The 287,664-nt window shown below is 47.1% G+C and overlaps 4 protein-coding genes across 15 annotated transcripts in view; 2 read left to right on the top strand and 2 right to left on the bottom strand.

The window, feature by feature from the left end:
* The first annotated feature begins 4,494 nt into the window (after nt 1-4,494).
* Nucleotides 4,495-89,585, top strand: NKTR (natural killer cell triggering receptor). Of its 8 annotated transcripts, none has more exons than XM_030549934.1 (17): nt 4,495-4,655; nt 9,183-9,277; nt 31,038-31,112; nt 34,559-34,666; nt 36,282-36,326; nt 38,235-38,322; nt 49,472-49,501; nt 56,039-56,184; nt 61,425-61,620; nt 62,326-62,481; nt 65,677-65,764; nt 72,496-72,641; nt 78,097-81,051; nt 82,173-82,268; nt 82,945-83,004; nt 83,670-83,774; nt 86,985-89,585. In XM_030549934.1, exons 2-17 carry the CDS (start codon nt 9,220-9,222, stop codon nt 87,061-87,063), a joined length of 4,431 nt encoding a protein of 1,476 aa, XP_030405794.1. In that variant the 5' UTR covers nt 4,495-4,655; nt 9,183-9,219; the 3' UTR covers nt 87,064-89,585. The 8 variants fall into 8 exon arrangements, with proteins under 8 accessions (XP_030405794.1, XP_030405793.1, XP_030405792.1 ...); XM_030549933.1 differs by having other exon boundaries at nt 62,323-62,481; XM_030549932.1 differs by having other exon boundaries at nt 61,425-61,647; nt 83,673-83,774.
* Nucleotides 89,586-112,482: 22,897 nt separating this feature from the next.
* ZBTB47 (zinc finger and BTB domain containing 47) lies at nt 112,483-204,644 on the top strand. Of its 3 annotated transcripts, XM_030549926.1 has the most exons (7): nt 112,483-113,083; nt 167,983-168,484; nt 179,440-180,819; nt 189,779-189,926; nt 192,074-192,189; nt 202,796-202,940; nt 203,515-204,644. In XM_030549926.1, exons 2-7 carry the CDS (start codon nt 168,326-168,328, stop codon nt 203,868-203,870), a joined length of 2,304 nt encoding a protein of 767 aa, XP_030405786.1. In that variant the 5' UTR covers nt 112,483-113,083; nt 167,983-168,325; the 3' UTR covers nt 203,871-204,644. The 3 variants fall into 3 exon arrangements, with proteins under 3 accessions (XP_030405786.1, XP_030405788.1, XP_030405787.1); XM_030549928.1 differs by lacking the exon at nt 167,983-168,484 and having other exon boundaries at nt 112,484-113,083; XM_030549927.1 differs by lacking the exons at nt 112,483-113,083; nt 167,983-168,484 and adding an exon at nt 172,691-172,792.
* A 19,778-nt stretch (nt 204,645-224,422) lies between these two features.
* On the bottom strand, nt 224,423-242,668 carry KLHL40 (kelch like family member 40). The gene is made up of 6 exons (XM_030549925.1): nt 241,334-242,668; nt 234,299-234,459; nt 231,425-231,532; nt 228,531-228,716; nt 226,868-227,014; nt 224,423-225,107 (listed from the first exon to the last, which is right to left on the bottom strand). The coding sequence occupies exons 1-6, from the start codon at nt 242,477-242,479 to the stop codon at nt 224,996-224,998; spliced, it is 1,860 nt and encodes a 619-aa protein (XP_030405785.1). The 5' UTR covers nt 242,480-242,668; the 3' UTR covers nt 224,423-224,995.
* Nucleotides 242,669-264,668: 22,000 nt separating this feature from the next.
* HHATL (hedgehog acyltransferase like) overlaps nt 264,669-287,664 on the bottom strand; it is a 44,292-nt gene continuing 21,296 nt past the window's right edge. For all 3 annotated transcript variants that reach the window (XM_030549923.1, XM_030549924.1, XM_030549921.1), the window contains 7 exons: nt 287,465-287,664; nt 275,792-275,963; nt 273,994-274,138; nt 272,875-272,910; nt 270,717-270,918; nt 266,655-266,796; nt 264,669-265,054 (listed from right to left, as the gene is read on the bottom strand). The exon at nt 287,465-287,664 is cut by the window's right edge and continues 10 nt beyond it. In XM_030549923.1, the coding sequence (XP_030405783.1) occupies nt 264,933-265,054; nt 266,655-266,796; nt 270,717-270,918; nt 272,875-272,910; nt 273,994-274,138; nt 275,792-275,963; nt 287,465-287,664 (1,019 nt within the window). In that variant the 3' untranslated portion in view covers nt 264,669-264,932. The remainder of the gene's footprint in view (nt 265,055-266,654; nt 266,797-270,716; nt 270,919-272,874; nt 272,911-273,993; nt 274,139-275,791; nt 275,964-287,464) is intronic.

The raw sequence follows: 287,664 nt of genomic DNA, 5'->3' as shown, positions 1-287,664 counted from the left end.
TCTAACTGCAATGGAAAATTTAAGAGCAAGCACTATTTGACAAGTTGCTGCTCATTTAAAATTTCACACAAAGCTTTTTTGTACAAAATTTCCAAAAAGATGGAAAAAATTCCAGAAGCTAAAACTGTTTAGCTACCCTCCTGCGGTCATATCTAAACCAATGAGCACCAGAACAGAGGCACTTCCTACAATGAGGAATAGCTTCCAAATTTGAACCTTCTAACCCCAGCTGTTTTGGCTGCACAGCTGTTCAATAAATGGTGGTAAGGGAAAAGTCTCAAAAATAGCTGAACCGAGTTTGTTCAATCTCTCAAAAAAAAAATTACCTTCAAGCAGATTTGCCAGTGGGACTACTCTTGTGCGTGAGTGTTTGCATGACGGGGGCCTAAGCCTGGAAAATTTCAACCAGAAATTTAATGTTTCAGAAATTTAAGACAAACAAAAACAAGTTTTATAACTGAAACAATTATGCAGCCTTATCTGTAGAGATGAACCACTGAGTGTACTCTCTTCCTCTAAGAACTTGACCCTGTGCCCATTGAAATCAATAGGATCTAGGGCTTTGTTGCTGATTTCAGTGGGCACAGGATCAGACCCTAATTCAACTAAAGTACCATCTGCAGTAGCACCTCGCATTGGAAAAGCATGAAAAAATAATTATTTGCAACTGGTGTACACATTTCATGGTCTGGTTCAAAAGAATGGCCACAAAATTGCTTAGCAAACTTTTTTCTTCATATAATATCTTTTCCTCCACTGAGCTGCATATTTATCAGCTTCTGTCCTAGATATGATTATGAGAGTTCATTTCCCAGAGCACCAGACCTTCTTAATTTAGTTCTTTATTAAAGGAATTAGGGCTTGATTTTTTTTTTAATGGATAGAAATCCTTTGCTACCTGCAATAAGAATAATTAGCATATTTCCAAGTCTTTTATGTGTGTGTTTTTAATTTGTTTGTTTGCTCTTAGCCCAGAGTTCAAGTTCCAATAAAATTAGAAGATCATTTAATGTGAGAAGGGGGAAATGAATTAGTACAGATAATATTAGTACAGGTGATATTTGTTACTTTAGGGAGACAAAGGAAAGCAAGGTGATCTGGCTTCCAAGCCTGGCTTGGCCACAGACTTCCTGTGTAACTTGGAGCAAGGCATTTAATCACTCTGTATCTCAGTTCTCCATCTATAATGCTGGAATAATATAGCTTCCCTGCATCCGACGAAGTGGGCATTCACCCATGAAAACTCATGCTCCAATACATCTGTTAGTCTATAAGGTGCCATAGGACTATTTTCTGCTTTTACAGATCCAGACTAACACGGCTACCCCTCTGATACTCTTCTTCAATGTGGACTTCAAAACAGTTCTCATCTCCAGGCTAGATACTACAATGGGCTCTCATTTGTGCTAACTTTGGAGAGCATCTGGAAGGGGGTCAGCAAGTGCAGAAGGCAAAAGCTCACCTCCCAGATGGTGTGGTTATTACTGTGAGCATATTTCATCAGTGCTCAGAGCTCTGCACTGGTTACTTCTTTCTGGGTGCAACACTGTACAGAGCACTTACACAGGGCTTTGCACATGTACAGCTATGTTGGTACAACACACTCTTCTCTCTCTCCCATTGACAAGATCTTAGATCTCATAGGAAAACATTAGGAAGAGTACAAGCAATGATATGTTCGGTTTTGCATCTGTTAACAATGCTGTATTTTTGGTGCGCGGAGGGTAACGGTTTGTAAATGGCTTATACTTCCCAAACAAACAGCCATAAACAAAGAATAAGGGACTCAACTGTCTCTATTTTACACCAACGAGGCATGATCCTCATGCAGGTAACAATGGCAGCCCACTCATTTGGGGGAAAAGCCCCTTGCAATGGATGAGAGGAAATGACACATTTCACGACTCTGTATGCGTGTCCTCTTCTCAGTTCTACTGTTAATTCTCTAGTAAGCATCATACTGACCAACATTTTTAAATTAATTTCAGGGAGATTTGTAGTGGTACCTAATTAGCTAATAAATTCAAGGAGGAAAGACAGTCCCATGTGCATCCTGGCCTCCCTTAAGGATGGCAGGAGAGGGGGAGGTGAACTAGCTAGGAACCTGTTTAATAATCTGAAGAACTCCCTGTGACATTCTATATCTTGGGGGAGCATGTTGTAACCCCCATATTCCTCATTTTCATATACATTGTGATCTTATGCATAAAACATGCCTTGTAAAGTATCGGGGAAAGGTTATGATCTGCTGAAAGTCATTTCTCTATCCATATATGTGTATCATTAATGCATATGAAGTTATGAGAATTGTGTAGTATGGTTGTTGCTAAAACATGCTGTAAATTGGGAGAATCAGCCAGATATTAGCTCCCCAGAGGCAACAGCAAGGAAAGTAATTAACGCCCAGGTCAGGTGTCAAACATCCATCAACAGCCATTGTCCAGCAAGGGAGTTACAAAGCAATGACTCAACTGTATGAGGCCACGCCAGGGGAATTGCTCAGCCTTGCTTGGAGAGACTCAGTAATGCTCACCTGACTCTGACGGTGTTGGGGGGTAAAGCCAAGAGGGAGGAAAGGACAAAGGGGGGGGAGCAAAGCACAGGCTTTACTGTTTCTCCATGTACATGTGTAATTGGCAGGGGGAGGGCTGCTGGGCACAGTAGCTAGTGCAGTGCCCGTGAGGGAAGGCTGGACCAGGGTGGGAGGGGGTGAGCCTGGCAGTGCAGAGTTGCATGGGAATGGGAAGAAGACAGCAAGTCAGCCAGCTGTAATTATTGGGGTTACTCTGTACTCCTAACCCCTAGAGTGTCAGTAGTATGCCCAATGTACTGTGTCTTGGAGGCAAATACTGCATGAGGTTCAGCAGCTTGGCCTTGCAGACACTAGTCCTGATGGATCCCAATAATCACTCAGACACATGGCTGAAGGAAAGATTTTTACTAGTGGTGGCAGGACTGGGAACTTTGCAGATACTCTAGATAGAGAGGTTTAAACAGCTACAGTTTAAAGTGAGCAAGAACAATTCTGGACTGGGCTCAGGCCAGCTCAAGGGAGAGTCAGGGCTCTCCAGGCCTAGAGCTTGGGGTATCCTCTCCAGTCCAGTCTCCATTCAACAAAGAAACATTTGTGGGTTTCCAAGCCAGGCTGTAGTGTCTCTGCTTTGGGTCATTTGCAGTGTCTCCCTGCCCAGCTGCTGCTGCTCCCCCATAAACCCCACACAGACCTGTATCTGGCTGTGACGTCCAGTAGTCACACAGCTGGTCCACATGCAGCTTTGTCCACAGTTCCCAGGGTTTCTCTGCAGCTCCATGCTGTGCTATGGCTCTCACAAGCAACAGAGCCCAGCTGCGCCCGGGTTCAGGACCTTACCCTTCCCTTTACTTGCCAGGGGAATGGGATGTGCAGTGGGGAAGAGGCTGGTGGGAAACACAGACCCTCCTTAGCTGAGGGGAGTTGCAGTCCCCGCTTTGCTGATCCATCATGCAGTTACTGGCATTTTGGGGGCTGCTTCAGGGGGGAGGGGACAGGAGGGAGGAGGAAAGGGGGGCTGCCAGCAGGACCGGCGCTAGGGGTTTGAGCGCCCTAGGCGGCCTGCAATTTCGGCGCCCCGCGCGCTGGTCCCGCAGCTCCGCTGGAGCTGCCGCAGTGGTGCCTGCGGAGGGTCCGGTGCTCCGCGGCTCCAGTGGAGCTGCTGCAGTCGTGCCTACGGGAGGTCCACCGGAGCCACAGACCAGCAGACCCTCTGCAGGCACCACTGCAGCAGCTCCACCGGAGCTGCCTGCCGCCCCCTCCGGCAAAATGATGCCCACCAATTATTCTGGCACCCTAGGCGATTGCCTAGGCTGCCTAAATGGTAGCGCCGGCCCTGGCTGCCAGGTAAGATCACAGCTACTGCCACCCCCACCCAATGGGCAAGAGGAGGATGGCCTGCCAGTTCCCAAAAGCACCCCCAAGTTCCCAGTGCAGGTGATGCACCCTTCCAGCCACCACCAGGGGGGGGGCACACCCTGCACCTTCCCCTAAGGGGGCAGCAGGGCAGGGGGATGACTCCCCGGAAATGCCCGTAACAGGTGTGCGGAGGGGTCCTGACTCTCCGTCCTAGCTCCCACAGAGAAGGGGCAACAGCAATTAATCTCCCTCCCCCCCATCCACACTTCCCCAAGAGGGGAGCAGCAGAGCATCCTAAGATCATACCCCCCACCCCCTAATTCCCCCGAAGGGCGGGCGTGCAAGGAAGGGGCTGTTTGTACGTGAGGAGAACGAGCCCAGGCCGGGGGAACACGTGGGGCACGAGGAGGGGCTGCGCGTGTGCAGCGGGATACAGACACTTGGGAAACCTGCCCCAGGAACCCCCATTACTGCGCTCGCCCCCTGACCAGCGCGGGACCGACCGTTGGGCCGAGGCGCGCGCGCGCGCGCGCGAGGGGGGCGGGGCCCAGGAGGCAAAGCGCGAGCTTTCCTCTGGCCCCGGGCGCGTGCGCGGGCAAGGCGCGGTGGCGAGCGCCGCGCCCGTGACGAGGGGAGGTGGCGGGGACGCGCGGGAGAGGGGAGGGGAGTCAGCCCGTTATTGACGTTTGGGGCCGGTGGCTCCGGCTGTAGCTCCTCACGCGGGGGGAGGAACCGGGGAAGGGAGACAAAGCGAAGGAGCTGCCAGGTAAGGACGCAGCTGCTGCTGATCTCCCGCAATGGGGAGGGGAGACCTGCTCGTTCCCACGGGGTCACCCCTAATTGCTGGTGGGGCTGGGGAGGCCTGTTAGTTCCTATGGGGTCAGCCGTCCAGTCACCACTGAGGGTGGGGTCCTCACCCCCCCCCTTCTTGTAAGCGGGAGCCAGCAGGAAAGTAGCTCCCCGCCCCCCCCCTTTCCTAGAGGGGGGGTGAGTTCTCCAGCTCCACACATGTTCCTATTGGGGGGTGGGCAGCTAGGCAGGGGCTCGCTCCCCCCCGATTCTCCTCAGGGGTGTGAGCGGGGGTCCTGGCTCCCGCCAGGCTCCCCCAAAGTGGAGGCAGCAGGGAAGGGTCTGCTTCTGAACTCCCCCCCGAGGGAGGAGCAGGGAGAGAGCTGAATCCCCCCACCGGCAAACTTCCTCAAAAGGGGGGGGCAGTAGGCCGCGAGCATACCCTCCCCCCACCCCCAGTTCCCGGGGAAAGCAGCCAGAGCCCTCACTCGTCCTCCACAATGTCTGCACCAGAGTGGGGGCAGGAGTCGGGGGTCTTTGCTCCCCCCCAGTTCCCATTGACCAAGCGGCGTCTGCCCCCCAGTGGGCCAGGGCTCCTCCCTCCCGCTACTCGCCAGGGAAAGGTGCTCGTTACGGTTCACAGTAAAGCTTGGGCTCCCCTCTGGGTACAGCACTAGCCATTGCCGGGGGTTGCTTCCGTCCCTCCTTGGGGGGAGGGGCCCTGCCCGGCGGGGGGGGGGGGCTGCCTTGGAGCCATGTCCGGCCGGGTATTTGTACGGGAGGAAAACGAGCCCCGGGGGGCTGTGGGGCACCGGCGGGGGCACAGCGTGCGTGCGTGCAAGGGGCGCTGCTAAGCAGAAAGCGACCCCAGCCACCTCTCTTAGTAACCCCGGCCCTCCTACTGCCACATCATGGGCAGGGCGGCAAACACGAGACGGGCGTGTTCTCGCGGGATTACAGTGTGGCATTCGTTCTCGCGGGGGCGCGCCTCACCGGGAGGTCGCGCGGGGGCGAGCGCGGTGCCTGTGATGGTGAGGGGAGGCGGCGGAGTGGGGCCAGTCAGCCAGCTGGTTCCCACGGGGTCATTCCCCTTTTCCCACTGGGGAGGAGGGGGGGCCTATTCGTTCGCACCTCTTAGTTCTCAATGGGAGGCCTATTAGTTCCCACAGGTCCCTCCCTAATTCCTAGTGGGGGTCAGCCCTCCAGTCAACACACAGAGGGAGGGTGGGGTTCTCACCCCCACCCTTCCTCTATAGAAGAGGTATTAGGAAAAGGACCCCCCCCCATGGTACATTCCCATAGTAGGTAGTGTCTTCCCCCAGCTCCATATGTGTTCCTATAAAGGGGGAGGGGCAATAAGGCACTCCCTGCCTCCTAAATTTCCCTGAAGGGTGCGTGGAGAAGAGTCCTGACTCTCCATCCAACTCCCACAATGTAGGAGCAGCCAGAAATTATCTTAACCCCTTTGTGATGGGGTGTAGTCCCTCGGGATGAGAAATAGGCCAGAGAGACTTTTGTAGGTCTAGCCCCACCCCTCTGACTTTGTCAATCATGCATGAAAGGGGGGAAACTGCAGTGGGGGCGGGGAGGAGCATGATCACCCTAAAGCATCAGACTGCAGGAGCGGTTGCTGACTGTGAAGAGGGAAGGCTTAGGCAGGAGACTATCTGTGACCCTGAGAACAGTACAGCACACTCCCAGGGTAAAACAGATAGGCTGAGCTTGCCACAGAGACCCAGCCAGAGTGATTTACCCAAACCCATAACTTAAGGGACTGAGTTGTTGGCAGCACTGTAGACTCACCACCTCCCTTCTTCTGAGGCCTCAGGGAGAGTATCCCCAAAAGTGTGGGGTGTTTGTGACTTCCATTTTGATCCCCCAGCTGGAGAGAGCTTTAAGGAGGCTAACAAAGTGAATCCCCCAACCCCCTTGTGAATAATGGGGAAGTGGGGCTGGTGTGACCATGCCTGTAGATAACTGGGTATGGTCAGGTTACCTGAGTAAGGAACTGTCAAGGACTCTGCTGCATCCCCCCTACCACCACCCAAGTTGTTCAAAATGGGGAGAGAGAGGTGGCAGCAAGGGAAGATATTAATTCCAAGCATATTTAAATCCCCCAAAGTGGGCAGCAAGGAAGAAGCATAACCTCCCCAGAAACCCAGATCCCTTGCTTCCCCCTCCCCCCAATTCCTAAGGGAGGAGGAGGGGTCGGCAAGCAGAGGCCTTTCTCTTCCTCCACAGTATCTTTTCCAAAGTGGGAGCAGGGTCCCCAAACTTGCCTCCTACTGCCACTGATGTGGGAGCAGGAGTCTAGGTTCTTTGTTTTCACCCGGTTCCCAGTGATCTAATGGTATCTGCTCCCCACGTCTAATTCACTGGAGTGGGTCAGAGGGCAAAGGCCATCTTGCCCCCATCTGCCAGGGAGAGGTGCTCTTTACTGTTCAGAACAGTAAACCTTTGTCTGATGCTGTCTCTCATCTGCGTACAGCACTAGTCATTGCTGTGGGGCAGAGGAGGGTGTTGCTGTGCCTGGGTTAGCAGTGAGACAGTGTGATTGTTTTTGTCACTTGTTGGTGTGGGAGGGGTCCAGCCTGCTGGAGGAAGGGTGGTGCTTGTGTAGGGGAGAAGGCACTGACCTTGAATGATAGGTGGGACAGCACGGAAGAAGGGGTGTTTATGAGTAGAATGAGCCCATTCCAGGAGGAGCATGCGGGCACTAGAGGGAGCAGTGTGTGTGAATGGGGGAGTGCTGATTTGAAACCTGTACCAGCAGTTTCCATTTTTTACCCCTGCCCTTTTACTGCCACATCATGGTGAGGGTGGAAAACATGAGACGTGTGTTCTCACAGGATTACAGTTGGAATCTGCTCTCTCCTTTCCTGGTGTGCTCAAGGAGGATGGAGAGCAGGGCCCAGGCACGTCCCTCCTGGGTAGAGTTGCAGGGTGTGGTGGTGAGCACAGTGCCTGTGATGAGAGGAGAGGGGGAGTGGAGTAGTGGGGACACAGAGGTGTGGGAGGTGGAAGGAGGAGATGGGGGTAAGTCAGCCAGTTAATGGTGTTTGGGGCTAGTGGCTGGAGCTTCATCTCCTCATAGGGGGGAATGGGAATAAAGTGCAGGAGCTGCCAGGGAAGGATGCAGCGACTGCTAATTCTGCCCAGTTGGGGGCACAGGGGAGGGATGCCTACTAGTTCCTATGGGGTCACCCCCAATTTCCAGTGAGGCAATGTCACCATTTCAGCCAAACTGAGGGGATTGGTGGAGTCCTCAACCCCACCTTCCTGCAGGAGCATGTGGAGAAATTTAACTTTGACCCTTTTCTGTGGACCCGTGTCCAGCATGAGCTCACTCTTCCTTCCCCTGCTGCCTCCCCACTCCGTAGATAGGAGCTTGCTTTTCCCTCCGCTGTGCCTCCTCACTTCGGGAGGTGCTTGCTTTCCTCCCAGCAGCTCAGGCTGCCACCGCAGCTGCGGAGCTGGAGAAGTTCTGTGCCGCTGATGATTACTGGGGTGGAGGCATGCCCCTTCTTTTCTCCCTCCCCTGTGCACATCCCTGCGTTCCTGTAAGGAGGAGGCAGCAGGAAAGGACTTCCCCAATTCTTCAATGACACATTCCCAAGTGGGGCAGTGTATTCCCCAAGTTCCACACACATTCCTATAAGGGGGTATAGCAAGGCAGGGGGCTCACTCCTCTCAAATTCCCCTAAAAGATGTGTGTGGAAGGGACCTAACTCTCCATCCTAGCTCCTACAGAGTGGGGGCAGCAGGGAAGGATCTTAACTCCCTCCCAAATTTCCCCAAAAGGGGGCAGCAGGATAGGAGTTGATCTCTCCTTCCTAATTCACCAAAAAAGTGGGGATAGGAAAAGATCTTAACCCCACGCACACCCAAATTCCCCTTTAAAGTAAGCGAAGCAGCAGGGAAGGACTTAGCATCCCCACATACCCAGATTCCTCGCTTCCCCACCCCAAATTCCTGAGGAAGGGGAAGTAAGCAGAGTTCTCACCCAACTTTTGCAATATTTGTACCAAAGTGGAGCAGGTTTCCCAAACCTGCCTTCAGCTCTGAATGATTTGGGGCCAGGCGTTTACATTCTTTGCTCCTCTGAATTTCCAGTGATCAGAAAGGAGTCTGTTCTTCCATTCCAGTTCCCTGGGGTGGGTAAGGGCAAGGGCCCACTTCGCTCTCTACTTGTCAGTGAGAGATACTCATCATTATTAATAATAATAATAATAATAAACCTTTATTTCCTTTGTCTCATCTTGTTAAAGCACAAGTCATTATTGGCTGCTTTTGGAGGATGGGGGATGTGGGGTGCTGTTGTTTCCAGGACTGGAAATGATAGTGTCATTGTTTCCATCCCTTCTTGGAATGGGAGGGAGCACTGGCTCAGTTTGGGGACTGTAATACAAGGACTTGACTAGAATAGGATAGAGTCCCTCACTGGGGTGGGATCTTAAGATGTGCTGCCTGTCTCCTGGTTTATTCTGTTCTCTTCTGTGTCAAGGTGGCAAGGAGGAGAGGGGCTGGAGCTCCCTGCTGCCATGGGGGCACAGGACCGGCCTCAGTGCTTCTTTGATATAGAAATAAATCGGGAACCAGGTAAGATTTGGGCCTGTGTATGACAACTATTTATTTATTTGTGTTTGCTCAGTTTTCTGCTTTAGATATTGTATAGGCTCTTACCACTGATTTAGGCAATCAGCATGTTTCTTGTGGGTTTGATCAACTGTACATAAGTTATTTAATATTTCTAGTAGTTTAATATTCTTTGCAATTTGATGGTGTGTTTGGAATGTCTTTCACAGTACTGTGGAATTTTTCTGTAACCAGGTTTTTCCCAACAGGGGTTTGGTAGGGTTAATAAATGCTCAGTACCTTGAAGGTGAAAAGGACTGTGTGGTATAAGTTCTAACCAGCTGAAATGAATACAAATATAGCATCATGTGCGTTTTGTTGTATCTTCAAGATTGTTTGTACAAACAAAATGAACTATAGAAAATGGATAGAACTGATGAGGGGATTGTGCAGGATGATGGAACTTTATTTGTTACAGTTCTTAAAGGCACTTGTCACTTATATGTAAGTGCAATTAGTGGATGGTCTAAAACAGGGATAGGCTCAGGTGCCGAAGGTGGCACGTGAGCTGATTTTCAGTAGCACTCTCACTGCCCAGGTCCTGGCCACTGGTCCGGGGGCTCTGCATTTTAATTTAATTTTAAATGAAGCTTCTTAAACATTTTAAAAACCTTATTTACTTTACATACAATAGTTTAGTTATATAATATAGACTTATAGAAAGAGACCCTCTAAAAATGTTAAAATGGATTACTGGCACGCGAAACCTTATATTAGAGTGAATAAATGGAGACTTGGCACACCACTTCTGAAAGGTTGCCGACCCCTGCTCTAAAACATCTCTTCCACACTTAGCTCATAGTTCCCTATGGGAACCAGTATAGTCTGCCAGTATTGGGAGGTCTGAGTTCTAGTCCCTGTTATGCTTTGTGAGTTGCTTCATAGTCTTCACTGTCTATCTCAATTTCCTGATCTGTAAAGTGGTAGTATTTGTGTCTACCTCACTGTTATGAGGATTAATGTTGTAAAGCTCTTTGAACTTTTAAAGTGCTGTTTAAATGTTGTGTTAATACTGTACACTGCCGCAACACACATCTCAAAATAAACATTTTAAAGGGTGATGGCTCCTTTTACTTTCATTTTCTATGTCATCATTTCCCTGAAAGCCTTTAAGTTTAGAAGTATCACTGAAATAAAAGTTTATCTGTTTATACTTCCAAATTTCTGCCATATTCAGGTGTATATTGAAGCCATTTTGCTACTTTCACTCTTCTATAAAATCTTCAGGAGCAAAGATTAACTGTTTTCAATAGCTTTTTACAAGAATAAGCTCACTGCAACATAATTCATAGCTGTATTGTTAGAAGTTCACACCACATTACATTTTCTACACTCCATTTCTGAACAGAAATCAAAAACAGAGCTTCGGTTGTAATACAAAAGTCACAATTCTCCACAACTTTAAAACCGCTCTTGTCATAGGATGGGAGCATTCAAAAATCAAACTCAGAAATAGATTGTGGGGGGAAGGTTACAATTCTGCATCTTTGGTTTCCAGTCTAAATGCATTAGTTAAATGGATTTGCAATAGAAAGAAACACGATGCAATTTCAACCCAAAAACTTTGCTTATTGATTCTCAGTACTCTTCCGTCTTCATTTCTCCTATCCTAGGATTTTATTTTAGACCTCATCCTAGGTGTTTTGTTTTTGATCCCTTCCCCTAATCTCCCCTACCTTGTTCAGTCTTCTGCTCCCAACTCAACCTGTCTCTTGTTTGCTTTCTGGCCCCTTCCTCAGCCATGTGTTTGCATCCACAAGAGGAGGTAGACTGCCAATGTGTCTTCAGTGGCTGACAAGCTAAGGAAGGTATAAACTGCTGCCCCTCTCTTAGAGATTTCCTTATATTGCTGGTGCAAATAGAGGAAGGTTGGATATTAATCCATTCTCTTTCAACTCAGATGTTTTTTGACATATTCTTTGTGTGGTATGATGTAACTTGTTCCATCTTTAAAGTTGAACGATCCTCACAACAATTTTAAAGCTCTGCTGTATTTATTGCAATTGGTTAATGTTTTCCTGTGCAAATGCCAACCATGCTGATTTTCAAATTGTGCTAACAGTAAGATCAGGAATGATATGTGATTATGCAGCACCATATATTGGTACATAATAATTCTTTTTGAATTTATCACTTAGTTGTACTTCAGAATGTTAACCTTATTTTAAAATGAAAGCTAAGTCATAGAATCATAGGGTTAGAAGGGACCGAAAATGTCATTTAGTCTAACCCCCTGCCAAGGTGCAGGATCTGTTGTCTCTCTAAACCATTCAACCATATGCTACACCCTCATAAAAATGAAAAGACTAGTGCTTTCTAGCAGTGAAGATCCAAACATTGCAGTATTGGTTTTGTGAGACTGTTTTGGGCTATTATTTGAGATTTGATAAATATAGCATTTATTTGTAATACCTGTCACCCTTAGAAATCCAGTACCTATTTATTCTGTACTCCTTTTGATGACATTCAAAATCTGAATTAAATATAAACTATACAGTGATGTCTGCCTGAATCTGTAGATGGCTTGAAACAATGGCCCTCAGAGATGTGTACTGCCCTGCCTCTCTCATATCGAGTGAAGTTCTCTGCCACACAATTAGATCTCAGAGTCATAGCCATGTTAGTCTGTATCAGCAAAAAGAATGAGTACTTGTGGCACCTTAGACTGAGAATTTTATTTGGGCATAAGGTTTCATGAACTGAAGCCCACTTCATCAGATGCATGCAGTGGAAAATACAGTATGAAGATACAAAGAACATAAAAAAATGGGTGTTGTCATACCAACTCTAATGAGACTAATCAATTAAGGTGGGTTATTATCAGCAGAAGAAAAAAACTTGTGTAGTGATAATCAGGATGGCCCATTTCAAACAGTTGACAGGAAGGTATGAGTAACAGTAGGGGGAAAATAGTTTTTATTTTATGTAATGACCCATCCAATCCCTGTCCTTCTTTAAGCCTAATTTAATGGTGTCCGGTTTGCAAATAAATTCCAAGTTCTGCAGTTTCTCGTTGGAGTCTGTTTTTGAAAAAAAATTGTTGTTGAAGAATTTCAACTTTCAGGTCTGTAATTGAGTGACCAGAGAGGTTGAAATGTTCTCTTACTGGTTTTTGAATGTTGTAATTTTTGACGTCTGATTTGTGTACATTTATTCTTTTACGGAGAGACTGTCCGTTTTGGCCAATGTACATGGCTGAGGGGCATTGCTGGCACATGATGGCATATATCACATTGTAGATGTGCTGGTGAACGAGCCTCTGATGGTGTGGCTGATATGACTAGGTTCTATGATGGTGTCCCTTGAATAGATATGTGGACAGAGTTGGCAACGGGCTTTGTTGCAAGGATAGGTTCCTGGGTTAGTGTTTTTGTTGTGTGGTTACTGGTGAGTATTTGCTTCAGGTTGTGGGGCTGTCTGTAAGTGAGGACTGGCCTGTCTCCCAAGATCTGTGAGAGTGAGGGATCATCCTTCAGGATAGGTTATAGATCCATAATGATGCGCTGGAGAGATTTTAGTTGGGGGCTGAAGGTGACGGCAGTGGCATTCTGTTGCTTTCTTTTTTGGGCCTGTCCTGTAGTAGGTGACTTATGGGTATTCTTCTGGCTCTGTCAGTCTGTTTCTTCACTTCAGAAGGTGGGTATTGTAGTTTTAAGAACGCTTGATAGAGATCTTGTAGGTGTTTGTCTCTGTCTGAGGGATTGGAGCAAATGTGGTTTTATCTTAGAGCTTGACTGCAGACAATGGATCATGTGATGTGGTCTGGATGAAAGCTGGAGGCATGTAGGTAAGTACAGTGGTCAGTATAGCGGTCAGTAGGTTTCCGGTATAGGGTGGTGTTTATGTGACCGTTGCTTGTTAGCACTGTAGTGTCCAGGAAGTGGATCTCTTGTGTGGACTAATCCAGGCTGAGGTTGATGATGGGATCGAAATTGTTGGTGAAATTGCTCAAGGGCTTCTTTTCCATGAATACAGATGATGAAGATATCATCAATGTAGCACAAATGTAGCTTATGCCCAAATAAATTTGTTAGTATCTAAGGTGCCACAAGTACTCCTCATTCTTTTTACAATTAGATCTGTTATAGTACACAGTACGTTCGGGGGAGGGTCGTGATCTCATAGATAGATAGGTAGTATGGCTCTTTACAAATAGGTATGTCCTATTTTTATTTTAGCTATAGGATCTTTAAACGCAGCTTTTTAATCCATGTATTTGTATTGTGCTGTGTGGTGGATTTTATTAGCGTGCTTTGGAAATTAGTGTGTTTCAGTACAACTTGAATCTTTAGTTATTCAAAGTAAGTTTTCTCTGGTATGTATTTCTTTATATTTATGGTTGGTGTGGTTTTTTTTCCGGCACTAATTGCAAAATAAATTGGAAATATAAGCAAGTGTGAGAACTTTGCATATGACGGTAGCACAGAGAGCTATTAATAATGTAGTGTATTTGTTCTTGGTATGCTTTTTACCTTTTTTGCAAATGTCATGGAAAAACACTTCTTAAATAATGCAAAATATGTATTTTTAGAGACAGACTAGTTGCAGTACCTGTTTTCCCAAATAGTCTGGTATACCAGCACATGCATAGCTGAATAACTTAATTTAACATTGTGATGTTCTGGATTGTGTTTTAAACATGTCAAAGGTTTGTAAAGCTCTGGATGGGAGTGAGTGAGTGTGTGTGTGTGTGTGTGTGTGTGTGTGTGTGTGTGTGTGTTGTTTTATTCACTCGCAGGTTTCAGTAACTTATATGGCAGGGCAGAGCAATGTTTCCTCTGATTTATTTTTCCCCTTGAGTGGTGAATTTAAAGCTGAATAAGCCCAGACTTAATACTTATGACCACCATCCCTTCATCCTCCAGAAAATATACTGTATTTACTATTCTTATTTGCTCTCTCCCTTAAGTTCTACTGAACTTTCCTTATTAATGTTCTCTCTCCTCTCAATCTCTCTCCCATGTGTTTTCTCTTCATTCATTCCCTCACTCATAGTATAGTATGAAAGAGATGGGATGGGGCAGTCTCCTTTGTGATCTGATTTGATAAATCTTTGGGGCAAGCATGATATCTTTCACTGTTTTATATAGAGCTACGCTCACTGTTAAAGTGGTTAGTGAAAGACCATAGAGATTTGAAATGAAGCCTAAAGCAAATTGTGTTTAGGAACAAGGCAAACTGAACGCATCAAATTAGTCAGAGTTTTAAGCAGAAGCTAGGACTTGGAGAAGATTGATTACTATAGTCTCCCACCTAATTTATTCAGTTATTCAGAAAAAGAGTAATTTTTGATAGTCCTAATCACCTTCAGGTAGTACTCCAAATACATTTATATTTGTGGCAGCATAGAAGACAGACACATTTATTGGGGACAGGGTTAGTTCTGTGGAAGGAAGTTTATGTGGGGCTTTAGGTTGCTTCAGAGAATGCAGGGCAAGAAAGGGGAAACGAATAATTATTCAAGTGTTGCTGTGATAAGAGTCGTCTCCCCCTCTGGTCAGGCATTTAAGGGAAAAAAGTTTTTTAACTAATAATTTAAATAACAAAGCTATTCATTTCTCATAATAGAATTTCTTATTGTTTAAAAAGAAATGTAGCCTCCCTTTCACTTGCATTGCAATTTCAAATTTTTGTTTTGGTTAAACTTTTATTCCCATGAATTTCAAACTCTGAGGGATATGTGATCATGCGTCTGTTTTTTATTAAATAATTTAAACTTAGGTTCAAATTGTGTATGGTCCTCAGGCTTCTGGCAGGCTGCCATTATTACACACTCAATGCTGCAGAGGTTGTATGCCACTGTCTTGACTATAGGAGCCTATACTTCATTATGAGCCTCCTATTAATGGTAGTCTGAGTGTGCTGTAATTTCCCCCAGTACTCTGTTTGGTCCAGGAAGGTTTTGAAAGGTGGGTAACAGGGAGATTTGCAGCTCAGGTTGGATGAGGGAGTTCACCAGGAGAAAAAAGCAACTACATCCTCAACATCCTTTCTTATGTATTTGTATTACTATAGCACCTGCGAGCCCTAGTGATGGACACTGATCCCCAGTGTGCGTATCATGTGAAAGTGAAAGCTCTGAAGAACCACTTAACTAAAGCTGGCTGAAATATTCATTGCAGATTTATGTGTAAACAGTTCATATTTAGGTAACTTATTTTTACTTGTTCAGATAGGTTTTATATGTTGTTCACAAACTGTTCATAGTAAATAATCCTTCAATATCCAGAATTTGCTCTTCAAGCTCTGTGGTTGGTCACCAAAGTTGTGGTATGTTTTCTCTTCTTTTATTGGATTATCTAATCTTTATAACAGGAAGAGAAACTAAATACATTTTTGGGGTGTCAATTCAGTGAGAAAGAGGGAGGGAGCACTTGAGAAAGTTGATAGGCCTAGGAAAATGGAGGGCACTAAATTTTTTTCTTACCTACTTTGCGAGACAGAGCGCCTTGTATATGGCTGTGGACTCTAGGTTTAAAATGGGTTCCTTCTTGTCTCAGGGAGAGGGAAAGATAAAACCTACATTTATTGGCTATCAAACAGATTTCACATACAATTTTCGCTTGTTAAATTCATACCAATAACTGTATGTGCATTTATGTGTATTGTCATAGCTATGAAGGTTGCTGTAAGATCCTTGTCTGACTCACTCACTTGCCTGCATTGGTGAGGGCTCTTTTTTCACATTGACAAGTGATGAAACCTGTGCAACTTGTATGATATGTTAGCAGACAGATAAGTGTGAGGACTCCCATCTGCCCCCCAATGGACACCTAGATGTATGCCAAACTTCATGATGCACAATCAAAGTAAGGTATATATTCATCTTGCTTTATCTAAATAGTAGCATAGCTTATGTGAAGGAGAGCCTTTTTCATTGTCAACTGTACATTGTGTTAGGTCAAGCTTATCCTTTGACATAGAAAAGATGTATTATGAGCACACTCACCTGTGTCTGTATGACTCCGAGGGCTCTCTTTACAAAAAGAGTTAGGTGTCTAAATCCCACAATCAGGCTCCCTTGGGATTCACAAAACCCCTGCTCAGCTGCTGCCAAACCCTGTAGGTACCTAAAATTGCTCAGCGTATACATTTTTGCAGTAGACATTCCCTAGGTACCTATGTTTCTGCCTCTGGATATGTACACTGCAGCTTTCTTCTAGGCATCCAGACACCTAAGCCCCAGCATGATGCAAGAACTAGGGGAAGATAGGTGGCGGAATGCCCAACTCACTCAGAGTACGCTTACCAGATCAGGCCTTCATAGGTGAATTTCTACAAAACATACAGGGAAAGTGGGGAGAACTTTTAGTCCAGTGGTTAGGGTACACACTTGGCATGTGGGAGACTCCTGGTTCAAGTTCCCCTCTGTCTGAGGTGGAAAAGAGATTGGAACTGGGATCTGTCACCTGTCAGGTGAGTGGTCTAGCCACTGGATGTGGGATATTTTTGTTGTGGGTGATCCCTCAGTCTCTTGTTGAAGCTGTTCTGCTGTGGATAAATTAAAAAGCAGTGGAGCAGGAGGACTCGATCCTTGGTGTCCCACTTCTCAGGTGAATCTCAAGCCACTAGACTAGTCATTCTCATGTTTGTGCTTGCGCGTGCTCTCTTTGGCCCAATGACTTTTTAAATTATTTATCCACTGTGGTGTGTCTCAGGTGAAGGGGGCTTAAACCAGGGATCTCCCACATCCCAAGTGAGTACCCTAACCACTGGGCTAAAAGTTATGAAGGAGCTCCTCCTCCTCAAAACTGCACAGGCACCTAACTCCAAGACAGATTTTGCAGCTGAGAATCCCCAGCAGAGGGAGGCATTTCCCTGCAGCTTGGATTTAGGAGCCAAACTCCTTGAGAAGGGGGGAGCTTAAGACACACACCTTGACTTTGCATCTCCCGTCGGCTAACTTAGGCGGGGACATACTTGCTGACAGACATTTTGAAATAAATTACCAAAAATAATTGAAACTGTTGTGATTATGTTGTGTTATTTTGACAAATAAAATATGCAGAATTTTAAAATATTGTGTACAGAATTTTTAATTTTGGGGGGAATTCTGCACCAAGGAGTATTTCCCCAATGGCCCTGTGGGCAGGTAAATTTCTGTACTCATTTTATAGATAGAGTCTGAAGTGCACAGTGCTGAAGGCAAGCATTTTCAAATGTAGGTGCTCAAATGTGGATTTAGATGCCTAAAGTTATACAGTTAGGTTTGAAAATTTTGGCATAGTTGACTTGCCAAGGGCCACAGGGATTCATAGTCATAGCAGGTGTCAAGGTTCCTTCCCCACTCTGAACTTTAGGGTACAGATGTGGGGACCTGCATGGACACTTCTAAGCTTAATTACTAGCTTAGATCTGGTACACTGCCACCATCCAGAATTCCAGTGTCTGGAGCACTCTCTGTCCCCCCCAAAACTTTCCCTTCCCTGGGTTGCCTTGAGGGACTTCACCAATTCCCTGGTGAACACAGATCCAATCACCTTGGATCTTAAAACAAGGAAAAATCAATCAGGTTCTTAAAAAGAAAGCTTTTAATTAAAGAAAGAAAAGTAAAAATCATCTCTGTAAAATCAGGATGGAAAATACTTTACAGGATAATCAGATTCATATAGCCCAGAGGAACCCCCTCTAGCCTTAGGTTCAAAGTTAAAGCAAACAGAGGTAAAATTGTCTCAGCAAAAAAGGAACATTTACAAGTTTAGAAAACAAAAATCAGACTAACGCCTTGCCTGGCTATTACTTACAAGTTTGAAACATGAGAGACTGATTCAGAAAGATTTGGAGAGCCTGGATTGATGTCTGGTCCCTCTTAGTCCTAAGAGCGAACAACACTCAAAAACAAAGAGCACAAACAAAAGACTTCCCTCCACCAAGATTTGAAAGTATCTTGTCCCCCCATTGGTCCTCTGGTCAAGTGTCAGCCAGGTTTACTGAGCTTCTGAACCCTTTACAGGTAAAAGAGACATTAACCCTTAACTATCTGTTTATGACGGCAGGGTCTTTTAAACCACTAAACCACTTTTCTCTGTTTAGTGCAGTGGTTTGCTATGTGAAAGACCATCTCAGTTTGTGGCTAAGGGTAGGATGTTTTGCAAAAAGCAGGCGTATTGGACTGTGAATCAGGTGAGCTGGATTTTAGTTTGCATCTACTACTGACCTGCTCTGCAACCTTGAGCAAGTCACCTCATTTCTCTGTATTTCAGTTTGCCTTTCTAAAAAATGGGTGTAATGATATTTGTAAAGTGATGTATAAGAGCTAAGTATTATCACTTATTATTTTGCATAATAAAGCCAAATTGATAACAGGAACCTCCAGATATGGATTTCTAGTGGTCTGGAACACAGTTAGTTGTACTTAGTTTGGAGATAGAGGAACAAGATTTCTGCACCGCTGATTTATTGTTTTTTGTTTTGTTTAGCCACCGTGTCTATAATTTTGTTGAGGGAGGGATGTTCTTTTGCAGGAGTGATTTATAAATACTATAATTATTATTTATTGTGGTTTAAATACATTTTTATAACAACTTTGCAGTAAAAAGTGTCATCTCCATTGAGTGTGTTCATTACAGAGAATTTCACCCACATAGCCCAGAACCTTTTGGAAGATTCCACAATTGTACTCCATGCAGTGCCCAATGGTCAACACTTTTCAAGAGCATGCTGGGCTTTAGGGCTGCACACACTGAGTCTTGAGCTATAGAATTTCATAGTCCTGATTATATACTCTAGTCCCTTGACTTTCAGATTAGTACTTTCTTGTGAGGCTTTTTTCTCCCTAGTTAAGGACTAGTTTTAGTGAAAATCATTATTTTTCATAATGATAATTAAAATTCTGTTTTATGTAGTGGGTTAGACAATTTCATGGTTCCTTAGAAACCAGTGACAGTCCACCAGAGAATGCTTATACCATTGGTCTCTGCTCTGAGCCATGCTGATGGAGAAGTTCTGTTTGTTCCAGGACTATCTTAAAGTCTAAGCTGACACCAGGTCCTTCTTCCAAGTCTCAGAGCATATTGAAGGTAAGTTCCAAGCCAAATCCTCCTCTTCCTCTGGGACTGAAACACCATGAAAAGAGGAGAGAGATGGTACCATTGCTCCCTAGTGTTGTCCTTCACTTCTGAGAAGTCAGTGGATGGCTTTCCAGCAGGAAATTGGTGCTAAAGAGAGAGTGCTGAAGCAGGAAACTTCTGCGTTTGAGGGCCCCTGGTTCTGAGGGGAAAGTCTTTGTCTCTTGTTTCAAGGGTTAGGCCACCATCCTCTGTTTCACTCTGCTTCTTGGAGAGAGAGGATGCAAGTGCAGGACTTTATCCTCTACTCCTCATCTCAAACTACATCTTTAGTACACCCTGGAAGAAGCCCATTCCAATTACAACCCCATCTAGGGCAGTGCCACAGGTTTACTTGGAAATTATTAGAATTTAAGAGTTCCTGGAATTTGTATTGCCATGATTCACGATGGAGATGGAGGCTTACTGCAGACACGTTTGGTCCACTCTACCTCAATTTAGATCTCTGATTCCATCTTTGGCATAGAAAACATCAATATAACCCCCTATATCTTGGTTTCAATCCCTCCTTGCTTGGTCTTCTGAGTTGGGATGATTTGTTCCATTCTTATCCTTATGAGGAGGCTGTTCTTTGTGAGTCACTTGGCTCTTTATGGCACTTGCAGTTATAAGGTTAGCAACCTAAGAATCGGTGCAGAAACAAATAATTGCTCTTGAGTAGCATCCTGATGCTGCATCAGCAATTGTAAGGTCAGCCTCTAAACCTGCCAAAGCACCTATGCATCTTGTTGAGGATACGTTTAGAATCCACAGGCAAAGAAATTGTCCTGAGGACCATAATCATAATGCCTTTTCTTCTATAGTGGGTATTATGCTGGAGATGACATCAGTGTCAACCATGGCAGATTTAAATTCTTCTAAGATCTGCTCACAAGATCCATTGGATTTCAAACTTTCCACAGTTGAAAAGGCTCATAAGTTTAAGAATTTGAAACTTCATCAACCAGCAGACTGACTCTGCCTTTCAGTGCAGTCCTTATGGATCCTAACAAGGGTTTATGGATAACACCTGTCCACCCACTAGTTTAGCAGAAGACAAACTTGTTATAGCAAGTCCTTCCTTGGGTGGGCGGGGAGAGAATCCAGTTCTCAGCACCCAGACTCATTTTCTTCTGATGTCCCTGGCAAATGAAAAAAACAAAATCAAAACCACCACAGGCTACAGTGGTGTCAGGAAGAAGGATCTTCTACAGTGAAAGCCATATTCAGCTACAATTTGTCTATTGTGTGGCAGCCTGTCAAGCTGTGTTCTGGAAGAACTACAGGAAGAGGTAAAGGAGATAATGTCTGAAAGGTCAGAAAGCAGTGAGGCATTCTTCTAAGAGCAGCTTACATTGCATCAGACATATAGCTGTTGATTCTGGAGCTATCATAAAATGAACTGACAGACTGGTGCACATCAGTTTGTCATTGGACACACAGGCTGAAGTGGAGGAATCTGACCTCTTCAGAACTTGCATGGTGAGACTTGGGAGAAAGCAAGGGACCCCGGATCAACTTTGAAACGCATGGACCTATATAAAGAATCCTCTAAGAAGAGCACCCTTTATTTACTGCAATTCATCTCTGCTTTCTCCAGCGCTAGACTGTCAGAAAAGAATTCAGAAGGCAAAAATTGAAATTCAGTAGACAGATCCACAGGTTGTTGTCTTTTGTGATCTTAGAGCCACCTCCAAACAAAACCTTTGAAAATGCACTTGAAATTCCTGAACCAATGACTTCATTTTTTCCCTTTGTGTTCTTTCTCCATCTACCCCCTTTTGGGGACTCTTTTTGTCTTGATTTTGGTACAGCAGAACTCTGTTTATCCAATCTAACTGAGACCAGGCCAGATCAGCTAATCAAAAATACACATAATCTGGAGCAGGAGTAGGCAACCTATGGCATGTGTGCCGAAGACGACATGCAAGCTGATTTTCAGTGGCATTCACGCTGCCCAGGTCCTGGCCACTGGTCCAGGGGGCTCTGCATTTTAATTTACATTTAAATGAAGCTTCTTAAACATTTTAAAAACCTTATTTACCTTACATACAGCAATAGTTTAGTTATATATTATAGACTTATAGAAAGAGACCTTCTAAAAACTTTAAAATTTATTCCTGGCACGTGAAACCTTAAATTAGAGCGAATAAATGAAGACTCGGCACACGACTTCTGAAAGGTTGCCGACCCCGGAGTGGAGAATGGGAAAGCGTGAGGCTGCGATGCCATCTAGTGGTCACAGGAGAGATCACCCACTTCTGAACCTGTGCTGGTTGTTCATTTAATACAGAGCTGGTTTATGGAGGGTTGGATAAATGGAGTTCTTAGAGTGCTTGCTCATATCCATTCCAGTTAGGTGTGCGCGCGTCGCGTGCACGTTCATTGGAAGATTTTTACCCTAGCAACACTCGGTGGGTCGGCTGGGGCCCCCTGGAGTGGCGCTACCATGGCGCCGGATATATACCTCTGCCGACCCAACCGCCCCTCAGTTCTTTCTTACCGCTCGTGTCGGTCGTTGGAACAGTGGAGTGCGATTTTACTGATCTCCACCTCCCTAGCTACTTGTAGTTGTCTAGTTATTTTGTTGTGTATATATAGTTCAAAGTTATATAGTTATAGCTAATTTTTATTGTTCATAGTTAGTGTATAGTTAAGAGGGGTTCGGGGATTAGCCCCTTCCCCGCACTTGGTGCTGGGGCCCATGCCCGGTTCACCGGGTTTCAAACTGTGCTCGGCCTGTCATAAGCCAATGCCGACAGGAGATCCACACGACTCCTGCCTTAAGTGCCTCGGGGAATCTCACCTGACAGATAAGTGTCGCATTTGCAAAGCTTTTAAGCCGAGAACAAAGAAGCAGGACTGTCTGTTAAAGCAGCTCCTCATGGAGGTGGCTCTTACCCCTCTGCCTTCGGCACCAAGTGCTGGTCAATCGGCGGGCAGAAGCACCTCCTCCGCACTGGATGACACCGGTACTGCCAAGGCCTCTCGGCACTGGCCGTCGCCGGCACCGAAGTCGACTCGGCACCACTCCCTCTCCCCGAGGTCGAGAAAGCCTAAGGCTCCTGCTGCCTCCGTGCCACCTGCACCGCAGCCAGAGAGCTCGTCTAAGTCGGATCGTCCGACACCTGCCACGGCTCCGACGACGTCGGCACCGTCGATTCCAGTCCCATGAGGGCCATCAAGTCCGGTGCCTGTCAGCTCCCCGGTGCGAGCCGTGGTTGAGCTTACTATTCAATCCACGCCGGAGACATTCTCAACGGCAAGGGATCTGATTGCCATGACAGAATCGACTCTGCCTCAACCCCCGGCACCGCCGGTGCAGGTAATATAGTCTATCGGCAAGCCTGCCTTGATAAGACCATCCTCTGTCGGCACAGCAGAGTGGCACCATTCACGATCACGGTCCCACAGACGTTCCAGGTCCTGTCAGCACTCCCACTCCTGACACCACTCGCAGTCCCGGTACCGTTCTGCTCCTCAGTACCGGTCGCACTCGCGGCACCGGTCGGTATCCCTTTCGCCGGCCCACTACTCGGCACCGTTCCAGCTCTAGGCACCGTGACTCCCATAGCCGCTCCCAGCCTCGAGATCTCGGTCGACCTCCTGGCACCACTCCTGTCGCAGGTCCCGATCTCGTTCCCGGTACCGGTATGCCTCCCGGTACCGGTCCCTAGTGCCGAGTAGAGCAAGGTCCACTACAGACAGAGACTCTGCCCAGGGCTTTTCAGCACCTCCATGGCCATCCAGACATGCCTCAGTGTCATCCCACGCGGCTCTTAGGTTCAGGACCGCGATTCTGATGTGCCCAGGAGCAAGGACCCCATCAGTGGTCTTTCTGGACACCTTGGGCGTACCACCAGGCCCAAGGCGTACCAGTAGTTCCGTCCCGCTCTGTCTCATCAGAGCACCGAGTGCCAGAGGCGAGGGTTAGCCGTCTCTCTCCGACTGCTGCGGAGGAAGCCCCCATTCACCCACCGGACTCCCAGGTTCCTCTGGAGCAGGAGATCGTCCAAGAGCAACAAGCCACCCCGGACCTGCTCATCGCTGGCATCTCCTCTTCCTCTTCTCCAGATGAGGCGGTGGCAGGAAAATCCTCCTCGGGCCCTCCTCCAATCGACCTGAGAGCCCATCAGGACTTCCTAAGGAGGGTAACGCTCAACATGAACCTCCACGTGGAGGAGGTCCTGGAGGTAGAGGACCCGGTAGAGGACATTCTATAGGCAGATGCCCCCACTAGAGTGGCCCTACTGTTTATTGGGACCATCCAGGTGAATGCCGATACGATATGGCAGTCCCCAGCCTCTATCCCTCTTGCGGCCAGGGGAGTCGAGCGTAAATATATGGTGCCCTCTAAAGGGTCCGAGTACATGTATGTCCGTCCTCCTCCCTGCTCACTAGTCTTCCAGTCCGTTAATGAGAGGGAACGTCACGGCCAGCAGGCGCTAGCCCCGAAATCGAAGGAGGCTAGGCAAATGGACCTACTCGGCCGCAAGGTGTACTCGGGAGGGGCCCTACAACTCCGGCTGGAAAATCAACAGGCCTTGCTTAGCCACTATAATTATAACACCTGGGTGGCGGTGGGTAAGTTTACGGAGCTTCTCCCTCAAGACTCCTGCCAAGAGTTCGCTGCCCTCTTGGAGGAAGGGAAAAAGGTTGCCAGAACTTCCCTCCAGGCCTCGTTGGATGCCACAGACTCAGCAGCCAGGACTCTGGCCTTGGGTGTTGCCATGAGGTGCATCTCATGGCTTCAGGTTTCAGACCTCTCCCCGGAGCTGCAGTATACCATTCAGGACTTGCAGTTTGATGGTAAAGGTCTCTTCTCTGAAAAGACTGACCCCAGGCTGCAAAGCCTGAAGGACAACAGGGTCTTAATGCTTTCTTGCAGCATGCATACGCCGGTGACCCAACGCAGGCCTTTCCGTGCCAGCCTCACCGCCCATACTCTGTGCCTAGACAAAGACAGGACTTGGGCAGGCGGTGCGGCCGACGTGGTCGCAGACGACCGTCAGGACCCCAAGGGGGCCAAAATCAGGGTCCCTCGAAACCACCACCGGGACCAAAGATGAACTTTTGAAGGTGTGCCTGAGGGCGGCATACCAGTTACAGGCCAGGATCCCTCTCCTTCCTTCTCCAGCCGTCTCTCCTACTTCCTCCCGGTGTGGTCTCAGTTAACTTCAGATCGCTGGGTCCTACGCACGGTGAAGTATGGGTACCACCTCCAATCTATTTCAACCCCGCCCTCCCACTCCCCAACCCAGTCCCTCTTCAGGGACCCCTCTCACGAGCAATTTCTCTTACAAGAGGTGCAGATGCTCCTCGCCATAGGAGCTATAGAGGAGGTACCGATGGACGAAAGTGGCAAGGGGTTTTACTCCCGTTATTTTCGAATCCCCAAGTCGAAGGGAGCTCTCAGACCTATCCTAGAAGTACGAGGACTCAACCAGTTCATGACAAAGTTGAAGTTCCGCATGGTATCCCTGGGGACCATTATCCCGTCCTTGGATCCTGGAGACTGGTATGCCGCCTTCGATATGAAGGATGCGTACTTTCACATCGCCATCTTTCCTCCGCACAGGAGATACCTCCGCTTTGTAGCCAACCGTCAGCACTTCCAGTTTACAGTCCTGCCGTTCGGTCTTTCTGCAGCCCCAAGGGTATTTACAAAGCGTATGGTTGTAGTCGTCGCCTACCTCTGGTGACGTCGGATACACGTTTTTCCGTATCTGGACGATTGGCTCATCGGAGGGGCCTCCGAGACACAAGTCAATCAGCATGTGGGCATCATCAAGGACCTATTCATGCGTCTAGGCCTGGTGATCAATGTAGAAAAATCCAGTCTGGTTCCCACGCAGCGGTTAGACTTCATAGGAGCTATCCTGGACTCCGATCTAGCCAGAGCCTGCTTACCACAGCCGCGGTTACAGGCGATGGCAACAATCATCTGAGGTCTACAGAATTTCCTGGTGACCTCAGCTCGCACTTGTCTCGGTCTCCTGGGTCACATGGCTGCCTGCACGTTTGTAACCAAACACGCCAGGCTCCACCTCCATCCTCTCCAAGTTTGGCTCAACTCGGTATACTGCCCGGGCAGGGACCCAATAGACACGATAGTCACCAATCCCCCGAGCACCCTAGGCTCCCTAGAATAGTGGCTAATTCCCTCCCTGGTGTGTGCAGGGATGCCAATCCATCTGCCCCAAGCCTCAATGTCCCCGACGACGGACGCGTCATCTCTCGGCTGGGATACTCACCTCGGTCACCTTCGTACTCAAGGCCTTTGGTCTTCTCAGGAGCTGGCATTACACATAAATGTCCGAGAACTGAGAGCAGTCTGCCTGGCGTACCAGGTGTTCCAGCAACAGTTGCGAGGCTGTTGTGTCTCAGTGTTTACAGACAACACAACGGCCATGTACTACATAAACAAACAGGGAGGGACACGGTCCTCCCTCCTTTGTCAGGAGGCCATCCAACTGTGGGACTTTTGCATAGCCCACTCGATAGATCTGGTAGCATCCTTTCTCTCAGGCGTTTGGAACACCCTGGCGGATCGACTCAGCAGGTCTTTCCTGTCTCACGAGTGGTCGCTCCGCCTGGACGTTATGCATTCTGTTTTCGAGAAGTGGGGATTTCCCCACATAGACCTGTTCGCTTCCCGCGAGAACAGCAAATGCTAGATGTTCTGCTCCTTCCAAGGTCTCTCCCCAGGCTCGATCTCGGATGCTTTCCTGACGCCGTGGAAGAGCCAGCTCCTTTATGCCTTCCCACCGTTCCCGCTGGTTCACAAGGTCCTGCTGAAACTCTGCAGGGACAGAGCGCGCATCATCATGATCGCTCCAGCGTGGCCCAGGCAGCACTGGTACACCACGTTGCTCGACCTGTCGATAGCCAACCCAATTACCCTGCCACTCCACCCAGACCTCATAACTCAGGACCATGGCAGGCTTCGCCACCTGGACCTGCAGGCTCTTCACCTTGCGGCGTGGCTGCTGCATGCCTAATCCAGTCAGAGTTACGTTGCTATGAATCAGTACGACAAGTTCTCCTGGGTATCAGGAAGCCTTCCACTCGTTCAACGTACCTGGCCAAGTGGAAGCGTTTCTCCTACTGGTGCGAAACGCTTAATCTTACTCCCACTGAGGTCTCGATTCCCTCTATTTTGGACTACCTCTGGTCTCTCAAACAGCAGGGCCTAGCAGTATCATCACTGAGGGTACACTTGGCAGCCATCTCTACCTTCTACCAGGCGAAGGTGGTCGTTCCGTGTTCTCACACCCTATGGTTTCGAGGTTCCTCAAGGGCTTGGAGCGCTTATACCCTCAAGTATGCCACCCAGCCCCGACCTAGGACCTCAACCTGGTTTTAACCAGACTTATGTCTCCTCCATTCGAGCCGTTAGCAACCTGCTTGCTACTATACCTGTCTTAGAAGACAGCTTTCCTCATAACCATTACATCAGCCAGATGAGTCTCTGAGCTTAGGGCTCTTACGGTGGATCCGCCATACACTGTGTTCCACAAGGACAAGGTGCAGTTGCGACCACACCCCGCTTTCCTCCTTACGGTGGTTTCGGCCTTTCATGTTAACCAGGACATCTTTCTCCTGGTCTTCTTCCCGAAGACACACTCAACGCGACGGGAGCAACAGTTGCACTCCCTGGACGTCCGTAGAGCGCTCGCATTTGATATTGAGCTGACAAAACCGTTTCGTAAAACGCCCCAACTCTTTGTCGTGGTAGCAGACCGAATGAAAGGCCTACCTGTTTCCTCTCAGAGGATTTCATCTTGTGTGACGGCGTGCATCCACACTTGTTATGATTTGGCTCATATTTCCCCAAGCCACATCACCGCGCATTCTACCAGGGCTCAGGCTTCATCTGCAGCCTTCCTGGCTCGTGTACCTATCCAGGAGATATGTCGTGCAGCTACCTGGTCCTCGGTCCACACCTTTGCTTCGCATTCTGCTCTGGTTCAACAGTCAAGTGATGATGCAGCGTTTGTCTCAGCAGTTTTGCATTCTGCCACATCTCACTCCGACCCCACCGCCTAGGTAAGGCTTGGGAATCACCTAACTGGAATGGATATGAGCAAGCTGTCGAAGAACAACAGTTACAAAGGTGAGTTACCGTCTTTTCTACTGTATTATGGGTTAGCATGATCTCTGATAAGTGGGTAATTCATTCAGAGAGGCTACTTTATACAGTTCTAGGATTTCAAGGATCTTCATTAAAGAATCTGCAAGAGGACAAATTCAAACTTATTCTACAACAGAAATGGTCTGTCAGAGGCATTGAAGAAGGGAGTTATGCTTTCATTATCTTCTTATCCGTAAAAGAAGTGGAGGGCATTGTCCTATTCTGTAGAGCTCTCAATAATTTATCTGAAAATGCAAATTGAGTATTATGACAGTCTCAACCATATTAGCTCTAAATGCATGGGATTGGTTTGTGATCTTGACATCAAAGACCCCTTTAGCATTACCTACAGTAGAGAATTTTGCAGGGTTAAGTAATGTTCCAAAAACTCTTCAGTTTTGCAGGGATAGGCAACAGTTGAGCCTCAGTCATTCCAGACTCAGTCATTTGTGTGCCAGTATGGGCAGAGATGCTGGCACACACTGTTCAGGTTGACCTCACAGTACAGGAGGGTGTTAAAAATACTGCTACCTGCTCTGTTCTTGTTGAACCTCCTTTAGTTTGCTGGTTGAGAGAGTTTCCACACCCCTGCTATCTGTGCCCTTCACAGTATCCCGCAACTATGTCCTCCACTACCTCTGGCTCCTTGAGTCATTATCTGGTGAACCTCAGTGGGTTACTGTCAGGATGAGGAAAGTTTGCATGCATTTCTTCCATCTCCTAATATTAATGTTGAATTCCTGGAAGGGTAGAGAAGATGCTTGCCCTTGACCCAGATCTCTTTCTGGCCTTAGGGTGTGTGTCTACACTGCAATAAAAAACTCAGCATTGAGTCTGAGAACCTGGGTCAGCTGACTGAAGGGCTTGGGCTGCGAGGCTACTCTCGAGCTGGAGCCTGGGCTCTGAGACTCTCTCTCTCGCAGGGTTTCAGAGACCAGACTTCAGCCCAAGCCTGAAGTTTTTAGCTCCTGAGCTCGAAATGCCCAATTCAGCAAACCTGGACCAGCCGTGGCTCTGCTGTGGGTATTTTATTGCAGTGTAGACATACCCAGGGAGCCCTGGAGCAGATACCCTTGCATCACAATTGCCCATCCTGGCTGTTTCAAGCTGACTACACCCTGTTACTATCCCCAGCTATTTTCACTAGCTTGGGGGGTGAGGAGGGCAGGTTACAGGGAAAATTGTGTTTATGGGGAAAGTGGGCTGTCTTTGTTTGCCATAGTTTTGGTTGATCCAGTAGTGTGGATGGAGATCAGACTGTTTTAAGAAATGAATTTTTAATTTGTTGCAGGGCACTTAAACCAGATGATAGGTGTTTTTTAAAGTTTTGTTCAAATAAATACAAGTCCAGAATCATGACCTTTTAGCTCCTAGAACAGGGCTCATCTAAGGAGACTTATTTATGTCCCAGTTCTTCCCCTATGTGTCTTTTTAACTATATCCATGTCATGCACCCTTTTAAAAAAACAATTATTGGGACAGAGTTACTTCAACATTTAAGAGCATCTTAACATTTTATCTGGTAGTGGAAATGTGCAATACTTGTTTTTGCTTTTGTGTTTGAAAGGCTGCTTAAATGAAACTGTTTCCTTGCTGGGTACCATTTACATCCATGTTGCTACAAACCAAGCAGTTTTTTCTATCTTTAGTTATTTAAGTACTTTTTAATATCTGTCTACAACTATGAAGAGCCACAGGTCTGACTGTAGGTGTTCTAAACTAAGTAAGATTAAACTAAACAGTAAATGTTACATGCAAGACTTTTACAGTGTTCTTAACTAAGCAAAATGGTTTATTAACTAATGTTAATAAAAATTGCTAGATACATTCTAGCTAGTGTTAATACTGAAAAGGCGCTTAATGAGGTTCAGGAGCAGCTTCTGGTCCTGTGGAGGGAACTTCAAGCAAATGGGGGGAAAATTCTGCTGAAGTGTGAGCTCATCCTTCCCCCTCCTTCCCCTTCCTTGACTGCTGGTGGGAGAAGGGAGTGGGGTGAGGCCTTCTAATCTGTCCTGGATGAACCTTTGTGCCCACACTAAGGTAGAGAATCTCCTGACTTTCCAAACCAGTAAATTATTGGGAAGCCATTCTGACAATTACATATATTTTTAGAGAATCAGAATTAAAACTTACTGAATTACTTAGAACGAAAGTTATCTGAAAATATTCCTAGATGCCACAGTATAGAATAATTTCAGTCTCAAATGCAAGAGACTTTTTTCATGGCAGGACAGTAGAACTAATTCCATAGTAGCTTTTCAACAAACTTGGAGCAATACAATCTTTTGCTGCTTTTATGGTCAATGTTGAAGTGTTAATGTTTTATACCACTAGAGGGTACTCTTTAATAGGTTATCACAAAGATCTGTATAATATTTGACAATTATTTAGTTTTTGTGGTTTTTATTTCACAAGCTATAATAAGTCTATCAAGCAAATTTTGTTTTGCAAATTGTGTGTTTCACTATACTGTTCTACAAGCATTATTTATGATCTTTGGTTTACAGAATGCAGTTTCAGGTAGCTTGGAATATACAAAAAGGAATATGAAAACTTCTTTTAAAAAACTTTTTGTGCCTTTGAACATATTAATATGTGCCTAGATAAACTAATGTTATAAAGCACCATAAGTTACCACTTCTTCTGAGCCCTAATTCTAAGAATGCGTGTGATTGGCCTTTGCCTGAAAGAGGGGATGGACTAGATCGGTGTTTCTCAACCTTTTTGATACCAGAAACCAGCTTACTGCCTCCCTAAACTGTGTCAGAGAAATCTCAGGATCTGGCAAGGAGGCTTCTACCGACCAGTGCTGCTCCACAGACCGGTTGTTGAGAAACACTGGACTAGATGACCTCTCGAGGTCTCTTCCAGCCCTACTGTTTCCATGATTCTTCCATTATTGTTAATGGAAGTTGTGCAGCTCTCTTTGCATAAAGAGAAAAACTGTCTTAAAGCAGCTAGGCAGGTGTTGCACTCAGTTTTTTGGGCCAGAGATTGTGATTTACTTCTGTACAACAGTTCATGCAGTGGGGCCCTGATCTAGTTGAGGCCTCTAGGTGATAATGAAATATATATAACTTTTACAGCTTCAAATGTATCTATCCTTGTACAAAGTGTGCTACTTTAAAAAACAATTCCCATTGCTCCTGTGATACTCAAAATATTTATCTAAGGCATAAAGCAATTTAGGTGACTTGTTTCAAAACAGTTGTTATAGACAAGATAAAATATTTATTGTAGATATAATTTGACTTTTATTTCTTAATTTCAAGCCACTATTAAGTGATTAGGATTTTTCATAAATTAGATATGGTGAAGTTATTTAATTTTAATTTCAGGTAAATTGTTATTGTCACTGTTCTCTTTCTGAACACTTATTTTAATACTACATTTTCAGAACTTGCTCCGTTCTCAATATACTTCTTAAAATACATTTTCAATGAACTGGTAAATAAAAATCATGCTTGCTTGTTTATTATGACAAAAAATTGGCAAACTGAACACCATATACTTTGTAACACCATATACTTACATTTTCTTCCAGTTGGTCGAATTATGTTTCAGCTGTTCTCAGATGTATGTCCAAAGACTTGCAAAAACTTTCTTTGCTTATGTTCAGGTAAGTCATTTTTAATTACTTTAATTTTTTAATTTACTTTAATTTTATCAAACATTTATTGTTAATTATCATTACAGTTGTTTCTTAGTATTTGTTACAGCACCACAATTGGTTTGGTAGTGTGTAATGTGCAGAATACCATGAACAAAGAGCACAAATCCAGCCCCCAAAATTTAAGAATCTAAATGCATAAATGCATACCATACAGAGAACAGACAGGGGTGAGTGGATATTATAGCTGATAGGTTTTGAGGAACAAGTGTATTTTTAGAAGTTTCAAGGACATTCAGAATACTAGGTTGGTAAGGGGGGATTGCAGGTGGGTTATTCCCTGGTGCTCATTAGGGGAATAAAAGATTGTGAGGGTTTGGTACCAGAAAGTGAATTGGGCACTATAGGAAGTTATGCATGGGTTTGACAGCTGAAAATGGAGATCAGAGCACTGGCAATGTAGCAATTATCCACATTTACGTTATGGTGGGGGTAGCAGCATAGATTAATTCCTCATTTTCAGCAAATCATTGCTGTTTAGTTGAGACTGCATATACTCCTGCTCCAGCTTTTAAGGGTTTAAAAGCTAACTTGAGTGGAGCAATTGACAAAAGATGTATTTTGAAATCTCATCCCACTGTGTAAACTACATAGATATTTTTCACATATTTAAATACATAAACCTACTAAGAAGATTTTAAGACGGTGTTTTATCATGAACTATCAGGTTTTTTTTCTCACTAACAGTATGCTTATCTATGTGGCCTATTGGCTAAGTAAAGTGAGACCCTGGACTCAGCTCAGGGGCATGTCCTTCTGTGCATATAATGTGATGACTATGGAACACCGCATCCAATCGATTCTAAAATTTCAGTGAATGTTGTAGGCATCAATGGGAAGAACTCTGAGTTTGATGAAAATTGGAAAAGCCTGATTTCCACTAGGCATTCTGTGGGCCTGACCATATGGTGCTGCAGACAGAAATCTCTGTCACTCCCTGCTTCTTTTGTACACACATCACTGGCAGAAGCTTAATAGGCTGCTCTTTCTTGTTGGGTATACAGCTTGGCCTATATAAGCAGAACTGTCAGGATTTGTTGGGATTGTGTTTGTGATGGAGAACAAAGATTATTCAGTGGCAGCAAGGATGTTTGGGGTGGTAATGTGTGAGAGAGTAAAAGGCAACGTGGAGGTTACAAGTCTGGGTAGTGGGGACATGGGGGAGCATGAGGGAGTGAAAGTGTCAGGAACTGACTGTAATGGCACTTAATCTCCTTTCTCTCCTCTTGGCCCAAGGGCGCAGGAAGGTGAATTTCCTCAGCCCTGTAAAGTGCATTGAGGTTCTCATGTGGATGGAGATCTACAAGGTTAAGGGTAGGGCATCTGGGTTCAGGGATAGAGACTGTGTTCCTGCCCCTCCCACCACCTGCCTGTTGCATACAATTCTGCTGACTCCTTAGCAGTGACAAGGCCTATAGGGTTATGGTGCTGCGCGTCAGATCAATTTTGAAATATTAGGGAATGTTCTAGGCATCAGTGGGCATAACCCTGTTGATTTTGACGAAAGTCAATGAAAGCCCAATTTCCACTGTTGTGAAAAGAAAGTCAGGCCCAGTGTATCCATTTGGTGCTGCAGACAGAGGAATCTCTCTGGTGCCCCCTCCCAGTGCATATACATATCACAGAAAGCAGTGTCATATGCTGCTATCTCATTGGGTGTGCAGCTTGTCCTACGTAAGCAGTGAAGTGTGCAATCCTCTAGCATTTTATCATCTCTTCTTCTGCTTTTCTGATTACTGTGCACTTAACTGATTTTTTTTTTTTAACCAAGAAATGTATTCATTTGGCTGGCAGTGTAGAACCTTTCATTAACACAATTGGATTCAGTTGCCTTTCTTTTTTGTTTTGGATTTAAATAGACAGCTGATTAGTTAACCAGAGACATAGTGTCTTTTTGAACACTTACTTGCTTCCATTAGGTAAATTCATTTCAGAGCATGGAGTTGACCCCTAACCATGCACACCTACTCTGTTGACCAGGTTTTTTTCCCTCAGTGGGACATCTTTGCACACTGTCTCAATAGGGAAACTCCAGCATTGTTGTTAATATTAGAGGGTTAGCACTTCCTCCAGAAATGCGAGTTGTTATTTAGAAGTGTTAAATGCTTTAGGGGAGGGCCAAAATCACCTATCCAAAGGTGGTGGGGAAATTGGAACATGGCCTTTAATTTTAATATTTATCCATTACTTTTCACACTTTTTTTGCCTTTGGTAGGGCATGATTATACTCTATTCTTTTACAATAAACCATGGATTAGAATAGTTTTCCTCTGAGAAAATTGTTTTCTTCAAAAATACCCATCTCTGTTCCTGTTGGGTTCATTCTTCCAGGCTATGGCCCAGTGGAGAACTGATAATAGCTTTAAAACTTTAATTGTTTGAGCCATCCATAGTGATGCCCCATATATTTCTCCCTCTAGTTCCTGTTGTTTGTTTGTTTGTTTGTTTGTTATTAATTATTATTTAAATCATCATCATCATGTTTACTATGGTAGTACATTGGGGCTAACTGAGAATAGGGATCCATTATGCCAGACACTGTACAAACAGAATAAGGGGCAGTCCCTGCCTCGAATATCTTATAGTGAGACCAAACAAGACAGACAAAGAGTAAGTGAAAACAGATAAAATATACAAGGAAAGTGAGTAATACAATGGCTACTACCATCATATTTGTCTGCAATTTTTTTGTTTTGTGTTTGGGATTATGTTAGGAGGAGATTAGGGGGTTGGAGACTATGAGGAAGGCAGTTGGGAGGGAAGTGAAGCAAACAGGGAATCTGCACATGAAGAGAATGTTCAGAAAGAACCGCAGAAAGCAGTTTGACATCAGTGTCCATAGGTCCCTGCTTTCTGAAGCTGCTGTGCAGGCTTCAGACTCTAGCTGGATTCATCCTACAATTCTTTCCCATGGGTCCTTGAGCCCCAAAAGGAGAGTCTCCCCTGCCCTGTTGTGGTTTTGCAGGATGCTGGGAGGAGGCCCCATTTTACAGCAGGGGCCCAATGCATCAATACTTGCTTGAACTGCCTTCCCTAGCTGCTTTGCCTATCCTGCCTTTCTTCGTTACAAAGGCAGTTCTGACCTGTCTGGAGATAGTTCCTGTCTGCAGCAGTGCTCAGTGCTGCTGTCCTCCTGGGCCAGTCTCCTTAAAATACTCTTTTTTGGTACATTGTCTTTGCTGTGACCAGATGTTGTCTGCATTGTCATAGAACCTGGGGCTTCATCCCTTTTTCCTTATCTGTATGAGGCTGTCTTACATTTTCCATTTTGATAGCTTCTCTTAAGCTCCGAGTTTCCCAGAAAAAATATATCCCTGCTTAAGGGTTTGGGCAATAATTTTACTTTTTTAGCAAAAAAATTAATGGTAGTTATTTTTTACATTTCCTTTTACCAGGTGAGAAAGGAATTGGAAAAACAACTAGAAAAAAGCTGTGTTACAAAGGCTCTACTTTCCATCGTGTGGTTAAAAACTTCATGATTCAGGGTGGAGACTTCAGTGAAGGTATTTTTTTTCCAATATGCTAAGAGATTTAATTGCAGTTCTATTTTATAAAGTTAAAATTTCTGCCAGAAAATTCCTTCAATGTGTTTATACTTTGTAGATATTAAAGCCAAATATTACATTATTTGTCATTCTTGTATATTGTAATTAAGATTACATTTAGAATTGCAAATATTGTGGAGTCTTTGGAATACCATAAGAATCCCCTTAGGTATTTTTTGATACTGAGGTTCTAAAATGTTCTTATTAATGTTAAAAATATATAGTTTTAAAACACAGATTTCCTTACCTGAGTTGCTAACACTATCTTTTGTTGTTTTAAGTCTAGTTTAAGTCTAATTTACTTTAAATCTTTTCCTTATTGCATTTTACACAGTGTGGGCAGTGCTAGTAATGTTAACTGTGATTCTTTTGTGCTGGTACAATGCTGCATTAGAGGGATGTCACTATGTGAATAAGTACAATGGTGATGGGTGCATTGAAAATACTTATTGGATGAGCCTCCCAATGCCAATTCAAAGCATCAAGGACTTGTTCTGCTTATTTTCCCCCAATATACACACAACTTAGTGTCCCTCCCTCAATACCTTCCCTAAAATGTTTGCCCTCCCCAAAGTGGATTTTTCTTTACTGCTGCACTCTTACTGGCCTTGCAGATTGAACTCTCTCAACTGGTAAAAGGCTGCCTCTGCAGGTATGTTGTACCAACAAAGAAGCTAGGGGGCAGATATAGAGTGGGTTTGCTTTGAAAGAACTGGTAGCAACTTTTTCCTTTCTGGGGCATCTGAGCCACAGCTGGATTTCTGTGGGCATGGAAAGCTGTCAACCTTGTTTGTTAGCTCTCTTCTCTGATGCCTGCTGCTACTTTTTCCTGTTTCCTCCTGTTAGCAGATCAATAAGTGCTAAGAGAGAGGAGTACCCTTTGGAGCTGTGGTGTGCAACCTACGGCCCACGGGCCGCACACAGCCCATCAGGGTAATCTGCTGGCGGGCTGCGAGACAGTTTTACATTGACCATCCGCAGGCGTGGCCCCCAGCTCCCAGTGGCCGCAGTTCACTGTTCCTGGTCAATGGGAGCTGCGGGAAGCAGTGGCTAGCACGTCCCTGTAGCCTGCATCACTTTCCACAGCTCCCATTGGCCAGGAATGCCGAACCATGGCCACTGGGAGCTGCAGGCGGCTGTGCTCGTGGTGGTCATTGTAAACAAACTGTCTCGCGGCCCACCAGCAGATATCCCTGACACGCCACAGGTTGCTCACCACTGCTTTGGAGCCTCACTTGAGTTTTTCCAGTTCCCCTCTTTCACCAGGGCAAGCTTTACTGGACTGTGAACTACATCACTGCTGCAAAGGTCTGAGTTGCAGACTCCATAGGGGCATATTTAAAGCCAAACAAAAATATTTCATGAAATTAAAAGAAACTTTTCATGTTAGACTTTGGAAAACTTTTTTGTACAAAATCTGAATGGTGGATATTTGATACTTGAGTGTATCCCTTTAGTTCATATTATTTACAAATAGTACCTTTTGAAAATAATTTGTCACTTACTATTCTAAAATTGTTTGTTTATAAAGCAAACCTAAAATCTTCTGGTAATGCATGCTTTTACTACATAGGTAATGGAAAAGGAGGTGAATCTATTTATGGTGGATATTTTAAAGGTAAGGGCTAATATGTCTTTGTGGTCTGTTGCTTTATTTCTGAGATAAAAAGTTTTGTTTCCCAAGATATTTAATGTGGAAAGGTCTACTTATAGGTCACCTTTTGCATGAAACTAATGTTGCATGACAGTTATTTTTATATGCATGGATTTCAGATACATTTATTGAGATATTTAATGTTAACTGACAAAATTAATTAAGGCTAACTTTACTGGTTAAACATGACTTTCAGCATGGAGGTTAGGCAACTTTATTCATGAAAACTCCTATCTTCCTGCCTAAAACTGTCAACATATTCTTTTGTTTATAGAGAATGTGGTCTTTTGCAAAATGAAAAGGTAAGAGACACAAGCTCAGTAACACAAATTCAAACTCTGTTCCCTTGCACCCTCCCTAGTAAATATGTGGACAACTGATAATGTATCAGTTTGTGGATGGATATCTGTATTGCTTGGAGACGTGGAGAATTCTGTATCTAACTTTTTTGAGGGAAAATTAATTATTTGGAGAATAAATACTTGGAATTATTCCCAGTTCAAAACAGTTCTTGTTTCTTTAAAAATACTGTCCATTTTTTCCCTCTGAGGTTTGTATATTTAGTGTTGGTTTCTAAAAATATGTGGCTGTATTTATACTCCGTGCAAGTTATTTATTTGCATAGAGTAGATAAATGTACACCATTCACCTTCTTTCTAAAGTTTTTTGGAAAGAGAGAGTTGTGAGAGTTTGTAATTGTAATCAGTGCTTTTAGGAGGCAAGGTACAGTATAATTTTTAAATGTAAAAAATGGGAAGTTATTGTGCTATTCCAGTCTTGATACAAGCTTGTACATAAGCTGTTGGGTGTTTCATGTATTGTGTGCTGTGAGCAATTCTTTGTAGCTAGGTGCATGCTGTGAATTTTCTTTAATATGTTATAAGGAAGCATAGTTAGATGTCAGAATATTACAGCTGTTAATCAGAAGCAGCTATATGAACAGTTCTCTGCTCTAAAAAGTTCAGCTCTTGTTTCTAAAGAATACACTTGGATTGGTAAGTGCTAAAAATCTGGTACTGTATATTTGTCTGCACTTCTAAATGTTAATGGTACAACCTTAAGTCTAATATGATTTTGTCTGTGGTAAATTAGTTGTGGAGTTATTTCATTTTGCTGACTGAAAATATTTTAACTGCACAACTCTGGGTCCTCTTTACTTAGTTCATAGGATTAAATAATACGTTCTTATTTTTCAACCTCTAATCTGTCTTTTACAGTGGGGTTGAAGAGGAGGACGTGTTTTACTCCTCTCATGCAAGTGTCACTATTAAATTAATTTCCTTTTGGATTTTGAAACTTCAAGTTTGAGTTCCGTAGATTGATGTAGTGCACTAGTTAACACCCTGGTAGGGAAAAAGTTGTTTAACTGTGTCTTCCTACCTAAGTTATACTCAACATTATGTGTAAATGATAGCACTGAATATGTTCAGCCATGTTTTAGGATGGGAGAGGGAGCGTCTGTTATTGAAGTGGCTTTCTTTCAGGAGACATTGTTGGGTTTAAGTTGTTGGAAGCGTATGATGAGTTCAAGTTGTTTTGAAGACAATAACAAAACATTTTTAAATACATGTATTCTTAACAATATGTTTCAGATTATTTCTAAAGCAGTTGTGACTTTATTTAAAAAAAAGAAAAGAAAAAATAAAACTCCTGTGTTCTTTACTTGGTATTTCTGACTTAACAAATATAAATCTGTCTCCGCCCTTAATTTTTGAGATATTTTTGCATAGATTTCTTTTTTTTTTAAGTGTTCAAGTTTCCTTAGTGAGCAGAAGAAGAATTTCTCGTTGTACTGTCCATGTGCTGCTAAGAAGATTATACTAGCATTCATTTATGGGGGAAACTAACATGTTAGTTTTTTTCTTCAAACAGATGAAAACTTTGTTCTCAAACATGACAGAGCGTTCCTTTTGTCAATGGCAAACCGAGGCAAACATACCAATGGTTCCCAATTTTTCATGTGAGTAGATGTAATTTGAGAGCTGAGCTTTTCTTAAACAGAGAAGCGCTGTTCATGAGAAAGATGGTATTGCTAAATTAAATATATATGGATATTTGACTAGAATCCAGTGGGTACCTGCTGTTTCTGAGCTATTGTAATTAGGAAACATTAAATACGATAGTCTCAATTTATTTGTGTTTTCCTGGAGCACGAGAATTGATCATATATGAATGTTACTTGCTTATATCGCTTCTTTTTCTAAAATAACATTGGCCTAGGCTTTTGTGTTCATTGGTGTCCTTGGGGTAGATTGTTTTTTGCTTTGTGTTCTTCAGTATCAGGCACATGAAATAAATTATAATTGAGCATCTGTAGACTCCAAACTTCAAAATTTTATGTGGAAAAGGACAAGATGTCTAATATATAGACAGTTTAAGTGTCAACAGTTGCACATGTTTTCAAAATGTGGTCTGTTTTCTGTTTTTGTGGGGTATTCTTACTTACTATTCAAGTCTATCCCTGAAGTGCCTTACTTCTTTGTTGCTGCATAGTACTGTACATACCTGTGCACAAATGGCTTTTCTGCCAACACTGGTTAAACTGGATTTAAATTAAGGGTGTTTGTTGAAGCAACTGTAGAAGAGCCCTTCTCATACAGTTCTTATTTCTATTATAAAACACTCCAGTTTATAAGCATATTTCTGTTACAATATGCAAGTTACTTGACTAAAGTACAGCTCTAACAGGAATAACTGTTCTGTACTGAAAGAAATAACTCACATTTTGGCTGACATCAAATTTTAGGCTCACTAATATCTCTCTTTAAAATTTGCCAATGTTTGACTATGCATTATTCACTATCTTTTAAAAATTATCCTCTGTTCTAACATTTCACAGTGCATATTTGAAAAGGATCTGGTTTCTAACTTTTGGGTTTATGTTGGGGAGGAGGCTTTCGTTATGAAGTATCTTTCCATTGTTGTTCAGAAATTAAATAATAATATAGTTTATTACATTAAAACTTTGTTTACTTTGCCATCTTTCTTGATGGATAAGAATGAATGGCGCTTCGCTGTCTGCAATAAAGGGAGTAAATTGTCCAAAAGGATGCTCATTTTCTTTGCCTGAAAAGAGGTCTTCAGCATAATGCAATAAAGTTCAGATAAGAGACATTTTTAGGTCACTTCCTAAAGAATGTCCTAAAAATGGAAAACAAATAGAAGCATAAGGGGCAATCTTTGGAAATTGATTTACTTCTGATTTGACACTCAGAAACCCTCTGCTCCCCAAAAAGCTGAAGGTTTGTGGTGCCACCTTACTGTTATCTCTGTCAGTTTGTCTGGAAGACGGCTGTGTATTATTGAGTACAGTACACTTTATACATTAAGCTCTGTGTGTGTGTGTGTATACATATATATAAAATTACGTAACTTATAAGTATTTAAAACAGATTAGTTCACTATTATCTTTTAAGTGTACTATATAGTGACTTGCTTTTTGATTCTCAAGTCATAATTTTCCATTTTTGAGTTTATCTGAACTGTAAACTTGAAAATTTAATGAGCTACATCAATCAAGAAGCTACCATCTGAGGGCTCTAAAGTTTCTTTTATCTTTCCCATATTATATTTAGATGTGTATCCAAATTTTTTAAATAGAGAAGCTGAGTGTTTGGTGTGTTTAGGTTAACTTTTTTTAAATAAAAAAGAGCATTAAGGTAACATTGAATACAAAATGTAAATTATTAGATTTAATCACGGAAAGATAAATATTGAAAGAAACATTTCTATTATACTTTTCAAACATATGAAATGTTTTTAAGAGGAGGTGTATTTTAAAAACTGCATTAATTGATACCACTTCTGTTTATCTCTTAAAGAAAAAGTTTTACAGGTAGGCATGAATTCTGCAACTGATAGCACACAGGGCGGGACTACTGCAGCCATACAGGTTGCATCGAAACGCTGCAGAGGTGCAGCAGTGTGGCTATGCATGATCAGTTGCACAGGCAGGGTCATCTTTAGTAATTTGATTTGTGGTTGGGCAAGGATGGGTCATGAGAGACCACAAAATACAACCATGGCTTACTTTTCATGCAGACTCTCCTTTATGGGCATAAACTCACAAATCATAGTAACTGCCCATAAGATAGCTTCTAACATGCACAGTTTCAGGTTTAGATTGATCTTAAAAATAACTGTTTCCAGATTTCACTCCCAACGATTTCATCGTTTAAAAGTTAAAAATGTAATATATGAAAGTAGTAATTCTTACTCAGCAAAGTTAACTCTACTTACAATATTCCTCCAAGCTGAATGCCATTAAGTTTGTATAACTTGATTTACCCTCATTAACATATACAATTCTTGAAACCCAAAATAGTCCTTTCCTGGCCTCATTCTTTAAGCTGTTTGAGAGGCAAAATTAATATAATTGTAATATTTCATATTAAATAGAATGTTAATTTTAAAATATATAATTCTATTTATATAGCTAAAAAGATTATTGGGTTGGTTTTAAAGGACATTTTCAGACTTTTTAAATAAAACACAGTCATAGCTTTTTGAAATGGTACATCCAACTGTTTGGATTTATAGAAGGAGATATATGTTAACTCGTCCTTAATTTTGTTTTCAGTCCTGCACATACAGGATTTGGTGCATGATTGGATAGCATATTCTGATATTGCACATATTTGTATTGGTGTCAAGAGCTTTATATTTCTCCACAGGGTGGATTTGATTTATTTAAATCATGATTTAAATCACTAGTCAGGAAGACTCAGTTTAATCATGGTTTTCTACATAAAAGTGCATTTTTGTTGGTTGTTATAAGCTTAATACATATTCTTCACAATTCAGAGATAGAAGCAGGTTTCATTTTTAGAAGGTACACACCACACCAGTGGTTCTCAAACGTTTGTACCAGTGACCCCTTTCACATAGCAAGCCTCTGAGCACGGACCCTACCCCCCTGTATAAATTAAAAACATTTTTTTATGTATTTAATACCATTATAAATGCTGGAGGCAAAGCAGGGCTTGAGGTGGAATCTGACAGCTCGTGACACCCCCACCCCCCATGTAATACCCTCGCGACCCTTTGAGGGGTCCCGACCCCCCAGTTTGAGAACCCCTGCACTATAAATTTTTAAACAGTGATTTATTTTGAAAACTTTTCAGTTTAGTTTTACAGCTATATCAGAAAATGAGTGATTGTTTGGTTATTTCATTTACCAAGCAGATATTTATGAAGTCATTGGGAGGTGAACTCTATCTCCAATTCAACAGGTTAATCATTAATATTTGGAGGATTTTCTTGTCATGCTGTATTAGGAGGAGAACATCACCAGACAGACATTTAAATTGTTTTATTTAACTAAAACAACATTATTAAGTATTCTGGATTTTTTTCTTCAACAGCAAACATACAATATTTTAACAAAACAAGTATATGTCCCTCGCTTCTCACATTTATCTCCAGACCTTTTTTCCTTGTACAGATCTATTCTGCTCCCAACAATCTTCTATTCATTTAACTGTTTGAAACTTTGCACTTTTAGAGAGAGGTAAGGGATTGACTCTGTACACAAATTTGCAGAGGGACAATAGAGTTGAGATCGGTTATTTCTCACCTCTCTATTATTTATTTATTTATTTATTTATTTTATTTTATTTTAAAACATTTTTACTATTAACAAGCATGTTGCCTCTGGAGACACATATAGACAGTTCGAGAACTGCAAAACTAAGCATCTCTGATAGTATCTTCTAGACTCACCGCTGAGTCCTATGGGGTAAATAGAAAGATTAACCTAAATAATCTATACAGAAGCCTGTGAGACCACATAGTATTGGGTTCCTAATCCATGAACTGTTGGAACTCATTTACAAACTTTTTTCTTAAACATTACATGAATATATTGTCTCATACTATAGATTTAGAATTTATAATCCCTATTCCATGAGGACATATCTTTGAGCTATAACGTATCTTAGTTAAAACTATCTTTAGATAGGTTTTTTCCTCAAAAAGCATTTTATAAAAAAAAAATTCTGATTTTAAATTTAAAAAAAATCTTTTTATTTCTTTATTTTTATCCTCCTTGTTTCTGCATACAAACTGAGGCCCAGTCTGGCAAGTGTTTATGCATGTGCTGAACTCTAAAACCATGGATTAGTTCTTGGAATTAAGCATAAGCGTTTGCAGGACTGAAGCCTAAGTAGAAATAAAGGATTGCACAACTTTAAAGACATGGTTGTTCAAAATGACTTATTTGTTGGCCTCATTTTAAGAGGGTCTTTCCTCTTATCAGGCATTAGTGCTGTTTGGTATAACTGTGGACTTTTCAATATCCTATTAGGTTTTGAATATTCTCTTGGCTGGTAGACTGGATTAATGCACAGTTGCTACTGTCTAGCATGATGCTCCATCAAATGCCCAATGAAAAACAAATGTAAACTTAATTATTATATTGTGAGTTACTTGAAATTGATTATACTGGACACCAATGCTCTGATCTTATAAGCAGAGAATTTTACTTGTTTCAGACCACTTCAGTTGTAGTTCATTGATAAGAATGTCATGGGTGTGAATGAGTAGGGCAGAGAAACTTGACTCTTATCAAGCACTGGTAGAGAAGTTTAAATGGAAAAGGCTGAAGAAATAGGTTGGAGGGTGTGTGGAAATTAAGGATCAATTTAAGAGAAGAACAAACAAGGCAAAACAAAACCCTTTAGTAGAGAATAAGACATGGTCACAAAAACATAATGAAGTGTGCTGTGTGTCACAAGTGGTACATAAAAGGTTTTTATTGTTAGACTATTTTCTGCCATTTAACTTTGTATTATGATTATTAAATGCAGGGAATGATTTGGTATGAATAGAAAATACTTAGCTGAGGACAAGATCACATTTATCGGAATAACCAATCTTTAAATGTACTAGTAGGAGTTATTCTGTTATTGAAGCACATTGTTGCTTAATTAAGTAGATGTTCAAGAAGTCTACTGTCTATACCATTTGATTTTAAATATTCAAGGTTTTACTCCTAATACTTCATGAGACTATGCTGCAGGTTCTTAAATTTGGCTGTTACATGTTGAAAACAAATTATAAAGAATAGTGTAAAGCTAAAAATTACCCATTGATAATTTTTCTCATAAAGGACCACTGCCAACTTCGATTTTTTCTTTAACCACTTTCAGATAATTCAGAGTTCTGGGAGAACATCCTTTAAATATAGTACTGTGTATACTCTATTATAAGCCGTTTCGTTTATAAGCCAACCTCCCCAAGATGGATAAGTAAAAATGGAAAATTTTTATAACCCATTCATTAGCTGACCTTATAATTCAGGGTTCAGCAAACTTTGGCTTCTGGGCCACGAGGATAAGCCGCTGGCGGGCTGAGATAGTTTGTTTACCTCGAGCGTCCACAGGCATGGAGGTAAACCTAAGTGGACTTGATGACCTTTCGGGGTCCCTTCCAGTTCTATGAGATAGGTATATCTCCATATATTAAGTGTCCTGGCACACCAGCTGCTTACCCTGACAGGCCGGGACAGGAATTGGTGGGGAAATTTTTTGGGAGGGGAGAAGCTGGGGGTCAGGGAGGTAACCCCTGTGACCACCCCCCACATGATCCCACCCCTAGCCTGGGACCCCTACACTCTCCCCATCCCATCCCTTCCCACCTTATCTGGGGAGGGCCAGGGGAGGATGTCTCTGGCCTGGCTGGAGCTGCTCCGGCAGGCAGGGCAGCACGGCTGCAGCCTGCTCCAGCGGGCTGGGCTGGGCAGCGCAGCTGCAGCATGTTCCAGTGGGCTGGGCCAGGTGGCACAGCTGCAGCATGCTTCAGTGTCTGAGCGGCGTGGCCACAGCCTGCTCTGGGGGGCGGGGCTGAGCGGCACAATTGCAGCCTGCCAGCCCCGGAGCTGCAGCTGCTTCTGAGGCTTCAGGGGAGAGCAGCATGGCCAGAAGCCGAGAGACTCTGGCCCCGCCTCTTCTCTTCTGGCTGTGCTGCCTCTCCTTGCTCCCTCTGTTGGGGGAATGGGATGTGTCCCACCTCTCTCTCTCTATACCCATTCATAAGCCGACCCCCTTCTCTGGTGCTTCCCTTTTTTACTAAAAAAAAAAATTCAGCTTATGAACGAGTATATACAGTATGTCCTGACTTTTTTTTAAACCTTGGAAAACAAACAAAAACCATTTTCCTGATCCCATGCTGATATTCAGAAGTGTTTTTTGAATGGGACAGAAATCAATACTGGATATACTAGGTTTACCCTTCTTTCTCCTCACTGCCCAGTGCCTGCTCAGTTTTAGCTGTGCTGCTGCTGTTACTGGTAAATATCTTCTTGTAGCGTCTGGGGAAGAACATGTGTGAGCCATCCTAGAGTGGTGTATGAGCATAATATGGTAATAATTATACGAGTAATACATAAGACTATAAGTGTAACTGACCATCAAGAAAACAGTGAAACTGAGTACATACAAAATGTTATAACATTCACAAAAGCTCTGCTCCTGCAAACACTTGTTGGTAGCATTACTTTTCACACACACAGTTAGAAGGAGAGGCGGGAGTTCAAGAATTCAAAGACAGACCTCATTGATTTCGGTGGGACTACTTGTAATAGTAAGATAAGCACATGTATTTGATTGCAGGATTGGGCCCAAAGTAAAAAAAAAAAACAAAAAAACTCAAAACTGAAAAGCTAGAAAACACATTTTCTCTTCGTTATTGTAGTATAGATACTACTTGTAACAGTAATAGGTACACATTTTTCATTTTGTGATCTTGTCAGTATTTCTTTAAACTAACCAGTTAGCCTACAGAGAATTCAAGTGATTTTTTTCCCCAAAGTTTCTTGAAGATGTATGAAAAGTCCTAAATATTGTTCCTCATTATTTTGAGTGTTTGGAATTTTTGCATTCATAAACTAGCTCTTAAGATGTAAAGTTTTGAAGCCATTCGTTTCTGCACTAAACATCATTTGAGGAAAAAATCTTACTTAGTATCGGTTTAATGCTGTGCTCCACAGGAATTACGTCTACTTTTTCATGCTGATAAATTAATTCCTGGTAGAATTTTAACATTTCAGAAAGTAACATTTCTGAAGCATAGTGCCATGTTTTGTGACAAAAATAGAGTAAACATCTTTGAACTCCTGAGTGAAGAAAACTCATTTTGAGGATTGTGCTATATGATGACTGTTACAGCCACTTCTGTATATTACCAGTGATTAATTGGAAAGAGTTAATTACTAAGCTTTTCGATTAAGGTCTTAGAACGTGAGTATCCCAAATAACATTCAGAATTTTTCCATTATTAGTACTTCTATTTAATTGTATTTGTACTATTTTACAGTAATATATTAAACTACTAAATAGATCAAAGGGGATTCAGTATTTCAGTGTTTTTACTACAGTCCTTCAAAATGCTTATATGTGCTTAATTTTAGCACATGAATAATCCCATTGACTTCCATGAGTAAAGTTAAGCACATACTTAAGCACTGCAGGATCATGGCCTATGTGTGTAAAGGCAGAGTTAAAAAAAACCCTGCTCTTTGTTTAGTTGTTAATTTGGAGATTAATTTAACTAAGCAATATTTAGCTGTTCAGTATATCGTCTTTATTTCAAATAGGTTAATTGTGTTACTGAAATAATGCTGCAGCTTTAGATGTATGTCAAAACAAAAATGTAAAGTCATACGATAAAAATACTTCCTCTGTTTGCATCTTCAAGCTTGATCTCCTTGTTAGATTTCTAGTTAAATGATTGCGCTCCCTTGCTTTTTAGTGATAGTGTCTATTTTCCCATTTTAAGGGAAACTTATTAACATGAGAGAAGTCTTAGCTAGTTCCTGGAACTTGTGAAAGTGTGGATTTACAGATTTCTAACATTTTACTGGTAAATCAGTCATTTTCAGTATCTTATTTATATAAGAAATATTGTAGTATAGCATTTTATAAAGTATAGAATTAAGATTTGCTTCAGAAAACCACTTAAACACCTGTGTAACTTTAAGCATCTGAGTAGTCCCATTGAAATCACTTACTCATTTGCTAAATTATGCTTGTTTTCAAGTGCTTTGCTGGATTGCGGATTTAATAAGAGTATGAGTGGATTCCATTTTCACAGCGGTTTGTCTTTATAATTCAGTGCTCAAGCAGGGCATTTCTTTAGTGTTTAAAAACAAAACTTGTTCTAGCTTTCCAAATACCTGTTTGTTCTATAGAAAATTTAGAGCCCTCTATTTGTAAAGCATCCTTGTTTTGCATACACTCTGAAAATATTAATTTTAAATTTGTATTTTAATAAAACAGACTCCATTTTGTTTGAAAATATATTACAATTTATTTCTTGCCATTTTTGTGTAAAATTTACAGAAACAGTGTTACATCGTGCGCTCCAAAGGTAATGTCTCATTCCTCTAAGGCTCTGTCCTTTTTTCCCTTTCTTCTCTTCTTGTTTTTCTCGTTCTTTCTTGTCTTTTTCTGATCATGTTATTATGTGCATTGAATCCTGTGTTAGTGCTGAAGTCTTTTTAAGAATACAAATAAACTTGCTTTATCAGAAGGATTCTCTTCTGTGTGGCAATAATATTTTTAATCAATTTACTAGTTATCTTCACTGACTATGGTTACTTTTTTTCCTATAAATATTAACTTGGATAATACTGTCTCTCTTATATCCAGTTTCTGAAGTTTGTTTAATTGTTAGTAAAATGAAGTTATGTAGAAATACAGTTCTCTATATGAAATTAAATGTTTCTTGGGAAATGAATTCTGTTCACAGCTGTGGATAGGCAGAGCCTACTTCTTGTCTTGAAAAGTGATAGTGCAAGAAATGAGACAGATGAAATTTCAGAGTATTCTTCCTATGGAAATATTAGCTGACCTTAAAAAATTAACTGAAATATAATAAATCTAATTTTAAGTAGTCTTGTGAGGAGATATTCAACAGCACAATGAACAGTTAGGCACCCAGATTTCATTAAAGGCCTATGTGGTGTTCACCTAACTTCCATCTGTCCATTTGAAAATCTCCCCCTTGACTTTTTCTTGTTTTCGTTTCATGAGCAAGCAAATAAGGAAAACCATTTATCCATTTTGGCAGACTCAAACTGCCAGTGAAATAAGGGAGGAAAACCTATAGATGAGTTTTGCCACAATGGCGCCCCTTTTCTTTATTAAGCCAAGCCCCGTTCAGCAAAGCACCTGAGCCCATATTAGTGCTTTGCCAAATCGGTATTGAAGTCTTTCTTGTCACTTGCATATTATTTTCTTGATTTCTAAAAACTAAAAGTATACATTTCAGTGCTAGTTTCACTAAAGTAACCACTTGTTTCAATTTCAATCTTTTAGAACAGTTTTATAATTAAACCTGGTTAAAATAAAATATTTACTTGGATGTAGATTGTTAATGTAATTTTTTTTTGTTTATCAAACTGCAATGGCCATAAGAAATTGCTTATCCATAGTAATATATTTCATCGAGAAAGTAAGATAGATTTATTTTATGAATGAACAGAAGGGACATGCAACACGGTAAAAGAAATTAAATGTCTTCCATGTAAGCAGCTCTTATCTTGGAGTTACACTAGAATGGTTTCCTGCACTATGTAATGTGGGGAAGGAGGGGAGTGGTGGTTTTTGGACACGAATAAAGGTGAAGCATGAATGTTTTATAGTTCCATCTTTTGGCAGATGTGATCCAGAGCTGTAACAGCCCATTGATTTTTATTGGACAGAATCATGGCCGCCAATTTAGTTTTGAATGGTCTGATTAAAAAGTAACTTTTCAATGATAGTTTAAGTACTGAACCCTTGATACCAAGTCTGCTTTAATGAAACCTCAAATAGAACATCTACTCTGGACCCCCCATGATTTGAAAAGAATTGGTGGAAGGGGCATAGAAAGGGAAAATCATGATTTCTGCAGGTTCAGGGAATAATTTGAGAAAAGGAATTCAAGTACAGGTCATGTTGATATTCTAATAAGTAAAATTAATGTGATGGTGGGTTGTTGGTTTTTTTTTTGTTTTTTTTAAATGATGTCCCTTGTTGAATTTCTGTGTCTAAATAGCACAGTTCCGCTTGCATCTTTTAATGCAGCCTGGCTTTGAACAGAGTGAACTTGGATGCAAGTATTATGTCATGATAGTGTTTCTGAACTTAAAGTAATTTCCTTTCCTCACTGGGAGAGAATTTAAAGAGTGACTCCAATCCTTTATGATAAAATTAAATGTCTTTTTCAAAATTGTTTGAGTCACATCTTTTTAAATTCTGATCTTGAAGGGAAATAAGAAATGTGACAGACGTAGCTCTGTTGTACTGGATGTAGTGCAGTGACTGTTTCTCTGTTGGCTCCTACACACCCAGATATTTCTAACCTAAATGAATGGAGGTATCTATATGAGGCATTAATCATGGATAATGTCAGCATCTGTAACTAGCTGATTCCCTACCCAGCAGAGCAATCTGCTGCTGTGGGGAGGACTGCAAACTTAATATGTGAGAGGCAGTATTGTAGTCTTGATGTTGTATGTAGATGTATTGTTTTGGAAGCTGATTCATGGAGCCAGCAAAATAGAAAGAGAATGAGAAAGTAGGAAAAATGTGCTTTTCTGTATTGTAACTCCTGTTCTGTTCTTTTTGGGGGAGGGGGGCGGAGGGGGAAGAGTTGGGGTTTGTGTGTTGCTTAATAGAATTCACTTCAAAGTAATAGTTACATTCTTGTACTGTAATAATTTCAGAAGTACTTCACACACTTGTTTTTATTGCCAAATAGTATAGTTTTTATCTTTAAAAATATTACGGTGAGATGTCTTGGAGTATATATTTATGTAGACATTAATACATGGAAAAATTGTTTATTGCATATCTATGAATATTGCATGCATTTAATGAGATTTTTTAAATAGGACTTGTAAATGTACTTGTTAACATAATTTTTTTTATATTAATGTTCACAATTCCCTGTACTTAGTATGATTTTAATCTTTATTTAGACATTTAGACAAATTTTTAATGGATTTTTTCACTGTTTTTTTGTCTTTTACCTTCACTTTTTTGTTTACTCTGCCATTCTGCTTTTTACCTCTTCATCTGAATCCCTGATTTTTACCGTCATATCCATGTTGATGTATATCAAATTAGAACAACAAAGCCTGCTCCTCATCTTGATGGGTAAGACTTGGAATTTTATTAACTGTACAAGTTAAAAATATAATATTCAGGAATAAGTACTTCACATCTCAGTTGAAGTGTGGACAGAACTTAGAAACAAAAAATAATTGGCTAGTAGAAAAATGTGGCAGAGGGTTGCCGTTTCAACTTTTTTGACTATCTTTATACAATAACCTATGTAGTCATGAATATCTTGTTGTCATGTAGTCATGAATTTTGTTGTCGTCAACGCTTGGGCCTCTGGGTTTAAAAATTTAAAAATAAAATTATTTTTGGAAGTGTCTTCCATATAGATAGTATCCACAAATACTTTAGAGTCACTGCAAATATTAATTATGGGACTAGAAAATGGGAGGAAGAATTTAGAAGTCATTGTGCTCTAATGAATAGAGAGAGTAAAGAATAATCCCAGCTATATTGCTGATTTACCATGTGTCTTTGGGCAAGCCCTTTAACTTCTGTTTTAGTTTCCTGTCTAAAAAGTTTGATGATTTCTCACTGCATATCCGTAAGGTAGGGAATAAGTTTGTCAATGCCTTGTGATATCAAATACCTAAATAGAGTAGTTCTCTCAGTAAAGGCAATTTAGAGCCCTACGAACACTCCGCATGGTCCCTCCATGATCCCACTCTTCCTTGGCTTGTCGGTGCCAAGGGCAACCCACACAGCTGTCTGCTGGATTGTCATTGTGCTCCTCTTTCAGTAGGCTGTGCCTTCCCTACCTTCCTGAGCCATTGTACCAGTGGTTCCCAAACTGGGGTTCGTGAACCCCTGGGGTTACACTAAATGTTACAGGGGGTTCTCAGGGAAAAAATTCCCTAATGGTGAACAGAGCTGTCTCTAGGGACACTGGGCAACACGGGGCCAGCAGCCTGGAGCCCCTGGACTTCCAGGAGCTAAGCAGATCAAAGCAAGCATATCTATTACACTGAGGAGATATAAACTTCGACACTTTATAAGAAATGGAAAGGGAGGTGGATATTTTTTGCTATTTTTAAAAATTAAATAGGCAGCTAGTATTGTTTTATAAAATTATTATGAAGAACAAGTTTAAGCTTTGTTGTAACGTGCATTGTTTGCTTGGACTGCTCAAGACCTAAATGTTTGTGTAGGAGGAACTCTTAGAGTTGACTTCTTAGGCCTGGTCTACACTACACGTTTATACCGATTTTAGCAGCATTAAAACGATTTAACGCTGTACCCATCCACACAAGGCCATTTATATTGATATAAAGGGCTCTTTAAACCGGTTTCTGTACTCCTCCCCAACGAGAGGAGTAGCGCTGAAATCGGTATTACCATATCAGATTGGGGTTAGTGTGGCTGCAAATCGATGGTATTGGCCTCCGGGTGGTATCCCACAGTGCACCACTGTGACCGCTCTGGAAAGCAATCTAAACTCGGATGCACTGGCCAGGTAGACAGGAAAAGCCCCGTGAACTTTTGAATTGCATTTCTTGTTTGCCCAGGATGGAGCTCTGATCAGCACGGGTGGCGATGCAGTCCCAAATCCAAAAAGAGTTCCAGCATGGATCATACGGGAGATACTGGATCTGATCGCTGTATGGGGAGACAAATCTGTTCTATCAGAGCTCCGTTACAGAAGATGAAATGCCAAAGCATTTGAAAAAAATCTCCAGGCTGTGATACAGAGTCCACAGCACAGTGCTGTGTGACTAACATAACGGAAAGCCAAAGATTCAAATGGATGCTTATGGAGGAAGGGAGGGAGTACTGAGGACTCCAGCTATCCCACAGTCCCCGCAGTCTCCGAAAAGCATTTGCATTCTTGACTGAGCTCCCAATGCCTGTAGGGCCAAACACATTGTCCGGGGTGGTTCAGGGTATATCTCGTCAATTTACTCCCCATCCCACCCCCCCACCCGTGAAAGAAAAGGGCATCCAGTACACACACGGTAACAGTGACAAAAGGCAAAACGGGCTCCATGGTTGCCATGCTATTGCGTCTGCCAGTGCAATCCAGGGAAAAAGGGCGCAAAATGATTGTCTGCTGTTGCTTTCACGGAGGAAGGAATGAGTGACAACATTTACCCAGAATCACCCGCGACACTATTTTTGCACCATCATGCATTGGGATCTCAATCCAGAATTCCAATGGGCGGGGGCAACTGCGGGAACTATGGGATAGCTACGGGATAGCTACCCACAGTGCAACGCTCCAGAAATCGACGCTAGCCTCGGTACATGGACGCACACCACCGAGTTATTGTGCTTTGTGTGGCCGCGTGCATTCGACTTTATACAATCTGTTTTACAAAACCGGTTTATGTACAATCGGAATAATCCTGTAGTGTAGACGTACCCTTAAATACCTTCATGCTGTTTCACCTCTGATACTCCTTGATAAAATGTAGGAGCTTTGTCTTATAACAGGCTTATTGAAAGTGATACAAGCTACAAAAGTCAGATCTTGGAAGAGTGTTTTCGTTTTCCTAATGTAATAAAAATACTGTAGTGATAAATAATAGTTCTTTTTCGAGTGTTTGCTCATATCCATTCCAGTTAGGTGTGCACGCACCGCGTGCACGTTCGTCGGAAGATTTTTACCCTAGCAACACTCGGTGGGTTGGCTGGGTGCCCCCTGGAGTGGCGCTGCCATGGCGCCAGATATATACCCTAGCCCACCCAACCGCCCCTCAGTTCCTTCTTACGGCCTGTGTCAGTCGTTGGAACAGCGGAGTGCGGTTTTACTGACCTCCACCTCCCTAGCTACTCGTAGTTCTCTAGTTATTTTGTTGTGTATATAGTTCAAAGTTATATAGTTATAGTTAATTTTTATTGTTCACAGTTAGTGTATAGTTAAGAGGGGTTCGGGGATTAGCCCCTTCCCCGCACCTGGTGCTGGGGCCCAAGCCCGGTTCACCGGGTTTCAAACCGTGCTCGGCCTGTCATAAGCCGATGCCGACAGGAGATCCACACGACTCCTGCCTTAAGTGCCTCGAGGAATCTCATCTGACAGATAAGTGTCGCATTTGCAAAGCCTTTAAGCTGAGAACAAAAAAGGAGCAGGACTTTCGGCTAAAGCAGCTCCTCATGGAGGCAGCTCTTACCCCTCCGCCTTCGGCACTGAGCACTGGTCAATTGTCGGGTAGAAGCACCTCCTCCGCACCGGACTGCGCCGATACTGCCAAGGCCTCTTGGCACCGGCTATCGCCAGCACCCAAGTCAACTCGGCACCACTCCCTCTCCCCGAGGTCGAGAAAGCCTAAGGCTCCTGCTGCCTCCGAGCCACGTGCACCGCAGCCAGAGAGCTCATCTAAGTCAGATCGCCCAGCACTAACACCTGCTATGGCACCGACTACGTCGGCACCGTTGATTCCAGTCCCACGAGGTCCGTCGAGTCCGATGCCTGTCAGCTCCCTGGCGTGAGCCGTGGTTGAGCTTACTATTCCATCCACGCCGGAGACATTCTCAACGGCGAGGGATCTGATTGTCATGACAGAGTCGATGCTGGGGATTGAGGCAGCGCTGCCGGTGCGGCTAATACAGTCTATCTGCAAGCCTGCCTTGATAAGACCATCCTCTGTCGGCACAGCACAGCGGCACCATTCACGATCATGGTCCCGCAGATGTTCCAGGTCCCGTCGGCGCTCCTGCTCCCGACGCCACTCGCAGTCCCGGTACCGTTCTCCTCCTTGGTACCGGTCGCACTCGCAGCACCGGTCAGTATCCTGTTCGCCGGCCTGCTACTCTCGGCACCGTACCAGCTCCCGGCACTGTGACTCCCATAGCCGCTCCCGACGTCGAGTCTCAAGATCTCGGTCGACCTCCCGGACCTGCGGGCTCTTCACCTCACGGTGTGACTGCTGTGTGGCTAAACCAGTCAGAGTTACATTGCTCTGAATCAGTACGACAAGTTCTCCTGTGTAGCAGGAAGCCTTCCACCCGGTCAGCGTACCTGGCCAAGTGGAAGCTTTTCTCTTGCTGGTGCGAAACGCTTAATCTTACTCCCACTGAGGTCTCACTCCCCTCTATTTTGGACTACCTCTGGTCTCTCAAACAGCAGGGCCTGGCAGTATCGTCACTGAGGGTACACTTGGCAGCCATCTCTACCTTCCACCAAGACGAAGGTGGTCGTTCCGTGTTCTCTCACCCTATGGTTTCGAAGTTCCTCAAGGGCTTGGAGCGCTTATACCCTCAAGTACGCTGCCCAGCCCCGACCTGGGACCTCAATCTGGTTTTAACCAGACTTATGTCTCCCCCTTCGAGCCGTTAGCAACCTGCTCGCTGCTATACGTGTCTTGGAAGACAGTTTTCCTCTTAGCCATTACATCGGCCAGACGAGTCTCTGAGCTTAGGGCTCTTACGGTGGATCCGCCATACACTGTGTTCCACAAAGACAAGGTGCAGTTGCGACTACACCCGGTTTTCCTCCCTAAGGTGGTTTCGGCCTTTCGTGTTAACCAGGACATCTTTCTCCTGGTCTTCCTGAAGACACACTCAACCTGACGAGAGCAACAATTGCACTCCCTGGACGTCCGTAGAGCGCTCGCATTTGATATTGAGCGGACAAAACCGTTTCGTAAAACGCCCCAACTTTTTGTCACGGTAGCAGACCGAATGAAAGGCCTACCTGTTTCCTCTCAGAGGATCTCATCTTGGTTGATGACGTGCATCCGCACTTGTTATGATTTGGCTCGTATTTCCCCAGGCCACATCACCATGCATTCTACCAAGGCTCATGCTTCATCTGCTGCCTTCCTGGCTCATGCATCTATCCAGGAGATATGTCGCGCAGCTACCTGGGCCTTGGTCCACACCTTTGCTTCGCATTCTGCTCTGGTTCAACAGTCAAGAGATGATGCAGCGTTTGGCTCAGCAGTTTACATTCTGCCACATCTCACTCCAACCCCACCGCCTAGGTAAGGCTTGGGAATCGCCTAACTGGAATGGATATGAGCAAGCACTCGAAGAAGAAAAGTTGGTTACTCACCTTTGTAACTGTTGTTCTTCGAGATGTGTTGCTCATATCCATTCCAAACCCGCCCTCCTTCCCCACTGTCAGAGTAGCCGGCAAGAAGGAACTGAGGGGAGGTTGATTCGGCAGGGGTATATATCCGGCACTATGGCGGCGCCACTCCAGAGGGCGCCCAGCCAACCCACTGAGTGTTGCTAGGGTAAAAATCTTCTGACGAACGTGCACGTGGCGCACACACACCTAACTGGAATGGATGTGAGCAACACATCTCGAAGAACAACAGTTACAAAGGTGAGTAACCGTCTTTAATAAATAGTGTGTAATAAGCATGTCATGAAAACAAATATTATATTTCCAAGATCACTGCTTTTATAAATTATACTCAGGTAAAGGAGAAAATCCCTGTAAAAATCCCTGAAAATCCCACACTTTAACAACCTGTAAACCCCTTTCACTAAAATGTCAAGTCTTGCGATACCCTTCTAAAAAAATATTCATTTTTAGAAGGGTATCGCAAGACTTGACATTTTAGTGAAAGGGGTTCACAGGTTGTTAAAGTGTGGGAACCACTGCATTATATCCTTTTGCCAGGCAGCCTGGGATCTGATAAGGGACTCTCTTAAACACTCAGTGTGTGACACGCAATTTTTGGGGGGTGTATGTAAAATATTTCACTGAGTCATATCTCTTTTAGCACTTCAGTATGTTATACCAGGTAGAGAAGAGCTGCTGTTTCTAGGCATTGGGATGCCCTGTGCGTTTAATGGGAAGTGGGTGCTTAGACATATGGTCATATGAGAGGGGAAATAAAAAAGTCCCTCTGCCACCCACCCTATTTTTGCAAACACTGCAGGAGGCTCACTCCATCGGGATAACTATTCTCCCCCCACCCCTCCTTGTGCCAAGGATTTGCCCTCTGCCATAGTCTGGCAACACCTCAACTGTGAACTTAACCTCGACTCATCCCCACCCCATCTAAGGACAGTGGGGAGCTGAGGAGCAGCTTCAGCCACAGAGCCCTGAGTAGCAGGAGTAGATGGGGGAGTGCCATAGTCACCTGCCTCATGGCAGCAATTGCCTAGCTCTGGCTTCTGGCCTTTGACCTGGCCAGAGGCAAGACCTTGCAGAGGAAGAGGAAATGCCAGCACTTAATTGAGGAGGAGCAGGGAGGCAGGTCACAAGAGGGGTAGAATCTCGTGGCGAGGGAGAGTGCATTCCTCTCTCTCTGCCCCCCTCTCCAATTTTCTATCCAGCCCACCTCAGCCCCTCTAGTGAGAAGAGGCTGACGCTGCCCCTGATTGTGATTAGGAGCCAAATTCTGGCCTAATAAAGTGCACATGCAAAGGTGGATTTGTTTTCCAAAGTTGCTGTTGATTTTTGATAACATGATGTTGAGGTTTGGTTTTTTTGTTTTTTTGTTTTTTGTTTTGAAATATGGTTTTACTGACCCTAAATTTTGGACATAAACAACCTGGTAATACAGATGGAACTGAATTCTTCCATGTAAGAATATGACTTTCTGTCTATGAAGAAGCCAGTGGAGAAGAATCCCAGCTGTACCTAAACAATTGTACTGTCTGAATCTTGTATTTCTGCAGTGTACATGTTGTCTTTGGACTGGTTATTTCTGGTTTTGAAGTAATAGAACAAATAGAAAATCTGAAAACTGATACTGCAAGTAGGCCATATGCAGACGTGCGAGTTATTGACTGTGGAGTACTCGTTACAAAATCAGCAAAAAATGGTAAGCAAACCTGTTATTGCTTGAAACACATTGAAAGTTGTCGTGTGCAAAGAATACAAAATTTGTACTTATTTCTAAAAACTTACAGTGGTTCTCTGGCATTTTAATTTGGATTTAAAGATGTCTGAGAATTAGATTTTTCTTTTTCTAAACTGAAGATTCTCTCACTTGAAAAAGAGCACATCCATTTCCTGTTAACATTGCTTACATTTATTTTTGTAAACTGCCAAGCTGAACTTGAACACTAATTTCTTTCCCAGTATTTGAGAGGTAGAGCTTTAAATATAGTCCTTGGTACTGCACGAACTATAGACCCGTCAGGATACTTGAGCTGTTAACATTAATTTCATGACTAGATTTATGTTAACAGAATTTTTTTCCCTTAAATCTTCGGAGGAAAATATGTGAGGACCAAACTTTACTGGGTATCCCATCATTTGTAAAAATTATATCCAAAGCATCACTGGAAATTTGTATAGGCCAAGATTTGACCTTTTTCAAAATTGTTAAAAAATGGGGGTAGGCCTACGGATTCTAAATATTTTCCCATCCATCCATCCCCTTCCTCTCCCACAACCAGTTCTCCACAACTTAATTGAACTTAACCAAAACCACTTGCCATTTTAGTGACAGTACACCAAAATAAGATATGCAGACTTCCTCAGTGCTTTGCGAAACACTTGTGCAAAGTACTTTCTTGCTGGTGGCATGTAAAAACAATTTCATTGACAAATAAACTAGACAGTCAGCGTAGGTTTGTGAATTACCCACAATAAGCTACAATAATAAGCTTGCAAAATTGAAAAAGGACAAAATTGATTTTGTGAATTTAAACTGAGTCTCTTTAAATTTTGAATGAAATATAAGATTTCTATTTTTTTAATGGTGCAAATGTTTAAAATTGTGAAGAGTTATGGATTAAGAGACTACAGATGGGTAGACAATATAGCAAAAAATATTTCACATGCTACTGACCGCAAGAAGAAAGATGGAGGGATTTTTGAATTGGAGGGAAAGTCTTTCTTACCTGACTGCTGATTCAGCGACTTCCTTCTGTCTTCTTGTGAAGATTAGCAGAGATTTGTTGAGTCTTCCTGGCTTGACTGGGAAAGTGAACACCAAGTCTGAGAGAGAGGAGAAACCCTCTCTCTTGAAGCTTCACTTTCGAAGGATTAGAACAAAGGCCTGGTCTACACTATGCATTTAAACCGATTTTAGCAACGTTAAACCAATTTAGCGCTGTACCTGTCCACACAACGAGGCCCTTTATATCGATCTAAAGGGCTCTTTAAATCGGTTTCTGTACTCCTCCCCAACGAGAGGAGTAGCTCTAAAATCGGTATTACCATGTCGGATTAGGGTTAGTGTGGCCGCAAATCGACGGTATTGGCCTCCGGGCGGTATCCCACAGTGCTCCACTGTGACTGCTCTGGACAGCAATCTGAACTCAGATGCAGTGGCCAGGTAGACAGGAAAAGCCCTGCGAACTTTTGAATTTCATTTCCTGTTTATCCAGCGTGGAGCTCTGATCAGCACGGCTGGTGATGCAGTCCCAAATCCAAAAAGAGCTCCAGCGTGGACCATACGGGAGATACTGGATCTGATCACTGTATGGAGAGACGAATCTGTTCTATCAGAGCTTCGTTACAGAAGACGAAATGCCAAAGCATTTGAAAAAAATCTCAAGGCTATGATACAGAGTCCACAGCACAGTGCTGTGTGATAAGCATAACAGAAAGCCAAAGAATCAAATGGACGCTCATGGAGGGAGGGGGTACCGAGGACTCCAGCTATCCCACAGTCCCCAAAAATCATTTGCATTCTTGGCTGAGCTCCCAATGCCTGTAGGGTCAAACACATTGTCCGGGGTGGTTCAGGGTCTATCTCGTCAATTTACTACCCCTCCCCCTCCGTGATAGAAAAGGGGGGAAAATCTTTTCTTGACTTTTTTATGTCACCCTATATATACTGCATGCTGCTGGTAGACACGGTGCTGCAGCAGTAAACAGTAGCATCCTCTCTCCTCCCCTGCCAGGTGGCAGACGGTACACTGCAGTAGGACTGATAGCCGTCCTGGTCATGAGCCTGTGAGTGCTCCTGGCTGGCCTCAGGTGAGGCTGGCCGGGGGCGCCTGGGTAAAAATAGGAATGATTCCCGGTCATTCCCAGTAGATGGTACAGAACAGCTGGTAACCGTCCTCATCATAGCAACTGGGGGGCTGAGCTCCATCAGTCCCCTCCCTTTCATGTGTAAAGAAAAGATTCTGTACTGCCTGGACTATCATAGCAGCGGGATGCTGGGCTCCTCTCTCCTGCACCACTTAATGTCCTGCCTGGACTATCATAGCAACTGGAGGCTGCCTCCCCCCCCCCATTTTATCTCACTAACAAGTCAGTGTTTCTTATTCCTGCATTCTTTATTACTTCATCACACAAATAGGGGGGACACTGCCACGGTAGCCAAGGAAGGTTTGGGGAGGAGGGAAACAACGGGTGGTGTTGTTGCAGGGAGAGCCCCTAGAATGGCATGCAGCTCATCATTTCTGCGGGATCTGACACGGAGCGGCTGTACTCTCTGGTTCTCTGCTATACTGGTTCTCTAGTACACTTGCCCCATATTCTAGGCAGGACTGACTCTATTTTTAGATACCACAAAGGAGGGATTGACTCGGGGAGTCATTCCAATTTTTGTCTTTGCGCTCTTGGCCGACCTCAGCGAAGGCCAGCTACGGGCACCCATGACAGCAGCAGATGGTACAGAACGACAGATAACCATCTCTGCTGTCATGCAAAGGCAAATGAATGCTGCTGTGTAGTGCTGCAGTTTTGCCTCTGTCAGTGGCATCCAGTACACATACGGTGACAGTAAAAAAAAAAAAAAAAAAAAAAAGCTGAATGGGCTCTATGGTTGCCGTGCTATGGCATCTGCCAGGGCAATCCAGGGAAAAAGGGCGCGAAATGATTGTCTGCCATTGCTTTTCCGGAGGAAGGAATGACTGACTACATTTATCCAGAACCACCCACGACAATGATTTTTGCCCCATCAGGCACTGGGATCTCAACCCAGAATTCCAAGGGGCTGGGGAGACTGCGGGAACTATGGGATAGCTACGGGATAGCTACCCACAGTGCAACGCTCCAGAAATCGACGCTAGCCTCTGACCATGGACGCACACTGCCCAATTAATGTGCTTAGTGTGGCCGCGTGCAGTCGACTTTATACAGTCTGTTTTACAAAATCGGTTTATGTAAAATCAGAATAATCCCGTAGTGTAGACGTACCCATAGAGACTTTGGTCTTGTTGCCTGAGGGACAGCTTACAGTATTCCTGCAGGAGGAAAGGAGGGGAGGATGACGTTCCCTTTTGTGAAGGTTTCCCTTTAGTTGATTAGGTGTTGTCCTGGAAAATAGTGGACGTTCTCTACAAGTATGAAGATGAATGATAGAGCAGACTGCTGTGGTTTCTATGAGAAGAGGTGGGCATTGGGACTAAGTCTGAGTGTCTTGATATTGATTTTAACATGTAACTTGTGGGTTGCTCATCTAAGATGTTTTAGTCAAAAAAAAAAAAAATAATCAGATGACTGTGGACAATCCTTGTTCATCTTTCTCTTTGTCCTAGGAAGAACCAGTGACATGAAGTCACAATATTGCAAGCTAAAATTTATTTTAAAGTAGATCTGTCAAGTGATTAAAAAAAATTAATCACAATTAATCACGCAATTAAACAATAGAATACCATTTATTTTAAATAATTTTGGATGTTCGCTACATTTTCAAATATATTAATTTCAATTACAATACAGAATACAAAGTGTACAGTGCTCACTTTATATTTATTTTTTATTACAAATATCTGTGCTGTGAAAAAAAAAAAACCCAAAAACTTTTCAATTCACCTCATACAAGTACTGTAGTATAATCTCTTTATCATGAAAGTTGAACTTGTAAATGTAGAATTATGTAAACAAAAAAAAAGTTTTATTTTTGAATGTAGTGTGAAACTTTAGAGCTTACAAGTCCACTCAGTCCTACTTCTTGGTCAGCTAATCACTCAGACAAACAAGGTTGATTGCAATTTGCGGGAGATAATGCTGCCTGCTTCATGTTTACAATGTCACCTGAAAGTGAGAACAGGAGTTCGCATGGCACTGTTGTAGCTGGTGTTGCAAGATATTTACGTGCTAGATGTGCTAAAGATTCATATGTCTCCTTCATGCTTCAACCATCATTCCAGAGGACGTGTCCATGCTGATGATGGGTTTTGCTTGATAATGGTTCCAAAGCAGTGCGAACTGATGCATGCTCATTTTCATCATCTGAGTCAGATGACAACAGCAGAAGTTGATTTTTTTGGTGGTGGTGGTGGTTTCGGTTCTGTAGTTTCCACATCAGAGTGTTGCTCTTTTAAAACATCTGAAAGCATGCTGCACACTTTCATGGTAAAGAGATTGCACTTTCAGTACTTGTATGAGGTGAATTGAAAAATACTATTTCTTTTGTTTTTCATTTTTACAGTGCATATAGTTGTAATAAAAAATAATATGGAGTGAGCACTGTGCACTTTGTATTCCGTGTTGTAATTGAAATCAATATTGAAAATGTAGAAAAACATCCAAAACTATGTAATACATTTCAATTGGTATTCTGTTGTTATAAGTGCTATTAATTGCAATTAATTTTTGAGTTAATTGCGTGAGTTCACTGCAGTTGACAGCCCTATTTTAAAGTAACTACAAAAACATGGTTTAATTTGTGTAACAGTTCTGTTCATATGGCCAAATAGCCACACATTTACTTACTAAAATTTCTTTTTAAAACACTTATTTGTTCATATGACAAGCTTTTCATCTTGTTCATGTGCTACAATTTGTTTATTGAAATATTAAAAAACTCTCCTGTATTATGTATAATTGAAATGTTATAAAGTGGTACACTTTGTTTTTTAGGGCAGAGAGGTGTAAATTGGAGAGCTGCATAGTTCACTTGGTAGAAACTGAAGAATTTTACCACACCAATCCTTACTCTGATTTAAAAAAATATTATACTTCAGGTTAATCATTTCATTGATATTTCATTCATTTAATATGTATGGTCTGAACACTTAATGTAATTGCACTTTTAAGTGTCATGTTTCTTTTCAGTTGTGGCTAATCAGGAAATAAGGGAGCTGATGATGGTTTTTAGTTTATGCTCTGCTCTTTTGGAGAATAATGTTTCTATAATTGTCTTGTCTTAAGTTTTAGAGAAAAAGAGGAAAGCGTCTACTCATTCCGAAGCTTCAGATTCCTCCTCTAGCTCATCAACCTCTTCAGAATCTTCATCGGAAAGTGAAGTTGAAAATGAGAAAAGTAGAAGAAGAAAGCGCAAGAGAAGAACTAAAATTAAACAATCAAGAAAGCGAAGAAGGGAAGAGAGAAAGAAAGAGGAGCCAAGGTGCAAACGGATATCAAACCAAAGAGGGTGACTAATCTGTTAAGAATCCCAAAGAAATCATGTCTGAAATTACCATGCTTTATGGAAAACATTATTAAGGTGTATTTAATTCTGGAAGTTTGATTTTGTTCATCCTTTAATTAAATCTACAGTAAACTTGACTTTAATTTTAAAGATTCTTTACTAAATAATTACAGAGAAGCTATTAATAGCTTAGGTAATAAACTGCATCTCTGAACACTGAAAAGCCATTTGGGACATAATGTGTTTACATACTTTGGGAAGGAGAAACTAATGCATGGAGACAAGATATAATTATTTGGGATAATTTTTAAAGTAGAGGAAAATTTCCTGTACTGTTAAGGATGCTCATATTAAACTGTGATATTTATTTTTAATTGTGGTTTCCTATATTTTAGAATATTAAGATACTTGTTAACACTGTCATAAGTTAACTGATGATCCAAGAAGGAAGTATAACTTTTTGTCTGTTAAATGTGAAAGGAGCCTTGTTTCTCTAGTTCTTTGATAGCTTGACTTGTAGATGTTGGCATAAAATTAAATGAGTTAACAATGTGATAATGTTATATATGTCACTGAAGATTATTTTTTTGAAATCCGTTTTGATAATTTGTGCCTCTTTCAGCCTAGGTTTAGATAATAGATTTGCTTTGTAAATTGCTTTCTCTCTCCCGCCTCCAGCAGCCATTCTGACAAGAGTGATGTAAATGAGAGAAAATCAGTTGACTTGAGCACAAAAAGGGACAAACCTGTGGTTCGCCCTGAAGAAATTCCGCCAGTGCCTGAAAATAGATTTTTGCTGAGAAGAGATGTGCCTGTTGTCAAAGTAGAATCGGAGCCGTAAGCAGCAGATTTAACCTTTTTTGTTACACTATAGTATTAACTTAGTGGGGATGGTCTTTCCATTATTAAAGGATTTTCTGTTCTGACTCTTGGAGGGCCACTCAGTGGTGAAAGTAAGGTTCCTAACATTAAGTAACTTAGCTGCTTGTAACATTCTCCACTGGAATTTCCACTTCAGCCTGTGTCTCCAATCTCATCAGATCGAATCTTATGTAATAACTAGGCTGTCGATTAATCGCAGTTAACTCACACGATTAACTCAAAAAAATAATTGTGATTAAAAAAAAATAATCGCTATTAATTGCACTGTTAAACAATAGAATACCAATTGTAATGTATTAAATATTTTTGGATGTTTTTCTACATTTTCAAATATATTGATTTCTATTACAATACAGAATACAAATTGTACAGTGCTCACTTTATATTATTTTTTATTACAAATATTTGCACTGTAAAAATTATTTAAAAAAATAGTATTTTTCAATTCTCCTGATACAAGTATTGTAGTACAGTCTCTTTATCATGAAAGTGCAACTTACAAATGTAGATTTTTTTTATTACATAACCACACTCAAAAACAAAACAACGTAAAACTTTAGAGCCTACAAGTCGACTCAGTTCTACTTTTTGTTTAGCCAATCGCTAAGACAAACACATTTGTTTACATTTACAGGCGGTACTGCTGCCTGCTTCTTATTTATAGTGTCACCTAAAAGTGAGAACAGGCGTTCGCATGGCACTTTTGTAGCCAGTGTTGCAAGGTATTTACATGCCAGATATGCTAAACATTCATATGCCCCTTCATGCTTCAGCCACCATTCCAGAGGACATGCTTCCATGCTGATGATGCTTGTTAAAAAAAAAAAAAAAAATGTGCTAATTAAATTTGTGAGTGAACTCCTTAGGGGAGAATGGTATGTCTCCTGTTCTGTTTTACCCGCATTCTGCCATATATTTCATATTATAGCAGTCTCGGATAATGACCCAGCACGTTTGTTTTAAGAACACTTTCAGAGCAGATTTGACAAAACACAAAGAAGGTACCAGTGTGAGATTTCTAAACATAGTTACGTAATACAACCCAAGGTTTAAGAATCTGAAGTGCCATCCAATATCTGAGAGGGACAAGGTGTGGAGCATGCTTTCACATGTCTTAAAAGAGCAACACTCAGATGTGGAAACTACAGAACTTGCAACAGCAAAAAAGAAAATCAACCTTCTGCTGATGGCATGTGACTCAGATGATGAAAATGAACATGTGTCGGTCTGCACTGCTTTGGATTATTATCGAGTAGAACCCATCATCAGCATGGACGCATTTCCCCTGGAATCGTGGTTGAAGCATGAAGGGACATATAAATCTTTAGCGCATCTGGCACGTAAATATTTTGCGACGCTGGCTACAACAGTGCCATGTGAATGCCTGTTGTTACTTTCAGGTGATGTGAACAAGAAGCAGGCAGCATTATCTCCTGCAAACTGTAACCAAACTTGTTTATCTGAGCGATTGGCTGAAGTGGGACTGAGTGGACTTGTAGGCTCTAAAGTTTTATACTCTTTTTTTAAATTTTTGAATGCAGTTTTTTTGGGAAACAATTCTACATTTGTAAATTCAACTTTCATAATGGAGATTGCACTACAGAGCTTGTACTGGGTAAATTGAAAAATGCCATTTATTTTGTTTTTTACAGTGTAAATATTTGTAATAAAAATATAAAGTGTACACCTTGTATTCTGTGTTGTAATTGAAATAAATATATTTGAAAATGTAGAAAACATCAAAATTATTTAAATAAATGGTATTTTATTATTGTTTAACAGCACAATTAATCACGTGATTAATCTAGATTAATTTTTTTAATTGCTTGACAGCCCTAGTAATAACTTTACATTGTGCCACTCATCTTGAAGGATCCTAAATGTGTTACAAACCTAACTAGAAATATAAACAGTACAAATAGATTACTTCATCCATTGCTTCTGTATGAAACCCCAGGATAAAATGTAGTAATTGTTTAGCAGTGCATAGCAATATAACAGAGTAGTTTAAGAGGGAAAATGAAGTATTGCCTTTCCAATTTAAACTGTAAGAGCAATTTGATTTCACTCTTGTGATCAGCTGGAATTTGGTCAAGACCCTGATGTTAATATGCTTCTCCCTATTTTCCAAAAAAGCTATCTTTCTAGAGAAATCAAACAATCATGAGTTTGTAAAATAGTTTCAAATTAAACATAATAGAAATATTATGCGAAGTTTGAATGCTCTCTCCTATAGCATACTTTGTGTAATGAGCTGAATGGCTTAATATGCAATACTGGTCAATCATCTACAGAGCCTGTTTACATTCAAACAATATTCATGAATGTAATAAAGTTGACAGTATCAGATAAATCACTGCTTGAAATGATAAATCATTTCTTCAGGCTTTGACAACTACTCATTTCTACAGACCATACTAAAGTGTATTTACAGGAATGTTAAATTGCCTTTCATTGCTAAAAATCATTAGAACTTGTCAATTATCCATAGGTGGCAATCTAGTGATGCCCCTTAGGGCTTGTGTACATGAATGTTTAGTTTATGGCAAGCTGGGATGTAATTCTGTCCCATGCTAACTTGCTGCGTGGTAAGGATCAGTGTGGACTGTCGCGATGTTCACTTACAGTTCTCTAGTGTGCATTGTCAGGGTTCACATGGACTCTGGTGTGTGGCAGGTCTAGTGTGGGTTAGATTTACACCCCTGTTTGCTGTGAACTAAACGTTGTCTGTGTAGACAAGCCCTTAAAGTAATATATTTGTGGATGTGGGAATCCGGGCATTACTCAGTGCACATATGGTTAGCAGACAAGTGATAATGACTGTGTCCTAGAAAAAGGGTTCACTGTTCTAACAGATCATTTTCCAAGTTCATTAATAAGACATTATTTACTGTAGATAGTCTAATCTTGTTAGCTGGGTGAAAATTACTATGGTAGTGATCCACCTTTCATAGGGAAGCTATCTGTTCACTTATTTTTTCTTTTTCTCATAATATCGCTTTCTCAGTACACTGACTTTCAGTATTTCTAATGGTTTTATTGGACCTCTTGGTAAATATTTTTTACATTATTAGCTTAATGATGTATGAGGAACAAATTCATATTTTTATTACTGTGTTACATTATACTCATTTTTTCTTCTTATTTTAGGAAACTTCTTGATGTTGCACCAGTTTTGACTGACCAGAAGCCATCAGTCTCTAAATCTGGAAGAAAAATTAAAGGAAGAGGAACAATAGTATGTATATATTTCTCTCACCCCTTCCCCTACCCACCCCCTTTTCCCAGAGTTTTAAATTACTCATATGGTATGCATGTGATTTTTATTGTAACTGAGCTTGAAAGACCATAGCTTACTTGGTTGGTGTGTCAAAATGTTGCATCAAAATTAAAACTGTATTTGTTAAATCATCACATTTTTCTACCCTTTACACTAAAAACAGGCTTACCTATTAGATTGATGGGGAAAGCAGGATGTTTGCCCCTTAGTCATGAGAGGGTATCAAAATCACTTAAGGATGAAATACTTAAAGGGTAAATAATACCCGCTAAATTCATCTCCCATCGATGCAGCACGATGTAGACACTGCAGTAAGTCGACCTAGGCTACGTCAACTCCAGCTACTTTATTCATGTAGCTGGAGTAGCATAACTTAGGTTGACTTACTGCAGTAGTATAGATGAGGCCTAAATGATCACTATGGTCTCTTGTGGCCTTAAAATCTATGAATTTATGGATGAGACTCTTGACTTTGCTTATGTTATTGAGACCAGCTGAATGATACTTTTGCCTCAGTTCTTCTTCGAGTGCTTGCTCATGTCCATTCCAGTTAGGTGGGCGCGCACCGCGTGCATGTTTGTCGGAAGATTTTTACCCTAGCAACACTCGATGGGTAGGCTGGGCGCCGCCATGGCGCCGGATGTATACCCCTGCCGACCCAGCTGCCCCTCAGTTCCGTCTTACTGCCTGTGTCGGTCATTGGAACAGTGGAGTGCGGTTTCACTGACCTCCACCTCCCTAGCTACTCGTAGTTCTCTAGTTATTTTGTTGTGTATATAGTTCAAAGTTATATAGTTATAGTTAATTTTTATTGTTCATAGTTAGTGTATAGTTAAGAGGGGTTTGGGGATTAGTCCCTTCCCCGCACCCAGTGCCGGGCCCATGCCCGATTCACTGGGTTTCAAACCGTGCTCGGCCTGTCATAAGTCGATGCCGACAGGAGATCCACACGACTCCTGCCTTAAGTGCCTCGGGGAATCTCACCTGACAGATAAGTATCACATTTGCAAGGCTTTTAAGCCGAGAACAAAAAAGGAGTGGGACTTTCGGCTAAAGCAGCTCCTCATGGAGGCGGCTCTTACCCCTCCGCCTTCGGCACCGAATGCTGGTCAATTGTCGGGCAGAAGCACCTCCTCCGCACCGGACCGCGCCGATACTGCCAAGGCCTCTTGGCACCGGCCGTCACCGGCACCGAAGTCGACTCGGCACCACTCCCTCTCCCCGAGGTCGAGAAAGCCTAAGGCTCCTGCTGCTTCCGTGCCACCTGCACCGCAGCCAGAGAGCTCGTCTAAGTCGGATCGCTGGCACCAACAACGTCGGCACCGTTGATTCCGGTCCCACGAGGGCCGTTGAGTCTGGTGCCTGCCAGCTCCCCAGCATGCCCCATGGTTGAGCTTACTGTTCCCTCCACGCTGGAGACATTCTCAACGGCGAGGGATCTGATTGCCATGACAGAGTCGATGCTGCCTCAACCCCCGGCACCGCCAGTGCGGGTAATACAGTCTATCAGCAAGCCTGCCTTGATAAGACTATCTTCTGTCGGCACAGCAGAGCAGCACCGTTCACAATCACGGTCCCGCAGACGCTCCAGGACCCATCAGTGCTCCCACTCCTGACACCACTTACAATCCAGGTACCGTTCTCCTCCTCGGTACCAGTTGCATTCGCGGCATCGGTCAGTATTCCGTTCGCCGGCCCACTACTCGGCACCGTTCCAGCTCCCGGCACTGCTCCAGGCACCGTGATCCCGTAGCCACTCCCGATGTCGAGCCTTGAGATCTCGATCGACCTCCCAGCACCGCTCCGGTCGCAGGTCCCGATCTCATTCCCGGTACTGGTACTGGTACGCCTCCCAGTACTGGTCCCCGGTGCGGAGTAGGGCAAGGTCCGCTAGAGACAGAGACTCTGCCCAGGGCTTTTCAGCACCTCCATTGCCATCCAGACACGCATCAGTGTCCTCCCACGCGGACAGCTCTTATGCTCAGGACCGGGATTCTGATGTGCCCACCATAGTCTTCCAAGAGACCCAGGCCCAGGACCAAGGACCCCATCAGTGATCTTTTTGGACACCTTGTGCGTACTACCAGGTCCAAGGCGTACCAATAGTTCCGTCCCGCTCTGTCTCATCAGAGCACCGAGTGCCAGAGGCAACGGTTAGCCGTCCCCCTCCGACTGCTGCGGAGGAAGCCCCAGTTCACCCACCGGACTCCCAGGTCCCACTGGAGCAGGAGGTCGCCCAAGAGCAACAGGCCACCCAGGACCCGCTCGTCGCCAGCATCTCCTCTTCCTCTTCTCCAGATGAGGCAGTGGCAGGAACATCCTCCTCGGGCCCTCCTCCAATCGACCTGAGAGCCCATCAGGACCTCCTAAGGAGGGTAGCACTCAATATGAACCTCCAGGTGGAGGAGGTCCCGGAGGCAGAGGACCCAGTAGTGGACATTCTATCGGCGGATGCCCTCACTAGAGTGGCCCTACCGTTTATTCAGACCATCCAGGCGAATGCCGATACTATATGGCGGTCCCCAGCCTCTATCCCTCTTGCGGCCAGGGGAGTCGAGTGTAAATATATGGTGCCCTCTAAAGGGTCCAAGTACTTGTATGTCCATCCTCCTCCCTGCTCACTAGTCGTCCAGTCCGTTAATGAGAGGGAACGCCACGGCCAGCAGGCACCAGCCCTGAAATCGAAGGAGGCTAGGCGAATGGACCAACGGGGACCCAAGTTGTAGTCGCCAGGGGCCCTACAGCTCCGGGTGGCAAATCAACAGGCCTTGTTTAGCTACTATAATTATAACACCTGGGTGGCAGTGGGTAAGTTTACGGAGCTTCTCCCTAAGACTCCCGCCAAGAGTTCGCTGCCCTCTTGGAGGAAGGAAGAAAGGTGGCCAAAACTTCCCTCCAGGCCTCGTTGGATGCAGTAGACTCAGCAGCCAGGACTCTGGCCTCGGGTGTTGCCATGAGGCGCATCTCATGGCTTCTGGTTTCAAACCTCCCACCAGACCTGCAGTATATCATTCAGGACTTACCATTTGATAGTAAAGCCCTCTTCTCTGAAAAGACTGACCACAGGCTGCAAAGCCTGAAGGACAACAGGATCATAATGCGCCCTCTCAGCATGCATACGCCAGTGACCCAACGCAGGCCTTTCCGTCCCCAGCCTCACCGCCCATACTCTGTGCCTAGACAAAGACAGGACTTCGGCAGGCGGTGCGGCCAAGGTGGTCGCAGACGACCGTCAGGACCCAAAGGGGGCCAAAATCAAGGTCCCTCGAAACCACCACCGGGACCAAAGACGAACTTTTGAAGGTGCACCCAAGAGCAGCGTACCAGTTACAGGCCAGGATCCCTCTGCTCCCTTCTCCAACCGTCTCTCCTACTTCCTCCCGGCGTGGTCCCAGTTAACTTCAGATCGCTGGATCCTACGCACGGTGGAGTATGGGTACCACCTCCAATTTATTTCAACCCCGCCCTTCCACCCTCCAACTCTGTCCCTCTTCAGGGACCCCTCTCATGAGCAATTCGTCTTACAAGGGGTGCAGACGCTCCTCGCCATAGGAGCTATAGAGGAGGTACCGATGGACAAAAGGGGCCAAGAGGTTTTACTCCCATTATTTCCTAATCCCCAAGTCGAAGGGAGCTCTCTGACCTATCCTAGACTTGCGAGGACTCAACCAGTTTATGATAAAGTTGAAGTTCTGCATGGTATCCCTGGGGACCATTATCCCATCCTTGGATCCTGGAGACTGGTATGCTATCCTCGATATGAAGGATGTGTACTTTCACATCGCAATGCTTTCCTCCACACAGGAGATACCTCTGCTTTGTAGCCAACAGTCAGCACTTCCAGTTTACGGTCCTGCCCTTTGGCCTTTCTACAGCCCCAAGGGTATTAACAGAATGTATGGCCGTAGTCGCCGCCTACCTCCGCCGACGTAGGATACACTTTTTTCCATATCTGGACGATTGGCTCATCGGAGGGGCCTCCGAGACACAAGTCACTCAGCATGTGGGCATTGTCAAGGACCTATTTACACGTCTAGGCCTGATGATCAATATAGAAAAATCCAGCCTGGTTCCCACGCAGAGGTTAGACTTCATAGGAGCTATCCTGGACTCCGATCTAGCCAAAGCCTGCGTACCACAGCCGCGGTTTCAGGCGATGGCAACAATTGTCCGAGGTCTACAGAATATCCCGACGACCGTGGCTCGCACTTGTCTCGGTCTCCTGGGTCACATGGCTGCCTGCACGTTTGTAACCAAACACGCCAGGCTCCGCCTCTGTCCTCCCCAAGTTTGGCTCAACTTGGTATACCGCTCGGGCAGGGATCTGATAGACACGATAGTCACCATTCCCTCGAGCACCCTAGGCTCCCTAGAATGGTGGCTAACTCCCTCCCTGGTGTGTGCAGGGATGTCGTTTCATCCGCCCCAGGCCCTCAATGTCCCTGACGACGGACGCGTCATCTCTCGGCTGGGGTGCTCACCTTGGTCACCTTCGTACTCAAGGCCTTTGGTCTTCTCAGGAGCTGGCATTACACATAAATGTCCGAGAACTGAGAGCAGTCTGCCTGGCGTGCCAGGTGTTCCAGCAACAGTTGCAAGGCTGTTGTGTCTCCGTGTTTATAGACAACACAACGTCCATGTACTACATAAACAAACGGGGAGGGACACGGTCCTCCCCCCTTTGTCAGGAGGCCATCCAACTGTAGGACTCTTGCATAGCCCACTCAATAGATCTGGTAGTGTCCTTTCTCCCAGGCGTTCGGAACACCCTGGCGGATCGACTCAGCAGGTCTTTCCTGTCTCACGAGTGGTCGCTCCGCCAGGACGTTATGCATTCTGTTTTCCAGAAGTGGGGATTTCCCCACATAGACGTGTTTGCTTCCCGCGAGAACAGGAAATGTCAGTTGTTCTGCTCCTTCCAAGGTCTCTCCCCGGGATCGATCTCGGATGCTTTCCTGATGCCGTGGAAGAGCCAGCTCCTTTATGCCTTCCCGCCGGTTCACAAGGTCCTGCTGAAACTCCGCAGGGACAGAGCGCGCATCATCATGATCGCTCCAGCGTGGCCCAGGCAGCACTGGTATACCACATTGCTCAACCTGTCGATAGCCAATCCAATTACTCTGCCACTCCACCTAGACCTCATAACTCAGGACCACGGCAGGTTTCGCCACCCGGACCTGCAGGCTCTTCACCTCATGTCGTGGCTGTTGTGTGGCTAAACCAGTCAGAGTTACGTTGCTCTGAATCAGTACGACAATTTCTCCTGGGTAGCAGGAAGCCTTCCACCTGGTCAACATACCTGGCCAAGTGGAAGCGTTTCTCCTGCTGGTGCAAAACGCTTAATCTTACTCCCACTGAGGTCTTGCTCCCCTCTATTTTGGACTATCTCTGGTCTCTCAAACAGCAGGGCCTGGCATTATCGTCACTGAGGGTACACTTGGCAGCCATCTCTACCTTCCACCAAGACGAAGGTGGTCGTTCCGTGTTCTCTCACCCTATGGTTTCGAGGTTCCTCAAGGGCTTGCAGCGCTTATACCCTCAGGTACGCTGCCCAGCCCCGACCTGGGATTTCAACCTGGTTTTAACCAGACTTGTGTCTCCCCCTTCGAGCCGTTAGCAACCTGCCCTCCGCTATGCCTGTCTTGGAAGACAGTTTTTCTCTTAGCCATTACGTCGGCCAGATAAGTCTCCGAGCTTAGGGCTCTTACGGTGCATCCGCCGTACACTGTGTTCCACAAAGACAAGGTGCAGTTGCGACCACACCCGGTTTTCCTCCCTAAGGTGGTTTCGGCCTTTCATGTTAACCAGGACATCTTTCTCCTGGTCTTCCCGAAGACACACTCAACGCGACGGGAGCAACAATTGCACTCCCTGGACATCCATAGAGCGCTCACATTTGATATTGAGCGGACAAAACCGTTTCGTAAAACGCCCCAACTTTTTGTCACGGTAGCAGACCGAATGAAAGGCCTACCTGTTTCCTCTCAGAGGATCTCATCTTGGTTGAGACGTGCATCCGCACTTGTTATGATTTGGCTCGTATTTCCCCAAGCCACATCACCGCGCATTCTACCAAGGCTCATGCTTCATCTGCCGCCTTCCTGGCTCATGTATCTATCCAGGAGATATGTCGCGCAGCTACCTGGTCCTCGGTCCACACCTTTGCTTCGCATTCTGCTCTGGTTCAACAGTCAAGAGATGCAGACTTTGGCTCAGCAGTTTTACATTCTGCCACATCTCACTCCGACCCCACCGTCTAGGTAAGGCTTGGGAATCGCCTAACTGGAATGGATATGAGCAAGCACTCAAAGAAGAAAAGATGGTTACTCACCTTTGTAACTGTTGTTCTTCGAGATGTGTTGCTCATATCCATTCCAAACCCGCCCTCCTCCCCCACTGTTGGAGTAGCCGGCAAGAAGGAACTGAGGGGAGGTTGGATCGGCAGGGGTATATATCCGACACCATGGCGGCGCCACTCCAGGGGGCGCCCAGCTGACCCACCGAGTGTTGCTAGGGTAAAAATCTTCCGACGAACGTGCACGCGGCGCGCGCACACCTAACTGGCATGGATATGAGCAACACATCTCGAAGAACAACTGTTACAAAGGTGAGTAACCGTCTTTTCTCTCCTATTGGGTACTTTGTTTCCTTTTTGCTCTTTGTTTAAGCCTGCTTTTGTACTCTTCCAGCGATACCACACACCACCTCGATCACGATCCTGTTCTGAATCTGATGATGATGAGAGCAGTGAAACCCCTCCTCATTGGAAAGAGGAGATGCAGAGATTAAGAACATACAGACCACCCAGTGGGGAGAAGTGGAGTAAAGGAGATAAGTAAGATCTTTACTACAAATTTTACACTGTTAATATATGTTACTTGTCTTCATGTTCAGAATAATAAAAATAGAAAAGACCTGTTCCATAACTTTTCTCTATTGTTACGGTCTCTCTTGGAAGCACAGTGAAAATGAAATATATCAATCTTATAAACAGTCCTTATACAGTTTTAAATGTTTCAACAGAAGCAGCTCTATCAAGAAATTCTAGTGACTTGATAACTGTGGTGTGAAGCTTGTTATACGATCAGAGTATATGTATAGTCTTGTTCAGTTTTCTGCATTTATGTATCTGATGGTTCTTCTTCGAGTGCTTGCTCATATCGATTCCAATTAGGTGTGCGCGCGCTGCGTGCACTATCATTGGAAGATTTTTACCCTAGCAACACTCGGTGGGAGTGGAGTGGTGCCTTCATGGTGCCAGATATATGCCCCGGCCGACCCAGCGCCCCTTCAGTTCCTTCTTACCGCCCGTGACGGTCGTTGGAACTGTGGAGCGAAGCTTAGCTGATCTCCACTCTCCCTAGCATTCACTTCAGTACATGTTAATAGCTTTTGATTAGTTGGTTATAGTTGTTAATAGTTGTGAATTACTTAGTATAGTTAGAGTTAGTTTAATTAGGGGGGGGGTCTTCTCCCCTATCCCGGTACCCAGGCCCATGCCTGGGTCTCTGGACTTCAAACCCTGCTCGGTTTGCCAGAGGCCGATGTCAACAGAAGACCCCCACAACTCTTGCCTAAGGTGTCTGGGGGAAGCCCACCAAGCAGACAAATACTGCATTTGCAAAGCCTTTAAGCCGAGGACCAGGAAGGAGTGGGACTTCAGACTGAAACAGCACCTTATGGAGCTGGCACTTAGGCCAGTCCCTTCCTCCATGCGCCAAGACTCAGCACCGTCGTCCTTGGTGTGGAGTGCCCCAGCGGCACCGACTGGTTCGGCACCGCGTTCTGACTCTACCAAAGACTTGTGGTGCTGGATCTCCTCGGCACCACCACGCCGCAGGTCTCATATCCGAGCCAGAAGAAGCAGCAGCCCAAGCAGATGCCAGCCACATCTGGTTTGTCGGTGCGACAGATGCTGACGCTTCCCACACTGCAGTTGGAGCCACGTCCATTGCCGGAGTGCATAGGACAAAAATCAGCTCCTGCACCGTTGACTCCAGCACCGCAAGGGCCGTCTAATCCAGTGCACGTAAGCTCCCCAGGGTACACTGCGGTTGAGCTGAGACTACCCTCCACACGGGAGACCTTTTCAACAGCGCAGAACTTGATCACACTCACAGAGCCGACTCTTCTGCAACCGGCAGCACCTCCGGCATGGTGCTGTATGGATCTGATGCAGTGTGGCTGTTCTTATGCTCTTAGGAGTTATGCTAGCATCATTGGCATGAATCACTTCTTCTGCATTCTGCCAACCCCAACCCTTGCTTTGTTTGGAGCCTAAAGTCTCTTGTATCCAGGTGACCTAGAACACCAATGGGAACTGCTCCTCCATATTCTGTGTTCCAAAGGCGTTGCAATCTCCATGACATGTTCTTTCTGGCTACAGGTTTCTGGCATTTCAAGGTTGCTGCAGAACACAATAGAAGAATTATCTTTTGAGAGTTCCAAACTGTGTGATGCTAAAACAGATGACGCTATGCACACAAGAAGGACTATCATGCAACACTTGGTTTGTTAGGCATTTATACTCTGTTTACCAAGAGGAAACTGCTTAGACCCCAATCTTACTCCAGATCCTCTTTCCAACATTGGTCGTAATATGCGTTCAAGATAAGGTCAAGTCCTTCCTGACGTAACTAGCCATCTTAATCGGTGGGAGGTCCTTCTCACCAGGCAGCTTCATCCTCCAAGCAATCATTTTGACTTCTTAGTCAAGGACAGCACACCAATTACATCCCTTCCCTGGATTGCACCTGTCCCACTTTCAGTGTGTTTGGGAAAGCATCATCTCAGACAAGTGGATGCTCAGCACAGTGAAGGAGGGATATGTTCTCCAATTTACCTCCCTTCCTTTTCCCAACCCACCTTCCTCGTATCTTTTTAGTGACCCTTCTCACAAGACTATTACTTCAAGAAGCCAGTCTCTTCTATAATTGAGAGTGACAGAAGTTCTTTACCAACACAGAAAAAAGAGTTTCTATTCCTGATACTTCCTGGTCCCAAAGAAATCTGGTGGCCTTCACCCAATTCTAGATCTAAGAAAGCTGAACCATTTCATCAAAAAATCAAGAGGCTGGTTACCCTCGCTGCTTTTATCCCTTCCCTGGAGATTGGTATGCAGCACTCAGTTTACAAGACACTTACTTCCATGTGGCGATAAATTCCTCTGACAAGGAAGTACCTTCGATTCTTAGCGGACACCAATCATTACCAGTATGCAATGCTTCCCTTCGAACTGTCATCAGCTCCAAGGATCTTCAAGTGCATGGAAATTGTAGCAGCGCACATCTTCTGCTGGGGTGTTCAGATATTTCCTTACCTTGATGATTGACTAGTTTGTGAAGCATCGAGCAACCTGGTCCAAAACAGCATTCTAATCAGGCAGTTGTTCTCCCATCTGGGTCTGAAACTAAATGTGAACAAATCACAATTATAATCAGTGCATATCCTTCATAGGAGCAGACCTTAATGCCAGGACAGCCAAGTCTTATCTTCCAAACGAAAGAGATCAATCTTTAGCCTTCCTTTCCAAAATCCTGAATTCATACCCAATGACAGCAGTGTATGCCTGCCTTCAGCTCTGGGCCACATGCATATACGTAACTCTGCGTGCCAGACTTCACCTTACCTATCTGCAAGCTTGGCTCCATTCAATATATAGTCCTTCCCAGAACCCTCTGGCCATACGGATTTGCATTCCTGCCATGAGTGCTTCAGCCTGTTGTTTGGTTGTTGGATCCCCACAATGATTGGAAGATTATTCCATTCTTGTCCCCAGAATTGACTATGACTCTGATAACAGATGCATCTACCAAAGGTTGGAGAGCCCATCTCGGTCAACTCTGGACACAAGCTGTTTGGTCACCCCAGGAATTTTCACTCCACATAAATGTGTAGAGCTCCGAGCTATTAGTTTGCCTGCAAGATGTTTATGTCCACCATTGAGAATCTGGTGGTACAAGTTCTTACATACAGCACCACTGCCATATTTTATCTGAAGAAGCAGGGATGTGCAAGATCGTCCCAACTGTGCCAGGAGTCCATCCTATGGAATTTATGCATTCATCATGTTTCCCTGGAGGACTTTCACCATCCAGGATTAAGAAACACACTTGCAGATTCCCTCAGCAGGGTTTTCATAGAGCAATACAAGTGGTCAGTGAGGAAGGACGTTCTCCAGATTTTTCACCAGTAACATGTTTGTTTGGAACCAATCTGAACAACAAGTGCATGAGATTCTGCTCCAGGATGGGCTGCAACCCAGATTCCATCACAGATTCAGTTCTTTTTCTGTGGTCCAGTTGTCGTCTTCGTGCAATCCCTTGAATTTCTCTCATTCCGAGAGTATTCAGAAAACTGAAAAGTAACTTCAGTCTTGATGCACCAAGATAGTATTGGTTCACAGTCCTTCATCAGCTCTCTGTTCGACCTCCGTTAACTTTGCCTCTGTTTGAGGATCTGTTGTCTCAGAATCAAGGTAAGTCTCTACATTGAAACCTCCAATCTCTTGATCTCATGACATGGATGATCTGTGGTTGAATTCTCATGAGAAATTGTGCTCTCAAGAGGTTTGGACCATCTCTGAACAGCGAAAAGGAACCCACTAGAGCCATGTATGCAGGAAAGTGGAAGAGGTTTTTGATTTGGTCACAATCTTAACATTTATCGCCCCTTCACACAGAGGCTACGTATGTACTGGAGTATCTGTTGCCCCAAAATTGTCAAGCTTTCAGTTAGTTCTGTGAGAGTTCACCTGCTTCTGTTTCTGCGCTACATCCACCAGTCGATGGGTTTTCCATTTTCTCTCACCCTCTCATTTCCTGATTTTTGAAAGATCTCAACGTTTACTCTCCTACGTCTGATCCTGTACCTATATGAGATCTCAGTCTAGTCCTCCCCAAATTCAATACACACACACGGCTCTGGCTACAACAGCATTACTGCTACTGTGTATGAAAGTAGCCTTTCTGGTGGCAGTCAAATCTGCTAAGAGGGTTGCAGAACATCACAATTTTCTTGTCGATCCTCCTTTCATGTACTTCCATTTAGGCAGTTTCCTTTAGATCACACCATAAGGTAGTGCCAGCTTTCCATCTGAGTCAATCTATTCATTTGCCAGTGTTTTTCCTGAAACCTTTCCTCTAAAGCTGAGAAAACACTTCATACATTGGATGTTCATAGAGCTTTGGTGTTCTACTTGGACTTCACTAGAGTTCTCCCAAGCTTTTTATAGCTTATGCTGAGCAAGTTAAGGGTCAATCAGTGTCAACTAAGTGAATCTCTCATTGGATTTTTGACTGCATTAAGCTCTATTGCAATCTTGCTGAAGTCTCTCCTCCACCAAGAGTAATGTCACTCCATGTCCACTTCATCAACAGTTATGAGCAATGTTGCATTTGCTGATGGCTGCAAGGCAGTAACGTGGTTGTCTGTACATACATTTTGCACTCATTACACCATCTCTCAAGTGTCTCATGACAATGCCAACTTTGGCAAGTCAGTGTTACAATCTCTGTTCAGATGATCTGAAGTACCTCCACCTGTAAGGGAATTGTTTATGCATCACGAGTAATGGAATGTATATGTGCACAGTCACACAAAAGAGAAAAAACAGTTGTTCTTTGAGATGTATTTTGCACGTATACATTCCAGGACCCTCCCACTTTCTCTGCTACTTTGGACATTATATACAACAATGCGAAGAAATGGAGAGGGAGGCAGCAGCCATACCTGCTTTATGCCCTCACCGCAGAGCACATGCTCCATCTGGTGGTACTCCTTGCAAAAGTCTGACTCGAGTGCACTGGGTGCACAAACGCCTGCAGTGTATATAGGCACAATACATTTCAAAGAACAACAGTTACTGTACTGGTAAGCTACTAGTTTTTGGTTTGGTTTTTTTTGGATGGCGAGATTGTGCAGTATATAAGCCAATCACATCTTTTAGCTTATCTGCATGCTGTAAAACTAATGATTTTAACAGATATTTGATAGCTATTATCTCCCAGATGAGAAGTAGCTGTCTAACTTCATAATTAATTAAAGCCATTTCACATCTGAAAGGGAATATTTTTATAGTATAATAGGCTTTTTTTTAAGATGTATATTTACCCTTGTGATACAGGGCCTTATTTACTACAAATATAACGTTTTCCTGTACCTAGTTTCATTCAGCTGTCTGGAGAACCAATTGTATTGATATTCTATATTGGATGGAGAAAATAAGCAAACTAATTTTAGAGGATTTCCTTTAACGTTGTGTATTTTATTTATTTATTTATATTTTAAAGGTTGAGTGACCCATGTTCAAGCAGATGGGATGAAAGAAGTTTGTCCCAGCGGTCAAGATCCTGGTCACATAATGGCTATTCTGACCTCAGTACCCTGAGGTATACCAGCCACCACAAAAAGCACCGAAAAGAGAAAAAGAAGCCAAAACACAAAAAGAAAGTCAAAAAGCAAAAGCATATCAAGAAACATAAACAAACTAAAAAAAAGAGAGCCTCACCCTCATCAGAGGTAGAATCCTCTCGTTCTTCTATCAGGAGGACAAAGTCATCTCGGGATCGTGAGAGGAAGTCTCCTTCTTCCTCATTATCTTCTAGACGCTCATCCAGAAGAGACTGGTCTAAATCTGACAAAGATGACCAGAGTTCATCAACTCTCTCAAGCAGAGATTCTCGATCATATTACAGGTCCAGGTGTAGATCCAGATCTAGATCTAGATCTTATTCTAGAAGAAGTTCTAGATCAAGAACAGCATCTAAATTGTCTCATTCTCGAAGCAGATCAAGATCTAGCACTAACTCCAGGCACCACAGGACAGTTTCAAATTCACCACGAAATACTAAAGCAGAATTGAATGAAAATAAGCCAGATAAGACTGAACCTGTAAGAGCAGCAGTACCACAGAGTGATAAAGTTGTAATACAACCTGTTGTAGCTGAAAATATTCCGGTTATACCCTTAAGTGACAGTCCTCCACCTTCCAGGTGGAAACCTGGACAAAAGCCCTGGAAACCATCCTATGAGCGAATTCAGGAAATGAAAGCTAAAGCAACCCATTTAATGCCTACCCAAAGTAACTACAATTTAGCAAATATTAAAGAGGTTAATACTTCCTCCTCCTCCCATAAGCGACAAAAGAGTTCAGATAGTGATCGAAGTGGTTATTCAAGGTCTCGTAGTGAGAGAAGTTCAGATAGTTGGCTAAGATCAAGGAGCAGGTCTTCTCGAAGCAGATCCTACTCTAGATCTTACACAAGATCAAGGAGTCCATCTAGTTCAAGATCAAGATCTCGGTCAACTGGCAGATCTCAGTCACCAAATAGATATCACAGTGACCAGTCAGGTTATAGCGGGTCATCATCTTATTACTCTCTTAGTGATGACGATAGACATGGAAGCAAAAGGAAGTCTGAATCCAGTGAGCAAAATTTCCAATCATTGAAGAAAAGGCAAGAGAGTAGCTCCGAAAGTAGCACAGTTGTCAGGAAAAGTAAAGCCTACGATGAGTCTTCTCAAGGACTAAAAGAGAGTGAGAGAAGATCATCTTTAGACTTCTCTACGGATAGTGAGCATTCTGTTAAAATGCAGCCAGTCCAGGAGAAAGAAGGACATTCTCAACCAGAAGGAGACAACCAGAAAGAGAATAAAAACAATTTGACTGCTGACAGAAGTGAGGAGAAATCCAAGTCTGAATGGGACAGTGACCATTCAAAAAAGAAATCTTTGAGGGAGAGAACTTCTGAACAGCATAGAAGTGGTGCAAAGACAAAAAGAAAGACTTATTCAGGCAGTAAATGGGACTCGGAATCAAATTCAGAAAGAGGAGAGACTAGAAATGGTAGAGAAGATTCTAGGCCCTCATCCAGTAAAGAGGAAGGTGAGGCCACATCAGGATCTGATACAGAGGTCAGTCTTACCAAAAGCAGGGTGAAAACTAAATCAAATTCTTCAGAAGGTTTTCTGGATTCTTCTGATCATACCTGGAAAACAAGCAAGCAACAGTCCTCCTCTTCTGCATCTGAGAATTCCCACTCCAGTTTGGCAAATATTAAAGGAAAGTCAAAAAAACACAAACATGGGTCCAAAAAGAACCTCAAAAAGTCACATTCCAAAAAAGCCAAAGAGAAATCAAAGGAGAAAAAAGAGAAGAAGCATAAGGTTCAGAAACAAAAAGAGCTTTTTCACTGGCAGCCTCCACTGGAGTTTGGGGAGGAGGAAGATGAGGACATGAATGAAAAGCCTGTTACCAGAGATGATAAAAAACAAAAGCAACTTACCGGGGACAGTAAAGATAAAAACCAACAAGCTTATGAAAACAACAAAATGTGCAAAGATAAAACTGGAAATGGTGAAAAGTATTGTGAAGATGAGAACCTCTCAAGCAGGAACACTACGTGCAATACATCACCAGATCATAGTCACCTTAATAAAGATAACAGTGAGCACAACTATTCAGCCAGTACATTAAATCCAGAAATAAATGTGGTTACTTCAAAGAAAGGTGTTAAACATATTGAAGAAAGTAAACAAAATGGATCAGAGGATGTTATGCAGACAGATGATAACATGGAGATTTGTACTCCAGATCGTAACTCTCCTGGGAAGGTGGTTGTGGACATTTTGTCTCCTGTCATCCTGAGTGCTAAATCTCAGACTGTAAATATTAATGCAAACAAAGATTTACAGAATGAGAACCCTGGACCAGACACAACCAAACAAGGAAACTGTATTAAACAATTGATCAATGTTAAAGAAGTCAAAAAACCAGAAATACAAGACAGTAGCTCCGTCACCATCGTCGCTACTGTGGAAAACACTTTGAAAACTGAAATAACTGAAAATATACAAAGCAGTATGATAGATAATAAATGGAAACCTTTACAGGGTGTAGGTAATCTACAATCTGCTACTACTAGTAGTGCTGCAGAAGTTACAAACAGTACATCAGCACCTGACTCTAAGCCACAAGGTTTAAGAATAGAAATAAAAAGTAAAAATAAAGTCAGGCCAGGATCTCTGTTTGATGAAGTTAGAAAGACAGCACGGTTAAATCGGAGACCAAGGAACCAAGAGAGTTCAAGTGATGAACAGTCTCCTCCAAGTAGAGATGACAACAGCCAATCCAGGAGTCTAAGTAGGTCACGAAGTAAATCTGAATCTAAATCCAGACATAGAACAAGATCTCTATCCTACAGTCACTCAAGAAGTCGATCACGAAGTTCCACTTACTCATATAGGTTAGTAATTTGTTATGTAATCTCTGTTTTAGTAGTCTATAGTTTTACTTAAACAGTAAGCAAATGAATTTGGGATAGAAGTGCAAGTTCTGTGTTGACAGGATCTCTCATTTTCCAGCAGTAATGTGCTAACTAGAAACTAGCAATATGTCTCTTCACTAACTAGTTTGCAATAAAGCACTTTACTTTTCAAGTTTATCTTGAAGTGTTAATTCTGTTTCCGTCACTGTTCATTTTAATTATATTTCAGTACAGTAACTCCTCACTTAACGTTGTAGTTATGTTCCTGAAAAATGCAACTTTAAGTGAAACAATGTTAAATGAATCCAATTGTCCCATAAGATTTAATGTAAATGTGGGGGGGGTTAGGTTCCAAGGAAATTTTTTGGGAGCAGACAAAGGGCATTATACTGTATACTGTACAGGATTGTACTGTACTGTGGTTGGGAAGTGCCCCGGCTTACCCCACACAGGCATAGCTCACTGCAGGCAAAGATGCTAGGAAGCACCTTTGCAGCAGCAGCTTCCCCAGAGAACAGGATCGGATTTTGCCGGGAATGCTCCACACCTACCTCTTCCTGTCCCCGTTCCACTCCAGGCCCACCTCTTCCCACCCCCACTCCACCTCCTCTCCGGAGCACGCCACATCTCTCTGCCCCCCCCCCCCAAGTCCTAAGCGCTGCCAAACAGCTGTTTAGCAGTACTTAGGATTTTCTGAGACGGAGGGGGAGGAGTGGAGATGTGGGGCTTTCTTGCTGTCACCCTCCCTCCCAGCACATCGTGCTTAGGACTTTCTGAGAGGGAGGGGCAGGAGCGGGGAAGAGCCACATCTCCAATCCTCCCCCTCCCTCTCAGTCCTAAGCGCTGCTAAGCAGCTGTTGGTGGTGGGGGAAGCACTGAGAGGGAGGGGGAGGAGGCGGAGAAGCAGGACTTGTGCAATGCTTCCTTGTAAAGTCGCTGCTCTTCCACTGAATCTTACAAGCAGGCAGCCAAACAACGTTATAAGGGAGCATTGCACAAGTTTAAACGAGCATGTTCCCTAATTGAGCAGGGACGTAACATTGAAACAACGTTAAATGAGACAACATTAAATGAGGAGTTACTGTATATGTTTTTCAAAGATCAAGAAGCTATACAAGAAGCCGAAGCAGAGGATGGTACAGTAGAGATCGGTCAAGAAGTCGAAGTAGATCTTATCACAGTTACAAGAGTCATAGGTAAGGATACGATTTTGTCAGGGAGGTCACAGAATCATGAATTCTGTGACTTTAATGGATGTCAATGACTTCTTCAGCTTCAGCTGGAGCGTTTCTCAGGGCCCTCCCACCCCTCACCTCCAGGGTCTGGAGTAGCATGGCTGGAATGGCTTTCAGCTCTTTGCCCCCCTTCTGGATCTCAGGGCTGAAGCGGCTCTCAGTCCCTCCCCTCCATCCCCTGCAGTGGGACTTGGACTGTCAGTCTCCCACCTACCGACAGATCATGGCTTCTGTGAATTTTTGTTTATTGCCCATGACCTGTCCATGATTTTGAAAAATTCTCATGACAAAATCTTAATCTTAATCACAGGTAAGTTTCTGTGATCGAGGTAAGAACACTCTGAATATGTGTTTATCACAAAAGTACAAATCAGACACATCCTAGTAAGTTAAATTAGTTTTTTTGATATTGAGCTGTAGCTATGCAGGTGCATCCTGGAAGCAATCTACTCTGAAATATGTATGCTTTTTAAGAATAGAAACAGATTTTTGTAACTGCTTATTTTTGAAGAATAATTATGTTAAATGTCATGCAGTGTGGACAAGGAATATCAAGAAAGTCACTTAGAATTTTTTTCTAATTCAGTCCTTGGTCCGAATTTAATGATTAAAATGTATTTCTTTGATTGTGTCACAGTCGAACCTATAGTAGAAGTCGATCCAGAAGCAGTTCATATGATCATCACAGTCGATCCAGGTATGGATTATGATACTACACGAATACTGGAAACAAAGTAATTTTTATTATGAGCAAATATATTAAGACAGTGATATTGTTCAAAGTACAGCTTTATAGTAAGCCAAAATATTGCAAACTTACCTTCCTGAAATTAAATCAGATTGTTTTAAAAGAAGAAAAGAGCAATCAGAGTATCCAGATATCAGTCATGGGCATGGTATTAGGCCCTGAAGAGAATTGAATTGATTGGTGCCCTTTACTGCTGCTTTCTACTCTTTTGTCCTCCGTTTTAAATCCCTCCAAAATTTTTCTGCTGTGTATTTTACAAGCGTATGGTCAAGGAGGGAAGTCAGGGCTTGATATTCTTTATACTTTGTGCAAAATTTGTTGACAGATTTGTAAAAAATTTTATTTTATTTAAAAATACATTATTTTTGAAAGTAAACTATTTATTTGGGTAAACCACTGCTTTGTGAAGGAACTTTATACTCTTCCTGATAAACATTTTATTACATTTACAATTATTTTGGCTTATTTGCCAAATCTATCAAGTAGTAATAAGAATATAGCAACAAAAATATTTCCTTATATAAATGTCTTTACAAGAAACATCCAAAATTCTAATTTTGATCATTTTAGAAAAGAACTTTCCAAAGTCTTCCATTATTTTTTCCCTGTTAAAGTAGGTCATATACTTATGATAGTTACTATAGCAGAAGTCGTAGTCGAAGTAGAAGTCAGAGGAGTGACAGCTACCACAGATCTCGAAGTTATGACAGACGATCCAGGTATGTAATTTTTCAGTGCCACAATTTCAAAAACTTAACTGTACACAATTAATTTCCTTAGGTGCTTTACTGGAAGTTTATAAGGAACAACATTTCAATAGATGCAGTCTTTTTTCAAGTATAAAATGTACTGTTACTAGGAAATTTGTTTAATGGTAAATTAAGAACCAGAAATATAGAGAGAGAACACAAACACAGGCAATCCCTACTTCCAAGAATTCTAAGGAAAGAGGAGGGCAGAGGGATTTGAGAGGAGAGAGAAATCATTGTATTATATGTAATCCATTGTGTGTGTGTGTGTGCGCGCATATGTTCATCTCTACACATGCATATACACATTTTTTAAAAATCTGTCATTTAATTCCCATTGGCTAAATCAGGAACAGTATTTGCAGAATTTAAAATTGACCACGCTTGTGCTTAAATGTCATGGGTATAAAGGACTGAAAACTACTTCAGTTGTCAAGATTCTACTGGATGGTAGATCCTTTTTAGCTAAACCTCAATGTCTAATACAAAAATCTTGTGAAAGGGAGATGAAAAATAACTATGCTAACAGGAATGACAATCAAAATGATGCTTCCTACAATGTAATTACAGCTACAATTAAAAGTTTCAGAGTAGCAGCCGTGTTAGTCTGTATCCACAAAAAGAACAGGAGTACTTGTGGCACCTTAGAGAATAACAAATGTATTGTAGCATAAGCTTTCGTGAGCTACAGCTCACTTCATCTCTGAGGTGCCACAAGTACTCCTATTCTTTTTGCAGCTACAATTAAAGTACCTCTAAGTGTAATTACATTTACACTTCTATAGACTTTGGCTACATTCTTCACAGTCCAATTGCTGTTAAAGGTGACATTCCTAGCACATGTTTAAAAAAGAATTGTCTACAAGCCTAGTGCATTGCTGGTATTGCTGTCTGTACAGTATGGTCCATGGTATAAATTTGGGACTATATATCACCCTCAATCCACAATGGAATTCCTTCATATGTCTGTGGGAGGTTTGCACAAAGATCAAGGATGGAATATGATCGTTCGGTAGTAAGTTAAGTTAAATTTTAGTTGTTGTTCTCTCAACCAGCATCACTTGGGTGAGAAAATGTGCCAGTGTTCAGCAACATCACTGTTTCTGCCCCTTTTTTCTTCCTTCTCCATTCTCCTTTCTTTTTCATTCCCCAATTTTCTTGTTTCCTCTATATTTCTCTCCTTGTAACAATTCTGTTTCTAGCCTGTGGAAATCACTCCCACCCCTACCCATTCCATCCACTGGTGACATAGGACTTGTCTGCACAGTGCAGTAACATACATCAGTGAGGTGTGAATTCTAACTTTCACCAATGTGTTGCATGCTAACTGGCTTGTGTAGACCCTGCTGGTGTGCACTCAAAGTTCTCTACTGTGCACTAGAGAACTTTTAGTGCGCACCAACAGGGTCTATGTCAGTCAGTTAGTGCACAACACTAGAATTGACACCCCCACACTGGTGTGCATACCACACTGTGTAGACATGCCCATAAAGTTGTTTCATTCTGCATTAATGTTGACATCCTCATGAGGATAATGGAGGGTGGGAAGTAGAGCCCTCTGAATAATTGTTTCAGCCTTCCTGCAAACATCAGGAAGACTCCATTGGATCAGGGTACACTTATTTGCCTTTGGAAGGTTTTCTTCACAACCAGAAGGACCAAAAAAGAAAATCAAGCAAGCTGCATCCTGGCCATTGGCCAAGTAGTCAACACTTCTGGTTTGTACAGCCAGAAAGTGCCTGTGCTCATTTTGATATGCTGATATTTCCAAAACCTAGTTTTATCATTTCAGGGGGCCCAGTCTTGCAAACCCCTTCTCACGTGTTGATTTGATATTACTTGCATGAGGTAAGGTTTTTGCAGGATTAGGCCCTTGGAGAAAATACAAGTAAAACAGCTCTAAGGATCCATTCAGAAAGACACTGCCTGTTCAGCCTGTGCTAGCTCACTGAACTCAGGCAAAACAAAATACATCTCTTGGTTCTGCTTCCAAAATTTAGTTAGTGTGGGTGATATCCTGGCCACATTGAAGTTAATGGAAATGCCCTGTTGACCTCACTGCAAACTCTGGAAATTTAGCAACATTTTGGATGTAACAAATAGGCTTTGAAATGATGACGCTCTGTCAAAATGATGAGATTTTCAATGGAATCATAGAAGATTAGGGTTATAATCAAAGAATCATAGAATATCAGGGTTGGACGGGACCTCAGGAGGTCATCTAGTCCAACCCCCTGCTCAAAGCAGGACCAATTCCCATCTAAATTATCCCAGCCAGGGCTTTGTCAAGCCTGACCTTAAAAACCTCTAAGGAAGGAGATTCCACCACCTCCCTAGATAACCCATTCCAGTGCCTCACAAGTGCCGAATAGAGGGGAATGATCATGTCCCTCGATCTGCTGGCAATGCCCCTGCTTATACAGTCCAAAATGCCATTAGCCTTCTTGACAACAAGGGCACACTGTTGACTCTCATCCAGCTTCTCGTCCACTATAATCCCCAGGTCTTTTTCTGCATAACTGCCGCTTAGCCAGTCAGTCCTCAGCCTGTAGCTGTGCATGGGATTCTTCCATCCTAATCTCTACTCTCCAGCATATCTACCTCTCCTGCTAGCTTAGTGTCATCATCAAACTTGCTGAGGGTGCAATCCATCCCATCATCCAGATCATTAATGAAGATGTTGAATAAAACTGGCCCCAAGACCGACCCCTGGGGCACTCCGCTTGATACTGGCTGCCAACTAAACATCAAGCTGTTGATCACTACCTGTTGAGCCCAACGATCTAGCCAGGTTTCTGTCCACTTTATGCTCCATTCATCCCATCCATACTTTTTTTAACTTGCTCGCAAGAATACTGTGGGAGACCGATATATCACATTCACTGCTTTCCCCATATCCACAGAGCCAGTTATCTCATCATAAAAGGCAATCAGGTTGGTCAGGCATGACTTGCCCTTGGTGAATCCATGCTGACTGTTCCCGATCTCCTTCCTCTCCTCCAAGTGCTTCAAAATGGATATATATTGTGTTCCTGTAGAAGTTTACACAGATTTTTTCTTTTCACCTACACTCATCTCCTAAGATTTGGATCACCACAGTTTTGAACTTGAAACAAACAGATAGAAATCTGATTTGTATGAAGTTTTAATCTTTTTTCTTTTTTTTTTTTTAAATTGTAGGTCTTATGGCTCTGACAGTGAAAGTGATCGCAGTTCCTCTAACAACCGAAGCCCCAGTGAAAGCAGCAGATCTAGCTGAGAATGTCTCCTCAGCAATGTAGATTGTGATTAGTAATTCTGTGTAAATGTTGTAATACCTTTGTTCTGTCAGTGTCACAAGTGAAGGTGAAGGATGTTTCCTGAGTGAGGTGAAACTTGCTTATTAGCAGTGGATTCGTTTGACTGGCTGCATTGATGAATGGACATTTTGAGCACAACTCAGCTAAGGTTTTGGGTTTTTTCCCTTATACCAAATGCTACTGTAACAAACTATGAAGATTAACTTTACTTGATTGAATCGCATTTTCCAAGCCATGAAATTACATTTATGTACATTTGCTGGTATTCCCTTTCTGGGTGCAGCAATCTGTACTGTCTCAAAGTATCCGTATAAATACCGGAGGGCTCTCAGCCTATTATTTTGAAGTAAATGCTGATAACTATAAAACTTTGAAGAAAAATATTTGTAAAGGCTGCCATCTGTATATTTTATTAAAATGCTTATTTTTAAATGCTGGCCGTCAGTTCAGTGGTGTCTTGTACATACTTCTTATAAACGTAGATTTGAGTAACAGTAGCAAGGTGATGAAATCCGACTGCCACACTGTCTTAACACTCAACCCCTTTGTACCTTGCTATTGCAAAGGTATAAGGAAAAGGGTGAGATATTGTATACCAAGCAGATTGTAATAATTCGGCACAATGTGCAAAGAAAAGGGTGATGAATCAGAGTTGATTCTTAATATCCGAGTTGTTGTCTAAGAACTTAAATGTTTTTAAGTGATTTTCTTTGTGATAATTAACTCAGTGTTTAAGACCCCAGAAAAAAAAATTGCTTCTAGGCAGTCCTATTTCATTTCATGCCACTGTGCGTGGAGCACATCAGTTTGTCTTTGAAGCTGAATGTTATAAATCTTTGAGTCACATTATAAGTCCATGAAAATAGACATGAAAAATAGTTTTGACAGAATAAATCGTAATGGCCCATTCCAAAATGTTTGTAGGTAAAACATTTTCTTCTAAGTTAGGATGTATCCCTTCTGTCTTAGGGCGATGTCATTGTGCAGTTATTGGACTATTTATTAATCTGTAATATGGCATTGCTATAAAAGTGATATCCTTAATAAAAAGTATCCACAATACTTTGAAAGTTTGATACCAAAAGTGAGTCCACATTATGGACAAATGGTTTGCAAAAGTTGTGTTGAATAATTTTTTGCAAAACTCTGGTTCAACTGATTTAAAATTACTTGTAAATAAATACATTTTTCATTGTTTAAGAATTTGTATACTAAGAAATGATTTTTTTTATTTAAATGGCAGTAATAAACTCCTGAAATCTGGGTTTATAATGGAAAAGCTGACTAATATAGCTTTAGCGGTGCTAATGAGTACTGCAATGTACTATAATAGCTTGCTTTACTAACTTTCTGTATTACTTTGAGATTTACTTTTCTCAAATGTTTTTGCAACAGTAAAATTTTTTTTATCAGGAGCTTTGAAGTATAAAATTGTCAATTTTCTTCTTAGTTAATTCAATAATTTTGATAGCATTAAATTACTAAAAATTAGTCTTTAGGTGCTCAACTGAAACATGCAAAGGAAATTAAAAAAAAAGGTTGAAAATGTAATGTCATACTCCGCTTACCTTCTGTGCATAGATAAGAGGGGGAAGTCAGTTTGCAAGGTCCTGGGATACCTAGTTCTAAACTAATTGAGATATGAATATCTAGCTTTCAAACATAAGTCCAAATCAGGTTCTTAATTCCAAAAGTTAGGATTAAACCCTTCTAACACTTATGGTAGCTTTAAAAGAAAAAGCACACCCACAATCTTTTAAATCCATATTTTGTAAGTTCTTGAAATATACATTCAACTGAAGCTATAAATAGTTGTGTTCTAGCAGGTCATGCAGGTTTACAGAAATTTTTCTAATAAAGTTGCAACCTGCTAATCAATGAATGAATGTCATTGCTAACTCAAAACAACTAGAATGTTATTTGGAGCAGATCCATAATTTTAAATGCAAAAGCAAGTGAATATTTCACCTTGTTTGCAAGGGATTAATTCATATTAAAGTTTTACTATTTTAAGTGCTAAACATGAAATAAGGCATCCAAAATCTTAAACACTGCCATATCACATGGGGTCAAAACAAAAAGTGTTCCCAGGCTATAACTTTGTCATGTTTCAGGCTAGAGTTGACTTTTAAAGCTAGAAAAACAGGGTGCAATAGAAATACTGTTAACTAATAATTATACCAGTCCAAAGCAGACTGCTAGAATGTTATATTTTTATGGTCCACATCAGCAGTTGTCGCTTTTTAAAGGGATTCACTCTGTATTACGTCGAATTGTCCTAATAGAAAATGCACTATTGAGCCTTTTTATAATGTTCTGTTTACTTACTGCAAATTTGTTATTCAGAAACAGGGAGTGGTTAGAAATGTCAATGGAATTTTTGTACATATATGCAAACACTGATTTCTTCACATTTGAAAAAATTCCTCTATTACTTAAGAGGGGAACTTAAAGAAATTAAAAGTATACTTCAAGTTCTATATCCATCTGTGTGTTTGTTTCCTCTCTAAAAGACTACAAGTTGTCTTTTGTCTTCCTGACCAATATAGGAAAGGATTCATAGACTCATAGACTCTAGGACTGGAAGGGACCTCAAGAGGTCATCGAGTCCAGTCCCCTGCCCTCGTGGCAGGACCAAATACTGTCTAGACCATCCCTAATAGACATTTATCTAACCTACTCTTAAATATCTCCAGAGATGGAGATTCCACAACTTCCCTGGGCAATCTATTCCAGTGTTTAACTACCCTGACAGTTAGGAACTTTTTCCTAATGTCCAACCTAAATCTCCCTTGCTGCAGTTTAAGCCCATTGTTTCTTGTATACATCTATATAGTGAATTTACATAATAGCTGCTTGAGGAACAAATATTTTGAAAAGTTTTGAAGCAAGGAAGTGATCAGACACCAAATCAAGATATGTAAAAGGTGCCTATTCTTGGTGAAAGAATACACGTAACAGATCTTGGCTGAAATTCTCACTTTAAATGCTGAGCTAAATATTATTTCCCAAATACACATTGCCACATCATTTGTATAACACTCAGAACGTGGGATTAGTTTTGGTCAGCAGATATAATGGCTTAGCAAACTAAGCCGTTAAGTCTTCTAGAACTTCTTTTCCAGAAAAACTGGATTTCATGGAAAGATCAGCATTGTCTTAATGGACAGACTAATTGCCACTGTACATGGTAAAAATGGATTTCCTGCAGGGAGGGGCATGCATCTGTGTTGTTAGATCTAGTCTCTGGCATGAGCTGGCTGACCTCTATTTTCTACAGTGTGGGCCAAAATGTGATCTCTGTCTTTTAGTGTAAACTGCAAGCAAAAGTCAGTGGAATCCATAGATCCCAAGGCCAGGAGGGATCACGGTGATCATCTAATCTTACCTGCTATAACACAGGCCATAGAACTTCCCCAAAATAATTCCTAGAGCAGATCTTTTACAAAAACATCCAATCTTGACTTGAAAATTTAGTGATTGAAAATCCATCATGACCCTAAGTAGATTGTTCCACCAATTAATTACTCACTGTTAAAATTTACATTTTGTTTCCACTCTGAAAATTACACTGCTATAAGACCAGAATCCAGCCCTGCATATTTATTTCTCTTTAACCACAGTTTATAGAATTGTATGTGGAGATAAACAGTAGACAGAGTAGGTAATACAGCTAAAAAAATAATCTAGTTGTCAGGGGGGAGGGCTAGCTCAGTGGTTTGGGCACTGGCCTGCTAAACCCAGGGTTGTGAGTTCAATCTTTGACGGGGCCACTTAGGGATCAGGGGCAAAATCAGTACTTGGCCCTGCTAGTGAAGGCAGGGGGCTGGACTCAATGACCTTTCAAGGTCCCTTCCAGTTCTGTGAAATAAGTATATCTCCATATATTAAGGGATGTATTGTTAGTTCAGGGCCTCATTCCATAAAATTGAAATCTAAAATCCTAGAACATAATACCTATGTTTCAAATATAGTAGAATCCCATTTTAAAGAAACCTAAATTTGGTTCAGTGGGTTATGTCTTCATATTTCTGTCTGGTTTTATTAGCTTATCAACTACATGGCATCCAGAATGCTCTAGCAATGTAGCTCTGTAGAGGATACTATTTTCAGGAATCTATAATTACAGGTAAGCAATTTCCTTTTTAATATGCCTAAGGGAGGAAAATAACTTTGGGCATAATGGAATCCATCACATGAATAACTAGCTCTTCTGCTCTAAACAGTTTAAAAAGCAGCAACATAAATGCAGTTTTTCTTTTTTAAATAGATTTGCACTCTAGTTCCAGTATCACCTTTACATGAGGGTTGTTTGTGTCCTTGTCCTGGGGTGATAGGAAGCATTTTAAAATGCTCTAGCTGAGGATCACCCACTGGCTGACAGTGTATTAAATTTCTGTTGATGACCTTACGTGGTTCATCATGATCATGCTTACTGTTTGGAGCAGAATGCAGCATTTGGATGCCCTTGAGCTGCAGTATGCTGGAACTCATCTGGTGTAATTTCCAACACGAATGCTGCCTAGGATTTAAATCACAAGATAAAGCGTCAAATTCTCCTGCAGTCTTACACCAATATAAACAACTTTTTGTATTAATATGGTTCTGAAACACACTTATCCACCTGCATTTTAGTTTTTAGCTATTTATTTATAGGAGGTTAAATCTCTTATTAAAATTTTATAAACTGTTAATTAAAGGGACCAATTTCTGCATTTAAAATTACATCGATTCAACCTGAAGTCAATGGAATTGCATGGGTATAACCAGTTAGGATATATTACCAGTGTTTTATAAAGCTAAAACACTGGTACTGGGTGTGTGTGTGTATGTGTGTAACCCTTCTGCCAGGCCGAATTGATAGCAGCAAGGGCCAGGTTCAATACATAGTGGTCCCTTCCCTACAAAGTAATGCAAACGAGCTCAAACCCCCACCCAGTAACCTGGGAAAATCTTACACACACATCCCTGGGTGCCTCAAAGAGGCAATATTTCCCTTCTCGCAAGCAAAGAGTCTTGGTGTAGCAGAAAATGTTTAATAACATGAGATAAACAACATAGCATTAGATTGGAAAAACACCTCAACTAGGCCGTGTCCTTTTCCTTGGGCTCTTGAGTCCAGCAACCCCAAAATCACCCCAAGACTCCAAAATCCAATACCTCAAATGTCCCAAAAGTCCCGCAACCCAAAAGTCTCTGTCCCAGGTCAGTGCAGCCTCAGAATTCAAGAGTCTATCTGCAGGGTTTTCCAGACACCCCCCCCCCCAGCCTGGGTAGAAAGGGGCACCTTAACGTGGTCCGGGGCCGACTGCCCTGCCTCTCCGTGGGATTCTGCTTCCGCCTTCCCCATGAACTGCTCAGCTCCGCTCCACTCCACTCTGCCAGCTGCTCTGCTTCACCAGCCGACCTGTGATCCGCTCCAGCCGGCCCTGCAAACTGCTCGGCTCTGCTCACTCTGTGGGCCACTCCAACTGTCCCAAAAACTGCTCTGCTCTGCAATATAGCTTCAGGCTCTCCCACTAGTTAGCAAAGCTCTTTAGTGATTTTAGCTCATAGTAGGGGAACCCCAGTGCTGGTGCAGTATTAACCCAAAGTGAGTTCAACTCAGTAACCTGTAACTTAGATTCTTAAGGGAATCAAAAATCAGCTCTGACATTCAACAGTAGAGAGAAGAGAAGGTGCAATTAGTGCTTCTGCTTCACACAAGGAGCCCTTGTCTAGCGAGTGCCAGTCAATTGATGGTGAGACTCCCTGTCACAAAGCAGTTTCACAGTTCCTCATCCACACAATCAGGGTGACAACGCTCCACTCCTCCCGCCCCAACAACAAAGAAACTGGGGATCCCACAGCTGCCAAAGCAACCATCCCAGGCTGCCGTGGGCTATGCCAAGCGGAGTGGGTGTGCCTATGCAAACACGATCAGCCCCTGAAATTCTTTTCCACACTTGCCATAATTCACCACCAGATGTCAGGGTAGAGCTCATCCTGACTCTGCTTAGGTGTATATATAAATAGATGTCCTTACTATTTTGCAATCTGTCATATTTAAAGCCCTTAAAGGTGAACGGCAAATGATTTTTTTTTTAAAATGGAACTTATTTAGCAGTGATAGTACCCAGGGGCCAGCCATGTTGGGCCCCCGTTATGCTAAGTACTGTGTAAAAAATACAGAAACTGCTTATTCAGGCAAGTCTTATCTTACATGGGGGTTCCATTCTGCAGTTATCATGTAAAGTGAAAACCGCGTATACTCCAAATTATATCCCCAAGCCTCAGGGAGCCTGGAGAAGCCCTTTAAATGCCGCCCCAGCCCAGCCACTGGAGCTGCGGGCGGGATTTAAAGGCTCCACCAAGCTTCCCACCACAGTAGGGAGCCTGGAGGAGCCCTTTAAATCCCGCCCGCAGCTTTGGCAGCCGGGCTGGGGCTGGCATTTAAAGGGCCCGGAGCTCCACGGTGGCTGGAGCCTTGAGCCCTTTAGTTTGCCCCAGGGGCTACCAGCCACCTCTGCAGCTGGGTGCCCCCTAGGTGATTTAAAGGCCCTGAAACTCACAGTCACAGCTGGTGCCCCAGGACCTTTCAATCTTGAGGCCATCCCTCTTCCACTTGAGGCCATGCCCCCCAGACTCCTGCCATACAGCAGAAAGTTAAAATTGCGCATGTTAAATGCGCGTAAGTTGCGACAGACCTGTAATCTAAAAGACAAGACAGAATAGGTGACTGAGGCAAACAAGCACATGGAGGAGACAGGGCAATGGCCCTTTTTCTGTTTCCCGATGATGTAGAAAGTTCTAGTCAGGATTTATTAAGGTGGGTCTTGGTTTTTGGTATTGGATTACATACTGGCCTTCAAGAAATCAGGTGTCTCAGTGAGCTCAATCAGCGTCCACCTTGAGGCAATCACAGCTTTCCACCACAAAATGGATGAGTTCTCAATCTTTGTCCATCCTACCACTAAACATTTTCTCCAGGGTCTTTGCAGCCATTACCCTGAAATATAAGCCCCCACTCCATCATGGGACCACAGTCTGGTGCTGTGATACCTTAGAGGGTCCCCTTTTGAGCCATAGCAGTGTGCTCACTTCTCCACCTCTCCATGCAGGTGGCCTTCCTTGTTGCTATTACATCCGCCTGACATGGGTGACCCAGTGTCCATTTTTCGACTGAAACACCTGGTCGAAAAGGGACCCTGGTGTCTCCGGTCAGCACCACTGACCAGGCCATTAAAAGTCTGGTTGGCGGTGCTGAGGGTCTAAGGCAAGCTAGTCCCAACCTGTCCTGGCTCCATGCTGCACCCCGGAAGTGACCAGCAGGTCCGGCTCCTAGGTGGAGGGGGACCATGGGGCTCCGCACGCTGCCCAAGCACCGCCTCCTCACTCCCATTGGCTGGGATCTGTGGCCAATGGGAGCTGCGGGAGTGGTGCCTGCAGGTGACAGCAGCACACAGAGCTACCTGCTATGCCTCCGCCTGGAAGCCAGACCTGCTGGCCATTTCTGGGGTGCAGTGTGGAGTCAGGACAGGCAGGAACCCTGCCTTAGCACCCTCCACTGCGCTGCTGACTGGGAGCTGCTGGAGGTAAGCCCATGCCCCAGCCCTGATCCTCCCCTCAAACCTGGAGCCTCCTGTACCCCAAACCCCTCATCCCTGGCCCACCACAGAGTCTGCACTCCCCAGAGAGAGCCCTCACCCCCCTGAACCCCAACCCGCTGCCCCAGCGCAGAGCCCTCGCACACTGAACCCCTCTGCCCCAGCCTGGAGCCCCCTCCCGCACCCTGAACCTCTCATTTATGGCCCTATCTTGGAGCCTTAGAGTGCCTACCTCCCGCACCTCAACCCCCTGCCCGTCCCAGTGAAAGTGAGTGAGGGTGGAGAAGAGCAAGTGACAGAAGGAGGGGGCTGGAGTGAATGGGGGCAGGGCCTCGGAAGGGGCAGGGCTAAGATTTTTCGTTTTGTGCAATTAGAAAGTTGGCAACTCTATGACAAGTGGGAGAACTGGGGGCCCTCATGGCATATCCCCCATACACAATATTTTTCGAAAACAAAGTTACCCTATGACCACACCCAAACTTCCTACATAAAATAGTTCCATCATTCCATTTGAATCAACCCATCCATCTCCTATCGTTCTTCCCAGATCCTCACGGGAACAAGCAAGAAGCAATGTTTCATATCCTGGACATCTGAAGGGCACTAGCATTTTACACTGAAAGGCCAAAGTCTTTCAGAAAGTCACCAAAGTTATTTCTTTCCATGGACGAACAATCTAAGGGAGATGCCATACCCAGGCAAAGGCTGTCGAAATGGATCTCCAGCTGCATTGACTTTTGCCATCGCCATCAATAGCTACAACCCCCACCAGGGACCCACAGACGCTTCACCAAAGCTCTTGCTACACTGATAGCCTCCCTCAACAATGTGCCCATTGCAGACATCTGCAGACCAGCAACCTGGGTGTCAACCCATAAGTTCACATAGCACTATACCATAGAGCAGCGCTCAACATCATACGCTGTACTGGGACTTGTGGTTTTATCATCTGCCATGACTGCAACTTTGAAACTTCTCCCTTCCACTGAGGGGCACTGCTCTACCATCACCTAAAGTGGTGCATCCACAGGGACATCCCTTGAAGAAGAAGAGAAGGTTACTCACCATATGCAGTAAGTGAGGTTCTTTCAGATGCTTGTCCCTGCGGTTCCTCCACAACCCTTCCCTCCTCACCTGTACTTCAGAGTTTTCATGCTAGTGGCTCTGCGGTAGAGAAGGACGTGAGTGGGAATTGGTGTCACGGCGCTGTGTAACCGCCAGAGACAGTGTGAGAGGGGATCAGTGCATGTGATACCCAACCAGGCACTGCTACTAAAAATCTCTGATTACAAGTGCAGAAGCACAGATTCAACACCCACCGGACAGCCATCTCAAAGAACTTCAGTTAATGCATAGAGTGAGTAACCTTCTTATTTCTTCAAACGGTTAATTGTCATTGAAAATAAATTGGACAGTCCCTATGAAAAAGGATAAATGGACACAAGTCAGATATAAGGAACGGCAATATACAAAAACATGTAGGAGAACACTTCAGCCTTCCTGGCCACACAATAGAAGATGTAAAGGTAGCCATCTTACAGCAACTTTTAGACCAGACTTCAAAGAGAAACTGCTTAACTTCAGTTCATTTGCAAATTTGAAACAATCAGATCAGGATTAAACAAAGACTGTGAATGGCTAGCCAACTACAAAAGCAGCTTCTCCTTGGTGTTCATACCTCAACTGCTAGAAGAGGGCCTCATCCTCCCTGATTGGACTAACCTCGTTATCTCTAGATTGATTCTTGCCTGCATATTTATACCTGCCTCTGGAAATTTCCATTACATGTGTCTGAGGAAGTGGGTATTCACCCATGAAAGCTCATGCTCCAATACATCTGTTAGTCTTTAAGGAGCCACAGGACTCTTTGCTGCTTTTTATTGAAATTAAAGTTTCAGGTGGTTGGTTTTGTTTGTTTGTTTGTTTGTTTGTTAAGAGTTTTAAACCATCTTTAAGGGAAGTGTTAATGATCCCCCACGTGAGCAGTAGATCTTGGCATTTCTCATTGGCTTTTATCAGTCATGGAGCAATAGATCTTCACACAGAGCACAGCAGATTTCTCCTGTTCACCCTGTTGTGAAATGGGATGGACCGATGGCTGGGATTATTAAAGGAGCTGATGGGATTTAGGATTCAAACTCAGTGTGTTTGCTCTAGCTTGCTCGAACAGCTGAACTGTGAAACCCTTGTGTTGGTGATCCTTATTTACAGGAGCAGCTCTAGACATTTCGCCACCCCAAGTAGGGCGGCATGCCACAGGGGACGCTCTGCCAGTCACCAGGAGGGCGGCAGGCGGCTCCGATGAACCTCCCGCAGGCATGCCTGCGGAGGGTCCGCTGGTCCCGCGGCTTTGGTGGACCACCGGAGTCGCCTGCCGCCCTCCCGACGACCGGCAGAGCGCCCCCCGCAGCATGCCGCCCCAAGCACGTGCTTGGTGTGCTGGGGCCTGGAGCCGCTCCTGCTCATTTACTGATGGGTGTCGTTCCATTCCAACCAAGTGCACACTAGTATGAGGTAAGGGCTCCAGTTTGTCTTCGCTGCAAAGTAGGATGAAAGCTCCTGATGGCAGGAAACATTAGACTGAGCCCTTGGGGAACACAGCTCAGCTTAATCAGGTGGCTCACTACCTGTGGCTGCTCTGTTGCTAGGGAATTCACAGATGTTATGTAAGAGGAGAGAAGAAACCTCTGAGTCCTCACCACAACCCTGGCCTTCGATTGTAAAATCTCTCAGCTCTGCAATCAATGCTCCCCATCACTGTTCCTGTCCCCTTCCCTCTCTCGATCAATATGGCCTCCACTGCGGTAGTCTCTACACAATCTTTAATGTATTCGCCTTCACAACACCCCTGCGAGGTAGAGAAGTGCTGTTTATTGTCTCCTTTTTACAGAGGAGATACTGAAGCACAGAGACATTGCATCACATACTCCATGTTCACACAGCCTGTGGCAGAGCAAGGAATTGAAACCAGGTTGTCCGAGCCCCAGGCAAAGGCACTAGACTCTGCTTCCTCTTGTGCTGGATCTGTCTTGGCATCCATAAATCATGGTGTCTTGTGAAGACAACATCAAGGAAGGGAACATCTGAGAGCTAATGTTTTGATGATTGCAGACAACTGGTGTTTCTAACGCCCTTCAGGACCATTAATTCACTGGTCCAGTGGCTGGAGAACATTCTGCCCTAGAGAATTCAGGAGTCCAGCAAGATCTATAAGTCTCCAAAGGCAGAGGGGTGGTTGAAAGGCCTGTGCCACTACCTGGTGGAATTGATAATTAACGCTACCACTTAGTCACAGCAGTCACAGATTCCATGACTTTACTGGACATCCATGACTTCTTACGCGTCAGCTTTCAGGGGCTGGAGGTGGGACTGTGTGCCCCTGCCCTGCTGTAACTGGGGCTGGATGGCTGGAAGCAGGGACCCTGCAGCCCCTTCCCTGCGGCTTGCAGGCAGGGCGGCTGCAGCCAGGCTGCGTCCCGCAGCTGCGTCCAGCTCCAGAGCGGGGGCTGCATGCCCCCTGTGACTGCACCCCAGCCCTGCAGCTTTGGCTGTGGGCTGCAGCTGGAGCTGTGTGCCCCTGGCCAGTGGGTGCCACGTGCCCCATTTGTGGCTTCCCAGAGCCCTTTGCCTCCCCATCCTGGCTGTTGCTTGGGCTTGGCAAAGGCTGTGGCTGGGCTGTGCACTCCTGTCCCGCAGCTGTGGACCAGGGGCTGTGCACCCCCTGTTGTTGTGCCCCCGGCTGGAGCTGCTACTGGCTGTGCCACCCGCCATGGCAGGGATCTCGGCCTGTTAGTCGCCCCCTCTCCCCCAGGACTCCATTCTTCTCCCTCTACTTAGCCCTGCCCCGATTATTTTTAGTAAAGTTATGGGCAGGTCATGGGTTCCCTGAATTTTTGTTTATTGCCCATGACCTGACCGTGACTTTTACTGAAAATAACCATGACCAAATCTTAGCCTTAGTGATAATTAGACCAGAACAAGGTGCTGCTCCCTACACTCCCAATATGCACATCTATAACAATGGTAAGATTCAAGTATCAGGGGGTAGCCGTGTTAGTCTGTATCCATGAAAACAAGGAGTCCTGTGATGCCTTAAAGACTAACAGATTTATTTGTACATAAGCTTTCGTGGGTAAAATATCCCACTTCTTCCACAGCATGGAGTGAAAGTTACAGATGCAGGCATTACATAAGGACACATGAAGAGAAGGGAGTTACCTCACAAGTAGAGAACCAGTGCTGACAGGGCCAATTCGAATAGGGTGGATGTGGTCCACTCTCAATAATAGATGAGGGATGTCAATTCTAGGGGAGGCAAAGCTGCTTTTGTAATGAGCCAGCCACTTCCAGTCCCTATTCAAGCCCAAATTAATGGTGTTAAATTTGCAAATGAATTTTAATTCTGCAGTTTCTCTTTGAAGTCTGTTTCTGAAATGTTTTTGTTCTAGAACAGTTACTTTTAAATCTGTTATAGAATGTCCAGGGAAGTTGAGGTGTTCTCCTACTGGCTTTTGTATGTTACCATTCCTGATGTCCGATTTGTGTCCATTTATTCTTTTACACAGGGACTGTCCGGTTTGGCCAATGTACGTGGCAGAGGGACATTGCTGGCACATGATGGCATCTATCACACTGGTAGACGTGCAGGTGAATGAGCCCTTGATGGTGTGGCTGATGTGGTTGGATCCACTGACTGATGGCGTTTCTAGAGTAGATATGGGGACAGAGTAGGCAATGAGGTTTGTTACAGGGATTGGTTCCTGGGTTAATGTTTCTGTGATGTGGTGTGTAGTTGCTGGTGAGTATTTGCTTCAGATTGGGGAGCTGTCTGTAAGCGAGGACTGGCCTGTCTCCCAAGGTCTGTGAGAGTGAGGGATCGTTTTCCAGAATAGGTTGTAGATCATTGATAATGCGCTGGAGAGGTTTTAGCTGGGGGCTGTACATGATGGCCAGTGGTGTTCTGTTGTTTTCCTTGTTGGGCCTGTCCTGTAGTAGGTAAAATTCAATGTCTGTGTGCAAATGGGTTCAGAGACATATTGAATCAGACCCTGATCCAACTAGTCCAATATCCAATCTGCCAGCTGCCAACACCACATGCTTCAGAGGATGGTGCACAAAGCCCAGATATAACCAATTATGAGATAATCTGCTCCTGGAGAAGTCTAACCTGCTATAGTTGATGCATGTGGGTTTATATCTTTTAGAATCACTGTCGATAATCTGACATAAGAGATTCCAAGGAAACACACTAGAGATGTCATCCTTGTGGACACTGCAGGATGTCCTGCAGACCTCTGTGATGACTCCAGCACCAAGGTTGACAGCAGATCAGGATTACAGTTTGTAAATGTGAAAGTGTAAAAATAAGTGAAGATTGCTTACCTGCAATCCTATTTGTCATAGCACTTGTCTTTCATTTTACCCAACAACTGGAATATGGCCAATACACTGAGGTAAACACTTGTGCTTCTACAAAAATTGCAATGGGATCTTTAATGACCTGGCTTGGAATTTATTGTTGGCTGTCTCCCTAAAGCAGTCTATTTTCAGTAACAATTACCAAGCAAGTTCCTGCCCCATCTATCTTATTTTGCATTTTGATGAAGTAATAGACACTGTCATTTAGAGCATAGATTCTAACGGCTTTTAGTCTATGTTCTGAATTTTTTATTTGCAAGCAAACACTTCTAGCAGCGTTGGAGCCCATGTGAATACAGACCCAGATACTGAAAACTCACTGTATTCATTAGGTACATTTCAACTCTTCTCTTTTTACAATCTCATACCGCCCATCAGGATGAGTAGAGACAATTAAGTAGCAAAAAAATCAAATGGTCAAAAGAGAACCAATAAGTGTTGTTTAATGAGTTAGGATCATATATTCATTGATGTGCAGAAGAACAAGTATTTGGAAGCAAGAAATCCAACTCAGATCATTCTAGTGGAAGATGTCAGGGTTGGTCACCACTGTAGGAAATACTTTGTGCTACAATTGTCCTCCACTTAAAACAGTGATGAGAATTTGCATCTAATCTTGAGTTCGCCAGATGGAACCTCTACTGGCATAATACTAGGCCCCTGCTTTGATACTGTGGTCGTGCCTAGGGACCAGCCAAGAATGGGGGCCAATTGTCCTAGGCCCTGTCCAGACATAGACTGAGACAGCAGCATAGAACTCAATGAATTTAGTGAACTGCTGCAAAGCCACTGCAGGTCCTAGATAAACCCTATTATTTTCCTGTGGTTAAGTAGTGGCTTTATTTTAATTTATTTACAATTGATAGGACATTTTCCTGAACAAATTACAACATTATTTAAATATCAGGTTTGGGGGCTTGTGTCCCTAAAGATTTGTTTTCTAACTAAGGCTCCCAATAAGGAACAAAACCATATTTACCCCGCTTTTTCTTCTCCCCCCTGAAGGGACTACTTTCCGTTTATCTTGAAAGTGGAAGAATGCCCCAAAAATTGAAGTGTTTTGGGTGAAAAGTCAGTACGGAGCAGCAATGGTGAGAGGGTGTAACTGTCCCAAAAGGAATGCGGTACTATGAAAAGAGGGCATTTTTCATCAACCAACACAAGAGAAACCGGTATTTCTGAGCACACACTAGCAGCTTTGCTTTGTTTTGCTACTTCATTTCAGTCGTACTTAAATATTTGCTCAAAGTTAAATGCCATGTCCCTGGGTGGATTGCCAGCAGCAGGGATTGCATTGGTATCTCTGGTTCTCTAGTGCATGAGCCAAAAGACTCAGCTCTCTCTTATCCAAGGTTGTAGCTGGCTCGTCAACCTCTATATGTGGCCTAGCCACCACTAGAGGGGGAAAGAGCACCACACTGAGTGGGTATGGGTAACATAAGCGCATACTTAAGCATAGCAAAAAAGCCCATTACAAAATGCATTGCATGTACACACACTGTAGATTTCTCATTGAAATCTAAACAATTTTCATCACAGCACTGAAAGACACTTCTCAATGGGAGCTGTTTCCCTGCTATGGTGCCCATCCTGCAATGAGATTATTTCCTAGCACCTCTACGTGAGTGGAAAGGTATGACTGAAATCATCTCGTGGCAGGGTCAGGGCCTAAATTTTGGATTTTAGCTGTTCAAAAAGAATATGCAGGAATTATTTTTAAATGAAGAGTGTGTGTGTGTGTGTGTATAATGTATATAATTTCCCCCACTCCCTTGTTTCAAAATGGCTGAAGAATTTTTGTTCTAACTTTCCAAAAAACAACCCGCAAAAATGTAAGTGTGCCCATGACCCAGAAGAATTTCAGTCTTATGGCGAACATTTCAATAAGTCCTAAGAGACTAAACACAGGAGCTTAGGATGGCAACTACAATGCAACCTTAACTATAGTGGTCATTACATTACAGCAGTGATCTGGAAATGAGATGTGTTTATATAAATAGTTAACAGATAAAATGCCAGTAGGTGCCACTTAAGAATACGTAGCAAAGTTCCTGAGTTCAGGGCCAGATTAACCTTTTATAGGCCTGGTGCCAAACAAATTTGTGGGCCCCCATGTAGGCAATGGAGCAAGGCGCTGGGAGGTCGGTCCCCAGAGGGAGGGGCCAGCCAGAGGCAATGGGACGTGGCATGGCAGGGGCGGCCCCACGCTGCCCAGCGCAAGGGCACTATTTACAAACCAGCAGTTGCCAGACACACACCCAGCCCTGTGCTGCCAGCATGCCCCTTCCCCTTGGGGGCGGGCCCATGACATGCCCTCCAACCTTCCCCCCCGACTCCCTATAGCCAGAGCCCCCCTTGACCTCCAGTGCCCCCCAACCCTCCCCACAAATGCCCAGCACCCTACGCAACATCACCTCTGCCCACAGCTCCACCACAACTGCCCAGCACCCACCACAGAACCCCCCCTTCCTAGTGCCCCAATACACACAGATCCTCCCTGCCCCCTCACAGTCCATCACCCCCCCCAACCCCTCAGATGCCCACTCCCTCATGCTCTCCCTCTCGGACGCACTCACTGGCCCTGCTGGGAGGCAACTGTGTCTGCCGGGCTGAGCCAGCAGCACGGCCAGGGCTCATCCGGGGTGGGGAATCGCTCCGGCTGGGCTCCCTCAAGACGCACTTGCCTGGAGAGGCCCAGCCAAGCTCCCTGTAGTAAGATGAGGTCCTGAAACATAAACTCTTATGTCAGAGGCCCAGTCTGAGGCCTGAAGCCTGAACCAAAGTACTTCCAAGCATTGCTAAACTAAAGCTGGGCTGTGAGCCAGAGGCAGGCCCCACTCACAGAAGTTGGTGAGAAGAGGGCTGCTAGAAGCAGGTGTATCCACACATAAATGCTAATAAGAGGAACTTGTGCCAAGATGGCATCAGAACCCTCCACAGAGATAACGAGGAACAGGCAGGTGCATCTTAAAGACAGGGTCAAAAGGACAACATGATGGATAGATTTGTTGAACCAAAATGTAATGGGAGAAGCAGCACCCTAATGAGTCAAGGGGCTGCACCTCAACACGTCAGGAGGGATGAGTGATCTGTCCTGTAATTGTATAGAAGTAGGTCCCGGAGCGCACATCATCGTCCAGCCTAGGGGGCAGTGGAGTTTCCACCACTGACTGAGCCGGTCCATTGCCAGGGAGCACATAGTCGTAGTACGCCCTGTAGAGGCTATAGGAAACTATTACTGTGCTTCGTTTCAGAATAAACCTGGCTCGGGTTCCTTCGTACCTTACTAGAGTCTATGGTCTTTGGGGGTTCTCTCGGGGTCTGCGGTGTCAGCGATCTGTGCAGAGCCGGGGCAGCACACAGAGGGAACACGCACGCAGCTGGCTGTTAGCATCATCGAACAAGAGCAGAGCACCACACCGGTAGCTACTGACAACACCCTCCCCACACACTGCCCCCTGCAACTGGCTGAGGCATCAGTCCCAGGTGGCTCAGCTCCGGGGGGACAGGCGGGGCCCCACAGGTGGTGGGAAGCAGAGACTGCCCGGAACTGGAGGTGCACTGGGGTCCGACCAGGGGGCAGAGAGAAGCAGGGGAGTGGGGCCAGAGGGCAGAGAGGAGCCCTTGGCCAGTCGTCAGGCAGGCCCAGAGAAGCAAGTGATGGGCTGGGGGCACAGTGCAAGAGGAGCAGCCCGGGGCCCTTCTGAGCATGGGCCCGGCTCCACTGTAAACCCAGCACTGCCTGGGTTATGCAGGACCAATAAATCTTGCTCCTTACTATGAATGGCTCTTTCTAGTGACTTGTGATGTTAGTTCCTAACAGCTACTGCATCCGCTAGCACGGACACTGAGCAGAATTTTAAACACAGAAAACAAGGAAAGTTGTGGTTTGCTTGTGAGTGTGGCTGGTCCCTGCATTAAGGCCCCAATTCAGCAAAGTACTTAAGCACATGCTTAATTTTAAGGACATGGGACCTAAGCATGCCACAAGTCCCACTGACATCAGTGGGATTTTAGCATGTGCTTAACTGCTTTGCTGCATAAGAATGGACTTAAGCACACGCTTAGGTGCTTTGCTGCTCTGAGGTGTAAAAGAAGGGAACGACAAAGATCAAATCTCTTCATGACAGCAAGTAAGTGTCTGTTCATTTTAAACAGCAGGAGGGCGGACTATCAAGGATACTTAATCTAATAATCTGTGTGGGGCTAGGATTTAAGAAACCAGGTTCATTTCCCAGCTGTGCCACAGACTTCCTGTGGAACCTTGGGCAACTCATTTAATCTATCTTATGCCCCAGTTTCCCACCTGTAAAATGGGGATAAAACATCCCCAGCTCACAGGGATGCAAGGATAAAATCCCTTAATGACTGTGAGGTGCTTGGATACTATACAGGTGAGGGTATAGAAACAGAAGCAGAGAAAGAAGGTCCTTTTTGTTGGTCAGCAATTGTGAACCTGGGGATATGAACTGGTAAGAAGCTACATAAAATACAAGCTGCTTTGTAGTGCCTTCCCCCCGGCATGGCGCAGTCTCTGCTTTGCTCTGTGCTGGAAGGAGCGGTATTGTACACAGATGTCTCCTTTGTAGTTAAACCAGTGGGAAGCAGAAGACAGTAAAAGCTCAGCAAATAAAAAGCTTTGTTAAAACAGCTATAAAAGTGAACAAAAATATTTTTAAAATGTCTTAATGTTCAAACAGGCACTCCTCCAAGCCTGGAGCTTAATTCCAGCTCATGTTGTTTCTGCGCTGGAGAGGCCTTTTTCATAGATTCCTAGATTTTAGGGCCAGAAGGGATCATTGCGATTGGCTAGTCTGACCTAATGCAGAACACAGGCCACAAGCCTTCTGTGAATGAACTCCTGCTTCATGTCCAGTAGCAGTGATTGAACTAGAGCAGATCTTTCAAAAAATAGCCAATCCTGACTTTCAAATCCCCAGTGAAGAAGAATCCATCACAATCCTTGATAAGTTGTTCTAATGGTTAATTACTCTCACTTAAAATGTACACCTTCTTTCCCGTCTGAATTTGTCTAGCTTCAACGTCCAGCCGTTGCTCCTTTGTTTGGCTCCTCAGAGTCTGGACTTACCGATGGCTGAAAAATTTTCAGTGCAGAAGTTTTTCAATGGAGAAAAAAAGAAGAGCCAAAATTTTGGCAAGAAATTTTCCCGTTTTTTAACCAATTCAGCTCGTCCCCTTGCTGTCACCTGTAGATTCGAATGCCCAAAGGCAGACCCGTGCTTCCTGAACTTGGCATCTCAGGGTAAAAAACAATCATTAAAAACTCTTCGACTAGAAAAGAGAACCTGCAATCCTAAAAAGCCTTCAATAAATCCAACCTGTTATTGGATACATCCGCCCCAGTCTCTGCCCACCAGCTGGCAGGCATGATGATGTAGACATGACAGCTGCTTCCAACTAAATCAGAGCTCCTGAGCATCTCCAGCTCCAATGGGCATTGAGTGTAGTCATGAGTGCTCAATGCGTCTGAGAATCAGGCCGTTCCGCTAATGACTCTCCCCTTCCAAAAATAAAACCTCTCCCCTAGCAGTTTTCACCCCAGAAAGGGAGAAGTGTCTGAGACTCCATGGAATCCACTGGGGACATCACTCAATTTGATGTGCAAGTGTCATAACATTTTTTCCCAGATCTGGACCTTAGCGTCCAAAATATGGGTGTTAGCATGAAAACTTCCAAGCTTAGTTACCAGCTTGGACCTGGTAATTGCTGCCACCAGCTAGGAATTATACAGTGCCTAGCTCACTGTGGTCTCCCCAAAACCCTCCCTGGGGGACCGCCAGACTCAGATGCCTTGAGTCTTACAACAAAGGGAAATAACCCCCTCCCCTTGTTCCCTTGTTACTTCCTCCCAGGCTCCCCTTCCTGGACGACCCTAGGAGATTCCCTGCTTCCAGTCCTGGAAACACAAGTACCGAGAGAGCTAATCTCTCTTCCCCCTCACCCTGAGGGTATGCAAAGTCAGGCTTAGTAAATCTAACACAAAGAGATTTTCCCCCTGACTTCTTCCTCCCACCAATTCCCTGGTGAGCTGCAGACTCAATTCCCTGGAGTCCCCACTAAAGAAAAACTCCAACAGGTCTTAAAAGAAAAGCTTTATATAAAAAAGAAAGAAAAAAGACATTAAAAATAGGCTCTGTATAACGGTGACAATATACAGGGTCAATTGCTTAAGAAAAAAGTGAATAAACAGCCTTATTCCAAAAGAATACAATTTAAAACATTCCAGCAACTATACACATGTAAATACAAAAAAACAATATAAACCTATTGTCTTACTATCCTTGTACTTACAACTTGGAAACAGAAGATTAGAAAGGCAGGAGATAGAAAAATCACTCTCAGAGCCGAGAGGGTCAGACCCAAGACAAAGAACAAAGAACTCACACCCAAAACTTCCCTCCACTCAGATTTGAAAAAGTCTTGTTTTCTGATTGGTCCTCTGGTCAGGTGTTTGGTTCCCTGTGTTAACCCTTTACAGGTAAAAGAACATTAACCCTTAGCTATCTGTTTATGACAGCAAGGCGCTCAGATCCTACGTTAATGGAAGCAGGATAAACCCCTACAATAAAGATATGACTCCGGCAGGGCTGGGAGGTCACTGCTGCCCATTCAAACAGCAAGAGTCTGGGCCAGCCTGAGCTGTGATTAGCAGCAGGGGAAGGACAGACTTGACATTCATGGCAGCCTTTCAGATTGCAATGATATCTTCTTCCCGGGCTCGGGCCATAATCTTTCAGTTTGTACAAACATTGGCGATAACTCCCCCTCGCCTGCGTTCTCAGCAGGGGGAGAACAGCACCAGCCGTTTGCAGGCTTGTCTGCCCAGGGAACGAGGCTGTATCTTGAAACAGCTTTTGAGAGCCTGATTCTGAAAACGAATTCAGGTAACCCAGCTGCGTCAGATGGTGTCACGGGAATCACCAGGTCCTTGGAGACCTTTCCAGGACGTGGGCATGTTCTCTGTGCAGATGGGGCATCAGACCCCTGGGAACCAGCCTTGGCTATGGCCTCTGAGGCAGCTGCTTTCCATACCCCTGGGTAGGAAGCTGGGGAAGGGAGGAAGAGGCCATTATAAACGTAGGCCTTAGACTCAGGAGAAGTCCACCCCTATAGTCTATCTCAGCAACATCCTACAGGACTTTGAATAACCCAGCAAGGCTGCATCATTTATCCCAGTGCTTTGCCCTTCTCCCCTGATGATCCCCATGAGCTGTAGGGACTGTAATGAATTAAGCCATCATTTCAGAGAGAGGGAAGTGTGCATTTGCTGGTGACTTGGCCAGAGTATCAGCCCACCAGGAACAGAACAAAGCTCTCCTGATTCTCCATGCTGGGCTGCAACTCCCCTTTCTCAGAGCCTCATCAGACTGAGCATGGGGCTTGCTTATGAGCTCTGCACATGCCACATCCATGCATGGAAAACCTTAAGGGACTCAACCAGTGGCACAAGGGCATAAGGCAAAATAAGCCCATGGCCCAGCCAATGCATCAGACCCCGGCAGAATGCATGTTCTGGTGGTCCCATTGCTCAGAAAAAGATGGTGGCAGGCAGGGCTGTAACCTGGTGGTGGTCTTCTAATATGCCTAATGCCAGTGGATCAAAGCAGATGGGTTGCATCATTGTAAAGTGTGAGTGCCTGATAATTTTATGCTTAAAGAATGAAAACTCTTCAGGGCAGGAACTGCATCTTCCTTTGTATTTGCTGTAGCCACCTGCTTTCCAATCAAAGAGAATTATTTTGTTGGATTCCGCTATACCCTGGATTGGCTGTGTAGTGTAGCCTATAGAGCTCATATAGCCATGGCAGAATGAACTGGATTCCCTTGTGGCTCATGCACCATTCACACTTTCACTCACCGTCACTTGTGCTACTTGGCTGCCACCTTAGTCCCCAGAGGTGGCTGCATTTCAGTGATGTGTCTGTATGTAGCTTTACAAAGCACTTGGGATTTTTTTTTTCCACAGTGAAAGCTGCTGCATGTGTTCAAACTATTTCTCACTGGAGGACTCGATAAAGTTTTCTGAATGGTGAAAGCCAACGAGGATATATATTTTTTCCCACTGGAGCAGAGTTAAAAAAACAAAGGGACATCATCAATTAAATCAGGAAACAATAAGTACAGGACGTGGCTAGAATGATATTATGTAAAGAGTAACACATCTGGAAGGAGTTACTGCCAGGACAAGCAAAGCAGAATCTAAACAAGTGCAAGACGTAACCTTATTTGTGTCAGGAGAAGGGTGTGGTTAAAACAAGACAGGAAGGTGGGACTGTGATAAAGCAAATAGCGCAAGCATGTTAGCCTAGATAGCCTCTTCCAGCGCCTGCAGTCTGTGTTATTAGCAACGTCCTGTTGAGTTGCAGCAATTTCTTTAATTCTCTGTGCTAGATCTATTGGGTGTTTTAGCTATGGGATGACGAGGCTATAACTGTGAGCAGTTGGGAGACGGGGTTAAGTGAACTCCTTTGCCCTTGCTCAGATGATCAAGCAGATTTGCCTGCAGTTTGTTTTGTCCCCACGCATGTGACCCTTTGCAGCCGGCAATCCCCTTTGGTGAATGTCATGTCGGTTTGGATTCTTCCCTGAGCTTGCTCCCAAGAGGCCCCGAACTGCAGACCGTTCACCAGGCAAGATCCCACTGAAGAAATGGGAATTTTGCCAGCATGAGGATGACAGAGCAGAGCTTCTAGGAGAGCAGGGAACTAAGATACAGGTGGAAAGACATAATGTAATCAAGAATCAGGCCCTAACAACCCTTTATGCTGCTCCCAGCACCTGTATCAGCCATGCTTGCAGACCTGTTGAGGTATGGCTGGCATGCATTGCATTACAGCTGTCCCCTGGCATGTATAGCATAAATTAGAGCAGCCCTGAGGTTGCTCTAATGTACACCAGTGGCCAGGCAGGCTTCTTCATGGCAGAATGCAGGGGGTGCACGAGTGGTTCGCTAAGGACCAAATTCAGCCTTAGGTTATGTGCTGAGATCAATGAGTGCATGTAACCAAGGGGCAGAGTTGGGCCCCATGTCATTTCAGTGCTGTTCATTTCCTCAGTCTTTGGATGCAGGATCTCTGCATATGAATATTTACGACCTGCTTTCCAGAGAAAGCAGGATAAAATCTGCTTTCATAATGCGTTCCCTTTGAAAGATGACAATAATAAAAAGAAAAAAATTCCCACCACCCACTCAGTCTCATGCAAAATAGAGCAGAACAAGAGATACAAAATAAAAAAAAAATCCACCTCCGACTTTGGGAATGAGACGAGGGGGGAAGTGAGTGAGCGTATCCCTCGGAGACGTGCTCTAAATCTTGTTACACAAAGTCACTGCTGGCCTTTTGTAATTAGCAGGTGCAGTCAAAGCTGCATTTGCAGGGATACCGACAGCCAATATAACAAGCAAGAAGTGATTGAAAGCCCACATGCCTCTGCTCCATGACTGCCAGTAAAAAAGGCACTCCCTCTGCAAGCCTTGTTAGCAATGCAGAGTGACCAGAGTGCTTCCTGTTACAATATTTGGTGTATCTACAGCATTCCCCCTCTGAGGATCTCAAAGCCCTTTATCCATATTTACTAATTAAGAGCAGCAATAGCCTCATGAGGGAAGTTAGGGATTGGTCTAGCAGCTTGGGTACCGGAGCAGGACCCAGTACTGGAGCAGGCGTATGATCTTGGCAAATCACTTCATCTGTATGTGTTTCCATTTCCTCTCTTACCCTCAGTCTGTTTAGATTGTAAACTCTTCAGGGTAGGGACTGTCTCCCACTCTATTTATACAGCACCTAGCACACTGGGGCTATGGTAATAAAAATGATAATAATAGAAAGATTGTTTCAACCACTGTGGATATGCAGCTGCAGTGTAATCAAGAAGTGAGGAAGTCAAGGAAATGGCGTCCAGTGGAAGCGCAGGGAAAATGTTAGGTGGGCAGGATGTAATTTGGCCAGGACATTAGTGTCCATTCCCCCTAGACCTTGTGCAGTCATTTCAGCCAATGTAAGGTGAACACACAATGCTCAGATCAGAATGGTAGCACTTTAAACTCGTTCTGCACCCGTGTGAATAGTGACACACAGCAGTGAAGAATCAAGTCCCAGGACTTTCATTCTCTTGCAGGAGATGCAGTCAGATCTTTTACCAACACAAAGAAGTCAAACCCTGTGCTTTACTTCTCATCCAGGAAATGGGTTCCACGGTATTGCTCAGATTAAAGCCTGCTTGTGCTAACCCTCTGAAGGTCTGAGCTGAATCACAGAATATCAGGGTTGGAAGGGACCTCAGGAGGTCATCTAGTCCAACCCCCTTGCTCAAAGCAGGATCAATTCCCAACTGAATCATCCCAGCCAGGGTTTGTCAAGCCTGACCTTAAAACCTCTAAGGATGGAGATTCTACCACCTCTCTAGGTAACCCATTCCAGTGCTTCACCACTTTCCTAGTGGAAATTTCATTTTAATTTCATCTGTGAAATGGGGATAACAGCCCTGGCCTGCCTCACAGGGATGGTATGAGGATGCACACAGTAAAATCTGAGGTGCCCATCTACTGTGGTGTAAGTACCGGAGACAGCAAGCTGTGCACAGGAAGTTAAAGCCAAGTCAAAGCATCACCCATTCCAGTATCTCCTCACTAATCTCCCAGCCCATGGAGCAAACAACCTCAGCGAAAGAAACTAGAAACTGCTCAAGATATGAGAGCAGCTAGCACAGAACAAATGGAAGCTAAGAAGCTGGGCTGTGGCAGAGCCCTGCAGCGAAGTCTCTCACAGCAGCAGACCCACATCCCTGCAGGAATATTCAAAGCCAGGTCAGACTCATGCCAACTATGGCCTCGGTGACTGGAACCTAGAAGAGGACAGTGGGAGGCACAAAGTCCACTCTGAGCCCTGAGGGGAATGGTGATGCAATCAGTGGGCCCAAGGAGAGCTGGAGACCTAGAGATATACATGGGTGAGAAAGAGGTTTTCTCAATCTTAAGCCTTCTTGTCACCAGGCAATGAGGGGACTCTGGGTCTGACCTTGGGAGAAGGAGAGAGATGGCCGAGGTGGCATGAGGATCTGGAGCAGTACTGCCAAATGGGCTCAGGGAATCAAGCCCCAAAGACTGCGTGTCCTCTCTTCTGAGGGGCCTCAAGCCCCAAAGACTGTGTGTCCTCTCTTCTGAGGGGCCTCAAGCCCCAAAGACTGCGTGTCCTCTCTTCTGAGGGGCTTCAAGCCCCAAAGACTGCGTGTCCTCTCTTCTGAGGGGCCTCAAGCCCCAAAGACTGCGTGTCCTCTCTTCTGAGGGGCCTCAAGCCCCAAAGACTGCGTGTCCTCTCTTCTGAGGGGCCTCAAGCCCCAAAGACTGCGTGTCCTCTCTTCTGAGGGGCTTCAAGCCCCAAAGACTGCGTGTCCTCTCTTCTGAGGGGCTTCAAGCCCCAAAGACTGCGTGTCCTCTCTTCTGAGGGGCTTCAAGCCCCAAAGACTACATGTCCTCTCTTCTGAGGGGCCTGACATTTTCTTACATTTTGGCAGCAGACGTATAGTTTGTCGTGCCATTAGTCTCATTGGATTGAACTGTCTGTTTCCTGTATGTGTGTGTGTATCAGATGCATGTATGTGAGGTGTGTCAGATGTGTGTGTGTGTGTGAGCTGTGTTCAGAGGGGTACCTGTGTCAGATGTGTGTGCGTGTGTGTGAGCTGTGTTCAGAGGGTACCTGTTTCAGATCTGTGTGCGTGTGTGTGAGCTGTGTTCAGAGGGGTACCTGTGTCAGATGTGTGTGTGTGTGTGTGTGTGTGTGTGTATGAGCTGTGTTCATAGGGGTAGTTGTGTCAGATGTGTGTGCGTGTGTGTGAGCTGTGTTCATAGGGGTAGCTGTGTCAGATGTGTGTGCGTGTGTGTGAGCTGTGTTCATAGGGGTAGCTGTGTCAGATGTGTGTGTTTGTGTGTGAGCTGTGTTCATAGGGGTAGCTGTGTCAGATGTGTGTGTGTGTGTGTGTGTGTGTGTGTGTGTGAGCTGTGTTCATAGGGGTAGCTATGTCAGATGTGTGTGTGTGAGCTGTGTTCAGAGGGGTACCTGTGTGAGGTGTGTATGTCAGCTGTGTTCAGAGGGGTACCTGTGTCAGATGTGTGTGTGTGGGGCTGTGTTCAGAGGGTACCTGGGTCAGATGTGTGTGTGTGTGAGCTGGTTCAGAGGAGTACCTGTGTAAGATGTGTGTGCGTGTCAGCTGTGTTCAGAGGGGTACCTGTGTCAGATGTGTGTGTGTGTGTGTGTGTGTGTGTGTGTGTGTGTGTGTGTGAGTGAGCTGGTTCAGAGGAGTACTTGTGTAAGATGTGTGTGCGTGTCAGCTGTGTTCAGAGGGGTACCTGTGTCAGCTTTGTGTGCGTGTGTGTCAGCTGTGTTCAGAGCGTTACCTGTGTCAGATCTGTGTGTGCATCAGCAGTGCTCACAGGGGTTTGAGCTGACAGATGTGCGTGAGTGTGCATTTGTGTCAAAAGCAGATGTGTGCAGTGAGGGTAAGTCAGAGAGGTGAGTGTGTGTGTCAGAGGCATAAGTGCCAGGTACAGGAGAAAGAGAAGTGTGTGGGGGGGGTGAGTGTGACAGAGCCAGCAGAAAAAGTGCCCTGTCTCTTTAAAGGCCCAGACACAGCCCCATCTGATGCGGCGGCTCCAATCAGCAGCCCCTGGGCTCTGGCAGCTGCAGGAGCCTCTGCTCTGCATTCCTCCCTCTTCCTAAAGGGCTAACATGGCGATGGCAGGATGAGGATGAGGTGAAGAAGCAGGGGGATGTGAGAGCTGCAGCTGCACAGACACACAAGCGGGGCAGAGAGCACAGCAGGGGGGATTGCAGCAGAGGAAAGGAGAAGGGGGAAAAAATTAAAAACACCCAACCCAACATTTTCATGGAGAGCAAAAATCCCATGCAAGCTGGGGAGGATCAGGACTCCTTTGAGCTGAGACCCTTGCATCAAAATGGTAGAGCTGCAAACCTTTCATTTCTCTGATTCTTCCTCTTGTTGATTTCTCCCCGGGCGTTGCAGACTTTGCAAAGGCCTCTGAAACTTGCCTAAATAATTGCAACCACGCTGGGGGGGGGGAAGGGGGTTGGGGAGGGCTAAAAAGAGGTGCATGGTTTATTTTATGTGCATGCTGTATCCACAGATTGTGTGAGGGACACGACAGATCCGTGCACACTATAAAGAGGCAGGGTTGGAAGGGGAGCTCTTATTTCTGGGCGGTTTGGAAAAACGATGCGAAGAGCGGTGCATCTCTGCATTTTGAAAGTGGATTTGCAAAGTAGGAATGCAGCTGGAGCAACAATAGCTGTCGTGCTGCATGCAAAGAGTTAAAATTCCTTCGTAGCAGGCTGATGTCTTTGCAAAGGATTAGGTCACAATCCAAGCATTTTAATTACAAGTTGATTTTTTTTATGCCCCGCTGCTCTCCCCTCCCCCCCCGGCAGCGCTGAGAATTTTGCTTGTAGGTGGGTGCAATAAAAATAATGACACCCTTCCCTCTAACCCACCCCCCCGCTTAGCTGTTTGGGAGTGAGACTTGGGCTGGGTTATTTTTCTGCTGGATTTATTTGTAAGAAGGAGCAAGTTTGTACTGGGTTTTCCCCCCTCCCCTGCAGGAGAGGGGAGGTGGTGGAACTTGCATTGCAGATGTGAGCAAACGGAGGGGACGGTGTTGGGCCTGGGGGAAAGGGGCCAGGTTTCTGCTCAAGGGCAGGAATCGAAGCGGGGGCGGGGGGGACTGTTTTAGACACCATTGGAGGTGGCTGCCAACAGTTTCTGTCTCTGGCTAAGAGGGCGAGGGTCTTACCTGCAGGTGTCAGAGCTTGTTCTCTGGAATGTGGAAAATATTCAAGTTGGATTTATTTTTTCCCTTTGTGCTTAACACTCCAATGGAGAACTCATTCATCAGCAGCTCCCCCAGTGCCTCCACCCCTTCCAGACGATGCCCTACTTTAGACAACTTTCTTCCCTGCTCCAATCCCTTCATATGTGGTTAGCATTTTCCCATCTAAGTCCGAAGTGCTGGGGAAAGTTCTCTTATATTTTCTCATAGTGCATCTGCGAAGGTGTTTGAGATTTAAAGCCCTGAGGGCCACAGGCTTGCTGCCCTGATCTGGTTAGCAAGAGGGGCATGAATACTGTGCCAGGGATGGAATGTATGGAGTTGAATTTGGGTTTACGTATATCCCAGTGTCATGCAGTGCATTTCACTTTCCATTAGTGTCTGATTTTGCAAGTTGATGTGAGGTTGGAATCTAATATGTTATTCCATAATGGCTGACTTAAGGGCTTCATTCTGCCTTCACGCCGGTGCAAATCATCACAGGGAAGTTGGGAACGTGGTGGTGTCAGTGAAATCGGAATCAAATCACTGATGTATATGAATATATATAGGCATTTATCCCATGAGTGGTGCTGTATGGATCTGTGTCGATAGCTGCATAGGCTTAGGTTGGGCCGTTTTGATTGCGGTTGCTGGGATTGCGGATTTGGGCCCAGTTTGAGCAGCAACAAACTTCCTTTGAGGTTGGTGGGAGTTCAGGGTTTGCGAGGGGTGTAGGTGCCGGCCCTGTAGTGGTGACATGCTTGAGGTGCAGACTTTTGCAACTGAGTGGTTTATCCTTGTAGAATGCAGGCCTTCAACTAAATAGTGAAACATGTAAACAGAAATCCCCTCATCTAAAGAGAGCTCAGCAGCGTATTCTCCAGGAAATCTGCTACTAATGAGGACAATAATCCATGGATCTCACCAAACAAATATTCTGTGGCTCCTTTTTCCCCTCTCTTTCAGTAAAAGTCTACTCTTATGTTATTGCCAGAGCGATGGCACCATGCCCATAATAATACAGCTGACAATTTGAGTAGCTTTTAGGAAATAGCAATAAAGTGCTCGGTTTGCCCAGGTTGTTATTATTTTCATATTAATGAGGCCCCACTCTGGGATGTGTGAGATAATTACTGGGATGTGCTAAGTGCTTCCCTTTACAAGCCTCTGTGGAACCTGCTTGGCAGCGCACTGACCCATGCTACGGCCCTGATCCTGCAATGGGGCCCATATGGAGGGGCTGTGTGGTCAATGGTGGGCTCCGTTGAAGTTGGTGGGTAGAAGGATCGGTTCATTATTAGTATTATAGTAGCACCGAGCAGCCAGCTGAGAATGGGGCCCTATTGCGCTCGGCACTGTACAGAGTAAGAGACAGTCCCTGAAGACACTGTACTCCGTGTGGACAGGAGAAGCCTAATCGGAGTGCCTGATTCCTTGCTTACTGAAAATTAACGCTGACAGTGGAGTGCAGTAGTGGTAGGGTGACCAGGCAGCAAGTGTGAAAAATCGGGACAGGAGGTGGGAGGTAATAGGAGCCTATATAAGAAGAAAGACCCAAAAATCAGGACTTCTGGTCACCCTAAGTAGTGGCCTGGTGAGATTCAGTAGCCTCTTTAGGATCAGCGTTTAGAGGAACACTGCTGGGTAATTTTGTGCCCATGAAGTTTTACACTACAAATATGAATAATGTTTATGAATTTTTTTTTTAAATAAACTGAAATGAGAGAAGCTGTTTTGGACTCTCATGCTGCAGTCTTGGCTTGAATGGGAGTCTTTGTGGGTCTTAGGCCCCGCCACATGGATCAGATCACGGGCTTGGTTTGGATTGAAGCATTCCCCCTGAAGAGTTTGCCATCCAAACAGGGCAGATCCAGCTAAGTGCTTGAGAACCGGGAAGTGAAACTGACCAGTTGAGTTTCACTGTCCGGCCAACCGGTCTCAAGATTATTAAGTAACATAGGAAAGCTGTTTTATGGGAAGGATTTTTTTTTTTTAATCTCAATGTCCTTTTAATGTAATGTTTTTGGACCTGAAATACAACTTTCTGCAATGCAAATGATTCAGCTGGTAGCACTCCTACTATTGCAATTTATCAAGTCAGATGGATCTGGTTTTGAGGAATAGTAAATGCAGTGGAACACGCTTTTGTTGGTGTGTTCCCAAAAGGTAACCTAACAGATTTGTACAATCTTTTGCTTCCTTAGAGATGTAGCTTATCTTTGTTTTCTTTGCAAGAAGTTTATCACATAGTCAAATGTTGTAAGGCAAATGCTGGAATAATAAAAGTCAAACAGCCCAGTATTTCCATTCCCCTGCATATAGGAAAGCCATGTAATGTAGTTTATGAAAATAACGTGATGCTGTCTTTGAAATTTCTAGTGCATGAGAGATGGAGGAGATTGTCGCTTGTGAGTAAATTAAATATTGGTTATTTTTAAGATACGGAATTAAGGTACAGAAGATCTGCTTAAGGAAAATGAGAATAAACCTTTTTGCATATGAACTGAATGTGTCAGACCATCAGCCGTTCTTTGAACATCTCACATGAAATGCTTTCTGAATGCGTGTACGTGAGCCACTGTATCTCACTAGACGATAAAACTAATCCGTCTTTGGAGCTGTTGCATTTCAGTTTGTCAGTTTAGAAGGGAATATGGGAAGGGTGCATTGCTTGGTCTCTCTCCTCTTTATATGTAAACTTTTTTCTTGTTTTTTTTTTGTTTGTTTGTTTTAAATGCAGCCATGCCTCATACGCCAAGAGTAAATGAGGAAACTCCCACGTCTCTCTGTTACTTGTATCACAGATTGCCTGTGCATGTGCTGTAGCCTTCTACCCTCGAGTAGTCCCTCTGACAGCATGAGTTAAGCTGAAGGATGAACATGACAGCATAATGTTGTGGCATTTAGGGTTTGATCCTTCATCTGTCTGTCTATAATAAAGCTCCTATTGACTTCCTTTAATGCTTGCAGCTGAAATACTGTATGTGTGGGGAGAACGGGTGCTGGGGAAAACAGGGACTGTCTGTAGGGATTCCCCCCCCTTTGTGATCTATAGATTCTTTTCCCCCTTCCCCCTCCTCCTGCCTGAACAACTTCAGCCTTGTTGAGGCATCTTCTGATGCCCACTTATATCCAGCAGTTAAGGATCCATGAAGATGTGACCCCTGGAAAGGGTGATGCATGTGAGTTGTTGGTGGAGCAACAAAGATGTGAAAAGCCCAAAGCTCTGAGGCCTTGCGTTTACACTATTGAAATCAGAGAGAGTATTGCCACTGGCTTCCACAGGAACAGGATTGGGTCCTGGGAGAATCTGGTCCCAGCCCTGCAAGCTCTCAGCACATGAAACCGCCTTTGGAAACAGAAGGTTTCACTGCCACAGCTGGGTACCACTCACTGTACTTAGATGTGAAGTTCTCTTGTAGCAAAAATGACCAGGATCTGGTCTGAGCAGGGGGCAGCGGGAGTCAGGGGCTCCCGAGATTGAATCCTGCCGTTAACTCCTTCGAGTCAGTAAGGTCTTTATCCAGCAGAACTCTTGCCGGAGTCAGTGGCACTGCTCACAGACTTATAGCTAAGCCAGAGGTCCCCAAACTGGGGGGGTGCCCCCCTAGAGGGGGCATGGAGGAATGTTTGGCGGGACATGCCTGGGGCATGGGCGGGACATGGCTGGGGCATGGGCCAGCCCCCACGGGGGTAGGGAGGGAGCTCCGCTCTGCTCTATTCTGGGCCCTAGCGGCCACTCCGGGACTCCAACTGCCAGCCTAGGCCTCGGCTCTGCCCCTACCTCCAGCCATGGCACCAGCCTTAGCCTCCTTACTCCTGTCCGTGCCTGCCCCCCTCCCCCCAGCTGCGGCTACGCAGGTAAGGTGCTGGGTGCGAGGTAAAAAGTTTGGGGACCACTGAGCTAAGCACATGCTTGAGTTTTTTGCAGGAGTGGAACCCTAGCTGCTCTGTGCCTCCATTCCCCCAATTGTACAATGGGAGAGAGGGTTTGTGTTTGACTTGCAAAGGGGCTCGGAAGGTTAGTTCACGTCTCATAATAGAAGTACATAGCGCCTGGAAAGCATCGGCTCTCTGTGAGCTAAGATCATGCATATGCCCTGTACAACATGCAGCAGAAAACCCAGACGCTGAGGGATATGTAAAGGGGTGAACAGCAGCTGGTTTACAGCGACAGTGGCTGGAATAGAGAAGTGACACCACCTTTGAGGTAAGGGTGTGGCACATTGGGAAGGGACCTCCTTTGCAGAACTGCAGTTTGGCAGGAGCTTGCAGGGGGTCAGGGGAATGATGCCCTGAGGTGAGTACTCTTAGCCAGGTGTGCAGAGTGCTTAATTGCAATCAGTAAGAGGCTTTTTTAAATTATCTTTTCCAGTACCATACAGCAGTCTGTCCTTCCCTACGGAGCGAAGATTAATAACCAATCTGATTAAAGCCTCTCTTTCAAAGTTGCTGAATTTGCTGGACAGTGGCAATAAAAAATAAGTTACTCGATTTTGATGTGCCTTCCTAAAATTGTTAAACCCGTTGACTGGCAGGAGCTGGAGAGAGGACTGGCTCATCTTCCAGATACTTCTGCAAAGTGAAGGGAAATCTGATTTGCATACCTTGGTAGAAAGTCAAGTTGGGAGGCTAGGTTTTGGATCCTGGCAGCTAGAGGTGGAAAGTATCTATTAGGTTAACTCCGTTCCACTCCAGGGGCATATGCAGTCCCCACATAAAGGCGTATCCAATGTTAAATTAATACTCTGGTTGATCTTCGCAAACGGGTGAGTCAGACCTCTGAGGAGCATCAGCCAAGGTGAAATTAAAATGATGATAAATGGTGTCAGTAGCTGAGACAGATTCCCGTTCTGGGATAGAAAGTTCTGAAGGAGACAAAAGGCTGTATGGAAACTGTGCAGGCAAGATACTTTTACTTGACAAATTCTGTGCGGTAGCTGTATGTCTGGGAAGTTCTGTGCTCAGCCTTTCACCACTCTAGCAATTTTGTGGCTCTGAAATAGTATATTTTAGACACCAGATAACAGATCTCAGCATTAACGGGGATCTAGCCCTAATCAGAGCCCTGATTAGGTTTGTCCAAACCTTTGATGCATGGAGACAAAATAAGAACGGCCATACTGGGTCAGACCAAAGGTCCATCCAGCCCAGTATCCTGTCTTCTGACAGTGGCCAATGCCAGGTGCCCCAGAGGGAGTGAATAGAACAGGGAATCATCAAGTGATCCATCCCGTCACCCATTCCCAGCTTCTGGCAAACAGGCTAAGGACATCACCGCCGCCCATCCTGACTAATAGCCATCTATGGACCTATCCTCCATGAACGTATCTAGTTCGTTTGTTGTGTGTTTTTTTTTTTTAAATCTGTGGTTTAAACATTTGTTTTAAAAGGACTGAATAATGTGATGATGATAAACAGCAATTTAAAACCAACCAACAATTGCGTATCTGTACCTTGGGAGCGAAGGGACGGGAGAGCCATGTGTGTTAAAGAAACGTCTTTGTCTTGTTAAGGTTCTTGGATACCAGAATGACAAGCCCAGCATAACTCCTTAGCTAGAGGGGTGGTTAAGCCTCATTGCTGGTGGGGGTTAGGAAGGAATTTCCTCTCCCTTGCCCCTGCAGCTCTGTGAATAGCAGCACAATCTAGTGGGTAGGGCATCTGGCTGGGAGTCAAAAGATCTATAATCTAGTCCCAGCAATGCCGTGTTCTACTGTGACATGGGGCAAGTTACACCTTCTCTTTGCCTGTCCTGTCTGTTTAGCTTGGAAGTCCTTGGTGGGTAAGGACTATCTCTTGTTACATGTCTGTACGACGCCTAGCACTGTGGAGCCCTGGTCTTATATAGGCAATATCATAATACAGATTGATCTGGATCATTGCACAGCAGGATAGGGTTTCCTTCCTACAGTGCCTCACCGATGCCGCTTCCTGCTTCATGTTTCATTCCTCTGCCAAACAGGCTCAACCCTGCTCCGCTTGAGATCCCGTTCCTAGACAGCCGGGGTACTGTGCTGCCACGATTGGCACCTTCATTCGGTTCACTGGTGGTCAGCAGCTCTGTAAGAAGACAGTGAGCTCTGAGTCTTACCATGGCCTCTACTTCTCTCCTTTACCTCCCGTCCCTGGCATAAATTGCACCATAAGCCACTGTAACGCCTTAGGCTGGTAACTAGAGGGGCTGGCATTTCTTTTTTCAGATTTCAGACCCTGGCTAGCCAGTGGCTGATTTGAAAAATGGAGCCCTGGATTGGTCACCCCAGGACATCACTGTCATCCTTCCCAGCAGGGAGAATTGTAAAATGAAAGCAGAGAGGGGATAGGATTGGGCTCTCTAAATATCGTAGGGCAGGGAGCACGTGGGAGGGAGAAGAGCTGTGTATGCTAAAGGACAGTGCTGGCACAAGAACGAATGGGGATAAACTAGTTATGAGTGCTCTGAGCTTGGCGGTCAGAAGAAGGTTTCTAACCATCAGAGGAGTGAGGTTCCGTGAACAGCTTCCCTGTAGGAGCAGTGGGGATAAGAAACCTCACTGGTTTTAAGATGGAGCTGGATCAGTTGCATGAACAGGATGACATGACGGAGCTGCCTGTCAACCTGTAGAACTCATTGCCAGGGGATGTTGTGATGGCCAAAACTATAATGGGGCTGAACAAAGAATTAGATAAGTACGTGGGGGATAATTCCATTGATGGCTATTAGTCGAGATGGTCGCAACCTTGTGCTCCAGGTGTCCCTAGCCTCTGACTGCCAGAAGCTGGGAGTGGACAGCAGGGGATGGGATCCCTCTATGATTACCTGTTCTGTTCATTCCATCCAAAGCACCAGGCATTGGCCACTGTCAGAAGACTGGATTCTGGGATTGGTGGACCATTGGTCTGACCCAGTGTGGCCATTCTGATGATAGCAGGGGACCAGATTCAGTGAGTCCCTTCCTGCCCTAGGTAGCTTTCAGCAAACCTAGTCTAGGCTCAGAATTCATCAGCTAACGTGTGCAGCATTCCTCCAACTCTATAGCTTGACAGGCCCACTAAGGGTATGTTTACACTTCTAGTGACTATCTTACTGGAGCACAGATAGGTTTTGATGTTGCTAGCGGGCAGACCAATTGTAATGCAGACATGGCAGCATGGGCCAGCAACCAGAGTATGTACCCGGTTTGTACTCAAACTGCTAGCCCATGCTGAATCCTCCGCCTCCACGTCTACGCTACAGTTGTTACCCTGTTTGTTAGATGCAACTGTGCTAGCTTTAATCTATCTGTACTACAATCACCCCTTCACTTGCAGTGTGACTATATGCTTAGAAATACCAGTGATATTCAGCACATATTTTCAACAAATCCCCTTTCCTGCTTGTTGATGGCGGCTGGCCAGAAAAAAAGGAATCCTCAAAAATTTCCCCCCAAAATGTATATCTTCTTCCACTTTCTTTTAGTTGGATTTTTTGTTTTCATGGGTGTTTTCTAGTCAGCCCTGTCAAGAAGTTCCTCTTGGTAAAAATGAAATAGAAGGTTTGATACTAGTGTGTCATAATTAAGACAAAGAACTTGGTTGAGTTTACAAAAGCGCCTAAGTGAGTTAGATGCACAAGTCACGTTGGCTTTCAATAGGGCTTATGTGCCCAAATCACTTGGGTGCTCTTGGAAAACCTCACCCTTATGCGTTTGCTTAAGTGCATTGCTGAATCAGGGCTTCGTGGCAAGACTCGATGATTTAATTCCTTTACGTGGGAGAGTGTGGTGCTCTGGGAGTAGGGGTGTCAGCTCCGTTTTCTATAACCCCGCCCCCCAGCTAGTAATCTTAATCCCTAGGCTAGTAGGCATCGGTGACCTTTGTTAACCTCTGTTTGCAACCATAATACTGAAAACCGTTTTTTTAAATGGAAGCTTAAATTCTGCCAAAGCTGATGACTGAGGCTTCTCCATTCATCAGGAAGAACCTCAGCTTCCCAGCGGGGCTTGTCTATCCCGGTTATCCCCAGCAATAACCATTCTGTAGCTGGCAAGTAGCTGGTGGCATTATAGCTGCATGAAGCAGAACAGACCATGGCTTGCCGTCTTGCAGCTCTGTGACGGTTCTGCAGAGCCAACCAGAGTGAAACCTAGTGTAATTTAGGTTATTCTAGAGTGTCTAGACTCTGGGAAGGAATTCGGTGTCACCTCACCTCGTCCCTTGTCCTAATCTTGACAGACCCTTACTAACACGAGATGCAGGGAGCAGGTGTAGTGACGTTACCTTCACATCATCCTTCTCTGTGGACAGTTGTCCCACAGGGGAAAGCCGGCTGCTCTGTTGGTTTAAAGGCCCCTGGGCTGCTGGAGAGGACGTTTTGTCTTAATCCCCTTCCTCTCTCACATCCCAGCCTTGGGGGAAAAGAGCCATTTCCCTGCTGACAGGTAGTGAGCTTATGAACTCTTCTCTCCGCCCCCCCCCCCCCCCCCGCTAGGTGCATGTGTATGTGCATGGGGCTCTGGTTTTCCTCAGGAGGGGCCAGTGCTTCACACACATGCACAGGGTACGTCTACACTGCAGTGTGGTGCCAGGTCTCAGAGCCTGGGGCAGCTGACTCGGGTGGGGGCTGCAGGGATTACAGACAGCAGTGTAGCCATCTGAGCTGGAGCCCAGGCACCAAGAGCCTCCCCCATTCTCGCTTTTCAGAGCCCAGGCTCCAACCCAAGCCCAAATTAACTCAGCCCATTGACCTGGGCTCTGAGACCCAGCACCGTGGGCTTTTCTTTGCAGTGTAGACATGTGCATGCACACACGTGACCCTGATTCTCCCCATCGGGGGCAGTGCTGCACGCACATGGCCCTCATCCTCCCCAGCAGGGGGCAGTCCTGCTCACCTTGTTCCTGGCCCACTGACAGCAGGGAGGGTTTGATTTACAAAGGGCAAATCTACAGTTAAGAAGTGTTTAGTTAGAGGTGCACGAGGCTTTTCACTGACACAGCTATGCTGTCAAAACCCTCCCGTGTAGACACTGTTATATCAGGATAGCTCTGGCCAGTTCACCATAAGCTGTATTGGTGTAACTGCGTCCACACTAGAGGGTTCTGCTGGCACAGCAATACTGGTAACAACCACATCGGTCAAGCCCTCCTTGTGTAGTCAAGATCTTGGGGTCTGCAGGGCTGCTCCCTCCAGCAGCTGCAGTACATCTCATGGTCCAGCCTGCTTTGCCCGGCTGGCTGGGCTGAGACCTGCACCGCGGTCTCTTCACTGGTGTCCTGGTTCAGTCTCTGGCTCGATTCACTGCGTGGTTGGCATCCATTCCTGTTCGCACTGAGACCAGCGGCACGATTGCCCCTGACTGTGACGGGCCTGGGAGTACATTCGATGTGCTCCCTGCATGCATTGCCTTTGCTGTACACGCATAGCTGCTCACTTGACCTGTCTGGGCTGGGTGCTTCGGGGGCTGCTGGCCACAGGGATTTTCCCTGGCATCGTGAACTCCAGCCCCAGCTCCACCAATGTGAAGGAGCCGCTGGTGCAGCACAGAAGAGATTTGCGTAGCCTGCCAAGGAGAGGGTAAAAACACTGGGACTGTTCAGCTGGGAAAAGAGACAACTAAGGGGGGATATGATACAGGCCTGTACCATCCTGCCTGGTGTGGAGAAGGTGAATAAAGAAGTGTTATTTACTCCTTCTCCTAACACAAGAACCAGGGTCATCGACTGACATTCGTAGGCAGCAGGTTGGAAACAAACAAAAGGCTTCTGTATTTCTTTACACCACGCCCTGCCAACCTGTGGAACCCGATGCCAGGGGATGTTAAGACCAAAAGTACAACTGGGTTCAAAAAAGAATTTGATAAATTCATGGGGGAAAGGTCCATCAATGGCTATTAGCCAACATGGTCATGGATGCATCCCCATGCTCTTGGTGTCCCTAAACATTTGACTGCCAGAAGCTGGGACTGGATGATGGGATGGATGCAGGGGCGCTGGAACAGGGCCGGCTAAGGGACCGTGGCTGGGGGTGGGGGATAGGAGCCTCAGGGGAAAGGGTGGCATAGGGGTGGGGCCTTGAGGGGAATGTCCAGTGCAAGGGTGGAGATTCGCTGACAAAGGGGGTCGGGCCCATGGTTTGGGCACCAGTGGGTCTTTCACTTTTAGGGACCTTCCGTCACTCCTGGATGGAACACTTGATAACTGCCCCGTTTTGTTCATTCCCCGTGGGGCACTTGGCACTGGCCACTGTCAGAAGACGGGATACTGGGCTAGACGGACCTTTGGCCTGATCTAGTATGGCCATTATGTTCTGATCCTTTTGATGTTTCCATGTCCACTGTCTTGCTCTGCTGCCTCAGAGGCTACTTTGGTGCCTAATGGACCCTGCAGGGAGACTGTCATGGTTTGGGAAGCTGTGGGACTGCCATGAAAAGGTCTGTCCCCTGTGGCATAAAGAGGGAAAATGCTTGACTAGAAATAGAGAAGCTCAAAACTGCAGCTAGGAGAAAGGGGGAGGGAGGATCGCCAGCCGCTGAACAGCCCTGCATGGTTTTGATTACAGCCCAGCCAACGAGTGCTGCTCCCCTGTTCTCCACAAGCTCTTAGTGTAAGTTGGATGCAGCTTTTAAGCCACTGCAATAAATGAACCCCTCTCCAACAATGGGCAGAGGGCCCAGGATCTTCCTTTGCCTGCCAGCAGCTCTGTAGATTAGACGATGCTTATCTCTGTGTGTGCTGTTAGTGCCATCCTTAATGTGACTTATTCCGTTTCGCCTTGGTGAGGGAGAACATCACATGCTGCCCCTTGCCTCGCTCTCAGACACATCTGGGCTTAATAATGCTGCATTGATCTGCTGGGAGAGCCGAGCTCTCAATGCAGCCGTCGCAATCTTCCTGTCGTGAAATGAATGTGTTGGAATTCATCCGGGCACTAGGTTAAAGGCAGAGCCATGTGGACCTCATTGACTGAGGACTTTGTTGATTGCACGACATGACAGATGCTACTTAGGCGCCTTCAAGGAATCCATTAAATTCTTGGGTGATGGGCGCAGTAGAAGAACCATAAATCTGTAAAAGCCACTGCCTTATCCTCCTTTTAAATCTGTCTTTAAAATCTTCCTCGGCTCTGATGCCTACGAATTGCATCTGTTTGGCCACTGGTCAGGCAAGTGGTGAGCTGGGACTTACTTTGTTTCATTAGCTCACCCACTTGTCTCTCTCTTCCCCCTTTGCCTGTCTTGTCCACCTGTCATGTGCTGTCTGACCTAGGGTGACAGGATTTTTATAGTCCTGATAGTCAGGGCTTTTTCTCATACAGGCACCTATTACCACCCCGCCCCCAGACCTGTCCCAATTTTTCACATATGCTATCTGGTCACACTAGTCTGACTCCTCCATGCTGAATATTCTGGGGTGGGGACTGGCATCTTTATTACATGTCTGTACAGCGCCTGGCACAAGCGGGCCCTTGTTGGGGAGTCCTAGGTGCTACCCTACTACAAATAATAAGACCCTGAATAGAACAGGGGTTTGCAGGAATGGGCCTTGTGTTTCGCTCCACACGTGTTAGCAGCCTCTAGCCCCACATCCTCTTCCCCTGACTGAATTCACAGATCTCGCAGTAAAATTCAGTCTGGTTCTCAGAGTTCCCATCTGATTCTGGAGCTGAAAGTCTGTGGACACAAGTGTTGTTTTGCTGCAAAACCCCATCCCTTGGCTCCAGGGTCAGGAGCCTTTTGCTTGAAGCTGGCCTGTGGTTCATGTGTCTAATGAAAGCAGGCAGGCTCTGTGTGATCTTTGCTTTAGAATCATAGATTAAGAGGGTTAGAAGTGACTTCAGGAGGTCACCTAGTTCAACCCCCTGACAGATTTTTGCCCCAGATCCCTATAATGGCCCCCTCAAGAATTGAACTCGTAACCCTGGGTTTAGGAGGCCAATGCTCAAACCACCGAGCTGTTCCTCTCTTGGAGAGATGGGAGCGCAGCTCTAGGTAACGTCCCTAGCGGGACAAGAAGTCTCCAGGGTTCTCAGTTGGGCACCGTCCAGCAGTGCTGCATTTGCTCACTAACAGCTGATCAGCACAGGGGTCATTCATAGGGTGATGGGCTGGGGATGGCGGTGAGCATCGGGCCTGGACATCACCTCAGCTTGGTGCTATCTGGGCCCATGTTACAAGGTACCCAGCAAGAGCTTGGGAAGGATTCTCTCCTGCTGGGGTGCACGGGCTCTGTAAAAACCCTATAGGGGAGTCCTCAGAGCAAGCACTTTGCCCAGCTCCTGCAGGGCTGCCTGCGCTGTGGCTGGTGCCAGCACACCCAGAATCTCAGCCTCTGTAATGTGATGGGGGTTGAGGAACGGGATTGTTTTCAAAACAGCTGTGTGACGTTTGGAGACTTCCCTGACTCTGCCCAGGCTGCGAGAGAGCTGTGGGCGGCCTGGCCCTGTGTCCTTTCTCGGTTGCAGCATGGCCCGTGCCAGGAGGGAGGGGCTGGCCTCCAGCCGCTTCTCCCCAGCTGGCCTTGGCCCGCCTGCTGTCAGGGATGGTTGGTGAGCCGGCCTCTTGCTCAGACACCTGGCCCACAGCCCAGGCGGGGGAAGTAAGTGTTGGGTTTTGTCCTCATTTCTCCCCTTGATCTCCCTCCGCTGCTTTTTCTCAGTCCGTTAGGGACTGGCCCTTTTGCTATGGAAGGCAAAACTCCCACTGCCCGCTATGGGGGCAGGATCCGGGCCTCGAATGCAACAGAGCCGAGGGGGTTACTTGGGAAAAGGGAGCACTGAATACCAGGAAGCCTGTGGTTCTCAACCCCCTCCCAGCTAGCAGTAGGGGAGAGCAGGGTGATCATGACCCCCCTGGACTGAGAGCTCCTGAATGAGTGGGGGATTGCTGCACCTTTACAGCTCTGGCTATACTGGCCTCCTCCTTTAAAATGTCCCCCGTATGGTAACTGTGGGGACAGCTCCCGTGTAGACTAGCATGTTCATCCTGTGTCACTGAGCTTCCTTCAGCACCGAACTCCACTCCAGCAGCCGGACCCAAAGCCCACGGGAGCCAACCAGGTTCCTCTGACAGCCTGGAAGCAAATGCAGCTTCTTAATAGCAGCCGTATTTAGCACTCCTATAACTGAGGGCCCTTCCCTGCTCCTCCCTCATTTGACTCTCTACATCCTGGGGAACGAAAGTGCTGGCTGTTGAGGTCTGACCGCTGTGGGGCCCTTTGCTGTCCAAGGGTTGTATACAGGATCCGTAGCTAATGGGAGCGCTGCTGTGGATTCCAATGGGAGCGCTGCCGCGGATTCCAGTGGCAGCTGGGTCTGACCCATGGTGGCGACTGCTCCCAAAATGGGGAATCTCTGCTCAGAGCCGAGCTTACTGAACTGGGCACAGGATCATTCCCTGGCTTCCCCCCCGACAAGGATACAGAGACCAGCGGCAGTTGGCATCCAAACCTGCTGATGGGTTGTGAGCCCCAGATGGAAAGCTGCTCCGATGCACACGGGACGGGAGGCGGCGATTTGGTACTGACTCTCGAGACGTGCCAGAGCCTGTTTGAATGCCCTCGAGTAGAGCCGTGAAGCTCTCCTGTCTGGAGAGGAAGGGTAGCTCACTGGTTATGGCGCTCACCTAGCACTGGGGAGACTGGCTGCAAGTCCCTGCTCTGCCGAAGGCTTCCTGTGTGACCCTGGGCAAGTTACTTAGCCTCTCTGTGCCTTAGTTCCCCATCTGCACAGTGGGGACAGTAACACTGCCCTGCTTCACAGGGGTGTGGTGAGGATGAATGCATTAAAGAGTGTGAGGGGCTCAGTGCCGTGCTTATGTGGGCTCCATACGTACCAGCGATGCTTGTGTGTGTGAGAAATGGCTAAGCTGCCTCTGCTCAGGCATGGAGAAATCCCTTGGGATGCCAAATGGGATTTGGGTTGCTTGTTTCAGCACCAAACAAAGTCTTAGTCCTTGTGCCTTCCCCGTGACAAGCGAGGAGTCCTAGCTAGAGCCAGGTACAGGCCCGGTCCAGAGCCCAGCCAGGTGCATAGCGCTCAGGGGGCTCCGGCTCAGGCCCTCAGACAGATTTCCTGCAGGGTGGGCGGAAATGTGTAGCCCTTGACACGAGGAGCCGTCTCTTGTGTGGGGAGCGTCTCTGTGGCCAACGAGACAGGGTGTTTCTGGGCGGCCTTTTGTACTTGCTGGTGCAGCTCTTTCCTCTATTGCTCGCCTCCCGGCGTCGTTCCCCCCCCCCCCCCCCCCCCCCAAGATGTCTCTGGCCTCTCGCCTTTCTGCTCTGACTGCCCAGCCCAGCTGCTGCTCCCGCCTTCTCAGTCTCTCTTTACCGCTGGCCTCTCCAAGAGGGGGACCTGCAGGATCAGTTATGAGAAGGCTTGGGGAGCCGTGCGGCTTCCACGGTCAGAGGGCGGGAAATGCCCTCTCCGCTTAACGCCTAAAAAGCCTGGGGGGAAAACGTGGCTCTTAGTCCTGTCTCGCTCCCTTCCCAGGACTTTCAGCTCCCAGTAACATAGTCAGGTGCTGCCCACCCATGGCCACCTTGTTAGCAAGAGGATTGTTGTTGGATCATACTGGAAAAGCCTCCCAGGACAGTACCACCAGATGTCTCTCCCCTGAGATGAACCATGCCTGGCCCTGCCCTGCATTTACAGCCTGAGAAATCACTTGAGGGCTTAACCCCTGTGTGTCCCCGGCCTTCAGAAATCCTGTGGTGTTGGCCGCTGGAGGGACGTTTGTCCAGCTTTACGTGGCCTGGGCAACAAAACAAGATCTCCCAAACTATTCCATGGAGGGAGCGAATGTGCTTCCAGCAGCACCTAAAGGTCTCCATTGTGCTGGGTGTTGCACACATACAGAGCAAATGACAGGCTCTTGTTTTTCATTTCTGCAGTATCCAGGAGCCTAGACCTTGTGCTCAGCACTGTACAAATGCAGGACTAAAAGAGGGTCCTTGCCCAAAGGAGCTGACAACTCAAGATAGATGATGGATAGGAGACGGGAAGTATTAGTTCCGTTTACAGATGGGGAAACTGAGGCCTAGACTGCTGGACTGGTGACCCGTCCCCACCTGCAGAGCATCTGAGGGAGTCTCACTCAGTCTGCAGACCCCAAACTGGGCTGTCCTATAACTGCATCCCGTCAGTATTGTACAGCCCTGGCTGGCTGTGTTCTGAATAACATACACAGACGGATAATTGTGGCTTAGTCTGCAGCGGCCTCTGTTCTAGAACTTTCCTGTGGTAGGAGGAAGGGAGCGGCATGGCTCCTGCATCTGGGAGCTTTGAGGCCAGGGATCCCGTGAGCAGAGATGGGCTTGTTTGTGCCAGTCCGTTCCTACTTGTGGCCCACTGGTCCATCGTCTCTTTGAAAGCAGAATTTAAACAAACCGACTGTGGGTTGAGGTGTCTTTTTCCCCCCTCCATCCCTGCACTCACACCAGACACAGCCACCTGCACCCCTCACTTCCTCCAGCTACTTGTGTGCCTCACACACCATTATAACAACATCCCTCCTGTTCACCAGGAAGTAACCAGAACCTGGGCTCAGCAACACGTTGGCCATCCTCACTTAGGAGCCTGCACAGGCCTCATAATTCTCCACAGGGCAGAAATGTGTGTGGTAGTTAGTGTAGTGGGTGTGGTATGACGGATTTCTCATGAGGCTGGGATTGCTGCATCTGTGCATGAATTACACAGGTCGCCCCAGACGAGTGTGAATAACACCTTTCAGACCATACTGCACTGCCATGGGGAGAGGTGGCAAACTGATAGTGCTGGAGACGGAAATCTCCTCTTCACAAAACAAGTGTGTTTCAGCACTGATCTGGAGGGACCACGTCTGTGGCTAAGCGGGATCAGATTCCGTGGCTCATTGAGTCTTTGGTCTCTGCTCCATAAACGTAGCCTCTTGTACAGTAACCCAAACAGGGCATATTTGTTCAGCCCAGAACGGAGGGTTAGAAGGCTGGACATTTCTGGATATAGGGAGGAAGGTATATTTGAGTAGGGACTGGCTGTTACAATGGTGGTGGATAAATATTGGGACAGGAGTCTTTATTGTCAGATTTCAGTGCTGAAAGTACCTGCTTTCCCAACTATATATATAAAATGATGGGATCTAAATTAGTTGTTACCACTCAAGAAAGATCTTGGCGTCTCTGTGGATAATTCTCTGAAAACATCCACTCAATGTGCAGCGGCAGTCAAAAAAGTGAACAGTGAACAGTGCGTTGGGACTCATTACGAAAGGGATAGATACAAAGACAGAAAATACCATATTGCCTCTGTATAAATCTATGGTACGCCCACATCTTGAATACTGCGTGCAGATGTGGTCTCCCCATCTCAAAAAAGATATATTGGAAAAGGTTCAGAAAAGGGCAACAAAAATGATGAGGGGTATGGAACAGCTTCCATATGAGGAGAGATTAATAAGACTACAAGGAATCTGGTGGCATGTTAAAGACTAACAGATTTATTTGGGTGTAAGCTTTTGTGGGTAGAAAAAAACACTTCTTCATAAGACTGGGACTTTTCAGCTTGGAAAAGAGATGATTAAGGGGGGATATGAATGAGGTCTATAAAATCATGACTGGTGTGAAGAAAGTAAATAAAGAAGTGTTGTTTACTCCTTCTCATAACACAAGAACTAGGGGCCACCAAATGAAATGGATAGGCATCAGGTTTAAAAGAAACAAAAGGAAGTATTTTTTTCACACAACGCACAGTCAACCTGTGGAACTCTTTGCCAGAGGATGTTGTGAAGACCAAGACTATAATGAGGTTAAAAAAAGAACTAGATAAGTTCATGGAGGATAGGCTGATCAGTGGCTATTAGCCAGGATGGGCGGGGGTGATGTCCTTAGCCTCTGTTTGCCAGAAGCTGAGAATGGGTAACAGGGAATGGATCACTTGATGATGACCTGTTCTGTTCATTCCCTCTGGGGCACCTGGCATTGGCCACTGTCGGAAGACAGGATACTGGGCTTGTCATAAACAGATAGCTAAGGGTTAATGTCTCTTTCACCTGGAAAGAAGTAACCTGAAACACCTGACCAGAGGACCAATCAGGAAACAAGACTTTTTCAAATCTGGGTGGAGGGAAGTTTGTCTGTGAGTCCTTTGTTCTTGGTCTTCTGCCTGTCTCTCTCTCGGCTATGAGAGGATTTCTGTTTCCTGCCTTTCTAATCTCCTGTTTCCCAGTTGTAAGTACAAAAGATCAGATAGTGATTTATATTTTTTTTTGTATTTACATGTATGTAGTTGCTGGAGTGTTTTGAGGGCTGGATGGACCTTTGGTCTGACACAGTAGAGCTGTTCTTATGTTTTCCATATGTTACCTGGGGTTCTAGAAAGGAGTCTAATATAAAGAAGCAAATCTGCCAGCACCTATTTACACTATGAAGCCACCCAGGATGACAAGCATTGAATCGACTGTTGTAAGCTCTTTGGGACAGGGAACGTCTTTTTGTTCTGTGTCTGTTTGGCACCTAACGTCATGGGCCCCTGGCCAGGACTGGAGCTCCCAGGCACTGTGGAAATACAAATAACTATGTAGAGGTGCCATTCTGCATCCTGCAGTCTCGGGTGCAGGATTGGGCCCCACTGCTGACCGGTGTTCGCTCTGGTTCCCCAGAGGAATGGCTGGGGCAGTTAGATTTGGGGAGGGGAACTTTATCGGGTCTCTAAGCTCTGACTTGGCTTGAGCGGAGAAGTTGCAGCTAAATGCTGTCCCTGCCATCCCAGATTGTTTCTCTGGCTCCTACTGCAACAAAGCTTTATTGTGGCTCAGCTGCCCTGAGCTGTCCATGCAGAACAAAAAGAGAAAGATACACAGAAGAGCTGGCAAGGAAACAGGGCTTTAAAAAAAAAAATGTAACCAACCCTATTTAACCCTGTGCAGCTCACGCTGCTGCGAGATCTCAGCGTTGCTGCAGGCGCTCCCAGCCGGAGTGAAGCGGTAAAGTTCCTGCCTCTAAACTCCTTCACCCCCCAGCTGTGTGCAGTTCTAGGGACTGAGAAGCTGGCTTAGCTAAACTAGCCCCACTGCAACTCCAGCTGTGTGAACCTTTCCCCATTTGGATCAGCAGCTCTCCCAGCCCCCGAACAGGCCTCCTTGCTTTGCTGAGATGCCAAGAGAGAGTGCAGCAGGGCTGTCAGTCTCTGCTGGGCTGGCAGATCTTGTGTGTCCTGGGGCTGCATGGCTCAGAGTGCGTGGCAGGAGCTCTCTGACTCACAGTGCAGGCTGGAAGGAGGGTGAGCCTGTGTCCTAGAAAGGCCTCTCTTCTCAGGGCCTGCCCGTTTACCTGTCAAGAGGGGAGGGGGCTTCTCCTGGAGGGTCAGACCTGAAGAGCCGGTGGAGCCGAGCCCATCAGAGCACAGCATTCTCCTGCCGTTCCCCTCGTGTCACCGGTGCCCTCATGCACGTGCTGGTGGGGTGGCACTTTGCACCCCCACCTTGCACGGGGTAAGCGACCGTGGCAGTTGAACAGCAGCAGAGGATTGGCCCCACTGCGCCACTGTCCTGTCTTCCCTCACACAGCTGCGGGAGGTGATTGATGCTGCAAGAAAGCGGCTTGTTTGGGGGTTCGAATTCCAACCCAGTTTCCCTCTGTCTCTTTCCTGCTCCAGAGCTGCTCCAAGCCTCACCAGGTTGCTTCGGAGAGGGGAGCTCGGCCACCCAACTCCTCCTTCTGCACTCATCCCACTGTCCCTGCCACGCACCTGCTCACCCTCGGTGGCAGGGGAAGTTGGTGGCTGTGCCTTGACTAGCACCCCCTCCAAGCCATGTGGGGAGGAGAATGGGGACCTGTCTAGGTTTTGGGGGAGACGGAGCTGGACCGGTTGAGGCCAAGGGCAGAAGGATGGGATACGGCTCAGAGAGGGAAGATGGGATCTACTGTAACTGACCAGTGATGAGCGACCTTCTTCCAGAAGCTGGATGGGCATGTTGAGGTTTTGGGGGTGGTGAGAGGATCAATCAGCCAAAATCCTTTTGAAGTTGGAGAACAGACTTGTCATGGCCACACCCCAGCAGCCTGTCTCCTCCTCTTCCCCTCTGTATGACTGGCGGGTGAGAATCCCCAAGCAAGGTGATCTCTGCCGTCCCATCATGCCTGCCCTGCGACCGATCTCTTGGTGAAGAGAGCTCAGTGGAGGCAAAGTCCGTTCCAGCGAATGTGGTGGGCAAGATGAGGGCTTCCAGCCTTTCGCAGTTCCCCCTCTGGAGGCTGGGCAAGCCCCAAAGGCGCTTCAGTCTTTGTTGACCCATGTGTGCAGTTCCCAGTGGCACCTTCAGCCTTGGAACTCCCTAGCCACAGGGATCTGCATCCCTTCCTCAAGCATACCTTGAGCAGTGGCTTTCCACCTTTCCAGATTACTGGACCCCTTTCAGGAGTCTGATTTGTCTCACAGACCCCCAGGTTGCACCTCATTAAAAACTACTTGCTTATAAAATCGAACATAGAAATACAAAAGTGTCACAGCGCACTAGTACTGAGCAATTGCTGGCTTTCTCGTTTTTCTCATGGAATTATAAAATCAATTGGAATGTCAATACTGTACGTACATTTCAGTGTATAGTATATAGAACAGCATAAACAAGCCATTGTCTGTCTGAAATTTTAGTTTGCACTGACTTTGCTAGTGCTTTTTATGTAGCCTGTTGGAAAGCTAGGCGAATATCTAGATGAGTTGATGTACCCCCTGGAAGACCTATGTGTACTCCTGTGAGTACGCATATCTAGAGTACTCAAATGGCACTGATCAAATCACTTTACCTGTTCCTATAGAACTGACATGGGGAGAAAGGGGTATTCTCCGAGTAGTTTGCACAAATAGTGGTGCTGATACCCGGCACTGATAAATGCAGGCTCAGCTTTTCAAGTATGCATGCCTATGCACCCGGTCAGCATGCAGATGAGATCTGTGCATTGGGCATTGCACAAGTGCAAAAGCACAAGCAAGCCGTGAAATGTTCCTTGTCCTATCAGTGCTCTGCCATGCCAAGCAGCCTGGCGTGTGTCAGGTGTGCTTACTCGCTCACATTGACTACTGTGACTCTGCTGGTAGGTGGAGACCACCTGGGTTGAGCAGGGGTTGCAGGATTGCTCCTATAACTTTCACCGCAGTGACTCAATGCAGCCAGTTTTGATGCAGAGCAGGCAGCGGCTTAGCGGCCCAGAGCAAGGCTGCACAGTTTGAGAGGACTGAGAAGCACCTGAAACTGCAGTGGGGGATTTTGGGAAGCAAAGTGTAGTTCCTTGAGTTGGGCTCAGGATCCCAAAACAGCTAACCTCCTTTCCCCAACCAGCCCCACCCACAAACGGATCTTCCAAGCATCACCTCCAGCTCCATGTTCCCAATCTAGAATGTCCTTAAAGAAACACTCCAAGCTCAGTTCTCACGCAGTGTCTAGCACTGTGATCCCCGAGCATCAGGAGCTGCTGTGGGGGCATCATTAGACCTGGGGAGCGATCCTGTGCTTTGCTGACTCATCCATGCTCTCCTGTGGCGAAGGTCTGGGAGATCCTTTGCTGGTTCCCTCCAGGGGACGCATGGACAGACAGACAGACAGCTGCTGCCATGCAGGGTCTCTGCTACGCTGGGGAGGGAGTTCTCCCCTTCTTCCTCCAACCTGTATGTGGAGGGAAGTGGCTGGACCACTCAACCCTAGCCCAGCTTGGGTGGGGGAGGAGGAAGGGACCAGCTCACAGGAGGACAGTGCCGCTGTCACAGGAGATGCTCAGGCAGTCGTACTGCTCTGCTCTACAGAGGGTGAGGGCTGGTGCAGTCCAGCTTCTCCGGCCATAGCGGGGCACCGGCTCCTAGCCCATTCCCTGCCCTAGGCCAGCTGTGGGCTGGAGGAGATCCTGGCAGGCACGGCCCCCGCTCACTCCACTCCCACTTTATGACCTAAAGTAGCTTGACAATTGTGCCCCAGCAGAGCTGTGTTTGCTGCACGGGGGGAGTAGCCAAGAGCCGCTCTCACCCCTTTCCATGCCATGTCCCCCTCGAAGAGGCTGGCAGGCTCCTCTCCTGGCTGAGGAACGCTGGACCTCGCTTCCTCTGGAGCCCAGGGGCTTCCTTGTGTGGCCTGGCTCCAGGGAACAGGGCTGCTGAGGGGCCAGCTGAGGCATTTCCCCTGCCCCGAGAGCCTAGGGCGAAGTCTGACCCCAGCTCTCTCCCTCACTCTTGCTTCCTTCACTAGATGCGAGGGTCCGGAGCAGCCGAGGTGCTGAACCCAGTGTGCAGGCTTGGGGTGAAGGAACAGGCCGTGGGTGATGCAGGCCCCTCTGGTCTGTTCCCCTTAACGTTGTGCACTTAGGTGGGAGGAGGCAGCTGGCTGACCTCGATCAGACGTCTTCACCCTGGGAATACTTCGCAGCTTCCTCTGTCACCAGAGCGAGCAGAGCTGGAAGCACTGGCATAGGGCCGGCCATCGTGTCATCCAGGCATGTCACCTCTACCTCAGTTTCCCCATCTGCAATACCCACCCCTCCCGCCCCAGGGGAGTCGTAATTCATTGACACTTGCTGAGTGCTTGGAGATCTGCACCTGGCAGGCGCTCGTAGGAGGGCACAGAGTGTCACAGGAGATGCGCCCGCGCTGCGTCAGACCATCCTGCCTTGGCCAAGTCACCCTCTCTGCTCGGCCAGATGAATTTTGTGCAGCACAAGAGGGAGAATGCCTCGGATCGGCCGCCAGGCTCGGCTGAGGCGGGCTAACTGAGCAGGTCGCTTGGACCTCTCTCCCACTTCAGAGCCAGCCCTACTCTCCAAAGGCTCTTTAATTTCACACCTGTGACCTGCCACACGATAGTTGGCCCGGGTCAAGTAAACAGCAAACCTGCTGGACTGGGCTTTTGGCCTGGGGTGGAGGGGAGGAGGAGATCTCTCTTGGAGTGAGAGCAGGCATCTGTTTCCAATCTGCTTACTGGAAAGACGTGTCTTCAGATGAGCCCAGGGCTCTATAAATATTGAATTCTGGGAAGTAGCATCCAGCTCTCTGTACAGCAAGGATAAGAGGTTGAGAATTGTTTCTTGTCATTGTGCTATTCATGGGCGGCAGGCCCTCAATAGCCTTCCCTTCTCCTGCCTCTTACCCCTTTAGCCTTCCATGGCCAAAGGCAGGTTGGCTGAGACCTCCCTTCTGAGCCACTTGGCTTGGCCACCGGGGGTCACAGCAGAGCCTCCCAAAGGGTTTCCTTCTCCTAGCTGACCTGGGAGTGGAGCGAGAGAGGCCTGGGGAGTGAAATAGCTCCAGGGTCTCCCACGCTCTCCAGAGGGCCAGCAGCTCTGCTCAGCTCTTCCATGGCCCCAAAAGCTCCTGCTGAGTGCTCATAACATTGCACTGCCTGTAACGCACGCTGGCTTTGTTGCACCGGTCTGAGGCAGCTGGTGGCCTCCTTCCCAGACACACAACCTTGTAGGCACGAAGGGGGGGTGGGAAAGCACACGAAGGGTTGTGCATTCCCAGCACAATCTCTCACTCTGAGCCGTTGCTCCCTCCGCCACCCCAGATCCACCTGTGCTGTTCCCCATAACTTCCCACAGCCAACCTGCCCTTGAACGCCCCAGGTGTAAGCCTGGACCTCCCTGGGCAGCAGTGTCTGCAGGCGAGACCTGTGAGCATGGAATGTCCTGCACTAGATGCTCAGTGCTCTCCACTCCCCTTGATTTTTTTGGGACTCTGCAGGTGCTCAACACCCTGCAGGATTGGGTCCCAGGTGGGTGCAAGTTAGGGGTGAAGGAGCAGCATGTTACATGTTACAAGTTAGGGGTGAAGGAGCAGCATGAAGGAGCAATGGGCTCATCGGTTTCCAGCTCTCAGATGCAAGCAGACCCCATTAACGGGGCTGAGAGGAATGGGGCATAAGGCAGTTAGGTAGGTTAAGGCTGAGCTGCCTTCTGCATATCCCCTTTTTAAATCCAGTTTTTCTGAAAGGCCTCCAGTGGTTTGTCTCCCTCCCCATTCCCATGTTCTCCTGTTCCTATCAATTCCGTTCCTTCCCTTCTATCCTCTGCAGAGGAACCCTGGCGCCCCGTGTGCACGTGCCGGCCCACACGAGAGATAGGGTCTCAAACGTGCTGAGTGCGCTCAGCTCCCACTGTCTGCATGGGCTGAGCGCGGCTGAAAATCAGGCCTGTCGCTTGTAGCCCCGGTACCTGTCCAAAGACGCCCCCAGCAAAACCCATATCCAGCCACAGCTAGTCAGTAACACACTCCACTGAGGATCCGCTGGCTCTTCTACTACTCCCAAAAGCGGCTGACCTTGGAGTGACTGCAGAAGCGCTGAGCTGTCCCATTTTAATGAGCACCCTTTGGTATTCAATCAAACCCTAGTGCTAGCTGCTTTAACGCCTTTCCCAATCACTATATATGTGATTTACCCGTGGACCCATCAATCAACTCCTTAAATGTCCTTGATTTTCATGTTTACCCCAGCTAGGATCTGATTCCAGCACCCTTCATAGCAGCTCTCTATGGCGTAAGGAATTCCCTTCAGCTTCCTATGAGGTGGAGGAACATTTCCCATTGAATGCTTGCTGGTTCCGCATACTCCGAGGGGATGTGATGGGTGGCAGCTGGGTTCCTTGCCTTGAACCCATGCCATAGGCAGCTGGGAGGTTGGTAGTCACTGCTCAGAGGAGTTTTGATCACCTCTCGTGTCTAGAGAACAGCTTCATCTAGTCGTTTAAGACTCAGGCCTCCAGTACTTTGACTTCTTTGATCGGTGAATCTGAATAAAAATTAGGGGTGGCAAAGGCCTATTATGGGGAAGCGTCCACATGAGGCTAGTGCAGGATTGTTACTTGCAGTCTGTATCGAGTGGTAGCAGAATGGTCCTCTGTGGTGTTTTCCCCAGGCTCTGCACCCCAGCAGGTGATGGGGACAGGGCAGGAGTTTCCCCTGTGGTGGATTGTCCAGTGTTTTGTCCAGTTTGGTTTTCAAGTGCTCTGTACTCAGGAAGGTGACTGTGTCAGAGCCTGACTCCAGAGCTGGGGGTGTTCAGCTCCCATGTTTAATCAAACCAACCAGACATCCCTCTCCTCCTGCTGAGCGCAGCCCTGTCCATCGCCCATGGGTAGTGGAGGGCAGGTTCTTCCGCAGGCTTCACTAACACGGGGCTAGAACCGCCGTAGTCTTGTCTACACTAGAGCTCTCACCACTGCTGCTGTTGGTTGATTGGATGGAGGCCTGATGGGGAAATAACGCTCCACTCCCTTTTTGCCTAAAACCTTCCGTGATGAATGTGTGCAGCCCTCCGTATTGCACCAGCATTCTTTGAGGCGGTGTCTCATTGAAAGCCCTGGCTAGGTGTGTCTAATGCACCCATCACCCAGCTGTCAGGATTGAAAAACGAAAGTCTTGTGGTTAAGACACTGGTCTGAGTTCATGTCGTCGCTCTGTGCCTCAGTTTCCCCAGCTGTGAAATGCGGATCATTTCCCTGTCTCCGGGGGTGTTGTGAGGATAAGTCCATATGTATTTGGCAGTGTTTGGATCTTACAATGATGAAGGGGCCTGGGCGGGGAGTAGATAGAACGATATAAAATTAGGGCTTACTCCTGTCCACAAAGAATCCAAGTTTGCACGTATTGCATTGAGCCATCCAAAATTAAACTAGGCTGGTCTCCAGCCCTTGTCCCTCAGGGAGGGGGCTTGTGGGAATCTGTTGCATGTCACAAGCTATAGTGGCCTCTTCTGATCCTTCATGGTCAGAGGCCCCTCTCCCTGCATCCCAGCGGTTTCACCTGTGGCTCAGTCACCCTCAGTGTCCCTGCTGAAGGCCACGTCACGATGGTCTCATAGATGATGCACATGGCATGTGAGGCATGTTGCCCCTGTGTCCTTAGACACTAGACACCAGAGACTCCAGCTGAGAGCAGGGTCCCATTGTGCGAGGCTAAATAGACTAGACGGAGGGTAAGGAGAAAGGGGAGCTGAGATACAGAGGATAAGTGATGTGCCTATGGTCCGACACGAAACGTGTAGCAGAACTAGAAATCAAACCCAGCACTCTTGAGTCCCCTTGCTGTGATGTAACCCCAAGACTACCCTTCCCCTTGGAATGGGGCTCATGACCCATGTACTGTTCCTACCCCCTTGGACAGCACAAGCTTGTTCAAGTCTGAAGACATGGTTGCTGCATTTGTGAGACTGAGACTAGAGCAACTCTGGCAGTCTGCAAATTTGGCCTCTTGTCTTTGTGGACATCCCTAATGTGAGCTTCAGCTCTTCCCTGAAAAGCAAAGGGCAGAATAAGCTGGCAGCAGCCGCGGCAGCTAGACTGGGGGAGGGATGGAGAGTTACTTACTGTGAGCCACCTGCGCGCGGGGTGGGTGGGAACAGTTCACATCCTAGCAATAGAGCCCACAGTAATTAGCAGACTTTCCACAGCTCTTCCCGCTGGGCCTCTGTTCCATCATGACAATAGCGTTCCCCTGGGTGCAGGGCAGGAGGGAGGGCTGGGCTGGAAGTGACCTTGAATGCCCCCCAGGGCTTGGCTGGAGCCTACTTTCAGCAGCCATCACCCCAGCGCTGCTGTCTCTGAGGGATGGAAGAAACGCTTTGCAGAATTTTACCCCCAGGGCTCTGTGGCTGGCACCTCCCACTTCAGCATCCGGAAGTGCTTTGCCACTCTTCATCAGTGATCCTCACCCCGTTCGTGGAAGAGAAGGGGAGGAATCATTATCCCTGTGTGACAGATGGGGGAAACTGAGGCCCAGCGAGGGGAAGTGACTTGCTGGAGATCACACAGCAGTTCTGTGGTAGCGTGGAACCCAGGAGTCCTGACTCCTCTGTCCAGGAGTCCTGCTGTGGTCTCCCTTTAGAATTGTTGTTTCATTGTGTACTCAGTACCTGGCGCAGCTGTTGCTGCTAAGCCGGTGGACTTAACCCCTCTGTCCATCACCTGGAGATGAATCAAACCTTTGAGGCCCAGTGGCTTTCTCAGTGCCTGCGTTGGGTTGAGTTCGTTCTGTTTCTTCCAGCCATTTGGATGCCTGGGTTTAATGTTTGCTAACTTTGTTCCTTCGTCATTGAGGGAATTTGGGCTGGGGCAACAGAACAGCTAGGGGCTGCTGGGAGTTGCGAAGGTGGCAGCATGGGTAGGTGTTGGCTTGGACGGTGGGAGAGCTGGGTTCTAACTGCAGCTCTGCCACTGGCCTTGAGCAAGTTGCTTTGCAGCTCTGTGCCTCAGCTTCCCTATCTGATGATGATGCCGACCTCCTTTTGTAAAGCACTTTGAGATCTACTGATGAAAAGTGCTACTTAAGAGCTAGTATGATAATCTGTGCCAGGGGGTGGGGGGCTGCCTCTTGCTGTATATCTGTACAGCACCCAGAACAATGGGGCCTTGATCTCGGCTGGAGCCTCTGGGCACAGGATCCAGAGGCAGACGGTGTGCCTGACTGAGCAGCGTTGACTTGGCTGGATCGGTGGCCTGGCCCTGTGCTCGTCCTGAAGGAATCCAGGCTCTCGGCGATGACCCCGTCAGGGTGAGAAGGCTGGTTCCAAGCCACCGATTGAAATTTCCAACCCCACGTAGCTCGATGTGTGAGCGGAGCTGATTTTGTTCCAGCCGTCTTGGGTGACCCTGGCCTTGGCCTTCCCTGTCTGGCGCGGGGCAGCCCTGAGACTTGAACTGGAGTGTGGAGAAGCACTTGATGTAGGGAGCAGAGAGGCAGCCCCTCACCTGGGGCTTCCTTCCCTTGGATGCCATCTTGCTGCGGTCCCCTTTCCTAACCCCTAGCTCCCTGCTAGCCCAGGGATGCCTTTGTATTAACCAGGGGTGGAGCAAGCAGAGTCTCCGGGAGGTGGGATTCTAGCTCACACCTTGTCCCGGTGATTAACCCTGCACAGCTAATTGAGCGCAGGTAAAACCACCGCTGCTCTGTTGTGCTACATGGCTTCCTTCAGGTTTCAGGCCTCCCGCTGTGGCTGCGCATGCCCTGGATTTTGCCGTAGACACAGAGCCCTGGCCTGCCCTCAGGTTCCCTTCAGACGATATTGGAAGGGCTCAGATGTAAATCCCCTCGTATTTTTTTTTCCCAGCCAACTTTTCTTCCTTTCTCTTTAAGCGCTCGGCTGCTCTGAGTGTTGTTGGTAAACATTTACCTGAGCGAGATCTGAAGCGAAGCAGCAACAGGCATGAGAATTGGGCGCACGGTTGAACGGGGATGCCCTTGAAGAAGGTTACTCTGGAGCGCTGCCGAGGAATTCTAGCTGAAGGGAGACCGATTGGTGATGGAAGCCGACCTCTCGCTCCTTAATGAGACCTCTGGCCGTTTCGTAGGGGCACAGACACCCAGTGTGGGATTTCCACCCCATGATCTGCATCCAAATGAAGCAAACTCACCCCTACTGAACCCCTCCACATTCTGCTTTCCAGTTTCCCTTGCACCGGTTTGCTTGTGAACTCACGGGGGCCGTCTGGTGCAAACGTAGCTCTTGCTCTGAGCAAGGGAAAGAAAGCCTTTATGTGTAGGAAAGCTTGGGATGCTGAGAAATCCCAGCAAAGATATTCAGTCAGCTGGGCTCCTGACTTGCAATCCCAGCCCTGAGGCTGGTCTCTCTGCCTCAAAACATATAGTTCCTTAAAAGGAAGGAAGATCCATAGGGGAGCATAAGCCAGGGCTGGGAACAGGGAATTCCACAACCCTGAGTGCCAAGTGCTGACCTTGGCCAAGTGGCTTTTCTTGGCTGTGCCTCTGTTTCTCCCCCACCCTCCCTGCAGACAATGCTGATGAGACCCAACTTCTTCGCAGGGGGTGGTTCTGAATCACTGTAGTGCTGGGAAGGTGCTTGGAAGAGGGAAAGATGCTGAAGAGGTGCAAAGAGACGCTGCTTGAAACAAACCCTGTGACTCTGGAGTGAGCTTTAGGGGCCTTTGACCCTCAGGCCAGGAGGTTTTTTATTACCATGGCAGCTAGATACATGCGTCCTGCTTAGATGGGTGCTGATTTTGTTTTTGAGGTAGGTCCTAGCTGTGGGGTCTGGGTGGGAGGTGATCCAGGAGCAGGCAGGGGATTTTAATTTCTGAGTAGGATACTTTAGACTGTCTCCTCTTAATACATGTACAAAGCTTTCTGCAGCCTTGGTAGCATGAGTCATGCTTCCTGAGCTTGAAAAACTGTGGAATAAGCAGTAAAGAGCAGCAGGCCTGCAGGGGCCTGAGGTAAATCTGGGCCTAGCAGGACCCTGTGCGAAGGAATTCCAGCATGGATTTTTACTGGCTCTTCATTCCCTCTCTGTACTGGCCTTGCCGCACCATCCCCTCTCTTTGTCTTAAGCAGTCAGATTGTTCCTTCCTGTGCTTCAGCAGCCAAGCACAATTCAGGGTCCCTTGTAGCTTCCTCTTGTCTCATCTGCTCCTTCTCCCAACGCAGCTTGTCCAAGTGCTACTGAACACTGAGAAACCTGCCACCTGTGACCAGAACGCCCTGTCCTTTGTACAGCTGTGCTCTTTGTGCGAAGAAGCATGCAGTTTTCTGGCAACAGCCCTGTCCTGGGATTCAGAAACTCTGGGTTCGATTCCCAGGTCTGCCACAGACTTCCTGTGTGTTCTGGGGCAAGTCACTTAATTTCTCTGTGCCTCAGTTTTCCAGCTGTCAAATGAGGACAAAACTACTTCCTTTGTCTTGTCAAGACATAGCATGGACCAAATTAATCCCTGACAGCCCATTGCAAGCAGTGGGGTAATACCAGGAATGAATTTGGCCTCCAATCTTTAAAGTCTCTCTCTAACCAAACATCAGCCCCCCACATCCAGAGTTATTTGGCTGAGTGAATGACCAGGTTAACTAGCTGCCTCCTTCTGCTCATGAACTGTCCTATGATCAGATCCTAGTGACCTAGTTGCTGCCTCAGTCTGCTTGAACATGTGCTTGACACAACTCTTCTTCCCAGGATGGATCTTAGACAGTTTCCTGCGAGCATTCGGTTCTCTGGACTCAAAATTTCAGCTGTGCCGGTTAGGTCTGTTTGGTGACATAAGTCACGTGCTATTGTTTCATTTTATTTCGATCTTGAGAGCTGCCAAACTGCAGAATGCTACTAGGTCAGTGTCCATGACCCATTAAATCCTTGCTCTCTTCCCTAAGGGTGTGATGAGAATTTGGTCCCATTTGTGATCGTGACTCTTAATATGTGAGGCTGACATCTGCCCCATCGAGGGTTGGGACTGAGACCACCAAGCTGGTTTCAGGATGTATCATGGTGCTGAGTGCCTTGGAAAATGTCAGCATGGCCACCAGGTGCTGCTATGTTGTTTTAAATTAATCCTGGTAGTTCACTTAGAAATATTAACTAAAACTGTGCCTGTTTTCCTGTCTCTTAGGTAACTGAATGGCCCCCATTCTTGAGCGCCTCAGTGTTTAATGTAACAGCCCTATGAGGCAGGGCAGTGCTGTTACCCCCAATTTACAGCTGGGGAACTAAGTGACTCGCCCAAGGGCACAGGGGAAGTCTGTGTCAGAGAAGGAACAGAACTCAGGTCTCCAGCTAGCACGCTACCCCTTGCTTTCTCAGCTGCCTCTTAGCCTTTCATGTTGTGGAGCTGCAGATCCAAAGGTTAGTAAGAGCTGGGAAGGGACCTTTGAACTCTGGGGTCTCTGGTTTTCTCCATCACATTGAAACAGCTGGAGCCAAAAGCATCAGTGTCGCTCTCATTGCTGGCGGCAGGACAGCAAAACCTGCCCTCGTCATGGACAACTTCTGTCTAAATGAGCCAGTGGCCTCACCTCTGACTCTCTCCTCTGCTTCCTTTGGTTTGTAGCATCTGTGTTTTGAGATCCTCTTGTCCTGGAAAGGCTTAAAAAAAAAAATCATCCCATCCCACTTACTAAGCTCTGAAGTTACTGATAGGGAAGCTGAAGCACAGAGCTGCAAAGCAACTTTGCTTGTTGAATCCTTGCCTTGTTTGCCAGGTTATCCAGAGCCAGCACTGAAAGCAGGTGCCCTTCTCCAGGAGCTCTGAGATAACAAGGATGAGCATGCTTCTGAGAGACGACAGGGTGGTGCAGCTCTTGTGGTTGCTAGGAGATGGTGGGCCTGAGTGAAATGTGCCTCTGTGTTCCCACCTGTTTAGATTGCACCTGTCTATAATGTGTAGGGGGAAAACAAACTGCATGATCAACGGGGATTTCAATTTGAGTGACACATGCTATAGGGCTCCTAGTGTCAGTGCTAAAACATCCTTGGGATTTCTAAATATTACAGATGACAGTTTTCTACCTCAAAAAGTGTTGCAGCCAACATGGAGGCAGAGGTGATGCGTGGGAGGGGCCTAGTGGCTAGAGCCAGAGTCAGATGGAATTGGAGTCCTGGGGCAATCCGGGGTCAGGAACCAGAGGTCAGAGTCAGGAGTCAAGGCCAAGTCAGGAGCCGGGAATTGTTGCTGGGAGTTAAGGCCAAGGTCAGGAACCAGGGATCAGAAGCAGGAGACAAGACAAGCCCGAAATTGGGCAGGTATCAAAGCCAAGAGGTAGAGCCAAACTCAGAGGTCAGAAGCAGGACAAGGAAGCAGAGTCTGTAGCAGCAGCTTGCTGGGGTTCTGCCTAGTTGCACAAACAAATTTCCTATAACCTCCCTAGACTTAAGTAGTATGTCTGGGCCAATCAGGAATTGAGATTATCCTGTCAATTGGGCCTTCCTGGAGTGGCAGGTCCTGTGGTACATGAAGGTTCCAGAGGCTCATGCCCGGCTGAGTGTTTCCACTACCAGAGCGGTGAGGTGGTGGAGACAGTCCCTCGGGGAATCTGCAGACCTAGGGTCTAGATCTGCTGCTGCTTACCCAGCACCTGTGGTTCTTCCCTTGGGAATCTGTGACCAGTGGTATCCACCGATCAGACAGTGTCTCTAAACTGAAGGCTGTTTATTTTACAATAGGAACAAAGAGAAAAAGGATTTTAAACCACAAAACAGCTACGCAACGTCTATCTTACCTAATTGCTGATGGTGACCTAGGCAGGCCTAACTTCTCCTGACACTCGGGGCCTGGGTGTCAGTCTGGCCCCTCTCCCCCCCGGCCCCTCTTTCCCCAACACCTCTTTGAACAACTGGCTCCTCTTGTGAGCGTGGCCCTTTGTAAACTGCTATCGTCCTTTTGATCTTCTGCTTCCCGGGCCGTGTCCTGACACATCCAGACCGGTTCCGTGTGTTGGCTGGAGCCAGGAAGTGGAATCCTAAAGCTAACAGTTTGGGTATTAGAGCAGCAGCTGTGTTTAGTCTGTATCTGCAAAAAGAACAGGAGTACTTGTGGCACCTTAGAGACTAACACATTTATCTGAGCATAAGCTTTCATGGGCTACAGCCCACTTCATCAGATGCATAGAACAGAACATATAGTAAGAAGATATATATACATACAGAGAACATGAAAAAGTGGACGTAGCCATATCAACTGTAAGAGGCTAATTAATTAAGATGAGCTATTATCAGCAAGAGGAAAAAAAACTTTTGTAGTGATAATCAAGATGGCCATTTCAGACATTTGACGAGGTGTGAGGATACTTAACATGGGGAAAAAGATTCAATCTGTGTAATGACTCAGTCATTCCCAGTCTCTGTTGAAGCCTAAGTTAATGGTATCTGTTTGCATATTAATTCAAGTTCAGCAGTTTCTCGTTGGAGTCTGTTTTTGAAACTTTTCTGTTGCAAAATTGCCACCTTTAAGTCTGTTACTGAGTGACCAGAGAGGTTGAAGTGTTCTCCTACTGGTGTTTGAATGTTATGACTCTTGATATCAGATTTGTGTCCATTTATTCTTTTGCAGCCCTGAAGCGCTTTACCAAGGGGCGAGGGTGCTTATCGTAGGCCACTGTTTCCCTTCCTTTTGTTTTTCCTGATGCTTCCCTAATTAACTAAACAAACATATTCCAACAGTAAATATCCCACTAACCAGCTCAATGTGCAACAGATGGAGCAGCAGCTCCAGGCCTGTCCTTCAACTCCAAGCGTTTCACAGACCATGGATGGATGGTATTGCATCACCCCTGTGTGGAGGTCAAAAAGCAGGCACAATACTGGGCTGCATAAGGAATGTGGAAAAAGTGATAATGTAATTGTAAAACCAGTGGGACGTCATCGCTTGTTAAACTGGCATTGCTGGTCAGCCCATCTCCAACCAGGGAGAGGCAAGCAATGAGAATGTATAGGGGTGCGGAAAAACTCTCCTCTGAAGAGAAAGTGAAAATGTTGTGACTGCCTCAGAAAGGGAACAGGATAAAGGTCTCTAAAATAATGAATGGTCTAGGCTACTTGTCACCCCGCCATAAGGTAAGAATGAGGGGAATTCCATCTAGCCCATTATTCGCTGGAATTATGAAAGCAGGGAATTTAGAATGGCTAGAAAGGCAATACTTTCTCACACAACGTGTATTTAACATGTGGAACTCATTGCAACAAGATCCTTCTGAGGGCTGAATTCAGAAAGGGAGCCGCGCCCCAGCTGGATGAGAACATCATGCAGGGTTGCATGAGAAAGCATTGAATAATAAACAAAACCCCAATTGTTTTGAAAGAGATCTAACACTTTCTATTTCAGGGCATAAACCAAGCTCTCACTAATTTAACTACTCAACATAGTTAAGTCCAAAGCAGACTGTGAAGAGTTCTGCAGGGATCTCACAAACCTGGGTGACTGGGCAACAAAATGCCAGATGAAATACAGTGTTGATAAATGCAAAAACAATGCACATTGGAAAACATAATCCCAACTATAGCTATAAAATGATGGGATTTAAATAGCTGTTACCACTCAAGAAAGAGATCTTGGAGTCATTTTGGATAGTTCTCTGAAAACATCCACTCGATGTACAGCAGCAGTCAGAAAAGCGAACAGAATGTTGGGAATCGTTAGGAAAGGGATAGATAGGAAGATAGAAAATGTCATATATAAATCCATAAATACACCCACATCTTGAATACTGCATGCAGATGTGATTGCCCCATCTCAAAAAAGATATATTGGGACTGGAAAAAGTACAGAAAAAGCCAACAAAGATGATTAAGGATATGGAACAGGTTCCATATGAAAAGAGATTAATATGACTGGAACTTTTCAGCTTGGAAAATAGATGACTAAGAGAGGATATGATAGGGGTCTATAAAATCATGGCCGGTGTGGAGAAAGTAAATAAGGAAGTGTTATTCACTCCTTCTCTTAACACAAGAACTAGGGGTCACCCAATGAAATTAATAGGCAGCAGGTTTAAAACAAACAAAAGGAAGTATTCCTTCACACAATGCACAGTCAACCTGTGGAACTCTTTGCCAGAGGATGGTGTGAAGGTCAAGACTATAACGGGGTTCAAAAGAGAACTAGATACGTTTATGGAGGATAGGTCCATCAATGGCTATTAGCTAAGATGGGCAAGGATGCAAAACCATGCTCTGATGTGTCCCTAGCCTCTGTTTGCCAGAAGCTGGGAATGGGTGCCGGGATGGATTACTTGATGATTACCAGTTCTTTCATTCCCTCTGAAGCACCTGGCATTGGCCACTGTTGGAAGACAGGATACTGGCTGGGCTGGATGGACCATTGGTCTGACCGAGTTTGGCTGTTCTAATGTTCTAATAGGCATTAAGAAATTTTCCTTGTGGCAGGTTATTCTGTAACCACCTTCTTCAGGATTTCTTGCACCTTCCTTAGAGGCATCAGGTACTGGCCACAGTTGGGAATGGACTACCAGTCTGATCTGGTGGAGCACTTAAGTTCCAGTGATATATATTTCAGATTGGAAGTCCCTTAACTTTTATATGCCTCAGTTTCTCCAGGGTCACATGTAATTTCAGTGGCAAATGCAGCTCTCATGATATTTGGTAGGGTTCTTTTAATTTTGTTTTGTTTTTTGAAAGCCCCAGCTCCTGTAGCCATGTGAATATGTAAGAATCTCAGCTTTCATTTAAAAAAAAACCAAACAGTTACTTGCTTGCCTTCATAGTTGTGGCAAAATGCGTGAAAACATGATCTAAAGGCTCAGAAAGGAGAGGACAAATAAAAAGAACCCTATGCTGATTGTTTTTTTTTTTTTTAAAGGCTTGTGGATTTTTTTAAAGCTAGTCTAATTTTTCAGGGGCCTGACTCATAATTTTTGAATGCTGGGGGTTGATGGTACTGTAGATGGTGCATGGATTTCCTCACCTGAAGCGGGCTATGTAGTGGAGTGAATTTTTATGCACATGCATCATACCAGGGGAAAATAAACTGCATAAGGAAATTGTATTTCTATTAATAAAAGCTCTAGTAATAGCACTAACTGGAGCCACTTGAAAAATGTAAATGGAACAGTCTTCTGCTGAAAAATACTGCTTTTGTTGAAATCATAGTGTTTTGCAGAAACATGTTCATTTCTATGCCTTTTTAGATGGGGGAAAAGATCAAAATGTTTTGTTTAAACTTTTATGCTGTACATATGCATAATATATATCAATACACTACCCCGATATAACACGAATTTGGCTATAACGCGGTAAAGCAGCGCTCCGGGGGGCGGGGCTGTGCACTCTGGCGGATCAAAGCAAGTTCGATATAATGCGGTTTCACCTATAACACGGTAAGATTTTTTTGGCTCCTGAGGACACCGTTATATCGGGGTAGAGGTGTATAACATATTCAAGCAATAGTTTCATGTAATATAAAAGTCTAAATGAAGCGTTTTGATGTTCCTGAATCAATTTTTTTAGGATTTCTGTTCTGTGGGAAATTCTGAATTTCAGCTTTTCATTCCGATTCCAAATGGATTATTCCTCCCCCTCCCCCCAGACAGAACTTCCTGTGGAACAGGAATTCTGGTTCCCGACCATCTCTACTAGCAATTATATTAAGAACAGAAAGTGAAAATTCATCAGCAGCCTACCCAGTCTTTGGTACTGTGTTAAACCCAGAGCTGCACTAATTTTGCCAGGAGAGGCAAATTAATGTTACTGTTGTATCCTAACTATTGTATCCCCTTATTTTAATGTTTAATCCAATCATTTCATATACCTAATGGGGTATAATCTGAGCACTCCCTTCACAGGTGGTGTTGAAATTTGTACCCCATTTAATAACTTCTGATGTGACTCATTAGCTCCATGTCAGAGGTATTAATGATCTCAGCTGCCATGGTGATGAGTGCAATAGTCTCAGCTATAAATAAATAAATATGGAAGTAATGGAGATGCAAACTAATCTCGGAGTTGTTGTTTCATGGAGTTGCTGGCACTACATGTATTAGTGTGCAGTTTTTCAAAAGGGTCCACAATTGGCCTGTCTCACTTGACTCCCGTCGGATTCCCTGGGATTTTTACTACCATGACAGAATTTTGAAGCCGGGGCTGAGTGGTTTTGAAAATCCTGAAGTGTGAGCAGCACTTAATGTTTGCAAACCACTTTGCAAAGATACTTGCAGCACACCTGTGAAATGGGTAGGTGTCAGTATGTCCATCTGGCAGATAGAGAAAGTGAGGCACAGAGAGGGTGAGTGACATTTTCCAAGGGCGGAGAGGAAGCTGGCATTAGAGCTGGGACTATAACTCAAGAGATCCTGGTTCCCAGTCCTGTGCTCAGACCACTAAACCAGGCCTGTCTCTTTTAGGAGAACGTATCAGTTTGTGTTTAAATTTCAACTCTTTTCAGTGCTCTAAAATCTGCATGGTTGCTTGGATTGCCTTGAAATTTGGTGTGAATCATAGAGCTGCAAGATTCTTTTAGCGATCCAACTGTGGGGCCATTTATCTTTGGGGTTCCTGAGATACAACCCCCTGAAAAAAAAAATCTTTTCTTAAAATGTATATAATGTGCCAGTCGGGTCACATCTGGGCTTTGCTTTCTCTGCACAGATAGCAGGGGTAGCTTAGGTCTGTCAGTGCTGGAGGGGCAGCCCCTGCCCGGGGCAGGCTCCAATCACTAGAACTCGGCAGTGATTTCAGAGCTCGCCTGTCACCTTGGCAAAGCGTTGTCTAGTGCATCCCCTGCGGTCACTGCAAGTGTTCCCTGCAGTGCATTGCCCACTGGCCTAACAGGATGGAAGTGCTGGGGTGACTTCTGCTTCCCCGGGAGAGACTCTCCCAGGATTAAATAGGTGTCTCCGGTAGGAAACGTTTCCCGATATTTAACTTTCGCTTTTTCCCCTTTCATTCTGTTACTCCTGGGCTTTTCTCCCCGTAAGATTAAGAGGAACTGGCTTCCTCGGGCCTCCAAGAGAAGGAAGGGAAATCTGGGACTGTCTGTACATAAAAAAATTACAGGGCAAAAGAAACATGAGTCAGAGCCTGCTCAGCAAGGAGTCTGTCCGTAAGTTCACAAGGAGAGTACGACCTTAGCTAACCCCTGGTTGGTGCCCCTCTCACCCGAATGCCCTGAAGTTATCCCGAATATGCAACAATATTTGGCTTGGCGTACTCTTTCCCTCCACCCCTCTGTGTGTTTCCTGTCTCTCGCTCACCCTGCCACGCTTACATAACCACGCATGCAGCGTGGAGCTATGGATTGTTCCTCGGCTAGTGGGAGCGTGGAAGGATGGTTATTGCTGGCTCTGAGCAGGGTCCCCCCTCCCCAAGGCCCTGCAACGCTGCAGCTTGGTACTCTGAAAGCAAAATGCAAGCAGCTAGACTGGCCCAAGGGCTTCAGGCTCCCTTCCCATCAGTTGGCTTCCTCCACGCTTCCTCTGAGTCCTGGAGACTGCCATGTTTCCGGGTCTGACCTGCTAGGAGTTCTCTGGGTCTTCGCTTCCATGTAGTAAGGAACAGAAGAGTCGGAGATGGTCTGGGACAGATAGTCAGAGAAGATTGCACAGATTTGAGCGGGAGGATGTCTTGGAAATGCTCTCACAGGTAAAAACAAGAGCTGCAAAGCAGAGATAAGTGGATCTTGAGGATGAGCCTTGAGGGTTACCAGGTCTGTGCCCTTCCCCTCCGCCCTTCCCTTTGGATCCAGGCTTTTGTAGTTTGTTTATTCCCGGGGCATGGCACTGCTTTTCAGGCTCTTTGGAGATGGAAGCTGGGAGTACTTGGCACCTTTGACAATCCGGCCTCCAGTTTTGCTGAATTGGGGTTAAATTCCCACTGATTCCAGTAGTGCAAGGCTGGGCCCTGAACTCACTGTTACTGTGGGGGAGGGGCGGCGGCGGGGGGGGCGGTTGGAGGGGAGAGTGGGATTTGACTGTACAGTTCTGGCTGCCCATTTCAGCCTGGCTGGTGGGGGAGCACTGGGTCTGTAGGTGCAGATCAGGGACTCTGAAATGTATGCCAAGCTGCCGGCGTTGTCAGAGGCTTCATTTGGTTCATGCTAGTGTGATGGACTAGGAGCAGCTCTGTAATAACGTGTGGGTTTGACATGTTCCGTCTGTTACTGCAGTGTTTACTACCAGGCATAGAGCAGGTGAATAGCAGGTTGGGCAGGAAATGCAGGCAGGTAGCCCAGATAACATCATCTTTGCAAACACCCGTGTCCTTGTCTTGATGGCCTGGTGCGACCATGTGGGGAGCTCGCCAAACTGGTTTTGGGTCCCCAGGCCAAGCGTGGGACCTCTGGCTGGATTTGAAGAGGCCACAAGGATTTACGCTAGGGGAGGGGGTACAGGGAGACAGGTTGTTGGGGAACAGACTGATGCCCAGTGGTCAGGGCCTGGCATAGGATATCCCTGCGCAGGCCTTTAGGTGAGATAGACATATGTGGAGGCCTTCTGTTGTTTTACAGACCTTTGCTCTTATGACTTGCTTTGTTCCTGTTGTTAAGATTCAACGATACTTGGGTTTCAGAAGGTTGTCTCGGGGTCAGGGTATTTACCATTGGTCACAGGCTCCTGAAGGAACCAATCACAGGTGTGCAGGCCTGCTGGGTGAGCACAGTGGATCCACAGGGTGTGATAACCTGCAACATGATCTCAGAGTGGGAGAGGCAGGACTTTACAGAGGGGCACAGAGGCACAAGGCCTCTGACTATGTGGGGGGTGCACTCAGAAGGACTCGGGAAGGGGTCAGAGATGCAGCTAGCCCCGTCGTCATGATGCCAACAGAAGGCCTGGCATCGCACAAGCACAGTATTAAGAGAAAGCCCCTGGCAGCAGGAGCTTGCCACTGAGGCAGGTGTGATGTTATCTGATTAAAATATGATCATGCAAATCAGCCTGTAACGATCCACCCCCACTCTCAGCCGGGGCCCCTTGTGACTCGCCATTTCTAGAACTCACAAGAAAATAAGACCCAAGATTCTCCCAAGTGCCTGGTGATTTTTGGGTGCCCCATTTGAGATGCCTTTAAGAGGGACTTGTTATTAGAGAGGGGTGCAAAGCACTTTCTGGAAATCAGGCCCATTTAAGGTGTCTCATGTTGGGCCGAAATGATTAGTCCCTTTAGAAAATCTTATATGCACTGGCATGGTGAATCTACTTGTCTTGCTGCGTATTTCCTAGTTGCTACCATGCACTGATACCAAACAGCTCCCCTCTGTGCTCTGCATTCAAGAAAAACTCCCACTGGTTCAGTGTGCAGTCTTGAATGTGGCTTTGCCTTTGATTCTTTAGTGAAAGTATTTTTCCACTCTGCAGGTTTCCAGTAGTAAACGGACTTTGGCCCCATGTCAGGCTGATATTCAGTAACTGGGCCTTTGCACACTTTTTGTGCATCTGCTTTTGTGCATGCTGCTATGCATGCATTTGCAAATTGGGAATTTGGGGAGGCCAGCTAGGCATCAGTCCAGCCTTCTGCATACCCATTTCCTTTGCAGGCTTGGGAGTGTTGATGTGCAATCCACACAAGCAAAGCATCTTTCTCCCTCTTGAATGACTGGTCTGCGTAAATCCTTTTGCTCAAATAGCGGAGGCTGATCTGAATAGGGCGACCAGACAGCAAGTATGAAAAATTGGGACAGAGATTGGGGGGTAATAGAAGCCTATATAAGAAAAAGACCCAAAAATCGGGACTGCCCCTATAAAATTGGGACATCTGGTCACCCTAGCTCTGAGGATCTGGTTTCACATCCTGTTGTCAGTCCAAGCATGGTCAATTACACATGCAACTTCAGGGGAAAGCAAAATCAAATAGAAATGTTTTCATTTATTAGATTTTTTAGTTAAATAATAGTTTAAACCTTCGCCCCGCAGCACTGGCAGCCTAGTACAGGACATGGCTACAAACAAAATGAAACTGCTCAGTCTTGTTTCACTGTCCAGTGCACAAGGAAAACTGCCCCACTGATAAGTAAAGTTTCCGGTGCGGTTCCACTCTGAAAAGCGACCTTGTGAAAAAGGTATCGGCGGGAATCAACATTGATTGGACCAGATTGTCAGCTCCTGTCAGTTGGCACAGTGCAATGGGAATCACTGGAACTACCCTGATTTTTCGCACCAGCTGAAAATCTGGCTCATTATGTCTCTGTGACTCCAGATCAAACGTGAAAAAATGCTTTGTGATAGGTTTTAAATTGCCAGGCCTGCAAGATGTGAAAGTCAAGCTGTGCTCTCTCTAGCAAGTACAGCCTCGTAGGTAGCAAAGATTCTGCAAGCCAAATGCTCTGTTACACCTGTGCCGACCTGTTATTTATTTTCCAACCGCACAAAAAACGTGCTAGGCGCCTCACTGCGACAAGTGCTGTCACGGTCCCTGCCCGAGTGTGCTAACTAAACTAAACACTGCAGATAAGGATCAAAGACAGGCACACTAGTGCCGAAGTGAGACAGAGGCGGCACTGCCTAGTGGATAGGACATTGGGTCAGGACTTGGAAGACCTACATTGTTTCCAGCTCTGCTGCCGATTTGATGTTTAGCCTTGGGCATGGCATTTTACCTCTCTGTGCCTCTCTATCTTCCGTGGCTTCTTTGTCTTGTCTATTCAGATTGTGAACTCTTTGGTGCTCTTACTGAGTGTATGTACCGCGCCTAGCGCAATGGGGCCTGGTTTCCGACCGGAGCCAGCCTCTAGGTGCTACTATCATACCAATGTTATATAATACCAAGGATACGGTGGCAGTCAGCCCACATGGTTACTGAGTCAGACATGTGCCCCCGGTGACAATTCAGTTCTTTGTTCCCTGTCTTCCCCTTCTCATAGGCTTAGCCACAGATGTGAGTTTTTAGCAGGGATCTGACTGACTCAAAGGAGGTGGCTTGACCAGAAGCCTTGGTTGAAAGCCTTCCGGTCGTAAGGGGGTGATGTGGAAGTGGGTATGGCGACCCCTGTATGAGGCTGAGATGAAGGGTATTGAGTCTGGCGTGGCTGGGGAAGGGAGGGAAGACTCCATGGAAGACCAGGTGGGAGCTGGAGGCAGGGGCCATGTGACACAGGCAAGGACAGGAAGAGTGAAGCTGAGTGCCAGGCAACGGGGAGCCAATGCAGTGACTCCGTGTTGTTGGGAGGTAGGCCATGGGCTCAGGGATGCAGAAGGAAGCAGCATTATGGATTGTCTGGAGAGGCGGTCAGCCAAGTATCAATGACCTGAGAGAAGGAGATGTAGCTGAGCGATTTGGCCATCAGGACGGGGAGGAAGAGGCAGAGTTTAGAAGTGTGGAAATCAGTGACCTGATTTGTGAGGGGGCCAGGAGAGGAAGGAGTTGACGATAACGCTGAGGTCCTGAGCCTGGGTGGCAGGTAGGACACCGGCATGTTCCGCTGGTGGGGAGGCTGGAGGAAGTGGAGCAGGCATGGGAGGGTAGCTGATGAGCTTGGTTTGAGCCATGCTGAACTTGAGACGGTGATAAGCTAGGTGAGAAGTGGAGGTGAGAGGTAGATTTGAGGGTCAGCACGAAAGTGCAAGCAGGTGAGGTCACCCACGGGTAGGGAGCAGGTGGGGTCTGAGAACCAAGACCTCTGGGATTACTGCAGCATGGGGGAAGAGAAGGAGGAGGAGGAGCCGCTGAAAGGATGAAGGGCGTAACACGCAGGAGCCTCTCATCCACCACCACTGTGCCCTCTAAAGCCCCCTGGAGCAGATCTTCAGCTGCTCTTCATGACCATAGCCCTACTCACTTCAGTGGCGCTGGGGCCAGTTTGCAGTAGCTGAGGCTCTGGCCCTCTGGGTTTAGAAATGTTCCTTTGTAACAATCTCCTCTTGAATCTCTCCTGACTTGCAAAGTAGCCTCCTCTTCCCATCACTCTCCCCTGGATCCTGCTGGATGCAAACTGCCGCCTCTCCCCTTGCAAGCCGGCACAGTCTGGCTCCCTGTGCTCTAGGAGAGAGAGTTCTAGCGTTGTCCTCTTTCAGCCCTCTTGGTTTCAGTGCTCACATGCCTGTTACTTCAGCAGCACGAGGCTGTTTTCATATCATTGCCTGCCACAGTAAAGCTACCTGTGCAGTGGTCAGTAGTAAGACTGCTTAGTGCTTGTATTGTTCATCTCCAAATGCTGTAGGAAGATAGGGTGACCAGATGTCCCGATTTTATAGGGACAGTCCCAATATTTGGGGCTTTATCTTATATAGGTGCCTATTACTCCCCGATTTTTCACAAGTTGCTATCTAGTCACCCTATGTGAAGATTAATGTTCCCCAGTGATAGGTAAGGAAGCAGCATGATAGATATTTTACAGATAAGGGACCTGAGGAAGGCAGGCTGAGGACCTTACAGAGGCTCCAGCAGCAGTCTGTATGGGAGCTGGGGCTGGGAGTTCCTGGATCCCCGTTTCCTGTGCTTGGATCACATCGGATCCTCTGAGGGGAGGGAAGAAGAGTGAGGAACCTCTCAAAACCAAGGTGTAGTAATGCAGGGCTGCCACGAGCATGTCTGTTGGCCAAAGCCGTCGCAGCCCATCAGCCCGCCTGTGGCCCAGCCACCACTGGAAGGTGACGGCGTGACACCAAGCGGCTTTTGCTTACTGATCAGAGGTGGCATGGGTGATAGCTAGGGCTGCTGATTTGGCAGAAGTCACAGCGCCCTCCTGGAAAATTCAGTCAGAGTAACGGGGTCTGTGACTGCTCCGCGAGTTCTGATAAAAATACCCTGGCAGAGGAGGAGGGACTGAGTGCTTCAGCAGTGCCACCTGCCCTGGTAACCTTAATCCCAGCCCCGTGCTGAGGGGAGAGGTGGCCCGGGGTGGGGAGGGCTGGAGAGTGAGCCTGTCCCGTACTCACTCAAGGCATGGACAGCAGCAGCTCCTGTGTCCCCCCGGCTTGGGCTCAGCTCCCCACTCCGGGTGTTGTGACCCTGCACCCTTCATGGCAGAGGGGCAACTGGGCCAAACCTGAGTGGGGCTGCGATCCTGAGTGCCAGGTCACAGCATCTGGAGTGGGGAGCTGGCCCAGGCCTGCTGGACAGGAGCCGCGGGAGCCACCGCTGCAGGGTGAGTCATGGACACATGCAAAAAAGTCCTGGCCAGATGGAAAAATCTCACTATTCCTGACTCTCTTCCTCACTGTGACATACTTGCAGACCTAACGATAGCTCTGGGGTCCCTCAGCACCAGACATGCAGGTCTCTAATCCATTGGGTTTACAGAGCCGCTCGTCCTATTTGTCACAGTGATACCATCACAGAAGTTGGGCTGAAGTTTTATTCAGCCATGGTACATATGAAATACCAGGCTGCACCTAACTCCTGTTGATTTCAGGGGGAGCTAAGCGCCTAAATACCTTTGAGGATCTGGGACGACTTCTCCACCTGAGACATCTTAATAACTTTCCCAACCATGCAGAAGGAGTTAAAGACAAGGTTAGAACTTGGGATGGCCCCGGTACCTAAGAGCTGTTTCCAGGTACATCAGTGAAATCTGGTGTCTCCAGTGAGGGAGTCCGGGTGCCTAGATTGGATACTTGGTTACAGATTCTGTCCACGCCCGTGCAAATGTATCATGTTTCCAGGATTTTCATGATCCTTTCAAGGTTAGATCGAATTGGCATCAGGAAAGGCCTGCTCAGCAAGTTTAACATAATCCAGCAGTGGAGGATGAATTTACAGATCAAGAGTTAAGAACAAAAATAATACGGTATCTTTTCTTTTCATGAGGCATAGTATGAAAAAAATATTAACTCTCTAACCACAAACGCTCATTGGACATGCCATCATTGCAGACAGAGTCACATAGGCTGCTTCTGGAACAAATTTCTTCTGGGAGAAGAAAGTAATTTATTGTCAGAGGTGATTCTTTGGTTGAATCCCTCAATCCTGACTGTTCATTGGTACATATTCATAGGGCACCAGTTGCCATGCTGTCTATTTGCTAATGAGGCACTCATTGTTTTCTGCTGAGTACAGCGAGCGATGATTTGATCTGATTATGTTTATAATAATGTTTTCCCCTTTTATTTTAATATTGTTCTGGCAATACCTGATTGCAAATTTTGTCTTGTTGTATCCAGCACTCCCTGAGGCAAACTGGCCATAGAACCTGCGGTGCTATTCTCGTTTGGGAAAACAGAATAAAAATTCTTCTTAATCTAAAAAGAAAGAGGAATAGATTTGTGGGGTTGCCGTTGGATGCTATTGGCTAATTGATCTGTTAGAATCCATGTGATTGCTTACCGGATAAATAATTATAGTTCCTTTATATACACAAAAATATTTTCTAAAGAAATGTTCTATAGTTACATTGAAGTGGACAAACTCAGTGTGAGCTTATGTTTTAACTAGAGCTAGTTGGAAAATTGTTTGGGGTGTTTTTCAGTGAAAATTTGAAAGCTGAAAAATTTCAATTTGGAAAGGCTTCTGCAATACCTAGTGATTTCCTTCCCCTCGCTAGGCTGAGTTGCATGGTCTGACTGTATTTCTCAGGATGTAATCCAATCCTTTTAGAGAGAAGAGGTGGTGCATCATGGGAGTCCCAGGTTGTGGTGTATCATGGGAGATGTAGTCCAGCTGGGAAGCCTGGCAAATCAAGGAAAATGGGGATATGAGGCAAACAAACTACAACACCCATGAGTCACTAGCAACATAACCAAATTAAAATATTTTGGATTTTGGCTGCATTATTTAGGTTTTCAGGCTTCAATTTATTTCAAATGTATTTTTCTGGTGAAAAGCAGACACTTTACACATTTAGTTTAGTCGAAAACCCTATTTTCCATCCACAAATTTTCAACCAGCTCTAGCTTTAACTTAAAAATAGCAAAGAGCATCCTTGAAGTGGGTGAAACAGTAAAGCAAGGTATTGCTGAGACCAGATCTCAGCGTGTGCAAGCGTCTTTATGGGCAGCACAGAAATGCTGGAAAAGCCGCTCCGGTTTTCATCCTTTGCCAGAACACCTGTCACTAGACTTACCGGGGATGTTGTGAGGCTTCCATGCAGACAAAGACAGGGTCTGAGCCTGAGTTTCTGAGCACCCGCAGCTACCCCGGACGCTGATAAGAGCTCCGAGGGCTCTAACCTTCCCGTGATCAGGATCACTTCTGCATTTCAGCACTTAGAACTATGCCCTGGGATGATGATAAACACAAATATCCCTTGGCTGAAGGATGTCCAGAGGGGCACATATCCTGTGATGCAATAGGACTGGCCAGGAGGAGTGTGGCTGTGATCTTATCTCCTCCATTTCCATGTGCTGGCAAGCTGCAGTTATGCCTCTGCTCTTTCTTGTGGCTCGTTTCATAATACATGTTGGCGGCTGCTCTTGCTTTCTGCAGGTGGCTTTAATAACTCCCTCCCGCCCCTCCGGGTTGAATGTATTAAACCCTTCCCTCCTGCCCAAATATTTAAAGTCTAACATTGGTCCCCAACAGAACAGAATTATTAGGGTTCCTGGGAATAGCTTTGCAGATCCGGGGAAGCCATAAAATTTTGACGGTGGTGTCAAGTTGGGCCAAGTGGTGGGTGGGTGGGAAACTGACCCAGCTCCCTCCAAACAAATTGCTAGCAAAGCTATTAGCACCAATGCAGGAGGCATGGTGATCTCAGAGGTCACTAACTGCCAGTGAGAGATGCCAAAAAACCGCTTGCCCTGGTTCTTCCTTTCCTTTCCTTTTATTCATAGACTCAAGCCAATGCCAAGCATTGAGTTCAGACCCTGATTTAGTTTTTTCTGTCCTGCAAGCTGCCTGTTTCAATTCGTTTGCAGCTAGTTGGGCTTGAGTTGGTGGCACTGGACTGGTAGCGCCCCAGGACAAGGGAGGGTGAGTTGACAATGAAAGTTGCAGCACTGGTATTTGGGGATGAATTAAGCTGAGCTGCACTGGTTGTATCTCCTAACAATAAATAAGTTAAAAGTAGCGTCTCCCCTTCCATTGTTTCCATGACCTGGATGGGTTCTGGAGATTGGAATCAGTGTCTCTCCAGGTCTTGGTGTGGTGGGGATTTGTGGATTGATGTTAACATTGCTCTGGTCCATGCTGTACTTGCTCTGTGGTTAGAGAGCTCTTTGGTCTCTGGGGCTGTCAATCCAGGCACTGATTTTGTGTTGGCATTTCCAGAGGCTGGTGAAGTCCATTGCATAGAACACAGTTATATTCTCTCACTGTGAAAGTGACAGGAGGGTGCTCCAGCCAGCTTCCACTGCTTCCCCAGGGTTGTTGCTTCTCTTGAGTCAGACGTTTGGTTTATGGACCGGATGGAGGTTCCCTCGTGCCAGGGTCGCCGTGTTCCTGCCAAGACGAATCAAAAGGAGGAGATGGAGGCATAACAAGATCGGTGGCCAGAAAATGAAGTCAGTAAATTCCAAACTAGAAACAGGACCCATTATTTTTTGAACAGTGAGTTGCATTGCCCGTTGGAACAGGTTATCGGATTATCCCTCACGTGGATGTATTCCAAATGGAGTGCAACGTCACAGAGAGCATGAAAGCATCTGATATCAATAATGAGCAAATCTGCTGCGGAAAAACAAAGCTTAGGTCATTGGCAGGACGCAGATAAGATGCATGTTGTCATCACTGATTCTGGGATTGATTAGAGCTGCCTGGTGGGGTGAAATTCGAGCATGGGGTTACGGATTTCACGTATGCAGAATGAATTTGTTAAAACACAGCCTCCACTTTGGGGGGACACTTGGTCCGCGGAGCTGGCCTATCGTCCCTGGCTAGCACTTCCGCCAGTGATGCGTCTCTGGTGAGTGCATCCACGAAAACTGGGAATAAAACCAGCTGAATGCCTAGCGAAAACGGAGGAGGTTAACAGCATGTGGGTGTGTCAAAAAGGAGGGAAACCAGCTGGGGAAAGGGTTAGGTGAAATCCCTGTGTTGAGCAAGAGTTAGTCACGGTCAAGGAATAAGCTTGGCTTGTCCTTGGATCATTGATGGTAGAAGTCGTTGAGAAGCGAAGGCCTTTTCCAGCGAGAACTGAAGTGTGAGGTTAAGCAAACGGTGGTGCAGCATCACACTAAGAAAGGTGGTTCTAGCATGGGACTGGAAATCAAGACTCCTGGGTTCTTTCCATAGATTTCCTACTGACTTGCCAAGGGTCATCACCTTAGGCAGGTCACCTAACTTCTTGGAGTCAGTTTTTTTTTTTCATCCAAAAGGAAAAAGAGATTAGTACAGACTTGGGCCTTTGCAGTGTGTTTGGAGTCTCTTTGTTTTAAACAGGGACTCAGTGTTGTTCAATGGCATTGAGCCTGCACACAGCAGGGAAATCTGCATATCAGATGGGATTTTCAAAGGTCTAGAGAACAACTGAGGGGTGTTTTGTGCCTATGGGGGAGGTGTGATAAAGTGCAGAAGTCTTTCGTTATCATTGTTGCTTTTTCTGTTCACCCCATCCAACCCTGATCTCTGTTCAGTCACTTCCTGCTCCTGGCTAGACCCTGATCACTAACTGATCACAGTGGTCCCTGAAAATCCCTGCCCAAATTGGACTGTATCTTCCTCCAGTGCTGGGCCTCGTAGTTTCCACAGCACCATGGATGCCAACAGCACTGTACAAATAGTAACAGCGCAACTGTTCCTAGACCCAGCATTGCCAACCCCACACATTCAAAAATTGCCAGCTGGACCTCCAGTAATCTTGAGGTTGTCTTTAAAAACCACAAGATTTTTAAAAAAAAGTAAATGTTTAGGGGTTTTACATTTTTCTTCTGGTGTTTGAACCTTTAGGGTTCATGTTTTCACACTTCTCTTTGCAACCAGAAGGCCTAGAGACTTGTCTTTGTTTTTAGATGAAAGCTGAGGTTCTTGGGTATTAACATGAGTCCAGGATCTGGGAACTTTAAGAGACTATTGTAAAACTTGGTATAAAATTTCAAGAGTTGGCAGCACTGTGGGCATCAGAAAGAATCTTTCGTTGGCCATTGATCAAGAAGAGGGAGGGAAGTATTTATTTCTAACACTCAGAGCATGAAGTGAATCATCCTATCTCCCCTGAGTAAATAAAGGACTGCGGCACTGGAGCGAAATGTAACACTCGGAGAGCTGCTCTTTGCATAGCTCTGCTGTGTTTCCCTTTGCAGAGCACAGCATCTCCAAGGAGCATGCTAGGTCGAATCTGAAGCTTACAGATGGTGGTTTCAGACACTGATGACGTGATGCTGCATGATTTAGTGCTGGGGTGCTGTAGAAATACAGGATGTCCCTGAGCCTTCTCTGTCCTCTGAAATATTGCCCCGCTGAAAATTGCAGAGCAGGTGCGCTGGGGGAAAGCGCATCCAAATTCTTCTCAGCTAGAGGCTTGTTTGACGATGTAAGGGCAAGATCCTCAGCTGGTGTTGCTCCATTGGCTGTGCTGACTTGCACCAGCTGAGGATCTGGCCCTTATGCCCTCAGCTGGGTGGTGGGGGCTGATATGTGAGTGAATTACGGTAACCCAGAGTTGAATAAGAGGAATGGAGGTGTGTGGTAAGCTTAGGGTCAAGTCTTGCCGGGCCAGGAGATCTCTGGGGAGGCTGGAGAGAAGGTCACGAGGAGCAAGGCAGTACTGAGATGGCTGCAACTGTGGAGGTTGACTTGCTTGTTAGTTTCATCCTCACTCAACTGGAGGTTGGCTTATACGTGGGGTGACACAGGTCCCTTCAGTAAGGTAGGGTCCTGTCATAAACAGATAGCTAAGGGTTAATGTCTCTTACACCTGGAAAGAGGTAACTTGAAGCACCTGACCAGAGGACCAATCAGGAAACCAGACTTTTTGAGGTCTGGGTGGAGGGAAGTTTGTGTCTGAGTCCTTTGTCTCGTGCCTATCTCTGTCTCGGCTACGAGAGGATTTCTGTCTCTTGCTTTCTAATCTTCTGTTTCCAAGTTGTAAGTACAAATATAGTAAGGCAGTAAGGTTTCTATTGTTTTTCTTTTGTATTTACATGGGTATAGATGCTGGAGTGTTTTGAAGTGTGTTCTTTTTGAATAAGGTTGTTTATTCATATTTCTTTTAAGCAAATGACCCTGTATTTGTCACCTTAATACAGAGAGACCATTTTTATGTATTTTTCTTTCTTCTTATAAAGCTTTCTTTTTAAGACCTGTTGGAGTTTTTCTTTAGTGGGGAACTCCAGGGAATTGAGTCTGTGCTCACCAGGGAATTGGTGGGAGGAAGAAGTCAGGGGGAAATCTATGTGTGTTAGATTTCCTAGTCTGATTTTGCATTCCCTCTCGGTGAGGGGGGAAGAGAGATTAGCTCTCGGTACTTCTGTTTTCCAAGGCTGGAAACGGGGAGGGTGGAATCCCTCTGTTTAGATTCACGGAGCTTGCTTCTGTGTCTCTCTCCAGGAACCTAGGGAGGGAACACCTGGAAGGGAGAAGGGGGGGGAATGGTTTATTCCCCTTTGTTATAAGACTCAAGGAATTTGGGTCTTGGGGTCCCCAGGGAAGGTCGTTGGGGGGACCAGAGTGCCCCAAAACACTCTAATTTTTTGGGTGGTGGCAGCTTTACCAGGTCCAAGCTGGTAACTAAGCTTGGAGGTTTTCATGCTAACCCCCATATTTTGGACGCTAAGGTCCAAATCTGGGACTAGGTTATGACATGGTGTGCAGTGGTGAGATAGATAGAATCCAGAAGCCAGTAGGAATATTATATTTTTCTTTTCTCTGCTAGGGGCTTTTTAGCAGAGAGGATTTGGTTTTAAAGGGAACCAGAGAGAATTTTTCTTTCTTTCTTTCTCTGCTCTCTCTTGCAGTTTCTGGCTTGCATATTAAGCAAGGAACCATTAAGAAGCTATTAAGGGTCTTTTGTGACAATAGCACTCCCATTGAGAGTCATTACCAGCACAATACACATGCAAATAAAGTGGTTTTTCTGGTTTACTTTACATTGAAAAGATTAGCTAGAGGAAGAAAGGGAAAAAGGCACTGTTGCTAGGCAGACCCCAGGAGGCAACAGAGCCTGCAGTTCAGACGACAAACACCAGAGGGCACCCCAACACAAGAAAACAGGAACCATGCCTTCCAATACAAAAATGGAAGCCGAAAACAAATCAAAGAAGCTGAACACAGGCGACAACTGGAAAAAAGACAAAAAGAGGTGGAGCTGAAAGAAAAGGAAGAAAGCATCAAACTGGCAGCCTACAAAAGAGAACAAGCAGCTAAAGAGGCAGCCCACAAAAGAAAACTAGAAGAAGAAGAGGTGGCCCACAGAAGGAAACAAGAAGAAGAAGACATGGCCAACGCCGAGAATTGGAAAAACAACAAAAAGAAAGTGGAGAGAAGGAAAAACAGAGAAAACATGAACTGGACTTAGCGCAAGCCAATCCTAACAACCCTTCGCCAATTATGGTTCCACAGCACAGGAAATTTCTCACCTACAAGGCAGGTGATGACACCGAGGCCTTCTTGGAAAATTTTGAAAGAGCCTGTCTTGGGTACCACATCTCTGAAGACCAGTACATGGTAGAATTGAGGCCACAGCTCAGTGGACCTTTAGCAGAGGTGGCAGCTGAAATGTCTAAGGAGCAAATGAACGACTATAAACTTTTTCAAACCAAGGCCAGATACAGAACGGGGATAACCCCGGATCATGCCCGTCGGCGTTTCAGAAACCAAAAGTGGAAACCAGATGTGTCAATTCCCAAACACGCCTACTACGTTGGGAAAAATTATGAGGCCTGGATATCAGGACACAATGTTAAATCCTTGGAAGAACTACACCTCCTCATACAAATGGAGCAGTTCTTGGATGGTGTTCCTGAGGACATAACACGGTACATACAAGATGGAAAACCCAAAAATCTCACCGAGGCGGGGGAGATTGGAGCCAGATGGATGGAAGTGGCAGAAAGCAAGAAAGCTACTGTCAAGGGGAACGAATACCCAAGGGGGCACACCGACCATAAACCCTACAACCGAGGACAGCCAAAGACCCCACATACAACCCAAGTAAAGCCACAGACGCCCTATTCTTCCACCTCACCAGTCTCCAGTAACTCACCTCGACCCAGTGACCCATCAGATGGAAGATGCTTTAAGTGTAATGAACTGGGACATATCAAGGCCAGCTGTCCAAAGAACGCCAACTGAGTGCAGTTCATTACACCTCCATCACACCAAAGATCCCCAGGCCCAGATGCCTCTCAAATACCCTTGGAGCGAAGGGAAAATTTGAGAGTGGGCGGAAAGAAGGTTACTGCGTGGAGAGACACGGGGGCACAAGTGTCAGCTATCCACCAATCCTTCGTAGACCCCAAATTCATCAACCCAAAGGCCCAAGTGACAATTTACCCCTTCATGTCACAAGCTGTAGACTTGCCTACAGCTGAACTGCCTGTCCAGTACAAAGGCTGGTCAGGAATGTGGACTTTTGCAGTCTATGACAATTATCCTATCCCCATTCTACTGGGGAAAGACTTGGTCAACCAGGTGAAGCGGGCCAAGAAAGTGGGAATGGTTACACGTAGCCAAACCAGGCAAGCTTCCAGACCCATTCCTGTTCCTGAGCCGTCCACAGAGGCCCCATCTGTGTTACCAGAGACCCAGACAGAGGTAGTGGACCCAGATTCCATGCCAACCACTGAAACAGCCACAGCACCTCCAGTCCCAGGCCCGGAACTGGAACAGCAACCAGCATCAGCAATTGCAACCACATCTTCAAACTCAACGCCAGAGGGCACCAGCAAGCCAGAACTGGCAGAAGCAACAGTCCCCTCCCTCCCCCCACATAGCATTTCAAGTATTTGCCTGGCAAGCCGTCTGCACTCTAGATTCTAGTGAATTCCTGTTTTAGTAATGACACAGTGCCACACACAGCGCTGTCCAAGTAACGATCCTTTTAAAAAAAAAAAAGTTTATCATCATAGATAGATCCACGGATCTCACCATGGGTCTGCAGCCTGCTTGCAGCTTTGGGGGCAGAAACTAGAGCTGTCAGGCACTGTCAGTGAGACTTGTCACTCTCCTAAAGAGCCTGCCTGTCTGCTTCTGCCTTCATAAGCTGCAGCGGGGTGGATGATGGATGCCACCCTGGCTCTTTCCCTGCCCCTCTAGAGGGCACTAGGATCTTTCTTTAAACCGACCCCAATATTTTCAAAGCAATTTCTTAGTGCGGTTGGACTCGGATTGTTTTTAGTTTCTAGTAGATATAATCAGGCTCAGGTATTTTGCTTCCATCAATATGGATCTGCTGCTTCAAGCTTCCGGCTCCTCTTCCCTTCCTGTTCCATGCCCGAGGCCGCTAAAGGGAAATGGGCAAGAAAAGCTTTGTTCCTCTCCACTTACTGAGAGTACTGGCCCTCCATGTGGACATCCCCTAGGACTCCTTTGTACGGGTCAGAGTGGAGCCAAGCAGCCGTGGAATGGGTTGGCCTGTCCTGTCCCCGCTTTCTGGCCCTCGCACTCAAGCTGCTCAAGAGATGATTTTTGTTCCCACCAAAAATGTTGATGAAAAAGTTTGAGTCATGGAGTTTAAAGCCAGAAGGGACCCCCAGATCTTCTAGCCTGACCTCGTGTAGCTCACAGGCCACCACTGCCACCCAACACCCGCACACTGAACACAACAACCGGAATGAGACCCAAATGTTATCGCCCACAGAAGGCTATTATGTGCCACAGGAAGGACTGAAGTGCCCGAGGCCCCGCTTTAAATCATTAAATGAGATGTACCCAGGGAATCCTGGCAGGCGACCCGCATCCACACGCTGCAAAAGCATTTCATTGAAAACCTGACAATTTTTCTGACCAAAAATTGAAATTTTTTCAGGTTTTTGGTTTTTTTCAACAACTCCCTCCCCTCATCTCCAAATTCCCACTGAAATTTCTGTTTTGCCCAAAAAGCCATTTCTTTTGTAACCCCCTTCCCGCTTCAAACATTTCAAATGAAAAAACTCAAGCTCTGCGTCAGATGTTCTTCTGTCAAATATGGAAGGCAGCGCTGCGTAGTGGATAGGAGGAGAGGGGATTTCTGTTCCCAGCTCTTCCACTGCACTGCAGTGTGACCTTGAACTGTTTCCTCTCCTCTCCCGACCCCTTTACTCGTCCTTCCTATTTAAATTGTGCACTGTTTGGGGCAGGGACTGTGTCTTACTACGTGCTTTGCAGAGCATCAAGCAGGAGTACTTCTAGACATTACTGTATTGCAAATAATAAACAGTAAAGGCCTCAGATCAGGCCCACCCAGAACAACTGTCCTTTTATTGGCATATGAGAGAGTCTCGTGCTCTGCAGTGGGCAGCGCTGGTTGTCAGCAGCAGGTTTGAAGGTGATAAGGGAAAGGCATAATAAGATCCTTTGGCTGGAAGCTGACGCTTCAGACTAGAAATAAGGTGCAAATTTTTAACAGCGAGGGAAATTAACCATTACATAAGAATAAGAGCATAAGCACGGTCAATATGGGTCAGACCTAGATGTCTGTCTAGATGTCTCAATAGAGCTGCAACCTTGGCACCCAGCAGGCAGTTCACCATGCGGTTCTCTCTGTCATCACAAACCCAACTATTTATATTTCTAATGATCCAATCCCCCTATTACCTGTCTCTTCCTAATAATGGGGGTCCCTTCCCCCGGAGGGGTATCCTCAGTGCGAGAGGATACCATGACATCATCTGGAAGGAGAGTCCCAGATATAGGATCATTTCCTTCACTCCAGCGTGATCTTCTTCCTCAAGACTTTTATCCTCTCAAACAAGGGTCAGTCTGGGGGTGGGACCACTCTGCTGTGTCTGAGAAAGTCTCCTCTGTGTACCTCTCTGTCTCCTGTAGCTCCTCCAGTTCAGCCACTCCAGTCTCCAGAGTCTGTACTCGGACTCTGAGGGCCGTGAGTTACCTACACCAAATGCACACACCTGCCCACAAGGCAGGTAATTGCACATGTTGCATTTGCTGCAGTAAACTGGACAGCCCCCACTTTGCTGCTGGATTATTTTTACGCTTGCAGGGGTCTTTGTTTGTTCTTATTTTTTTTGGGGGGGGGGAGTGTTATTGGCCTAAATTGATAATATGTTTGTTAGGTATATCTGCCTCCCTTGCAGAACTCCCCTGTTTGCTGCTCCTGTTCGCTAGCCAGCCATTGGAATGACTTATCTAGGAACACCATGGAGTCTCCATGGCTTGTGGTCTTTAAGTCAAGACTGCCGTCTCTCTAAAAGAGTTGCTATAGCTCAAACAGGGCTTGATGCAGAAATCGGGTGAGGTTCTATGGCCCGTGTTATGCAGGAGGTCAGACTAGATGGTCACCATGGTCCTATCTGGCCTTAGAACAGGGGTTCTCAAACTTAGGGTCGGGACCCCTCACGGAGTCGCAAGGATATTACATGGGGGGTCGCGAGCTGTCAGCCTCCACCCCAAATCCCGCTTTGCATCCAGCATTTATAATGGTGTTAAAGATATTAAAAAGTGTTTTTAATTTATAAGGGGGGTCACACTCAGAGGCTTGCTGTGTGAAAGGGGTCACCAGCAGAAAAGTCTGAGAACCGCTGCCTTAGACTGTATGAATCTATTCCTAGAGTTGCTGCTTAAATACCCTGTGCCGTACTTGCTGTGGACAGGTGGCAGACGCTTAGGATGGAGGGGTTTCTCCCTTGCTGGGGGTGATTAGACCCCCGTCTGGCACTGCTCCAGAGTTGCAAGACACATTGTAGAATTTAGGGACCTTTACTATTCAAAAGGAAAGGAAAGTACAGCTAGAAAGGGAGCAACCAATTATGCTGTTCTCTAGCCTCGGGCTGCTACTAAACAGCTGCAGCATAACTTAAAAATTTTTCCAGGTGATGCCTCGCCTTAGGCAACAAGAAATAAAACAACTTAAATCATCGTAACCAGGGCTGATAATGAGTTAAATAATGTGAGTCGGCGTGTTATGTACTGTAATTGTGTAATTGCCTTTAACAGGTGTGTGGGTTTGGCAGGCAGAATGCAGCACCTTTTGAGAGACCGCTGCGGGAACTTGTGCTGCGCCCTGTTCTCTGTCCAAGAACATAGAGGAAGCTTGGCCAGCTGCTCTTCAAGTGAGCAGCAAACCCCCCACTGACTTCAATAAATCCATTCTGGGGCTGAACTAGGAGCCCTGAGTGAAAATGTTCCCAGGCAGGTGGCTAAAGAAACCAGACTTGACTCACGAGGCTGAGCAACATCTGCTGTATTTTTCGTTATTTTCCATTAGCTTGAGAAGTCGCTATTGATTTGTTCCGATGGTTTGCTGACCCTGCTGGGCAGAGGTGCGGGGGATGAGAAGATGAGTTATCCCAGTTGCTTAACAACACAGATTTCATTCAGGAAAACTGTCCTGCTTACAGCTTTTTTTTCTTTTGAGTCTTCATTTAATGGATGCAAAAAAGACCAAACTTCTGGTTCTGAACTCTTCACCATGCCAAGGGCCCTCTCATTCTGCAAGGTATGTACTTATGGCCAGGAGGTCAAGAAGACAATGCCATCTTCCATAACAGTGAGAGAAACCATGTTGGATAAAGTAGCCATGTAACTTAGCACTGAAGTGAAGTGTGTGTGGGGGGAAAAATGGGAAACGTAGCCTAGTAAAAATTAGAAGCTAGTATATGCTGTGACGTACTAGCGTTGGGTGTATGAGCGAGTGATGTCATCCTGTGGGCTACTTGTAGACAAGGGATATATTACTTCTGTCTGAGGTAGCACAGTGCAGTGGTTAGGGGGCTAGACTGGGACATGGGAGATCTGGGTTCAACTTCCTTCTTTATCACAGACTTGCTGAGTGACAAAGTGGGGAAAGTCACTTTGTCTTTCTGTGTCTCAATTCCCCACCTCTAAATAGACAAGGCAATTAACCATAGGCACAATTTACTAAAGGTCATGGCGGATTCTCCATCACTGGCAATTTTTAAGTCAAGATAGGATGTTTTTGTGAAAGATCTGCTCTAGGAATTTTTTTTTGGGGGGGTGGTGGCATTCTCCAGTCTATGGGATGCAGGAGGTCGGACCAGATGATCAAAGTGGACCCTTCCGGCCTTGAAATCTAAGGCTTGCTGACAAAAGTGAGGATGTCATGGTTACAGGGCAAGCTGCACTTCCGGCCCCCTGAGGGCAACGCCTCAGGTCTTGGGCCTCTTGCCCATTTCCTGTCTGCAGGTGGAGTTCCCCGTTCTTTCCCTCTCAGACCATGATCTGGTGATGCCACCTGAATGTTGCTCTGCAGGTCTGACTGGGTGCAGGCACCCACTTTTCTTCCCATGGGGAGCCAGTGACCTTAAAACCATGTGCTTTTTATTTAACAGTAGGAGCAAGCACTAGAGAAAAAATGATTTTACATCAACAAACTGACCCTGCCAGCAGGTAGGGGATCTTGGGGGACAACTACTGCACTGGTGGGGTGCAAAATAAACTTTATTAAGAAAATGCAAAAACAGGGAAAATTCAATAGTGAGGGGTATGGGGTTTGTTAAGGTAGACAATTGGGGAGGGGTTTCTTTTAGTAAATAGTATAGGGGGTTTCAATAGTGGGGTACAATACAGTTGGTAACCAATTAACACTGAAGTATAAATGTAACAGGTAGCTAACAATTTCTGTGTAAAGGGTGTGTCACAGCAACATAAAACCAACTAACAATTATGGGTAAAATGTGTTAAATAACCAACAACTTTAGGTAAAAATGTGTCACAGTGGTGTAAATGTAATATGTGAGGTGTGTCAGAGAGAAAAAGGGTAACCAATGGGGTTTTACGCTAGACTTCAGTAATACAATTGAGGTTTGGCAGCAGTAGGAGCGGGGTGAACACATGGGGGAAGGGATTAAAAGAGAGAGAGAAAGAGAGAGAAAGGCAATGGTAGAGGAATGAGGTTGGGGGATGGGGGAAGAGGAGCATGTGGTGGAGCAGAGACCGAAAGCAGAGGCTGCGGAGGGAGATTTAAACTCAGGGAGACACAGAGAGCAGACAGGCTGCAAGTTTAAACAGCAGAGAGACTGTAACGAGTGACTCGGGAGCTCGGGGGGAGACACGGGCAAGCTTGGGGGTGGGTGTGTTAGGGCAGCGGGAAGACAGACTTAACCACAGTTATACAGAACACAGCAAAATCTTATTTATGATCTAACTTAACCAAGACTACACAAATTAGCAAGTACAGAACACAATGCAACCATTCTTTTTAAACCTAACTTACAGAGCACAATACAAACAATTATTTAAACCTAACTTAACCACATCTTTACAAAATGAAATTACAACTTATCTAGACTAAGAACCTGATTCTAATAGGTGCACCTTACACTATGCCGATTCTTTGATCGGGAGGGGGAGCAGTTCCAGAGGGCAGAGTGGTGTGTGCCCAGGGTACAGCCCCCAGGGGTGTGTGTGGCTGCCGCAGTGGGGCGGCTGCAAGCCGGCGGCCCAGGATACAGTCCAGGAATGCACAGCTTAGCAGCGGCACAGGCTTATTTTTAACAGCAAAGGCGCTGCAGAGCAAGAAACAAATTACAGATACAGACCAAGGAGTTAGCTTGGGTCTGTCTGCTGGGGAAACAAGGCCAGCAGCTAGGACGGGGGAGTCTGCAAGAGGGTGTTCTTACCAATCCCCAGGACAGCAGCAAGCACAGAGGCAGGAACAGCAGTAGCATCGGAGGATGGAGAGAGGACTTGATTCGCTTACAATAATTAGGAGATCTCCAGGCACAAATTCGTTGGTCGTGGGAGGGCAGTTTAAAAACGAGGGTATGCTCAAAACAAACGAGAGCGGGGAGAGGGCCCCCCAAAGACCCCTAGCTGATCAGACCAGGTGGCAAAGCAAGGACCTCCGAGGTCTGATCAGAAAATGTCCGGCTTTAAAGGCAAACTCAGGCAGTTTCCCACCAGTACTTTTGATTGGCTTCTCTTGATACAGGGCAGAAGAGAAGGCAGGAAAAGGCTGCAGGTAAGCATAGGCATGCCTGGGCATGTTCTGAGCCACAGGTATGACTCATATGCTTAATTAGTTGGCCACTTCAGGGCTTGCATTTCTGGGCAGCGTCCCCCACACTGAGCCCGGGTCTGAACAAAGGAGCCAAATAAAGAAGCAAGAAGCCCCCTCCCTAGGCAGAGCAATGGCTTCAGTTAGTCTATACAAGCCATTCCTATGAATAGGGCTGCGACTTTAGTTAGCACAATGGCCGGGAAGGGCGGCCACACAGGACAAACAGAAAGGAGAGGGGAAAAAGGAATGCAGCAGGGGGACAGCTGTAACAGACATAAACCAGCCTATACACATGTATCTTACCTACCATCCCAGAAGGGCTTCCTGGTCTAGATTCTCCAGACGCACCCAGTGGGTTCCTGGGTCTGATTATGGTTTCCCCTGCACTCCCCAAGACACTCTCTGTCCTGTTAAATCTTGCCAGCTTTCTTTGTCCTACAGGAGGCTTATTCAAGTCTTTGTGAGCTTTGGCCCGTGCTGGTCGATCTAGTCTGGTAGACTTAGTGGGGGATTGAGCTAGCATCACTAGGCTAATAGTCTTTACACTGTCCCTTTAACAGTCTTCAGTGTCAGATGGTAGCTGTCTAGGTCATCCTTTCCTTCTTCCCTCTACTCTCGACTGAGTGAGAAAGACTTAAACCCAAACACAGAAAACACCATCCCAATAGCCAGGCCCAACATGCAGCAGTAATAAATTCTCACAAGGCAGTTCCATATTCACTAGAGAGAATAATACATTCCCCACCTTACCGGGGTGTTGTGAGCAGAAATACAGTAAATAGTGCAAGGTTCTCAGATTCCCCCGTAGAAAAGCCCTTAGGCATTTATGCAGCCCTTATCCTTGGGGTAAGTTTTAGCAGTTATCCAAGTATCGTTCTACTGGTATAGAACAACCCCTCCAGCGTATGGCTGCTCTGTTATTCTGCTATAAAAGGGTTGTTCTCAGTTTAACTTACATGCTGTCCCAAGCAGCATGAGCTAAACTGAAAAAAAAGGTACACTTACACCAGAATAAGTGGTGTACGGGGGGTTACACCAGAATGGCTATTTCTGGTTGAATTCACACCTTTGGTTATATAGAAAAAACTTTCCCATGTAGACTGGCCGGGGATGGATAGATACTGTCACATAAGGGCGCCCTGAAGTAATAAAGGCCTGTAATTTTTAGCCTCTAGAACTGTAGGACCAGCGTTCTAGCCCCAGCTCCCCGTGTGTGTGTTTAGACAATAATTTTTCTTGTCTACAACCTTTAGGTTTATCTCACTGTAATGTGTGTCTGTGTGTAGGCGTGTGTACGGTGCAGTACTTCACTGCAGTATGCAGGCTGGCTTGCCGTATCGAACATTGAGCACCGCTGAGGTTCTGATCATACTCAGCTCAGAGACGCTAAGTGATAGCAGGGGAGGGAAGCAGCTGAAATCACTACAAGCCTACATGCTCATTCGGTTCCTTTTGTGGTTTGAGGAAAGAAGCCAAATTGACCTTCAGGTCTTTTACTATGAATTCCAGTCTTGGGTTGAGCAAGAGGAATACTGTCCCTGCTGCATGCCTGCGGTGATTGGTGCACGCTGGCTCTCTCGTGACTTTCCCCAGACTTAGTGTAAGAAGTATGTGGTGTGTGCCCGGTGGTGCCTTTCCCCCAGATCCCGCAGTGTCACAGCCCAGGTCGAGGAGGAAGAAGCATAGCACTTGCATGCTGCCGCTCTTGTCTAGTCATTCGGGGTTGGATTCTCATTTACGCCAATGCCCCTTGGCATCGCTCTGGCAGTGTATAGGAGTCTTCAGGTGGGTGTAAGTTTACTCTCCTTTTATGGCCCCGTTTACTCTAGTGTGGGGCCAAGAGGGTGATCGTGTAGATAAAAATCGTGCCCTCGGTCTTCAGAGCTGCTTCTGAAGCAGAGGAGGTTTGTGTGGAATGTGGTCTCTGCTCTCCATACGCCCACATAACCCCTTTTAATTCCGAGCTGGAAAATCACGCTGCCCCCTCTCAAACGGTTAACGAGTCAGGGGGAATGTAGACGTGCGGGACTCACCCCTGCGGCACCTCCTGCTGGTCATCTCAGGAATTAGTTCTTTTCCAGCCTCCAGTGTCCCTCTTGTAGCTGGCTCCATGTCCTTCCTAGACCCCGGTGCACCTTTACCCTGGGGCTGCCCCCTGGCAATACCCCCACCAGTCTCTATGGGTCTCCCCTCTCTGGGAAACCCCCAACCCTCTAATCCCCACCTTGCCTCAGTCTGGGCTACTGCCAGCCATCACCAAGCCCCCGCTCACTGGGGCAGACTGCAGTGTAAAAGCCACTCATCATAGGCAAGGGGGTTTGGACCTGCTGCCTTCCTCTGCCTCCTAGTACCTCTATGGGCCTCGGACCAGGCCCTGCAGCCTGGAGAGTTGCCAGCCTGGAGCTCTCCAGCTCCTCTGGCTCTCCCCAGCCCTGCTTCACTCCTAGTACCCTTCCTGCAGGCAGCCAGGCCCTGCTCTCTCCCAGCCTGGGGAGAGACTCCTCTTGGGCCTGTGGCTCACAGCCTTTTTATACAGGCCAGCCTGGCCTGATTGGGGCGTGGCCTGGCCGTTTCCCCAATCAGCCCAGCTTAGCAGCTCTCAGCCACAACCTTCTCCCAGGGCTGACTTTAACCCTTTTTCCGCTGGAATGGGGGAGCCGCCCCACTACAAGGAAAAAAATCTCCATCTGTCCATCATCAGAACCATTTATAACCTTGCTTATAAATGTACCCTCCAGGAGCTGTGTGGAAGGCCTTGCAGTGGGAGTTCTTTCAGCTGGCCACAGACTAGAACTGGCGGAATGCAGAACAAACTGCACCCACGCTGCATCACGGAGTCACCGGGTGATGCTCTGGAACTGCTCCCCACCAAGCCAGTCAGGACTTTGGGGAGCCTCCTCTCCCTTGGAGCAGACTTGTTCAGGGCAAGAAGCTCACACGTCTTCACCTCCTGGGTCTCTCCTTGGAGCATTCAGCATCCTCTGCCCCTCCGTGCGCTTCCCACAGCGAGCCTGCCCCAGCGGGGTCCTGGGGAAGCCACAGGGTCCTGCACCCCCACTTTGCAATCAGAAGTGACTCAGCCAGCCAGTAAAACAGAGATTTATTCGATGACAGGAACAGGGTCTAAAACAGAGCTTGTAGATACAGCGAAATGGACCCCTCAGCTGGGTCCATTCTGGGGGGCAGTGAGCCAGACCCCCACGTCTGCCCTCAGCCAGCTCCAGACTAACAACCCCTCCCAGCCCCTCCTCTCTGCTCAGCCCCTTTCCCGGGCTAGGAGGTCACCTGATCCCTTTGTCTCCAACACCTTCAGCTGGCACCTTTGCAGAGGAGGGGCCCAGGCCATCAGTTGCTAGGAGACAGAGTGCCAGGCATTTAGGTGCACTGGCCCTTTGCTCTGCCAGATACTTAAGAACTGCACAGGGGACATTGAGGCACCAGCACAGTATTCAGAGAAAATATTAAGAACTTTCCCAGTTCGTCACACCCTGCCAGCCAACATGCTCTTGAAAAGCCAGGAGGGGAGTTCAGTCCTCAGGGCCCATTCAGCTCTTGGAGGCTTTGCTGAAACTGCTGACAAGGGTCAGTGCTCTGGATGACTCTTTCCTCTGCAGGGAGGGTCTTGCATACCCAGGCACTCTATATACCTGGGAATGTGGCCACATCATATTCTGCTCTTCAACGGAGAGAGGTTTTATTTTAATTCTTTTTAGCCTCCCAGTGCAATTGATGCCTCACTGAACTGGTGGCTGAAAAACTCCTAGCTCTTAGAAGAGCTCACCAGGTGTCGTTGCGGATGATCTACTACCTGGAGTCTTGGTCGGTGCTGCCTTGTGCATAGACATTGAACTGAGAATCAGGAAACCTGGGTTTCTATTCCTGGCTCTGCGGCTGGCTTGCTAGTGACTTTGGGCAACTCGCTTCTCCGTCCGCCTCAGTTTCCCCATCTGTAAAAGGGGGATATTGATACTGACCTCCTTTGCAAAGGGCTTTGAGATCCATTGTAGACAAGTGCTGTCTCAGCGCTGGGGATTATTACTATTTTATTTAAATCCGGATAGGACGTCTCTCTAAAAGTAACGCCCTAGCATAGCCGCAAGTTACTGGGCTTGATTCAGGAATTACTGGGCGAACTTTGGTGGCCTTTGTTACACAGGAGTGAACCTAGATGATCACAACGATCCTTTCTGGCCTTTCCACCGTGAACGTGAGCCATTGGCTTCCTCTGGATCTCTTGTGGTTTGGTTTGGTTCTCCCCTGGCTTTATGGCCAATGTGCCTCAATTTTGATCTGGAGGCACTTTCCCTGTGCCAGTTCATTCAGTCTCTTCTGTTCTATGTAGGTTCTTAAACTGCGCTCATCACTGTAGTATCTGAATGTCTTCCAGTCGTGCATTAAGTGACTAACATCTGTCACGTGTTGTTTGTTCCCTCAGCCTCTCCCTGGGGTAGAAGTGTATGCAGTTTTTGTAATTTTTTTCTTAATATAGCTACCTGTTGCTGTGTTTTATATTATAGAAGGCGAGGTCTAAGAAATGCGCCTCGCACTGGGAGCAGAAGGTGGTGAGGTTTGTAACGGCGCTTAGTTCGAGGGAGTTCATTTCACAGTCTCAAATGAGCCCTTCAGAAATCTCTCTCCTGCAGACAAGCTTTACACTGATCGTAGAGAGTTCCATTGTGCCAGAGGAGCAGCGTTGTTGACCATGGTCTTCATCGTGGAGCTTTAGATGGACTTCTAGATATCCAGGGCACAGGCCACTGAGCGCCTTGAAGATGAGGACTGAGACCTTGAAGATTGAGTTGGTCTTCTCCCAGTGTAGAGAGCAGAGGACAAGCTGGATAGTTCTCGGTAGTCTGTGTTGCTGAGGAAACATGCAGCGTTCTGTACTAGTTGGAGTTTCCTGACCACTGAAGTTTTCATGCCCAGGTATATTACATTGCTATAGAGCAGCTGAGAGGTGATGGAAGCGGGAATAACTGAGGCTAGGTCACCTTCTGCCAGGATAGGACCAAGCCTCAGAGCCAACCAGAGCTGATAGAAAGCATTACTCATGGATGCTGCTCTGTGAGAGCTCAGCATCAGCAAGGAATTCAGGAGTTCTCCCAAACCACGGACTGAATTGACCAATTGTGGAGGTGTACTTTTAACCGAAGGAGACTGCCCTGTGCTGGCAGCAGACTCTTCAAAATGCGTTCCTCTGCCCACCAGCAGACTGACCTCTGTGTTGCTCAGTTTCAGCTTTAGTCAGCTGTTCTTCCTCCATGAGCTGATTTTGTCCAAGCACTGGGCCTTCTTGGTGGCAGTGGTGTGGTCACAGGGGTGAAGGATTAGGTAGAGCTGTGTACTTCTCCAACGGCAAGAACACTTCATGAAGCACCTAGCCAGCTGTGCAATGCTGTGCTCCGTGGTGGTGAAATATTTTCTTCCTGACCCTGGTGAACTACAGCTTCCATCCTGAAGCATGAAATCTGATCACCTTGATCTTCTCCTGCACGATTGTAAAAGTTGTTGGTCATAAGAATGACTTAGCCCTTCTTAAACAAACTAGCTGTAGTCTTATACTTGCTCTCCTGAAACAGTGAGTTTCACAGGGTGAGTAGGGGGCGCGCATGTGTGTGTATTTCCTTTATTTGTCCTCAGGCTAATGAGTAAAATTTGAAAATGTCTTGTTAGGCTTAAAGTCACCAGTTCTTAATTGAATTGAGTATTTGGGCTGTTTCTCTCTCTCACACACACACACGCTTACATACATACGTACGTACCTACCAGGGAGATCGGTGCCTTAGTGATACCTTGTACCTGGGGTAGGGAAAGGGTTCATCTTTCCAGCATCTGAAATCTTCATCCAGAGTTCTAGATCACTTACATATTCTGACTAAATCTCTCCCCGCTGCCCCTCTGCCAGGACCACAAGAAGCTGGAAGATAATTTCCCCTCACAGATAACGGCTGGAATTACTTTCGCTGGGAGCCCATTGCTGCTTGCGTTTCTCAGCGCAGTTGTTAGGAGGCGTCTTTAATCCGTGGCTTGCGAATAAAAAACAACAGTTCTAATAACTGAGATTAGCTAGTGTTGCGTGTTTGGGTGGGGGAGGCCAGCAATCTGGCATGTATGCCTCTCAGCAGGCAGACCTAGATTCTCCTGGGCATGCTCTTAGCTCATAACTTCATTGTGGTGGATTTTTGATTGGTTGAAACAAAGAACCAAAGGGCTAAAGCTATAAAGTGCTCTGAAAACAGCAGGCCTGACGTATGCTAAGGATGCTTTGAGCCACTCCAGTAGCATAGTGGGAGCCTTAAAGCGGTTGGAACAGGCTTTCCTGTGCAGCGAGGCTGCCTGATTGGTATGTAGTAGCTCTCCGCCAGCCCAGCTCACAGCCCCAGCATCGGAGGAAAGGGCTGGTGGGAAATTTTCCATCAGAACTGTTTAGATGGAAAATTGGGTTTTCAGCTAAACTCAGTTTTTCACAGAAAGTGTCTGCTTTCCACACACACTTTTTTTTGGGGGGGTCAAAAAATCAGACCCCAAAATTGACCAAAAGCCACAAATGGCATCATGGGAGATGTTATTAGACTAGGTAACCCAGCCTAGAGAGGAGAAATTGGGCCAAGGTACCTGAACTACAACTCCCATGAGGCACCAGGGCAGCATATCCAAAGTGGAATATTTTTTGTTTTGGCTAAGATATTCTGAGTTGTTGCTTTTTCACCATGGAGTCAAATTTTTCTGTTTGAAAATTTGGGGTTTTGGAGAAAATGATTCTTTTTTTCATCAAAATTTTCTGTAGAAAAAAGCCCATTTTCTGACCAGCTCTTAACTAGGAGGCAGATTGAGGGCATGGTTAGAGAGCACTGCCCCAAGACTGTTCTGTTTTCGTTCAGCCCTAAGGCTGCTCTGCCTTACGGTGGGAGCTTGGCAGGTCCCTGAACAACCCCACAACGCAGGCAGCAGAGCCGGTTGGGAAATGATCTTTTGTTCCTGCAAAAATTATGATGAAAATAAAAACTCTTGTTTCATTTTTTTGTTGACTTTTTTCTGCAAAAGTACTTTTCCCTCAAATTTTCAGCAAAAACTTGGAAAATCCTAATATTTTTGGCCAAAATCTGGATTTTTTTTTGGTTGTTTTACAGAAATATTTTGATTTTTGGGGCTGAAACTTTCACCTTTTGTTTTAACATTCAGAACCTGAAGAATGTTTCTGGCAACCGATACGTCCCATGAAGGTTTCCATTTTGACAACAAAGCCATTTTTCATAGGAGGGAAAAACATTTTTGAATGAAAAATGTTGGCCAGCCATAATGGGGAGTGTAAAGGTAGCTTAAAGTCCTCTTTATCCCCTATCTCTGTCCCTCCCTCAAGTACTGCAAGAACTGAAAATTGGGCCCATTCCTTCTGGGCATTTGGGGCATATCTGGGATGAAGATATGAGTATCTAATATGCTGTAGTGGAGATGGACCTCAGTCCGAACCCAAATCCCCCCCACCAGTTGGGGGCATTCTGATCTGTGTCTGGACCAGGCAGCTCTGGCCGCGTCTTTGCAGTTGTAGTCCAAGTGACTTTGCCTCTTTGCTTAGTGGCTCAGGAGCACCTTCGTCTCCCTTTCAAAAGATCTTTTAAGCCCGTTCAGCGCTGCGTTGGAATGGTAATGACTGACAGTTGATGAGGTGAGGGTGGGGAGGGCGTTTCGCCGTTCGGGGTAACGTAGGTTTGGTGTTCTCAATCCAGCTCCCAGGGAACAGGTATCCACTGAGCCACAAATTGCATTTGTCACATATTGTTGACAGTTTCCTCAGACAGATGAAGGTTTGAACTGGCCTGAACTCCCTTTCGCACTGTGGATGAGACTGCGTAGCCAAATTCTGAAAGAACTCATACTGACATCAACATGGGGCTTTGTCTCACTCTAGTGGCTGGACCTTCTAAGGAGGTTTGAGTCAGCTGTTGCATTTATGGACCTGGGCTTTCAACTCAGGCAGTAGAACTTCGGTCTTTTGAATCCGGAGGTCCCAAGTTCAGACTGCACAGATAACCAGAGCACGGTGGGTGGGTAAAGAGATGGGGACAACTCATTCTCTCAGGTCAGAGACCCACCACAGCAGATAAGAATAAAGCCTGATGCTTGCAATATGCTTGTCATCCAGGGATCTCAAAGCACTTTTTGGAAGTGGGCAAATATAATTGTTTCCTCTTCACAATTGTGGGGGGACAGACGGGGGAGATTATGGAGCCCAGGGTCATGTTACGGAGAAGGTATCAGTCATGGAGTAGAGCCAGGCGTATTAGTTATCAGTGTGGTGGTCTGACTACTAGATTAAGCTGTCTCCCTTGGTATCTAGCTTCTGTTGTGAGGGAGGGAAAGGAGGGACCATTTAAAGGAAAAGGTTTTTCGCTCCTGAATTTTTGCATCTCCTTTCTTCTCTGTCCCTGCAGCTGATAGTTGAAAAGACAACTGACTACCCTTCCGCTGAATACTCTCTGGTGGAGGATGTAGCCCTCCACTTCACGTGTTTGATGGACAGACTGAATGAGCAGCGCCTGTTTCAGCCGGACCTGTGCGATGTGGACATCGTCCTAGTTCAGCAGAAGAGCATCTTCCCCGCCCACAAGGGGGTCCTTGCCGCGTACAGCCAGTTCTTCCACTCTCTCTTCACCCAGAACAAGCAGCTGCAGCGGGTAGAGCTCTCCTTGGAGGCTTTGACTTCCCAAGGCCTCCAGCAGATCCTCAACTTCATCTACACCTCCAAGCTGCTGGTGAACTCCTGCAATGTGCAGGATGTCCTGAACGCCGCCGCCGTGCTGCAGATGAGCAACATCGCCTCCTCCTGCCAGGAGCTCATCAACACCAGATCCCTCAGCCTGGCCATGGCCAGCGACATGGCCCTGCCCCCTGACGCCTGTGGCAATGCTATCCCCCCGCAGTACTACTGTGAGATTAAGCAAGAGGTGGACTCTCTGCACCCCAAGATCTATGCCCGGGAAGGAAACGATCCCTACTCGGTGCGAGTAGAGGACAGGGTGGATGGAGGTGGCAACCAGCACCTCCCGGCTGTGCCTGCCAAGCAGTATTACAAGGAGGAGAAGGACAGTGGCCTGGCCACCATGTGTAAGATGGAGGGCGGGGAATCTGAGGAGGATCTGGACAGCCAGGGCTCTTACAACCGGGAGCAGATCATTGTGGAGGTGAACCTCAACAACCAAACCCTCAATGTTTCCAAGGGGATGGAAGGGAAGCCCACCACCAACGAAGCTGCCGCCGTGATTAGCCGACCAGATGGGGATGGACATGACACCGAGGAGGAAGGGGAGGAGGAAAATGAGGAAGCGGGGGAGGAGGAGGAGGAGGAGGACGCTGAGGTGGGGGAGGAGGATGAGGAGGAGCACAGCGAAGAGGAAGACCTGGAGGAGACCACAGAGGAGGAGGAGGAAGAGGAGGACGATGAAGAGGCGTCCGAAGTGAAAAGGGAAAAATCTGGGCAGCCCCGCAGGGGGACCAGGTCGTCTAAGGCCACCAAGTCCACCATGTCCACCAGGTCCCAGGATCTGGCCAAGGCGGTGGATGAAGAGGAGGGCCAGCGTGGGAGGAAGAGGAAAAAGGAGCAGGATGGGCTGGGCCCGAAAGTCAAGCTGGAGGAAAAGCAGCACTACCCCTGCAAGAAGTGCCCCCGCGTCTTCAACAACCGCTGGTACTTGGAGAAGCACATGAACGTCACCCACAGCCGCATGCAGATCTGCGACAAGTGTGGCAAGCGCTTCCTGCTGGAGAGCGAGCTCCTACTGCACCATCAGACGGACTGCGAGAAGAACATTCAGGTGAGCCGCCGGCATGCCCTGCCTAGCTCCAGGGTGCTGCAGAGGGGCCCGGGCGCTCTGTGCCATCGCCTGGTGACATGCCAGAAGTATGTGGGGATTCGGCATGGTACACTCCCAACAGAGCCACGAGTGATGCTCCAAGTACTCAGAGATTGTGGCTGGTGCTCCTTATGGCAGTGAGGTTTGTGTGTGTTGTCCTGGGGCTCCAGTTACTCAGCACATCGTGATCCCTAGTGGGTGGGGAGGAGAGGCAGTAAGTGATCTACACTGCGTGGCTCTGATCACCTTATAACAGGAACAAAACCACTGAGGTACAGTAGAGGCATGGCCCAGAATACTGCTGTGTCCGGTGTGGTCACTGTAGTCTTTGTATTTCAGAGCTTTGTATTTTAAACACAGACAGGCACAGGTGGGGTCCCTGTCCAGCTTTTCCAGACTGAAAGACTGAGAGGGCTAGAGGACAGAGTTGTTCCTAAATAACATGGTCTTTGAGAGGCAGGAATAAAAATGTAAACATGGGGGTGAGGATAGAGGGTAGGAAATTGAAAGGATCCTGGATTGAAAGCTACATGCCCCAGAATCATAGAATATCAGGGTTGGAAGGGACTTCAGGAGGTCATCTGGTCCAACCCCCTGCTCAAATGCTGTTAAAGGGGCTCATAATGAGGATTAAATGATTGGCCTAATGTCAGAGCGCACTGGCGTGGCACTTTTTAGAGGGCAGGCTGTGGGCACAGAGAGAAAATGGCATAGAAAGCTAGGTGATGTAAGGCTGTGATGAATGGTTGGTGCCAATGTGTTTAAAGCCCATGTTAACAGTGTCATTGAGGTCCATAGCTCTGACACCAGAAAATTTCCCACCAGAAAACATCCCACCACTCTGACATCACACCCACGGGAGCGCTCTTACTTTAAGGCAGTGGTTCTCAAACCACGTGTACTCTGGGGGTACCCAGTGGTCTTCCAGGAGGTACATCAACTCATCTAGATATTTGCCTAGTTTTACAACAGGCTACATAAAAAGCACTAGTGAAGTCAATACAAACTAAAATTTCATATAGACAGTGAACTATTTATACTACTCTGTATCATTTACACTGACATGTAAGTAATATTTATATTCCAACTGATTTATTTTATAATGATACGGTAAAAATGAGAGAATAAGCAATTTTTTCAGTACTAGTGCTCTGTCACACTTTTGTAATTTTATTTCTGATTTTGTAAGCAAATTTTTTTTAAGTGAGGTGACACGGGGTACGCATGACAGATCAGGGACAGTTTTCTGGAAAGGTTGAGAGATGCTGCTTTAGGGTGTTGACCAATGTCAGTTGTAGAACTGCAGTGCCAACTGCTGGAAAGAAACTAAATTGCAGCACTGCAGTGAGTGGACAGTGGTGTGCATCCTCGTGTTATTGTGTAAACGTGAAATACGAGCAACAGGGAATTAAGGAAAACTCTGGGTTTCTGTGGCCCCAAACCACTCAAGCATTGCTCTCCTGTTCTGCAGTCACTGCCGCCTGCCTTCCAGTGCATTACACTGAGACACAAAGAAATTGCTTATCTACCGGTGTGAGTGTCTCGGCAACAGAGGTTTGTCTGGTACAGTTAGAACCTTGAGCAATGATGACCAAGGATTTTATCAGGGTTGTTTAGACGAGAGGAAAAAGTAAAGCTAATTTATTTGTGTGTATATATGTGTGTACACAAACACACACACACAACACAACCCTTGTATCCAAATACTCTGATCCAAGGAACTGCTAGCGGATCTGTTTCTGATATTCCCTCCCAATTTACCCAAATACATAACAGTGTCACTCATTCAGTTCGGATAATCCATGATGCTACCGTATATAGGTACTTATCTAATGTTTCTTGTCATTTTCATACATATACTTAGGCCTTGTCTATAGTAGAAACGGTGCACCGGCTTATCCAAACCGATTTCAAAAATCAGTCAATCAATCCAGTTACATTGATACAAACTCCTAACATAGACACACTTCAGCCAATTTAACCCTGTCTTAAATTGATTTAGCTTAATTTGGAAATTTGCTGCGTGAGATAAAACAGCTTTAATTCTCGCTCTAAATCGGTTTTGCTTTTGTGTCAGCGAATTTCTAAATTCAGCTAAATTAGTTTAATCCTTGCTTAAATCGCTTTAAGTACATCTGCTTTAGAGGTTTGTACCAATTTAACTAGATTTAATGGATTCTTAAAATAGATTCAGTTAAACCAATGCAACTTTTCTAATATAGACCAAGTCTTCTTTAAGAGTAATTTATTGGCTGGCTGCTACATTGGGACATTACAGGTGACATGAAGCATTCAAAACCCAGGAAAAGTTTAATAATACTGAATGCTGCAGCTGCATTGGTTAAGCAGTAAAAGTGCACATTTAAAAAAATTCTCCAACGAATCTTCTAATCCATGTTGAACTGTTTTGTATGATGCTATCATGACTGATATATAATATATATAAAATCCTAGACAGTCCATTGTTATCAGTCCAGTGCTTGAGTGATTTATTTTTAAATTAATCCAGCTCTGATCTTGTGAGGGTTATTCCTAAAACTATAGCCCTGGGCCATGGGATTGGTGAAGCCATGTAAAATTTGAACTCTTGCCCTTCCATTACCCACGTGTGAGGGACACTGAGGCCTGGTCCACACTACGCAGTTAAATCGATTTAAACAGCATTAAATCGATTTAACGCTGTACCCGTCCACACTACAAGGCACTTTAAATCGATTTTAAGGGCTCTTAAAATCGATTTCTGTACTCCCCAATGAGAGGAGTAACCCTAAAATCGATATTACTATATCGATTTAGGGTTAGTGTGGACGGAAATCGAAGTTATTGGTCTCATTCCTTTAATGTAGCTACCCAGAGTGCACCGCTCCGGAAATCGATGGTAGCCTAGGACCATGGATGCACACCACCGAATTAATGTGCCCTAGTGTGGACGCATAAAATCGATTTTATAATATCGGTTTTATAAAACCGGTTTTAGTAATTTCGATTTTATGCTGTAGTGTAGACGTAGCCTGAGGGATAAGGACTTGGTGTAAAAGATGCAGGAAATATAGGAATGCAGAAGGCTTCAAATAAGATAGGTTCTCTCTAAGCATAAATAACATTGCTTATAACCAACTTCTTGTGTCAATATTTCTGGGGGAAATAGGGAGGCACAGTACAGGCCCACCACGGTTGCGAACCTCCTGCAATGGAGAAACCACAGAAGAAGAGAAAAAAAAAGAATAATGGTCCATAATTATGGGTAAGGCTACGATTTAGTCACAGGTATTTTTAGTAAAAGTCATGGACAGGTCATGGGCAATAAACAAAAATTCACATCCCTGACCTGTCCATGACTTATACTATAAATATCCCTGACTAAATCTTGGCGGGGGGGCACCCAGGAGGGAGGGAGAGGCGGGGCCAGCCATGACACCAGCTGCTGGGGGCTGCTGGAGTACCAGCTGCTCCGGCCATCCTGGAGATTGCTGCTTAGGTGGTACCTGGCCCCAGCTGCATCACCTGAGCAGCGGCCAGTGCAACTGACCCTGGGGCTGCTCCAGTAGCAGCCAGTATGGCTGTCCCTGAGGCCACTGAGCAGCTGGCCTTGGGGCCAGGTGCTTGGGTGACCCTCGTGTCAGCCACGTTGGCCGCTGCTGAAGTCACGGAGGTGGTAGAAAGTCACTGGAATCCGTGAGTTCCGCCACCTCCGTGACAGACACGGTACCCTAGTTATGGGCAGTTCTGGTGTCCTTACTCAGGTTGAAGAGTACTTTATCCCAAGCGTTCCTATTGAAGTCAGCAGGCCAGATCGTCACCTCTTATAAGTCAACATAGCTCCATTGACGTCAATAGCTACATCAGCTCCACCAGCTAAGGTTCAGACCCACTTACATCCACTCGTGCAGTAAGGCACTGCCCAACATAAGTTCGAATATCAGAACCTGGGTCTAAGGTCCTGAGATTGAACTTAAAGCAGAGTTTAAACTTCTGTGTACTGTATGAATTACACATACAAAAAAACTACATTAAAATATTACGATTGCAATCTCCATACTTCAAAAATGACAGATTTAAGGTTGCCCGTGCAAACTTAATTCAGCCCCCTGCGTGTATGCATGATGGTACAGTCTTTTTAGATGATCAGATACCGGTTTTTTCCCCCACAGGACCCTTGCCTCATTTAGTGCACAGGATAGTTATTCAATATTTGGTTTTCTCCTCATTATTCAGTGTAAGGGAAGAGGGGAGGGTCCCAGAGCCCAGACTCCAGCCTGAACTGGAATGTCTACACAGCAATTTTTAGCTCCACAGCCTGAGCCCTGAGCCAAAGTCAGCTGACACGGGTCAGCAATGGCCATGCTGCTGGTCTTATGTTCCAGTGTGGAGGTACTCAACAAGGCAGGAGTCCTGTGGAAAAAATGGTAGGTGATCATGTAATTAAATATTGTATCATAATGTATATGCACAAGGGAACAGAATTAAAATTGTACAGACAACCTTAATTCTAGCATTTCCTAACTTTTGAGTGCTGGACTTCAACCAAAATTACAACTTTTCTGAGAATTTTCAGGCAAGTATTTTATTGGTTTGAATTTAAACTAATCTATTTTATAAATCTACATACAAAACATTGTGCATGTGAAGGATTTTTGCCTAGTACTGTTTTCTTGTACAGTTGAGCCTTTTTCTTTTTTCTTTCTTTTTTTTTGTCTTAGTGCAAATCGATAAAAGTTTTTTGTGCATTTTTGTGGTAAAATAAGTATTTTGAGCGAATTTATGTTCTTTCTGGCCTGACAGTGATGCTAAGCTTGTACGGCAGTGAGACGTTCAGTTCTTTGATCTGTGCATTGAGGGGAATAGTATTATGGAATATGAAGAGTTCGGAGACATTGTGTCAGCTTGGGTACAAGTATCTAACAGGAAGGAGGTAAGAGAGTAGGGCTGGTTGAAAACACATGGATGACATATTTCTTTCAACAAGAAATGGCTTTCTGAATAATACGAATGCGCTGGACAGTGCTCAGAGCATAACAGGGATTGTGTAGTTAATGAGGTGGTTCTCTGTGAGACGTCCAGAAGCTGCAGAAGTTGAAAAGTGTGTAGTGAATGAAGGAGGGGACTGCAGGAAGAGAAAAGAGGATCTTGTGGCTAAGGCAAATGCTGCCTTGAAGAATTGGAATCAGTCCCTGCCTCTGCCACTGAGTTACTACTACATGGTGCTGGGCAAATCACTTAAACCAAACTTCCCAAATGGCCATTTTGTCTTCTTTAGTTCTTTCTTTCTGTGTTGTCCAAACTTCAGACACCTGGGGTGTGACTTGCTGAAGTGCTGAGCGCTCCCAGTCTGAAGTCAGTGGGAGCTTTGCTTTGAACATGTAAAGTGTTAGCTAATGCAGGGGAAGGAAAGCTCGTTCTCCGGAAGGGCTGAGCTATGGGTTGTGGCCAGAGCGCTGAATGCTGAAGACAAGGCGTGAAAGCACTTGGTGATGTGCGGGCCTGTTGAAGTTCCTGGGAGAGAGATGGGGAACTGAAGCAGCAGACGCATCTGATCTCATCCCCGAATGGATCCCACAACACTTTACGCACATGGCTAACTGATTAGGCAGCGATTTGGGCAGGCAAGGGAGAACAGTTTTCCCTCCACACTGAGAATGCAGATAAACTGGGATTGACAGAATAAAATGGCCAAAAATAGAGTTAAGCCCGGATGCTAGATTTAACACATTGGTGATTACACAGAGTGCCCTGGGGTCTTCAGTGACCACACATGCTTGATTTTACAAGCCCCATCAAATTACAGCACGTGCTGCAGGGCAGTGCCCCCTCTGCTGGGGCTTTGATTCAACACCGACTTTACCTTGGTGGGTCAGTAATTTGTCACTTCTTTCAGCAGTCTCCAGACCGTCGGGGATTCCCATCCAAATGCTGGCCAAGTCCAACCCCGTTTAGCTTCTGTTCTCCCCAGCCCTGGCGGCCAGAGATGTCGTGGCGGCAGAAGCCTACAGAGCTGGCAGCTTGAGAAGCAGAGAGTGGGTTAATCCCTGCAGTTCTGCCCGTGCTGTGAGCTGTGCTCCTTAAATGGGTCTTGAAACCAAATTTGCAGTCAGTCTCCTCAGAGAATGTGACAGATACAAACTTCAGGATGCAGTAGGGGTGGGGATTAGCAAAAGGAGAGGATCTTGGGAGGCCAGTAAAAAATAACTGCTGCCTATGAAATGTGAAAGGGCGCTGTGTCCCTGTGTCTCATTGCTGCTGGGTAAGCACAGCTAAGGGATTATAGCAAGTGGCACTATCCTGTCTCTGACTCCTTCACGGTGAAAATGTGTTCAGGACACTGGGATGCTTGATTATCCAAAGTCAGCGATTCCTTAGCAATCCTGTGACTTGCCTATTCCAAGGGGCAGTTCTTTCCCCCCTGAAAGTTATTGCCTGGAAATGGAGCAGTGAGAGCTAGAGCCAGATTATGGCTCTGCGAGCCACTGGCCGTTGGCTACGGCTAGTAGGGAAACACGTGTAGTTCCTGAGCAGGGTGGAGCAAGGTGATATGCCTGTGCATGGCTTAGCACCTCTAGGGGCAGCTGATGTGGTGGGGCAGCTCGCATCTCTGCTCTTCCCTACATCCTGCTCCTATTCATCCCTTGCCCTAGGCCCTGCAGGAGGCTGTTGAGCAGCAGCAGATCTCCCAGAGATAGAGGTGCTGCAAGGAATGGCGTGGTAATCCAGCAGGGGCACTCTTCCCCGGGCGGTTGGTGCTGACCCAACGCCCAAGCATGGCAATAGAGGGCACTGTACTGAGTGAGGCCCTCTTCTGAATGTGACATAAAACTGAAGCTGTGGCCGACTGGCCATTAACAATTCCATGGCAGCTTGTTGGTCAGATTCCCCTAAGATAACTATATTCAGCCTCTGTAAATCCCTCCTGCAGTGACAAGGGGGATCAGTATTCTGGTGTTATACTGTGTTATACTACCCCCACCCCCCAGAGAAGGCTGCAATTCAGTGAGGGGAACAAAGTGCTCCCTGTGTGTCCTGTAGCAATGAGTGGCACTTGTCATGAAAGAGTTCGGTGAAGCTGTATCAACTCCCCTGCTTGCACTTGCCCTCAGTGACGCTCATTCACGCTGTCATTCCCCTTTGCGGTGATGGCTCCCAGTGAAAGCATCAGGGGTGTGGTGAAGGTGAAGCCCCACTCATGGTGCCTGACAGGTCAGTTCCAGCCGAGTCCCTTTGCTAGTGAAATCTGGGGCTGCAGTGCCTGCTCCTGCAGGAGGACTGTAACCTGTAGGGCAGCATGTGGTAAATGGATAATTTAGGACTTTGTGGGGTTCTTCATGATCCGGTGCTAGCTGGAAAGACAGTGAAACCTGGGCATGCACCGGGCTCTGATTGCGAGGCTATAGGCGGTTATGTCATGTGAGCGTTATTAGTTACATTACGGTAGTGCCTTGGAACCCCCGTCAAGGATCAGGGGCTGCATTGTGTTAGATGCTGTACAGGCAGGTAACACAGACAGTCCCTGCCCCAGAGAACCCATGGTCTTGGCCATTCTGTGCCCAGCCGATGCTGATGTCTGGCTGGACTCCTTTGGGATGGCTGCTGCTTTCGTGCTAGGCCTGAGTCAGTGTGGGAGCTGGTATGTCCTCAGGGGAATACAAGGAGCTTCAATGCAGCGGCAGACGAGTACTAGCTGAACACATTGCATGCTGGGATACCACCATCCCCAGCTGGCAGGCAGCCCAGGGAATCTAGTGCCCAAGGACAAGCCGGTCCTGGCGCAGGTCCCACCCACAGTGTAGTGCAGCTAGCAGCTGGGAGGGTGTCTCCAGGCTCTCTGTGCCCTGTGCCTTCCCACTCCCTCGACTATGTACAGCCAGGGAAAAAGCTGGCACTAGCCTGAAGTTGAAGAGAATGGCCTGGCTCAGCCTCTCTGTCTAGGCGGTTCTGACTGAGGTTTGCTTAGTCTTTCAGTTCATTTGAATCCAAAGTGAAGCTGCAGGGGTCCAAGCTCAGGAGGATCCTAATCAGTCTTGCAAACATCACTGGGTTTTAGGTCGATGCCCCCCAGCGTTGCTGATGGTTTGAAGACACACAGCCTATGGCTTACGTTCCGATCGACACCCCAGGCTTGCTGGGGTCTAGGATATCCATCCTCCTACTCACATGCTGCTGCTTAGTCCGTTTACCGTAACTCTGTTTGCCTCTCTGCTTGCTAAAGCGGTAGCATCCTCTACCCAGGGGAGGAAAGAGAGGATCTGCACAACAGCAGATGTCCAGCCGCACTGTCACACATGTCCCACTCCCTGGGATTCAGCCCTCCAGCCCTCATGCGTCAGAACTGCACTGGATCTACAGCACAGGCCCTCAGCAGCGAGCACCCAGGGTGAGAGCAGCCAGTGCTGCACCCTATAAACTAGGGCTGGTCAAGAATTTTCCCTCAAAACTTATGTGATAGCAAATTGGATATTCGGCTCAAGCTGAACGAGTACCTTGGGGCTTTTCGACCAAAGGTCACCATTTTCTGTGAGAAAATTTCAAGAAACTCATTTGTTTTCATTTTTGGCTACGTGTTCCCGGCTCGGGAACATTTCCTGACCTGCTCTGCTACAGCCATGTGGTCACCATTGCGGTAGCCAGCTCTGTCTGGTGCAGAAGGGCTGGGGTGGGGCGTTGCTCTTCCATGCACTCTCCTTGTCCCTTGGAGCATGGTTGACCTTGTAGAACTCAAGTGGGCCAGAGGAGTGTGATTGTTGGGAGTGCATAGGGGAGCAGCATAGAGTGAAAAAATTCTGGCTGGACCCCCTATCATACCCACCCACTGTAAAGCGACAGTTTGTCCCATGAACCTACGTTTAATTTTGTAAGCTGGGGACCCTTCCCTGTATATTTCCCCCCTGGCGTATTTCAGCCGCTGTCTTACTCTTCTCTTCCCTTGCAGTGTGTGACGTGTGGGAAAGCATTTAAGAAACTCTGGTCTCTGCATGAACACAATAAAATTGTCCATGGCTACGCAGAGAAGAAGTTCTCCTGTGAAATCTGTGAGAAGAAATTCTACACCATGGCACATGTGCGGAAACACATGGTTGGTGAGTGCATGGGTGTTTGTGCTGGGGCTGCGGGGGCATCACACTTAATGGAGATGCAGTTTAACCCTATTCCTAGACTGTGCTGAAGAGGTTTCCCACATATCTCTTAAAAAACTGAAATTAGAGCTGGGCAAATGACAGATTTTTCAGTTCATTGACAGTTCTGAAAAATGGGGAAAAATAGGTTCCGGTTGAATTAAATGTTTTATTAGACAAAATCAAACCATTTCAATTCTGACCATTTTTAATATTGTTGAAATTTTTAAATAAAATTCGTTTCAAGCCAAAAAATTGAAACGGTTTGTTTAACAAACGTCTAAACGAAATATTTTCATTTTTCTGAATTGCTTTCAAATGAACAATTCAGCGAAGTTAACATGTGAATTCGTGAAATGTTCAGTTGTTGTCAAACCTGCAGTTTTGCATAAAAAAAAAAGATTGGCCAAAAAATTTCACCCTAAATGAAATGTATGTGTTCTTGGGAACTAGTTTATGGAGGCGATGAGAGACAGGCGCTTTAGAGACAATGCTGTTTTCCTTTTGCTAATAAAGTTCCTTGTTGAGCGTTAGAAGAAAGCGACTCTTACGGGGAGTCTTTTCCATTGGCAGGTTGTCGTTGTCACACTTTCAGGATAACTGCACCTGTACTTTCCCGCTGAGATCCAGTTCAGGAGTGCCCAGTCTGGTCTCTGGCCTCCAGCCATCACCTGTCTCTGAGCAGGGACCCTTGTCCCACTCCCTTCTGACTGGCGGTTTATGGCTGCACAGCTCCCTGCCACACCCTATGATATCTCCAGCAGATCTGACAGACACCTAGCCCCCTGCTCTTTACTTTCTCTCCAAAGACAATTACAAGGTTTTTTTTTACCGGTGACCACACAGCTCTTCCAAAGGTCCTGTCTGTTTGCTGAATCTGAGGGAAGCCTATTTAAACTCAATCTTTTATACCCGAAGTCTTGCTTTGTCTCCCAGCCTCCTGAAAACAGGTAAAATCAGTCGCTTCACCCGTGTCCCAGGAGCTCAAGCTTCAAAGGCTGGGAATCTACATAGCCAGCCTTGAGATTTTGCATAAGTCACCCTCTGGTGATTCCATATTCCTCAGGAAACCAACTCAACAAGCCAAGAACACTCAAATACACGTCGCCTGTATTGGTGCAGAGGGCTATGAATAGTCTACAGCTCACTATTTGGTCTATCTCAATGGTTTTTTGAGATTTTCCTGGTTTAAACATAAAATACAATATGCCCGCCCCAAAGATGCTGCATATAGTTGCAATATCTGTCACAGGTCTCAAGTGGCTTGTGATAGAATTTAAGTGTGGGTCTGCTCAGAAAAGTGATTATATAAAAATGACCCTTTCTTTTCAATGGCTTTTAATCAGAGTCAGAGTAAACTGCAGCAGGACGAGCTTTTGGTGCTTGTTAGCCCTGCAGAGCCAACACACTATGGGAGAGTGAGCTAGGGTCTCTTCCTCCTTGTGCATGGTCGACAGGATTGTTAATTAAGTTACATGGTCAAAGGCTGCTCTTCAGTCATTGAGGACAGTGGGGCTTGAAAGGAATAAGAGCAGGCAAAATGTGGCCTGCTGGTTATACGCATGAGAAGGAGAGACTCCAGCTCGACTCTGAGATCCCAGGACGAGTTTGCAGGGCTGTTGGTTAGGAAAAAGCCTCTCTTTAGTGAGCAAGTTTCACCTGGATTTATTGAAAGACGGTAGTTACTACTCTTTATTAAAGAGAAACAAAATAGAAGGTAGCACAATTTTTTGTTTCAAAATATTAAAAGAGAGGGTGATAAATACAAAAGTTCAGAGAATACTCTGGCAGCTAGGCAACACGGCCAGTGAGTTATGAGAGGTGTGTGTATTGTTTAATAAAAGTTATCACTGTTTATTTAAAATCACGTCATGCCATTTGCCTCATCTTTCCTGAGCTAACTCAGCTGTTAATCTAACACAGACGTTAAGTAGCTCCATTTCTCATTCATTCACATGGCAGCCTTCTGAGGTGCAAAGTCCGGATTGCCTTACTTTGGCGTGCCAACAATGGGCTCCGTCTGGAGGGAGCACCGGGGCGTTCTCACTATTACAGTCACTTTGTATCACCTCTCCCTTCAAATTTTTTTGCCTTTTTGTCTTCATTTGTAGCTCACACCAAGGATATGCCGTTCACATGTGAGACGTGTGGGAAGTCGTTCAAACGCAGCATGTCCCTGAAAGTCCATTCTCTTCAGCACTCTGGGGAAAAGCCTTTTAAATGTGAGGTAAGAGAAGAAATTCTGCAGACACACCCTCCGCAAAAAAAATCCCTCCCCCCACACTCTCAACATGGTGAGTCACCTGCTTTCTGCTTGGGACTTCCAGTCTCAAATTAGCGCACACTCATGTCCGGCCCCCACCACAAGCCCTTCTGCCTCTGAACCCTTTCGTGCTATTCGCTTCCATTTCTTGTAACCCAGAGGATCTTTCTGTCATCCAAGCCTTGCCATATGCTTTACAAAGGCTAATTTAGCCTTCCATAAGGCCCTTGGGAAGGAAATAATACCTCACGAACCAGCTAGTCATCACCAGGGATCCTAGTTTTCCGTGATAAAACCCACCCCCGAAATTCTCTATTTAAAAAGAACCCATACATATCCGGGTTTTCCCGCAATTAAAATGAAATCTGATGGTCTGAGCCCCGCCGTCTGGGGTTGACGGCCCAAGCCCCGTCAGATTCTCTGTAAAAATGCAAATTCCGTGTTTTTCCGCAGCAAACGGATTTCGAGGATCCCTGCTCATCACTAATGTGAGTGTGCATCACTGCCCCCTTTTGGGTGTAATTTGAATAGCCAGCAGTCTCCTGCTAGCCCAGGTAAGCTGTGCTCCTGGAGCAGAGCTCTATGCCCCGTGGTCTCTGTGGATGGCTGCTCTTGCCATCAGTAGCCATAGAGGGCAGCAGACTAGTTACATTAGTACTGTGCTCATTTTACAGGCAGGGAAACTGAGGTCTTAGAGATTTTGACTTGCCCAGACTCTCATGAGTAAACAGGCTGGGGATGGAACCCAGGAGTCCTAGCTCTCAGTACTGCGTCTTACCCACAACCCCATTACTTCTGTCTGCTACCAGCTTTCATTCATTGTCCTGCGGAGCAAGTTAAAGGCTTACGCCAACCTGTAACTATCAGGGGTCAGGGAGAAACTTTCCCAAGGGGCAGTTTATCCCATAAAGTATCTATCTGAACTACCCTCTGAAGCAGCTGGTGCTTGTCACTGTTGGAGACAGGATACTGAACTAGGTGGACCATGAGTCTGATCCAGTGTGTCAGTTCCTGTGTTTCATGGAGGAAAGTAGCGGGACGGTTTGGGGACTGACATTGAGATAGAGTTTTACACCTCCCAGGTCACCAGTCCACAACCACCGGCTCTTTCATGAGGGATCTCAGCCCAGTTCTTATTGGACAGGCATCCATGCCACAAAATCAGCACCGCAGTTGGCACTAGTTGCTACCCTCAGTTGGAGGGGGGAGGGATTGCTCAGGGGGTTGAGCATTGGCCTACTAAACCCAGGGTTGTGAGTTCAATCCCTGAGGGGGCCATTAAGGGAACTGGGGTAAAAATCTGGGGATGGTCCTGCTTGGAGCAAGGGGGTTGGACTAGATGACCTCCTGAGGTCCCTTCTAACCCTAATAGTCTATGACTCTATGATATAGTGTATTTAGATGTTCAGAAAGCCTTTTACAAGGTCCCTGACCAAAGGCTCTTAAGCAGAGCAAGCAGTCCTGGGGTAAGAGGGAATGTCTTCTCATGGATTGGTAACTGGTTAAAAGATAGGAAACAAAGGGTAGGAATAAATGGTCAGTTTTCAGAATGGAAAGAGGTCAATAGTGGTGTCCCCCAGGGGTCTGTACTGGGACCAGTCCTGTTCAGTATATTCATAAATTATCTGGAAAAGGGGGTAAACAGTAAAGTGGCAAAATTTGCAGATGATACAAAACTACTCAAGATAGTTAAGTCCCAGGCAGACTGCGAAGAGCTACAAAAGGATGTCACAAAACTGGGTGACTGGGCAACAAAATGGCAGATGAAATTCAGTGTTGATAAATGCAGACTTATGCACATTAGAAAATAATACATATAATATTATGAGTCTAAATTACCTGCTACCACTCAAGAAAGAGATCTTGGAGTTGTTGTGAATAGTTTTCTGAAAAAATCCACTCAATGTGCAGCGGCAGTCAAAAAAGTGAACAGAATGTTGGGAATCATTAAGAAAGGGATAGATAATAAGACAGAAAATATCATATTACCTCTGTATAAATCCATGGTACACCCACATCTTGAGTACTGCGTGCAGATGTGGTCGCCCCAGCTCAAAAAATATATATTAGACTTGGAAAAGGTTCAGAAAAGGGCAGCAAAAATGATTAGGGGTATGGAGCAGTTGCTGTATGAGGAGAGATTAATAAGACTGGGATTTTTCATCTTGGAAAAGAGACGACTAAGGGGGGATATGACAGAGATCTATAAAATCATGACTGGTGTGGAGAAAGTAAATAAGGAAGTGTTATTTATTCCTTCTCATACCACAAGAAATAGGGATCACCAAATGAAATTAATAGACAGCAAGTTTCAAACAAACAAACAGGAAGTATTTTTTACACAACGCACAGTCAAACTGTGGAACTCCTTGCCGGAGGATATTGTGAACACTAAGACTATAAAAGGGTTAAAAAAAGAACTAGATAAATTCGTGGAGGATAGGTCCGTCAATGGCTATTAGGCAGGATGGGCAGGGATGGTGTCTTTAGTGACCGTTTGCCAGAAGCTGCGAATGGGCGATAGGAGATGGATCACTCGATAATCACCTGTTCTGTTCATTCCCTCTGGGGTACCTGGCAGTGGCTACTGTCAGAAGACAGGATACTGGGCTAGATGGACCGTTGGTCTGAGGCAGAATGGCCATTCGTATGTTCTCATTGCCTCAATAAGGAGAGGGAGCCAAGGATTGAATGGGCATGAGACCGAATGACCGTCTCGCCCACTGAGTTGGTCATCCAGGCTCTGTGTTAAAGCACCTTGAGAAGGCAGCATTATGGGTAGCTTGCACCACCTCTGCCTCTGCAGTTGCTACTCGATGGATGCAAATTTAATGGTAATAAACATAACATTGTTTGAATTAAGAACTTGGGGGCAGTGATGAGCTGCCAAAATCTTAACAACCAGTTCCCTCCTCACCCCACAAGGGGGTCGTGGCCTTCCCCCGCTCCCCAGGACATCTGCCCCATCCAACCCCCACATTCTTTGATGCTCCCCCAGAACCCCTGCCCCATCCACCCCCTTCCCTGTCCCCTGACTGCCCCCTGCTGCCCCACCCAACCCTTCCTCTCATTCCTGATGGCCCCCCAGGACCCCTGTCCCATCCATCCCCTTCCCTGTCCCGACTGCCCCCGCTGTCCCATCCAACCCCTCCTCTCATTCCTGATGGCCCTCCGGGACCCCTGCCCCATCCAACCAGCCCTTTTCCCTGTCCCCTGACTGCCCCTGAAACCCCTGTCCCCTGACTGCCCCCCACCACCCCATCTAACCCCTGCTCCTTCCTGACTGCTTCCCCGGGACCCTTGCCCCCATTCAACCCCCCTGTTCCCCGCCCTCTGACTGCCCCAACCCCTATCCACCCTCGAATCCCCGACCACCCCTCTGAACTCTGCTGCCCTCCTTCCAACCTCCCTGCTCCCTACCCCCTTACCATGCTACCCGGAGGTGCTACAGCCGTGCCGCTCGGCTGGAGCTGGGCCACACTGCTGCTGCGCAGCACTTGAAGCACCGGGTCAGGCCGAGCTTGCGGCCCCCCCGCTTCCCGCGAATCAGCTGTTTGCACGGGAAGTGGGGGGGAGCAATCAGGGGAGGAGGCGGAGCGGAGGTGAGCTGGGGCTGGGGGGCTGGAGCACCCACAGGGTCAGTGCCTAAGGTGCCACTTTTGGATAATGTGCTCAGGGGAAGCTGCCAGTCCCCCTGCTCCCTCCCCTTGCCAGCTATGCTCCTGGGTCACTTCAACTTACCAGTTGTTAAATTTGGAAGCCCGCGCAAGACATCTGGTTCTAAAAGGGCTTCTAAATTTAACAACTGGTTCCCGTGGTTAGGCTGGGAGGACATTGCATATGCCATTGTTGTCGTTGCACACATTTGAAACGTGGGTATGTGTTAAATGCTGATTTCGTTCAATAGCTAAGTAACTGAAAAGCATCACTCCAAAATTTCCAGGTGCTTTCTACATCTGTTATAGGTTCAGAAAGCTGGAAGCAAGCCAGGCAGGTGTCTCAAATTGAAAAAAGGACAAGGCAGGGAAATCCTTTAATCTGGCAATTGGTTCCCAGCCTTGCATTTACACCCAACCTTTGGCTTTCCTTCCTTTCCAAAAGCCTGGAGGTGGGCTTTGCAGCATGTCCTGAAGATCAACAGATTAGGGTTCTTTTGGCCCCTAGGTGGGGAGTGAATTATGCTGTGTTTCAGCACACTGCTGGTTTGGAGAGGCTGGTAAATGTACAGAGAGGAGAGGAATATAAGAATGGCCACACTGGGTCACACCAGTGGTCCATGTAGCCCTGTATCCTGTCTGCGGACAGTGGCCAATGCCAGGTGCTTCAGAGGGAATTATCAAGTGAGCCATTGCCTGTCATCAGGTTCCAGCTTCTGGCAGTCAGAGGTTTAACAACAACCAGAGCAGGACAGATGGTCCAGTAGTTAAGGCACTAGCCTGAGACCTGAGTTCAAGTCCCTGCTCTGCCAGTGATGTCTCGCTGTGCCTCAGTTTCCCCCATCTGTAAAATGGGAACAATAGCACAGCCCTACTTCACAGGATTGCCATGGGGATAAAGTTATTAAAGAATGTGAGGTGCACAGATGCTATGGTAACAGGGGTTTGGATAAGTGCTGTAGATTTCAAGGCTGGAAAGGACACGTGTAATCTTCTGGTCTGATTAATGATTATCAAAATGTTTCTTAATGGGAGTGCCTGATTTCAGGGCTCCTACAGGGACACATGGATTCCACCTGGTACTAGTACATCACCCATCCACAGGATATTGAAGTGTATTGATGTAAAAGACATATTAAAACAAGGGTGAGTGTGAATTCAGAGAATCCTGTATTCTGTAGCTTCAATCATTCTGAATTCCATGGTTCTTCCAGCCACTACAGATGCAGGGTCACTATCTGCTTCTATCTAATTTCCCTAAATGGCCACACAACTGCTGCTGGGGCATAAATTCACCACTGGAAAACTGCACAGTCAAAAAAAAGGTGCTGAATAATCTGGCTGCTTTTCTTGTAGCAATGCAAAAACTTCTTCCAAGCCATAGAGTTGGTGGAGGGAACCATGTGAAGCTCTGAGCTCGCTGGAGCTTTGGCTTGTGTTCTGGCCCTGGAAGGTAGCAAGGTACAAACTTGCTCATGTGAAAGTTCTTCGTCAGCAGTCTACGAATAGTACACCTGTTTTACTGTTTCTTTTTATCTTCTGGGTTCTACTGGCCATGCCTGGGCTGCCCAGGGCTTGGGTCATGCATGTAAGCTCCCTGGGATGCAGCCTTCCTATGTGCACTTCCTGACCTGATGTGCAGAAAATGACCATTTGGCTTCCCACTGTCCACAACTACATAGAGCAAGGTGTCTTCTCTGCTTCCTCCAGAGCTTAGCAGCAATACAGTAAATCCTCTTGCTCTAATGCATTTGAATAAGGAGTCTTAACCACTCTTGTAGTCTGGGATAATCGTCCATCTATTTATTGATCCTTCCGTTCCCCTCGACCCTGCTTAGGAGTTATATAGTTGTGTCGCCAAGCCACGTGCATCAACGGAAGGTGGGAAGCCGCACTTCAGCACTTAACTGTGCAGTAATTTATCCTGACCCTGCTGCTAAATCCTCGTCGAGCATGAAACAGGATGAGTGGGAGCCCTTGGGGCTTTGCAGTTACACTGGTTGAAGTAGCTGTTGTTCTTACACGAGAGTGAGGGTCGCTGACTGAGCGGGTGGCATTCTTCCCTCTGAGTCAGCCCTCGAGCAGGGCCTCGGTGTGGTGTTGGGGAGCACTGAGGTGATGTGTGCACTCTTTCGGATGAGACGGAAAACCAAAGTGCTGACACTTGTGGTCATCAAAAGTCCCACAGTGCATTCTGTGAGAGCCCCAGGGTCCCGGACAAATTCCATTTTGTACATGTCCCACCTCTTGAAATTCCCCCTGCATCATCAGCTTAGGAAATCTCTTCCCTACCTAAAAAGATGTTGCACCATTACTGGTGCAAAATAGCCATGGCAGTCCACCCCCGAGGGAGCTGGCTGCATCTCAGGATAGGCAAGTGGTTCCTGAATATACAGACTGTGAGCACTTGTGGGTTCTCCAGGCTGAAAGATGTTGTGTGAATGTAAGTCATCTCTTTAACTGTCATGGTGGGAGAGTGTGACATACTCAGGGTACAGTCCAGACTAGTGAGTAGCTGTGTCCCCTGCCCTCTAACTTGGGGTTCCCTGTACAATGCCTTCCTGCTATACCCTCCAGTCTGGATTGCTCACATACAGCTTCCTGCATGTAAATCACTCCCGGATACATCTGTGCATGCTGCAGCCAGCCAGCCACACATTGGCTCCTACCAGCCTGGTTTAATTGCAGGGTGACCCCAACACCCCCCGGTTCCTGGTTCCCCCGCCAGCAATGCACGTCCTGTACTGCCCAGCCCTCTCCTGGATGCGACAAGCGTTTATAAAGTCGTCATTTTATTAGTAGAAATGATATGCACAGATCTTGTTACCTCAAATGGAGTTTCCCAAACATCAATTCAGACACACCTGGTTTACATAAAACAATAAAACAAGTTGATTAACTACAGAGAGGTAGGTCTGGTCTACACTACAGAACTATATTGCTATAACAATGTTGCTCACGGGTGTGAAAAATCCACCCCCCTGAGTGACTTAGTTCTACCGACCTAACTCCTCATGTAGACAGCGCTATGTCGGCAGGAGAGCTTCCCCCATTACTACTTCTCGGGGATGTGGATTAGCTACGCTGATGGATGAGCTCTCTCCCGTCGGTGTAGAGCATCTTCCCTAAAGCACTACAGTGGTGCAGCTGCCCTGATGCAGTGTTTTACGTGTAGATGTGCCCATAGATTTCAAGTGAGTACAAGTAATGAGGCATGAAAGTCAGAAATGGTTACAAGAAAAATGAAGATAACACACAACTAATGCCTAATTTAACAATCTAGGTTAAATTCAAAGCTAACTTTTCCCTACCATATGCTCTAAGCAGTCTTACTGGCCAAACTTCTTAGGCCAGGACCCCTTCTCCTGTGTAATGGCTGCTTCCTATGTTCCTTCTTCTGGTGCAGCAACTTGCTGGACCGAGAGTGATAGAGGAGCCGTGATGCTTTGGGAGTGTCTCTCCCTTTTTTTTATAGTCCTCTCCCCCTTTAAGAAGGATCTCCAGCTGGGAGTATGGCAGCAGGCAGTGTCTGTGGACGGGAACCCCAAGCTTTTTCTTTGCTACGATGTAGATTTTTCCCCCATGCTCCCTTTCCTGCCCAAAGAATGGCCATTTAGCAGGTTTACCCCTGGTCGAGATGCCAGCTTCCCCATTTTCTCTGAGGAACTAGTCTGGCCGCTCCCTAGACATGGAACATGCTTTAGTAACATCATACAGTGGGATCTTATACTTTACATACAGTGTTGCCACACATATTTTACTGGGACAGTAATGACCAGCAGATTATGAGTTTTCAAGTGATAGTTTGCACAGCTTACTTTGTAACAAGATTATTACAGTAGTGGACACAAGGGTATATTCTGTCACAGAGAGTTGCATGGGGAAAGCCACATGTTTCATACCCTGGCAATGAGACGAAGGGCACCTGGCCTTTGGCCTGCCAAACAAATGGTGTTTGTTTCTGAGTTTAAAAATTCAATCAAATAAATTACACAGAGAAGTAATTTTAATCCCAGCCTGATCAGCGTCGGTCTTTATGCCACATCTTGATCAAACTTTCTCTGGAACATTTCCTTTCTGGACACCATGTGCAGCTTCAACAATCAAACCCTACGGACAACTGTATACAAGAAACCCACAAATCACCACATACAGCTTCCACAGTTCCAGAACCCACCCCCCAGACCAGGGCCGTCTCTACGAATTATGGTGCCCTACGCAGCCTGAGCACCTGCTCCTCCTCTCTCTCCCCTCCCTCCCGCAGAGGGTCTGGGCTGCGCTCAAGGCCTGTGGGGCCACGGAGGCAGGAGCTGTGGGCCCACTTTGGGGGGCCCCACAGGTCCGAAGCAGCCCGGGGGATTATCGGGGGGCTGGCATCGGCAGCAGGAAGTGTAACGACCCACCCCAGCCCTATTGCTCGGGGGAGGGGGCTTGGGGGAAGGGGTCCCCCCCACCCCGCACTCAGCAGCGTCAGGAAGCAGAGCAACACAGCGTGGAGCCAGTGGAATGGACCAGGCTGGGGCTGGGTTGCTCTGCTTCCTGCCACTGATGGTAAGTGCAGGGGTAGGCCTGACCCCTGCTGCCAGTGCCAGCCCCAAATTTCATGGTGCCCTAAACAGCTGCATATTCTGCATATGCCTAAGGACAGCTCTGCCCCAGATGCACCAAGAAATTGGTTATCTGTAGGCAGGCACCTAGCTACCCCAGAATATGAGAGAAAGTCTGGGATACAGGTGTTAACACACTTCAAACTGCCTTCACCAAGCAAGGACACTCCCTCAGAGAAGTGGATCACATCATGGGATAGGTCTCTCTGAATCTCCAAGAGAGCCTGCTTTAATACAGTGGAAAAAACCTACTGATCACACACCTACCACCTCACATGCCTACCACCCCACCTTGGAACCTATATTGGGTATCATCAAACAGTTACAATCTATGCCTGATGGGGACTCCATCCTGAAAGAAATCTTTCCTGAACCTGCACTTCTGGCCTTCAAATAACTCCCCAACCTCACCTAGCTTATCATCAGAAGCAAGCTCCCCACAGACCAGGACACGCCAACTGAACATGGCACCAGAACAACAGATGTAAAATCTGCAGACATATCTCCACTGCTATGATGATCAATACCCCCCATAACGCACCATTCAAGATCCGGGGGTCCTACACATGCCTATCACAACATCTGGTGTACCTCATCCAATGCATCAAATGTTCCAACAACTATGTGAATGAAACCAGAGACAATCACTACTCTCTCGAATGAACTCTCCAAGTAAAATGATAAAAGACAAAAACACCCATGGGCAAACACTTTCCATGGAGTGATCACTCCATATCTGATCTCTCAGTCCTAATCCTAAAAGGAAACCTGCACAACTCCTTCAAAAGACTAGCCTAGGAGTTTAAATTCATAGCTCAGCTAGACATAAAAAATCGTGGACTCAATAGCGCTACTGGTTTAATGTCTCATTATTACAGTCTGTAACCCACTAACTCCTTGTCTTGCTGTTCACCCTAGAGTGCAGTAGGTTGGTATCAGTCCAGATCCTCAGCTGGTGTAAATCGGCATAACTATGGAAGTCAATGGGGCTAGGCTGATTAACAGCAGCTGGAGCTGGCCCACAGTGTGTAAAGTGTTCCTGGATCTTCTGGGATGCAGGGAACAATATTAGCATTAGAGAGGGTCAACATTTTTCCATCAGAAAATGCTGTTTTGTCAACATGGAAATGTTTCCTGGGATTTTGATGAAATTTTCAATGCAAAAGTTTCCGAACAATTTGTGTAAATTTTCTTGTTTCAGTAACTTTTTATATTTTTATATTATAATAATATTACTGTTATATGTATTATATAATAATTTTGACAATATTTAACATTTTGTTTTGATGTTTCCAAATCAAACTCTTTTGGAATTTCTGTTCCATAAAATATTCGACTTTTCGTCCTGATGTGGGATGAACTGTTGAACTTCCCCATGGGACAGAAATTCTGTTTCCTGAACAGCTCTAATCCTGACTTATTATTAATGCACTTACTCTGAAACTTTATGATGTGGATATAGTATGAAAAAAATTGTATGATAGTTTTTCAGCAAATTCTTGAGGCACAATGTGTCATTTTAATTCTTTGCTTTTATTTTATTTTATTTTTGTTGTTTAGAGCCCAAGAAATGTTTTTAACTAGTCCTGCAGATTAAAATACTTTTAGAATTGGTGATGAGTTGGTAAGTAGTTGTTTTAGTGAAAAGGATGTAAAGTGCTAGGTTATCTGTTGAATATTCCCCCATCACTGCCCTGGACTGCTTGTCCTCTTAGCCATCTACTGTCTGCACACCCACCACCTCTTCCTCTCCCTGTAAGGGAAGACTTGGTGTGCGCTTCAGATAACAACTTTGTTCTGCGAAGCACCATGTAGGACATTGAAGATAAAATCAGTTTCTCCTAAATCAGACAAGCTTTTAGGTCAGCCCAAGAGGGATTCTTTCTGGGAAGCTGGAGCCCTTTCAGGATTTAGTGCAACATGCATGGCTGAATTACTATTTGACCTATTAATCCTCAAGTCTTTAGGAGAAGTCTTAATAAAAACCAAGCAAGGGCTTAATAAAAGTTGAGTAAAGGCATCAGGGTTTGGCCCCTAATCATAAGCCTAGTTATTTGGAATGTCTCATGATAAAATTTAGTTCATATCTAGCAGTCATTATTCTGCCACTGACTTCTCATGAACCTAGGACAAGTCACTTAACCTCTCAGAGCCTCAGTTTCCCCTCTGTAAAACAGTGATCACTACCCATGACTGAACTTGAATGAGCGAGAGATTGCTGCTACTGAAAACCCTCTCCATTCCTGTTCTGGGCTGTTGCTGTTCAGCCACCTGCCTTTGTCTCTCACTTCATCCTCTCCCTTCCAGAACTGCAACGAGCGGTTCCAGTACAAGTACCAGCTTCGCTCTCATATGAGCATCCACATTGGACACAAACAGTTCATGTGCCAGTGGTGCGGAAAGGACTTCAACATGAAACAGTATTTCGATGAGCACATGAAAACACACACGGGTGAGAACTTCCCCAATGTCCAACTTCCCCCGCCCCCAGCTTCAGGGCATCAGGGAGACCCTGCTTTAGTTTTTGCCTCCCCTGAGAACCTCTGGGGATGTGGAGCAGGGAATATCTCTGCTGCTCCCCTTCCACCCTCCATTCTGGTGTGTCGAGGCAGGTTCTGTTCTGCGATGGGCTGTTCATTGGTGCCTGGATAATAATGGGATGGGAACATTAGCGATGCCTAAGAGCTGTAGCCGATGAGATTTCTGTGTAGCCCTGCTGCTCTGTCAAAGGGCTGAGTGATCGTGAGCCGGCCCAGTGCAAATCTGGCTCGAGGTGGGAGATGGAGCTTGGGATTCCTGGTTCCCACCCTATGGAGGGGAGGAATTCACCTCCGAGCCGGGGAGGGAGCTCCCCAGTCTGGGCTCTGTTGGTCAGCTGGGAATGGCATTGATGGGTTTGGGAGAAACTCCAGCACTCCTGAGCTAAGTGGGGGAGGCTCTGGGTGGGGAGGGCCAAGCTGGGGAGATGGGCACCCCCACGCAGAGGTGGGAGCGGTCCCTAAACCAGCCGTCCCTTCGTCCCCCAGGTGAGAAGCCCTACATCTGCGAGATCTGCGGCAAGAGCTTCACCAGCCGCCCCAACATGAAGCGCCACCGCCGGACCCACACGGGAGAAAAGCCCTACCCCTGCGACGTGTGCGGCCAGCGTTTCCGCTTCTCCAACATGCTCAAGGCCCACAAGGAGAAGTGCTTCCGGGTCAGCAACCCCCTGGCTTCGGACACCACCAACCCCGCCAACAATGGCGGCAGCCTTTCCGTTCCCCAGGGTGCCCCTTCGCCTCACTCACTCACTTTGCCACTGCTCCACCCCGTGCCCCCTCCTCCGCACCTACCGCCACCGCCTCCCCTGTTCCCAGCCGGGCGGGTCAATTCGAACAACTAGGCCAGCGTGCGCACGGACTGCTCTGCCGCGCAGGGAGTGCCCAGCGGGCTGCTCGTCCGCGTGACGCGGGGAGAAGGAGGGAGGCCGTTCATTCTCTCTCTTTCAGTTTTTTACCCCCCTTGGTTTTATGACGAGCCCGTCAGCCTTCCGTCGAAAGGACAGGTGCTCTGGGCCACAGCAAGCTCCCCTGCAGCTTGGCGTGCCGGCGTTCAATCAGGGTGTAGACAAACGGCTCTTCCTTCCCTCCTCCTTCCATGGCTTTCGTGTTTCCCAAGCCCGGGTCAGAGTCCTCCTCCCGCCTCGCCAGGCATTGTTGCTGAGCTGGTTTACCTCTGCTGCCTAGCGCACTGTTGTATCAGGGTAACGCTTGCCACAATGTCTTCCCGCTTGCACATGTTCCTCCATTTTCCGTGAGATTACGTTAGACTAATAGTGCACAGCTCATGCTCAGCCCCATAGAGCCATTTCCACTAGTTCCTCACGGCAGCAGTAAGGGTTTTTTCAGGGCCGCCGGGGGGAGGAGGGGGCGGGGCGGCAGCAAGTGGGGCGATATGCCCCGGGCCCCACAGGGGCCCCACAAGCCCTGGTCCAGCGGCAGTCCAGGTCTTCGGCAGCGGGGGACCCTTCAGCACTGTCAAAGACGTGAAGCGACTGAAGGGCCCTCCGCCGCTGAAATGCCCCTCGAGCCCTGGTCCGACAGTGGTCCGGGTCTTCGGTGGCATTTTGGCAGCGAGGGGCCCTTCAGTCGCTCCGGGTCTTCGACGGCATGTCGGCAGCAGGGGGCCCTTCAGTGCTGCTGAAGACGTGGAGCGACTGAAGGGCCCCCGCCGCCGAAATGCTGCCAAAGACCTGGACCGCCACCGTTAGAGTACAGGTGCTGCAGCTCCCCTGCTTTGCCCCTGACCCCCTGAATCCTCTGGGCGGCCCTGGGTTTTTTTAGGTGTTTTGTCTCGTGAGGCAGCACTTTTAGCTTTGCATGTGGCTATTAGTCAGGAACTTGTCTGCGAAGCATCCTTTGTGAAATGTTTTATCAGGGTTGCGCCCCTCTTTAGTACATCACTGAAACCACCTGAAAAGACTACAAGTCCCAGCATGCAGTGCCGTTCCAAATGGCTTTTTCCTGGGCGAAGGAAGGAACATAGCATGCTGGGAGCTGTAGTCTTTGCAGGCTGTGGTAAAGATAAAGGTTGCCACATTGCACACTTTGGGTACGTCTGTGCTGCTGTCAGAGGTGCCACTGCAGCACCTGTAGACATACCTGAGCTAGCTTTTATCTAGCTAGCTTGAAGGACACTTGCACTGAATCTGCAGCAGCATAGGCCATGCAAGCCCATCCAGGGTCCTAGCTACGTACTTGAACAGCTAGTCTGTAGTGCCGTAGCATCACTGCTGTTGTTATTTGAGCTAGCTCGGTCAAAACTAGCCTTTGGTATGTCTGCATGTGCTGCGATCACACTCCTCTGATTGCAGCTTAGACCAACCGTTTGGTAACCCTGCTCTAGCCACCGTAATGGGTGTTTCAGCCCAAATCATCATTCTCTGGGAAAACTGCACAAGACATGGGCACACAGAGATGCAGAAATGCACAGGAGCTAGAATCCCTGTGAGATTGGCTCGGGGGCTATTTCACACAGTGAGTCAGCCGCAGGAATAGTCACAAGGAAAGGCAGAGATGCTGTTATTCTGTCCATAGTGGAGGGGGGTTTCTAAGTGGCACAGGCTAAGAAAACAAAAGATGGTAATATTTCATGGCAGCTGCATGGATTAGAGATAGTGGCTGTTACATGTAATCTAGTATATTTTTTCTTGAGCCCGTCCGTACTGTAGGAGAGAGCTTTCAATGAGTTCATCGCTTCGTTACAGGAATCTCCTGGTCATGGCTGAAATCCAAGCCAGGTTAGGGAGGATGAAACGTTACCACTATCTGGTATCTCCAGTGGCCCACACGACATAGAATCATAGAATATCAGGGTTGAAAGGGACTTCAGGAGGTCATCAAGTCCAACCCCCTGCTCAAAGCAGGACCAATTCCCAACTAAGTTATGAGTTAGGGGGCTGCGTTTTAGTGGACAGGGGCCCATGTCTCAAAACCCAACGTCACAGTCTGCTCTTGTTAGCAGCCCTTGTTATGTCTTCCTTTCCAACCGTGATTCCACCCCCCCATCCCCCACTTCCTCTGCAATTTGTTAGACTAGAGCCCCAACCCAGGCAGCTGCGTTTAATGAAAGGATTCACTAGCTGGATCTGATTTTTTCCCCAAAGAGGTTAAGACCCATGGTAATCCCAGCTCCGATGCTAGAAATGAGCCCCGCGTTGCTAGGAAGTGGTCTGGAGCTGTGTGTGGGCTCTGGTCGTGGAGCTGGAGCATTCCCGTGGTGATCTCTCCGTTGGTCTTCAGACTTAAAAGCAGGCTGGAAAGTCATTCCACTCCAGCCTGAATGGCGCAGCAGGATCTAGTCCTCAGCTGGACTTCCCTGGAAGTTACTCTTCATAATAGTGCCTTACCGTTATTGAAAGTAATCTCCCTGGTGTGTGCTCGGAAGTCTGCTTAGCCTGAAGTCTGCACACCAGATCTGATAACCTGCCCGTAGTACCAAGGAAGGGCGGTGGTTCTCCTTTTCCTCCGTTCATGTCTCATGCCCCCCAGCCCCAGTACTTTACTCTCCTTTAGGAGTCCAGTTTTGCCTTCAGTCATGGCACAGTAAGCTTTTGTACAGAGGAAGTGCATTTGAGGGCGTTAGTATGGAGTTGGCTACTAGAATTCAGTGGCCCTCTAGCCAGAGGCTGCCTTATTGGTGATGGGGCCTGGCAAGAAGGACAAGCACCTTATAAAATGTTGCAAGCCCATGTGAGCTTCAGGTCCGGCAAATTTAACTCCCTCGTTTGGCTCCATGGTACTGCTTGACTGATGCGGGGTTGTGCCACATTACTTAGTGTGCCATTTCAGACTAGGGAAGCCTTTTTGCATTGGCCTCTGGGGGGGATAGCTCAGGTTACTGAAGTGCAGCAGAACAGTACCCATCCCAGCCTCTGCTGGCTCTGTCTGAAGCTGCATCACATAGGTGGGCTTTTCTGTCTCTTACACAGACAACTCTCATCTTGCATTTCACTTATTAAGGATCGTTTCACACTCATGGAGTACAGCTTATAACCCTGATGTCATGTGGCTGGCATGTGCCATGGTCAGGGAATGGCAGATCATTTAGGGCCTGTCTAGAATGGCTTTTTTGTTACCTCCCATGGCCTAAAATGGGGCTTGCACTTGTGTGACTTTCCCCAGGATAAGCCCCGTTTTGCAGCAGTATGGTGTCTGTACTTTCGAAGGCTGCAAAAGTGTAACCACACTGATGTAATTATCCTAGTCTAGAGGCTTTCCCTAGTCCAAATAAGCCCTCAATGCTACATCCTGCAAGACTCTAAGCACCTCCCAGGAGGCACCTTCAGCTCCCATTGGTGTGTGTTGAGGGGTGTTTTGCACTGCTCTAAGAGCTGCTCAGCACCTTGCAGAGTGGCTGAAGGCAGTGCTGGCTGTGGTCATTTTATTGCCCCTCATGTATCTCCTGGTCCTAATGTGTGGTGGAGCAGGGTCTAGGAGAAAAGGCTATACTGAAATATATTGGCCAGATTCATAGCTGACAATGCGAGCACTGCCATGGGGATATGAAAAAGGGAAGCAGGAGGGAGAAGACACACGTAGTCAGCTGAAGAAGCCCTTTCTCATTAGCAATTTGTTCTGTTGGCTTTATAGCTTCAGTCGAGACTCCTACGTGCGTGGAGATTCTGAGCCACGGCTGGCTAAGGCAGAAGCTGCAACGGCGTGCCTTAATAGCCCCAACTTATCAAAGCATTTAACACATGCAGGTGGCCATCTTTATTCAACGGCCATGTGTTTAAGCCTCATTGAAGTCAACGGGATTTAACCATGTGCTTAAAGTTAAGCGTGAGCTTAAGTGCATTGCTGACTAGGGCTAGACTGCTGACTTGTAACTTTAAATGACTGATCCACTTCACTCCTGCTTGGCGCACCAAGTGCACCTCCAGCGCTGCCCCCCACATCTGGCACCTCCTCGTTAGAGCACCAGCTGGCATTGAAAGTCACATCACTTTTCACATCCATTGACCCCTTCTGTCACCTGTGTCAGCCGCAGCCTCTATACTGAAGTCAGTTAACGTCTTGTATTGCAGGTTCTGTGCTGGCAAACAGTCTGGTTCTGCTTCATGTAAAGTGAGGTGGCTGCTGAATGGGCTGCCAGTATGGCTGTGAGCACCTCAGATCAGGGGCAGATATCCCATGGGACAGGGTGTCCTACTCAGCTGCTGCAACAGGTTCAGCATCCTGGGTTTTGTTAGGACTGTCCAACATCTTTTAGATATCACATGTGTCTGCAAGGAGACCTCATGGCTCAAGAGCTTGGCAATGAGCTAGAGACCCTCAGGCATTTAGGTCACTGGAGTGAACCCAATCCAAGTTGGTCATGACTGGAAGGTCTTATCCTCTGAGGATGGCTGGCTGAAGGCCTATGCCATGGGGGGTTTGATGGTCTCATCCCAGTGGCTCGGAGTTCATGTCATTAAAAGCCACCTCCATCGTTGTCCCTCTTGCCTAGTCCTTGCAGCAGTCTCAACAGAGGTCATGGAAAGAAAGGGCCGTGCGCACTGATTTCCCCTGCCACTCCTACTCTTCCACGTCAGGGTTGAGGCAGGTGAGCATGACCAGAAACTGTCAGCCTCCAGGGCTGCGAAACTGGTTCCTTTCCCCAGCACTGAATCTACTCCCACAAACACACACTGTCCAAAAAGGAAAGGCATTGATTTCCTAGAATCCAATCAGAATCGCTCACTTCTCCCCCAGCCTGCTGCAGTTTCTCAGTTTGCCTGTCTCAGGGGCCTGTTCTTCCTCACAGACTGGGGTAAATCCAGTGGGATGCCGTCTGTGTACGCAAAACGTGCATTGCATGCACAACCGGCTGGGCATGCCCCCGGAGGACCCCATTCTGTAGAACAAAATGGCATCCTCTGTCCAGCGTGCCCTCGCATGCGCTGCACATGCAAGGTCACGGCTCATGGAGGACACTATTTTGGATTGCCTAAGATGTGCAGGTGAGTTGTTGCATGTCTTACTAAAGCTGCCACAGCGTGCCACAAGAGGACCTGGCCGTGACCCCACTGAAGCCAGCGTTAAACAGGTGTAAGCGGGAGGAGAATCCAGCTACTTGGTGATACGGGCAGACACTGGTGCATAAAGAACCCATCCATGCCTGTTTGCCCATTTGGGTTTATTTTAAAATGTTGCCCAGAGAGCAGCCTGGAGACAGCAGACCAGGGCATGCACACGAACACTTGGGGATCCAGATCCCTGGGTCTCCAAGGCCAGGATGGAGAGATGCCTCCAGGACTCCTGTGCTATCTCTGAATCCTTTTGTCTACACCCTTACTGAGTCTAAATGTGTCAATTTGGGTATTTTTGTGACTGTACCAAGAGCTGAAGCAAATGGTTCCAGAAGCGTTTGGGCCCATGTTCGTCTCTGGTAGAACTCCTAGAAAGCCTCTTGAGTTCGACCAGGGGAGAAATTCGGCCTGTTGTTTTCAATCTTTTTATTATTTGAATTCTTGCACCTTAACCCCTCGCATCCTTCCTTCAATGCGCTATGAGTCTAAGAGGGGCTTTATTTCCACTAGCAATTAATGAACGTTCAGCAAACAAGTCTGCGCACACACACACACCTGCCCACTCCCCCAGCCTCATTTTCTTGGGTTGAACGTGCAGGGAGGGGGCGATGGTGGGGATTATCTTTGTTTTCAATTTCCCAGGAACCTGGTAGCCCAGACCAGTTTGCCTCATATATTGTTCATAAAGCAGGACTGGCCCCCTGGCCGACAGCCATAACGAGAACACAGCCAGAGGGGTGACGGACTGAGATGGCTGTGACGCAGTGCAATAGCAAATTGGCATCAGCTGCTGGACAACCTTGATTTTTAACTCTGCAGACAAACACCTTTGGTCCACATGGATGGAAGCAGCTTTCCACCACAGCCCTGCCTAGAGACACATCATCCATGAAGGGAAGGGGTGGGTAGAACCTAATAAAAGAACAACCTCAGTAGCATGGAACTTGAAGGAAACAAACGGACAGAAAAAGAAAACAAGCACTTCACTTGCCTCAGACTAGTTTCTAATGCCTGATGTTTGGCTGTGTATTATTTTATGGCATTCAGTATCTGTTGCCCAAACATGCCAAGTAAAGAGTGTATCGGTGGCTCTACTAGTTGTGAACAAAATAAATGAAGCACTTTATTCTGTGTAGATACGGGGAAGGGAATCAGAGCAGTTTGGATGCTTTCCAAAAGCATCTTAAGTAATGTTCTAGGAAATGTATTATTACTACTTTTTTTTTAATTACCATGTGTAATCAATATATGTTTATCTTTAACTTCAAGTACGGCAGCACTCTCTTTGGGATGGTCTGATGTCTGGGGAGGGTGGGAAAGCAAGGTTCTCGTGTTGGAGGAGGTCATGATGGCCATTGGAAGAGCGCCAGCATCTACCACAGGCGCATGCCAATATGGCTCAGCTGAGAGCCATATGGGCAAGTTGTTGGGAACCGCCAAGGGTTGCACCAAATTGCCTTAAATGGAGCAGATCGCAGCTGCCCGTCACACTGGAGGGAGACCTGTGGAAAAGACCCCAGTGTGCATTTCCATCTAGGTGGTCTTTTGTTCAGATCGAAGGGCACCACCGCATTCTGGTAGCTGCCAGCTGCTAAGGAGGAATTGCGCATCTCCATGGGCTGAATTTTTGGTCACCTTTGAGACCTGATTCTGACCTTCTACCAGGGCAAATGGGGAGTAAACCCATTGATGTCAAGGGCATCGCACTGGTGTGTGAGATCAGAATCAGGCCCTTGGGTCTGCATCCTACCACAGTAATGTTCTGACTGCTACCAAAGACGTTGCAAGAGGAAGACCTGAACCAATAAACGATCTGCCTTTTATAAAAGGAAATGTTAGCTATCATTCAAGCCCATCACCTTCTATCTCTTGCCCCCTTTTCAGGAAGCCCTGTGGCGGAGAGGGGCTCTTCAAGACTGGCCCATCTGGTACTTTGTGTCCCAATCCTGCTGCACCCACATCAGAACTTCCAGGTTGGGCCCTATAAGAATAGTGTGTAATGCTAGCTGGTGGCTTGAGAGAGAAGGAGACGTGGACATATTTTTCTAGGGCCTTATTGGAAGTGGCTGTTGAGGGGGTCAGGGGGTGGAGTTGTACTAGTGAGGCCAGTTCATTGCCTTGCTGCTGAGTGGCTTCATTTTTTGTCCCTGTGTGCAGCTGTAACTGGAATTGTGTCGGAGCTGGAAAATGAGACCAGGCAGGTTATTTAGTCTGCTCATCCATCCAGTAGCGAGTCAGAATGTCCCTATTTGAATAACAGTGTTGGTCTTACCCAGCCTCTTGGTACCAGGAACCTCACACCTCTGAGGAGAATGCACGTTGTCAATATTTATTGAGCCATGTCCTCAGCTGGTGATGCGAAGAAGCATAATTCCATTAACTTGTATATATATATATATGGAGATATACCTATCTCCTAGAGCTGGAAGGGACCCTGAAAGGTCATTGAGTCCAGCCCCCTGTCTTCACTAGCAGGACAAGTAACTGATTTTGCCCCAGATCTCTGAATGGACCCCTCAGGGATTGAACTCACCACTTTAGATCTCGTAGGCCAATGCTCAAATTACTGAGCTATCCCTCCACCTCAGTAGAGCTACATTGGCTTCCACCAGCTGAGGATCAGACCCTCTTGTCTATAAGACAATTTCTTTTCTTTTTGGGGGGTGGGATTAATTCCTTAGCTGAAAAAACCCTAGTCTCCTTTATGGCCCCTGGCCTTTACTCCTGGACAGAATTTAAAGAGCAAGGGAGTCTGCTCAGCACTCAGCAGTTTCCATTGTAGGACAGAATTACAGGGTGAACAGATGAGGATGCTGAAGCTGTCTTACTCAGTGATTCTCGAGCCATGAGCCAGGGACCACTGGTGAGCTAACGAACCATGGGATGAAATATTCTGGGAACCAAAGGTGTGGAATTGACTGGCTCTGGATGTCACTCAAAACACCTGGTTCTGACTAAATGGTCTTTGGTATCCCAATGCCAGAAAAGTGCTGGTGGGAATTAACCCTCTTCTAAGGAAAAAAGTATTACACAGAGATCTACTTAATATCAGGTACCAGGCTTGATCTAAGCTAATAGCATGGGGAAGGGGAAGGAGACTGGCTTGACTGGCCCACAAATAGCTCTTACTAATGGAGTACGCTTATTAAGTTTGCGGATGATACCAAACTGGGAGGGATTGCAACTGCTTTGGAGGACAGGGTCAAAATTCAAAATGATCTGGACAAGTTGGAGAAATGGTCTGAGGTAAACAGGATGAAGTTCAATAAAGATAAATGCAAAGTGCTCCACTTAGGAAGGAACAATCAGTTTCACACATACAGAATGGGAAGAGACTGTCTAGGAAGAAGTATGGCAGAAAGAGATCTAGGGGTCATAGTGGACCACAAGCTTAATATGAGTCAACAGTGTGATACTGTTGCAAAAAAAGCAAACGTGATTCTGGGATGCATAAACAGGTGTATTGTAAACAAGACACGAGAAGTCATTCTTCCGCTTTACTCTGCGCTGGTTAGGCCTCAACTGGAGTATTGTGTCCAGTTCTGGGCACCGCATTTCAAGAAAGATGTGGAGAAATTGGAGAGGGTCCAGAGAAGAGCAACAAGAATGATTAAAGGTCTTGAGAACATGACCTATGAAGGAAGGCTGAAGGAATTGGGTTTGTTTAGTTTGGAAAAGAGAAGACTGAGAGGGGACCTGATAGCAGTTTTCAGGTATCTAAAAGGGTGTCATCAGGAGGAGGGAGAAAACTTGTTCACGTTAGCCTCTAATGATAGAACAAGAAACAATGGGCTTAAACTGCAGCAAGGGAGATTTAGGTTGGACATTAGGAAAAAGTTCCTAACTGTCAGGGTAATTAAACACTGGAATAGATTGCCTAGGGAAGTTGTGGAATCTCCATCGCTGGAGATATTTAAGAGTAGGTTAGATAAATGTCTATCAGGGATGGTCTAGACAGTATTTGGTCCTGCCATGAGGGCAGGGGACTGGACTCGATGACCTCTCGAGGTCCCTTCCAGTCCTAGAGTCTATGAGTCTATGAGTCTATGAGTCGGATCCTTAGTTATCTTTTGCTTTTTTTCTCCACCAATTATAGCTGTGTAAACTACTCCCCTGTTTATGTTGGAGCGCCTAACAGCTTGTGCTAATGTATACTTCAGCATGTGTTTGGATCCACCAAGGTATGGAGACTCCAGATGGGATGAAAGGCTTTTTTCTGAATGGAAACACTCACCTGGGCTGGGAACAGCAGGAGGAAGCTAAGAATTGATGCACCGAAATGCAGCTGAGACAGAGTCCAAGAACGTCAGTCATTGAAAAGAGTGTATCTGTGTATGGTGAGTGGAGATATTCTCTAGACACAACCTTGCCTTCTGGGATTAGCATTGTGTGAGAGAAAAGGAGTGCCTGCAGTATGTCTTGTCATGCTGTCTTTGAGTGTAGTTTTGTGTATTTTTGATGAGTTTCCGTGTAGACTACTTGTTCTGCCGGAGGAAGCCTCAGTGAACCACCACAGCCAAAAGCATGGGATACATATCCCAGAAAGTGGCTGGGAGTTGGTTGGAATCCAGCTTCCTCAGCTGCATTGGCAGAGCAGTCCCAGCAGGAAACTTGGGATCCTGTGTTCGACATACACCTCTAGCCCCACTCTGGAATGGATTTGCACATGGGCTCATGTGACAGGATTTCTTGGAGGAGGTATGTGAAGATCTTTTGGCCTTGGCTGAAGACAATCTGAATGAGATGAAGTGGGTTGGGAGAATGTGAGGATTTTTGGTAACACTTAGAAATTGTGCCTTTTGCACAGCTGGTAAAGCAATGACCTGAGAATGCCAGTGATTCTAGAGTTTGCTGGTGCTTCAATCATTTGTCCCTGTGGAATTTATGTTCTTAAGCTATTTCCATGGAAAAGCCCTATAGAATTGAATGGAGAATTCTATCTGTGCTTATAGGACTGATTAAACATAACCTTCAGGAAGGACCTCGCTGTCCATTCAAATCTAAAGGTTTTCAAAAGTGGTTTCTATAGACCTTATTGATTTCTGCCTTAGTACATTCCATAGGACTTTCCCACAAGTAGCCCCTTAGCAGGACGTTGCTGAATGCTTTTGTGTGGTATTCAGGACTGTTCTGCTCTTTGGAGAACCAGAATAGCTAAAAGTTCCATAGCGCAGAACTCTCCTGACCCCCTCTGGTATTGAACAGAGGCGGCCTCTTCCAGCTGGTGGGACATATTTGGGAAGAGAAAGTCTGCTTTGCAGCCATTGCCGTGTTCCATTTTGTTCCGTTTGAGGACTGGGTAAGCTGTTCAGTTACATCTGAGCTTTCTTGATCAAAGCCATTGAGAATCTCTCCTGGACTGCATTCCAGATTTCTAAGTATTTCCTCAGTGGGGTAGAGAAGGTGCCTTGTTTGTGCTCCAGGCTATGGGAAAGAGTCACTGGGAGTCATGGCCCCAAGAGATTAGCGAGTGAGCTGCTTGCTAGGCCTCAGTTCTGTCCCGGGGACATGGATTGTGGACGCTCTTATGAACTAAGGACCTCGCCTGATGCCTCTTGAGGTCAATGGGAGTCATTCCGTTAATGTCAGTGGGTGATGGACAATGCTTGAAAGACCTCATCCTTCAGACATTGCTGAAGCACAGTAGTATCATCCCACTGGGCCTCGTTGGGTGACTTTTACCCTGCTCCACACCTCGTCTCCATTTCATCAGGAAGACATGCAGAGTAAGGTATCTGCATGAGCACAGGTAGGAAAACTGGGCCACTGACTTCGATTTAGTGTTCACACTAGTAAGAACTATGCTCAGCAGTTTTCAGGAGGCCTGTGTGCAATTCTCAGCTGGGCATAGCGAGTTCCAGTGTGTGACCTTTACATTGGACACTTCCTTGCTGTGCAATCTGTTCTGGAAGCGGTCATTTGTCGACACAGCGGCAGTTCTGAATGGGTAACCGAGGAGAAGGAACTGCCTTTTCCTCCTTGGGGAACGATCCAGTCCGTGCAATCAGGATTATGTCAACAAACAAATGGGATAAGTGCAGAAAATTCTGGGTCTGCTTTGAATCTCTTGCCAGCATGTAAAATTGGAGTCACTACACTGAAATCAATGGAGTTACTCTCTGGAGCTGAGAATCAGACCCACTTACTCTGGGACAGTGATCAGGGAACAATGTTAGGATGGTCTCTAATCTATTTATCATATTGGTTGGCTTGTGGGTGCTTCATGTGACTCTCCCCCACATATTACTTATGTTAACCCTTTCCTATCAGTAGAGTTGCTATTGAGGGGTACGTGTTAATTGTGGTGCTAACTGGTGGCCTCTGATCATCTGTTTGTATATACACAGCATCACAGCGATGGTCCACATGTATGTGTAGCCTCCAACATAAGGAACTAAATATATATTTATACTTTATCGCCAACGGACTGGTTTTGAGAGCCCAGCAATAAAAATGAGTGGTTGTGTCCAAATCCCCCCACAGCCGCAGGTGCTATTCTGCTATCCCAGGAAATGATTGCTTGATTGATTTCATGCTATGCACAGGAATTTTTCTTTCCTGCCAGGAAACTATTATATATGTGATGTTTCTTCTCCAGTTAGCTTTGGAAGTCTTCTATGTCCTCTGTGAAAAAGTCCTGCAGAATTTAATGAAAATTACCCTTTCTGTAAAATTTATTGTTAATCATCCTATGACATTTTTAAAGACCCAGTCAGCTTGAATTTGTTTGTTTCTTTAATTTGTTTTTAAAATGTTTGTTTTTCTGATTTGATTTTCCTTTAAGTAGACTGTCAGGTAATGTTTTAAGGATGTCCTTAGAAGAAAACCAGGGAGCGGATGCTGATACGCTCACACATGCTGGGTAGTATCTTATTCCATAGGTAACCCCGCTGACTTCAGTGAGATTATATCTGGAGTAAGATACTCCGTGTTGGCAACTCTTGTGGTTTTTATCATGAACCTCGTGATTTTTTTTTTTTAAGTCTTTGGTCCCACTGTCATGATTGTGAGAATCTTCCTCTTGCTTCTAACGTATTTGTAGAGTGTTTTCTTGTTACCCTTTCAGTCATCACGGGAAAGGAGGGCTTTAAGAAGATATTGAGTTAGTTTTGCAGATGTTTATGGGGAGCTCCTCCCAAGCATGAGGGCAGCATAAAAGAAAGTGTGAAGGGGCTTGTTTGAAATATAACACGTAGCCAATGGAGGATGACATGGGCCGATCAGAGGTGGGAGCTGCCCTTTTTGATGCTGAATCAGAGATAGTAGATTAGGTGTTACCTGTAAAAGTAGTTGATGCCACATTTTCAAAAAGAACTTGATTTTCTGAATTGAAGTTTTCCCCTGTAACATAAATGATACCCTTGCTGTAGGCTAGGTTTAAAAGAAGCCTATACAAAGGATCTCATTCTTTATTGAATTCTTCCGGCTTTTGTTCAGTAGAACCCCATTATTCCTCTGATTTAAGCGTTTAAGCAAGTGCCAAAATCTTCTTGAAGTCAATAGAATGGGAAAGGCTTAAGAGAGGTAAGTGCTGTTCTAGCTACGGATGGGCTTTAAGATGGAGTTTAAAGGCTCTACGGATTTAGGGCCTGTGATGGGATGGGACTCACCACTGTGGCGCCCCCTGTTGGATGTCCCAGGGATCAGCTCTGCTAGCCAGTGCGCCCTCTTCTGGTGATGTCTCACCGCCATCATTTCTGCTCCAGGCACCCATGTCATTCCCAGGATCGCAGTGTCCTCTTCGTGACACTATTAAATTCTGTAGGATGTTCCATAATGGATCAAGCTCCAGGTCTTCTGTCCCATTTGTTAGGTGCATTGGTTGTGTCCTTATATTTGCATGTCTGCCTGGATAATTTGTTGCTTAAAAATCTGGGTTAGATGAACAGCTGCAACTATAAGTAGCTTGCAAAATCTACGGGGCACATTTGTCCCTTTTCCATGTACACCAGTAACCCGCATTGTGTTGTCAGTGGGGATTATTATTATTTAATATGTTGTAACACTTAAAGGTCACACCAGCTTGGACCCCATTGTGTTAAGTGCTGTACAAACACATCTTAAATGACAGTCGTGGATGCACATGAGAAGGGGGAAGTCACAGTTGGGGTTGAATTTTGCATAACCTCATCAGTCCGGTTTTAACTTTTCAGAATGGGGATGGTTTGCAGCAGAGTCATAATTTAACTCACTGTCCAGAATTTCAGGAGAAGGGTGAACTGGGTTAGGGTCAGTGTTCAGTTTTTAGACTGCTTCTATAATACAACTAGTAGAGGGTGTGAACTGCCATCCCCACCTCCACAGGGTTTAACAAAAGGTTTCAGAATCCTTTACTTTCAATAAAATGAACATGTAGAATAGTAGGTGTGTGTTATGTACATGTTGACACACACACATACACTAGAGCTCTGTAAAATACACACTTACTGATTGCAGAATCTCACATGACAGTGTTCCCCACTTCAACCAATTTCATAGCCCTTCAAGTTCTATTTTAGTTACAGGGTTTGTTTTCACTTAGACAAGGGGATGAAAAATTTTGCATGAAAAACTCAAAAGAAGTGTGTGCTTTAAAAAAATATATATACAAAGGCTGCTCTTGCTCACTGATGGTTGTCTGTTTGCTAGGGCACCATCCCTAGTCTCACTGGAAAATGGGTCTACAAATTCGTTTTCTTGAAGCTTTGCATTCTATAGTAAGATTGTCCAGGAAAATGGGGTGATTTTTGAGTTGGTAACAAAAAGGGAACTCTCCCAATCAAACTTTGATGATAGTCATTTGCTAATATATATTTTGCATGCCTCAAATGGGACACCCTGTGGTTGTTCTCGGCTCCTGCAAATCATTTGCTCAGCTGGATCTGAAAGTCTGAAAGTTTAGTGAAGATCTGAAAGTCTAGTGCATCTTTCCTTCTCCTCTCCTCTCTCCCCCATCACAAATAGTTTGTAATATGATTTTGCTTTGTCTTGTACATCCAACATTCCAAGACCAGTTGGATGAATTGAGACTTTAAAGATTCATTTGATACTCTTCATTTTGTTAAGTTTTAAAGAGCATTGTATCAAATGATCGTCTAGATCAGTGGTTCTCAAAGTAGGGCCACCGCTTTTTCAGAGAAAGCCCCTGATGGGCCAGGTCGATTTGTTTATCTGCCGCGTCCACAGCTTCGGTCAATCGTGGCTCCCACTGACTGCGGTTTGCCATTCCAGGCCAATGGGGACTGCGTGAAGTGGTGCTGGCCAAGAGATGTGCTGGCCGCCTTTCCTGCAGCCCCTGTTGGCCTGGAGCGGCGAACCGTGGCCAGTGGGAGCTGTGATCGGCCAAACCTGCGGACACGGCAGGTAAATAAACCGGCCTGGCCCACTAGGGGCTTTCCCGGAACAAGCGGCGGACCGGCTTTGAGAAGCACTGATCTAGGAGACTGGTGTGAACATGCTGCAATTGGAGATAGCAGAGAACTGAATTGACCACTAGTGCTGTCAATTTTTCGCAGTTGATTTTGTCCCATTCTCCCAAATTCATAGCAACAACACCTGAAATTTTGCACCTGATTTCAAGGTGTTGAGGTGGGATTCCTGTGTAAAATATGCTCTAATTCAAACAGGAATTATTTTGGAGAACTTCTCTGGCCTGTATTATACAGAAAATCAGAGTAGATGATCACAATGGTCCCTTCCTGCCTTGGAATCTGTGAGTCTATACCTTATTAACTGCTTATTAACTGTGTCCTATTGAACAACCTCCAAATAGGAACACACGCTCCTGTGTGCATGTGTCACTGATGCTCTCCCAGACTTTTCTTGTTTCCCCAGTTTCTTTAACAGAGTCTTAGCCCCCAAGGATAGGTGTAGAAGGTGTGGGAGATAGACCAGAGAGCTGAGTTTTTCAGGAATCAGCCACACCACTGTCAGGGAGGAGAATGAGGAAGGAGATGGCTTCACTGGTCCCTCGCCTGGAGCTGCCTTCAGGACCCTGGGTTCAGTCCACTCTTTTGTGCCAAACTGTCCATCCTCAGTGTCAGGTGCTTGAAAACCATTTGTGTGTAGATTGTTTTGGGGGCTGGAAGGTGCATGTTAAGAAAGGGCAAGTGATTTCATGTGAGCAGATTTTACCTACTCTTTGTAAATCAAATCTGCACCTTGGCCCAGATCTTCATCTACTGGGACGCCACACAGCCTGAGCAGCTTCGTCTCCTGATTTACACTGGCGTACGTACTGCTTTTTAAAAGAACGGCACAAAACCAGGTCAAGGTAGTTGCATGGGACCTGATCTCCCACCACAGAGGCGAGTGAGAGCTTTGCCATTTGTTTCAAAGGATGCGGAAGAAGCACTTAAGCATATGCTTAATTTTGAGCAGGTGGCCACGGGCCTGATCCAAGCCATGAAGTCAGTGGAAAGTCTCCCAGTGATTCCAATGAGCTTTGAACCAGGCTCTTAGGCCCAGCTCCTCAAGCGTATTTAGGCTCTTAACTTCCATGGATTTCAGTGTAATTTCGCTGGATAGGGATAGAACTATGCATGTGCTTAAAGTTAAGCAAGTAGTCATGCCCTGTACTGCTCCAGGATCTCACGGTGCCCGTCCCTAGTTTAACAAAGAAGCCAGTCAGATGCATGTGTCCATGATTAATAATTTTCCCTCATAACCACAGAGTTGTGTGCATAGCATTATAATGCTGGATTCCTGTCGCTGTGCTTAGACAAAAAGCAGTGCGGGAAGGCATCTCTGTCGGCTGGTGCTAATAATTACTAGTGGTCTATGTGCGTTCTATTTCCTCTGATAGTACTGCTGAGTGCATAGCATCTAACATTCACATGAGACGAAAACGGAATACATTCTTTCAGCATTAAATAATGAAACTAGTGACAGTATATTCGTTAAATGGGGTGCTCTCTTTCCTTTCTTTCCTCCTGGGTTCAGCTTCGTTTTGACTCCAGGTAAGGACTAAAAGTCACAATGTTACAAAATAGTTTTTCAGGGTTCTTTTTTGTTGTTCTTTTTTTTTAAACCTGTCCTCTGGGTAGGTAGCGTAAATATGGCCACAAATAAGACTCATTTTCTTTCTCTTGTTTTGAATACAGGGACTAGAAGAAAATGCTGAGAATGTTGGAAAAATGTGTTCATTTTTCCCCGCTAATCTCTGTGATTTTGTGTGGTTGTGGGAGTTTTAGGTAAAATCCATACAATTTCTCCCTGGATAGTCTCACTTGTAGGCCAGTCCTGGAAGGTGTTGATCTCCCTCCGCGTTCATTGACCTTGATGTGAGTTGCCAATGCTCAGCAGCTTGCAGGATCGGGCCCTTACATTTTAGCCCTGCTTCACCCAATTCCCCTGTTTTAACACTGGATCCTATTAGAAGATGATACATGGGAGAGATTCTGATCTCATGCTCGTTCTCCACTAAAGTAAATCTCTTGTTGCCACTTCTGGTTTATACTGGTAGAAGACGTAAGATCAGAACTGGCCCAAAGAGAGTAGCTCAAGATATTGGTTTGGAGCCACCGAGCAATCATGGTTCCTCTGATGGGCGATCAAGCATCTGGTGCCATCCTGCCTCTGTCAGCAGGAGAGAGGAAATTAGTGACGTAGCCAAGAATCTTCATCTCCTCCTCCTCTGCCTGCCATTGGTGCGCTGTGGGCACCGTGTAGCATTGTCTAGCTGGGGGAAACCGGGGCAGCGACAGCTACACATAGTCTCTTGATGGGGCTGGACAGGGAGACAGGGGCAGAGGCGGAGCTGAATAGAAACAATCAGTGGCTTCCAAAGGCTTTGTTTTTCAAGAAGAAAAGAGAGGAGAGGAGCAGAGCAGGAGCTATGGTGAGTGGCTGTTAGTTACTGAGAGGCCCACAACTGACCCATCGGCATGTGCTGGGTTACTGAGAGTGAGGTAACGTTCCTTCTGTGTTCTGGGCAACGTTCTTTCTCCCCGTGGCCAGTTAGGCCAGAGGGCGACATGTCTGAGGTGGTGAATCCTGACCGCTGCTTCTCGGCCACGTTTTATTGGCCCCTCCCTCCAAAACAAGAGGTGTCCAACGCTCTACCGTGCACTGCGCTGTACCTGTCGTTCAGTGGACAGGACATGGGACGAGGACTCAGAAGACCTGGGCTCTGTTTGTGAGACAAACTTGCAGCCAAACCAGAGCTACGCACTCAGGTGCTGCGACAAGTCAGCCCTCAGGTTGGCAGCAGCCAGCTATCCCCAAGCAGAGCCTGGGTCAGGTGACCCCAGGCCCAGGTATTTCCACAGCCCTGGCAGAGTTGCAGCTCAGTCTGAGCAACAGCACTACTTGCCCAGGAACCGTCCTGCTGCTGCCTTGCAGGACACCAAGCTCCAGAGACTCCCAGCCCTGCACTAGCCTCTGCTCCTCACCGACCTGCTACAGCCCAACCTCTACCTCCTGATCCTCCCGACACCCTCGGACTCTCCCTGGTTTTTGACCTTTGGCACCTATCTGGACCTTGGTTTCAGTACCGATTTAGCCTATCCCCGGATCTCGATTCCAGGTCCACCCTTGGTTTTGGCCCAACTCTACACCTGGCTGTGACCCATGCTCCAACCACTAGGCCTGATTGTCAGAGGCAGTGCCTGACACAGTCACCAGCTCAGCCACTGACTTCCTGTGGGTCTGGGAACAAGATACTCCACCTACCTGTTCCCCCTCCTGCCCTGTGTCTTGTCTATTTAGATTGCAAACTCTTTGGGGGTAGGGACTGCCTCCAACTATGTACAGCAACCAACCCAGCAGGGCCCCAAGCTCCACGGGGGCATCCAGGTGCTCATATGATACCAATAATAAATATAATAATAGGAATTAGGTTGGTATAAAAGCTTAGCTAGATTATGTGTTATCTTTAATGTGTGCATGGAGGAAGGGTGACCTCAGATAATCAAGGTCAAGGTTGTTGGCATAATAACCAAAGCACAGAACTGACTTTCGTAATGCTAATGTAGGCTGCCAGGTGCAGGTGGCCGACCAAGTGGGTGGAGCAGGGCCGTCCCTGGGGTGGGGGGTGGCGGTAGTTTGGAGAAATAGTGAGAGTAGATCCAGGAGTCAGGTACTGGCTGGCGGATGAAGCCAGAGTCGGGGGCGAGGAGCAAAGGCAACGGTCAGAGCCTGAGTCAGAATCAGAGCAGGAAGGGAAGGACTAGACTGAAGTGGGGGCAAGGGGGGCAAGGCAGGAACAGGGCTGGAGCAGGAGGAGGAGGCAGAAGCAGGGCAAGCACTGCTGCAGGCATGGGACATGGTGAGCAGCCACTGAAGCTGCCAGACTCAAGTAGCAGGCTGCAGGCTCCTGTGCCCAGTCAGGAAGCAGAACCATTTGGAGAAGGCTCAGGGGGACCAGCTGAGTTTGCTGGATTGCCTAGCACCCAGGCTCAGCGCCAGCTGTGCTCCTGACAACTAGTTTCCAAACCTGTTCAGTGCAGCTGCAATTTGATTCTAATGTTTAGTTGCTATGGAATGGTCATCGCTCTCTGTCACACACACACACACACTCTCTCTCTCTCTCATAAACACGCTGTGTGTCTTTCACATTTTTTTTATTGTAAAATAAAACACTGGTCAGGTAACATAGGAGTCCTTAGACTTTCCCTTCAACAAAGCTTTGTGTCCACTAGAAGTACAGTTGTGTTTCTCTCTATCAAAAATTGTTATTGGCGCCTAAAAAATGCACATTTCATTGGTAGGATGCTCCCACTGATTCAAAAGCTGCTGAGATCTTGAGTTTTACTGATCTATTTTGCAAACTGTGATTTAAGAAAAAAACAAGGAAAGGACATTACAAATTTCCGTGACATCATAAATATAAAACAACCCTATGAAAAATGAAAGTTGATGCAACAAAGCCTTTCAAAATTTGTGTGCGATCATTGCACTTGTTGGTTCTGTTATTGTGCAGGATTGGGGGGATGCAGACTCCAGGTAATTAATCAAACTGAACAGATATAAAACTACCAGGACTATAGGGACAAGTCAACTGCTTCTGCAGCTGCTAGCACAAAAAGAGGATTTCTCCCATGCTGCAGCCCTCACCTCTTTGGAGCATGCATCAAAGTACTGCTCTTAAGCAAATAGATATATCAACTTGTTACAGATCTTTATCTTTACTTTTTACCCATTGATGCAAAAGAAAGACAGGAAGAATAGTAAAAAGCCAAGATGACTCCATCAGGAGGTCTTTAATGACCGAAACATCAAAAAGGAATCCTACAAAAAGTGGAAATATGGATAAATGGCTAAGGAAGAGTACAAAAGAATAGCACAAGCTGGTAAGGACAAAATCAGAAAAGCTACAATAGAAAATGAGTTACACCTAGCAAGGGACATTCTTTAATTACATTAGGAGTCAGAGAAAGATGAAGGGACGTGTAGGTCCTCTACTTAGTGGGAAGCAGAGCTAATGCCTGATGACATGAAGAAGGCATTTCCCCCCTTCTGCCTCTGTAACAGTTGCTCAAAGGGAGCAGAAAGCACCTGAATGTAAAGATTAAATGAGGCCAAGGAAACAACTCAAAAGGCAGGTGTGGAGGTCAGTCTGAGGGTGTGTGTCTGTCAGAGACATCTAGCATCATGGTTTGGTCTGATTGTACTGTTCTTCAGAGCTCACTCCTTTTAGCCTTATCTTTCTAGTGCCCTGTTTGCTGTTCCAGCAGGTGTAAACCCCCTACCCACTCCCACACTTACTCTTTTCTTTCTAGCATGAGTTCTGCTCAAAAGAATGGCCAAGACTTCTCACCTTTCTTAGCGCTACATGCTTCAGACCAGCTCCAAATGCCTACGGCACAGATCTGCTGCTTCCCTTGCTGCTGACAACTGACTCCCATGTGGTAAGGCTGGCTACCAGCTGGGGGGGAGGAGCTAAGTCTGAGATTCCATAAGAACATAAGAATGGCCGTACTGGGTCAGACCAAAGGTCCATCCAGCCCAGTATCCTGCCTACCAACAGTGGCCAATGCCAGGTGCCCCACAGGGAGTGAACCTAACAGGTAATGATCAAGTGATCTCTCTCCTGCCATCCATCTCCACCTTCTGACAAACAGAGGCTAGGGACACCATTCCTTACCCATCCTGGCTAATAGCCATTAATGGACTTAACCTCCATGAATTTATCTAGTTCTCTTTTAAAACCTGTTATAGTCCTGGCCTTTGCAACCTCCTCAGGCAAGGAGTTCCACAGGTTGACTGTGTGCTGTGTGAAGAAGAACTTCCTTTTATTTGTTTTAAACCTGCTGCCCATTAATTTCATTTGGTGACCCCTAGTTCTTATATTATGGGAACAAGTAAATAACTTTTCCTTATCCACTTTCTCCACGTCACTCATGATTTTATATACCTCTATCATATCCTCCCTTAGTCTCCTCTTTTCCAAGCTGAAAAGTCCCAGCCTCTTTAATCTCTCCTCATATGGGACCCATTACAAACCCCTAATCATTTTAGTTGCCCTTCTCTGAACCATTTCCCTTGCATGGGTGACCCTTGTGCCATTCTGGCTTGCTTCATTCTTTTGGGATCGGCCTTCAGCCTTCCCCAGTCAGAAGAGTGGTTGAGATGATGAATGGCCTTGTTGAATGGAGGGAGAAAATGGGGAAGGGGAGGATGTGAATTCCTGGAAAACAGAGGATTCTGCCCTGAAGGAAAAATGTGATTACTGTTCCTTTCCTGGCCAGGAAGAGGGAATCAAATCTGTTCCTAGAGATAGAATGAGTCCAGTGCTCAGGCCACCACAGCGACTTGTGGTCTCCAGATCTGGGTTCTAAGTAGTGCTTTAGCTTTTAAGCTCCTGTAAGGATCCATTCGAATTCTTTCCCTTCCCCTTCCCCTGCTGGGTGAAATAAAATGGCAACAAATCACAGATATGTTTCTCTGGCTTAACCAATACAGTCCCTCCCCACCCCATTTATATCAATAAATGTGAACTTAGAAACACCCAGGAACAATATAAATCATCATGTCATTTACATCTTTGTTAAACGTAAAACATTCATGCGCACAGGAAGGAAGGTGGCGCCTGAGGCATACTGGATCTCTCTGAGGACACCTTCCCACTTCTTCCCCTCTTCGTCATACCTGAAGGGAGGGAGACAAAATATTACGATCAGCAAACAACTCTATTCTCATCAACTGTGTTCCCTAACCCAGCTCTGGCTATGACAAATAGTCAGATTCAGTGCCGGCCTAGTGATGTGTTTACTTGCAGTATGTTATTCAGCCACTAGATGTCTCTGTGTGTAGAGATCAGATAGGGTGCAATGTCTGGTAAACAAGAGAGACAGAAGTGGAACTCAAGCTGTGTGGAGACCTGTTTGATTGTGTCAGTAGCTCTGGTTTGTTTTCTTTAATACAAGCCTCTTGTTTAAGGACTATGATTCCATATATCATGACAGCTACCAAGATTGGTAGGTAGGGCTTGTTTGGTCAATTTCTGTCATTTGAATATAGACTTAGGCCTTATCTAAAGTCCATTGAAGTCAACAAACTTTGAATTTGGCTCTTAGAGTTGAGGAAAAATGCCAGACTGAGGCTTAAGTCCACTCCACAGAATTGCTACAGTACAGACATCAGCTAGAAAATTTCCTTAAGATACCCTGCCAGTATACCTGCCACCCTGCCCCTGATGGGGCACATTTAGTAGGGAGGGATAGGTCACTTCCCAAGGACTGAATGGCAGTGGTCTCTCTGCTGAAACTGCTGACAAGGGTACCAGTTAGAGAGGTCTTGAGGAAGTAGGTATTTTTCCACTGGGGACTGGACAGAGGCCCCCAAGACTTAAACAACCCCCATCACTTGGTAAATACCCACCTAGTTTTGATATGATCCCATGCCAGAGAATTGACAGAGACAGATCTTCAGCTGGTGTAAAATGCCATAGCTCAAATGAAGTCAGTGGAGCTCAGGGAATTTACACAGCTGGGGATCTCATCCCATAGATCCCTCTCCTCCCAAGTTTGTTAGGTTTTGACAGTCAACCTGCTTGGAGAGTGGTCTCATATTTTGTCTTGGTTCAAAGCAGATTTGATCAGCATGGCGCTTGGAACACTGAGTTGCCTTTTGGCACCAAGACTAAGCACATACCAGTGCGGCTCAACCCCAGAGTTAGCACTAGCGGGAAACGTGCAACATTTCTCTAGTGCAGACAAGGCCTTGGTTAAAGGGTGATTTAAAGTTTCCAGTTTCATAGACTTCGAGGCCAGAAGGGACCTTTATGATCAGCTAGTCTAACCCCCTGTATAACACACGCTGTACAATGTCACCCAGTTACCCCAGTTTTGAGCCCAATAAGCCGTGTTTGGCTAAAGCGTATCTTCCAGAAACGCACCCAGTCTTTATATGAAGACATCAAGAGATGGAGAATCCAGCACTTCCCTCGCTAGTTTGTTCCAGTGGTTAATCACCCTCACTATTAAAAAAAAAATGGTGCCATATTTCCAGTTTGAATTTGTCTGGCTTTAACTTCCAGCCATTGGCTCTTATTCTGTCTTTCTCTGCTCAGTTAAAGAGCCCTTCAGGATGTGATGTTTTCTCCCCATGAAGGTGATACACTGTGATTGTCATTTCTGAGTCGTCTTTTCTATAAGCTAAGCCGACTGAGCTCCTTAAATCGCTCACTGTCAGGCATTCTCGCCAGCCTCCGAATCATTTCTGTGGCCCTCGTTTCTGTCCCCTCTTCATTTTTTAAATCTTTTTAAAGTCACGGGGGAAAAGTGAGCGATCAGTGGACAGCAATAAAAACAAGGCAAGAGAATAAATTTTAAACCGCCTCTGGTTAAACCAGCAGAAGAACTCAGCCCCCAGCCATGCCCTTCGCTCGCAGTGGCGATGTCTCTTACCTCCAAACGTCATTGAGCTCGGTTGGCACCAGTTCTCCTGACTCCGTCTCCACTGTGGCAAATCCACCAAGTAAATACAGACTGCCAGCCAGACTCACCAGGCTGACTGAGCTGCGCTCCTGGGGGAATTCAATGAAGGGCTCCCACCTGCCGGGCAGAAAGGTTAGACTTGTTAGCAAGGTGTTCTGGGCGCCCTTTATCAGTGCAGCTGTCTCAGCATGGCTGTGGGCCTGGAATCTGGTGCGTTCTGAGTGCTAATCCCAGTAGTGTGAGTCACCGGCTTGTGTGGCCCTCAGGCAAGTTGCTTGGGGCTAGTTTTTTCAAAAGCAGCCTCCAGTTTGGGGTGCCCGATTTCAGACATCCACAGCCTGATTTTCAGGAATGCTGAGCACCCACAACTCCCCTCGGGAGATGCAGAAGACCCTGGATACACGAGAAACAATCTATCCTATTCTTATCTGTATAGGTTCTTATACTGCACTCCTCACTGGGCATCTGAGCTTACCAATCATACATTACACAACGTGACTGGTGGGCTTCTGCTGAGTTTGTGTAGGAGGAGAGAGTTTGCACCCCCTTGCATACTACAGAGCACCAGACTCACCAGGGGTATTTGGGGTAGGGCAACGGAATGGATCTAAGACTACACAGAACAATGGAGGGGCCCTTGGGAGGATTCCTTCCCTTTCAAGTTTCTACAGCTACATGGCCTGTGCCCAGTGCGCTCTCAGGGGTTGATCTTAAGCCCATTGAAGCCAATGGGGATCGAGCTAGTAGCGAGCAGGAAGGAGGCAGAAATCTCCCCTCCCAGGTGAGTTTCGTTCACACCCTCGCCAGGCTGTGAAGTGAGAGTTGCCCCTGGAAGTTGCAATATATCCGGATATCTGGACAGGGAGGCTACCCCATCCCAGTGTCTGGGGATGCAACAGCTCAGACCTTCTGCCTCTGTCCTGGTTGAGTGATCCCACTATCCAGGCTCTCTGTGCATTCAAGCTATTGATAGTGCAGCAAACCTCTGGTGCTAGACAAATGCTCCTGGCAATTGGCAATAATTAACACAAGATGAAGAGGTGCATCAGTTGCACAGGGAGCTGGATGAATGGAGCCAAGACAGCTCCAAATCATTGGCTGATTGGGGGCAGGTTGTTTCATACACTCCTGCAGCTGCTCCCTATAGCACGGAGGTGGCCAACTCGAGCCTGAGAAGGAGCCAGAATTTACCAATGTGCATTGCCAAAGAGACACAGTAATATGTCAGCAGCCCACTGTCAAATCCCACCCCCCCAGTGTCTCCCACCCACCAGCAGCACCACCGATCAGCACCTAACCCTCCATCCCTGAGCCTCTCGCCCGCTGGGATCAGCAGTTTTGTGGTGTGCAGGAGGCTCAGAAGTGCAGGGAGGGGGGAGGAGGAGCAAGGGTGCGGCAGACTCAGGGGCAGGGGCCTTGGGGGAAGGAGTGGATTGGGGGCTGGGGCCAGGGGTTGAGCAGTGAGCACTCCCCGGCACATTGGAAAGTTGGCGCCTGTAGCTCCAGCCCCGGAGTTGGCACCTATGCAAGGAGCCGTATATTAACGTCTGAAGAGCTGCATATGGCTCCGGAGCCACAGGCTGGCCACTTCTGCTATAGCATTTTCATCCCAAGGATGAGCCATGGTACATACTTGTTAGCTGCAATGTCATACTCTTCCACCGAGTCAGTCAAGCAGAGTCGGGTCACACCAGTTGCCACATAGATCTTGCTATTGTGTACGGTTGCTCCGAACAGCGAACGGGCGGTTTTCATGGGAGCCAGCTCCTTCCACTCAAACTTCTTTGGGTTGTAGACGCACATCTTGTTCAGGCACTTCCTGAAAAAGGGCAAGAGGGAAAAGCAACCTCACTGAATTATTACATGGAACCGTTCCATTGTGCCGAGGGATTCTGGAGTATCGATCTAAGTCAGCAACTGATTGTAATTTACAGACTCTGCTATTACACTTGAATGTGGGGCCAGTGCATTTTACTGTTGAGCCCACATCAATAGATGTCTTTCCTTTGTACAACAGGCACCTTTCTTGTGTACAGGCTATTGACCATGAGCACCCTGGCATAGGCTCCAACTTCCCCTCTGCCCGCCCGCGCACCACCTCTTCCTGCCCCTGCACTGCCCTTGCCCTGCCCCCATTCCACCCCCTTCTCCCAACGCCCTGCATCTGCCCTGCCTCCTCCCCTGAACTTGCCATGTCCCCACTCCTCTCCCTCCCTCCCGGAAAGTCCTAAGTGCCGCCAAACAGCTGTTAGGCAGCAGGGGGGTGGGAAGCGCTGAGAGGGACGGGGAGGAGTGGGGACGTGGCGCACTCAGGTGGGGAGGTGAGGAGGGTGGAGCTTGGCTGCCGGTGGGTGCAGAGCACCCACTAATTTTTCCCTATGGTGCTCCAGCCCCGGAACACCATGGGCTCAGCGCCTCTGCACTGATTGTGGTGTTGTGTATGTGACATTTCACTCCATATTCTCTATGAAAATATGCTTATGATTTGAATATGACATAACTGAGATGTACTTTATGCAAGAGGGATCTTGCAAGATATCATTAGCAAGGTTATAATTTGCTGAATGGGATTATCCAATTTGTATGCCTGTATCATTTCTGTATCTGAAATTAGGAATATTGACTATGTGTCTGTATTTCAATTGTGCTACTTTGGGTGATGCCCACTGCCAACACTTCAGGTACAACCATGGAAAAGCCAGACAGGGCTGATGGGCATCAGAGAGGACAATGGACTGTGAAAAGGCTTGGCCTTCCTGCAGATGCTCCATACTGCCACTGACTCATGGACGCTGTGATTCTACAGAGTCAGGTGGTCTTGTCACCTGATACTAAACATTACCAGGGACTTCTTGTAACTTTCCACTGGAAAGGAAGGGGGGGGGTCAATTTTGGAGAAAAAAAGATTCCCGTCTTATGTAAATCCTATTTAAGGGCGGGGAGGAAGGCAAATGGCCTCCAATCCAGGGCCTATCTGCCCAGGAAGAAAGACTGAAAAAGACACCTGAAGGGAAGAGAAGTGGGGATTCCAGACTGAGACACGGGTCCAGTCTGAAAAGAAATAGAACTGGAACTCTGAACCACAGAAACTTTGCAACCTGCCTAAAATAACATTTAGGGTAAGAAATTACATTTTATAACCTGTATCTTAAGTATATTGAGCTTAGCTTGAGTGCTTTGGTTTATTTGCTCAGTAATCTGCTTTGTTCTGTCTGTTATCTCTTCTAGTCACTTAAAATTCACCATTTGTAGTTAATACACTTATTTCTTGTTTATAATATAACCCAGTTTATGTATTTTTTAACTGGGCAGGGGAGCAAGAAGTTGGGCATCTCTCCCTCCACACTGAGGGAGGGGGCAAATTTCATAAAACCGTTGGGTTTGTGCCCCTTAAAGGGAGAGGGCATGAGAGTGTTGGGTGAGCCCCTAAGGGTGCATCTTTCCAGAGCAGATCTCTGTCTCTGTGCAGCTGGGTGTGGCCCTGCCTGTGTGCTTGGCTGGAAGAGGCTTGTGAGCCTTGCCCAGATAAAGGGGACCTCGGCTGGCAGAATAGGCTGACTTAGTGGCACCCCAGCACATCAGGTGACACCCCAAAGGGCCCAAACCCACCGCTGCTAGCTATGTGTCTGTCTAGCTATATGCAAATCAGGGATCTACATGCATGCACCCGGCAGCAGGCCTTACTTGTTAAGTACTGATGATGAAATTTGATGCTATACCAGAAATTAATAAAAAGAGTCCCGGCCCCAAAGATCTTACAATGTAGGAGGTATCTGGCTGTGTATATACCCTCCTTCCAGACTGTAATCTCTTTGGCGCAGGGCCTATCTTTGCTGTGGTAGGCTGGGCTTATTTTGTCAATATTTATTTTGCTGTTTACAATGGCTGGAATTTTCATTTAAGGCAGCAGGTTATGCTGAGGCCTTGTTCTCTGCAGATAATAAACGGCAACTGGGCCTGATAGAGTGTTTCGTGAGGTTGTTTACTACTGCTGGGGCTGCGACAGCTGGGCCTTGCTGTGCCAGACTAGCCTTCTTCTGGGCAGGGATCCTTGGTTTGATGCCAGGCAGCTTCCCTGCTAAGGGGATTCTCATGTCTCTTCTGTCTTCTCCTGCTATTCGTTATGCTTGTTTATATGGGGAAGGAGGACGATGTCCTTTCTGCATTGTGGCCTTATATTGTCCCTGATCCTTGTGCAGATCTCCCATTGATCTCAATGGAGTTAGCCAGGGGGCCCAAGGGCCCTGAGAGAAACTTTAGTGACACAATCAAGACTGGACTCAGACCAGAGGCCTGGAAGTGAAAGGTTCCATGTCTTAGCCCCCCCAGCCCAATTTGATCCATCTGTGCCCCTCCGCTCCTTCATCTGCTGGTTACCCTAGTACGCTACTTATGTACCCAACAGAGCTTCCTCTGCGACTTCCTTCTTCTAGACATGACCTAGGATGTGGAAACAGCCCAGCTCATGTGCCATCAGCGATATTTTGCCCCTCCCACACCTTTTATATCCCTTGTTCTTTCACTTACTTGTCACTTCTCTTGCCTCCTATGACGTAGATTAGATCCTTGTCTGATACCACAGCATGACCATAGACCGCATAGGGGAGCGGATCCGACTCGCCCCACTTAAATGACCTGTATAAGGATTACGGAAAACAAGGATATTATATTGTTTAGCTGGGGGGAGCATCCAGAAGGCACTAGGTGCTTTCCAACCCCGTAGGTGGATGGATGCACTTCCTGCCCAAAGTGCATGGAGTCTAAAAACTCATTAACAAATTCATAGTCGACCACTAAGAAAAAGAAGCGACATACGGGATACTTGTTATAAGGCCTGTTCTTTTCTGTAGCATCCTCTCGGCTGCTTAACTTGTTGTATTTGGCTTCATGTTTACACAGCACCTTCTATCCCAGCATCTCAAACACTTTACAAACATTCATTGATTGAGACCGCTGTACGGTAGCTATTCCTGCATTATCCTGGCTTTACAGAGCGGGAGGCGCCCATGCACAGAGAGGTTAACGGTCACATTTTCTGAAGTTATCACTAATTTGGGGGTAACTGTGTGTGACACTCAGCTGGGGTGTTGAGTGTTCGGCACCTCTTAAAATCAGGCTCTCATTTTCTAACGTTGAGCACCCAAATATGGTGGCACCTAAAATTCGAGGCCGCATCTGAAAATCTGGACCTAAGTGTCTTGCCTGCATTTCCAGAGCAGATCACAGTCAGAGCCCTGATTAGAATGGAGATCTCTTGACTCCATCCTGTAGCCACTCTACCATGCTATCCAAACACTGCACACACCACTCCAAACAGCCCCTCTCACACCCCGACAGATTTCTCTTTCCACAGACTGAAGACCAGTGGAAGGCACTTCCATAGAAACCGAAAAGTTCTGGATTGAATTGGCCTTAGATCTACCAAGTCTAACCCCTAATTCAAGCAGGAATAATCCATCTATCAATAGATAAGACTGTTTGCTGAAATTTCAGTTGTCAATAAAGTGAGACCGTGTATGATTATTGTGCTGGTCACTTTGAAACTCAGTTGCATAGAAGAGGATCTGAAAGCTCTCCCTGGTAATCGACTTTTTCAGCTACACGCACTTCAGGCCACTTAGCAAAGACAGCCCCCTCCCCAAGAGAGTTTTAAGGCTCAGATAAACACCATGGTTGATGGGACTGGGAATTGGTTTGAAATCTCTGCCTATGAAACAGATGAGCCTAAATAAAACAGTGCAGACATGTCTAAATATAAACTGAGCAAAAGACTCCAGCTCACTAGCTATTCCAGCTTATAGCAGGCAGGCTGGGAAGGATTGTTTCGCATTTCTGTTTGCCTTTCAGTGAGATTTAATACTTCAGGCATTTCATAGTGCATAATACAAAGCATATGCTAAGATTAGTCTTAACCACTATGGGGAAGCCCAACAGCTCCTGTACTTCCAGGGGTGTCTGCTAGATTAATGGGAAAAGACAGTTTGATGTATTTTTCCAGAGAAGATCATGGGACATGTGGCTTTCTGCAGAGTAGATTAAAGTTAGGTAATGGGAATGGAGATGTTATGATTCACAGAGGAGAAAGCCCAAAGGGGCCATTGCAATCATCTGGTCTGATCTCCTGTATAATACAGGCCATAGAACTTCCCACAAATAATTCTTGTTTGACCTAGACCAAATCTTTTATGTGCTATCCTAGTCTTGGATAGAAGTGGGTGAACCTCCATCTTTACAGATGACTCATTGCTTCTTGTTCATTAACAGCTGAGTCCATAATGGGTTGCACCGAATGACTGGATTATGGAAAATATAAGAGCCGGAGGAGTAGGCATATGCTTTAATTTTTCAAACCGTGCAGCATGACTAACTGGAATGCAAATACCTCGAAGCAGAGAGAGGGAAATACTTTATGCAATGTATAATTAACCCTGGGAATTCACTGCCGCATGATAGTAATGAGGCAACTAGCTTTACAGGGAAATGAGTGGTATGACGCCACCTTCTCCCCTCCCAGAGATGAAGGAGAATTTGGCTCTCCCTTTCTGGTCTCTCTGCCAGAGGGGAGGGAAATCAGGCTGGTCCCTTTGGTGCCAGATCAGTGCACAGCACCATAACACCTGAGACCCTGCGCAGTCACTTGCAACACTTATTCTTGTCCACAGCTCCACTCGCTGGGATTGAGATTGCAAGGGCCACTGATGTTCATGCTTCTGAGCATATGATGCCCAACAGCTGGGTGGCACAGGCAAGCACACTATTGGGTGTATTGGGGGCAGGGGCTGCAATCCTCCAGAAAAAGGGTCATTTCAAGTTTGGTGGTAAAAAGAGGCCAATGAATTCTCAGTGGGCCTGATCCTCTGAGTATCCTCCACAAAACCTTGGGGATCTGACCTTTGAGTGTCTGGGTTTGAGAGACTCTAAATCCCTTTATCGGCAAGCATAAACTGCGGTTGTGAACAGAGCCCAGTTTTGTTGCCCATGACCAGGGCCTTGTTTTCCGACGGGTGTCCTCTTAGGTCTGTTACACACTTATGAGACTGCCTCGGCACCCAAAACATTAAGGGCCATATCCTGCCTTCTGAGATCTCCGGGTAGTTCCTGTGTGAACATAGCCAAAGGCATAGTCTGGCCCTTGATACAATGAGTGTTGAGTGGCTGCCCCTTAATGGCCTCAATCCCCTTTTCCTTGGAGGTTTCAGTTGCAATACACCCAACAGATGGTACCAGAGATGGATCAGAGCCACAAGGGAGGGATTTGGATTTGGGACAATGCCAGTTGCTGGGGTGACTGGATCTAGCATTCAGAGACTGTCTCTAGATGTTACTTCAATTTTTAGGTCCCTGTACAGATTGATTCATTCTTACACCCCAGCCCAGCTGCTTTGCATCCCAGGCACTTACAGTCGGTCGTAGCACATGACGGAGTCCAAGGTCTGTTCTCCTTCTTTCAGTTCTTTCCCTCCTACCACGAAAATGGAGTTTTCTGCCTCTCCCAGGCCAAAGAGGCAGCGGGGAGAAGGCAGAGGGGGCATGCCCAGCCAGTCAGAGTCCAAGTGATCATACTGCAAGGAAAGGAATAGCCATGAGGGTACAGCAGGCACTGCACCAGTCCCTCTCTGTCGTGTAAAAATAGATTTTCTCACTGTCAATTTGCTAAATTAAAATAAAATATCAGGGACCAAGTGCCCAATGACAAGCGTGGAGCCCACTCCTACAAGCAGCAAAGGGCACGCCCGGTTCTGCAGCTTCCTGCAAAGCAGCCCCAGGGTGGAGATTCTCTGTGGGTCCTTTCCTTGCTTGTTTCCTTGTGCTCCAGTTGCATCCACCTACTGGCTTTTGTCTTATACTTAGCTTGCAAGGTCTTTGGGCAGGGACTGTCTTTTTGTTCTGGGGCTTGTACAGCACCTTGCACAGGGGGGTCTTTCTCCATGATGGGGTCTCCTGCATGTATGGCAATGAACAGGACCCAAGTGACCTGTAGGAATGGCCTCTGCTCTTTTCACGGAAGGCCACTCTACTATGACTCGGTACATTTATATACAGCCCAGTCTCCTTGGGCTAAGCTGGTCTCGAATGTTTCAGTTACTGAGCAATCATTGTGCCAGGAGGAGCTCACGTACCACAACCACCTCAGCTTTAGCTCCGTCTCCCAGCCTTCCAAAGAGATTTCATCAGAATAGCTTTCGGCAAGGGGAGTTAACTGCGTTGTCCGTAATGCAGCCCACTCCCCTGAATAACGTAAGAATAAAATGTGGTTCAGTGCTTTTTCCACCTGGCAATGATCAATTGGCACTCTCGTCCTTTGCTTCTGCTGGAATCGGAAAGCGATCTGGCTCTCTTTGCTTGCTTCCCTGTTTGTGCCAGGTGAATGGCAGCACTGCACTGCCAGTAATGTCTGCTAATTATTTGTAGCTGCAGAGCCAGGGGGTGGGAGCCTAAGATATTGGTATTGATCTTATATAAACATGGGGGCAGGGGCATGTGCGTAGCATAAAAAGTGTATATTTCCTATGAAATTGGTGAGTTAGTGCAAAGCTCTTGACTCAGACAGGGGTGTGTATTAGCCCCATTTTCTAGATGGGGACACTGAGCCACAGAGAGCCGATTGATCAAAATTTCAGAGGTGCACAGCATCCATAACTTCCACTAATGTCAGTAGGAGCTGGTGGTGCTCAGTCCAGCTCCAGAGGGGTACCCAAAATTACAGGGCCCCGGGTCTGAGCTTCTGGGTCTGGTGACAGGGCTGTGTTGGGTTAGATGAGACCGGGCTGCGGTGGTTAGGCTGCCAGCCTGGGAGCAGGATACATGGTTCACTTCCCTGCTCATCCGTGTGTGAACTTGAGCAAATCACTGTGCCTCTCCTTGCCCCCGGGACAGTGTGCTGTGAGGATACAGATGGGAGGTGCCCAGATCCTGGGGCTGGTGGGGGACCAGATCGTACCAATTGATAGTGGCGTTTCTCGCTTCCTCCCACTGGTGTTGGAGCACAGCTCGTCCAGTTCTCTTCTGCGCCCAGGTGAGCAGCTTGTTTTGCTGAGTCTCGGCTGAGCAGAGAGAGGGGCAGGCGAATGACCTTGCATTGCTTAGCTCTTGTTTCAGCCAGTGCAGTGGACTCCGCAGCAGGAGCATCTGCTTTAGTTGTTGCCTGAAAGCCCTGTTTGGTCATGGGTTGTTTGCTTCAGGGTCTCTCCAGACTAAGCATGGAGAGACTAAAGCTGGAGCTCTTTCTCCAGAGCTAAAGCAGGAAGGGCAGGGAGAGGAAAAGCCCTGAGCTGCTGGGTTGAGGGTCCCTGGACTGGAACCTGGTGTAGAGGGCGGGCCCGGTTTCCCCTACCAGCCACTGGGGGAGTGGTGCAGACCAGGCAGTGGGGAGCAGACCACTTGGGACTGTTTGCCTCAAATGGCTTTTGATACTCTAGAAGCAGGAAGGATTTTAATGTGACTTGGCTGGAGGGCTAAGCTATGAAGAGGACACTGCTGCCGCCAGGGGCGGCTCTGTGTATTTTGCCGCCCCAAGCACAGCAGTCAGGTGGCTTTCAGTGGCGCATCTGTGGGAGGTCCGCTGGTAATGCGGATTCGGTGGCACGCCCGGGGAGTACAAGCTCCATGAATTGGGCCCCACACTTGCTAAAGCCGGCCCTGGTTGCCAGTACCTTTTTGTTAGACCTGTAGCTAAAGACCCATCTCCCTCAAGGTATCCAGTTTTCGCCAATACATTAGGTGGCCACTGAAAATAAATGTCACTTTATGAGTTGACTGGCTTTTCCTGTTCCTTTGTGTTGTTTTTTTCTAATGATCAGGTGTGAGAGGGGAAGAGATGGTGCCATGCTGGAGATAAGCAGTGGGAATTAACATACAAAGCAGAATATGGTACCTGTGAGCAGACAGTATTGTCTAGGGCTGTGGTCCTCAACCTATTTACCATTGTGGTCTGCATCCGCCACAATATATATACTATCTGTATGGCCCTGAGGATGTCACAATGGGCCACAGCTGTGTCCTGATTGGCTATGGATTAAGAACCGTGGTCTAGGGGCTCTCTTGCACACAGCTGGACCCTCAGACCACACCTGGAGAGATGCTAGTTACTTCAAAGAGCGCTATGGGTTTTGCATCCAGAGTAAAGGTGGTTGAATAATACGTATTCCAGTCTATATATGTTCTTATCCGCACTCATCACTGTAGTACCTGAGTGCCTAGTCCCTGCTCCCTAATATTCATTGTGAATTGCGACTAGAGCTGACTGAATACATGGAATTTCTGTTTCTGCAGGAATTCTGTGATTTTGAATTTGGATTTGTCCTGAAATGGGATAAAAGTCAAAAATTCTATGGAAATTTTTGCAAAATTAAATATTTTGAGATTTTAATTTTGACTCTATCATTTCACTATGACCTACAGTATGGTATGATATAATACTATTAACACAGCACATAAGTCAACATGATAAAATTAAAACAAAACATTTCGAAGTTCTCAAAATGAAATGTTTTGATAATCTCTTGTCGAAAATGTTAATCAGCACATTCTCATGAAACATTTTGATTTAGTCAAATCAGTATTTTCTGATGGAAAACTGTTCCATTGGAAAAATATTCACCTGCTCTAACTATGACATATCCAGGTCCAACTATCTACCCAGATACAATGTGGCCCACATCACCAAAGCATCTGAGTACCTCTCATGATCTTAATTTCTGTGTATGTTACCTGTTTATACATTTTCAGTCTATTTATTTGTTATTTATTTCATGTGACCAGTCACATGCTATTATGTCTTCTTCCTGATCAGGTGACTGAAGTTTATTTTACTTGAGAAAAACAAATGGCAAAGAGAAAACAATGCACTTCTAGACACACCTCTACCCTGATATAATATGTGTGATAGACCCAGGCCAGTTGGGTATAGCAGAATAGCAGAAGGCAGATATACTGGCCACTGGGTTAACAGTTTTCTGTTCCCTGACTGACCAGAGCAGGGGCTGCTCCAGGCTAATGAGAGCATCTGACTCTAATTAATCTGCAAAGAGTCAGGTGAGGCCATTCAGTTAATGTGACCACCTGACTCTAATTAAGGCCCTGCTGATACTATAAAAAGGGCTCACTTCAGTCAGACAGAGGGGAGCCAGGGAGCCAGAGGCGAGGAAGTGCGGCTGAAGGACTGGTTATTGAAGATGCCCTCAGACCATCATTAAAGGAGTCCTAAGGTAAAGGTGAAGAAGGGAGAAGCAGGAGAGCTCTGGGGAAGTGGCCCAGGGAAATGTAGCAACTCTGGCATGAAAGGTTGGCTGCCAACAACTGCTACCATTAGGGTCCCTGGGCCGGAACCCAGAGTAGAGAGCGGGCCCGGGTTCCCCCCAACCCACCACTACAAGAACATCTCCTGGGAGGGGGTAAGTCAGGCCCCTGTCAGGACGGAGGCTGAAGCAGAGACTGTAGGAGTTTCTCTCATCAACCTCCTGCAGGCCTATGATGAAAAGGGCTCAAGTAGACTGTAACCCTGGCCCTAGAGAGAGAAGGGCTACGTGGAGGGTCACAGTGAGCCACTGAGGCTAGCATAAACCGCCTAGAAGCGCAGGACCCATGGGAGCAAGGTCAGAGCTCTGCCACACATGACCTGATATAACATGAATTCGGATATAATGCGGTAAGCAGTGCTCCAGGGCGGCAGGAGCGGCGTTCTCTGGCAGATCAAAAGCAAGGTTCAATATAATGCCGTTTCACCTATAACGCAGTAAGATTTTTTTGGCTCCTGAGGTCAGCGTTATATCGAGATAGAGGTGTATGAATTTTAGCTGAATAATCATTCATATTAAAATTTGCAAGACTTCTGGATTTATGACTTTTTTTTGTAATCAGCATCAGAACTTTCATTTTTATCATTGTCTGGTCCAACTTGTATGACTAAACCTATCACTGGTCTAATTCTGTTGACTTCAGTGAGAAGAATTGGGCCCCTAGAAGCCTGTATCAGCAGATGCACTGCCCTATATTGATGGACCCGGATACATATATGTAATATGTATATGGTACCAATGTTTTTAGATAAAACTTTCTCTCTAGGTCTGACTGAAAAAGACTTGAAACTGCTTTGTATTCATAAGGGCACCGTCAGCTAAAGAACAGTTCAATAGTAATAATGACTACTTTTGAAATTGTATAGCACCTTCCTTCCAGGGATTTCAAAGCACTTCACAAACACGAATTTAGCTGTGTCCCTGTTTTATGAGTGAGGAAACTGAGCAGTTATGTGATTTGCCCAAGGCATCACAGACAAGCAGTGGCAGAACTGGGAGCAGCATTTGGAAATCTAGAACTCCTGTCTCCTGCAATTTAGCCAACAGGACCATGAAGAGACTTAAGCTCTGCTGCTAAGGTTTGGCTTTAGGCAAGAGAGACAAGAAGAATTAACAGGACCTTCCTTGCTATGCAGGGCCGACTCCCACTCGCTGGTACTGGAGCAACGAAAGAGGGAGTTGTTCTATTCCCTATGAAGCAGACTAACAAGTTGTTAATTGACATAGCTGCTAATTGCAGGGAAGGGCCCTCTGGAGGGGATCTCTGGGCATTACCTTGCCAGCGACTGTACTAGTCAGCATTGTTCAGCAGAAATGTACTCCCTTGAGTGTTTGTTCTTTAGTTCTCACAGGCTGAGCACAAAATGCTGTCTATGTTCTCTGTTTATCAGTGCCTCCAGTCAGGCGTGAAGAGCGATGCAAAGAGGTAACGGCTGTGGGTGTGGAATCTTTCCCCTTCCTTGACTTCCCCACTTTTGTTTACCTTTAGTCCTTGCCCAGGCATGCAGTGGACAAAGCTGGGCAGCCCAAGAACTCAGCTAGGATGGGGCTGATTCTCACTGCCGCCTTCTCTGTGTGTGTCACTTACACCTGAGCCCAGTGGCTGTGAAACCCTGTTGGGTCAGACCAGTAACATTTCACACTCACCCTGTGCAGGTGTCCGTGGCGAAGGCAAGTGGAGAATCAGGCCCGTTATACCTATGGGGTTCCCGATTGGGGGGAGGGAGGGGCTTGTTGTTTCACACCCTCTGCTTTGTGCAGCATTATACACTACTTCTTGCGTTATGATCTTTGTTCACTTTCCTCTGGAGCATCAGCTGTAGAGTATTGCTGGTTGTAGTTACAGGTGCTGGAGGCAGGATACAGGATTTGCTGGGTGTCTGTAAGCCTGGAGCATAGGAAGTGGGGGAGAGGCAGGCTCCTAGTGTTAGCTGCATATTTTGCTGAGGGGAAAGACGGCCTTGAGTTACAGCACAGGCCTAGGTTCAGATGGCTGGTTTCCCACCTCTCTCGCTGATCACAGATGGTTTTGGTTACTCTGGGGTTCAACGTGCATCCAGGGCACTGTTAGCTAGGGAAATTAATGCCCTAAGACAGCAGTGAATGAGACTGCTAGCATGGTTTTCAGTGGAAGACAGATGAATGTGGCAGAGAACAGAAGGCTGCAAAATCAAACAGTGCTTAGCCTGGTGCCAGCTCACAAGACATGTTGCCGCTAGAGAGGGACAAACCAGCTTTGAAATAAAATCCTCCCTGCAGGGCCGGCTCTAGCAATTTAGCCACCCCAAGCACGGTGGCACGCCGTGGGGGGCGCTCTGCCGCTCGCTGGTCCCGTGGCTCCGGAGGACCTCCCGCAGGCGTTTCTGCGGACGATCCACTGGTCCCGTGGCTCCGATGGAGCTGCCGCAAGCGTGTCTGTGGGAGGTCCACCGGAGCCGCGGGACCAGCGGACCGTCTGCAGCCACGCCTGTGGCAGGTCCACCAGAGCCGCCTGCCGCCCTCCCAGCAACTGGCAGAGCGCCTCCCACGGCATGCCACCCCAAGCACGCGCTTGGCGCGCTGTGGCCTGGAGCCGACCCTGCCTCCCTGATAGATATCAAGGCCAGAAGAGACCATTATGATCATCTAGTCCAACATCCTCATAACATAGGCCAAGGATCCTCACCCAGTCATCACTGCATTAGCCCTATTTGGAAATTCCAAACTTTTTGCAACACTATCTATCTATCTATCTATCTATCTATCTATCTATCTATCTATCTATCTATCTATCTATCTATCTATCTATCTATCTATCTATCCCAATACACACTCTCTCTCTCTCTCTCTCTCTCTCTCTAATCTGTCTATCTCAGAGTTTTCTGTAGTATCATCATACAAGTATCTAAATATTTTCACAGCCTACATATTACTATATAACAAGCCATTGACTTAATGCGTAACTGTGAGCAGTATTCAATCAGTCTCTATGTTTGACAAAGCAAACAATGCTTGTGGCATGCATTTTTATAAGGGGCACACAGCCAAATACAACTAACACACATGACGGGGAGTTTCATTGGCTTTGTGCTATACAGAACCTAAAAATCAATGATCTTTCTAGTGGACCATAGAAGCAAAAGAGTAACGAAGCCGGTACCTGTAAGAAGTAGGAGCTCATGGGGTCCTCTTTGTTGTCCTCATTGTAGTACAGTCCACCTGCTATGAAGATCTGGTTCTCTTTGGTTACTAGACTGACATGATTCTTTGGGATCTGAGCCGAGATGGAGGCAAAATAGCACTCGTTAGCGCTGGGGTCATAGGCCACCGCTCCAGCACTGCTCACCATGAAAATGAGGTCCTGGAGGAACATCCCAAAGCGCATTGTGTCATTTAAGATCCCTGGGAGGATGTCTTCCTCATTATCATCCCCCTCGGCCACCTCTCCATTGACAGCATTATCCCCAGCTGTTGTCTCACTGCTTTTCTTCACCTTCTTCTTTTTTACCACCATGAATTTGCCTTCGCTGGCATCCTTCACCACCTGGAGTTTCTTGAGCAGCTCCGGGCTGGACTTCACAATGGGATGCTTCTCCACATGGTCCCTGATGTAATCCTTGGGCATGAGGCGGAAACGGATGCTCTCGAAGACGATCGGCAAGGCCTGGATCCGGCTCTCACGGTCCTTGGCTTCCGCCCACTTCATCACCACCTCAAAAACCGTCTCCTCCTTCTCAATGTTGAGGGAATCGGTAGATATGACAGCAATGAGCTCATCAGGGGAGAGCTGGTAGAACTCGTCATCCCGGGAGATCAGGGCAAAGCGGTCGCAGATGAAATCCCGGGCGGCCACTGCTAGGCGGGCGCAGTCCAGCATCAAGCCCAGCCTGAAGATAGCCAAGCAGTTGCTGAGGCAGAGACGCTTCTGCAGGAAAGAGACACAGACAGTGAAGATGGAGGGGATCTGGAACATGTTGGCCACAGAGAAAATGTCCTGCACGTTCTGCTCGGTGAGCTCCAGCTCGGAGGTGTAGATGTAATGGAGAATCTTGCGCATGACTTCAGGGTCCACATCCTCCAGGTCGATCTCCCTCTTCTTACTCTCCTCCATGTCTGAAAGGAACATCGCCCGGAAATAGGGGCTGCAGGCTGCCAGCACTAGCCGGTGGCAGGGGAATTCTTTCCCCTTGACTTTCAAGACACAATCCAGGAACTTGTTGTGGTCCAGCATGTCTTTGAGCCCATCCTGGAGAAGCGTCTGCTGGTAGAGACGCAGCTCTTCTGCTTGGTCTATAGGCAGCGTCATGCTTGGGAGTAATGGCTTGTTTGCTCGTCTCCTTTTTTCCCCCTATGCCCCAGTAGAGAGACTTACCCGGATCTGTGCAGCTCACCCTTGCTTCCCGACAGCTGGAGCCTTAAGAATGTGAAGCACTTGCTGCTAATACAACTGGCTGTGTACTTCAGCCTCAGTGAGGGGCTTTATATATAACCACAGCCTCTCAAAGCTTAAGGAACCCATACTGGAGCATGTGTAAGCTGATCACCCTCTAATATGACACATTGGACAACCGGGAAGGGAGGGGGCTGGGGGAACAGCTGTCCGTGCAGCCTGGACCCATCAGGAATGGTCTGTCAGCTCATGAATCAGTGCTGCAAGGGTCTGGGCTTTTCCAGAAGGCCAGCGTGTGACTGGCTGCATCCATAATAGTGCTGGTGAAACAACTTTTCCTTCAGAAGAATCAGAAAGGAAAAAAAACCTGCCACCTAGCTGGTGAAGTGTAGGATTTGTTATGCCTCTTCCCCGCTCCCGTGCCACCTGCCCCTCTTCAACATGGAGTGCAGGACTCACCTGGCTAAAAATACACTATGATGCTAAATCTGTAGCTATGCAATGAGGTATCGTATCATACTGTCATTGTGACGCAGCTAAGGCTGTCTAGGTCATTTGGACGGTTGATTTTCTGGGGGTAGGGGGAAGGGAAGGGATACATTCCTGTGACCTGCTCCAGGGTAACTGTTGCGGGGAGAAGTGTTTTACGTGCTCAGCTGTGTGTCATAGCCCTCTACTGGAAGCAGCTGAAGGAGGTTCTCCTACAGCACATGTGGTAGGGGCCTGTGGTTTTGGAGGATGAGACTCCGGGGTCTGATTCGTCTGTTGTATCTTTATGGAACCCATCACTGTCGTGTCTGAACAGACCACACAGTTTTAATGTATTTATACTCCCACCCCCTTTGGAAGGCAGGGCAGTGGTGCTATCCCCATTGTACGGATGGGGAACTGAGGCACCGAAAGATTAAGTGATTTGTCCAAGGTCACACCACGCCTGGTGGAGCCGGGAGGCAAGGCTGGCACCCTGCTGGCTGGGCTGTCCTCCCTCTCTGTTGCCCACTATTCCCTGCTATCTAGAGCCAACTGAAAAGAATTCACACATTTTCACTGGGGAAAAAGGGACGCATGTTTCGTAATAACGTCTGAGAAAGATGATCCAATTTGGGGGCCAGCTCTGCTGCTGTCACTGTGGCATTTCCAATGGCCAGGGTATGTGGCATCACGGCACCCACGGTGCTCCAAGGTGGCTGCCAAGATATTGTTACCCTAATAAAGCAAAATTGTGACCGCTCAAAAAGCTCATGGGAGCATTTTACAATGGACGAACCAGGCAGGGGAATCACCATTATGTTGTCACTCTATAGTTATAGTTTACACTTAGATACCAAGTTGCATAGCGACGTTTCCGTTACAAAGGTCAATCCCTTCCCCCTAACCTGCACCACTTTCCCCTCCCCCTCCCAATTACTATTAAGGATGCGTCTACATTGTACAGGCGTTTATCCAGATTTTAGTCCTAACCCCTCTCCCATCCACACAGAAAATCTCTGGCCTGCGGAATGCAGGTCAGACTACATGATCTCAAGGGTCCTTTCTAGCAGGGGTGCTGGATGGGGGGAGGGGGCCATGGCCCACCTACTTTTTACCAGCCGTAAGCGTGAGTGATGGGAGGTGGTGTCTTGGGGGAAGGGGGCGGAGCAAAGGCAGAAGCTCGGGGAGAAGGGGCAGCACATGGGCGGGGCCTGGGGGAAAGGGCAGCATGAGGGCGGGGGCTCAGGGAGAAGGGGTGGTGCAGGGGCAGGGCCTAGGCGGGAGGGCCATGATTTGGGCACCTGTGGTCCCCCCACTTTAGGGTGCTTCTGCTGCACCTATTTTCTAGCCTTACTTTATGTTTATGAATCAGTACAAATACCCCCAGTATAGACAGGCCCAGAGAGGAGAGAAGATCTTGGTTTTCACTTGTGCTAGGTCTTCTCCACTGGGCAAGAACATCCTTCAGTCATTGTACCTGGCACTGTCACATCAGGGGAACAGAAGCAAGCCTGATTGAAACTCATATGGATACATGCTGGCTCCTCCAAGCAGTTCTTGTAATGGGATAACAATCTGTGAACAAGACTGTCACGGAGTGTGGGGGAGTCCGGTCCTGCACCCCTCTTCCTGGGATTCACAGTGACTCTCAGCCAGCCAGTAAAACAGAAGGTTTATTGGACAACAGGAATGCAGGTTACAGCAGAGCTTGGAGGCACAAGCAGGACCCCTCAATCAAGTCCTTCTGGGGGTTCAGGGTGCTTGGATCCCAGCCTAGGATTCCCTGAATTCCAATCACCCAGCCCAAAACCGAAACTGAACTGCCCTTCCTCCAGCCAGCCGATTCCTTTGTCCAGCTTCCCGGGCAAAGGTGCTGACACCCTCCCCCCCTACCTGGCTCAGGTTACAGGCTTTAAAATCCTGTCCCTCAGCTAAAGTCCTCCCCGGCTCTCCCATCCCCCACACAGATAGACCCTACTGCATCACATCTCTCCCCTCTTCGAGACTGAACTGAGCGGGGTCACTGCCCAGTGACCTGGGGAAGTTCAGGACCCCCTCTCCGGGACAACGTGTCCGCTATCAGGTTGGCACTTCCCTTCACATGGACCACATCCATGTCATAGTCCTGCAGGAGCAGGCTCCACCTCACGAGCTTGGCATTGGCTCCTTTCATTTGGTGCAGCCAGGTCAGGGGAGAGTGGTCAGTGTAAACAGTGAAGTGTCGCCCGAAGAGATATGGCTCCAGTTTCTTAAGGACCCACACCATGGCCAGGCATTCCTTCTTGATGGCCACGTAGTTCTGCTCCCGGGGTAGCAACTTCTTTCTCAGGTACACGATGGGGTGTCTCTCCCCCTTTTCATCCTCCTGCATTAACACCGCCCCCAGTCCCGTGTCTGAGGCATCAGTGAATACCATAAAGGGCTTGTCAAAGTCTGGGTTTGCCAGAACTGGCCACTAATCAGAGCCTCCTTCAGCGCCCGGAGAGCCTGCTGGCACTGCTCTGTCCAGACCACCTTGTCTGGCTTCCCCTTCTTGCACAGTTCAATGATGGGGGCGGCTATGGTGCTAAAGTAGGGCACGAACCTTCGATAGTACCTCGCCATCCCAATAAAGGCCTGGACCTGCTTTTTGGTTTGGGGGGCAGGCCAATCTCTGATCACTTACACCTTGGCTGGTTCCGGCTTTAGGCAGCCGCTCCCCACCCGCTGGCTGAGGTAAGATACTTCAGCCATCCCCACCTTGCACTTCTCAGTTTTTACGGTTAGCCCAGCCTCCTGGAGTCAGTTCAGCACTTGTTTAACCTGGGACACGTGGTCCTCCCAGCTCTGGCTAAATACGCAGATGTCGTCAATATACGCCATGGCAAAACTCTCCATCCCCCGCAGTAGCTGATCCACTAGGCGCTGGAAGGTGGCCGGCGCTCCCTTGAGACCGAAGGGCAGGGTCAGAAACTCGTAGAGCCCCAGAGGGGTGATAAAGGCCGATTTCAGCCTGGCATCTGCATCCAGCGGCACTTGCCAGTAGCCCTTTGTAAGATCCATGGTGGTGAGGTACCGAGCACCTCCCAGCTTGTCTAGGAGCTCGTCAGGCCTGGGCATGGGGTAGGCATCAGATACGGTGATGGCATTGAGCTTTCGATAGTCCACACAGAACCGGATTGACCTATCCCTTTTGGGGACCAGCACCACTGGTGAGGCCCAAGGGCTAGAGGACGGCTGGATCACCCCCAACGCCAGCATGTCCCTGACCTCTCTTTCTAGGTCCTGGGCAGTTTTCCTGGTGACCCGAAAAGGGGAGCATCTTATAAGGGGTTATGACCCGGTCTCCACCTGGTGGACAGTCAAATTAGTGTGTCCAGGCTGGTTGGAAAACAGCTGTCGGTATAGATGCAGCGCCCTTCTGATCTCAGCGTGCTGGCCCGGGGTCAGTTGCTCAGAGAGGGGAATCGCCTCCAAGGAGGAACCAGCTTTTGTCCCAGGGAATGGATCCACTAAAGGGTCATCTCTCTGCTCCTCCCAATGTCCACACACGGCCAATGCCACATTCCCCCTGTCATAATATGGCTTCATCATATTCACATGGTACCGGCAGTGATGAGCCTGGTTAGACAGCTCCACCACATAGTTTACCTCATTTAGTTGCTTGACAACCTTGAAGGGCCCTTCCCAGGCAGCCTGGAGTTTGTTTTTCCTCACGAGGATGAGAACCATCACTTGATCCCCAGTGGCGAAGGCGCAGGCCCGAGCCGTGCGGACATACCAGACCTTCTTCTTCGAGTGATTGCTCATATCCATTCCAGTTAGGTGTACGCGCCGCGCGTGCACATTCGTCGGAAAACTTTTACCCTAGCAACTCAGTGGGCCGGCAGGTCGCCCCCTAGAGTGGCGCCACCATGGCGCTCCATATATACTCCTGCCGGCCCACCCGCTCCTCAGTTCCTTCTTACCGCCCGTGTCGGTCGTTGGAACAGTGGAGCGCGGCTTAGCTGACCTCCACTTCCCTAGCTACTCGTTTTCTCGTATATAATTATGCAGTTATAACACTTTTATATATATATTTGTATGGTTAGTTTAGTTAGCGGGGTTCAGGAAGTAGCCCCTTCCATGAGCCCAGTGCCGGAGCCATGCATGGCTCACCGGGTTTTAAAAAGGGGCCCGGCTTGCCAGAAGCCGCGGCCGAAGAGAGATCTACATGACTCCTGTTGAAGTGCCTCAGGGAATCACACTTGACAGATAAGTGCCCCATTTGCAAGGCTTTTAAGCCGAGAACAAAAAGGTGCGGGACTTTCACTTGCCCCTCCACCTTGGGCGCGGAGCGATGTTCAAGCGGCGGGCAGAAGCGCCTCCTCGGCACCGGACCCCGCCGGTACCACCAAGGCCTTTCGGCACCGACCGTCGCCGGCACCGATGTCGACTCGGCACCGCTCCCTTCTTCCGAGGTCGAGAGAGTCTACGATTCCTGCTGGTGCCTGGCGGCTCCCCGGCACGCGCCGTGGTTGAGCCCCCTGCTCCCGCTACTTCCGTGCCACCTGCGTCGCAGCCAGAGAGCTCGCCTCAGTTGCGTTATCCGGCACCGTCACCTGCAGAGGCACCGATGACTTCGGCTCCGTCGATTCCAGTCCCCCAGGACCAGGGAATCCGGTGCCTGGCAGCTCCCCGGCTCGCGCCGTGGTAGAGCTTGCTGCTCCTGCTGCTTCTGTGCCAGCTGCACCACAGCTAGACAGCTCGTCTAAGGTGGCTCGCCCGGCACAGACGACGTCGGCACCGTCGATCCCGGTCCCACGAGGGCCATAGAATCCGGTGCCTGACGGCTCCCCGGCACGCGCCGTGGTTGAGCGTATTGCTCCTGCTGCTTCCGTGCCAGCGGCACCGCAGCCAGAGAGCTCGTCTACTCGGATCGCCCGGCGCTGACACCTGCTACGACACCGATGACGTCGTCACCGTCGATCCCGGTCCCATAAGGGCCGTAGAATCCGGTGCCTGACGGCTCCCCGGCACGCGCCGTGGTTGAGCGTATTGCTCCTGCTGCTTCCGTGCCAGCGGCACCGCAGCCAGAGAGCTCGTCTAGTCGGATCGCCCGGCGCTGACACCTGCTACGGCACCGATGACGTCGTCACCGTCGATCCCGGTCCCACAAGGGCCGTAGAATCCGGTGCCTGACGGCTCCCCGGCACGCGCCGTGGTTGAGCGTATTGCTCCTGCTGCTTCCGTGCCAGCGGCACCGCAGCCAGAGGGCTCGTCTACGTCGGATCGCCCAGCACCGACACCTGCTGCGGCACCGATGGCGTCGGCACCGTCGATCCCGGTCCCACACGGGCCGTAGAATCCGGTGCCTGACGGCTCCCCGGCACGCGCCGTGGTTGAGCGTATTGCTCCTGCTGCTTCCGTGCCAGCGGCACCGCAGCCAGAGGGCTCGTCTACGTCGGATCGCCCGGCACCGACACCTGCTGCGGCACCGATGGCGTCGGCACCGTCGATCCCGGTCCCACACGGGCCGTAGAATCCGGTGCCTGACGGCTCCCCGGCACGCGCCGTGGTTGAGCGTATTGCTCCTGCTGCTTCCGTGCCAACGGCACCGCAGCCAGAGAGCTCGTCTAAATCGGATCGCCCGGCACCGACACCTGCTGCGGCACCGATGACGTCGGCACCGTCGATCCCGGTCCCGCAAGGGCCGTAGAATCCGGTGCCTGACGGCTCCCAGGCACGCGCCGTGGTTGAGCTCCTGTTCCGGCTGCTTCTATCGGCACCGTCGATTCCAGTCCCACAAGGGCTATCGAATCCGGTGCCCGACGGCTCCCCGGCACGCGCCGTGGTTGAGCGTATTACTCCCGCTGCTTCAGTGCTGACGGCACCGCAGCCAGACAGCTTATCTAACTCGGTTCGCCCGGCACCGGCACCTACCGAAGCTCTGATGACCTCGGTACCGTGGATCCCGGCCCCACGAGGGCCGTCGAATCCGGTGCCTGACAGCTCCCCAGTACGCACTGTGGTTGAGCCTGCTGTTCCCTGCACGCCGGAGATGTTACCAACGGCGAGGGCTCTCAGTGCCATGACAGAGTCAGTGCTGCCTGACCCGGGCACCGCCGGTACGGGTAATACAGTCTCTTCAAGGGACTGTCCCCTGTCAGTACAGCAGAGCGGCACCGTCCATGATCACGGTCCCGCAGACACTCCAAGTCCTGTCGGCACGCCGGACACCACTGGCAGTCCCGGTACTGTTTTCCTCGGTACTGGTCACACTCGCTGCACCGGTCGGTATCCCGTTCGCCGACCCGCTATCGGCACCGTTCCGACATCTGGCACCGGGGCAGGTACCTTGACTCCTGTAGCTCTTCTCCGAGCCTCGAGATCTCGGTCGACCTCCCGACACCGTTCTGGTTGCGGGTCTGGATCTCGTTCCAGGTACCGATACGCCTCCCGATGCCGGTCCCCGGTGCCGAGTTGGGCAAGGTCCGAGTGAGTCAGAGACTCGGCCCGTGCCTTCTTTTAGTACCTCCATGGCCATCCGGACACGCATCCGTGTCATCCCATATGCGCAGATTTTATGCTCAGGACCACGATCCTGATATCATGGCCAGCGGGCGCCAGCCCCGAAGCAGAAAGAGCCTTGGCGAATGCAAGGTGTACTCTGCAGGGGCCCTGCGCCTCTGGGTAGCAAAGCAACAAGCCTTGCTTAGCTGCGATAATTATAGCACCTGGGTGGAGGAGTTTCTCCCTCGAACCTCCCACCTAGAGTTCGCTGCCGTCTTGGAGGACGGGGGAAAGAATTTACCCTTTGTTGGTAAAGGCATCTTCGCGGCAGAGACAGCCCCAGACTGCGAAGCCTGCTGGACAATAGGGTCCTAATGCGTCTCAGCGTGTATACGCTTGCGACCAAACGCAGGCCTTTATGGCCCCAGCCGCCATACTCTGTGCCTAGCCAGAGGCAGAACTCTGGAAAACGGCAAGGCCAAGGTGGTCGCAGACAAACGTCAGGCCCCCTAAAAAGCCAGAGTCGAGGTCCCTCGCAATTACCACTGGGACCAAAGACGGACCTTCCAAGGTTCGTCGGAGGGCGGTGTACCAGTCGCAGGACGGGGTCCTGATCCCGCTTTCTCCTGGCATGGCCCCAGTTACTTTTAGATCGCTGGGTCCTGCGCACGATGGAGCATAGGTACCACCTTTAAATTGCTCCAGCCCTGTCCCCCTTCAGCGGGCGAAAGGGGCTAGGGGTTTTACTCCCGTTATGCCCTAGTTCCCCACTCGAACACAGGTCTCAGACCTCCCTGGTCCTGCATGGACTCAACCGGTTTGGGATAAGGTTAAAGTTCTGCATGGTATCCCTGGGAACCATTATTCCATCCTTGCCTCCTGGGGGCTACTATGCCGCCCTGGATAGGAAGGACGCGTACTTTCGCAATGCCATCTTCCCTCCGCACGGGAGATGCCTCCGCTTTATAGCCAGTGGTGAATACTCCCGGTTTACGGCCATAGTCGCCGCCTACCGTAGCTATGTCGGATATGCGTTTTTCCGTATTGGGACGATTCGCTTATCCGAGGAGACTCTGACGCACAACCCACTCAGCCGTGGGCATCGTCACGGTCTTATTCACAGATCAAGGCCTGATGATTACTATAGAGCAATCCACTCTGGTTCCCACGCAGAGGTTGGGCTTCCTAGGGGCTATCTTGGTCTCCTACCTAGCCGGAGCCTGCTTATCGCAACTGCGGTTTTAGGCGATGGCATCAATCATCTGAGGTCTGAAGGCTTTCCCAACGACCTCAGCTCGTTCTTGTCTCAGTCTCCTGGGTCCATGGTTGCCCGCAAGTTTGTAACCAAGCACGCCAAGCTCCGCCTCCGTCCTCTCCAAGTCCGGCCCACCTCGGCGTACCGCTTGGACAGGGAGCCAATGGTCATGGTAGTCACCGTTCCCTCGAACGCCTTAGGCTCCCTAGAGTGGTGGCTAACCCCCTCCTTGGTGTGGACAGGATGCGGTTTCATCCGCCCCAGCCCTCACTGCCCCTGACGGCGGACGCATCATCTCTCTGCTCGAGTGCTCATGGTCACCTCCGAGCTTAAGGCCTTCGGTCTTCTAGGGAGCTGGCATTCCTCATTAATGCCCCAAAAATCAGAGTAGTCCGCCTGGCATGCCAGGGGTTCCAGCGGCAGCTGCGAGGCCGTTGTATCTCGGTGTTTACAGCCAACACAATGGCCAGGTGCTTCATAAGCATTCAGGGGGGACATAGTCCTCCCCCCTTTTTTGTCAGGAGGCCATCCATTTCCGGGTCTTTTGCATGGCCCGCTCGATGGAGCTGGCGACGTCCTTTCTCCCAGGCGTTCGGAACGTCTTATCTCTTTGACTCAGCAGGTCTTTCCTGTCTTACGAGTCATCACTCTGCCCCATGTGAGGCGTCCCGCTTTCCGGAGGTGGAAATGGTTCCTCACACAGACCTGTTCGCTCACCGCGAGTGCAGGAAATGCCAGGTGTTCTGCTCCTTCCAAGGTCTCTCCTCGGAATCGATCTTGGACGCATTCCTGATACCGTGGAACGGCCAACTGCATTATGCCTTCCCGCTGTTCCCACTGGTTCGTTACGTCCTGCTCAAATTCCGCAGGGGCGGAGCGTGCGTCATCATGATCACTCCAGAGTGGTCCAGGCAGCACTGACATACCACGTTGCTCGGCCTGTCAGCCCAGACCTCATCACTCAGGGCAATGACAGGCTTCGTCACTCGGACCTGCAGCCTCTTCGCCTCACGGTGGCTCCTGCGTACCTGAGTTGGGGTGACAGGCAGCCTTCCACCTGGTCAACGTACCGAGCCAGGTGGAAGCGTTTCCTTTACAGCTGCAGTACGCTCGATCTTGCTCCTGCTGAGGTCTCGATCCCCTCTATTTGGCCTGCCTCTGGCCTTCAGCGGCAGGATCTGGCGCTATCAGCGCTGAGGATACTCTCAGCAGCCGTCCCTACCTTCCAGCAGGCTAAGATGGACGTTCAGTGTCCCACGCTCTATGGGTTCGAGGTCCCTCAAGGGCTTGGAGCGCTTGCACCCTCGGGTGCGCCGCCCAGCCCCGCCCTGGGGCCTCAACCTAGTCTTGGCCAGACGGGTCTCTGAGATCAGAGCTCTTACGAAGGTTCCACAAAGACAAGGTGCAGTTATGACCGCACCCGGCTTTCCTCCCTAAAGTGTTTGGCCTTTCATGTTACCCACAGCTCAACGCAATGGGCATAACCGTTGCACTCCTTGGACATCTGTGGAGTGCTCGCATTATATTGTGCTGACAGAATCATTGCCTAAGGCGCCCCAGCTCTGCCCCGGTAGCGGGCCAAAGGGAGGGCTTGCTTGTTTTCCTCTCAGAGGATCTCATCTTGGGTGATGACGGACATCCCCACTTGTTATGATTTGGCTCATAGTTCCCCAAGCCACATCACCGTGCATTCTACCAGGGCTCACGCTTCATCTGCCGCCTTGCTGGCTCGTGTTTCTACCCACGAGACCTGTCGCGAAGCTCCATTGGTCCTCGGTCCTTACCTTTGCTTCGCAGTATGCCCTGGTTCAGCAGTCAAGAGAGGCTGTAGCCTCTGGCTCGGCAGTTTTATTCTGCCACATTTCACTCCGACCCCACCGCCTTTGTAAGGCTTGGGATTCACCTAACTGGAATGGATATGAGCAATCACTCGAAGAAGAAAAGACGGTTACTCACCTTTGTAACTGTTGTTCTTCGAGATGTGTTGCTCATATCCATTCCGCACCCGCCCTCCTTCCCCACTGTCGGAGTAGCCGGCAAGAAGGAACTGAGGAGCGGGTGGGCCGGCAGGAGTATATATGGAGCGCCATGGTGGCGCCACTCTAGGGGGCGACCTGCCGGCCCACTGAGTTGCTAGGGTAAAAGTTTTCCGACGAATGTGCACGCGCGGCGCGTACACCTAACTGGAATGGATATGAGCAACACATCTCGAAGAACAACAGTTACAAAGGTGAGTAACCGTCTTTTCTGCTTCCTCTGGGCTTGGGCCAGATTCTCCCTGGCCAGGCCCATGAGCTCGGCAAGTCTTTCTCGGAAAGTCAGGACATACTCCACCACTGACTCTCCATTGGGAGTGGCCTTCCTCTCCCATTCGTCTCTCATCAGGTCCAGGGGCCCCCTTACCCGCCTTCCATATAACAGTTTGAAAGGCGAAAACCCAGTAGATTCCTGGGGTACCTCCCTGTACACGAACAGCAGGTGGGGTAAATACTTGTCCCAGTCCTGTGGGTGCTGGTTCATAAATGTTTTTAGCATCATCTTTAGCGTCCCGTTGAACCTTTCTACCAGCCCGTTGGACTAGGGGTGATACGCTGAGGCCCAGTTATGCCAGACCCCACATTTCTCCCACAAGCACCGGAGCAGGGTCGACATGAAGTTGGACCCCTAGTCCGTTAAGACTTCCTTGGGGAACCCCACCCAGCTGAAAATGGTCAGCAGCGCATCTGCCACGGTGTCTGCTTCGACAGAGGACAAGGCCACCGCCTCAAGGTAGCAATTGGAGAAATCTACCACCACCAGGATGTATTTTTTCCCTGACCGGGTCGCCTTGCTGAGAGGTCCCACTATGTCCATGGCCACCTTCTGGAAAGGTTCTTCTGTGATGGGTAAAGGCCTCAAAGCCGCTTTCCCCTTGTCCTGGGCCTTCCCCACCCTCTGGCAGGGGTCACAGGATTGGCAGTACTGTCGGACCTGGGTAAAGACCCCAGGCCAGTAAAAGTTCTGTAGCAGCCTCTGCCTGGTGCGCTGGATTCCCTGGTGCCCTGCGAGAGGGATGTCATGGGCTAGATACAGTAGCTTGTGGCGAAACTTCTGGGGAACCACCAGCTGCCTCCTGATCCCCCATGACTCTACTTCCCCTGGGGGAGCCCATTCTCGGTACAGGAACCCCTTCTCCCACAGGAACCTCTCCTTGCAACCTCTCGTCATGGACTGTACCGCACTGAGGTTAGCCAGGTCCCTTGGCCTCTGCAAGGAGGGATCTTTCTGCAACTCGGCCTGGAACTCAGCAGCTGGGACAGGGATGGGGATATGCTCTCTCTCGTCAGCTGGGTCTGAGGCCGCAGCCTCTCTGAGCCATGTCCCTGGGCGTTCCCTCCCCACCAGGTTAGGGTCCTGCGCCTCGGGCAGAGTACCTTCCCCGTTGTCAGGGCGCAGTGCCCTGCGCTGACTCTGACTATGGGTCACGACCAGGGCACCCCGGGCATTGCTTGGCCAGACCTCCAGTTCCCGCCCCCTTAACACCTCCTTGGGCAAATATAGGTGTACCCCCACATCCTTGGGGCCCTCCTTGGCACCCCACTTCAGGTGTACCCTTGCCACGGGCACCTTGAATGGGATCCCGCCCACACCCATCAGGGTCAGGTAGGTGTCAGGCACCATCCGCTCTGGGGCCACCACCTTGGGCCAGGCCAGCGTCACTTCTGCGCCCATGTCCCAGTACCCAGTGACCTTCCTCCCATCTACCTCCAGGGAAACAAGGCACTCTCTCTGGAGGAGCAGCCCGCGCCCACCCTGTAAACCAAAAACTCGGAGCCTGGAGCATCCAGCCCCCCAGAGAAGCTGACCTGGGACCCTCCCTCCTTTGCAGGTGGTACGTGGCCAGCCCCGCTTTCCTATGAACGCTGACCCTCATTCGGCTGGGTCTCTACCACGTTAACCCGGTGTGGGGGTCTGTCTGCTCAGTCTGTCCTTGAGTCTGGGGCACTGGGACTGTATGTGGCCCCTCTGGCCACATTTATAGCAGCTCATGTCCCGTTGGTTCCCTCGAACTGGTCGGTTGTCCCTGACGCTGAGTGTTCCCCTTGGGAGGGGGTTCTCCCTATTCCCCCTTTGGGAGGTCCCAGAATGACTCTCTTTCTGCATCGCAGCGGGCTCGTTCCTTTGAGACTCCTCCCTGCCACCCCCCGACCGGCTCTTCACAAACTCATCAGCCAGCCGCCCTGCATGTCGTGGGTTCTCTGGCTTTTGGTCCCTCAACCACAGCCTCAGGTCGGATGGGCACCGCTCATACAGTTGCTCCAGTACTAGCAGTTAAACCAGGTCCCCCTTCGTCTGGGCTCCATCTGCCCACTTGCTGGCGTATCCCTCCATGTGGCCGGCTAGCTGCAGATATGAGACCTCAGGGGTTTTATACTGACTCCGGAACCTCTCCCTGTACATCTCAGGAGTCAGCCTGAACTCGCGCAGCAGGGCCTGCTTGAATAGTTCGTAGTTCCCTTTCTCCTCCTCTCCCAGCTGGCGGTACAATGCCACGGCCTTGGGATCCAGTAAGGGGGTGAGAACCCGGAGCCTGTCTGCTGGAGCTACCTGGTGCAGCTCGCAGGCCGTCTCAAAGGCATCCAGGAAGTCATCCATCTCCTCCCCCTCCTTACGCTGGGCCAGGATGCACTTATCAAAGCTCCGCGCGGTCCTGGGCCCCCCCTCACTCTCTGCAGCCAGGGGCCCACTGCCCCTCTGCCTCGCCAATTCCAGCTCATGATGACACTGTCACTCTTTCTCCTCCAGTTCCCGCTGTCTTTGTCTCTTCTCATGTTCTCTCTGTCTCTCTTTCTCCTCCTGGTCATGTTCTCTCTGTTTCTCACAATCCTCCAGCTCTCTCAGTTTTAGCTCTCTCTCCCATTCCAGCCGCTTCCGCTCCATGGATGCCGAGCGTCGCCGGGATGATCCCCTGCTGGTGGGTGAGCTTCGCCGGGAGGATCCCCTGCTGGCCGGGGGAGTCACAGTGCCCTCGGTAGCTGCCAGGCTCCTCCCCGCCCTTCCCCTAGGCATAGGAATGGGGGGTCTCGGGAAGCCCTCAGCCGCCAGCTGACCACTCCCAGTGGGGACAGACACTGGTGCCTGCACTGCATCTGCCAGGCTGCTTCCCTCAGATACAGGGATCCGTTCATTCAAGAGATCTCTTTCCTCCAGCTGGGCAATCAGCTGGTCCTTGGTGAGCCTCCCACTGCGCAGCCCCCTCTGCTTGCACAGATCCACCAGGTCACACTTACGCCGCTTGGCATACATCTTCCTGCTGGCCACTCACAGGTCGGGGTGCTTGTCACTCCCCACAGTTTCCAGGGGGACCACTAGTGCACCACCCTTCTTGAGGTCACCGCCTCTCAGCCAGGGTCGAACCGCAGACTCCTCCGTCCCTGGGACCACTCACTGCAATCCCCCGGGGGACCCTGTTACTGCAAAGTCCTTCTCACTGGGTACACACTCCCAGGGGTTAATCACCCCTTTGTTTTACTGCTCCCCAGTCACTTATTGCAGGAAGTGCCATCCACGGGGTGCAGTATCTCCTGCCGCTGCCACCAGTTGTCACGGAGTGTGGGGGAGTCCGGTCCTGCACCCCTCTTCCTGGGACTCACAGTGACTCTCAGCCAGCCAGTAAAACAGAAGGTTTATTGGAGAACAGGAATGCAGGTTACAGCAGAGCTTGGAGGCACAACCAGGACCCCTCAATCAAGTCCTTCTGGGGGTTCAGGGTGCTTGGATCCCAGCCTAGGATTCCCTGAATTCCAACCACCCAGCCCAAAACCGAAACTGAATTGCCCTTCCTCCAGCCAGCTGATTCCTTTGTCCAGCTTCCCGGGCAAAGGTGCTGACACCCTCCCCTCCCTACCTGGCTCAGGTTACAGGCTTTAAAATCCTGTCCCTCAGCTAAAGTCCTCCCCAGCTCTCCAATCCCCCACACAGACAGACCCTACTGCATCACAAAGACAAAGATAGATAGAAGGAAAATTGTACTGTACCTGAAGATTGTGATGAGGTAAATTAGTTTTGATAGACAGAGGTGAGCAGAGTAACTACAGCATAATAATTCACAGCTATAGTAAAATTGGTACATAAGTTTCTTTTATTTTCTTCCCTTGATATTAGCCTCAGGGCTGGTCTACACACAGAAACTGCACCAATTTAATTAAATCAATGTAATTAAATCAGCACAAAGATATCAGCCAATCTTACTGGTTTAGTTAAAATGGTACAACCCACTCCCTGCAGTGTGGACGTCATTATATTTGTATAAAATTGCCTTATGGTTATTCTCCTACCGGAAGGGGGGCAACTATCTATCCTGGAATAACTACAGCCATGCTACTCGTATAACTATTTCAGTGAAAAATCAGCCCTCACCAAAATAGTAATACCAATACAAAAACGGGGGTAGACCAGGCCTAAAATGATTTAAGAGTGTCCACACAAAAAAAGTGCACCGATTTAACTAATTTTACTTAAAGACAGGTTTTCGTAACTCGGTGCAACTTCTGCATAGACTGGGCTTTAGGTTTCAACTTACCACTGTTGTTTCGAGCTTAATAGTTAGTTAGAGGTGGCAGAGCTCTCCTGAGTTTTCCATCATTGATGGTGGAAGCCACCCAAGATCAACTGATGTCACCAAAGTGTTGTCATTTGGGGATGGAAGCCTGTGAGAACAGCTCTTGAGACTTCGGTGCCATCAAAGCTAAGCCCTGGTTTGCTGGAATCCAAACACCAGACCCATTATTCAGAAAGGGAGCAGCTGGGTGGTTGAGTGAGTGTGAAAATCTGGGACTATGTGACCCACCCAAGGGGACACAGGAAGTCTGAGGAAGAGCCAGGAATTAAGCCCGGATCTCCATCTTGTTATGTGTGGAGCAATTTGTCCATCTAGAAGATGGGGGAAAACATCCAATTGTTAATGATCTGAAATGAATGGAAGACAACAGAGACATTACAAGATACTAGAACCTTGCAAAGTGTCACCTAGCTTGTGATAACAAGTCTCAGATATGACCCTATCTGTCTAGTTGACTGACAATCCGTTTTTATTACGGCCCAAATACAGCTGCATCCCATTCTGCCCATGCACCAAAGCTGATGGAAACAGCATGTTGTCCTACGGCCGTCACTGAACTGGCAGAAGCTCAAGGAGTCTGTGAGCCAGGGACAGGGGTGGCTCCAGGCACCAGCATGCCAAGCGTGTGCCTCGGGCGGCAAGCCACGGGGGACGCTCTGCTGGTCGCCATGAGGGCGGCAGGCAGGTTGCCTTCAACAGCATGCCTGTGGAGGGTCCACTGGTCCCGCGGCTTCAGCGGACCTCCCGCAGGTGTGCCGCCAAATCCGCAGGACAGGGGACCTCCTGCAGGCATGCCGCCGAAGGCAGCCTGCCTGTCGTGCTTGGGGCGACAAAATACCTAGAACCGCCCCTGGCCAGGGACCTTGATGTTTCTCATCCGCTGCTGGAGCACTGGATCCGTTTGGCTCAGGTGGGTTTAAGCTATGCAAGCAAGTTCCTACAACTGTACGATGGGAAAGAGGGCATCATTGTTAGAGCTTTTCATCTTCTTTGATTCTTTTGGATATTTTTGCATCTTGGAGTTCAAGAGAGAGACAGCCCATCACAATGCAGGGCTTGCTTTTCAGCCAGCTCGGAGTGGGCTGCATGGCCACTGTACACACAACATATCTGATGCCTTGCTGACTCCCGCATGCCAGCAGTGGGTGAGTGACAGATTGGAACATGGCCCTGAGAATGCTCTTACCCTGCTGTCTCTGCTCTGTCTTTTTCAGGCAGTGTCTTCTGTGGCTTTTAAACTGCAGCGTTTTAGGAGCTGTTTTTGTAAGCTGCGCGTCTGTTGTAGTGTTGCTTTTTGGGGCTGGGGGCTGTGGCTGCTCAAAGCCAGGATCCAAATTCTCCCTGCCACTGAATATCTGGGTTTTGGATTATTTCCCCCCCGATGCATTAGTTTGCACTTTGCCAAGATGAATCTCATTTTTTACCCATGTTCTTAATCTCTCCAACTCCTGTTCTTTTCTTTGTCCCTCTTGAATGGTATCACCTCAGTTTTACGAGTGTGTTATTTATTTATGCTTCCAGGTCATAAGGTGAAGCAATTCATTGAGACTGGACCTAACCCAGTTCCAGAGAGCAGAACTTAAGAGTGACCATACTGAGTCAGATCAAAGGTCCATCTAGCCCAGTATCCTGTCTCCTGACAATGGCCAATGCCAGGTGCTAGAGGAAATGAACAGAACAGGTAACCATCAAATGATCCATCCCCTGTCGCCCATTCCCAGCTTCTGGCAAACAGAGGCTAGGGACACCATCCCTGCCCATCCTGGCTAATAGCCATTGATAGACTTATCCTCCATGAATGTATCTAGTTCTTTTTTGAACCCTGTTATAGTCTTGGCCTTCACAGCATCCTCTGGCAAGGAGTTCCACTAGTTGACTGTGCATTGTTTGAAGAAATACGTCCTTTTGTTTGTTTTAAACCTACTGCTTATTAATTTAATTTGGTGACCCCTAGTTCTTGTGTTATGAGAATGAGTAAATATGGAGTAAAATGATTCTGAAATATACATAGGTCATGGTTTCTTCCACTTTGGAGTCCCACATTGGGTCACAGTGACACACCGGACCAAAAGCCGAATTGAATTCTCCATTGATTTCAGTGAGTTTGTGTAGGGTGTAAGAACCTAATCCAAAACCCATTGAAGTCAACGGGCATCTTTCCACTGACTTCTGTGGGGTTTGGATTGGTCCCTGCATCAGTGCAGAATAGTGGTGTTAATGGTATAATCTGGCTGCTGTGAAAAGTTTTTGTCCTCTGACGATTGTGCAATGGTGGAATTTGTTAGGATCATTTTGGATATTGGCCACATGTAATTAAAGCAACGATTGTTTGTAATATCATCTCCTGATGGAGATTGCCATTCTCGGTCCTTCCAGAGAACCTGATCACGGGAGGAGCGAAACACAATAATGCTTAGCATTGACACCTGTAAGCGAGACCACAACACCTCTGTGAGGGAGATGGGCCAGTGCTAGAGTTCCCCATCCCCACAGAATTGCATAGGTGAGGAAACTGGGACCAAATGTGACTTTGATTCATAGACTCTAAAGCCAGGAGGGACCATTGTGATCATCTAGTCTGACCCCTTGTAGAACACAGGCCAGAGAATTGTCCTGAAATGATTCCTGTTTGAACAAGAAAAGATCCTTTAGCAGAGCATCCAGTCTTGATTTTAAAATGACCAGTGAATGAAAGATTGTTCAGCCCCCAGCTGGGCACTGAGCCAGGATTAGAACTCAGGCCTTCCTTGCTCTTTACCTGCACCAGGCTGGCTTCTAACATTAGCAGTAGCTTAGCAAGACAGGAGTGGGGCTAACCTCATGTGTGGGGAGGAAAAAGTACCAGATCTTTCATTAAGCGTCTCTCCAGCAGATTGCTCTCTCAGCCAGCTTCTAAGATTAGCTCCGGCTGAAAGTTCCAGCAGGTGCAGCTGCATGATAAATTTAGATTCTTAGGCAATGGATTATTTTTTCTCCAAGTGCACCGAAGGCAGTGCTGCCCTGCACTGTCACACACAGCTTTGCCACTTGAGTCATTCATTCTGACACCCGTGGCTGGATGAGTTCTGACTGCTCTGAATAGTCTGCGCCCTGGCACGAACTTCATGGGGCCAGTCCAAGGGATCAGCACGAAGCAACTCAATACATCTTCAGCCTCCTCCTGGAGAAGGCCTGCATTTCATAAAGATGAGAAGTGACTCTTCTGACAATGTTGCTGTTACTGATGGGTAAATTTGGCGTCTCTGGGGCTGCTGGCTGTGCCAAGAAACCTGTTCCAAGGATGCTCAGCAGCAGAACCTATGTTTGGGTAGGGGCTAGCATCTGAGTGGGTTTTATGAGATCATACAAAGGAGAGGCTCTACCAAAAGACAGTGCCCATCCCATCTCCCAAGACTTTGGACCAGATCCTCAACTGGAGCGCATCAGCCTGGCTCCTTGATTGTCTTACAAAGACATCCTGACACTAGGGGCAGGCAGCACTCCAGTTTTATGACTGTGTAACTCCTTTGAGTTCAGTGGCATTACAGCAGCATGAAACTGGAGTAACAGAGAGTGTGCATCTGAGTCAGACCTGTGTGTCACTCCATGGGGCCTGATTGTCCTCTGGGGCCTGCTGGTGTCAGTTGGAAGTCACTCCGGTAATGTCAGTGAAGTTATATCTTGTGTAAACAGGTGTGAATGGAGAAAGAGGGCCTGTGGGCTGGTTGTCCTCTCCTGTATGATGGTTTTACCCTGATGCATCAGTGGAGTTACTCTCGCAGAAGTGAGATCAGAACAGGGCTGGCTCTAGCCATTTCGCCGCCCCAAGCATGGCGGCACGCCACGGGGGGCACTCTGCTGCTCGCCAGTCCCGCGGCTCCGGTGGACCTCCCGCAGGCGTGCCTGCGGACGCTCCACCGGAGCCGCAGGACCAGCAGACCCTCCACAGGCATGCCTGCGGGAGGTCCACCAGAGCCGCCTGCCGCCCTCCTGGCAACTGGCAGAGCGCCCCCGCAGCATGCCATCCCAAGCACACGCTTGGCGCGCTGGGGCCTGGAGCCGGCCCCGGATCAGAACCAGGGCCCACTGTGTGTGTCCAATCACATCACCTTGTGGGAACTTCAATAAAGTCCCTTCCCCCTGAGGATTGCAAAGCTCCTCCAGAAATATTAATGAATTCACCCTGAGAATGAGAGGGATGGGGATAGTCCATGGGGAATCTAAACCGCCCCAAAGTTAAGTGACTTGCCCAAGGTCACAGAGTGGTCCAGAGTCTAGTCTCACTTACACAGATATGAACCAGGAGTAAGACCACAGAGGTCATTGGCATCCACACCAATGGGTGTGAGACCAGCATCAAGCCAAGTGATTATATCAGGGAGCCAGGAGTAAGACCCAGATCTCCTGACTCCCAGGGCTTTAACTACAAGATTCATAGATTCTAAGGCCAGAAGGGACCATTGTGATAGTCTAGTCTCACTTCCTGTATAACCCAGACCACAGAACTTCCCTGAAAAAGTTCCTCTTGGAACTAGAACATAATTTTTAGAAAAACATCCACTGTTGATTTTAAAATTGCCAATGATGGAGACTCCACCACGACCACGGTAAATTGTTCCAATGGTTGATTACCTTCCCTGTTAAAAACGTATGCCTTATTCCCAGTTAGGATTTAATCTTCTCTTTGTAAAGCTAAATAGTCTGTCACTGTAAGGCAGGTTTTCCAATCCTTTAATCATTCTTGTGGCTCCTCTCTGAACCCCCTCCAAGTTATTAACATCCTTCTTGAATTGTGGACCCCAGAACAGGACACAGTATTCCAGTGGTCACACCAGTGCCAGATACAAAGGTAAAATAACCTCTCTACTCCTACTCAAGATTCCCCTGTTTATGCATTAACCCAGTGGTTCCCAAATTTTTCCGCTCCATGACCCCATTTTCCGATGTATTGCTTCCTGGGACCCCAGACAGCCAGGAGGACTCTTTTTTAAAATGACATTCTCCGCACAGCATGAGCTCACACACATCATGTATCTGAGGTCATGCTCCACAGAGGATGCCATTTTGTAGAGCAAAATGGCATTCTCCATGTGGCTTGACCTTGCATACGCCATACGTGCAAGGTCACGCTGTGCAACGGATGCTATTTTACAATTCCGCACGCTCAGGATTGCTGCACCCTCATCCGCTGACGGAGTGACCCCCACCACTTGGGGTCACGACCCATCGTTTGGGAACTGCCGCGTTAGCCCTTTCAGCTGTAGCATTGCACTCGGAGCTCATGTTCAGCTGATTATCCACCATAACTCCCCAGATCTTTTTCAGCGCCACTGCTTCCCAGGATAGTGTCCCTCATCCTGTAAGCAAGGCCAACATTCTTTGTCCCTGGTTGAATACATTTACAGTTGGCCATATTACCAAGGTCTATTGTTTCCCTGTGTCCAGTTTACTAAGCGATCCAGATTACTCTGCACCAGTGACCTGGCCTCTTTGTTGTTTGCCATTGCCCCAAGCTTGGTGTCATCAGCAAACTTTATCGGTGATGATTTTATGTTTTCCTCCAGGATCATCCTCCCCTCTGACGTATCTGTATGTATAAAACACACCCACATGCACTAATCCAGTATATTTCAAAGGAGCAGTTTTCCAAAGCCACACAATATTTTTCAGCTGATCAACATGTGTGTTTGCCCATCAACTTCATTCAGAGTAAACCTTAGAATTTGCCCTTTGGATGTATGAGCACATCTGCTCATCCATTCACATCACCGGCTCAGACTGTGAATCTGTCAGAATCACTCAAGCATTAAATGGAGGATCTTAATGGCTGAGTGGTCGGAGTTTCTTACTTCTCAGTCACTTGTATGAATTTGAGCCTAAGCCTTTTCAGTGGTCAGGACAAAGTAAACGAGTGGGTCTCTGTTTAATTCCTAGGGGACAGATATCTGTGTCACAGAAACCAACAACAAAAATGTCATGGAGGTCGCGCTACTCTCCTAGTCCTATAGGTGGCACCCTTAAAGTCAGACTCAAGGCATATTGGTGGAACGTTGGGTGAGACGTTTGCACTACGGTTGCTTGTTTGTAAGTGACCATTTGGGAGGTCAGTACAAGGCCTCGCTCTCCCAAGCTGTCATTCAGGCACCTTTCACCAGCACTGAATAGATTTAAAATGTAATTGATATTAGAGGAACTTAAAAAGCGAGGCTCAGGACCTGTTCCGCAGAAGAGTTGAACACTCACTGATGCTGACTTCTTTGCATCCGTCTTCAGCATGGATGTTTGGAAACTGCTGCTCTGTCCGGCGCTGCTGCTGGCCCTCTTCATTTACATATTCATTCGTAGAGTCATTTAAGGGCAGAAGGCACCATTAGTCTGACTTCCTGTATAGTGCACACACATCCCTCAGTTTCACCCTGTTAGCCCTGTATTGAACCCAATAACTTGATTTTGACTAATACACACCTTCCAGACAGGCATCTTGATCTGAAGACATCAAGAGATGGAGAATTCCTGCAATGTTTCCTCCCATCCTGTCCCTGTATTTCCTTTTGGAATTTGTTCTAATGGTTAATCACCTTCATTGTTTAAAATTTGTGCCTAACTTCCAACTCGAATTTGTTCTTGTTATGCCTTTCTCTGCTAGATTAAAGAGACAAGTAGTCCTTGGTATTTTCTTCCCTTGAAGGTCCTTATATACCGCAATCAAGTCACCTCTGTTTTATTTCTTGCAAGCTGAAGGCTGAGCTCTCTGTCACTGTCAAGCATTTTCTCCAGTCCTAATCATTTGAGGGGGGGCTTTAAAAATTTGGGGCTTTTTATATAGATTTTATGTTGGCCTCTGTTGTTATACTAGGTTGACCAGACAGCAAATGTGAAAAATCAGGACGGGGATGAGGGGTGGGGGGTAATAGGAGCCTATATAAGAAAAAGACCCCAAAATTGGGACTGTCCCTATAAAATTGGGACATCTGGTCACCCTATGTTATACAGAGATTAGATTGAAACATATGCATAGCACTCAGAATGCATTAATGAAGGGCTGGGTAATTTTTGGATCCCTACTACGAATCTATAGTTAGATAGGATAAGAACATAGTAGCCAAACTGCATGCTTCAGTGTATAAGATGGTCCTCTCTTCTTGGGAACAGGAAGGAATCCTTCCCTTCCTTTCGGGAGAACAATCAGCCCGGTGCATTATAGGGGAAATGCCTTCTTCTGAAACACCAAGTGTATCTTGCAAAAGGACTGAATGCTTTATCTCAACTAGAAGTTATGGGCTTGAGATGCTGGGATCAGTGGGTGTTATGCAGGAGGTCAGACTAGATGACCAGGTCTTAGACTCTATTAAATGGATCTAACATAACTTAGCCTGCTATATGTTCTTAGCATATTAAAAGCCTATTAAAGTCTTATAGACAATCTTTATTTAAGCTAGAAGATTTTTATTACAGGTGGTTTGTACATGGGTGAGATACAGTAGCTTGACTGCAAAGAATGCTGGAGATCCCCATTTCAGGGGTCTAGGCCTGGATGGCCGGGAGGAAGTGATGCTGCCGCTGAGCTGCCTGGGCCAATCCTCTTCTCATCTCTACGCTGCCTTTTCTTTGTCTCGTTTCTCCTCTTCTATTGCCAGGAGGCGCTCCCTCTCCTTGATCAGCTGCACTCCGCAGTAGGTGATGAACCAGATGGACAAGGTGCTCAGTGGGAAACCTGCGAGTCAGAAGGACGGACAGTCAGCTTGGCTTGAGTGCTCATGAAAAGCGTGAGGTTCTTCTCCAAAGCTAGTCTGAATGCAACTCAGCATCCTTGCTCGGTGTGGGGAAGGTCCTGAGAGGTGACAAACACGAGGAACCGTGTCTGTGCATGAGCCACAGCCCATGGCGATCCATGGAAGTCTTTCCATCGACTTCCATGGGCTTTGGATTTGACCCCATCTGCACTCATCCACTAGGGCGGAGTTCTCCAGGGATGGGCCCAGATCTGCCGAAGTAGCATGGTCTTCTATAAACCATGAGGCCCTCCCAGCTTTGCATCCCGTGGAAAGACTTTCTCAGCTCCCCAAGCTCAGATGGACTCCTTCGTCCCACTTGGGGCTTCTCTGTGTGACTGCGTAAATCAATGTAAGTTAGGTCACTCAAGGGTGTGAAAAAGCCACCCTCCCTGAGCTCCATGAGGTATATCAACTTAAAGCTCTGTCCATGCCGTGCTATACTGGTGGGACACGTTCCCCACCAACATAGCTTCCACTTCTCATTGAGGTGGAGTGTAATTATGCCGACGGGAGAGCGCTTTCTCCTATAGAAAGATGTATCTTCACTAGACGCGCTACAACAGTGCAGCTGTGCCGATGTAGTGTGGCAGTGTAGACTATATCTCTTAGCCAGCCCCATGCAATGTTTCTTCACATCCTGTCCCTCTATAAACACTGGACCTAGAACTGGCCCTTTGGAGATTCCACCCCAACTCTCCATCTCTCTGTCCTAGATAACAGGAGAATTCAGTCACAGGCCCTCGTTTAGAATATCAATAATAGAGAGGACAAGCAACCCCTAGTAAAGGGCCTTAATTCCACTGGGCAGGGGTCTGGTAGTGTTAGAGGCCACAGTGATTTCCATAGCAGAGAAAGAGAGATCTCGGCTCTGTGCCTCTTAAAACAGGACCTCTCAATAAGTTAAACGACTAATTCTGACATGAACTCAGCTGTCAGGAACTTCTGTCATTCTGAACCCCCCAGGTCACATGTTATCCCCCTCCTGAGCCCTGGTCAGTCTCATGGCGGAGCCCAGAACAGGATGGGGCACCACTCAGTCAGCCACTTATAGCCCAGGCTGTTTCAACATGCTGCTGTCACCTCTTGGTGAGAAACACATAGTCAGGGTAAGTTATTAGGGCGTGAGACCAGGAATGGCATTTAATAGCAGAAGGGATCCAATACAGATGCCTAAGAAGCTCTTAGAAATACAAGGCTGATGAGGAGAAGACGTGTGTCTGACAATCTCAGCTCCACATGGGAATAGCAGCTGTAATGGAAGAGGCAGCGGGGAAATAAATCCTTGTTATTATTATTTCCATTGTAATAGCATTGACAGGTCTAAATCGTGGTCAGGGCCGCACTATGCTAGGCCCTGTACAAACGCAGCAAAAAAAATGATGGTCCCTGCCCCAAGGAGCATATAAGCTAACCACAAACGCTCCTCCTGTTAAGTCGTGGTGCCAGGCTGGGGGGGTCATTGGTTTGAGTTTGGTGTAGTGATTCCTGTATGCTAAGAAAAGGGGCTGGCCCATCCCAGGGGGAACAGAAGACCTTTACCTGTCAGGAGGATTCTCTTGGCAACCAGCAGCGTGAAGTTCAGGCTGTTGAGGGCAAGGACATTGTAGAGGACAATAGCCCAGAAGTTTGCAGCCCCGAAGATCCCTCTAATCCGCCGAGACATCGGCTCTGACATGTTGGCCTGCCCAGTGAAACAGAGAGACAGGAGCATAAGAGGACAGCGCTGCCTGCTAAGGGGAGTGGGGGTTTTGTTAGCTGTGTTCTCCGAGAGCCTATCTTTCTATCTCAGGTTCCACGACTGTGGTATCTGAACACCACACCATCTTTATCCTCAGAGCATCCCTGGGAGGTACAATCCTGCTATTACCCCTATTATACAGATGGGGAACTGAGGTGTGAAGAGACTAGGGCCTCACTCCAACTGAATTCAATGGGCCCAAGATCATACAAGGAATCTGTGGTAGAGCAGGGAATCGAACCCAGATACAAACCACCTGAATCATCCTCCCTGTCTAGTCTATTCGCTCCTCTCTCTGGCCCATTCGTTGTCTCCCTCCATTTGACACTCCTGCTCCCAATCCTGCGAAGTGTTGAGCTGTGAACTCTATGGGAGCTGGGGATGCTCAGCAGCTTCCAGGAGGCACTCCCGAGACTAGGGTTGCCAACCCTCCAGGATTGGCCTGGAGTCTCCAGGAAGCAAAGATTAATCTTGGATTAAAGAGGATGTCCTGTGATTACATCTCCAGGAATACATCCAACCAAAACTGGCAACCCTACCTGGGCCTGGGCCTGCTGCCCACAAAGATCGGCTCTGTGTGAAGTGCATGTAGCAGAGTGAGGGTCCCCCTCGCTAATGGACTGTACCGTGCGGCCATCAGGCTAACGCGTGAGCTGAGCCAGCCCGAGGCCACCACCTTCCATTCTGCGAGCACCAGCCTACAACGGCGTTTAGTGCTCCGGACGGGATGGCGCGTGCCCCTGGAGGGCACAGTTCAGAGTGAGGGAAGTCAACAGAGCCGGGGCAGCGGAGTCTGGCCTAGACAGCAGAGATCCTAAGTCAACGTCATTGTGCTTCACGCTGGCTCATGCCCATGGCTGACATGGTCATTCTCATTTTCCCTACGCCCTTCCCCCTGCCTCACTGCTGCCTTCGCCCCTCTCTCCTTCCTCTCGTGTGGTGGCCTGGGCCTTGGGGCTCTCTCCACCACTCATAGCCACCTTGCCAAGCAAACCCTCCCCACTTCAGTGACCCCCCCACACCCGCCCTGGCCTGGATTATATCCCTGGGTCTTGTCCCAGGTTCATTTGTCTTGCTTGAGTGAGACTGTAGGCTCATCAGGACAGGGAGGCTGATGGGAGTGGAAGAATTCAGCATCTCCCATCATCAGGTGGGCAGACAGTCCAGGTTCACTCCATACTATAGCTGCATTGTTCTGCGATTCCTTTGGTGGGACTGGCCACATCCCTCCTGGCCTCCAGAGAGGGGGCCTGGTCTGGGGGAGGGGGCATGGCTGGGATGTTGCTACATGTGACTGATCTCCAGTTGCTGGAATGGTTTCCTGGGGGATGTGGGCAGCCATGTGTAGAATTCAGCAGCATTTAGGCTCTGTTAGCACCCAGGGAACCCAGCCCTGGGGAGAACAAGGGTGTGTTAAAACTTCTCTGAGTTCCGCTCAGGTAGACAAGGGAACGGGCCAACGTTTATGAAGTGCACACTAGATGACGGGAGCCCCTCCTGTGCACCTTAGTAATGCCAGGCTGCTCTGAGGCACACTGCTGTGGGCACGATCCTTTGTCATGATTGTCATTAGCACTAGCTGGAGTCTGTTAAGACTGAAAAACACCTAAAGCCCCGTGACAATGGTAGAATGTGACCATCACTCGAACATCATCCTCAGTGCCGCTGCTGTGACTGGAGATGGGAAGTGGTTTTTATAGCAATCTTAAAAGAGAACTAGAAATCCCAGGATCCTTGGAGCTGAGAATTGTGGTGCCTTGGGCAATAAGATTTCTCTGGCTTTGTGTATTATAATCTGGTTACAAGTTCAATTTGAAGAAGCTAAGGGATGGTTAGCTCTGAAGTGTTTCTTTGAAGGCCATTGTTGTCAGGTCCGATGGTTTTTAGGTTTGGTAAAAACAACAGAAATGTTTCCCTGGTGTGATTTCTTGCATCTTTACCGGCAGCATCCTCCTACCGGCCACTAGCTCCCACATTTAGATGGGGGTCACCGGTTTTCAGAACGGATCGAAAAATGGCATTTCAGACCTGCAGGAGATTCCAGTATTTCAATGTTTGTTTTCATCCCAAATCGGAATAAAAAGTTGAAATGTAAAAAAAAAAAAAAAATTGCAGAATGAAAAAAGGTTCTGGAAAAATTCCATGTGGACACATTACATGTTTTGTTTCTGGTTGGCATTAACTTTACTTCCACCTGAGTTGCTGTGGGTGCTTCTTGGGTAGTAGTTCTGGGTCCCTCGATGTCCTCTCCATTTTCCCCTAGGGGAAGCACCAGGTCTCTGGCTGGAATCAATCTCCCCTGAAGCACCACAGGAGCTCAGGTGGGCTTTGGATCAGGCTCTGGGGGGAGGGAATTTGGATTTTGTGTGTGCATGTTGCTGCTCATGAACGTGAAGGACTTGGAGCACAAAGGCTGCCATCCAGAGCCCTTGTTGGTAATCCCAGCCAAAAGGCCATGGACTCTATGGCCATGGAGACTGAGCTGCCCTCTCTGCCTTAGAGATGATCCCTTCAGATCTACCAGCCCTTCAAAACCAAAATGAAGGTGATCTGAAGTATCCAAAAGGCTTTAGGTGGGAGGGATGGGGCCATCACCCCTTCCCAACCAAAGATGGGGAATGTCCCTGTGATGCAGTGTATAGACTCTACGAGAGAACGGATACTAAGGCTATGTCCACACAGCTCATGGCAGCGAGATGCATAGCCTGGGTCAACAGCCTCAAGCTGGCACTACTGTGCTAAAATCAGCTGTGTAGACATGGTGGCTTGTGGCTCTGAAGCCTAAGAAGGGGGTGGGTGTCAGGATCTGAGCTGTAGCCTGAGACATAGAATTTACACAGCTGTTTTTAGCATGGTGGTGCAAGCCTGACTCTGTTGACCCCAGGATGCGCTCATGTAGACATATCATAAAGAGTTAAAAAAGGGAGCGATCACCTCCCCAGCTGCACCTATGGGCCAGCTATGGGGGGAGGAGGTGTCAAAGGCTGCAGCCCAGCCAGAACAGGGGGGCTGGAGATCCAGAGAGCCCCAAGGCAGGGGCTCCATGGGGTCAGAGAGGAGGAAGTTGCCCAGGAAAACCAGTTCTCTGCCAGAAGGGATCTGAAAAGATTGTCAGGCAGGAGGAACTATCAAGGCCCTGAGGTAGGAACCAGCTCAAGGAAGCAGTAGAAGATTTATGTAAATAAGTCCATGACTGCATCACCCAGGGTCTCTGGGCTGGGACCTAGAGGAGAGGGCAGTCCTGGATCCTCCTCCTAGGCCCGCACGGAGTAGAGACTTCTGAGAACCCTGACCAGGGATGGCAACAATAACAGAAATACACGACTTTGCCTTTGTGTTCCTGCTTTAACTTACGTTATTCCTGCCCTGTTGAAGAAAGAAGGGAAGACACCTGTAAAGGGGGCAGCCCCAAAAGAGGGGATAAGAACAGAGACCCCAGGCCGAAGCCCAAACTCCTGGGACTACTGAGAGAAGGTCCACTAAAGAGACAGGAAGGACTTTGGGTGGGGCCAGACTCCTTTCAGCCCTAAAAGGGGAGAGACACAAGTAACCCAGCCGGAGAACTGGAGTTACAAACGCAGACTGAGGGATATAGGTTCCATCCCTGAACAAACTAAGGAAAACCGAGGCAGGGACAACTGCAGTTCTGTGGCAGACTGCCAGGGAGTGCAACAGTGTTGAGGTTCCTCAGTTACAGCTCCCCATTTGATCGGAAATCTAAAATGATGTACGAAACCAGAGTTTTGGACCCCTGGGTGTAAACTGGTGCAGCTCCACTGAAGTCGCACATGTTGTTATCGATCTGTCACCCCAAACCAGATGATCCACCCCACCTGATGGCAGGTTGCCGTTGAGTTTCTTACCTCCATGCTGCCAAAGGGCTCCATCTGGAAAAACTTCTGCACCCAGAGCTCGAAGTTGAGTCCAAAGCAGTTGCAGACAGACCAGATGTAAACGATCTCGCAGGGGCCCAGCCACAGGGTGGTGACAGCAAAAGTGCAGATGGTAGCCCGAAGCTCCTTCACAACATTGTCGTGGTTCTCCCCAAGGTGATCGTATACATACCTAGGGGTCAATAGGATCAGTATTGTTTAGTGGAGATCTGCATTGTATTCCTGGTCTGGCCACTGGTCTGCTGGATGACCTTGGGCTATAGGTGGTGACTCCATGAGAACCCACAGGAAAAAAATAGTTGGTTCTCAGCACCCACCAGCCACAGCTGTTTGGTGGCCCAGGGAGGGGCTTGAGGAAGGGTGGAGTGCAGCAAGCGGCAGGTGGGCAGGGACTTTGGGGAGGGGGCAGAGTGGGGGCAGATAGCAGTGGAATGAGAGCGGGGCCTTAGAGGACAAGGTGGAGTGGGAGCAGGGCCTTGGAGCAGAGCAGGGGGTGGAGCACCGCTGGGAAAAACTAAAAGTTGGTGTTTTGCCTTGGGCAAGTCTTGTCACCCCTCTCTGCCTCGGTTTCCTCATCTGTAAAATGGAGATGATGATCCTGCGCTCTCCTTTCTGCTTTGAGAGCCATGGATGGAAAGTGCTGTGTAAGAGCTAGTTGTTGTTCTTACTCCAGCCCCTGGGCTAGAGCAGCAGCTCTGCAGTTTAAATAGAGAATTCCTCCCCTCGTTACCCTATGGAGACCATTGGCTTCCCACCAAGTTACTCCAGAACTGTCTTCTGCAGGCTTTTTATCTCCTGGCGATGGTATGGGAGGAGGAAGATTTTGCAGGGGTTCCCTGGCAATGGAAAAGTTACATCTCTTGGGGAGTGAATGGTGGGGGATTGGAAATGGCTGCTGTCTGGCACTGCCAGGATTACACCCTTCTGTAGGGCAACTGGGAGGTGAGCCAGTAGGGAACCGCAAGACTTTTCACAGGGGTTTGGCCTGGGGATGAGATTCTGCAGCAGGCAGGGCCGGGGCAGTGTTACTTGGGGGGCTGGAAGGATGATGTCTGGGAAACCTCGAGCAATGAGCATGTACCGTATCACCGTAATACAAGCCACTACACAGCCCCTTTCGCTCTTCTCCCACAAGGATATGGGTTTTACGATATACACTTTTGTGACACCTCTTCCTAAGGGGACCACGTGCCCGGTTTTTTACCGGAAAGGTGGGTCGAAAAGAGGATCTGATAGTGTCCAGTCAGATCTACTGACTGGACACACAAAGTCCAGTTACTGTGCACGGGGGTGGTGGTGAGGTACCAGGTTATTACCAGCCCAGCCCCTACTCAGCCAGGGCTGCCTCCTACCTGCGTTAGGCAGCTGCAGCTCCCAGCCCCAGCTCCACAGATAAGTACCTCCCAACCCTGGCAGGGGAGAGAGGGGAATAGCAACAAGTGATGGGGGAGGGAGGAAGAGGAGTGAATGTTGGCAGGGTCTTGGGGGGACGAGGCGGGACTGGGGCGGGGCCTCAGGGGGAAGATGCAGGGTGGGGAAGGTTCCAGCACTCCTGCTGAAGTATCCAGTTTTTAAATATACTAAGTTTGCAACTATTAACCATTTACCAGGTTCCCTGGTGCACAACCATTTAATCACAGGCCACCTGACACTTTCCTCACACAGTCACTAGCATGTTATTGTTACTGAAAACAGTTGAAAGGCTGAGGAAGACATGGATGCAGCATAAGCCATGGGATATGATCAGAACGAGGTCACCAGAGATTTTGGGGGGCTGGATTTGGCGGAGTGAGAGAGAATTGGATTGGAGGGGAGCCAGGATAGAATTGTTCAGCAAAAAGGTTTGAGTCAAGTTCTGGGTGATGGTTCAAGCTGGTCCTTATTGTCTCCAAACCAGTTGGCTCAGCCCTTTTTTAAAAACAGACTGGCTGGATCACAGCTTAGGGAGCTGATCAGCAAACAGATGAGAACTGAGATGCTTTAGGATTCTCTGTGACCAGGGTGAATGATGCTTAACATCCTTCTGCCATCTAGGGCCAGTTACATTGCCATTCAGAGAGTCAGTCATACCCTGGAAGAGAAGGTCCCGAACCCCAGTGGAGATGACAGATCTCCTAAGGAGACTTACTTGCATAGCCAGTCATTAATCCCTCTGTCAAAGTGCCTAAAATACAGACAGGCAAAACGAGAGAAAAATGTTAAAATGGGACGTGTTAACAATTGCATTATATTACATAGTCATTCAAAGATGTCAGCTCTCATTTGCACCTATTTTACACCGGTGTAACACCATGGAACTTATTCCTGATTAACTAATTTGTCTGCCAGGCGCAGAATACAAGTGTTAACTTTAATTGTCTCTGATGCAAATGTTTCACCAAAGCATCTGATTTTGCAGTTATTCCTATGCAAATGCCACAGAAGTCAATGGGCCACATTGGGACCAGGGCATAAGCAGATACCTCTTCCAGCACCGTCTCTGGGCCATTGACTTCAGTGATATAAATAATGATGTAAGCTACATTTTTAGCACAAGTGGGCCAGAAAAGGGGGTGATTCTCCTCTCACATCACTGTAACACTATGGATAGTTGGGAACAAGCTGACATTTTCCTGACAGATCCACCATTGAAGCTGGAGGTGGGAAAGGTGTCGTAGTTCACTGACTGAATGTACCTCTCGGGGAAGGACCATTTTCTGCATTGCCTAGTGTCTAGTTTTAAAAATGTCATAAGTAATGGGGCTTCCACCTCTTCCCTTTGGAGACTATTCCACAGGACAATACATCTACTTGTCAGGAAGTTCTCCCTGCTATTCAGCCTACATGTCCCTTCTCTTCCATCCATCCGATTGATTACTCCTGCTTACGTCCTCCTGGACCATGCTAAAGAATTTCTCTCCATTCTTTGTGCTTACACCATTCTGGTATCAGTAGGCAGAGATAATGGGCCAGATCCTCAGCTGGTGTAAATCAGTCTAACTCCATAGACTTGAGCAGAGTAATGACGGTTGACACCAGCTGAGGATCTGGGACCATGGCCACATCTATATAACTAGGTAACATATGTAGCATATGATCATTCTCCCTTCCTTTGCAACCTTAGCCAATAAGATCTTCGGACTATCTGACCAACTGGCTGCAAGGAGAGAGAAATGACAAAGCTGTGTTCCTTCTTAGTATATTTCCCTTGGACTGACTGGATCAGTCATCTGCTGCCTGAGCCCATTAACATTTTAGATGCACTCACGTTTCTGCAAAGACGTAGAGCATGGTGATGCATTTTGGGGGCTGCGGCGGGTCCAAGTGATCCAACCTAGCAATGGTGTTGATAACTCCAAACATCACCGCAGCTTTCACCCAGTCATACACCAAGTTAGAGTAGGCCAGGCCAGCTGTATGATGCACATCAACAAAGGAAGTAAAGAGAACAGCCCAGTGAGAGGCAGGCAAACAGCAGCATGATCTAATATTAACAGCTCTCGTGTAGCGAAGGATTTTGTGATTTTGAAATCTGGCTTCATTCTTAATAAGAACAGAGCCCAGAGTTTTTGGAATTCTCTGGGAAGGAAAATTCAGAAGAAAAATCGTTTTGCGTCATTTGAAACATTGTTTCGAGATTTCCCTTTTTATTTTCTGCTGTGATACACTACAAAATTAAAAACAATTGAAGTGAAAAGTGGTTTGAAACCAAAAAAGTTGAAACGTTTCGTTTGGAACATGTCAAAATGGGAAGTTTTCATAGTGTCAGAACTCCCCCCACTTTCCCCTCCACCTAGTTTTCTTCTAAACCAAAATTCCAGTGAAACTGACCCGATTTCACAAAGAATTTTCATCTAGATGCAACTGCATATTCTGACAAAATAGGCACTTAACCCGCTCTGGTTACCACAAGGGGGCTCTGTTTTCCTCTAGGGTCCGGACCACATATAGAAGTAACTTGAATTGTGATCTTGTTTGGGCAGGGACTGTCTTTTTGTTGTGAATTTGCATGGCACCTCTGGGGTCCTGGTCTGTGACTGAGGTTCCTAGGCAGTGCCATAATACATAAATCATCATCATCATAATAGGCTTAGGACTCTGCTGCTTCCTCTGTGCTAGCAGATCTGGTCTTTTTAACTCAAGCAGTAGAGGTTTGTGCTTTTAGATCTAAAACTCCTGGATTGAGGAGAATGGCTCTCGTAGCATATGCCAGCCGACTCAGCACCGGTATCAGCGGTTAACCCAGGCGTCACACTTTCAAACAAATCAGAGTTTGTTTTTATTCCATTCTCAAACCTTCCTATATGTTCAGAGACTGAGCTATGGGCACATTCTGGTTTCAGAAAGCACCATGGCAAGTGCACCTTTGCCTGAAATGAATCAGGCTCAGCCAGTGGCAAGTTTTCTCTTTATTTGGTTGTTGCCGGTGGCTCTTGATTCAAGGCTCTGTCTCCTGTGACACCTCTGCCTGTGTCCACACACATGCATAGTAGGCCAGATTCTGCTCCCGGTTACATCAGTGCAGATGTGGAGCCACTGCACTGAAGTCCTCTGCGTTTTTCCCTCTGGTGGCTGTGGCTGAGATCAGAATCTCAGACTCTGACCCCGCCAATACAGAGTCATGATAAACAGTGGGGAAGCTGTTGTTGAACATGAAAGTAGATACTTTGACAGTGTCTCTTGTTGTCTTAGAACTTTGGCCCAGGGGCCAAAATGTTCATACATGGCCACTAATTCTGGGTTACTGGGTGCCCCCTTGAGACACCTTGGGGCTGATTTTCAGAAGTGCTGAGCTTCTATGATTCCCACTGAGATCAATGAGAGCTGCTGAGTGCCAGGCCCTTTTATTAGAGCTCCCTAAATAATGATTCAGTTGCCCAACTTCAAGCACCCACGGTTAACCTTGATTTATCTTCGCTTATTACATTACATTATCCAGGCACCTGAATAAAAATATTAGTTAACATTTCAGACTCGAGAAGTTCCTAAATCTGCTAAGATCAGAGACTGCCAATGACCAAGCGGCTAAGGGACAGGAATGAAAGGTGGTTCTCTGTGTCACTTACCTAAAGCCCAATCTGAGAGCCGACTCACGAACTTCACGTCCACAGGAAGGGTCAAGATGTAGAAGAAGTGGAAAAACACGTCCACCGCGACAATTGCCCCCAGGTGGAGAAAAGCCTGGACGCGAATGTTCCACATCTCATTGTCTTTGCGTCTCAGCTCGCTGGTGCTTACCTATTGGGAAGACGAGCACGGGAAGGGTTGAATTGAAATGGATGCACTTGCTATGCCACCCAGAGAATGGACTGAGAGTCAAACAGCCACCTTTGATCATCTCTAGTAGACTTTCCCCAGCCTGCCTGAAGCCTTGGCTACACTGGGATTTTGTAGCTCTGCAGTTTCTCTTTGAAGTTTGTTTTTGAAGTTTTTTGTTGCAGGATGGCTACTTTTAAATCTGTTATCTAATGTCCAGGGAATATGAAGTTTTCTCCTCCTGGCTTTTGCATTTTACCATTCCTGACGTCTGATTTGTGTCCATTTATTCTTTTACGTAGAGATTGTCTGGTTTGACCAATGTACGTGGCAGAGGGGCATTGCTGGCCCATGATGGCATCTATCACATTGGTAAATGTGCAGGTGAATGACCCCTAATGGTGTGGCTGATGTGATTGGGTCCTCTGATGGTGTTGCTAGAGTAGATACAGGGACAGAGTTTGTTATAGGGATTGGGGTTTGTTATAGGGATTGGTTCCTGAGTTAGCGTTTCTGTGGTGTGGTGTGTAGTTGCTGGTGAGTATTTGCTTCAGGCTGGGGAGCTGTCTGTAAGCGAGGACTGGCCTGTCTTCCAAGATCTGTGAGAGTGAGGGATCATCCTTCAGGATAGGTTGTAGATCCTTGATGATGCGCTGGAGACTTTCTAATTGGGGGCTGTAGGTGACGGTCAGTGGTGTTCTGTTATTTTGCTTGTTGGGCCTGTCCTGTAGTAGGTGACTTCTGGGTACCTGTCTCGCTCTGTCAATCTGTTTCCCCACTTCCCCAGGTCAGTAGTGTAGTTTTAAGAATGTTTGATAAAGCTGCAGAAGCTACAATTCATTTGCAAACTTAACACCATTAATTTGGGCTTGAATAGGGACTGGGAGTGGCTGGCTCACTACAAAAGCAATTTCCTCTCTCTTGGTATTGACACCTCCTCATCAGTTATTGGGAGTGGACCACATCCACCCTGATCGAATTGGCCCTGTCACCACTGGTTCTCCACTTGTAAGGTAACTCCCTTCTCTTCATGTGCTAGTATATTTATGCCGTATCTGTAATTTTCACTCCATGCATCGGAAGAAGTGAGGTTTTTTACTCACGAAAGCTTATGCCCAAATAAATCTGTTAGTCTTTAAGGTGCCACTGGACTCCTTGTTGTTTTTGTGGATACAGACTAACACGGCTACCTCTCTGATACTTGTGTGCATCAAGCTGCTCTGGCAAGCACAATCCTGGCTGCTCCTCCTGCTGGGGCAGGGTGACTTCACTCTGACCCCTACTTTTTAGAATGGCCATTGCACCATGTGCATATTCCCTGACCGCAGTTTCACTGCCATGCAGCAAGTGTTGTAATAAAAGACAGGAAGGGCTGGAAGCCCCGTCACCACACTGGACAAGGCTCTCAGGAATCCAGAGCAGGGGAGAATCCTGTATCAGTTGGGGCTGCTCTTTTCCCTCTCTGATTTCAGGGGCTCATTGGTGTGCTTTGCAGTAACAATCATTGCTATTCCTCCCAGTACCAGCAGCCTCCCTTGAATATCGGACTATAATAATGTTCCTAGCAAGCATTTAGGATTATACTGGGGAGATTGACAGCTTGGCTCTCAGCAGCTCTGTAAAATTGCTGCTGAATAAGAAATCTGCTTATATTTACTACGATTTCTTCATTCCCCATGGAGCGGGAGTTCTTGGAAAGCACTTTGGCGGCGGCTGTAATAGCCCAATCGACAGAAACAGATGATTTCCAAGGATTAAAGCATTGGCCAGCATCGCTTGTGTATGTTACTCTCGCACAGCCTTTGATATTGGTCTGCAAGCAGCCCCACTGTCAGGAAATGAAGAGGCTTCCAAACATAGGAGCAGAGAAGCCACCGGAGTTTAATGCGGCGGGGATCAGCTGTTACTGGCCGATTATCCCAGCTGTCATTTCTCCCCTCTAACAACGGGTTCTGGAACATTGAGGTCTAAGAGGAAACATCTGTGACGCAGTGCAAGGGGCTTTAGTGAATCACAAGGTTCTCCGCTCAGCTCTCTATTTCTAAAGCCATCCCTACGCAGTGTCCCGGGCTGGGTGTGGGGATGGATGGAAGGCCTGACTCAGCATTCCCATGGATACCACACACAACATCCTTCCAGGCGATTCATCCCAGTACGGGCTGTAGGTCAGCTGCCTTCTCTTTGCACTCAGGGGCAGTGCAGAGCCTAGCTGAGAGGAAGGATGGTGCAGTGATTAGGACTCTAGTGTGGGAGACAGCAGACTGGGGTTGATTCCCTGAGCCACCACAAACTTCCAGTCTGACTTTGTACAACTCACTTAGCTGCTCTGTGCCTCAGTTTCCCCTCTAGACAATGGGAATTGTAGCCCTGCCCTGCCTCTCAGTGGTGCTGTGACAGTGCATTAAAGAGTGTGAGGCCAGCAGAGGTAATGGTAATTGTGGCCATATAAGCCCTTTAAATAGATGATTGGTGTGGAGGGGGTAGCAGTGGCTATGATTCAGGTTACCCAATGCTTTCTGTGATAAAGACTCTGTTTTCACTTGCTTTGGGCTGAAATGTGCCACACTGGGCATCTGCCTCAGGCAGAATGATTTTTGGAAAGTTTCAGCTCAAATGGCTCAGCTGTTTCTGAAAATGAGGCTGGGGGGGTGAGGAGGGGGAATTGGAAATAAATTGTTTTGCCCAGGGTTAAAAAATTCTGGCGATCTCTCATTTGAGAAGCTCTAGTGCCTCCCAGCTTTGGAGTGGGCACTAGAAATTTGGCAGGATCATGACCTTTGCCTCAGGAAGGTGCACTAGGCTGGGGCCATGGGGTTTAGAGTGCGGGAGGGGGCTCTGGGCCGGGGCAGGGGGTTGGGGAGCAGGAGGGGGTGAGGGCTCTGGTTGCGGGTTCGGGCTCTGGGGTGGGGCTGGGGATGACGGGTTTGGGGTGCAGGAGGGGCCTCTGGACTGGGATCAAGGGGTTCGGAGTGCAGGAGGGGGCTCCAGGCTCGAGTTTGGGTGTGAGAGGAGGCTCAGGGATGGGGCAGGGGCTGTGGTGGCATGAGAGGGTTCAGGATGTAGGCAGCCCTGACCTCAGGCTCCTGGGAAGTGGCTGGCATGTCTGTCTGGCTCCTAGGTGGAGGTGTGGCCAGGCGGCTGTGTGTGCTGCCCCTGCATGCAGGCACCACCCCTGCAGCTCGTGTTGGCCATGGTTCCCAGCCAATGGGAGCTGCAGAACTGGCACTTGGGGTGGGGGGCAGCACATAGAGCCCCCATGGCTGCCCCTGTGCTTAGGAGCCAGAGGGAGGTGTTGGCCACTTCCTAGGAGCCACCCAGAGCTGGGCAGGCACCTTGCCTGCCCCACTGTGGGCGGCCAACTGGACTTTTAACAGCCCAGTCAGCAATGCTGACTGGAGCTGCCAGGGTCCCTTTTTGCCCAGGCGTTCTGGTGGAAAACTGGATGCCTGGCAACCCTAGCAGGAACCAGAGTGGGGAGATGGATAGAAGGGAAAGGGCTGGAGCCAGGGTTGGGGGGATTGGATAGGAGCAGAAGAGGGGAGTGGCTGCTTGGACAGGAGGCAGTGGATGGACACTGATGGAGAGAGGGAAGGAACAGGGAATGGGGGGTTGGATAGGTGCAGAGAGGGAAGGGGGCAGGAGCTCGGGGTGGGGTGGGAATAGAATAGGTACAGAGGGAGAGGGTACAGCTAGGAGCAATAGTGGAAGGGGCAGGAGGCACGGGGGATGGATATGAACAGTAGGGGATGGATTGGAGCCTGGAGGGGAGGAAGATAGGAGGAGCGGCATACAAGGACAGGAGCTGGGATAGGGTCAATAAGAGCAGAGGGGAATGAGAACAAGCTGGGAGCACAAGAGCAGAAGGATCTATAACCACTAGAGAACACTTCCCTCGAACCTGGAACTTAACCCAAAGCTTCTGAATATCATCATTTCTCTGCTGTCAGCAAAATAGTTGGGAAAGTCGGCATCCCTCTGCAGTGGCTGGTCCACACCGAGAATACCAGCCTGCTTGTGATAGCAGTGACTCTGTTAGCTCAAGTGGCAGACCCCTCGGCTGTGGCTCGCAAAATCTGAACCCATGGAGGGAGTCAATACGCTTCCACAGGATGGAACCTGGCCAGTTTGCTTGTTCAGCAGCTTAGAAAATTGCATACGAAACACCTAAATTAAGGTTAAGGTTGCAAAGTCAAGTACTGAAAAGCTAGAAAATACCAGTTTAAGGGTGCCCTTAATTCAGCTCTCCTTTGTATGTATCTGTAACGAGCCATTCTTTAATTACATGATCACTTACTAATTTTCCCACCGGACCCTGCCCAGGAAATTTCCATCCAGTTGAATACCACCCTGGCGAATCGGATTCTATCCCTGCCGCAGTGTCAGCTGTTCTTGTGGCAGTCTCTCCAGAGGGCCCAGCTTTCTGCTAACTGTCTCCTTCTGTCCATCTCAAATTAGCTCAGTCCATCAGCCCTTAATCTCCAGGGCTTGCAGTCTTCCTTTGTCTCCCTGTCAGTTTCTCAGAGGCAGCCTGGGATGAGGCTGTGGCCCGTCTGCTATCCCAGACCTTTCTGCCTCCTCATCTCTCTCTGGTGTCCTTCCGTTAGAGCTGGGCATGTTTTCCTTATTGGTCCCAGCTGTGGTGCCTGCCTCCATGATGGGCCGTTCTGGCAGCTGCGCTGGGGTGTAGTCAGGTGGTTGCCTGTTGTAAGAGCCTGGAACATCGGATGTTCCCACAGGGCCACCCGGCGGGTCTGCAGAGCCACATCGCGAGAGCACTGTGGAGAGCAGGCGCCGCAGAACGTCCCACCCAAAGGACCCAGAATGACAGTATCCTGTGGCCCTCTGATTGGCAAAATGCAGTATTTAACCCGGCAGGGGCCCCGGGAAGTTGTCTGGGCAACCATACAGACTTCTGCCCCCGCTGCAACTTCAGATCTCATCTCGTCTTTTGATCTCCGGTCTCCGACCCCAGCCTGACGCTGACCCTGACTCTTGCAGGCTGGTACTACCTCTGATCTCTGAACCTGGCCCAACTCTGACTCTTGCTTATTGAACCTGGCTCTAGTAATTCCTCTGATCCCTGCTCATGGACTACTGTCCTTGACCTGTGGACCCCAGCCCAGCTGTGACTGCTAGTCTACACTACCTATATCCGGGTTCCTTACATCTGTAAGTGGAGAAGATTCTCTTCTCCCTTCTGCCTATGCTCAGTATGAGGTTTGTAAGCCTAATTACATCTCCTCCTCCACCAGGCCGAGGCCTGGCCTTGGCTGGCAAAAGAATTTCTCTTGACAGAAAATCGGCATTGAGATGCAAGCTTCCTGCCTTCTGTTGTATTGGGACGGCCTCTTCATCTCTGAAGGCTCTGTCCTTTAGAGCTGGGCTTGTTTTCCTTATTGGGCCTATCTGTGGGTGCCTGTCTCCATGATGGGCAGTTGTGGCAGTGGCACTGGCTGCCTGTGAGCGGGGAAAGACTCACCCCCCCGTTCTGCCTGTGCTCAGTGTTGGCTTGGTGAACACCATGACACTCTACCAGGGAGTTTTTATGTGATGCTGGGCAAGTCAGCTGGTTGCTAATTCTGGGTTCCTCATTTTTGGGATGCGGAGCCTGATGCAGCTGGGACTACATAGACTCATAGACTTTAAGATCAGAAGGGACCATTATGATCTTCTAGTCTGACCTCCTGCACAATGCAGGCCACAGAATCTCACCCACCCACTCCTGTAACAAACCCCTGACCTACGTCTGTGCTATTGAAGTCTTCAACTTATCCCTTACAAGCATCACAGGAACATCTTTTAATGGAGTGTTTTGGATTGGTAAGACCCCTTTGGACACCCCACTTTCTGTTCCAAAAAGGTTAGCTGAGTGGACTCCTCCCTCCAGGAGATCTGACCCCCTGTCTTCCCTTAAAACCTGATTCACAGGAGAAGGATCTGGCATCTTAGATGCAGATTTTTTAACCTTCTCCTGGGAAAGATCCTCCCTGCAATATGCAGAGGTGCTGAGCGTTCACAGAAGCTGAAGTCAGTCGGAGTTGTGCTTTGAACAAACAGAGTGCAATTTAATGCTAAGCACTCTCAAAACCCAAGCCCTCGCTGTCCCACGCTGGGGACCCGAAATTAGTGGAAATTTTTACCCTAATCTCTCTGTGCCTCAGTTTCCCATCTGTCAAATGGGAATAACAGCCCCCCATCTCATACAAGAAAATTTCATTAATTGAAAAGTGAAGCCTTTAGATATTATAGTGCTGAGTGCCATAGCAACACCTCTGGGGAAATGAACAATTCTGTATTCAGTGCCAGCACTGGATGGTATTCAGTAAATAAGACTGAGGGGGAGGGGGAGAACGGCACACACTGGATGAACAGAACTACAGAATAGCTACCCACACTGGCTCACCATCCTGTGAATGGAATGAGGCAGAGTCCTGGGGAGAAAGACTCCAAGGTCTAGTAATATGTAATGATATCTGGTCATGTCATAACACATACACACAAGGAGGCCAGATTGAAGTTACTCCGGCAACCTGAATTCTGGCATTTCCTAACTTTTGCGTGCTTGACTTTGTCCAGGTTGTAATGTTCTTCGCACATGATTTTTGGGTGTGTGACAGATACAATGGCTTCCTGTTGACACTCATGCTTTTGCGCATGACCCAGCCTCTCGGGGCCTGAGCCAAAAGCCCACTGACTTCAATGGACTTTAGATCAGATCCTGAGTGATGGAGGTTAGGAATAAACTGCTCCTGCGGGCTGGTTAGTCCATAACTGTCCATAAAATGTCCATAAAATAGCCCTCAACAACCTGCGATCGTTAACGCTGTAATGAAGTGTGTAACTTGCCACGGCAAGTTCAAAATATAATAAGGACCCTCAGGGCCAGATTTTCAGCAGTCTCCTAAGGATAAGGGCAGAAGAATCTGTTGCATGTCCATTTAGCATCGAGGTCTTGCAGGTGCAGCTAGAGAGTCTGTGGAAGTTACACTGACCTAGCTTGTTAGACATATATATGATCTGACTAGCTATGCCTTCTGCAGTCATGTGCTAGTGCAGCTGTGTTTATCTCCTGCTTTATGTTTGGCTTGCTTGTGAATTTCCCATTATTTTCTCTAATAATCCCTCCTTTTGTTGTTGTTTTTAAAGGCAATACCACTGGAGAGGGGCCTTGGGGAGGAGCAACATGAACTCAGAGGAGGCTGCTCCGGAGAGAGGTAGATCTGAGCACTCGATCCGGGGTGAAGGGCCCTTTCCTCTGTAAATAAAAGGGGGCTGTTGGGCATAGTGCAGGAAGCACTGGGTGAGATTCTATGCCTTTTGCTATGCAGGAGGTTGGACTAGATGATCTTAATGGTTCCTTTGGGGTTCTGAGCCTGGGAACCAGTCTGCAGGGGATGAAACAAAAAGGCATTGACAAACTCCAGCGTGGGTGTGGGCTGAATCTAGAAACGTACAGGTCACGAGGTTTGGTGGCACTGAATAATTAGAAGGCTTAATTACAGCCTGACATGGAATCTCGAGCCAACTTCTCTGTGACACCACTGCACAGAGGGAGTAATTCCACTGATATCAGTCAGCCAATTCTGGATTTACCCCGGTGAAAATGAGCGCAGGATGTGGTCCCCTTTGTTGATGTCACATCATATCACATCAATCTTGCATAGGAGAACTTATGTGGCAGCAGCTGTGCAGGTTGCAAATGGCGTTTGACTGGGAGTTCCCCAGGGACAGTAATTAGTGGATGTGTGAGGTTGGCCTGTTGGTATCTGGCAGTTGGTGTCATGTCTGCTTTGCATGCAGGTGAGACAGAACGGACCATAGATGTCAGATGGGTGGAGCATATGCTTTGGGAAGAACACTAGAATTAACTTGGAGAAGTTATTTACTGCACTGTGTGTCACTTATTGGAAACAGATAAGGCCCAGCCCTAAGATGCAAGAAGAGAATCCTTAATTCCTATTGACTTCATTAGCAGATGAGGGTGCAACGAAACCTCTCATCAGCAGGGTTTGAACCCAGAACCTTATGCATCAAAACACAGATCTCTACCACTGGAGACAAAATATAGCTCTGTTAGCTGGCAGCAACATCAGCCTGTTCTCCTCAATATTGGGTCGCCCTCTAGCATGAGCTGCAACACCTATTTATGTTACCAGGGCACTCAGCACTTCATAGGAGAGGTTGCAGACAGAGAAAACAGCTAGGTGGCAGGGATTTGGCCACAGTTACATGATGAGGCATAAGGCTGTCTGTAAACAACATGGCCTACACACACAAGTCCAGAGGCCATGTCGTCATTAAGCCACACCATGATGAATCTGCAAGATCAGCATTCTGGTTTAGTCTCCAAAACTAAAGAGACACTGTCAAGATGCAAAAGCCATTTTTGCCTGCCTTGCTAATAACAATACAGGGTGATAAGAAGGAAGAGTTTGTTTAGCCGTTTATTCTGTTTTATGGTATGTACTTCACTTCACTTGGGCAATGAGAATACACTAGTCTGTTTCACTTGCTAGTTCTTCTGCCTCAGCACCAATACTGCCACCTTTGCTTTTCCATCCCTGCAGGGAAGCATTTACCAGCCTCATGTTTTCACTGAAATTTTTTTGAATTAATTACAAGATTTCTATTTGCGTTAGGTTTTAGAGAATGTTTCTGGGTTCAGATCTTGAATTTCAGACCTCCACTTGACCTTGTTCCTTTAAAAGAAAATGAAAGGGGGCTGATTAATATTCCATGATCTGCTAGCATGCTTGGCTGTGTTTGTGAGTGGATTTTTCCTAGCCTTTTTGGGGGAGAAATGGGGGAAAAAAGAACTGGCGTGTCATTTTGTTGCATTGCTAATATTTAGCTTTTGAATCATTTTAAAAGCAGAACTGTGATAGGGAAGGTGAAAATGAGTACAGTGCTGCTATGTTGCTTTGTATTTAAATATCACGCACTACGCAGATGTCAGCTGGGTTCCTGCACTGGGAGTTCATCATCTCTTTCAGGTTTCAAGACCAAAAATAGGGCAAAAAGAAACAGCATATGCTTGTTCCAAGGCTTAACATTTCCACCTTATTTGGTGTCGTATTGAGTTGTGGGTTCTGTTTCTCCTTTTTGAACAGAGTTGAGTATCAGCCAATGACTAGGATTGCTGGGTAACTGCATACATTTGGAAGTTCTCCTTGCAAACATAAGTCCTTTGTTGTACCAAGATGTAACGTATGTATGTGCGTTAGTATATACATAGATATACACGTGTATGTATATACAGACACAGGTATACGATAGGAGGAGCAGGAGGAACCCATACATTTAGTTGTCAAGCCGCTTCCCAGTATAAAAATTCATTTGTCCGTTTTTATTTATTTATAGATAGATAAATGGCTTGATTTTTCTGAGCCTTAGAATATCTACATCTCCTGTTAACTTCAGTGAGGCTACAGGCATTCAGCACCTCTGAAAATCAGGCCTATATAAAATTTTGCTTTGTGTAGCTCGAAAGCTTGTCTCTCTCACCAACAAAAGTTGATCCAATAAAAGATATTACCTCCCCCACCTTGTCTCTCTAGACTGAAATTCTCTTTTATATGAAGGCTCATAGTGTCTCTTGGCTACAGCAACTAGAGGGCGACATGATCATAGAATCATAGAATCATAGAATATCAGGGTTGGAAGGGACCTCAGAAGGTCATCTAGTCCAACCTCCTGCTCAAAGCAGGACCAATCCCCAACTAAATCATCCCAGCCAGGGCTTTGTCAAGCCTGACCTTAAAAACCTTTAAAGAAGGTGATTCCACCATGTCCCTAGGTAACACATTCCAGTGCTTCACCACTCTCTGAGTGAAAAAGTTTTTTCTAATATTTAACCTAAACCTCCCCCACTGCAACTTGAGACCATTACTCCTTGTTCTGACATTAGGTACCACTGAGAACAGTCTAGATCCACCCTCTTTGGAACCTCCTTCCAGGTAGTTGAAAGCAGCTATCAAATCCTCCCTCATTCTTCTCTTCTGCAGACTAAACAATCCCAGTTTCTCAGCCTCTCCTCATAAGTCATGTGCTCCAGCCCCCTAATCATTTTTGTTGCCCTCCGCTGGACTCTTTCCAAATTTTCCACATCCTTCTTGTAGTGTGGGGCCCAAAACTGGACACAGTACTCCAGATGAGGCCTCACCAATGTCGAATAGAGAGGAATGATCACATCCCTTGATCTGCTGGCAAAGCCCCTACTTATACAGCCCAAAATGCCGTTAGCCTTCTTGGCAACAAGGGCACACTGTTGACTCATATCCAGCTTCTCATCCACTGTACCCCTAGGTCCTTTTCTGCTGAACTGCTGCCTAGCCATTTGGTCCCTAGTTTGTAACAGTGAATGGGATTCTTCCATCCTAAGTGCAGGACTCTGCACTTGTCCTTTTTGAACCTCATCAGGTTTCTCTTGGCTCAGTCCTCTAATTTGTCAAATTTGTGATCACGTGTCTTAGTCTGCCTCAGCAGGTCTGATGTTCCATCCAGTAGAGGGCTGTGTTGCACATATACATTGTGGGAGGGCGGACAGACATAAAGATGTGACACACAAGGGACGCAAACATATAATGTGTCTAATCCACATTGGGGCCCACGGGGCAGCTGCACAATGTGTGAGCATGTGCACGTGGGGATAACTGCATGTACAAATGGGAATTTGTAGGGGCAGCTAACTATCTGCGAACTGCTGATGACTTTGCAAGTGCAACTTCTGTCTGTCATCTAGGTTGTCATCTGGCCCCCATAGTACCTCAGCTCCTCACAAACAATGAATTTATTCTTGCAACACACCTAGGAATTAAAGAAGCATTATCATCCCCATTTTGAAGATGGGAAACAGACACAGAGAAATTTAGTCCCAAAGTTGCACAGTGAGTCAATGGCAAAGCCAGGAATTGAACCAAGATCCTAGTCCAATGACTTTACCACAACACATTTCTTCACATATTTTTGGTAGAAACAGCTCAGCTGAAAACTTGACCCAGTGGCACTGATTTTTAGAAACAGCTTCTTGTTTTGCATCCGAATTTTGTTCCATCATCTAATTGCAGGTGCAATTGATGTCACCTTGATGTTTAGCCACTGTTTAAAATTTGTGCTGAGCCCGGGCACCTCTGGGCTTGGCGGTTCATAGCCCCATCACCTCTGGGCTTGCCGTATCAAAATGTAAAAAAATTGTTTGAGCCCTGGCACCTTTTTTGTCTTGCTTTAAGTAGGGGGTTGGACTAGATGACCTCCTGCGGTCTCGTCCAGCCCTAATCTTCTATGATTCTATGCTAAATTAAGCACTATGGCAAGCTACCTGACTTGTGCCCTCAAATCAGGTACGTGTATGTCTAAATGAAACCGACTGTGCCAGCAACTATTTGTGGGAGTAAAACTACAGGTTCAAAATAGGAGACTGGGCTGAGGATCCCTTTTAAAATCTGCCCCGTAAGATGTAAGGAGGAAAACCAAAAAGCTAGTACCTGAGAGTAGAATCGATCAAAGGTCATGATGGGTCCGAAGAAAAAAAACGGGAGGTAGAAATTATATTTCAGCAGGTCAACGATGGAGTAAACCCCTTCCTTCCTCTCAGAGTTCTCCAGCGCAAAGCTCATGCAACGCACGATGGTAAAGCCGCTTCCTCCATAAAACAGAACATCTTGAAGATCAAAAGTTCTTGTTA

The sequence above is a fragment of the Gopherus evgoodei genome, chromosome 2 (assembly GCF_007399415.2).
Source record: "Gopherus evgoodei ecotype Sinaloan lineage chromosome 2, rGopEvg1_v1.p, whole genome shotgun sequence".
Taxonomy (NCBI): Eukaryota; Metazoa; Chordata; order Testudines; family Testudinidae; genus Gopherus; species Gopherus evgoodei.
Note: the sequence above shows the minus strand (reverse complement) of the source record. Positions and strands in the feature narration are given on the sequence as shown.

Bases quoted from the DNA above. Each gene is read 5' to 3' on its own strand.
- ZBTB47 (XM_030549926.1), top strand. From the start codon at position 168,326: ATGAGTTATCCCAGTTGCTTAACAACACAGATTTCATTCAGGAAAACT. The intron at 180,820-189,778 runs GTGAGCCGCCGG...CTTCCCTTGCAG, and splicing joins ACTGCGAGAAGAACATTCAG to TGTGTGACGTGTGGGAAAGC. The intron at 189,927-192,073 runs GTGAGTGCATGG...CTTCATTTGTAG, and splicing joins TGTGCGGAAACACATGGTTG to CTCACACCAAGGATATGCCG.
- NKTR (XM_030549929.1), top strand. From the start codon at position 9,220: ATGGGGGCACAGGACCGGCCTCAGTGCTTCTTTGATATAGAAATAAAT. The intron at 31,113-34,558 runs GTAAGTCATTTT...TCCTTTTACCAG, and splicing joins CTTTCTTTGCTTATGTTCAG to GTGAGAAAGGAATTGGAAAA. The intron at 82,269-82,944 runs GTAAGGATACGA...ATTGTGTCACAG, and splicing joins CACAGTTACAAGAGTCATAG to TCGAACCTATAGTAGAAGTC.
- KLHL40 (XM_030549925.1), bottom strand. From the start codon at position 242,479: ATGACGCTGCCTATAGACCAAGCAGAAGAGCTGCGTCTCTACCAGCAG. The intron at 234,460-241,333 runs GTACCGGCTTCG...CTTTCCTTGCAG, and splicing joins TGAGCTCCTACTTCTTACAG to TATGATCACTTGGACTCTGA. The intron at 227,015-228,530 runs GTATGTACCATG...TCTGCCCGGCAG, and splicing joins TATGACATTGCAGCTAACAA to GTGGGAGCCCTTCATTGAAT.